The sequence below is a fragment of the Pieris napi genome, chromosome 22, assembly GCF_905475465.1.
Source record: "Pieris napi chromosome 22, ilPieNapi1.2, whole genome shotgun sequence".
NCBI classification, from domain to species: domain Eukaryota; kingdom Metazoa; phylum Arthropoda; class Insecta; order Lepidoptera; family Pieridae; genus Pieris; species Pieris napi.
The window spans coordinates 7,542,732-7,775,011 of NC_062255.1; the positions used below are offsets into that span (position 1 = coordinate 7,542,732).

At 33.2% G+C, this 232,280-nt stretch overlaps 11 protein-coding genes and 2 long non-coding RNA genes across 20 annotated transcripts; 7 read left to right on the top strand and 6 right to left on the bottom strand.

The window, feature by feature from the left end:
• Positions 1-34,613: 34,613 nt before the first annotated feature.
• LOC125060969 lies at positions 34,614-36,170 on the bottom strand. Its single transcript, XR_007118952.1, has 3 exons — positions 36,059-36,170; positions 35,324-35,395; positions 34,614-34,869 (listed from the first exon to the last, which is right to left on the bottom strand). It is a non-coding gene; the product is annotated as an uncharacterized LOC125060969 (long non-coding RNA).
• A 27,448-nt stretch (positions 36,171-63,618) lies between these two features.
• Positions 63,619-65,951, top strand: LOC125060829. 2 transcript variants are annotated; one of them, XR_007118928.1, is made up of 3 exons: positions 63,688-63,841; positions 64,915-65,181; positions 65,785-65,951. It is a non-coding gene; the product is annotated as an uncharacterized LOC125060829 (long non-coding RNA). The 2 variants fall into 2 exon arrangements; XR_007118927.1 differs by lacking the exon at positions 65,785-65,951 and having other exon boundaries at positions 63,619-63,841; positions 64,915-65,376.
• Positions 65,952-95,704: 29,753 nt separating this feature from the next.
• LOC125061005 (protein 5NUC-like) lies at positions 95,705-124,289 on the top strand. Of its 4 annotated transcripts, none has more exons than XM_047666140.1 (4): positions 95,705-95,809; positions 110,523-110,740; positions 111,817-111,970; positions 122,125-124,289. In XM_047666140.1, exons 1-4 carry the CDS (start codon positions 95,807-95,809, stop codon positions 123,553-123,555), a joined length of 1,806 nt encoding a protein of 601 aa, XP_047522096.1. In that variant the 5' UTR covers positions 95,705-95,806; the 3' UTR covers positions 123,556-124,289. The 4 variants fall into 4 exon arrangements, with proteins under 4 accessions (XP_047522096.1, XP_047522098.1, XP_047522097.1 ...); XM_047666142.1 differs by lacking the exon at positions 122,125-124,289 and adding an exon at positions 120,481-122,024; XM_047666141.1 differs by lacking the exon at positions 122,125-124,289 and adding an exon at positions 118,594-120,287.
• Positions 123,633-127,539, bottom strand: LOC125061006 (SET and MYND domain-containing protein 4-like). Its single transcript, XM_047666146.1, has 2 exons — positions 126,128-127,539; positions 123,633-125,757 (listed from the first exon to the last, which is right to left on the bottom strand). The coding sequence occupies exons 1-2, from the start codon at positions 127,537-127,539 to the stop codon at positions 125,367-125,369; spliced, it is 1,803 nt and encodes a 600-aa protein (XP_047522102.1). The 3' UTR covers positions 123,633-125,366.
• An 8-nt stretch (positions 127,540-127,547) lies between these two features.
• Positions 127,548-129,584, top strand: LOC125061007 (protein OSCP1). Its single transcript, XM_047666147.1, has 2 exons — positions 127,548-127,659; positions 127,743-129,584. The coding sequence occupies exons 1-2, from the start codon at positions 127,548-127,550 to the stop codon at positions 128,507-128,509; spliced, it is 879 nt and encodes a 292-aa protein (XP_047522103.1). The 3' UTR covers positions 128,510-129,584.
• A 594-nt stretch (positions 129,585-130,178) lies between these two features.
• LOC125061004 (nuclear pore membrane glycoprotein 210) lies at positions 130,179-159,360 on the bottom strand. Its single transcript, XM_047666139.1, has 28 exons — positions 159,068-159,360; positions 158,839-158,989; positions 158,641-158,761; positions 158,413-158,500; positions 158,061-158,291; positions 157,158-157,629; positions 156,830-156,915; positions 154,312-154,488; positions 153,203-153,334; positions 152,404-152,489; positions 151,738-151,901; positions 150,117-150,245; positions 149,245-149,384; positions 147,043-147,250; positions 145,263-145,382; positions 144,410-144,610; positions 143,076-143,318; positions 141,890-142,036; positions 140,953-141,063; positions 140,302-140,491; positions 139,432-139,532; positions 137,802-138,083; positions 136,370-136,539; positions 135,379-135,518; positions 134,372-134,553; positions 133,171-133,360; positions 131,515-131,982; positions 130,179-130,921 (listed from the first exon to the last, which is right to left on the bottom strand). Exons 1-28 carry the CDS (start codon positions 159,229-159,231, stop codon positions 130,719-130,721), a joined length of 5,097 nt encoding a protein of 1,698 aa, XP_047522095.1. The 5' UTR covers positions 159,232-159,360; the 3' UTR covers positions 130,179-130,718.
• Positions 159,361-161,328: 1,968 nt separating this feature from the next.
• Positions 161,329-178,302, top strand: LOC125060915 (putative uncharacterized protein DDB_G0277255). Its single transcript, XM_047666031.1, has 9 exons — positions 161,329-164,065; positions 164,771-164,932; positions 171,208-171,426; positions 173,418-173,572; positions 174,184-174,406; positions 174,875-175,049; positions 175,740-175,846; positions 177,159-177,275; positions 177,742-178,302. The coding sequence occupies exons 1-9, from the start codon at positions 161,471-161,473 to the stop codon at positions 177,847-177,849; spliced, it is 3,861 nt and encodes a 1,286-aa protein (XP_047521987.1). The 5' UTR covers positions 161,329-161,470; the 3' UTR covers positions 177,850-178,302.
• A 6,859-nt stretch (positions 178,303-185,161) lies between these two features.
• LOC125060933 (homogentisate 1,2-dioxygenase) lies at positions 185,162-191,406 on the top strand. Its single transcript, XM_047666052.1, has 10 exons — positions 185,162-185,297; positions 185,955-186,127; positions 186,790-186,886; positions 187,233-187,410; positions 188,350-188,470; positions 189,122-189,252; positions 189,506-189,660; positions 190,219-190,345; positions 190,758-190,939; positions 191,246-191,406. The coding sequence occupies exons 1-10, from the start codon at positions 185,283-185,285 to the stop codon at positions 191,378-191,380; spliced, it is 1,314 nt and encodes a 437-aa protein (XP_047522008.1). The 5' UTR covers positions 185,162-185,282; the 3' UTR covers positions 191,381-191,406.
• Positions 191,407-192,333: 927 nt separating this feature from the next.
• On the bottom strand, positions 192,334-198,831 carry LOC125060838 (chromatin assembly factor 1 p55 subunit). The gene is made up of 10 exons (XM_047665946.1): positions 198,662-198,831; positions 198,343-198,520; positions 198,128-198,243; positions 197,701-197,905; positions 197,096-197,170; positions 196,490-196,672; positions 196,087-196,204; positions 194,604-194,734; positions 194,176-194,353; positions 192,334-193,633 (listed from the first exon to the last, which is right to left on the bottom strand). The coding sequence occupies exons 1-10, from the start codon at positions 198,681-198,683 to the stop codon at positions 193,541-193,543; spliced, it is 1,299 nt and encodes a 432-aa protein (XP_047521902.1). The 5' UTR covers positions 198,684-198,831; the 3' UTR covers positions 192,334-193,540.
• A 1,452-nt stretch (positions 198,832-200,283) lies between these two features.
• LOC125060787 lies at positions 200,284-202,068 on the top strand. The gene is made up of 2 exons (XM_047665854.1): positions 200,284-200,423; positions 200,504-202,068. Exons 1-2 carry the CDS (start codon positions 200,312-200,314, stop codon positions 201,085-201,087), a joined length of 696 nt encoding a protein of 231 aa, XP_047521810.1. The 5' UTR covers positions 200,284-200,311; the 3' UTR covers positions 201,088-202,068.
• Positions 202,069-202,133: 65 nt separating this feature from the next.
• LOC125060788 (transcription factor A, mitochondrial) lies at positions 202,134-204,978 on the bottom strand. 3 transcript variants are annotated; one of them, XR_007118921.1, is made up of 6 exons: positions 204,791-204,978; positions 204,449-204,656; positions 203,989-204,147; positions 203,311-203,504; positions 202,620-202,921; positions 202,134-202,212 (listed from the first exon to the last, which is right to left on the bottom strand). XR_007118921.1 is itself a non-coding variant. In XM_047665855.1 (5 exons), exons 1-5 carry the CDS (start codon positions 204,871-204,873, stop codon positions 202,813-202,815), a joined length of 753 nt encoding a protein of 250 aa, XP_047521811.1. In that variant the 5' UTR covers positions 204,874-204,978; the 3' UTR covers positions 202,510-202,812. The 3 variants fall into 3 exon arrangements, 1 of the variants encoding a protein (XP_047521811.1); XR_007118922.1 differs by having other exon boundaries at positions 202,134-202,355; XM_047665855.1 differs by lacking the exon at positions 202,134-202,212 and having other exon boundaries at positions 202,510-202,921.
• A 1,292-nt stretch (positions 204,979-206,270) lies between these two features.
• Positions 206,271-219,095, top strand: LOC125061044. Its single transcript, XM_047666184.1, has 8 exons — positions 206,271-206,651; positions 206,721-207,075; positions 207,205-207,685; positions 208,045-208,307; positions 209,971-210,160; positions 210,606-210,961; positions 211,896-211,911; positions 216,525-219,095. Exons 1-8 carry the CDS (start codon positions 206,595-206,597, stop codon positions 216,880-216,882), a joined length of 2,076 nt encoding a protein of 691 aa, XP_047522140.1. The 5' UTR covers positions 206,271-206,594; the 3' UTR covers positions 216,883-219,095.
• A 2,496-nt stretch (positions 219,096-221,591) lies between these two features.
• On the bottom strand, positions 221,592-226,826 carry LOC125060900 (eukaryotic translation initiation factor 5A). Of its 2 annotated transcripts, none has more exons than XM_047666015.1 (4): positions 226,696-226,826; positions 224,810-225,050; positions 224,266-224,467; positions 221,592-223,228 (listed from the first exon to the last, which is right to left on the bottom strand). In XM_047666015.1, exons 2-4 carry the CDS (start codon positions 225,016-225,018, stop codon positions 223,157-223,159), a joined length of 483 nt encoding a protein of 160 aa, XP_047521971.1. In that variant the 5' UTR covers positions 225,019-225,050; positions 226,696-226,826; the 3' UTR covers positions 221,592-223,156. The 2 variants fall into 2 exon arrangements, with proteins under 2 accessions (XP_047521971.1, XP_047521970.1); XM_047666014.1 differs by having other exon boundaries at positions 226,630-226,758.
• Positions 226,827-232,280: the final 5,454 nt, after the last annotated feature.

A 232,280-nucleotide genomic window follows, 5' to 3' on the forward strand; every position in this document is an offset into this window, starting at 1 on the left:
TCGTAGATTTTGAAAATAATTAAAGTTATTTCAAACTGCTAAAAAAAATAAATATAAGTATGGATGAAGGTATAAATAGTTACTTTTTTTATATTCCACATTTAAAATATGAATACAATTTTATTTTAAAATTCGGATCTGTAAACAAATTTATTTTACAGGATTATACTTTTGTAAACATTACAATGGTTTTGAAAAAGTAAATATTTTTTTTTAGAAATCATTAAAAAAAATTACTCAAAACGTAAACTTCTTACATGATACTAAATATTTTTTTAATTTAGCTTGTTAAAACCTTATATTCTTTAAAGGTTTTCTCTTATTTCAGTAAAAAAATGTTAATGAATAATAATCGTAAATAGTTTTCAATCAATTATTATTGTTTACCACATTATTTATAAATTAATGAGGTTGCTAACTCTATTCAGAACATTTTTTTTTTCAACACTGACTTAGCGCCTTCTGCTGATGCATTTGAAAACTAATTCACGTTCCAATTAAGCTTCAGCATTATGCGGCATTGTGCGGCACTGAGTCGCATAATGCTCTGTAATTGGAAAACGCACAACATATTCAGACATAAATTTGATAGTTGTATATTCCGACCATTTAGCCATCTTTAAAAATCAAAAAACACGCACGCGTTTCATGGCACTTATGCACTCTCCTAAAGATTTTACTAAATTACGTGTTTACACAAAACGAGGGAAGAACTCGGGGTTGCGCGGGCGCGGGAGGGGTATCACTTGAAACAAAAATAAAAAGCGATTCTATTTTGATTCAACTTGAAAGTCAAGTAGAACCGTACTAAAGCAAGTAGTGTTTACATGTTTCAACTAAAGTACTATCCTAAAGCACTCTCCTAAACACTAAGATAATGTAAATCGGCCTTAACAGGTCACCAGTCTACCATCGGCATTAAACTAAAGTAACAATTCAAATAAAACTAAAGCATGCGTGGTTGTGGGTGTGTGAATATGTGTAAGTGTGTGTGAATATGCGTAAGTGTGTGTGAATATGTGTAAGGGTGTGTGAAAGAATTCAATTTAAGTATACCTCAAATGGCTATGGAATAACAAATTAGCAGAAAGCAGAGGTAACATGAAATGTTTAGCCTCTAATTTATCTTTACCTTATCCTTTAAGTTGGTGCTATTGATAATATTAATGAAAGTACAAAAACCTACTTAAAATAAATAAAACCATCATAATTGCAAGCAAAAAGGATACTTAATGACGTGAATGTTAACCAAGACCTATAATAAACAATTTAATTATATATTTAAAACTGCTAGATACGTTTCTAAAGAAAATCCCCGCTAATACTAAAGTAAATTTTATTTCCAACAATAGTTTTATTGTTATAATAATTTCTTTAAAACGAAATCATCAATCAATCATCAAACAATCTGACATGTCATCAGCTCTACAAAAGCTATTGCCCTTTATGAAATACATAATTAATTAGACATAATCATTTGAACCCGACCCAATTATTAGTGCACGTCTTACACTCTCAAAGCTTCCAACAACTAAGCTTTCACTGTCTCCAGCTTCACGAATATAATATGCTTCATTACTCGCTTCCTGTAAATCGAGGTAAACTATTTTCCACACAAAGTTGTAACTTGAAATGCAACTGTTATACTTTCGGTCATCAATCTAAACTTTATAGGAATAATGGCTTTCCTCATTACTTTAAGTTATAAAAGCTTCATAAAAGCTCCAAATAAGGTTGTACACAAAGGTAGGGTGATAAACAAAAGACGAACGTAGCCTATTCTAATTCAAAGATTAAATACTTGAAATTTTATTAAATTTTAAAACGACTTGAATAATGGTAATACTGACACCCAAACGTCAAAAAGTCAAAAATCATTTAATCATATATAATCGTAAAGAAGTGTATATGTTCCACGTGACATCTTAAGTAAAATTTAATACTAAAGTATAATATTTAATACAATGGTACATAATAAACATGTCTTAAACTAAGAAACAAAATACAAAAATATATAAGGGTTGATATTTCCTGTTGGGTTCTAGTTATTCTTTTAACTATAACCTTTGTCTTTTCCTATAAAAGGTAAGAGCATTTAACCAACTCACCATTTAAGACAAGACATAACATACGTATTACGTATCCAATTTAAGCGTTAAGCCGAAAACGCAATTTTCACAATAATCACTAAGCATTACACAACTTACATTTCCACATTGCATCAGTAAATAAATCGAAAACTCATTCGTACACCGCAACGCTGAAACGATTACAAAACGAAAAATAACATTAAAAAAGCTTTATCGCAGGGACTATGTTCGACGTTTTGCCCATAAAATATAAATAACATTTCAAATCATTTGTTTCGTGACAAGTAGTTGTGCAATACGCTCTGTAGACCATAAATAATGCCGCTTTTATTGTTACATTTACAAGGGTTTTAAATACTAACTTAAACTACTTCATTGCTTGGTTTAGGCATGCTACACATATAAATAAAAATCGCATATTTAAACTAATATAAACATGAAAGATTTGTATTACTACATATATTTTTGATATATGTAACCAATTTAAAAAGTAGTATCAGTAGACTGCTCACTATCACCGAGTAACATAGACTATATTTATCTTCAGACATAAACAAATTAGTCCTTTAGTTTATTATCCAGCAAAGTTCAAGTGCGTTATAGCAGTCGTAATTTTAGTCACAATAAAAATACTTTACTAGGAGGGCTTTACCCAATATGAGGTCCATGCCAGACAAAAACTAGATTGAAAAAAGAAAAAGATTAAATAGAAAGTAATAGTAGTTATAATAGAATAGGAGTCATTATTAAAAGTAGATTTAGACTAACAAAATAATGTGAACCGCAACGAATTAAAGGTTTAAATTATAGATTTTACATTAATTTTAGTCACAATAAAATACTAAATAAAACAGTATCGTTTTTACGTTTAATAATTTAACCTTTAGGTTTAGAAAAATATATGACGTAATCGAACACAAAATATTAAAATGAATACTAATAATTGTACTCTAATGGAAAACATACATAACTTATAGCTTTTAGCGAAAATGTAGCGACATTTGTTATATTAAAATGATGACGGAAAAAAATGTAGGCATTTAAAGATAATCCAGGATAGTTCATTTGCATGAATTTCATACGATTACAGTATTGTTTTACCATTAATAAAATATTAATTGAACCTACGTTAAAAATGTTATGATTATAAAGAAACCAATAGTTTTGGCCTCTGATTTCTGTAGGTACTGTAACTGTTCTTTGATCATCCATAGGGTTGAAAGCACGCACAACAGATCAAATGGGCGCCTAAGTGTGGAAACTAAGTCCACACTACATAGGGTTGAAGAGCACGCACAACAAAACAAATGGGCGGCTAAGTGCGGAAACTAAGTCCACACTACATAGAGTTGAAGGCACGCATAACAGACCTAATGGGCGCCTAAGTGTGGAAACTAAGTCCAAACTACATAGGGTTGAAGGGCACGCACAACAAACCAAATGGGCGGCTTAGTGCGGAAACTAAGTCCACACTACATAGGGTTGAAGGCACGCATAACAGACAAAATGGGCGCCTGCGTGCGAAAACTAAGTCCACACTACATAGAGTTGAAGGCACGCATAACAGACCTAATGGGCGCCTAAGTGTGGAAACTAAGTCCATACTACATAGGGTTGAAGGGCACGCACAACAAACCAAATGGGCGGCTTAATGCGGAAACTAAGTCCACACTACATAGGGTTGAAGGCACGCATAACAGATCAAATGGACGCCTAAGTGTGGAAACTAAGTCCACACTACATAGGGTTGAAAACACGCATAACAGATCAAATGGGCGCCTAAGTGTGGAATCTAAGTCCACACTACATAGGGTTGAAGACACACATAACAAACCAAATGGGCGCCTAAGTGCGGAAACTGAATCCACACTAGATAGGGTTGTAGGCACGCACAATAGACCTAATGGGCGCCTAGGTGTGGAAACTAAGTCCACACTAAATAAAGTTGAAGGCATGCACAACAGATCAAATGGGCGCTTAAGTGTGGAAACTAAGTCCACACTACATAGGGTTGAAGGCACGCATAACAGACCAAATGGGCGCCTAAGTGTGGAAACTAAGTCCACACTACATAGGGTTGAAGGCACGCATAACAGACCAAATGGGCGCCTAAGTGTGGAAACTAAGTCCACACTACATAGGGTTGAAGGCACGCACAACAAACCAAATGGGCGGCTAACTGCGGAAACTAAGTCCACACTACATAGGGTTGAAGGCACGCATAACAGACCAAATGGGCGCCTGAGTGCGAAAACTAAGTCCACACTACATAGAGTTGAAGGCACGCATAACAGACCTAATGGGCGCCTAAGTGCGGAAACTAAGTCCACACTACATAGGGTTGAAGACACGCCGGTTACCCAACGATACAGACACATTGTTAAATGTCATATAACTCCACTCGTGCCGCCGTTATTACGCATGACTTCGGAGTTGAGGGTGCAATTCTCAAGTCGTTTTAAAATACCTATGAAATATTAACTTTATACCGCTTAATAATCTTTGTAAGTACACTTACGCTAAATTTCCCGGTACAACAAGTTTCATAAGATATTCAACGTATATCGCCTCATCAATTTTCCCTAATCTATATTCTAATTACTTTTGCGAGGCGTGCTGTCTTATATGCGATGCAGTAATAACATATATGCACTATGCTCTTGTTAAGTAAATGGAATCACTTTATGTGGGTACAACGTATTTGTTTAGCCTAGGTTCTTCAGGGATTTTTTAAGGGATAGGAGACGAAATAAATGCAAAGCGCCGTAACGTCATGGACCTGTAACTGGAGGGCTTACGGGTGTGTTGCCAGATTTTGAGGGAATAGTACGGTCTTTTATTGGATCTTCTTATAATTATGTATTGTCATATAAAATGTTTTATGTGGACCAGTAGTTTTAGAATTTTTTCTGTTACAAAAATAAAACTTGTTTTCTTTTTATAATATTAATAAAAATAAATAAATCAGTGGCGCTACAACCTATTTAGTTCTGGGCGCCAGATTTCTGTATCTGTATCAGGATCATTTGTCAATATAATAGACAATTAGGTGATAGCCTTTTTTTCAGACTTTTGGGTCTAAGGTAAGCCAGTTTCCTCACGAAGTTTTCGTTTACCGTTCGAGCGAATAATAATAATAATAATAATAATCTTTATTTTCTTCTCTCACATACATAAGGTTTTTATGAATATTAAATGCGCACATAGAAAGAAAGTCCATTGGTGCACAGCCGGGGATCGAACCTGTCGTAGGTTGAGATGGGATGAGAGTCACACGTTGAAGCCACTAGGCCAACACTGCTTATATATTAGTAATACATAATAATATTAGTAAATATAAAACAAATGGTTTTAAGAAAATGTAACCCAAATTCACGTGTTATCTTACGTTTCGTTGTGAAAATTGTGATTTACAACCGACTCTAAAGTGCTAAAGATAAAGATAAATAATGAAGTTTTCAGAATTTTCAAAGATATGATTTTTGCCTAAAGTTTAGTGTGGATCTTAAAATAGTAATTTATACGTTAGTTAAAGAATAGTAATACTAATTATTACACTTTTTAAACATCGTTGTCTTAAAGAAATCCAGCAGAGTTACTAGAGAACAATCTTTACTTTTTTAGAAATTTACTAGTCTGTCCTAATTGTCACAACTCGTTAGTTATTAAAACAATTTAAATGTTACATAATATGTGTTTCTGAATTAAAGTTATATTGTCAAGTTTTGATTTAAATGAAAGTAATTAATAGTTTCAACAATAAAAAAACTGCTTTAACTAAACTATTATATTCCGTCAAATTACGAAAAGAAAAGACATAGGTAATAAAAAACAAATGACGATGTCCCATCGTTTGTGATTGGCCAACAATATTTTAAGTTCACTGTGAGACACGCGACTCGATATTTCCGTTTAATTACCATCAAACGAAATGCTATTTAATCACCTTTTCAGACATTATAAATCAATGCTTCAAAGGGGAACAAAGTGGGAAGCAAAGTAACTCAACTGTTCTTATTATGATGACAATATGATTAATAGTCACCGTGACCACGCACGCTGTAAAGCACGCGAAACGTCGGTTAAATTTAAAATTATGTAAAATAATTGTAAATTTATAATAAAACATAATTTCAAATCCGTTAAAAAAGTGTTTTTTTATCTCTAAAAGTTATGTCAATAAAAGACAATACAATATGATAATTAACATGACATTTGCATGTCTATTTTTATATGATTGTGCGCTTTTTTTGTAATCTGACTGAATATACTACTTTATTTACTAATAAACGATTTATTATTATTACAAAATTTTGCTTATAAGTTAAGATATCGTAAGGGGAGAACCCCCGTATAAAATATATGTTAACATTCCTATTCCTTGCTATTTTGCCGATTGTCAATTCGATAGACATTTTTCATGGAAGACAATTTAATATTATCCCTATTCATCTCACGTCTCATATAAAATGCTTGACAAGTGTCGGCTCATTACTTGTACGAGTTATAACTTCAAAATGGCCGCTTTGTGTAACGTTTCTCTACTGCTTTGCGTAACACTTTGTGTTTGCGCAAATGGTAAGTCTTATTTTAATTAATGTGTTGTTATTTAAAGTTTAATTGTGAGCTTATACTAAAAACCGTTTATATTAAACTTATACTAATAGTTGCACGGTTTTTAGTATAAGTAGTGCCTTATCAAGGGCAAGCTGTGTCTGCATGTAATGTTAAAACCTTATTTATTATCATACTCGTGAACTGGTGATACTTGTAGTGACTGGTCGTACTTGAATTCGTGTATGCGGTGATGTTAGTTCTTTCGACTATGTATTTGCGTGTTGTTCCCACGAGAATGTAAGTGCGTGCCCTTATTTCACCATGTCTCCTGCTGATAGAGGACAAATGTTTGTTTTAAATTTATTTTATTATTATTAATTACTTAAGGTGTCATGTGGAACATAGTGTAATGGTTGCAGCTCCTTACAAACGTTGTGTAAAACAAAAAACTTGGCGATTAAAAAGAGTGGCGGAGAGTTTATTGAAAGTTCTTCTCTTCCGTTCTACGCCCTTGATTTGAGAAATGGCAGTATATGTAAAATTAGAAGCATTTAATGTATATTTCTTTTTTGACGTTCATAAGTGTACATTGTGTTACCTACATGAATAAATGATTTTTGACTTTGACTTTATAGTGCAAAGTAAGTATGTGAGTTAAGGTGCAAATCTATTGGCTGTAGATTATAGAGAAAAGTGATATGCGTCGTCAGCGGACTTAAATGAAATAAAAAATAGAATAAAAAAATTCCAAATCCAATGCTTAAATTTGCGTCGCAAACAATAAACTCAAATTTGACCATCACCGACAATAAACCGAGAAATTTATTTTACATACAATAACATTCATTAACTAAGCAAATAAAAATTCTATACCAATTTGTATACAATATAACAAATTGCAGGCTCTCGTGCTTATAGATTTGTATGCGGTCAGCGAGATAAAATAATTTCATTTTGTGAGTATAGTAAAGGCAATATGTAGCTTAGTTCGTATGCTTTTGGAAATTTGACGCTTGACATCACTCCCATTTGACTAATCCCCCTTACTGTGTAACTGCCAATAGTAATCTCAATAATGAGCTATTGTACCGTGCGATCCCAAGATTACGACATCAGCGCTACGGATATTGAGAGAACTACATCAAACTTAAATACAAAAACATTTAAGCTATTGCTGAATGTGAATGAAAGAATGTGCTTAAAATTATTATTGAGAATATCCATATCGGTAAATCACTACATACACACCCTCATGTACCTACTCTCACTTTCAAACCATCGCACAGCAATTATGTATTGGACGATGTTATGTCATAAAATTAAAAATGATCAAAGAAACGTATATAATCTGCTACTAAAAACCCATATCTACTATCCCCAGCACAACGTACTATTTTTTTTTTTTTAATGGCTCTGGCACGGTTTGTGCATTAGCCAGAGTCAAGTATAGGATTTTTTATAATTCGTGCTTGTCTTTAGAAATTCGACCCTGTCTTCCATGTACGGCTTAGGCACTCGCCCGGTACCGCACAACCATCCCAAAGGCCAAAAACAAATTTAAATTAAATTAAAACTTGCCCTCGAACCGGGAATCGAACCCGGTACCCCTCACCTAGCTGCCACTTAATAAGACCGCTAGGCTATGAGGCCCCCACGTACTATTTTATTAATAAACAATTATTTACCTAAGCTCCACTACACTATTACTATGTTAATGTATAACAAAACAGAATTTATTTTATTCACAGATGTGCGCGACAGAGCGGCCTCTCCATTCATCATTGAAAAACTCTGCTCCGACAAGAGTCTGCTGGAGAATAAAAAGGCACGTATTAAGCTTTAATTAAACTATTCATATTTAAATAAAAATTATAAATCAGTGGCGCTACAACCAATTTAGCTCTGATCCTATTTATGTATCTGTTTCTTGATCATTTGTCAATCTAAAAGCCAAGTAGGTAATCAGCATGTGCCTGACACACGCCGTCGACTTTTCATTGGCAAGCCGGTTTCCTCACAATATTTTTCTTCACCGTTCGAGCGAATGTTAAATACGCACATAGAAAGAAAGTCCATTGGTGCATAACCGGGTATCGAACCTACGACCTCAGGGACGAGAGTCGCACGCTGAAGCCACTAAGCCAACACTGCTCTATTCTTTATATGTGGTAGATGCAATCTTAATACATATATATAAACTAGCTGACCGGGCAAACGTCGTTTTGCCGTGTATATCATTTATAATAAAAAATAGGGGTTGATCGTAGAGGGGTGAAAGTTAGGGGTTGTATGTATTTTTTAATGCTGAAATAAAAAATAAAAATCATAAAAAAAATAAAAAATAAAAATTTATCTAAAAAATAAAAAATAAATTTAGGGGTGGACTACCCCTAACATTTAGGGGGATGAAAAATAGATGTTGGCCGATTCTCATAGATACCGGATAAGCACAAAAAATTTCATCAAAATCGGTCAAGACGTTTCGGAGGAGTATGGCAACGAAAACTGTGACACGAGAATTTTATATAATAGATTACGTGTCACGTTGTTTGTCCGCTATGGACTCCTAAACTACCGAACCGATTTCAATCAAATTTGCACATCGTGTGCAGTTTGATCTAACTTAAAAGATAGGATAGCTTACATCTCAATTTATACCCGCAATATTATTTTATTGCAAAATATTTGTTTATTATTTGATAGTCACAATTCTAACAGATGGCGCTGTGTTGAAAGTACCAACGTTTCAAATAAGCTACAATTTAATGGCATTACCACCAAAAAAAGCATGTTGGTCCCCATGACTGGTGTTCTCCTACCGTTTCCCTTGAATAGGTTTAACTACTATGTAATATGTATAACTATAAAACCTTAGCCACAGCAATGCTTGGCCGGTCTGCTAGTATTTTATATTTATTTAAAAGGCATTAGGTAGCTTTAACCTAGCTGTTGAGTATATTTCTCACCCCTTATGTCGTGTTATCGAGACCTTTTTATTGTACAATGGATTATTCTTTGTGCGAAGTAAACACTTGGTCGTCCAATGGATAAGACTTTGTAAGAAATCCATCATTTTTAGACTTAGAATCTTAAAAATATTTCTAATTATAGATAAAATAGTATTTAATAGTGGCAGTAATTGTAACGATGTTAAAAATCAATTGAAGCATCATAGAGCAGTGTTGGCCCATTGGCTTTATCGTTGCGGACAAGGCTACGCTGTTACCGTGTCCTGCCCCGGGCGATTGCTGGTGGCGCCGTGGGGTTTTAGTGCACAACAGCGAGTCCCACATAACCCTTCCCCACCAGGTTAACCGTGCCGCGGGACGGTATGCGTAACGCATTTCCCCACGAAAAAAAGCGTGCGATCCTCATCTATAGTTGCTTCTACGGTGAAGGGAAACATTGTGAGGAAATCGTCCAATCCGAAAATCTATAACATTTATCAGAAAAACAGCAAACTAATCACCTACCTATCTATAAAATAAAAAAGATTGAAGAAATGGATGCAATCTAAGCCAAAGCCACCAAATAAGGTTGTAACGCTACTGGATTATTATTTAATTAATTTTGGGCAATGCAACACTATTATTTTAATTGGGTACGTTAGGTAAACGCCAACGAATGTTTATTATTCCTATTACCAAAGACAATAAAAGTAAATGTATGTACTTGCTTCCAGCTAGTACAAAATTTTCTACACTAAAATTACTACCTATATACACAGTACACACATGCTAGTGCAGATACCCATTATATAGACTGGGTAACAAAACAGAGTATAAACTTACTGCAATTTAATCCCATATTATATACCTTTCAATCCCCAAGAACCTACTTAATGCTCGTAGAGACTTTATTTATAGCACTTTACCTATAAAATTAACTTGGCTTAGTAGTTCCCAAGGAATTAATTTCGGATGCAACGTACCATTTGATTAGTTTCATTAATTTAGTTACCTGAGTATCACAGCTATGCGTATTAATATCAAAGTACGGTAAATAACTCGACAAAGCACGGATGTTAATTATGTCTTTTACTCCAATGACAGTTGACATTCAACAATAAACGTCAAATACAGTCTATACAATATAATCTGTAGAACGTGTGGACATTTAATAAGTTTATGCAAGAATTAGTAGGCTATAGAATATATGAGAAATACATACTTTTTTATTTATGATTGTTGAGTATAAATTAAAAAGAGTTTTAAATGATATTAAATTATTAAAAATGTAACGCAAAGGATGTAGTTCCTATAATTCAATGCTGTTTTTGGCCAGCGCGTTTTATACATAAATTATTATTGTTTTAATATCTATGGTAACCTGTAAATTTGTTTAAACATAATAAGTTGAAACTTGAGAGGCAAAGGGTTTAGCTTGGTTAGCACAGATTAAAATAAATGTGGTAAATTGTCAATTTCATGGCGGGAACGGTGAAATTTTATTGTACTGGCGAACCGTGAACACTTTATGATGTATGTATATCCAAAACGAATGAACATAGTCTAAGATAGAATTCCTAGACAACCTAGGGATCCCCTCTGTGTGTACCTACAAAATTACATAAAAATTATCCATACAAATGCGGCAAAAATTTACATGCAGTATGAATGCAAAATGCCATACTTAAAACGTTGATAAGCACGTTCCAACAATTCCACAAACAAAGAGCCATTTTTTAAAGGTATGTGCGAAGTTCAATTTCCCGCGTCATTATTCTTAGTACGTGGCTATTTCTCCCTTTACGACCTTTACGTGTCCCACTATCCCTTTCGAAAAACATTCTTTACCTCACCGTAAAAATACAACGCTCCTTTTCAACTTTTAAAGTACTGGTATTTCGTGGTTTATTTAACAATACTACCTACTCTGAAATAACTACTACCATCGGTCCTTCGTTCAACTCACGTGCATTATTAAGTTTGTAACACACTAGTTATAATAAACAATAATTTAAGAAGTCTATTCCCGAACAATATAAATAATTGTATAGATGTAACTTACGTTGCAATTAAATTTGTTTAATAAAAATTGCTATAGGACAAATACTAATAATAAACACATTGTTTTTCAAACATTTTCGATATTTGACATATTTATATGTTAGAATGAAAAGAAGCACATAATAAAAAAGGATGTTCAGTTTAAAGAAAGAGCAGTATTGGCCTAGTGGCTTCAGCGTGCGACTCTCAACCTTGAGGTCATAGGTTCGAACCCGGGCTGTGCACCAATGGACTCTCTTTCTATGTGCGCATTTAAAATTTGCTCGAACGGTGAAGGAAAACACCGTGAGGAAACCGACATGTCTTAGACCCAAAAGTCGACGGCGTGTGTCAGGCACTGGAGGCTGATCACCTACTTGCCTATTATATTTAAAAATAATCGAAAAACAGATTCAGAAATCTGAGGCCCAGACCTAAAAAGGTTGTAGCGCCACTGATTTATTTTATTTTTTAAACATAATAATAATAAACATAAAAATAAATAAATTCTAAAACGGAATAAATTCGCAGTAAACTAACAAAAACAAAAATAGCTGTTATGTGTTGTCCTTTTCACTCACGTGTAATTTGCAATACGTGTAAACTAACAAAATATATAATAGGTTTATGATTAATACATTTTTCCAGCTGCTTTGCATAATCTGCAGGGGCTGGGACCCGTCGTGCTGGAGCACAACAGCTACTCCTTCATCTACTACTAATCATATAGAAACCAAACCTAGCTCATCAACCATCAAAACTGAACCAGCGATGACAGAAGCACCACCAGAAGGGAAGATCTAGAATTCACGTGTTATACTATCCTAGTAATGTTTTATATAAATAAATTTTGAGTTTTTACAACGTCCTAATAAAATAGTACCTATTTGTATTTGGACTTTTTATACCGTTATTTTGTAACCATTTCATGGCCCTAAAGCGTAGTCAGGTCTTGCATTGAATAGTGATTTGCTGGCAGCATTCAGAGCAAACAATATATTATAATGAAATTTTAAGAATTGGTTAGACGAATAGCATGGAAATATGAATTTATTAGCTTAATTGTTTTAGAGTCACCTCAAACGAAACATAACGAAACTAAAAAAATTGTTCCTTTAAAATTTAAATAATTAAATCGACTCCAAATAGCAGTCAACATAATAATTATATTATTTACGTCCATGACCATTAATGCGTACCCATCTCAAAACCTACAGGACTCTTTAGTTGTCTAAAAAAGTATAAAAATCGAGTTGAGCATGACGTATAGAACCGAGCGGTAACGCAAGTTCGGCTCTGAACATCGAGAGCAAACCACGTATATGGCGAGATGACGTTGAGGTATTTGCTACTGCGGCTAATAAATGGACTACCTAGTCAGTTATTAGATAGCCTAACGTTAACCGACATAAAAAGTAAGTTAAAAATCCACTTTTATATGCATTTGTCGCGTTCCTAAACAAGACTGCTATAGTTACATTTACACAGGGGTTTTCTGAGGTAACGTATTATGATTTTATTATACTATTCTGTAAAATAAATGAGGTAAAAAAAATAGTTACAATGTATCATTCACCTAATGCGAAATTTTGCAGACGTAATTAAAATCATGAAAAATAAATGAATAAAAATGTGTTTATTCAATTGACAACGATTAATTATAATGTGTAAGATTTGGGAAAGTAATGTTTGTTCAGGGTTCCCAGCTCTTGCATAATAAACTTAATAGTTAATTGCATCTTTTTATTTTATTTTAGTTTTTTCACTGCATTCATCATACTCAAATATTATCCCCCAACAATATCGCATATATACAAATTAAACTCCTCCGTTAAGTCAGTTTATAAAAGGCTTTGAGGTGCCTGATTATAAATTGCTTGTGGCTTTTCTCACAACCACTAAGTTCCAGTGCTCTTTGATTATTTTTTACTTTGTCTAACAAATATTATATTTATGTATATGTTATTCGCGGTTTCTTTAAGTTTAGTTAAAGTAAATGATTTCATTTAGCCCACAATATAACTATATTTGTTTAATATTCTTGTTAATGACCTCGATAAAATCCGTGGTAATTATTCTATATTACCTATTCTTTGTAGCGTGGAGATGACGGGCTCATTTCCTCTTGAAATATTTCCTTATATTTTGGATGTTTAGTTTCAAAAAGCCCTAAATTGTAGTCCTCCATCAACTTTGATGGTCATAAATTGAAGATGTTAATGAGGAAAATCAATTTAAAATTATTAATTGCTTATAGGCCTCTTGGATATCGTGGCAAAGCTGCGGCAACGCCAGCAACTCGAGGTCGTTTTTCTCATAGTGAACATATGATTCGCATAAAAGTCACCGCACCTTTTTGATAATTGTATACACACAATTAAAAAAGTATTCAATCAATATTATGAGCCAAACTATTATTGTATGTGTATTTCAGAATCTAGCCGGCTTTTTCCGGGGAAAATCTGTGTCGAAAGGTAAGTAAATACACGAACCATGAAATATTCTTTTAAATTCATTGTGTGTAATTTTTACTGCGTTTTTTTTCCCATTTTTTTTTTCGTTTTTGAGAGCACGTTTTCAACTGATTGAATAACGTAAACCGTACAGCTGATCGCACTCAGACGCCCGAGTGTTGCCTGAATCTGCCACAATGCCGCGCCAATAGCGATATCCAAGAGGCCTATAGACCGCCTCTGCGGCTTATTGGTTAAGTAACAAATTTTCGGTTCTATCAACTAGATGGCGTTAATAAAGCGACATTTCAATATAGTCTAATCATAAATCACATAGTTATCTGTCAACTTGACGTGGCAGTCTCTGATTAATATACTGAAACGCAGTCGAAATATCGATGTGAACAACATAATAAATTTGCCTTTATATGTTTTAAACAAATTCTATTTAAATGTGTAAAACTCCTGAACGTCTCGAAAAAGTAAGCAGTGTATATATAACAGTATATTTTAGTTTTCCATTACATTATGATAAGTCCCGAACAGCGAACCTGTCAGCTTGTATCACCGACCAATTTCAGTTGAGTGTGTGCGACAAACTGGCAAAGTTGTCACTGACAGGTGTCTATGGCGCTGAGGCGAGGTTATTGTAATTCGAACCATAAGCAATTTATAATAATCACATTATAAATCTCTTATCAAAGACATACACTGTAAAATCGTTATCACTATGCGGTATGTAATAACGCTATTATATACGTTAACTAATTAATCCCGTAATTAAATATGTATTAATAATGGTTTAACTATATTCATAGGTAACATAGAGTAGTGGTAAAGGTTGTGAGGGGGTAAACTATTTTGGAATTTAAATTTTTCAAAAAACCGCGTTATTTGTGAGTGTCAATAACTACATTAATAAACATTAATCCAAAATATGAAAAGAATTTCGTTGTAGTTCGATTTGCAAAATCGTTTGTAGTAAATCTGAAAAAAAAATTGTTCAAATGAAAACGTTTCCTTAAAGATAAGAGTATATATCTCTTTTTGAGTTCTATAGAAAAGTTATAGCTTGATAAAACAGTTGTCGGCTGCGTTGATCTGTCTGTTCGATAAATTCCGCGGTAGTTGAGTTTATCGCGAAAACTCAACTACCGCGGAATGTATCGTGGATTTGGCCTGTATGTAGAATGATTCAAGAAGGTTTAAGTATATATTTTTTTAATTTACGGGTCACGGCCGCCCATGCAAAGCCGGGGCGGGTCATTCATATAACATACTCTTAGTGACCACTGTAAAGAACTCGTAAAGTTGGGTTATGTAAATAATAAGAAATAGCATTTAAAAAGTATGCAAGTAGCTAACGCTAGTGTTATTGTAATTTTACTAGCGCTAGGACCCGACATAAATTGTGCTTTTCACACGTTTTAAATACAAAAAAAACAGTGAATTGTAAATCTAAACTCTTCTATAATCCACTTACACACACAAAAATTTCACCAAAATCCGTCCAGCCAGGAGGAGTTAAATAACAATCACACGCACAGATGATTTTTATATTTTTGTATGGTAGGGTAGAGCGGGGCTAGTTGAGCGTAGGGGCAAGTTGGGCAATCGAAATATCTCGGAAACTATTCACCTTACGCGGGAGTATCAAATAGCGAAAAGAAGGAGTCGTAGGAGAGGTAATCATCGTACGATAGCTAGTGGCAGCTCGACAAGTGAGTGAAGTGTCACGGCGTTTTGTTTATTTTGTGACCAAAAAGTAAAAACATTGTTTTTCGCAAGTTTTCGTCTGTCTTTGTCAAATGTTCTCTGTTTTCAATCAGGAGAGTGTTAATCTTTCAGAAGATTATTGTATTTTTTATTTGTAAATAGGTTTTGGGTCTAATTCTAGGCCTTTATTTACAATCCTACTTTTCTTTTGAAATTCCGGGTTGGGGTAAGTTGAGCAATAGCTCAACTAACTCCACGACTTAAACAACTGATGAGTAATGAATCTTTTATTTTTTGTCTGGATGCGGACTTACAAGAGGAAGACTACAAGATGTTCTGAAACTACTGAATACTTAAATAATGCTGCAAAGGCTGTCCACGATGAGGGAAAAAGTGTGAATACCGCCGCTAAAGAATTCGGTAATGGTTGATTTTTAAATAAATTAAATGAAGGTGATGATTCATTTATGGGCTATACAACACCGAGGGAAGTATATCCTCTTTCACAAGAGAACTGTTGAAAAAATTCTTGCTACAAATGGCATTTTTCTCCAAAAGACGTCTGTCGCCTTGCCTAAGAGTGTGCTGAAATTCCACCAAGCTGAATTGCAAAAAAGATGGCCGGAAAAGAATGGTTGATGATGTTTAAAAAACAAAAAAATCGTAGCTATCCATACAGAAACCAGAACCAGATATGGATGCTCATGTTTTGTTGATTCTAGTTTCGGTTAATTATACAAAGAAAATTTCTTTAAATTTTGTTCTTATGTCAATAAAAGACTATAAATAAAAAGCTGACAGTCTAACACATATTTTACTTCATCTCAAGTTAACATAGAACCCATGGTTTGGCCTAGACATTCTTAGTGCTCAACTTGCCCCATACGCTTGCTCAACTTACCCCACCTATGGGGTACATTGAGCATACTTGACTTTCTGCATTTAAACATCAGTAGCTATTATATTAGACTTGTTACAAAAAAATACTATGAACACTTTTGTTAAGGGATAAATTACTAATCCATCAGGACACATAACAACTCATTGAGACTTATCATTGAGGAGCTATATCCAAGCAAGTGAAAAATTGCTCAACTAGCCCCGCCCTACCCTACAGGAGACAAACGTGCATTTTGAATAAAGTGATAACCACTGCCCGTGGACACCTGCAACGCCGGTGCTACCTGGTTTGCTGCCGACCTATCAGAGAATTGTACGCTTGTTTATTGAAGGCCTACGAAACTACGAAAATACTTCTACTGTGAGCTGGTTCGACAAGAGGTGGTGCGCGGCAGAAAGTACTTTAAAAAGATAAATGATGCTCCCCATGATAAATGCGGTAGAAGTTGCTGAGGGAACCAATATCTCTACGCGAAGCCAAATCAGAAACAGCATGGTCGTCGACAATGCGAGCCGCCCTGCGTTGGATTCGATCAATTGAAGGAGATATATGTATAAAGATATAATCGATTAACAAGAAAACAATAAATAACATTGAATTATTTATTTAATAGGGCACTGTTTACTCTTTTAAACTAAGTGTTATGCTTAATGTCTGTGGAATCGGTGATGCCGTGGTCTGCCTCGAGATGCTTGCGCCTGAAAAGTACATTAACATCAGTGATGGAGACACTAGCGGCTTCATTCATATATTTATTTACTTTTTTTCTTACAACTTAAATATGAAAGCAACGCTGCAAGCGACCTCTTATCAAAGTACCTTTATATGGATGTAGTTTTATGTATGCATCCTAGCCCCATCGATATCTTTAATATTTTTATATAAATCTCATTGGGTTATATTCTAATTATGAAATGACATACAGACTTTTAATGGCATATTTTATTTACTTACTTCTTTAAGAAAATTAAAAAATTAAATTAAAGCATTATTCTCCTGACAAAGCAATGCTTTAAAACATTTTTTTTATTATTAAAGTACAATGTGTCCCGACCAAGGAGGTTTCAATTCAATTTCAGATCACATTATCTGTGGTGAGAGCGCTGCGCGCGCAACGCGCCGGCCGAGCCAATAGACCAATTCAAACAATAGACAAATTCTTTTATATTGCATTTTATTTAATACCTATAGCCTATAGCCATGAGGTTAAATAAAGTAATGTACGCAACTGCATATAATAGGTATTAAAACACTCGTGTAATCTTATTTTGAAACTCTCCTGCGGCTAGTTTCAAAAAACTACACTCATGTTTTAATACCCTCTATTATATGACAATTGCATAAACTATTATTTTAGAATGACAAACGTGTGTCTAAGATGCCAGTTTACTCACGATGTTTTCCGTTAGGAGCTAATTACGCACACCAACAAAACATTGGTATTATATCCAGTTCGAACCGATATATATAAATCAAATATTTAGCGACTTTTACATAATAATATGCAGGCATAAATGAATACATTTTAGTTCTTTCTGTAGATTTTACTTTATTTTAGTAATATCAGGTGTTATGTTATTTTGAGTTTGAGTTTTTGTTTATTTATGCACTTCTTGTACTTTACCCTCTGTAGGTGTTTCTATTTTATTGTTCCATATGAGAATTGCCTGGAGGAAATCGCTTGTTAGCGATAAGACCGCCCGTTGCCTAATAACCCATGTAACCTACTTTTTTAACTGTATAGTAGTTTTATTCTAAGAGTACATTGTCTTCACATATAATTATTTAACGAATGTAAACAAAATATTGTAAACCTATTTTAAAAGAGTAAGTGTTTCTTGCCCATTCTTCTCCACACGGACCTTTTGGAAGGGGCAACTAGAATCTTCTTTATACTTTATCTTACGTCTAATTGAAATAAATGATTTGACTTGATTTTATATGTTTGTTTTTTTCAAGAGAATTTCGCGTCGCAGATGGAGAGGTGAGTATGAATTTTAAAACTAATTTTCTATACAACTTACATCCTCATTTTCTTCAGTCGCTTCTGTGACTGCGTTGACAAATGCATCAGGAACTGGGAACTTATTTATTGTATCTGGGTGAGGCCAGGTGTCATCGTTGCCTTGATCAACATCTACGTCAGCATCACGTCTTCTCGCTGGTCCTGAAATAAATTTCTGGTACAGCGCCATCTAGAGACTCAAAATTACCAAAAAGTCATATCAATACTTACATAAATAAATGCTTATATTGATTTTGAATGTCTAACCATATTACGATTTCGGAGGAGGTTACCTTTCTATTTAAATTATCTCTCATATGATTGCTAATTTGCGTCTTAGGAAATAATAGGAAAGTTTCGAAAGACAATTTAGACTAATATAAAGTATGACAGTGTAAATTTAGCACCATCAAAGTGTGTTTATGTATAGTGTAGATTAAAAAAAAGACAACTACAATAATTATTATTTATTTAAAACGCTAACAAAAATAAGAATATGCAGGCTTTCTTTAAATATTTCATGTTTGTATTTAAATGTGTATAACGTATTGTTTATTTATTTGAAGTATTTAAATAGCTAAAAGCTCAATATTATCAGCTATCCATCGTAATATATCACCATTTACCTAAAGTCTGTCAAGTAAATGTGAATGTAACCCACAAAATTATCACCTCGAGGGTACCTTTGATGTATTAAAGGACACAGCCATCAATTTCAATTTCTTGAAACCTATATATCACAATTTATCTAACCTCTTTTTATACAATTTCTTATTCAAAAAGTATATATAACTACTAGCCGTTTCGCGCCCGCTTTGCTGGACGAATTAAAATAAATTTTATGTTTCATATTTTTATTATTCTTCTTTTTAACTTCCCGCTAAGAAAATTGAAATATTTCGAAAATCAGTTTTTAACAGATGTTGACGTTTTGCGGTTCTAGGAAGCCTCTTTTGTTTTTATTAGCGGGAAAAAATTTCATAAAAGTAAAACAGAAATAAAAAAATGAAGGAACGTTGGAATTACTCGAGTACTAAGTCGATACGATCAGTGGTTTAAGCGTGAAAGAGCCTCAAACGAACACCATTTTCTTTTTATATATATAGAAGATTTCTTGAGGGGCCTCATAGCCTAGCGGTCTTATTAAGTGGCAGCTAGGTGAGGGATACCTGGTTCGATTCCCGGTTCGAGGGCAAGTTTTAATTTAATTTAAATTTGTTCTCGGCCTTAAGGAGGGTTGTGCGGTACTGGGCGAGTGCCTAAACCGTACATGGAGGACACGGTCGAAATTCTAAATAGAAGCCCGAATTATAAAAAATCCTATACTTGACGCTGGCTAATGCACAAATCGTGCCAGAGCCATTAAAAAAAAAACTATTTCTTGGTGTAAGTTAGCTAATAAATTTTCCCCTAAAATTTACCTCTTTCACTGACAGTTTTGAAGAGCTATCTTTTCCAAAAAGAAATTCTATAACTCAACTCATTTATGTCTCTCGCTTTTAGTATCTCATATTTATAGTCTATAAGAATTCTGTTAGCAATAGTTCTTAAGTATAAACCATGCCGTTTGCTTCTTGAAGGGTGTAAAATTAGTATTGTCTTTTATTGACATAACTTTAAAATTATGCAAAATAATTGTAAATTGTAATAATACGTAACTTCAATCCGGTAAAAAAGTGTTTTCTTTAAATGGTGTAACATTAGTTTTTATTGTTATTCTTGTGTGTTTCTTGAGCTTATTTTTATTGTAAAGCCCGGTGGCAAACTTTTTCTAAAAAATATATAAAATATTTTTTTACTGAGATGAAACGGATTTCATGAATGACAATCGCAAGCTCACCACTGCACTTGCTACTAGCCGTTTACATTTTTTGTTGTATTGTAAAATTCATGGGTAAAATCTTTATACTTCGCTCTTATGTTAAAATTACATACTACGTTACATAGGTTTAAGAATATTTTACAATATCTTACCTATTGTGAATCCCGGATTAAAAGAGCCACTTAAATTAAATCCAATCTCTGTAAAAATTAGCAAATATCTATCCTCGCACATTTCATATTAAAGCAATTACCATATCTAGGTAGCGCTTAATCGATATTTACTTAAAGTATATGTTAATTATTTAAAAAATATGTTATTCAATTCAATTCTAAACTAGACAAAAAAATAGTCAGAAGTTACGGTTTTTTTTTACTCAGAATATTATTGTTACAACTCAACTGCGAATAGAAAAGTTCTCTTTTGTGTTTCTATTATCTAAAAATGTACGTACTAACAAATAGATGTAGGTACTTACTAATATTTTTCTTACATTTGATAGTCTAGTTTAGTAACTTATTAATTTTAGTTTGGTGACATAAATTTAAAAAAAAATCTCTTTTACCAGTAAGCGCCTTTTCTTACCTGATTGTACGAAACAAATGAATGCACAAAGCACTGCTGTCACAACAAGGGCCTGCATTGTCAACTAGAACTAAATTTTATAAAAATGTCGGACTATTTATAATGAATTTTACCGGATACAGTAGAGATAAGAACAAATTATTTGTCAGTTTACGTCTGTAATTGCGGCTTGTTAACTTCTAACAATTTGCGGGGAAATTAGTAAAAGAGAAGGAAAATGCAACTAAAACGAAAGCTTATTTCTTTAATTTTTTGTATGAAACAGAAAAAAAATTTAAAAGATTCAAAAAAATTTAGTCGCAGAAACTGAATCCCTATAAGTAATTTATTCAGAATTGTATTAGTAAAGTTTTGTTTCAAAACCAGACTTAAACGTAAAATTGGATCTTTAGTTGTGTAATGAATTCCTGAAAAATATCCTTACATACCAAATTGTGTTAATGAAAAAGTTCTTAAAAGAAATTCCATAGATTCCGTAAAAGCTTTTGGTTGATGATTTATTTGCTTTGACCAAAATAACACGTGTTTCTACACGTATATTGTTTGTTAGTATTCGGTTTTCTAAGAAACTAGTCTTATAATGAAACATAAATCAAAGCTCGCCCCGGATTAGATACCAAGGTAACCATGGCAACAAATACGATAATAACTTTATTGTATTTCCATTATAAGGGTGCGTACAGACTATGTAACATTATATAACTTGTGTTTTATAACACGTCCACATTATGTAACCTTGTTATTCAACATTATAACATAAAACAATACTGTACACATTAGAATAACAATGCAATATAACAATGTTATATAACCATTTTAAATAACAATAGAAAAACAAAAAAACGTAGATGCTGGGTTCATCCTAGCATACATATCAATAACATGTTTTATAACATTCAGTGTCCACATTATCTGAAATATGTTGTATAGCAATGTTGTATAACATGTTATGTTATATAGTCTGTACGCACCTTTAGGCCGGCCACATAATAGTTCATTATGAATTCCTAGTTGACCAAAATTAATTATAAGTAATTGGATTTTTTGTATGTTAGTAAAAGAACCTTTTGACACATTTTTAAAGGGCCAACTAGAAACAATATACAGCTCTTTGAGGTGTATAAAATGTGTTAGTCGTTGTAAAACGACTTAAGCGGGCCATAACCGGACCGCATATTACAGTCAAGACCGACTGCAACATGCGGTTTGCTCAGGAACTGCTCGAGCGGTCTGTGTATTGCGATTATGAATTTAGTATGGAAACTGCAGATCGCCGTGCGGCGACCGCATGTTGCAGTCGGTCTTGACTCGCAACATGCGGTCCGTCTATGGCCCGCTTAATACTTTGAGACTTTAATCAATACGAATAACAATGAAAATAGTTTGTGGCGAGAAGTTGCGCCAGATTAATTATATTGCGCTGAAATCCATACACCTCACAAGGAAAAATTTACTTGCATATATTCCTGCAAATCAAATAGATTTTGGTTAATTAAAAAGAAACCATGAAACATCAGCAGTAATGAAATTCAAGTGTAATTAATTCGGCTAATTTATTTAAATTTCAATTAACGACCATCAAGAAGCGGATTATTGAAATTATAATTAAATTTCTTCTATAGCCGAGCCGCGTGGATCGTTATGGAACTTTGGTCACTTAAAATTATTTGGGAATATTAAACTGTGCTGCGGCTTGGTGACGGAGTATGGCTAAGCTAAAGTTCTAAGCTCTTTTAAATTAAGTTTCATAATCATAATATTTATGTACATTCATAAACCTAATAAGTAGCGAAACAAAAAGATTTAATTACGTAATATTATATATATTAGGCCTTATCCACCTTGGCGACGTGAACCAATGTGGATAAGGCCCGGATCACATCAGAAATATTCGGTTTAATTTCCAGCGAAGTATTTTTTCGGTTTCGCAATACCTAAAATAAGCAAATTACCTATCTGTTGACAACGAAATAATTTTCTTATATTTTAAATCTAATACAGATTATATAAAATCTTAACCTACATAATAACAATAATTAAAATTAGGTTAATAAAACAGTGGTGCAAGAACTTTTTAAAGTCTTGGCTTCTGATTTCTATACATCTAATAGATAATAAGTAAATTATCAGCCAACTACACTTGGGTCTTGGGTCTAAATCATGCCAGTTTCCTCACGATGTTTTCCTTTAACCAGAAAGTCCATTAATGCACTGCCAGGGATCGAACATGCGACCTCAGGAATGAGTGTTGCTCGCAGAAGCCAACACTCTCTCTAAGTTAATAGAAAGCTAAAATAAATTAAAAAGATTGGTGTGGCAATTAATATAGGTCATTATTAAATCATTCGTATTCAAAAAGATTAAGATGCCAATTAAAAGTGAAATGATTTATATATAATTTAGAATATTTAAGTACCCCCTGTACATATCTAGAACCGGAATATATAATCACATTAAGCAAATATCTCGAGACAATTGTCAAGTTTCATGTTTATTATTTACATTGTCACACCGCGTAAGCAGTTTGTACTAACGATGTGCAAACATGAGGTTTTTGGACAAGGGATAATGGTGTTTGAATAGATTCTATAAGGGCAAGTCATAATAACGAAACCTTCGTTCCTGACCTAATATGATTCAGCACTAAGTAGCCTTGCCTCACATATATAAAACCGTAGCAATCATAGAAGTGTTTTTAAGTTGAGCCGTAATTCATGGATTTCTGTTAAGATTTCTGATGCTCACAATGCCTTAAAATATACCAAAGAAACAAATGCGCCACGCCCTTTTGAAGGGTGTACCTATACATATTCACTATATTCCATGAGGTATTTCATTCGTAATGGCTGACTCTACCCTACAATTTCAGAAGTTATTACTTAAATAAAAGCATGATCATTATTATTTTCGAACAAATTTGACTTAGCGTGCCAATTCTTAAATTCTCAGAAACGCACTCTCGAATATTCTGGCATTGTGAGCGTTCATAGGTTTGGGTCAAAATACAGTTTTTAAAACAGACTTAAGTATCCTGTTTCAATTGGATTACCTGAGCAATTTTATTTGCAGTAAAAGGGTGACTTATTCAGGCTTTTACGATTGTGTATACAACCTTTTGCGATAATGTTTGATCATTTAAGCAAAGTGATTTGTAGTAAATTGCTATTTACAAAGTCTATTCCCGAATGTAAACAATATAAATAATTGTATAGATGTAACTTACGTTGCAATTAAATTTGTTCAATAAGAATTGCTATAGGACAAATACTAATAATATTCACATTGTTTTTCTAACATTTTCCATATTTGACAAATTTATATGTTACTAGCTGATCCGGCAAACGTCGTTTTGCCATGTTTATCATTTATAATAAAAAATAGGGGTTGATCGTAGAGGGGTGAAAATTAGGGGTTGTATGTATGCTGTACCATAAAAAAATCTAATTTATCTAAAAATTTAAAATAAATAATTTAGGGGTGGACTACCCTTAACATTTAGGGGGATGAAAAATAGATGTTGTCCGATTCTCAGTTATACCCAATATGCACACAAAACTTCATGAGAATCGGTCGAGCCGTTTCGGAGGAGTTTAACCACAAACACCGCGACACGAGAATTTTATATATTAGATAAAGAAAAGAAACATACAATAAAAAAAGGATGTTTAGTGAAAAAAGAACTAGCCCACCAGGATTCTCTGTGTAGTGAGAAGCTAGTCTCCGTCATTTGACATATTAATGATTTAAGGTTCTACATAACACTTACAATTTTATTATTAAACTGTACAAAAGGAAAGTTTCCGTTTCAGCTTAGGATAAGTTGAGAAGATGTTCTTTAAGATTGTTAGTGAATGTTTTGATTGATAGTGAAAATTTTGTGAGATTACAGAAGCGACATAGTATATCCTTTTTGCTCAAGAATTTGAATTTATTTGTTCAACACCGTAATGTTGCCTTATTCTATAAGGATGATGTGTATGTATTAAATGAATAAATAATTAACAGGTTTAAATATGTAATGATAAAAGTCTTTGTCGCCCAAACAAGACAACGAAACCTTCACCGAACTAGCTTTTTCTTCATTTCTCGATTAGTCTCTGAGTCTGGTCTCTCAGTCTATCACGATGTCATTACAGTGATTTGCGCTATCCTATTAATATTCCGAGATAGGAATTCTTGACACTCCATTAATTGTACTGCGGAGTCTTTGGATACCTCATCGTCTTCAAATACCTAGCTAAAAAATAATAATAATAATCGCCTTTACTACAAGAAAACTGTATCTTTTAACTAAGTTTTTTTCCTTATAGAATTATACATCACTTTATGACACCATAGAGTTAAAAATTATAAATATATTATACTCTTGAAGTATTGCATCAATGTACACTTGTACACTTATGAACGTCAAAAAGAAATACGTATTAAATGCTAAATGCTTCTAATTTTACATTTACTCCCAGTTCTCAAATCAAGGGCGTAGACTGGAAGAGAAGAACTGGCAATAAACTCTCCGCCACTCTTTTTTATCGCCAAGTTTTTTGTTTTACACATTGTTAATAAGGAGCTGCAACCATTACATCATGTAATGATGTAATACTGATGATGATGGTAGACTGATGATGACTGATGTAAATTATATTTCAACCATCCAAACCTGTACCTACTTATCGAACATCAAGTAACCTGCGTGTATGAATACCTTAAATTAAAAAAGTATCAAACGGATTTTCACAGTTTTCACCAATAGTTTTCATTGCGTGTATTTGGGTGTAAAATTACGGTGTTATGTTTTATATATATAACGTGGGGCAAACGGGCAGGAGGTTTACCTGATGTTAAATGATACCGCCGCCCACTCACATTGCCAGAGGGTTCGCAAGTGCGTTGCGACCATTTAGAATTTGTACGCTCTTTTCTTGAAGGACCCTAAGTAGAATTGGTTCAGAAATACTTCAGTGGGCAGCTGGTTCCACATAGTGGTGGTAGGTTGCAAAACTGCCTTACAAACGCTCAGTGGAACGACGGATGTCGAGGTGATACAGGTGGTATTTCGTATACTGCCTTGACGCCCGATGATGAAACTCAACTGCAGGTATTAATCCGAACAACTCCTCTGAACACTCTCCATGGTAAATGCGGTAGAAGATGCAGAGAGATCCCACATCTCTACGCAACGCCAAGTGATCAAGCCGCTCGGAAAGTGTTACGGAAAAATTGAAATTGAACAGGTCGAAAAGTATTGCTAAAATATACGAAATCCGAAGTTGCGGATGGTAAGCTAATTAAATAAATATATATTACAAAAATACAGTAATGTAAGATAAAGTAAAAATAAGTATGCGGTGTATAATATGTTTTATCTATGAGAATTTAAAGAAAAATCTGCACGTGGACGCGAATAATCGAAAATGAATTATTTCTCCAAGCAATTCAATTTCCGTTGTTTGAAGCTTAACAAAAAGGTTTGAAGATATATTGTCAAATACCTCTCGCTAATAATGAATCGGGGATTCTGAACGTTGATAAATCGCAGCCGTTTTGTCGTGCCAATTCTTACTAGGTATGGTTTCATTGTCAATCTATAAAAGCTATTGTATTTTATTGAATTTTTATGTCACGTTTTTCCGAAATTATTTTTATTTTTTATATTATATTAAAAAGTGTTCTAAGTCCGCTTTTACTAATCCCTTTCATATACATTATACAAGTTATTTTAATTATACTATTTTAAGAAAAGCTAAATCAGTCTAACTCTCACACTCTCACTCTGTCCAATTACGTTCACAGTGTGTTAAAAAGGGACAGATAAAGAATTTTGTTACATTGCAATTAGATTTACTTTGTAAAGGGTAAAGCCTTTATTCGTGCAATACTTTATTCTATAACAATATAAAAACATAACAATTTCAGAGAAGGTTCCTATGGTTTAGTAGTTATTTTTATTAGAGAGTGTTTCATCTGTTTTAAAGTTTTTCACAAACCATTTTATCAATCCAGTTATTGTTTCTGTAACTAATTGAACCATATTTCATAGAATTTTAAATCCTTTAAGTTATCTTTAAGTTATAAGTTTAACTAATTTTGTATAATATTGCATAATATTTTACAAAAGGAACTTAAGGAAATACACAAAATGTATGCGAAACTCACTTTTGGTTACGAATAATATGACATTATAGTCTATACAGAAAACGTATATAAGATCTATCGAAATTTATTTCGACTTATTTATTTGATTTAGATTATGACGCTTTTTTTTTCTTACCCTTTCGTAAGTAAAATTCCAGTTTAAATACCCAATTCATCTGTTTTCGCTCTAAATCCCGATCTCCTATTATCAGCTAATGATAAATGAGCATTGAACATCGCACTGCAGGCTAAGCGTTGATAGATGCGGTCAGTCTAGCCATAATAGATGGTTGTATTAGATTTTAAAATCGCCAGTCGGATTTAACCATTTGTACAAAGACATTTTGTTACGTAGTTAAAATCGTCAATTTGTTCGAAATTCAAATATCGAAGTGCTTTTTAATTCATTAGTTTGTGGTTCTTAATTTGAATTTAAAAATTGGTTAAATGACATTTTGTGTTTCAAATTATCGTTAGTTTAAAACAAAACAATAGGTACAAACTAGAATATCGTAAGATTATATTTTCACTCTTCTTCAGTACAAAGCAGAAAATTATTTATTCATAAAGACAGTTCAGTGTTAATAAAAACAAGAAGGCCCTATTTAATGGAAAATAATTATAAGAACATTTTTTTAACCTTAACTAACTGACAGCGTTGAATATTGGGTCAATATTCCGACTTCCTGTGCATTTATATAAAAATATGCTTCCGCTTCTTTTATATAATAGGGTTCAAACGGACAGGTAGCTTACTTGATGTTATACGCTGCCCATGGACACTCGCAAGTGCGTTGCCAGCTGGGATCCGAACGCACGACCTCAGGATTAAAAGCACTTAAACACACACCCCTGCTTTAAAGGTGTCTAAATAATATATAACAGTTAACATTTATACGTACAAAAATTACGTTTCATACCAACGTTGTCATGGCTCGTTGCCATGGTAACGGCAGTAAAACCTTGATCCCACCTAAATTGCTGAATACAGGCCTGGATTACTTTCGCATAAAATACTATACAATGGTTGTATTTGCTTTTATTTACTACATTAACCTTTCTAATTACTAAATTGAATTTCGAATATTTCCACCTCATTAGAAAGGAATTACATAATTGGAAATTTTTCACATTTATTATATTTGAGTGTTAAAGCAATGTTTTAGCCAATTTAAAGTCTCTCTAAAGCTCCTGGTCACACTTAAGGATTACGACCGACTAGGAGTTTTTGAAGGCGCAAATACCATCTTTGGTATCCACTTGGCCTAGCGATAAATTATAATTATTACACAAGTCAACAAAAAAAATATTTTTTTTTGAGTCTGTTATTTAGTGAATATTTTCTGATTGTATACATCGAAAAAGAAGCAGAAACTCTATTTATAATAAATAAAGTTTGCTTTTGTACCTTTACACAATGTATATACAATACAATGTAAATAGAGCTCTTTCATAAAAAATAAATTTCGTTGTAGTAACTACAAAAGCAAACTTTAATAGATAAAAATATTTTTTCTTTAATTAGTTAGGCATAAGTAATCAAAATCAGAGGTACAGAACGCAGACTCAAAATTCGTGTTGACCCGTGTTATAGATAAAAAATTTGACGAGTCAAGTCTTCCTAACCTACCATCGAAGCGAAGTCAATTTAGTTACAATTTGAGTATTGAATCCCCGACCCCCGGTTGTGACCTCCGGGTAAACGGAATCATTCTAGAATAAGCCCTAAACAAGAATCTTTTCTTTGTATGGGGATACAAATGAATATGAACGAATATAGTACTTAACGAAAGATAAAATTCACATTTATGAATAACATGGTCACAATACCTATTCCGTGGTTATGGTCATAATAGTGGTTGTAGGTTTGATTCATAGAAAAACAATAATCGTTTGGCGGCAGAAAACACTGAACTGATATGTCTATTTTTCTGTTACACAATTTATTTAAATATTACGAAGAAATTTATAATATAACTAGCTGACCGGGCAAACATCGTTTTGCCATGTCATTTATAATAAAAAAATAGGGGTTGATCGTAGAGGGGTGAAAGTTAGGGGTTGTATGTATTTTTTAATGGTGTATCATAAAAACATAAAAACAGAAAAAATATCTAAAAATAAAAATAAAATATTTAGGGGTGGACTACCCTTAACATTTAGGGGGATGAAAAATAGATTTTTACGATTCTCAGACATACTCATTTCCGATTCGCACACAAAATTTCATGAGAATCGGTCGAGCCGTTTCGGAGTAGTTTAGCTACAAACACCGCGACACGAGAATTTTATATATTAGATAAAATTTCAATCATCATATTTATACGAAGACAAAGTCGTATAATAAAATCAAATAAAAACATTTTTCCTACACATAATAAATAATTCCCGTTCCTAAAGGATCTCCACAGGCTTCAATGTCGACTTTATAAAAGAAAATTTCCTCTGTCAATAATTCTTTATACGTATTAAAAAGCATTTTTATTTATTCAAAATATATCGATTCTCCTAATTTAGAATAAGTGGAAAGTTAGCGCTAAGTACGACGTATTTTTCTTCTTCCTTCATAACATACGACACTACTTTTTTATAGGTAGATTGACCACTACTCTACTCCCGAAGCGAAAGCGACTGTGACTTCGATGTTGAACTTCTTACCGCATGTCGCCGACATCAGCGCTGGTACTCTGTAACTTCCCAATAGTGATCGCATTGTGCTCAATATTCGTAGCACTGATGTTGCAACCTTGGTACAAAAAGATCATGTGGTACAAAAACTGAACATTGAAATCAAGATAGCACCTATTGCAAAAAAAATATCTTTCCAAGTAGTAGGTAATCAGTCTTCAGTGCTGGTTGGAGCTGGTGGTGGCTGGTTAACTGACTGAATGAATCCAATTAATAAATCATATGAAAAAGAAATTGAAAAAGGCAAGTGTTCCTTTGAATCGTTTAATACAAATAAAGTACCTGGCCCAGGTGGAATTCCATTACACTTCGCAAAATCGTGTTATGATGTTCTCTCACTCCCGTTTAAAATTGTTTATGGGTTCTTCCCCATGTATGGAAATATGGAAAACAGCACATGTAATACCAGCACACAAACCAGAGACAAATCTAACGTATGCAACTATAGGCCAATTTGTATTCTAAACACATTTGCTAAAGTATTTGAACGCGTCATAGACAATAAAATTTATAGTTTTATTAAACCGATACCTACTTATTGCAACACAGCATGATGGGCAGCGTGTTCGGTTTCCAATTTTTTTTTTTTTTTGGGTGAGTTACCACGTTACCAATTTTTGTTAACTTCGTATTTAGTTTTTCAGTGTGTCTTTAATTCAACGGAAGGATAATTTAAATAATACGAGCTGATATCAGCTAAGTGTTGTGTGCCGAAAAGTGTGTGTGTACCTACGAGATATATGTATATAGAATTTTATTTATTTATTTATTAACACTTCGTTGCAAACAAAAATATATTACAATTGACATAATTGAAAATGAGGGCAACTGGCGATCTTATCGCTTTCAAGCGATCTCTTCCAGTCAATCATATTTTATGTGTGTTTACAAAGGCGAGAGCACATGCGGTAGGAATACCTAAAAACCCGTATACGAGAAACATACAATAATTGCCCTGTGGTATATATAAAGTATAAATTAATACTGCGATTTTATCACCGCAATATTCTATGAATATTTTAATTGACATAAAAGTATCAAAATGTTGTTTAACCGCTAAATATGCAAATATAACATGTTTATAAGATAAAACAGGACTGCCTCATTTCCTTATTGGAAGAAAGTTAATAATAAACCTGGAATCGTTACATAAAATTGTAATGACTGTTATGTCACTTATTACACATACAAAATGGTTTATTAGCAATGTGTGTTTGCAAACTTGAAGCTCCTATATATGAACTTCTAGGACGAATTCAAAGAAATAATGTTCACCCGCAAACTTTAAAGTTGAGTAAGTAGAAAAAATGTTGGCCTAGTGGATTTAGTGTGCGAATCATCCCCGAGGTCGTAGGTTCGATCCCCTGTGTATCAATTGACTTTCTTTCTATGTGCGCATTTAACATTCGCTCAAACGGTGAAGGAAAACGGCTTGCCTTAGACCCAAAAAGTCAACAGCGTGCGTCAGGCACAGAAGGTGATTAACTTGCCTATTAGATTACCAAATGAAACAGATACAGAAATCTGAGGCCCAAACTTAAAAAGGTTGTAGCGAGATTGATTTATTTATTTATTTTAAGTCGAAAAAGTAGTCTACAAAATAAAAAAATTTCATATCAGGCCAAATTTACTTAGCCAAAAGGCATAAAAAAGTTTGAGATGCCGATTAAAAAAAATCTCTTAAGTCGTAAAAAAGTTTGAGATGCCGATTAAAAAAATCTCTTAAGTCATAAAAAAGTTTGAGATGCCGATTAAAAAAAATCTCTTAAGTCATAAAAAAGTTTGAGATGCCGATTAAAAAAATCTCTTAAGTCATAAAAAAGTTTGAGATGCCGATTAAAAAAATCTCTTAAGTCATAAAAAAGTTTGAGATGCCGATTAAAAAAATCTCTTAAGTCATAAAAAAGTTTGAGATGCCGATTAAAAAAATCTCTTAAGTCATAAAAAGTTTGAGATGCCGATTAAAAAAATCTCTTAAGTCATAAAAAAGTTTGAGATGCCGATTAAGCGTCACTCTAGACTGCTCTCAGAAGGCTTTAGGGTGTTAGGCACCTTATCGTAACATTCCATACAGTGATCATTTTCTAATAATCGCGTGATCATAAGCTTCTAAGAATACATATAAATTCAAGTCTAAATTCCGTTACATACAATAGCCAATAGCCTTATATACTCGTGTCTCCTTGCCTTGTCCAAAATTTTCTTCCCAAGCTCAATAAGTAAAATCGAACGCCAGACAGAAGATTTTTAACTTCTGGTAGATAGTACCGGTGACCCCTGAGCTGGTGCTTTCCTCTCTCATCGAATAAGTAGCGCAATACAGCGAGGAAATGCTGCCAGCTTTATAGGTACACAAGGTAATCTTTTAAATGTTGTTTTAATTTTCTTTTTAATAATTTTGAATTATTATTATTACTATGTAGGATAAGAAAATTGTAAATACTTCAAATAAATTGACTAGAATTGATTGATTAAAAATGTTAAGTAACCACCGGCAAGCGAGCTTCATGCATAGTTCATTAGCATACATAGGAATTCCACATTTTAGGTCAAACCTTCAAAATAAAGTACCCAATAAATTAGACCTCGGATCACATCTGAAAAAACGTTTGTTTTCAAAACTTTCAATCCCTTTTTGCTTCGGGGTAGACGTAAATTTTGAGAGTAAATAATGTAACGAAAATTAAATAATTTTCTTTTGAAAAAAATCCAACGAACTTTCGAAGATCGAGGCATTATTAAAACGAAAAATATTGGACGTTTTTAACAATAGATCTTAAATCTTCTGCCTTCGGACAATACGCGATCACTCATTGTTATTTTCGCGCGAAATTATTTACTTTCCGCTTCCCTAATTGTTAGAAAGTGAATGGAAAATTCATGTTATCTGCCAAAGCCTCGTAAAGAATCGTTCTTAATTCATTAATATACAAAAAATACTCAAATCTTTCATCTTTGTATGATGTTTTTATGATTATTATTGTTTTAATACACATTTATTTAAGCAAAATTATACAATTAATCATAAATTATATCAAATCTTGACCTAAGCTATGCATAATATACAACGGAGAGATGCTGCCAGCAGTAAAGGTAACTACATTTTTGTTTAGTTAGGTAGTAAACGTAGCTAGATTTTTCTCGTCTGACAAAGTACCTAATCTGTGATATCATCTGACAATATGATATCACAGACAGAGTACACTGATTTATTTTGTGACCCGTGGTTTTTCCTGGTTTACGACAAACTTCTAGAATTGATAGTCAACCCGAAAAAGGTCAAAATAAAGGTACTACAGTGAAGTGAGATTCTAATGAAACTCCAAACTGTCAAAAATAAGCTTTGCTCACACGATAGTTAACTATATTTTTCCTTTAGTTTCATCGTAAAAAAGTAATTTCAAGAGTCTAGGGACGAGTTTTCTCTTACATTCAACTTTATTAAAAACTTCATACTTGGCAATGGTCCATAATATTTTAGGTATCGTTTAGAACCCTCAGTAACGACTTTGCAATGGCGCTTAATATAAATATATTGTTCTAAATGTTTTTGATTTAATTTCTAAATGTTCAACCCTGCCGGAGCGCAGTCATAGTAAGGCCCCAAGCTCCGCATTTTATCTTGATAAAATAAAAAATAAAATAAATAAAATATGTTTATTATTATAGAACATAAGATACATGTATCACTTATTCCACGTCATTAAATTTGTAGGCATCCCTACTCATCGGCAAAGAAGACAGAGGGTGTAGGCCGAGAGAAAAAGCCGGCGTAAAAAACTCTCAGTACTCTTTTAAAATAGCAAATCATCAAACAACACTTATTTTAAAACAAATATCGCAAATTAATTAGAGGTAGCCTGTCTAGCACTAGTCCCATGCCCTTTTATCAATTAGATAATCGTTGACTTTATAGTAAGCCTTTTTACACAGCTTTTCTTTAATACATTTGCTCCAAGTCATTCTCTCAAAAGCTTACCCCGTAACTTCAACGGTGATTTATAATTGAATATTGAGATTTCGACACAGGACCCTTGCTCTGTAAGTCTCTCTATGTACTCCAACAGCGACACCGACAGTGAGAGTGGCGGAGAGATTCTTGCCAGTTGGCCGCTCTACGCCCTTGACTTGCGAACTGGTAGTAAATTTAGAATCAATTTAACTATTATGTTCACGTTCATAAGTGTACTTGTTTACCTATATGAAGTTATTTTGAGTTTGACACTGATCACAACTGATGACTGATGACTGATGAAACTGATCACAAGCCCAATCCCCCAAGATAGCTTCAGCGCTACGGATGAGAGAACAACATCGATATTGCATAAGACACGTCGGGGTCAGTATCGCTATCGCTGTCGGAAGTTACAGAGTACGGAAATTGAATAAACAACATTTGGGTTTCTTTTTGAGATAATCCGTTCCTTTTATAGATTACAGAATAGCACTGCTGAACCATATTTCTTGTATATTTAAGTAATACATTATAAAGAATACCAATATTAAGGAATAGATAAATAAATACATCTTTTGTACATCTTCCTCAGGCTGCCTATTTATTGTATCCGGCCATTGTATTGACCGGGAATCAAACCCGGGTTAAACTTATACACCTATACATTATTAGGGAGGCCATTTTATTATATACCTATCAGTGATTAATGAATTAATATTTATACTGAATAATTGATTTATTAGACTATTTCACATATTTCTTATAAAACCTTTTTGCTTAAGTAGATTTTTTATTGCATTTCTTCTTACACATTAGACAGATAAATGTCGGCTCTTCCGTTGTAGTCGTTGTCGCTTGTGTCGTTGTTGAAGTGGTCGGTTTGGGCTTACAAAAGTGAAAACTGTGTGGATAAATCTCTTCGGGTTCCTCATATATGAATGGCAATTCATCGTCAGAATAGATTAACGACGATGTATCTAGAAATAAAACAACAATTTCAAATTTCGAACTCCTAAATCTACTTTGTTATAGTCTTTGATCTACGCGAGTAAATGTTTCTATACGTTCCCATATTATAGGGTAGCAGACACAAACTGCATCTATTTTATTAAACCGGCAACGCACTCGCGAGCCCTCTGACATTGAGAGTGTCCATGGGCGGCGGTATCACTTAATATCAGGTGAGCCTCCTGCTCGTTTGCCCCCCGTTCTATAAAAAAAAAACATTTATCCATAATCACGCCTTATTTATATAGTCAATTCAGATCTAAGACATGCCGAGTTTCTCACATCATTATCAAATAACTTATTGCGAATTAATTGCGCATAAAGAAATATAGTTGCAAGTATTACATTTTTGAATAAGTGTAACAAAAGTAATTTATTAAATTTCCTTAACCCCCATTTTATCTTTATTAATTGTTGGCTTACCGTCGTCATAACGTCTCCGTGGTGAACAATACAGCGGGCAAACTTTATAGCAAAAGAAGAAGGGCTCTTTATCTGAAAGGAATTACCGAATTAATAACTCTTTGTGTCCATTTTATAATTAATGTCGGTGTAAGTTGAAACACCCGAAGAAAAAATTATATAGAACGTATAATTCTTTTAATACTGCTACTAAAGTGTGAATAGATTTTTGAAGTTATACTTCTTTAGCGCGTTTAATGAAAAATTGCTGAGAGTGAAATTTTACGACGCGCGCGCAACGTGACACAAAATTAACAGAATGAAGTTGCCCACGGAAGATGCTACGGCATTGGACATAATTTAAAAACAACATTCGAATAATATTAGAATTTATGTTACACTTAATATAAGAGAATAATAATAAATATTTATTTATTGAATTTTTCAAATGTAAACTGAACTTTATTGACTGTAATGACTCCTTTTCCAGTCTTTGATTATTTAATTGTAATTAATTATTTACATGCAATCAAAAACTATTTTTAATAATGCCAAAGAAGTATAAATTCTTACGCGCATACATATTAAGTACACGCACCCTTTTTTTTATAAGGTGCGATAGCACGATGTTCTATAGCCTTCCTCTGTAAGACTGGGGGTTACCGAATCGATGTTGTAAGTACATCCAAGAAATTGATACCCAATGACTACAAAAAAGCGAGTTTTAAAATATTTACAGTCAGAAAGTCTACATACCATCAAGTAGAAAAAACGCATCAATAGATACTAAAAGGAAACACGTAGCATAAAAACTTAAAAACATTGTAAACTCTACACACAACTAACACTAACACCTTTCACTTTAAAATCACAAGTTGTATCCTACGACTATTTTATATAAACATAACCCACCTCTCTTAAGTCTAGACTTCTAGGTTTACGTGGAAAATACATTCATAACCTACAAATAAAACAGAAAAAAAATTCAATCAAAATGTATGTGTTTCTGTTACATGCCACGGTATTTGAATATATAATTTAAATTTATTTAAGTTCTCTTCAATCATCAACAAAAAATTTGTTTAACTGTAATGTTCATTCCAGTTAAACAAACATTTTTAGTCCAGTTGTATTATCCTGTATGGAATTTTAATTTCATTCAAAATCGGAATAACATTGCTATTTAAGATTAAAAAGTGAAATATAAAATGGAAAGAAGTTGCTGCACCTGACAGGCGCCTATTATACACTACTTTCAATTTCATACTCATATACTCGTATAGTTATTAATACATTTCATATGCAAAAATAGCATTAAATGAGCTTAAAAATTATAAATGACTAGAGAATGTGCGAACATACATCTGCAACTATTAATAAATAAATGATAATATTAGATATTAGTTCAATCAGATATTAGAATGCCTAACGCTAACGAACATAAAAGGAAAATTAAAAAACTACTTTTTTATGCATTTGTCGCACTCCTAAACAAGACTACTATGGTTACATTAATACAAACCACAGCAGTTTTCTAATGTAACATATTGTGATTATATTATATTATTTTGTAAAATAAAGAAGAAATAAATTAAAAAAAAAATAATTTAAAAAAAAAAATGTAGTATCGAGAAGTAATATCTAGTTTATTATTTTTTCTTAAATTGTGTGTGTGTGTGGGCTTGTGGCTAAATAATAAAACGATAAAATTGCGTATAAGTTAATACTAGAACTAGACTTTTGACCCTGTAAAACTGGTTGTAGAAAAAAATTTAACCTAAAAAAAAATAGGGAAGTCGGTACAATTTTGTAAAAAAAGTGAACCCGAAAGAGATTTACAAAAATCAGTACATCTCGAGACCACAATAACTAAATTAAACTTTCTAAAATCTGTAATATTAAATCTCAGTCCGGAATGTGGGCTTCAATAAGGACATCCTATTGTCTCGTGAAATGAACTTTCTTGTTCTTAAATTAATAGTTCTAAGATGACTCTTGAGAAATAATTACTTGCTCTCGACTTCAGTTAATGTTTCACTATTTATGTGTCAGCAGCAAGACTTCACTTAACCTCAATGAGGTTTAAGTAGAAATCACCCTTTTTAAGGCTTACTGCCAAAACTTCTACAGAATGAGATGTACTGCCGGATCGCTAATTGCCTTGCGCGTTCAATATAATCATGGAGAGTGTTCAGAGGAGTTGTTCGGATTAATACCTGCAGCTGAGTCGAGGCAGAATACGAAATTCCACCCGTATCACCTCGACGTCCGCCGTTCCACAACTGAGCGTTTTTCAAGGCAGTTTTTGCCGCGCACCACCACTATGTGGAACCAGCTGCCCACTGAAGTATTTCCGAACCAATTCGACTTAGGGTCCTTCAAGAAAAGAGCGTACCAATTCTTAAAAGGCCGGCAACGCACTCGCGAGCCCTCTGGCATTAAGAGTGTCCGTGGGCTGCGGTATCACTTAACATCAGGTGAGCCTCCTGCCCGTTTGCCCCCTGTTCTATAAAAAAAAATATAAGCCTTTAGGCATGTTTGCCCAGGCTGTACTGATTACTTCTGGGTGATCCATCGGAAAAGAACGGCATCACTTTTATACAAATTGCGAGGCAGTATCCTTAGTACAACAAACGGCTGTACTCAGTCGTAAATTGTTAGGTGGTTTGCGTAGGATTGTCGGCTCTGGGAGACAAGACATATTATTGTTGATGTTGGTACTAATAGTTTTTAAGTTACTACTTACTAACGAAAATGGATTTGTGTTATCTAATTGGTACATTAATTATTATCATTAACTAGCGTTTAAGTTTTTGAGACCGTAGGTTGGACACAAAGATTCTAATTATCTAATTATATGCAAAAGCTTCTTTTTATACTGAGACAATAAAATGTCTGATTGACGTCTTTTACCGCGGGGAATCGTCATTTAATGTACCGGAGCGCTATAAAAACTAACATTTATAGTTTCGTTAATTCATAATTATAATTGGAATGATCTACTTATACAATATAATAATATGATTGGACAATTCACACCAATTGACCTAGTCCCATACTAAGATGGTGAAACTTGTGTTATGGGTACTAGGCAACGGATATACATACATATTATAGAAAGATAGACATATAAATACATATTTAAACACCCAAGACCTAAGCACAACACCAAATGCTCATCATATCGATGTCTTGTCTCAGCCGGGGATCGAACCCGGGGCCCATGGATTCGCAGTCAGGGGTACTAACCACTAGACCAATAAGCCGTCGACCTTGCATGTATGAGCATCATCAGCCTCTAGGAGCATTTCTGGACGTAGGCCTTCTTCATTTTCCCCCAGTACAGCACTGGGAGGATGTTGCTTGACGATGTCGTCATTCTCGGTGGGCGACCTGCGGATCCATCGGTTTTTATCCATGCGCGCTATGTGTCCTGCCCACCGCTTGCTTAACATGTCTAAAATAAGTCGAGTAAATTATATACTTAGGTGTAAAAAGGCTTGGTGGGTCAATATTCGTCCACAAACCTACCATCGCTTTCGATGCGATGGCTACTGAGGCAATGTAGTTTGTTTTTTTTGTTTTACTTTAGATTAAGGTTCTATATTTTTTTTATAAGGTTTAGTTATGCACTTATTACACTTTTCTCGTCATACTTCTTTTTTTTTGTTATTTCCCTTACTAGGGTTGCCTGGAAGAGATCGCTAGTTAGCGATAAGGAAACCCGTTGCATACCTTAAAATTTTTATAAATAAATGAATAACGATGTACGGCCTATGACTAACTCTAAATTTAAAAATAGAACGTGCGAAATTGACGCGAAACATCGAATATTGATTTCCCAATTCGTGTCGTAATATATCTTGACTTAGTCCCTTCTGAGAGGGCACTTTCTTTTGGAGTCTCTAGGACATTATTAAGCAACGAGAGCTCTTAGGATACGCTGACTTTGAATAACTACAAAGCACTTTGCGTCGAGAAGGGTAGTCATTAAATTATCGTAGGTTATACTTACTAAATGTCTTTGCACTAAATATTAATATAAAGTGTGTGAAATTCATTAATTAATCTGTACGAGTGTGTTTAAAAAAACAGCTAATAACATTGATTTAGTGAAAATTGTTCTAAAATGGTTATTAGGAAATAACAATCCAGTTTTTCTATTTACCCTTTTATCAATATCAGAATATCAATTAATGACAAACCCAAAATTCCATCCACATATTTTTTTAATTAAAAATACATTGAAAATCTTTATACAAATAACAATTTGCATTTTCACTTATCTCTATATTGTTATAACTTTTCCTTATTTTATGGAGATTATAAAAATACTTATGAATTCACGTTAGAAAATCGTTCACAAGAAAAATATGAAAAGTTTAGATTGAGGAACATTTTCCTTCAAACTGAGTTCAAAGTTTTGATAACTTCGAAGTATAGGTGCCTATCACGACATATACAGTTAAATAAAGACTTCAATAATATATCTTACACTTGCGGCCTGTTCTGGCTTTGCACAGCATGAACCATTCTAATGAAGAAGGGAATTTTTTTGTTTGTTCGTATAAACATATATACGTATATAATATTAGTACAAGTACATTTATTTTATATGTACATTAATTACAATGAATACTACGTACGTACGTATGAATACTACGTATTAATACGTACCAATTCTTGAAAGGCCGGCAACGCACTTGCGAGCCTTCTGGCATTGTGAGTGTCCATGGACGGCGGTATCACTTAACATCAGGTGAGCCTCCTGCCCGTTTGCCTCCTATTACATTAAAAAAAAAAAAAACCTATTACTTCTTCACCCTCTCTCTCTCTCTTCAGTCGGTAGCTCATGTCTGGGCGGCGTGGTCATCAAGAAAACACTTCAGGAGTAGACAATTAGTTTCCACCGGTTTCTGTCCAGCGCTCCTCTTAAAACAGTTCTCTTCGCCTCTGCGCATTGTACGGCCCATATATATATGATACCTATATATATATATATATACTAGCTGACCTGGCAAACGTCGTTTTGCCATGTATATGCCATTTATAATAAAAATAGGGGTTGATCGTAGAGGGGTGAAAATTAGGGGTTGTATGTATTTTTGGATATCATAAAAATATAAGAACAAAAAAATTATCTAAAAATTTAAAATTTAGACTACCCTTAACATTAAGGGGGATGAAAAATAGCTGTTGTCCGATTCTCAGAAATATGCAATATGCACACAAAATTTCATGAGAATCGGTCTAGCCGTTTCGGAGTAGTTTAACTACAAACACCGCGACACGAGAATTTTATATATCTATATATATATAAAAATGAAACCCGTTTTCCGTTGTCACGACATCACATGAAAACGGGTCGACCGATTAGTCTGACTTTTTTTTTTGTTGTGTTTGTAATTGTCAGGAGAAGGTTCTTATAAAAGAAAAAAAGATAAAAATTGCGCGGAAAATTAGAAAATTCAAGAATACTTAACCACCATACAATTCGAACTTTTTGGTGTAACCTTATGGCGTTTGACATAACACAACATTGACAGAATGCGTGCTGCAAATATCGTCAGAGGATGTAAGAAAAATGAATATCGTTCAAAATAAATGCTTCGATCCGAGTTATTATATTGATAATATAATAATATGCGAGCCAGAAAAACAAACAAAGAATGTTGTATAACATAAAGCATTAGAATAATAAACACTTTGTTTCTGAAATATTTTTTAATTCATTATACCAATTTGAAATCAATATTCATAGTTAAGACAGGACAACGTCTGTCGGGTCCGCTAGTTAGATATAATTTCTTCCAGCAGCAGCCAACTTTATTACAGCAGAAAACAAAATTGATTGCCTGTGGAACTTCCACCTGCGTAGTCCCGACACCTCACCACAAGCTTTGGGATTATTATTTAATACAACGCACTAATAAATGTTTATCCGAATTTTCCGTTTTCACGAACAAAGGTTCATCGAATAATTGGTTATTGATCGCCATATATCATTAATGATCCTCTGTAACAGGCATCAAATGAAAAACAGCTTTCGAAATTGGACGATCAAACTATAAATTCAAACTGTTCAAAGCCAAACTTTATTCATCTGTGACAGTTTATTTAAATTCGTTGGACGCAAATATTCCTGATTTTTTGTCTGTATTGGGAATATTTTATTTGTTCGTGCTTTGACAAATAATAAATTAAGCTTTATTCGGTTCTACTAATTTGTTCAGTATCTGTCAATATAGTAATTAATTAGTAATTATTATACCTATAATAATAAAAAAAAAAGGGTGCGTGTACTTATGTACGCGCGTAAGAAGTTATACTTCTTTGGCATTATTAAAAATAGTTTTTGATTGCATGCAAATAATTAATTACAATTAAATAATCAAAGACTGGAAAAGGAGTCATTAAAGTCAATAAAGTTCAGTTTACATTTGAAAAATTAATTAAATAAATATTTATTATTATTCTCTTACATTAAACAAATAAAACACTATTTATCTTTAAAACATTTTTATTTCATTATACTATTTATTTTTAAGTGACTCTAATGTCTTCATCAGAATTTCGGTTTGTAATTTTAAATTAATCATTACTTGGTTGTGCATCTACGAGGCTTCTCCAAAACTACTTGCTTTCTGCAACAAATAAGAGAATATTAATTTAAGCTCTGTCCATGCAAAACTTAAAATTTTTTATAATTCATATTATACATTTTTTAACACATTTATATTAATATAATTATATAAATGTGTTAATAATATAATTTGTAGCACATGCTACAGACCTGGATAGCAACTTTCTTTTATTCTATTTAGAGATAGAGATAATTTAAATATAATACCGGTGTCTTCCTTGTAGGTTTCTTTGGAGTTGTTTGGGGATTCTTGTTGTTCAGTTCGACATGATTTTCTTTAACCTTTCTTTAATCCTACAAAATAATGAAATTGTTAAGTTATGTTGTCACTGTTGTGCACACCTTTGTTTGGCTTTTTTAGTATTCAAGTTATGTCAAAACTGATTTATTACCTTGTCATTGTTGGCTTTATTTGCTTTTGGGATATCAATTGTTTCCAAAATGATTTTATTTGTAATAACCTGAAATATATAAACAACATCTATTAATTTAAGTATCATGGTGAGTGGTTCGCACTCAGGTATTAAGGTGTATTATACCCACTGTCCATTATAAGTGGGAATGGGCTCACTTCTGGCAGGACAGAGTTTCGGTACTACAAGTGCAACATGGATGTTTTGAGGTATTACAATATCTTTAACTACCCTGTAGGGGAATAAAGTAATGTTGTAAGCATATGCCTATGCTTGAAAGGTTGAACCTTGAACATCACCATACATCATATTTATAATTAACATTCCTACCTCGACACCATCACAATCAAATTCATTGAAATCTACTTCAAACCATTGTGTCTCGAGAAGGTGATGGTGGCTTTGTTCCACCTCCAGTTTTTGATGTTTCACGGCGATAAGATGACAACTCTTTTTTTGTATTCAATTTAGTGCACTTCCACTGATTCATCAATTGTTTTTTGTCTCTTGTCCTTATATTTGCTGGATTAAATCTGAAAAATTACATGTTTTGATTAAATAATGTGGTCATTTTTTTGAGATGCAGGTACTTATTAAAATGTTTACTTCTCTGTTATATCGCTCCAAGCCTTCATTTTCTCCTTATTAGTATTCGTGCTTAAATCTTTGTTCTCAATTATTGATATATAGGGTCGTAGAATATTTCTAAAAAGTTGCTGTAACAAACGCAATAAACAAAAGCAATGAATAATGGTTCATGTTTCAGTTTTAATCAACAATAATACTCGATAATACATACGGATAGTTAACCTCAATTGTATTGAAGCACTCAGGAAGGTTAGCACAGTTTTTTCACAAATATTTTATATTATTTCACAAATATTTTGTATAATGAAAATAACTAGGTATATAATTATTAATTTTAAACAATAACTAAAACTCCTATATTTGTTTTAAAGGTAAATGTCATTGTCAGATGTCAATTGTCATGGTCATTCAAAATTCTTGTTAAGCTGCTAAGCTAGAATATGCGTGAAGTTAGCTTCACGCATATTCTATTTCTTTTTACTTGTAGTTTGTCTTATTCCCATCTCGCTCGCGCACGCTATATCACACTGCCAATTTTGTGTCATAGGTGCGCGCGCAATCGTAAAATTTCACTCTCATCAATTTTTCATAACGCGCCTAAAGAAGTACAACTTCAAAAATAATAAAAAAGAAAAAAGTCTTTTTATTTCTTGCTAAATAACAAAGTAAACTTAGATAAATATATACATATAATTAATATAAACGTAATCCAAAAATTCCGATTGAAATCAATCTGAGATCAGACCGTAACAGTCGCTCGATCTCCTATCTGCATCCCAATAACCAAAAGCTACGAAGACTATCCATTTCTGGCGACGGATAGAATGGAATCTCTTCCCTCTAGCCAGATGACTATTACAATCCGTCGATTGGTTAGTGGCACTATGTACAACATTTGGATTGAGATTTTTATCTCAGATGGTGGATTATGGATTTAGATAGGTTAATGGGTTCGGGCGTTAGTCGCTGCCATGCTAGCCCAACTACAAAAAGAAAAATTAGTACAACACATTAAAGGCTAAGGCAAAAGCTGTATAAGAATCTTCTTTCGCATCTTTGTGTGAAGACAAGTATTTTTACACTAACTTGTGCCATATTGAATAATGGTCAAAGCAGACTCAAAAATATGATCCTGTTATTGGTAATTTAGTTTAAATATCAAACTAAAATGCGCATAATATAATAGGTAATTTAGGCAAATCGAGTTTTGTGGTATCATGTACACTGACATATATAATATAAACAAAATAATAAGTAAATTTGATTTATTATTGCTGATTTCTTTGATATAACAAAATTTAGATTATAGCATTTTTCACAATCTTGTTGAATAAGGGTTAGTTTGTGTGTAAATTATTAATATAAAATTATGTAATATACACTTTAATTAAAAATATCAATAACTAATCTAAACTCTACTAAACATATTTTTGACTTTAGAATACCTCTTACGAAATCACCGCGAAGCTTCATATTATCCAATTGTGGAGCCATTTATAATACATTTAATCAAGTTCCGTAGTTCATAACTAGATGGCGCTGATTTAAAAATAGATATAATCTAGATAGAATTTCATTTCTTTTTGTATTAATAGTAACAGAGGGCAATACTATGTTTAATATGTATTTCTTTCAAAGCGTTTGCAGTTATATATACATTACATGTATACATTAAATTATTTGTTTTAGTATAAATTTAGTTTATAAAAAGGTTAGCTTAGTTTTGTTTATGTAAACAATGAATTATTAAGTCAGGGAGGTGAAATAGAAAAACAAAAGAAGAAAAACGTTCTTCGTTGCGTTCGATTGTGATTAGATTAATGGATGTAATGTCATATCATGTCGCACGTCTTATATCATAAACGGATCGTAAAATCGTTGCGTCTTTAAATTCTTTTCCTCCTTGATAAAGGAGCAGATATGCTATTCAGGAAATGCTAAACTATTTGTACGGTACTAAAGTCCAACGAGTTTCCATCGATTTTTTCAGTTGTCTATGAAAGTTCTCCGAAGACATTTCAATTCACTCTTTATAAGCTCCACAGTTTTCAGGTTACTGCATCCCTAGCTTTTAATTATTTGTCCTACAGTTTTAATAGACTTATTCAAATGTTTATTGTCTTTAAATACTAGTCTCTATTTATCTATACTAGTCTACACTTGTCCATACACACACACACACACACATACTGATATAATACCCAAGTAAATTGCTTGTTGCGTGTGTGAAACAAAATAACCTTTCGGATTCTTTCACCTTAAAGCTATAGGTAAAAAGATATTTATCATTTCCCGTTTTACACCCAATCGATCGCACTTGGCCTCCTAAACCTAATTTAAAAAGTGGCGAAGAGTTTCTTAGCAGTTCTCATCCGTTAAACCTCCTTGATTTGAGAACTTCGTAATTTTATATAAGAGGCATTTCTTTCTTAATGACGTTCGTATCTGTATGTTATATTAATATTTTTTATTAGATACTAGCAGCCCCCGCGAACTTCATTTCGCTTTAATATGTTTTTACTTAGCCTACCTTTTTAGTACGCACGTAGCTACTATACCAACATATGGAACATTTTGCTATGCTACCCCATAGAGACTGTTTGCTTATCCGGAAGCAAAAGTCCTAAATACAACTAAATTTTTTTAATATATATATTTCCAATTTTTCTCTCCATAAAAACCTTAAAGTTCAAAGATTATATTTTTTTTAAATACCCGAATTCGTCCTGCCGTCTTCAACTTTTGCGCTTAGCAACATTTTTTGAGAATTTTTATTAACATAGCTATGGATATATCCCGAAGTAATAGACACTTTCACAGAAAAATTTGTATAACAAAATCTACATTCCAAATTTATCAAAAAAGTCGGTAAAATAAAGAATTTGTAACCTCAAATCAAAAGTATATCATTTATAAAATAATATTTAAACAGTCAAAATTCATACTACCAGCTCCTTGAGCGAATTTATAAGGTATTATTATCTGTGCGTACTAATCATAAAAGATACACAGAAATAATCCCTCCAGCGAGAGTCTTTTATTTTCCCGTTCCTAGAAACATGTTTCAATGAGTTCCAACAAGAAAGCGCAAAACGAAATTAGAGCTCAATACGAGTCAGCAAATTCATTTCTCGAGCAATATTCAAGCTAGAATCTGAGTTTCAGGACAGTCGTTTGCGTCCTGAAATCGAATGTATGCAAACTTGTTACTATGAAACTGACGCTACATCTACTCCGATTATGTGAGGAATGGCTTACTGAGCTGTCCCGACTGCTGCCACCGTATAAACAATAAACGACTCTAATCCCTCGAGATTAGGTCGTGTTTCGATCGAACAACACAAAGCCAAGTTTCAGTGTTTCAAAGCCCGAAACATTTCCTTTGTAATGAAATCGTTGAAACTCCACGTTACTTTTTAAGTAATTTTACGCACGAACTGAGCTAATTGTAAAGTTTATTAATGCACTTTTTGAGTACTTATTCCTTATTTATAAGTTAATAATGTTAATCTTTGTTTCCTGGTAATTAAGTTTTGCGTCTGCTTAAACTTTGCTTTGCAATAGAGCTTATAGAATCTACCTTTGCTTTCTTTGTCTTTGAAAGTATTATCTTACATCCTATTATTGTTTGCGAATGTACTTGAAGATGACAATAACAACGTCGTTAGTCTGTTAATGCGGCTTTCGACTGAAAACGCGATACGATAGTTATGTACTATGTACTCGCCAGTGAAGTACATAAGCCTAGGTACAAAGCCGTCAGCTCGTTTTCCGTACATAAGCCTGCGTATTGATTTTTACAATTTACGCAGATACCTATTGCCTTACAAACGAATGTACATAACAATCAACTATGTATATATCATACTTAGGTTTTATTTTGCGCTAATCAGCACTGCCCTGACTTAATCCGGGCATGCGTGTTTAGCCTGAATCCTAGGTAGAGCGATGTTTTGTTTACATAGTATCTAACAGGTAGCTCGTATCTAATTACTCAATGTCGGCACCTTGAGACGGGAGGAATTCACCCGAGCGCGGTGGCGGCAGATGCGTCGCAGCTGCCGGCCGGGCCACTCATCCCCGCCCCGCTGCGGTCCGCGCAATCGCGACTAACAGTTTTATTTCCCCGAATAAACTTTATCAAACAAAGCGTGCATTCCCCGCACCCTGCATCTGCTCACCCAGCTGTTTCGCTTGCAGCTGCCCACGGCGTCTCGCTCGCTCTACCGCGCACCCCGCTCCGCGCAAGGGAGATATCAGATATCCGCTGTAATCGCATCGAGACCCTTCAACTCCCTGCACGGCCCATTCGCAGTTCGCATCCCGACGCCGGCGGGCTTACTGCAAGTGATTATGACGAGTAAACGAAAGCGTGATTGCGAAAATAATTCCGAGAGGCTAGCGAAAAGGCAGCGGCGCCGCAAGCGATCCCGCAGTGAACCACTAATTAGCGACCCGCAAACAGCTGAAAAGCGGCAGGCTTTGAAGCGCCTTTTTGGTCGGATATGTTCAGTGGAGATGGAAAACGATCATGTTTCGGACGAGTCGGGTGATGACTACAACTTTGATGATCGCGAAGTCTTCGGTGACGAGAACGAGGATCCACTGCTTGATTCCGTGCCCGTGAACATGGACCCGGAGCAGCTTGGGTTCCTGGTGTGCGCTCAGGAGACGCTGCGGTTCCTCCACGGGCGAGGGATTCCAACTGAACATCCAGTGTTCGCCCGGCTGCGCTCGCGTCTTCTTCGCGGAATCGGTGAAATGGCTGTTGCCTGAGTCCTACTCGGCCCAGAGCCCTCCCAAACCTAAACTTCCGAACACTTATAATTTCTGTGCTTCAAGTGTCGTTGGTGTATTCTTCCCACAATGTACTGTTTCCTCTTCCGGGCTCTGGAATGTGTTGTGTCTTGATGTAAGGTTTATAATTGTGTAACGAAGCAACAGGTGGCCCAACAGGGCGTCTAGTCACTATCTAGTCAATGTTTACGAATTATATTTGTTAAAAAAGCTTTATTATCATTCGAATAAATTCGTCCACTGTAAGCGTTTTATTATTTTCCTCCTTCATTTAAACTTCGATATATCGATAGCTTAAAAGAAACAAATGAAATACACTTCATTAATAATTTTAATTAAGGCTTTTGCGATATAATATCTAGCAGGTCCTATTTTTTATTTTTAATGATGAGGTCCGCTCTTTGTTTCAACAATTTTATACATCAAACATTTCAATCCCATTATTAATCTATATATAATAAATAATCTAAGCAACAATGGTAAACATTCTTACACAAAAAATATTTCCCATAGTAGTATTAAATAGTTAGCATAATGTTTTGGATTTAGATCATATAAATCGAATTTATTTTTCTTATTTATCTGTTCAAACTTTGTCCCCTAATTATTTTATCTTTCCCACGCACTCTATGTTATGGGGTCGATTTCTTTGTTCAAAGGGAGTTTTTCACTAGGAATGGGGGACAGTTGCTTAATACCAACTTTATTCGCTTTGGCAAAGTTATATTCGCGAACATGTATTTATACATTTTATCTGATTAGATAATAGTTAAAAAAAATACCGGTTACTGTGCTTTACAATGCATCAACAATTAGGATAATTATTTATTTTTATGAATTCTGATAGTATACATTTAAATAAAGCATTTTCGTTAAGTAGTGTGATTCTCAAGTATATACATAATTGTTTCAAGTGTACATACACACTTTCTATTACATAATAGAAAAGTAATCTAAGTTGACCTATATACATACATATGATACAACCATTAGGACATATCAATAATTAACTAATAATAAATAATACACAGTTCAATATGATTTTAGTATAATCCCCAAAAGTGAGAACTTTATTGAACCTTCCAAAAATACATGGTAACTTAGGTCGAGTCTATTAAATCACAGACTGGCAGTGAAATGTGAAATCTCAGTGAGAATTCCCAATTTACACGTAATAGACATACGGAGTGAGAACTTAAATGATACCTTTTTAGAATTCGAATTTTAAATTCTTTGACGTATATTTCGTATGTACAGTAGTCTGTTTTTAAAATACTGGTTAGAATTCTAAATTTAAAATATTTGATATTTATTTTACGTATGCACAATAGGTCTGTTTTCAAATTACTGGTGAGAATTCTAAATTTAAATTAACTGTCGTTTATTTTCCGTATCCACAGTAAAGTATTATAACTATTATTTACAAACTGGTTAGAATTCTAAATTTAAATTTTTGACATTTATTCTTCGTATGCAATACTGGTAAGAATGCGTATGTTTGCAAAATACTGGTTAGAATTCGAAATTTAAATTTTCTATCTTTATTTTTATATGCACATTAAAGTTTTTTATCAAATAATAATATCTAATAAAACATCTAACTTTATCTGAACCCATAAAAGAGTATTACCAATTAAAAGTCGATTACTTAAGGGTTATATTAAAAAGATTTGATTTGATTTAAACGTGAAGAGATAAAAAAAAACGTTACACATAATAAATTTATTGATATTAAAACTAATACATTGTGCTTATATCTTTGGTAAAAACATTGCTCTAATAAACATAAAAGTACCCAATTTTAGACTAAAAAATACACTGTAAGTCACTTGTAAGATGTCAAAAACAGTTCGTGCTAGTCTCATTTCCGAACCACGCCCTTAATCATTAAATTCGAAGATAATTGAATTTTAAAATTTACAGGTTTTGAAAAATGGTAACCATGGTAACAGACATGGATTTCTTTGGTGTATTTAATATACAATATGTTGGCTAGCCCATAACAATAAGACTGGCCTATTACCTTAACTAATATGAATGACAAAAAACAATACTTAATAATTATGAGTGAGTATTTATTAAAAGATTGTGCATTATTAAATATTACTACAAATTTTCGGCTACAATATTCTAACACCGCGACCGGTACAGTCAGTCTTTAATAAACACAGGTTTTTCACTGCTCTTGTTTCCCTTTTATCAGTCGTTTATTAATATTTTCGGCTCTTTGACATTAATCTGCTATAGAAGATAATTTAATGAACCACTCCGTGTATGACATTAAGATCTTTAAATATTTAATATGACTCGACGAATCACATGTTACATTATATGATTGCAAGTATAAATAATCCTTAATCTAACTATATTAATTTTATTAATCATTATTCTTTGGTATAATAAATAATATTGGTTCAATTCATGAAAAATTACCTAAATCACAAATCTAATTAACTAGTATCAGGCGATATTTTTTCCTATAATATTTCATATATATTCTATATATAATTCTTCGATGACATTGTTTAATATTATAAATACAGTCTATGGAATAAGTCTATCAAAAAAAAGTATACGGAAATACTACAACCAAATTTAGATATATTAATTTTTACCCTTTTAATAACGTTTAGTTTATAAAACAGTATGTACTTAATTAGTTTTTATCCATCCAAAAAATAAAAATAAAAAATATCTACTTATTAACAATTATTCTTATTTTTAACTTTTAATTTTATTTTATTTACTATACACCCTTACACACGATTTTCATTACTCACACTGCTAACTTTAATATTATTATTATTATTTTCTACTAAGTATTTCTTTTTCTTTGCTACTGCGGCGCAAACTAGCTGCTGTGGTCTCTGGCAGAATGACCAGCGTTGTGGAACTTTTTGCTCTTCAGCATAATGCTGAGCCAGGGCCAATTACAACCACAGTACACACACATTGCACACTTGAAGCGAACCGAATGGCAAAAGGGAATTTTTAATTTTTATTTTCAATTTTTTTGTTTTTGATATGTCTTATTTTCGTTTTTCTTTGAGTATTGTTATTTTGTGTGTTTATGTGTGTGTGTTTTCGTATATAATAAATGTTATGTCTATGTCTAATTATTTCGTACGCCATAATGATCAAGAAAGTTCTTGATTTCTTCTTTCATTATAACTAACATTACTTCCCCTGTAAACGTATTCAATAAGCAATCTATTTAGTTCCTCGAGAGACTGTCCGTCCTGCGCTTTACTAAGAAGCATCGCAGACAATGCTTTGTGAAGGCTGTGTGCCGTCATCTTTGTCTTCAAAACTTCCCCTTTAGATGCTTCCGATGGCTCCGGAATCATACTGAAAGATAAACTTAGTTCACTGCAAAGTTTTGTAATTAACTGGTTCGTTCATAGTAATTTGAACCAGCGAAAGCTATCATTCTAACTTATAAGTAGAACTGAGGTACTAATTGCAGAACTGCAACTGCTCCGACATCAATAATTTAATTTATGAAAGCAAAATTATGGGATTTTGTTCCTTTTTACACGCTTTATATTAGCTTCACCTGTATGTATGTATCTATGTATGTATGTATGTAACCGAATCAGTGACAATATAATAATTTCATAGGTTTATCTCGAAAAAACAATTAAATTTTTTTTAAGTCCACAAAGCAATACGATTAAATTGAGACAACAAGTGTAGGTTGCTTGATAGACGAAAATATGGCACAGAGCGCCCCAAGCTTTTTCACAATAAAACCAGTATTTTTTGTTCATTACCATTTTCAGCCTAAATTAGGAATTATTTTTCACTTTTTAGTTTGATCTGCTTTAAAAGCGTGTTTTATAGTTTTTTTAAACTATATTTATTTTCCACTTTTTAGTCCTAGCAGCAATACGTGTTGTCTCAATTTAATCGTATTGCTTTGTGGACTTAAAAAAAATTTAATTGTTTTTTCGAGATAAACCTATGAAATTATTATATTGTCACTTATTCGGTTACATACATACATACTATTTTTAAACTATATTTATTTAAATCCTTTTTCCACCTTAGTCTTTGAAACTGTTTCCGATATGTATTTTAGATGTTACTGTGATATTTTCCGCTGGTTCCAAATAAAACAAATTTGACATCTTACTTAACGTAGCCAGTGTGGTTAGTTTCTACAAAATCCCTTGTCTATTATAGGCTTATAAATATAATCTGTGAAACAGACTTCACGTAAATTAACAAATTTTAAATCAAACATAACATTATTAAGATAATTCGACGTTTCGAATACTGTTTGAGCAATCGGGAATAGCTGGAGTCTATAAATTCAAGTTTATATCTGCCAAATATTTCCTTTAAAGTATTTTCAATATTCATAGTAATCTATAATTCACATTTATCTACCAAAGCTCAATAGTGTATAATGTATAAGAGATTAAAAATCATTCAACCAAATATATCATTTCCAATATTTCGTATGAAATGAGGTCGACAATCCAAGTCTATACAATGCACCATTTTATTTCGACCCTTTAGCAAAATGTTTATATTTCAATAATTCCAGGAATTGGCGAAACGGATATTTGTTTCGGCTACCTAGTTTTATACAGCTTTAAAGCTCCATTGATTTTTCACCATGTATTGACGAAGGAAGCGAGATAGGTGCTTTTGTTGTAAAATAATATGGATTCCAAAAATTGTATGCTTGGTAGTTAGTACCTTAGTTTAAGTTATAGTCTTGTAGAAAATTAGGTCAAAATAATATTAGCCATAATTATTGTATAGGCTAGATTGTAATTCATGTAAAGTTGCACTCGCACTTTTGTGAACTTTATTGTAAAAAAAAAATAATATGCAATCAAAATCAATAAAATATATTGAACAATTATTGGGTTCAAAATTAGTGTCAACTCCTAAAGAATTTATATTCAATTTATATTAAGAAATAATTAATTGAACTTTAAAGTTCGACCTGACTCATAGCCCCAAATATTTAATTAGCATATTTTGTTTATGTGTTACAAATTGTAAGAACAACGTTTTTTTACGATAAGTATTCTAAAAAAAAATCTATATATGCCTATAAGAAAAATGGTCTTCGTTTGAGGATCCTTCACGCCTAAACCACTGATCGTATCGACATGAAACTACTGCCATTCGATGCGAAATTTTTCCTAGATGGTTTATGGCTATTTTTTAAATTACTTTTATGAAAATTTATACATACGGACTTCACCGCGGAAACATTCGGGGAGGCTTCATAGAACCTCAAAACGTCAACATCTGTTAAAAACTCGATTTTCGACAATTTTCAACTTTCTTCGCGGGAAGTTAAAAAGAAGAATGATAAAAATATGAAGAAATAATAATGAAACATAATATTTTATTTATTTCCTATTTTAATTCGCCCAGCAAAGCGGGCGGGAAATGGCTAGTATATATATAAAGTAAAATTTAGATAGTATCTTCGTTTCACAACTTTCACAATCTTTGGCTTGCAAGGCTTTTTGCTTAAACTCCTTCCTGGAGTTGGAAGTAAGTTCCAACTCCAACGCGTCAAAGAGTTAATAAGTATATACATACAATTTTTTGTATATTTTCTTTCAGCTCCCTAAATATCACTTATTAGCGAAATTTATTGAAGTTATACTTCTTTAGGCGCGTTATGAAAAATTGATGAGAGTGAAATTTTACGATGCGCGCGCACCGTGACACAAAATTAACAGAATGAAGTTGCCGGTCGGTCCGGACTTTGAGAGAGGAGTATTCTCTTTTTAAAACATTGTCGTAATAACGTACCCAGGGAAGACCCCACAAGGAGTTCGCTAGTTCGCAAAAGAAAATTACTTGTCTCTTATTAAGCCGCGCTATAAGCATTTTTGTATGTAACGAATAAACATAAAAACGTTAATTTGAATACAAATCAAGTGCGAAAGCTATTATGCAAATACAGATTAAATTTATTTACGTAATCCTAAATACAATCTGTCTGTACACCATAAAGGAACTAAAAGTGCTTCAGACTATTCCTTTGATGCAAAGTTACTCTAAACTCTATCTCATTAATGTAATTTATGAAACGTTTCAATGAAGTTTGAATAAAACATTATCTTATATATAATATTCTCGTCTCGCGGTGTTTGTAGTTAAACTCCTCCGAAACGGCTTGACCGATTCTCATGAAATTTTGAGTGCATATTGGGTATGTCTGAGAATCGGACAACATCTATTTTTCATCCCCCTAAAGGTTAAGGATAGTCCACCCCTAATTATTTTTTTTTAATTTCTAGATTTTTTTTTTATGATACAGCATTAAAAAATATTTACAACCCCTAATTTTCACCCCTCTACGATCAACCCCAAATTTTTATTATATATTGTTAGCGGACTAACGCCATCTTGTAGCAGAAACCTATATAAAGCGTGGCAACACCGGCGTTGACTCACTTTTATTTCGAAACTTCGTGCGGAACGGACTTGTTACTAACCTAACCTCAGTAGATTTTAAAAGTCTAAAGTACCTACACGTTCTAATCTTTTGTGTTTACTAATAATATGATATACATGGCAAAACGACGTTTGCCAGGTCAGCTAGTATCTTATATATCCTTGCACACAATTATACACAGACTATGTCAACATCACCATGTATTTATCATCTTTGAGCAAATATCTACCCTTTAGGTTTCCTATATTGCTTAAGGTTTCACTACAGATTAAGCAATAGACTTAATTTTATTTCTAAAAAAAAATATTTAAAAAAGCGAACAGACACAACCACCCCGGAAGGTTGGGCTTAATTCAAAAGCACTCTTTTTGCAACTCGTAAGACAAACCTGGGTTTTATTTATGTTTAATTGGATGTACATATTTGTAAAGATGTACCCCTATATAACTTCTTTATTAACCCAGTTCTTAAGTTCATTCTTTTGTTCTTGACTCACTAACACGGGCCATCCTTGACCACCTATCTTCTCCTACGCCACTACTTCTCCCATTTCCTAGGCTTTTTTGTAGTGTCTACTTATCCATATTTTTTTTTAGCCATTTTTTTCCTCTTAGCACTGGTGAATGTTTTGCTAAGCCTTTGTTTTTGACTTGCAGAAGCAGGAACATGTGTAATACAATGACCTTTTTATTGACTTAATCAGTTCAATTGTACTCTTACGACTAAAGTAGACTCTCTTACGTAATAAGTAATTATTATACTTATTATCTTTATTGCTAAATCTATGTGCTATTAATAGATAAAGTACAAAGCATAAAACTTTTTGTAATCCACATCCACATCAAACAATTAATAATTCCATTAAAAATCGCGTATCTCCGTAACATAAAGGGAAACATTTCGTCGAAAAAGCGGATCTTTTTTGAGAGCTATTTACGTCAATAATCAATAAGTGTATTCCTGGAAAACTTTCCGATCGGATGTACTGTTATTGGACAGGGTTTTTCATTCTATGTTCCACGTATAACGGCTTTATGAAAACTTTGAGCCGCTGTCCCTTGTAACTATGTAATTCAGTTTTATTCCGTATCAAAAGCTTTCAAATTATAAAGGAAAGAAGAGCATGCGACCCAAGGTTGCTTCTGATTATACATGTATTTGGCAATAATTCTTAAAACATACACAAACTATAATAGTCTAATTTAAGCGCTAAGCATTGCCGATATCTATCTGGAAATTAACTGATTTTTTTTTATGTAATAGGAGGCAAACGGGCAGGAGGCTCACCTGATGGTAAGTGATACCGCCGCCCATGGACACTCACAATGCCAGAAGGCTCTAAGTGCGTTGCCGGCCTTTCAAGAATTGGTACGCTCTTTTCTTGAAGGAGTTGAATTGGTTCGGAAATATTTCTGTGGGTAGCTGGTTCCACATAGTGGTGGTGCGCGGCAAAAACTGCCTTAGAAAACGCTCAGTTGTGGAACGACGGACGTCGAGGTGATACGGATGGTAAGATTTAATAATAACAGTAAAGTAATCAAGCTATACACAGTAATGTAAAACACGATACTAGACAAACAATTACAACGGTCAGAAAAAAAATGGAGTGTGCAGTATTAAATGGGCCTCAGGGTACTCGCAGTGTAGTGGACAGCCGCGCGGGCTGACAGCGTGACCACAGCAATGATTTTATGCGAGCCCAGACAACACGAAAAGGAAATTTAATAGTCCATACGAACTCATAATCGATTTTTTTATAGGAACTGAACACGTAATGTAAATGTAAAGTTGAGTAGGTAGAAAAAGTGTTGGCCTAGTAGCTTCAACGTGCGACTCTCATACCTGAGGTCGTAGGTTCGATCCCCGGCTGTGATCGTGCCGACTTTCTTTCTATGTGCGCATTTAACATTTGCTCGAACGGTGAAGGAAAAACATCGTGAGAAAACCGACGTGTCTTAGACCCAAAAAGTCGACGGCGTGTGTCTCTGGAGGCTGATCACCTACTTGCCTATTAGATTTAAAAATGATCATGAAACAAATTCGGAAATCTGAGGCCAAGACCTAAAGAGGTTGTAGCGCCACTGATTTAATTTTTATTCAACACATTATGTATGAAGTACTTCTAACACAAGTTACACTAACGGTAATGGCCGATTTACATTATCATTAGTGTTTAGGAGAGTGCTTTAGGATAGTACTTTAGTTGAAACATGTAAACGCTACTTGCTTTAGTAAACGCTACGCTAAAGAACTTGCCTTTCAAGTTGTACTAAAGCACTCTCCTAAACACTAAGATAATGTAAATCGGCCTTAAGTTCAGAGCCGCAATTTAGCGTGATCATTACCCGTATGTCAAAAACAAACAAGAGTAATATTTAGCGCTGAATCACGACTCTAAAGTTTACCCTAAGTATAAAAAAATATTATATTAGTAAAATTTTAAATGCAACTTTTTAAATTAATATTCTAATACTAATAATATTTAATTGACGTTTCAAGCAATTCGCGATTATATTCATTATAGACTTTGGTAACATACACCATATAATTTTGATCAGCCCTGCTATTCTGTAACTCACTTTTCGAACTCACACAGCGGTATTCGCATCGGCGGTCGCTCTCAAATCAGTCGTGAAGCAGTCATTTTATGATTTGGCATTCTGATAAACAATAAACTACAAGCTCCCACCTTTTCAGAATGCCAAATCATACATCAGACTGCTTCACGACTGATTTGAGAGCGACCGCCGATGCGAAAACCGCTGTGTGAGTTCGAAAAGTGAGTTACAGAATCGCAGGGCAGATTAAGGTATTATCCAATGAGTTGTATCCTCTTTCACTTGTTTTTCGATATCAATCAATCAAATATGTCAATTTTGTGACGTGACACAGTAAGAATAAGAATGTACAAGAAATATGTTACTTTTGTCTAACTAACAGAAGCTACGAGTAGAACAGGTGTATCTGTACCCGACCAATTTTTCATTCTTTTGACTATGTCATTGCATACATAATAAATATATGTATATGTAATTTCCGTTAAAGCAAATGAGTGCTTTACATCAATCTTCACGTTAAGTGCTTTAATTAATTAATTGATCTCAATTATGGACCGACATGCTTAAAGCAGATATGTATATACATACATTATGTTTGTGAACGGAATTTCAGTTTTAATTAACATAATTGAAATTCTATTGTTGAATTTTAATATGAATCAACGACCAAATTACTATTAAACATTTATATACCTTCTTATACAGTGACTTGTTACACATAACAGGTAAAAGTTGTCACTGTCTTTAGAAAACATCATCAAGATCAGTTTAAAAAAAAGTGTCCGTGTACTTATGTACGCGCGTAAGAAGTTATACTTCTTTGGCATTATTAAAAATAGTTTTTGTTTGCATGCAAATAATTAGTTACAATTAAATAATCAAAGACTGGAAAAGGAGTCATTATAGTCAATAAAGTTCAGTTTACATTTGAAAAATTAAAAAAATAAATATTTATTATTATTCTCTTTCATTAAGTGTAACATAAATTATATTATTATTCGAATGTTGTTTTTAAATTATGTCCAATGCCGTAGCATCTTCCGTGGGCAACTTCATTCTGTTAATTTTGTGTCACGGTACGCGCGCATCGTAAAATTTCACTATCATCAATTTTTCATAACGCGCCTAAAGAAGTATAACTTCAACAAAGGAATTATGCGTGGACTCACTTTATACTTCAAATTATCACAAAATCTACCAATCATACTAAATTTATTGTCTGTGGTTTACATTTTCGAATCTGTCTCATTTAATTCCTACAGTCCAGTAGATAATCAGCTGTCTGCGTCACATGTCGTCGATGAAGTGTTGATGGTTAGATTTAGAGCCTTTTTTTTACACGTTTTACGCTAAGACTCTACTATGTCAAAATGCATTAAATCAGCGAGTAATAACGGTTACTTTGACTCTGATTAACATAACATATATGGTAAATAACGATTTCGTAAATAAAAAATCAGTGTCGCTACAACCTTTTAAGTCTGAGCCTCAGATTTCTGTATTGCCATGATCATTTGTCAATATAATAGTAAGGTGACCAACTATACTCATTTACTGAGTTTTGTACTTTTTTGCAAAAGGTACTCTTTTAAAATCCTGTACTCTGAAAGTACTTTTGTATAATTTTTTAGATTATTTTAGTTGTCCAGGCAATAATGCTGCTGTTGAAAGGGTTTTTTCACTACGGAATGATTTTTGGAGCAGTGAGAAATCTCAACTCTCGGTAAAACATTATCTGCCGTCTTAACAGTCAAATTTAATATGCAAAATGAAAGTCGTTCGGGTGTAGCTACATTGTTAGACGAACATCCTCGTTTAGCATAAAAAATCCACTCCGAAGAAAAATATGTTTTTAAAAGAAAATATATTTATCGTTTTGTCTTATTTTTTTTCACCTATGAAATACTTACAAAGTGTACTCTTTTTTAACAAAAAAAAAGTTGGCCACCGTAATAATAGGCAAGTAGGTAGTCAGCCTCCTGTGCCTGACACACGTCGACTTTTGGCTCTATCGCAAGCCGGCAACCTACGACCTCAGGTATGAGAATCGCATGTTAAATATAGACAAACCCTAATGGAGGAGGATACAAAAGCTCGATTTTACTAGCACTGCGTCAATCCAAATATCTAAAGCAGACAGAATTTTATATACATTAAAGCAATATGGCCGCTAATGAAATATATACCTATGTTTTATATAACCATGATTCGCTTAATTATACGAACAGTAAATTGAACTGTGATTTCGAATCAGCACTTTTGTATTTAAAATTGAATTTTGCTGTGCAAATGACGTGCTATTAGTTTTTGGTAATCTGGTACTTATATATATCCCGGGAGGTTCGTTTATTGATTGGTTGCCATATTTTAGAATCGAAATATGACTACAAACTACGAATTTCAAAATGTGGTAATTATGACATCCGACATGGGCTAAACATTACTACGACTTGGTATCACTGATATTTTACTTTTCATACATTGATTTTAGACATTAAACATGGCAAAGCCAACCAGAGACTTCTTCACCACGTGAATGAAGAGGCTGTTCAGCTCCTTGACACCATGGAGTTAGGGAGCGTTCAAGTATTACATAACGATTTTTGGTCCTTTTGTAAAACGTTACGATACATGGCGGGGATTGAATTACGCGTAATTGTTAATATGATTTTCAACTTTCCAGTACTTTACCCCATATAATGGTAACTTTTAGGTATAAAGAGTCACTAGGTGGTCACGAAACGTTTTGCTATACCTACTTGGGTACCTACTGAAAAACGTTACGGTGCGTTACATGGGGGGGGGGTGTCTCCATAATCTCCAAAAATTGCGTGACGTAATACTTGAACGCTCCCTTAGTAGTCAGTGGCGTAACAATAGGGATGGCTGGCAAAATGCCACGGGCCCCCGACCCAAGAGGGCCCCTGCCCAAGATGTATTATGTTCTATGGATGAATGTGAAGTCCAATACGCATTGGGCTAGCGTGGAGACTACATACCATTCCCTCTCGCCTAAGAGAGGAGGCCTATGGCCCTTAGTTGGACATATACAACGTGTAATTGAGTACGCTGAAAATCTCGAAGTTTTCACTGAACCATCAAAAGAATTTGCCACGGGCCCCAGATGGTATAGTTACGCCACTGCCAAGACTCAAAAATACCCAGCCACTTCAGCTTGTGTGGTTTTAGCAACTATAAGAACGTTTATAAATGCTGAAAAGTGCTAGTCAACACTGATTTTGTTTATGAGACAGTTTTGTAAAGATACTAGTCAGTGGACTTTAAATTAAGTAGAAAGCACTAGCACTATTGGCTAAAGAAAAATCCGTTGACAAGTCTTGTTATCAGCAGTGGAAGAGCAGTGTTGGCCTAGTGGCTTCAGCGTTTGACTCTCATACCTGAGGTCGTAGGTGCGATCCCCGGCTGTTCACCAATGGACTTTCTTTCTATGTGCGCATTTAACATTTGCTCGAACGGTGAAGGAAAACATCGTGAGGAAACCGACATGTCTTAGACCCAAAAAGTCGACGGCGTGTGTCAGGCACTGGAGGCTGATCACCTACTTGCCTATTAGATTTAAAAATGATCATGAAACAGATTCAGAAATCTGAGGCCATGACCTAAAGAGGTTGTAGCGCCACTGATTTTTGTTATCTGTGCCCGAAATACCCAATGATTAGGTCTTAAACAGCTTGTGTCATTTTTGTACTTCTCGTACGGAATTGATAATAATCAACTCTTCACTATAGGTTAACAATGTCGTATAATTCACACAAAATTCAAGATGTAAAACACATATAAAGATATATAGATAGTAACTAATAGGTGTAGGTATATATTGAACATATACTAATGTTGAATTTCATACGTATGAAAAGATTTATATAAAAAAAACAGTTGTCAGTGAGCCAGTCAGTTTCAGCTTAATTAATTTATATAAGGGCGTGCCAATGCAAGGCTGAACTAATTCATATTATTACACAACACTTCATAATTAACAAGCGACGATATAAAATATTATACATGGTCGCGTGGCAGTACGATAACAAAACATATAAATAGTAAATCAAATGCCCGATAATACCGAATTCGCGTAACCTCACGGAAGCACTGACGTAAAGAAACCTGTCAAACACTTTGTATGCACCAAATAAAAAACGCACCTGCTGGTTTCACCCCTCGTCTTAAGCCTTAGAAACACCTTAACTTTCACAGAACAAACTCTTCGAAGTTATTCGTAAAGGAACTGTCGACCAAATGCCATGAACGACCAGTCACTCATTCATCGCCCTATTAAATTACACTTTACAGAATAATAATTCTTGTTCCGTATAGAATAGAGTTCAAAATCTTTTATTGTATTATGTATAGGGGCGCATCTGTTCAGTTCTATTTGTGATTTACCCTAACATGTGGTAGGGTCTATTCGAAATTTAAAAGGAACAACTGTTATACAGTTTAAAAAAATATGAATGGCGAATATTGTGTATTACGTGATAGTGTTGCTAAAACTGATTTTACAATTACCAATTTTTTTATACTGTTAACTAGCTGATCCGGCAAACGTCGTTTTGCCATGTTTATCATTTATAATAAAAAATAGGGGTTGATCGTAAAGGTGTGAAAATTAGGGGTTGTATGTATTTTTTGATGTTGTATCATAAAAAAATAAAAACAGAAAAAATATCTAAAAATAAAATAAAAAACTTAGTGGTGGACTATCCTTAATATTTAGGGGGATGAAAAATAGATGTTGTCCGATTCTCAGACATACCCAATATGCACACAAAATTTCATGAGAATCGATCGAGCCTTTTCGGAGGAGTTTAACTACAAACACCGCGACACGAGAATTTTATATATTAGATAAAACCAAGAATCTTCATTAGAACATTATCACATTTTTATATCAAATTCCTGATAAAGTACACGCTCTAATAAACGTGGAGGAAAGATAGTATGTTTAAAATAAGGTACACCATTAAAAGTGTGTAATCGACAAAATTGTATTAAGAATACATTTATATGCCTGAGTAAACATAAACCTACACCTTATCAAATAGTTTCACTTTAAACTTAGTTAACTGCTTAAATTATTTCTAACCAGTATAGTAGCTTCAAAACAGTATATATACTTCAATAAAGAACTTATAATTGGTACAATTCAATACCCGCCGATCTTATATTTGCTACCGAATGGCGCAACATGCCAAAGAAATTTATAATTTTATGTCTGAAAGTAATTTACATCGAACCATTCCTTAGATTAACAAAAAAACAACTTTCTAATACAATATGTATTAAATAGAGTACGGTTGGGCTTAAATAAAATTCAATAAGATTAAAATATAGAAAAGACCTTTATAAAACGAACTTTAGTATGAAAGCTGTATTTAGAATTACTAAGTTATAAATGTAGTGCTCTTATATTTTTACTTTCAGATGCAGTCTTTAAACTGAATAAATTTATTTAACTGAGTATTTTCAGTTAAAGCAACGATTCTGCAGTACTCGTACAGTCCTTTTTTAATGGAATTAATATAAAAATGACTAACAAAATATTGCTAAGAAAACTGACTGTCATTTTAATATTATGTACGAGAAAGAGAAAGAGAAGCAAGAAGAAAAAAAGACTTCTTTTTAGAGCAAGCGTGTGTTATTTTAATTTTAACAAATCATTACCTAAATTTCTTATTAAAACTAATTCGACATGTTCTATTATAACACTACAGCCTTGCGATTCTGTAACTCACCGCCGCTGCAAAAACCGCAGTGAGAGTTCGAAAAGTGAGTTACAGAATCGCAAGGCAGTAGTGTTACCTGTATACATGCGTATTCCAAATGTTAGGACACACATATCTTAAGAAGCAGGATCATATTACGTCCATTCCTTTAGGAACTGTGCCACTGTGTGTGATAGATATGTCAAATGTATAAAACCAAATGTATAAATGTGATACACTTTATAACACTTTAATTATTTTGAAATTGCTTATCAAATAATTATTTATAACTCTTATACCTATAAAATACATCTACCAATAAAAATTCATTATTTATTATATTCATTCATTACCATACAGCAACGATAAAACTAAGAAGTGGTCCCCGTGGTAGATCGGGGGTGGTACCTTTTATTCTAGCATTGCGTCAAAATCACTGATTCTGAAGTCTCCAATACTGTCTAGTTTATATTCTTCGTTCACATCTATCTCGTACTTCAAGAGTTTCTACTCTCAACGTAACGATTTCGAAGTTGGAGGAAACAGTCGTGTAGCTTTATTATTTACGCTCGACTTGCAGAGGCTCGTTTTGAGCTAGAGGTGAGAGAGAGTTTTCTCTTTTTTAAAAGTGTATAAATATTGTTATGAAAATTTTATATTCCCAATACATCTTAGAATTTTAACTTACACAGTAGATAACAGTTTTGATGTAGATGTATTTTAATACAGAAATAAATGTATATAAAAAATAATTTTCTCATGGAAGAGCTGGGAACCCTGACACAGATATTTTTCTAAGGGTTCCCAAATATTACACATTGTAATGCATATGTTAACGTAAAATTGTAAAAACCGTTAGATTGTAATCTATCGGTTATCGGTTATCGGTATTCGGTAGATTGTACTACACTAACTTAGTTATCATTCAAACTTCTTTGGTCAATTACAGATTAATTTTACTTCCCAACAATTTCATATAACTACCGAATAACAATACGTTAATTTGTAAGCAGTTCGTTGAGGTTCACAATCTTTCGACAGTTTACAATCTCGCGAGATAGATTACAATCTAACGGTTTTTACAATTTTACGGTGACACATACATATTATTTATATCAGACCCTATTAAAGGGATCCTTGGTAGCGATGTCTATGACTTCAAAAAACCATGATATCAGTACTACTACGTAGACAAAATCGCGTATAAACAAGATCACTGTTCAGACATAAATAAAATAATTCCGTCATAACTCTTATCAAAGTCATACACATCAGTCGGCGGTGAGCGCACGCGGCGTTCAGTACCGGAAAAATCGTGACTGGAAAAATAATGAGTTAAATAAACTATATGATGTAGTGTATGTAATCGAATCGGACAATGGTGAGTTGATACTAAAATATTTATGAGTTTATTATTAAAGAATAATTATATAAATTAAGATGAATAAGACCTTGAATTAATGTTTCCATTCTAGTTAATTCTAATTCAGAAATATAGTTGCAAATCTCGTTAGATAAAATATAGATTTTGGTTTCTTTATTTACGAATTGATACAAGAGTGATAGGGACAAAACATAAATTGCTACTTTTAAAGTACGTAGACAGAATACTATTACAAGTATTTAGTGTTACCAAATTACTTTAATTGTCTTTGGTTTTATGGGCTCATTTTCCTCATGCCATAAAATCGCTAGAATTATATAGATATTAACACTAGAATAGTTGTGAAAGTGATTATTACTATTATTATTATTTATTTCTTATTCCTCGACAATAAAAACCTTTTAACTTTCATATTTGTACTATAAACGAATCTAACGACCACGTGTCTTAAAACTTAATTTTTGAGTGTGTATTTGAAACTAGTTAAAATACTTATAAGTTTACTAGCTGATCCGGCAAACGTCGTTTTGCCATGTATATCATTTATAATAAAAAAATAGGGGTTGATCATAGAGGGGTGAAAATTAGGGGTTGTATGTATTTTTTAATGCTGTATCATAAAAAAATAGAAATTAAAAATTTTGTCTAAAAAATCAAAATCAAAATTTAGGGGTGGACTACCCTTAACATCTGGCGGGCTGATTTGTGAATCTAAACCATTTCCAGATCCCCTTGAAGACACACAAAAAATTTCATCAAAATTGGTCCAGTCGTTTAGGAGGAGTTCAGTCACATACACACGCACACAAGAAATATATATATTAAGATTATATGTTACGTCAGCCAAAATAAATAATTAAATGGTACAGTGTATAGGCATATGTGTCTGCATAAATAGAGGGGGTGCGGGTGTTCCCATCCCACCCCAGTATGGTCTAGTGCCCAGTTCCCACCCCAGAATGTCGAGTAACCGATTAGACTAAAAAATTCACAGAGAAAATAACCCTTGATTGTACTGTAAACTTAAGTGTTCTGATAAGTTTCGTTCTAAGAAGTAACTGTTTTTTCAGTCAATCGTAAAATCATGTGGACATACTCAAGCGTGGACATCCCCGGACATCGTGTGTCTAGGACTGATCGTATACGAATCTACGTCTCCGAGTGTATCGTCTGCTTCTGTATTCTCTTCTTCATTCTCTGCGTTGGACTGCTCTTGTATCTCTTCTTCCATCTTTATAGTACAGTCTCCAGTTCTAGGAAAGTTGCCGAGACTTTAATCGAAAGTTAAAGTACGACAATACATACAAATAATGAATTGAGAAACTTTATATAGAAATGTAAGTAAGAAAGCATTGTACATTACATAACAATTAGACATTAGAATCCATTCCGGATCTCCAAGGTATCAATAGTATCAACGTTACTTAAAGGTGGCGATAGGAACATTTCCTTTAAGTAAGTTCCAGAAGATTGTATAAATGGACTTCAGCCTTGCGATTCTGTAACTCACTTTTCAAACTCACACAGCGGTTTTCGCAGCGGCGGTCGCGCTCAAATCAGTCGTGAAGCAGTCATTTTATGATTTGGCATTCTTATAAACAATAAACTACAAGCTCCCTCCTTATCATAAAATGACTGCTTCTCGACTGATTTGAGCGCGACCTCCGCTGCGAAATGCGAAAACCGCTGTGTGAGTTCGAAAAGTGAGTTACAGAATCACAAGGCTGGGACGCGTCCCTACTAACGTGAGCTCTAAGGAACACGACGGACTAAATGCTATTAAACAAAAATCCTGATATCTACAACAGTAATAAAATTCCTTGAGATATTTGATAGAGTGGTTAAACTTGTTGCCTATTCACTCCTATATATAATAAAACTTATATAATAACTTATACTTCTTGCTAAGAAAATTTCAAATTAAATAATATTAAATAAAGGTAATTACGAAGCAGCGACGACGACCTTCCTAATTTGGAGAGAAGAAAACTGGTTGTATGAAATGTGATATATAATATATGTAAATAGCTAGTTTATAATTATTTGTTATCTACATATTTTAATTGTATGTTTTAACTGTTATTCGTTAATAAATAATTCAAAATTATTTGTTTTTAAATAGCGAAAATAAATGCTTCCCTATCAAGAAATAAGCATTGGAAGATTTTTATAGTAGCGACTAAATTTGCATTTCGATTTAATTAAAACGCATTTTATTTTTTCTTTAACACCTGTTGATAAAGACTTAAGAATGTTGATAGAACAGCAGCAATCTCACTTTAAGAATGAAATTATTTTAAAACTAGAAGCCGGGTTTACTGATGTTATAATTAAATTGTTTCCTTCTCTGAACATGAATAACAGCAAATTTGTATTGAGCAGGGTTGAGATGGAGACTATTTCGATGTGCGCAGTAAACATTCGCGCATTCTTTGACGGCTAACATCCTGAGGGAACCGACATGTCTTAGACCCAAAAATCTATGACATATCTGGGTCTTGACCCATATAGGGTAGTAGCCCCACTGGATTGGTTATTATTAATAATGAAACCAGCAAAAACAAAAGACATTCGAATAAGGTTCTAAATTCGAATTTATTACATTATTTCGAATCAGCTCTGTATTATACAAGTGTGATAAAATATTTAAATTACCTGCAATTAACATTGATGACAAGGTCGTTAAATATTTGTATGTTATATTATAAGATAGTATGGTAACATTTGTGCGTCACATTTTACGCAATTTCTATTATGAATAATCATATAAATGGTTCTTTATACAATTACACTTTAGAATTACTTTAAATTTAATTAGCCAATTGCAAGATAAAATGTCTTTATTTTTAATATAATTAATAAAATATTTGCAATATTATCAAACGAATATTAACACCGGAACAGAGTTGACAAACAAAAAAACATAAACAAGAGCTCCGATTAGCTCCGTGAACTTTAACATAACGGAAATAACATCTAGATAATTAAGATAACATAACCTATTCATTTTCCCCCATTACTAAAAAATAACTCGTTTGAACAAAAATACCCATCTATCTTTTTCTATCACCACAATGTTAACCACTTTCGTCAGAAAGAGACGAAATAGTACTTCAGTTAATATTGGAATTAGACTTTAGTTGATGAATCATTTGTTTGCGAAAACATTTTTGTTACTCACTATAAACTGTAATCAATAAAAGTCATTGTTACGCTATCACCAATACCGATTGGCCAACAGTAACATATGGTATAGTATAGTAGATAGAATCAATAAACATACTTCTATTCTAATGCAGTAGCTAACTGTCAAATCACTCACGATTTATTTAACTAAGGCAATTCTTAAACACATAGTCAGGGCCATGATCAAATTTCGTTCTTCAAAAGAGCATTTTAAACATCACCAAAGTGTGGTCGCGATGGCTATCCTCGAGGGACCTTCTGGGACTGCAAACTTGGAACAAGCGTTGTTAAGGGATTACCACTTATGGTACGATTTAGCCTGAGATTAGAAGACGTTATTGTGAGACGGTCGACGACCTGGCTAAAATGTGTCGCGGATTAAAATGCAACGTGTTTTTATTACCGAAGAAATAAGTTTAAAAAATTAAATTTATAATTTATATAAATTTTCGACACTTTTAATATTTTAATAACAATTAAATTCATTCAATTCCTAACATATCTTCCTTTTTCCCTCCAAGCCTCGGAAATCTAAAGTTTTAGATTTGTATAAATATGAACAAGACTTAATAATTAGTTTGCCAAAGATGTTTAATTTCTGACATGACGTGTACTTTGTACGCACGCACTTTTTTTACTAATCTGTGAAGAATAGAATGTAATTATGTATTAATTGCAAAAACATATTAATATCATCTGAAACATCAATGAGATTTAATCATTTCATCGTCCGCATTTTTAATTACAATATGCAATCACTAGGCGTAAACTAAGCCCAAAATTGACCTTGAGAGTTTCTGCATACAAGTATGAACATAATATGTGATGGATTTTGACATATTCGAGTCATAGTTCGTGCTAAAGCGGGCCATAGACGGACCGCATGTTGCAATCAAGACCGACTGCAATATGCGGTCGCCGCACGGCGATCTGCAGTTTCCATACTAAATTCATATTCGCAATACTCGGACCGCTCGAGCATAGTCTCATTTTTGAATGTCAAAACTTAGCGATATGGTTGTCATATGTCAAATCTAATACTTTTTGATATTCGATGTTAGTTTAATATATAAGCCTTTTAAAATAAAATATACATAGGGATACACATTTCAGAGTTTTACTAAATGTATGTTGACAAATAGGTGTAACCGTATAGTGTGTATTGCAACCGGTAGCAAATGTACCCCAATACGTATACAGATCAACAAAAACAACGCAGAATAAGTATAATTTTAGAATCGTTATAAACTGCAAGTACTACAGATAACATGCGTCTATTACCTAAAGACAATAAACTATTATCTGTATTTATTTGAGCGCAAAACAAAAGGATTATGTAAAGGCGTAATAAATATGATGTAATCAATGTAGTCACTGGTTTGACAAGATTGTTCAATCGTTTATATCAAGTCTGGGCCGCTCATTTACTATTATTATTGTTTTCTTTTGCTTTTATTCGTACCTTATTGGTATTCGTTTACCAACCCAAGCGACTTTTTCGATACAAAACTTCCCTGAAGTTGTGCTGCGGTATTGCGAATCTCGATTGTGAGGAAGTTGCATGGATCTGGTTAGATCTGCGCCTTCAGAAGTTCTCATGTAATTCGTATAACATGTTTTCATAAGTATTTATTGTCCTCATTTTAACATGGGTGATGTTTGAGAGTGTGTTTCGCAGTGTCCTCAACCCTGAGGTCGTAGGTTCGATCCCCGGCTGTACACCAATGGATTTCATTTCTATGTGCGCATTTAACATTCGCTCTAACGGTAAAGGAAAACATCGTGAGGAAACCGACATGTCTTAGACGCAAAAAGTCGACGGCTTGTGTCAGGCAAAGAAGGCTGATCACCTACTTGCCTTTAGATTTAAAAAGTTATCATGTAACAGATTCAGAAATCTGAGGCCCAGACCGAAAGAGGTTGTAGCGACACTGATTTATTTTATCTATGTTTGGGAGTAAACATAAAAAAGTGTATTTTCAATAATTGTCGTAGTGCTATGTTTCTTTTAAATTGTCCAATGCTGGACTCATCTCATGTCTTGTTTAAATTGAACATATCATTCCCTAGAGGTTTTAAACAAAAAACCAAAATACATTTTCTATCTATACTAATTAACGGTTTACGCTCCACTAAACAGAATGGCTAGAATAGCTGCAGGGCATAAACAATGTTGATATTTTTACGGATCGCCCGATTATAGGAATGGGCTGTTATCACTGTTATATTCTATTCCTATATTATAAGGTCGTAAAAGTCCTCAGCTATCAACGTAGCGACAATTTTGTTCTAATGTTTCTTATCTTGTTTTCTTATGTGTGGCCTAATAAATAAATAATTTTAGCTTTCATTTCACTTCAGTACGGAATAAAATACTAGTATTCTTGCGAGCGAAATCAATTGCATCAGATTGTACCCTGAAGGGAATTGAAAATCTACACCAGTGCGATATTGATGACAGAACAATCTCACTTTCACTATAGTAAATCGAAACTAAGACGCCATAAAAACTCACTCGACCTTGACGCCGTTAAACTTCTCATTTCTCTTGTCATAAGGGTCGCCTGGTATCGCTTAGTAGCCGCTATAAGGCCGCCCGTTGCACCAAGCTTTGAGTTAATATTAATATTTTGTATGGACAAAACCATTCGAATAAGTGAATTAGTGTGAGTGCATGTTATCTTTAGTGCAAAACTGTTAAATGGAAAAAATATTACAAGAACAAAATTTTCCCCTTAATAGGGTTTCTAAAATTGTATAACAAATACCTCACTATATATAATATAATAAATATTTCTATTTATGGTTAGTTTATAATAATAATAATATATTGCAAGAATATGGTACAAAAATGTGTAAGGTAGTTTGCATATTCTGCCACACAATGGCGCGCAAATTTAAGGAATTTTACATTATTAGTCATATGAATTGGTCAATTCTTATGTTGTTGTAGATATCATATCACTCGCTATTAAATTTATATCTACTACAGTGTCTCACGCAAATAATCATTTATTGAATAAGACATTTTTTCCAAAAGTAATACACCAAGTCGATTTTTAAAGACTAGTCGGAAGATCTTTTACTTCTTTTGGTAATTATTATTATAATTGATTTTACATATCAATATAGTATTTAATAATAAGAATATAAATAACACGATTGTCCTCAATGTTTACCGCGGAAGCGCTAGCCTATCACAGAAACTGCTTGGTCTGTGATACTTTATACTTTATACATCAATATCCGGTGATTTACATATGAGTTTGTAATAAATCAGATAATTTAATAAATAGATGATTTGCAGATATTATTAGTAACTTAAATTATGAGTACTCACAATTTTTTTAGTTTAATGTAGTTTTGTAAAAAACAGTTATACTGACAAGCCCCACGATTGCTTGATTTTTCTCGAGTATTGAAGCGGAAAAATTTCGGCGTTTTCTTGGGCGTTAATTAGTTAAGGACGGAACAAGCAAGCTAGGTTCCTTCGGTAGGTCCGAGGTTCAGGTGGGCAATCAATTTTTTTTTCACGGCTGGATGCGGACAAGCCTACGCTGTTATCATGTCCTGCCTCGGACGATTTCTAGTGGCGCTGTGGAGTTTTATTAGGTATGCACAACAGCGAGTGCCGCGTGCCGCGGGAGGGTATGCGTAACGCATTTCCCCACGAGAAAAAAAAGGGCATTCTATTTTGGGGAACGATTAGAGATATCCACAAAAATTGTTAAGTCTAAATTAGTGTCCAAATATTTAAACGCAATCTATTGTTCTCTTCTTTAAAACGAAATCTCTGGCTGGAAGAGGCCTAACAATAGAGACTGTAAGTAGTGTATTGGACAATTTCTTATGTTTAATATATTTTTTAGTCAAGGATATAATTAAATTACTTATTAGTCTTAAGCCAGTCTAGATCGTAAAGTTGAATAATGTCTCAGAGCAGAGGCAATTATTAAAAAAATATTGTGCCATGAAGTGTAAATAATTAAATAAACTCATTGAAAGACGAGGTACTTGACCTAAGTTATATATACTGATTTAACTGAAATACTTCGGCGTTTTTAACTAATTTTATTTTAAGTAAGATAAATAGGTACTTGTAATAATTAAATAATAATAATTTTTTATTATCTTGTTTTACCAAATTTGTTACGTCGCCCTAGTCGAGTGACTCTCAACCGTAAAGTCCATTCGAACCCGGCTGTGAATCACTTCTTCTTATGGCTTAGGATCCAAAAATCGACGTTTGTCAGCGGTAGTTTCAACAGAAACATATACCTGCACCTGAGTTTCATCATCGGACGTCGAGGCAGAATACGAAATTCCACCCGTATCACCTCGACGTCCGCCGTTCCACAACTGAGCGTTTTTCAAGGCAGTTTTTGCCGCGCACCACCACTATGTGGAACCAGCTGCCCACTGAAGTATTTCCGAACCAATTCGACTTAGGGTCCTTCAAGAAAAGAGCGTACCAATTCTTAAAAGGCCAGCAACGCACTCGCGAGCCCTCTGGCATTGAGAGTGTCTATGGGCGGCGGTATCACTTAACATCAGGTGAGCCTCCGTTCTATAAAAAAAAAGAAAAAAAGAGATGTGTATGGTCCCTTTTTTTATAACATTCGTTCAACTAGTATCAGTATTAAATATGCAAATCAAACAAACCTGAATGACGTTCCAAAAATGAATATGTATATTTTTCATCAATGTTTAAACTACGCCGAATGATGTTGAACGTGACACGAATTTTGAACGTTTTTTATCCCAAACAAAACACTTTAAAAAATGACATCCGAAATGGATTAATAGGGCTTGATTTACTTAATAATTCGATAGTTTACGTAAGCATATTATGATCATAGTAGACAAACAAATTCGCTTGGAAATAAAATTATAATTAGTACATGAAATGAAAATATGAAATTAAGTATGCAATTTTTGAAACAAATTGAAAGTATAGTAAAGCAAAATCTCATGTGTAATGCGTGACGTTGACCAATGTTTGTTCCACCGTCACATTTTTTTTGTATTTTTTTCATGAAATAAATAAATGTAATTGGTTAACAATTACTGCTTGAATGCAGATTTTTAATTACGAACTAGCTGCAAAGTCAAAAAGTCGAAAATCATTTTTCATATAGATAATATAATAGATGGTATAATGTACACTTATGAACGTCAAAAAATACATATACACTAAATGCTTCTAATTTTACATCTACTGCCAGTTCTCAAAAACTCTCCGCCACTATTTTTAATCGCCAAGTTTTATTGTTATACACAATGTTTGTAAGCTGCAACCATTACACCATGTTCCACATGACATCTTTAGTAATTAATAAAAATAAATTAAAAACAAAGATTTGTTTTCTATCAGCAGGAGGCATGGTTAAATAGGAGCACGCACTTACATTATCGTGGGAACAACACGCAAATAAGACAAGAAACAAAAAATATTTGGATCAAACAATTATATTAGCGCAAACCGTGATACAGGTTTGTTGCCTGACTAGTACCTAATTTGAAACATTGCAATATAATGTATGGATTCAGAGTAAAAATCTATATGATCATATTTACAGAGCTGTTCATACACGAGTCGATAACAGCCGTACAATGTTGGATGAAGTTTAAAATTCATATCATGTGGAGATATGTTTGCGCTGTTACTTTGTAATTAGTGATATATTGTCAACTATTTCCAGGGCCATGTTGGGATTTTATTATCGTGAAAGCTCTAGACAGGATATTGAAGGAATAGATTCAAAGACAGGTCCAGTATAATCAGTATAATTTTTGAAAGTGTTTGTTAGGACATAATATGTGAACTAATGATTTCTTTTTTTTTTATATAATAAACCTGCAAACGAGCTTGCAGGACGACCAAAAAGGGCAGTCTTCGCAGCCCATAGACACCCATTTTTAGTGGGTGCGTTGACGGCCTTTGAGGGAGGAGTACACTCGCTTTTTAAACATTTGGAGGTCGTATCTCTCAGGGAAGACCCCCACCGGGAGTCGATTCCACAGTTCGCTAGTTCGCAAAATAAGATTTCTTTCTCATTAATAATAATAATAATTTCTAATATATAACTTATCTCTTTGCCTAGTGACGTGCGATAACCTAAGATGGGCAGGCGTTTAGCCTTGGCTGGGAAACTAGAAAAAACCTTTGTGTAGAAAGGATGTAGCTCCTCTTCCTCCGGCCTGAAGGACCACTGGCCCTAAAGCGCCAGGGCTAAGGTTGCGAAGTTGTATGGGTTTATCGCTAGTGGTATGTATAGACAGCGCGATTTAGCGTATAACATTTACGTAGTTTGTAGCCTCAGATTTATAAGAGAGGTGGAGGTTGAAATACATAATGAGGAAACTGGAACGACGAACAATTGGCATCATTGTGTCAGGTACTTGAGAATTTTTTTTTTATAAAAACAAAAGAGATCAAGTCAAATGGTTGTAACATGTTAGGAAGCTAGGAATGTCCACTAGAAAAACTTTATGTGATGAGGGATTACGGATAATAGAAGTTTCATTATTATATGAAGACTATATTATATTTTATAATTTTTTTTTGCCGTTTTAAATAGAATCATATTGTTATAGCGAATTGATAGTACACAAAGTGACCGGTGTGAATAGGTCAAAACGTTTATTGACTCCACAGATAAGAGACACGTTGTTCTTAAGACGTTTAAAAATCGCATCATAGATTATTAATCCCGATTTATTCCGTAGAAATGTTTTTTCATCTGTTGTAGGTAGAAGTGCGTTACCCTTACCGCCAAGGCGTCATCACGCCATCTTTAAAATACCATATAAAACATCACCACAAGACATTCAACTATCATACACCAACGGGTGCTTAGCAACTTTGGCCATATTGCCAGGAGAGAACCGGATAGTCTCGACAAACTGGTGATGGTAGGATGGAGTGATGATAGAGTCGTAGTCCGCCTACCCGTTGGTCTGATAAATTTAAGACAGTTATGGGTCTCAATATCTCTAATGCGAAGACAAGCTACAGCGGTGTGGTCGAGGCAGAATACGGAATTCCACCCGTATCACCTTGACGTCCGCCGTTCCACAACTGAGCCTTTTTCAAGGCAGTTTTTGCCGCGCACCACCACTATGTGGAACCAGCTGCCCACTGAAGTATTTCCGAACTAATTTGACTTAGGGTCCTTCAAGAAAAGAGTGTACCAATTCTTAAAAGGCCGGCAACGCACTCGCGAGCCCTCTGGCATTGAGAGTGTCCATGGGCGGCAGTATCACTTAACATCAGGTGAGTCTCCTGCCCGTTTGCCCCCTGTTCTATAAAAAAAAATAAGTCTACGTATCGGTTAGGGCTTGTCCTTCAGTGATGAAGACTTCGAAGGAGAGGAAAAAGACTTCCAGTCCATGCTTTGGTGAACGCGTAAAGATGATAAAAATAAATGAACCCTTCATTTATTTTTATCATCGGATCAAGGAGTAGGACGGTAGTTGGTTGGTAATTTTTAAAAGCAAGGTGCTTTTACAATGTGGCAGAGTATATAAACCATAAGTTTTGACCAAAATAACAAATAACTTATATGTTCTTATTATAAGTCATTATGCATACCTTTTTTATATGGCTGATTGTGCTGTTTTATTTTATTATTAATCAATCTGAATGTATCACTTTCTTAACAAATAAACGATTTTATTTTATTTTAGCAAATAAATTATTATTATTATTAAAATAATGACGGCAATACAAGCAACTGTAATTATTAGAGGAAAGTGACCAAATATGGGATAGTATCCCTAATATGGAATACCCCTATTTCTCCCAAATGCAAACTCACATACGCAATAAACAATTATTTTCTGTCTCTTTTTACTCCCTTTTACGCGTACAAGTTGTAGCATGTCAGTTGAGCAAGTGCTTTCGTCATTGTGACAGTTTTTTGTTTTGCCGCTACCGCATAACTTTCTAAGGTATGTTAAAAATACGTATTTTTCGTAAAGAAAGTGCACACAGTATTGATTTTATAGCTTTTACAGACCGTTTAGACGTTCTTTTGTATGTTTTAGCGGTATTAGATGATATTACTTTCTTAAATATAAAAATCTGAATGTCAGTTTGAAATCGTTGGAAAATCCAAATATGGACAGATCACAGTATCCAATTATGGACTATTCCATAATTGGTTCTCTGAAGTATCAGCTGACATGATGATTATGTTAATTATATATTTTTTTAATGTTTTACCAAAATGGCGGGCGTCAACTCGAAAACAAAGCGAAAAGAATGGATTCAGAGCATATGGCGGAAGTAATAAAATTAGTAAGAGAGAAACAAATGGGTTATTTAAAAGCTGGAAAATACTTTGATGTGTCAAGATCTACTTTGTTTTGATTATGTCAGAAAAAACGAATTTTCTCCAGGAGAAGCCGCAGCTACTACACTCGGAAAGAAAACTGTCGTGTTGGCAAAAAACAAGAATTAAAAACAGAAAATATCAAAAGGAAAAAAACCAAAAGAGAAGACTAAGCCTAATTCAGATGATGAGGAGGTGATGCTATTTGATACTGACAGTGAACCCGATGCCTTGATAGGATATACAGCTCCAGAATCTGAAGATTCGGAGTGTATTTTCTGTGGTGTGCTGTTTTCGAATGATACTCATGGGGAAACTTGGATCAAGTATCTTATGTGTGGACTCTGGGCATGTAATGATTGCGCTGTGCCAGAGTTTGATACCTAGATTTGTGATTTTTGTAAAAAAAATGTGTACCTTTCTATATTATACCAAGTTTCCAAAGAGTCTCGTGTATCAAAAATTAACCTTTAAGGTGTGTTTATAGTATTCCATATTTGGGGTACCTATTCCATATTTAGGTACCTAAATCGTTTTTTAGTTTTTTAAATTTTTTCTTACCTTAAACTACTCAATAAAACCTAAACTTATTACAAACTAAAGTGCAAATATATGATTGTTAATAATTACCACAAAAAGTTTTTTATTTATAACACTTGTGGAAATTATGCCTAAAAATCAAAATGGTATTCCATATTTGGTCACTCTCCTCTAAGCATAAATAATCATACTTCATAGATTTTGTATAATAATAGAAATAGCACAAAAGACATGAAGTTGAAATACGTATTCTTGGACAAATCAATCAAAACTTAATTGTTTTTTTTTTTTATTTAACTGTAAACGCAATTAAGAAATACTTCACTTAGAAACAGAATAAAACTTAATGTTTTAAAATACATATTAATTAAAACCTTGAATATACATTTTATTTTTCAAAAGCACTTATTTTCTTTTCATACTCCACAAATTAAAAGTATTAAAAATATATTTCAGAGGAAATTCAACGTTTTCATTACAAGTTCATTAAGTTCACAGTACAACGACAGCCTTTGATAAATACTGAAATTGTACTGAATATTAATAAAATTCACTGCGTTTTATTTTTAATATTATAATTATTCACCGTAACGTGCTTATGAATAAAGAGGTTTCGGAATGAAAAAGTTTGTATATGAACTGTCAGAAGTTTTTTTTTTGTGGCTCTGGCACGATTTGTGCATTAGCCAGCGTCAAGTATAAGATTTTTATAATTCGTGCTTTTTTTGCCTTAGAATTTCGACCATGTCCTCCATGTACGGTTTAGGCACTCGCCCGGTACCGCGCAACCCTCCCAAAGGCCGAGATCAAATTTAAATTAAATTAAAACTTGCCCTCGACCCGGGAATCGAACCCGGTACCCCTCACCTAGCTGCCACTTAATAAGACCGCTAGGCTATGAGGCCCCAATCAGAAGTTAAAGATTAACGCCTTAATTATAGAAAGACAATAAAACATAAACTAAAGCTATCTACCGTATTACCGTATTTGTTACCATGGTTACATGTTTTCACTGTAAGAATGGTTACTATGGTAACAAAATGTCCATGTTTTATTGCGAGTGCGAGGTTATTCGTAAGCGTAAGAATCCTAAATGACTTAAATAATACTGTTACCGTTATTTATTTTTAAAGTGCCATTAGAGTGATAGGGACAAAACATTCATTAGCTATTTAAGAGCGCGTAGTAGGCTACCGAAATTATGATTTCAGCCTCGCGTCTACCTCCGCCCGCTTTGGTGACAAACGCAATCACCGCGTCGCAACGGTTGTGTATCTTTTACAAACTCGAGGGCATTTTGAACGTTGCATAAACTGCAATACAATTAGAAAAAATATTAATATGTGGTTTACTTAACGCGTAAAAGCGTAGACAATAGACATACCGAATAGGCACTGCGTATGCAAACCAGGGCCTAAGTGTAATTGTTTGTAATTGTCAGAGTATACATTATCTATACTAATAAATATTATAAAAATTTTAAACAAATATTTTTTTTTGTAAGAGTAAGGGTGAGGCCCCACTACTGCGTTGCGTCGACGCATGACATCGCGACGCGAGAGGGTATACACGCCGTCGCATCTGCGTCTCAGCCTTCGCAATGGACAGACACAAACATGTAATTTTGTTTAATTTAACTTAGAAACCATAGAAGATTCTGGATATCTCCTCTGATAGCATTAAGAAACAGTGATCACCCTCCCCCCTGCTTCGTCTCTTGTCCGTCGATCCGTTGAAACGGGGCATGTATAAAAAATAATTCTCGAAACGTCGCAGCGTCGCCGCTGACGCCGACGACGCAACGCAGTAGTGGGGCCTCGCCCTTATAGATACTCTGGGCCAAACTATTGAGCTACAATTCAATTAACTTTCGTCGTCATAATAGTCGCCATGACATTAGATAAAAGTTACAGGTGAATTTGTGTTGTTTTTGTATCGAGGAATTCATTTTGTATTGTATTTTTAATTAGAGTCAACCATTCACATTATAGTGAAGTATCAATACATATTTATTGTTTTTAATTCAAACATCACATACTTTAATCAAATTAAATCTACAATGAGTGGTTTTGGTTATTGCCCGCTCTTAACATTTATAATAGGTAAAAGTTTTTGTCTTATATGATTTATAAAGGCAAATTTTTGAAAAAAAAACTTATTGACAAAAAAATTATCTATATAAGATCAATAAATCGACGCCAAGACTGAGGATGACACAAAGGGTCGTAGCGCCGTTAGGTAAGATAAATTTATTATAAATACATTGTTTTATTACAATGTTGGCAACATTGAATAACTCACAATATGATATAACTCTTATCTAAATCTTTACGATGCAGTGGAAAACATCACGTCTAAATCATACCTATTAGGAATAATCATGAACTGTAATATAATTTATTTTTCCATGCATTACGGCACGTATGAAACATTTACACATAGACATGGTTCTGTTTCATCGGTATAAATATTCCATTTCATTCATTATTCTGCCTAGCCACTATGCGTAATTTATTCGAAAACTATTTGACAGATGACATAGTTCATTAGCTTCTTAGTTCCCCGCCAAAACTTGTCTTAGACTTATCTATAGCCGATTTTTGAAGGTTATAAAAAATATTCTTTCCAAAGACTGTTCCATATTTAAATTACGTATCATATTATGTTCTATATTCCGCGTTCGATTTTTAAAATATCCTAGATCTCTCGGGCCAATCGGTGTCTTATTAATGTCCGACTACCATAGACCTAATATACAAGAAGTCTTAATTTTAACGCCTTTAATAAATTTTAAATAAAAACCAATGATAAAAAGTTACATAGACTGAATAAATGGTAATTCGTTATTCAAACGATAAAGGCGCAGTAAATATCCCAACTATAGACAAAGTAAATAAGCGGCTAAAAACTATTCACTATTTTCGAATTTAGAAGAGTAAATTTGCAGAGAGACTGTACCGTGTTATTTTTCGTTTTGCTCTTCAGTTATTTTCATTAGCCGGCACTCAATAAGTTACAAATTGCATGAGATTTTCCATCATTTCGTCGTGATTACCGTTCGGACAAATGCAAAACTCATAACGATGTTATTCGCATTTCATTTCAATGTTTGCAACCATATTAATTAGCCACAAGCTATGTAATATAAGCAGAAACATACAGACTGCGTGTTATTATCGCCCTTATTGTATTGTATTTAGATTCACTAATTGACTGCTGCTTCGTTCGTGTAAGTTCATCAAAAATTACAGACGAGGTGAAATTGACCTGACACGCTGTCGATTTTTGGGCTTCATGCAGAGTCGAAACTTTGCGCATTTTCCTTCGCTGTCTATATAATAACAATAACTTCTGTATTTCACATTATATCAATCACCAGCCTCTTTATTTGTTATTTATGTTGATCTCTGTATTCACCGTATCCACCATTATATTCACATGTAGTTTTCCATATGTAGGTTTTCACTGAGAGATACGACCTCCAATTCTTTAAAGAAAGAATGTACTCCCACCTCAAAGGCTGGGAACACACCCACTAAAATGGGTGTCTATGGGCTGTGATGACCTCCTTATTGAGCGTCCCGTAGTCTTATTTATTCTTTAAAAAATTCGGTCTTAATTGCTCCATTAGTATTGCGTAGTACACGAAACAAAAACAGTCTCCTACATTGGGGCATGGACAGCAGACCAACGTTTAAGGATATGCTCGTTAGTACTTCGCGATGCATCAAAAATGTCTATATGCCTCATATAGAAAGCAAAATCTATACGGCCGGGATTCGAATGCACAACCAGTACTGAGACGGGCCTGAGAGTCGCATTTTCTTAAAACCGGACGGATTATAGATTTAATTATTAACACCGGGAGATAAATTAATCGAAGCTGAAACGAAACTGTTGTTAATTCCGCTGAGAGGAAATTGTACTGTCGTTGTAATTTCCTACCGATGTCAAAAATGTTGTAATTTACATTTAAATTACTGTGGTTTATTCAATAATAAATATAAGTCAGGGACATGGATGTACCAAGTATTTTTTTTTTTTAAACAATTCACACCAATTGACCTAGTCCTATGCTAAGCTGGTGAAGCTTGTGTTATGGGTACTAGGCAACGGATATACATACATATTATAGATAGATAGACATATAAATACATATTTAAACACCCAAGACCTAAGCACAACACCAAATGCTCACATCGATGTTCGTCTCAGCCGGGGATCGAACCCGAGACCCATGGATTCGCAGTCAGTGGTACTAACCACTAGACCAATGAGTCGTCAAATATATATTGGTGTATTCCGTTAAGTTCGATTTCCAGTGAAACAAACTATCGTCAAACAAAGGAAGTTAGGAGTTAAGGGGCCGTTCAAGTATTACGTAAGCAGATTTACAGAAATTTTCCCCCCCCCCCCCCCCCCTCCTCTTGTCAGAAAAAGTAAGCGAAGCTCTGACAAATAATAGTACATAAACGTATTAATTTTTTGTACGAGTCCTCGAAAATGCTTTTAGTTTTCAAGAATAGACAATGTGTGGGTAATATGTGTAAATAAATAATAGTTAAAAAAAAACTAAAAAACACGCTTTTAAAGCACATCAAACTAAAAAGTGAAAAATAATTCCTAATGGCTGAAAATGGTTTTCTGTGCCATATTTTTCGTCTATCGAGCAACCCGCGCTTTTTCACAATAAAACCAGTATTTTTTGTTCATTTTCAGCCTAAATTAATTATTTTACACTTTTTAGTTTGATGTGCTTTAAAAGCGTGTTTTTTTAGTTTTTTTAAACTATTATTTATTTTTTATTTTTTGATTATTTTTTTTTTATTTTTTCACTTTTTTTCGGATTATTGTATTGTCATCGATCTGACAGGTGCGCAAAGTTTGAATTAAATATGTCCGTTAAAAGTGGGTCAAAATCGAGTCCGAAGGAGTCGGTTACATACATACATTCATACATACAGGTGAAGCTAATATAAAGCGTGTAAAAAGTAAATAATTACTCTTGACATATTCACCAAATAAGAAAATCAAAGACCCCCCTCAACCCTATAGTGCTTACGTAATACTTAAACGGTTGTTATTTGTATTAGAGGAAACTCTTTGGTAATTTGCATACATATTATATCGTCATAGTTCGTTATTTAAAGTTGGCGTTGCTATGGTCTTGTTATGTTTTTATATTGTCAATTATTAATAAACTGGACTGCTGCACGCGACTACCGCTGCACACTTATAACCCAACAAAGGTTATGGGCCCAGTCATAGTCTAGTAAATTAATAAAAAAAAAAGGGGGAACTAGAGTGCTTAACCTAGTAACGATGGCGAGTGTGCGGATAGAATTACTAAGCCGTGATAATTACGACTCATGGCGAATCCAGGCCCATGCTCTATTGATCAAGAGCGATGTGTGGGGCTATGTGGATGGTAGCATTAAGAAGCCAGCTGAGCCAGCAGCGAGAGCGGAGATTATTCTCTCAATTAGTCCAGGTGAGCTACGACACATTAAGGGGACGAGTACGTCGCGAGAATGTTGGTTCAAATTAGAAAGCATCTTCGCGTCTTCGGGTCCCGCTAAGAAAGCGACACTGTTAAAGCAGCTCATATTACACAAAATGTGTGAGGAGGACGACATGCGTGAATATCTGTTAAGCTTCTTTGAAGCCAAAGAAAAGTTACTAGACATGGACATAAATATAAATAATGATCTTGCATCTATTATTTTACTCTATAGTCTGCCCCCAAGTTATGAGAACTTTAGATGTGCGATGGAGACTAGAGATTCATTGCCAGACCCGAATTCTTTGAAAGTTAAAATTCTTGAAGAAGATGCCTCTAGGCGACAGCAAAGGAAGGAGACAGAGAGGGGGTCGTCAGCAATGTTCGCTAGGAGAAAAACCACGAAGAGTTCTACATCTAAAAATCCGCAGAATTATAAACCGGATCAAGCGTTTAAATTTAAATGTTACAGATGTCATAAATTTGGGCATAAAGCTTCGGAATGCCCGTGTAAAGGAACAAGGCAGGACTCAAAATGTGTTAGTGAGTTAGGTGCTAGTGAGAATTTTAACTCATGTGTTCTATCTGTTTCAGAGTGTAACGGAGTGATTGGTTCGGGATGTGGAGGAAACTGGCTCATAGATAGTGGGTGTACATCGCACCTTTGTAGATCGAAAGGAAAATTTGACACCTTGACAAATTGCAGTAGTAAGTTAAGTTTGGCCACCAATGTGAGTACATTTGCAAAAGGTAAAGGAACTGTGAGTTTGAATGGGGAGGTTCCGATAAAACTATCAGACACTTTATATGTTCCCGATTTGCAATGCAACTTAATTTCCGTATCTAAAATTACAAGCAAAGGTTTTAATGTAACTTTTAAGAAAGATTCAGCTTATGTAACCGATTCTGAAGGGAATATTAAGTTCATAGCAGATCGAAAAAACAACCTTTATTATATGCGGGAGGGCCATGCTTCTGTTTCTGCGATTTCCGAAACTAAGAACGATTTACTATCCTGGCACGAACGTTTAGGTCACTTAAATGTGAAGGATTTAATAAAAGTATTAGGTCATGTGGGCATTAAAGTTGATATGTCAAATATAAATATTTTATACGACTGTAAGTATTGTGTGCAGGGTAAGATGACTTCTTTCCCATTTTCCAAGTCGAGTGGACCATGTGACGAAAAACTGTCCATCCATTCCGATGTAGTTGGGCCAATTCGAAATGAAACTGTCGGTGGTGCAAAATATTTTGTCACGTTTATTGACGATTGTACTAGATGGTGCGAAGTTTACTTACTGAAGAGTAAGAGTGGTGTTCTGGAATGTTTCAAAGAATACAAGAGCTATGTTGAGAACCTTACCGCTAACAGAATAAAGTATTTACAAACTGATAACGGTGGAGAATACTGTAATAATAAGTTTGATCAATTCCTGAAACAAGAGGGGATAATAAGAAGACTGACTGTACCTCAAACCCCACAGCAGAATGGCGTAGCAGAACGAATGAACAGGACATTAGTTGAAATGGCTAGGTGTATGTTACTTTCATCTAATCTCTCAGCAGGTTTTTGGGGAGATGCTGTATTGGTGGCATGTCATATTAGGAATCGTTGTCCCACGAGTAGTTTGGGTGGTACAATTCCGTACGAGAAGTGGTTTGGCTCTCCAGTGAAGATTGAGTATCTTCAGAAGTTTGGAGCTGAAGTTTATGTTCTAGACAAGAGTCCAACCAAGGACAAATTTGCTGCCAGAAGTGTCAATGGAATATTTATTGGATATCCAATGAACCAAAAGGGATATAAGGTATGGATACCAGTAGACCATAAAACCATTATAGCTAGGGATGTGAAATTCTGCAAGACGAGGCTCGATACTAATGATGACAGGAAATCGGCAATTACTCATGATCCTTTTCAGCTAGATCAATTTTCTGCTGATGTTGATACACCGAAGCCGAAATATGTAGAGGTGGACGTAATACCAAGTACATCTTATTCAGGAACTCGAGAAATGATCGTGGAGACGACTGATTCACCCCTTGGTTCACCTTCTCTATGTCATGAGGAAGATAGTGAAATAGCGCAAGCTGATACAGAGGTAACGTATAAGAGAGGTCCCGGAAGACCAAAACTTCAGAAAGGCCAAGTTGGCCGACCTAAGAAGGTCTATAAAATGATACCCAATGATAATAATGGCCGTGCAGAAGAAACTTTACCTGAGGATGTTGCGTTGACTGTGGAAACTTCCTTAGGGGATGCCCTAAGTAGCGCTGAACGTGCTCTATGGGAGGAAGCAATATTGTCTGATGTCAAAAGTCTTGTAAAAAATGAAACATGGGAAATTGTTCAAAAGCCGAGAAATCGAAAAGCGGTAGGATGCCGATATGTATTGACAACGAAGCTTAACGTTGACAAAACCGAGAAGAAGAAAGCACGGTTGGTAGCCAAGGGCTACAGTCAACGATATGGCATCGATTACCGAAACACTTTTTCACCTGTCGTCCGACTAGACACGGTAAGACTGCTTACAGCGCTCGCGGTTGAATTAGACATGGAGATACACCAGTTGGATATCAATACTGCATATCTGAATGGATATCTTGACGAGGAAATTTATATGGAGGTTCCAGAATTGTTGACAGAGTGCTTAGGTAGAATTATTAAAGAAGAAAGAGACGAAAGCTTAAAAGAGCAGGCTCGTAAGATGTTAAATGATCTGAAGACAGGTGGAGATGTATGTCGATTGAAGAAATCACTGTATGGCTTGAAACAAGCTGGACGTCAATGGAACAAAAGACTTGACAATAAATTGAAGTCAATGCATTTTAAACAGTCTTTGAAGGAACCGTGTCTCTACTATTTGGACGGTAACTCCATTGATACGTCTATATACTTAGCGGTTTATGTTGATGATTTACTGATAGTTTCACGCAATAAAGGTCTCATACAATCTTTCAAAGATGAACTTTCCAAAGAGTTTGATTTAAAAGACTATGGACTGGCGAAATATATTTTAGGCATTGACATTGTCAAAAATGAGTATGCCACGAAACTGTCACAACAAAAATATATTAATGATTTGATGATAAAATTCGGCATGGAGAATTGTAAAGAAACAGTGACCACGCCGATGGAGGTGAATTTTAGACCCGATGGTTCACAAATTCCGCTGGAGAAGGAATGTCCATATAGAGAATTAATCGGAAGCTTGATTTATCTTTCAGCAGGAACTCGTCCGGATATCACACACGCCGTGACAAGATTAGCAGCGTTTTGTGATAATCCTGGACAGATACAGTGGAATGCGGTGAAAAGATTACTTCGTTATCTTAAGAGGACAGCCGATTATGGACTGATTTATCGAAAAATAGGTAAGAGCTTAATTGGTTATTCGGATGCTGACTGGGCAAATTGTCCTATAGATAGGAAGTCATACTCCGGGTATGCTTTTTTGTTAGGAGGGGCTGCGATTTCATGGAAATCCCAGAAACAGAAATGCGTAGCAACTTCAACGTGCGAAGCCGAATATATTAGTTTAAATTTGGCGATAAAAGAGGCAGTTTACCTGAATAGTCTTATGAAAGAGATAGGGTTGCGCGATTTCGGGAACATAGTGTTGTACTGCGATAATCAAGGTGCCTTATTTCTATCGGAGGATCCAGTCTTCCACGCCCGAACTAAACATTTCGATATTCAATATTATTTTATAAGAAGTGTTTTAAGGGAGAATACTGACATACAATTATCGTATGTGTCTACCGAGGAGATGGCGGCGGATGTGCTAACAAAAGCTTTACAAAGACAGAAACATTACCGCTGCATCTCAATGTTAGGTGTAGATTAAGATTGCATGTCTGTATATTTTTGTAATGACTATTTAGTACATATTTGTTGTTAAATGTGTATGCAAATCAAGGGGGTGTATTAGAGGAAACTCTTTGGTAATTTGCATACATATTATATCGTCATAGTTCGTTATTTAAAGTTGGCGTTGCTATGGTCTTGTTATGTTTTTATATTGTCAATTATTAATAAACTGGACTGCTGCACGCGACTACCGCTGCACACTTATAACCCAACAATTTGATGGGTCTTGGTTTATATTAAATTTTGTGCGCCTTTCAAAAAGTGTTCGCAGAAAATACTAAGCCAATATTGCTTTATAAATAACAAGCTTATTTCAGATTTCATACTCTGGTTAAGATACATAAACAGTAAAGACCATCAATATTCCAACTACTAAAAATAAAAATAAATCAGTGGCGCTACAACCTCTTTAGGTCTGGCTCTGAATCTCTTTCATAATAATTTTTCAATCTCTGTCCTGCCACTCAGAAAAAAGAACGCTCGCTTCTCTTCTTGTCTGCTCTTAATAGATTCAAAATGTCGCGAGTTGATTTCGGTTTGCAAGAGAAATAATATTTTTTTAAGATTATTATTTTGTAATATTAATTAATAAATTTTTTTTTTCAAGCAAAGTCTATGGATATTATTGTTTTAGTTACAATTTTGTTCTAAATTAGTAGGTTACCTCTAAAGCATATTCAATCATAAAATTATAAAGGGCATATGTAGTTGCAATAACCCATGTAAGGGGCAAAGGGTCTTCCCGCTATTACCGACAGCATGCTGTTTGGGCTCCTCCTATAGGCTCTCTCTTTCAGGGCCAAGAGTCTCCTAAATACACTTAATTAATGTATTTATGACAATATACTTAAAAGAATAGTAGATAGAAGGAGCAGTGTTGGCCTAGTGGCTTCAGCGTGTGACTCTCATACCTGAGGTCGTAGGTTCGATCCCCGGCTGTGCACCAATGGACTTTCTTTCTATGTGCGCATTTAACATGTGAACGGTGAAGGAAAACATCGTGAGGAAACCGACATGACTTAGACCCAAAAAGTCGACGGCGTGTGTCACAGGAGGCTGATAACCTACTTGCCTATTAGTTTAAAAATGATCATGAAACAGATTCAGAAATCTGAGGCCAAGACCTAAAAAAGAGGTTGTAGCGCCACTGATTTATTATTTTTTATACTACTAAGAAAGTAACCATCATCATATAACTTATTTTTTAGCTTAGTGACTCTTATTATGCTTCTTGAGGCAACGAGTTCGAGCCTAGGTTCCAGTATGTCTCTCCTTTTATGCCGTTCCTCGTACGATGAAAACATCCAGAGGAAACCGGTATGTCTAGACATTTGCGCGTAGGTGCACAAAAAACTGTTCCAACGACAGGTGTATTTTCACACTTACAACGCTTGTCAAATGTCCATCTATTTTGAGTTCGTCAATCTTTCTCTTCCGGGTTAATGATCTCTCACAAAAAGCTTCGGTCATTATGATTGTTAATTATCTGCGTCAAAGTATTGCTAATAAGTAACAGTAGATTCTTACATGCGTAGGAATTTTGAATATCAATGGCGTATTACTAGCAGTGTGACTAAAATAAAAAAAAGTGTGTACGTGTACAAAGTACACATGTCAGAAGTGAAACATGAAGTGTTGTTCATATTTATACAAATCTAAAAGTTTAGATTTCCGATACCTAGAGGGACGGAAAAAGGAAGAAGATATGTTAGGAATTTAATGAATTTAATTGTCATGAAAATATTAAGTGTCGAATAATAAATAATAAATAATAAATAATAAATAATAAATAATAAATAATAAATAATAAATAATAAATAATAAATAATAAATAATAAATAATAAATAATAAATAATAAATAATAAATAATAAATAATAAATAATAAATAATAAATAATAAATAATAAATAATAAATAATAAATAATAAATAATAAATAATAAATAATAAATAATAAATAATAAATAATAAATAATAAATAATAAATAATAAATAATAAATAATAAATAATAAATAATAAATAATAAATAATAAATAATAAATAATAAATAATAAATAATAAATAATAAATAATAAATAATAAATAATAAATAATAAATAATAAATAATAAATAATAAATAATAAATAATAAATAATAAATAATAAATAATAAATAATAAATAATAAATAATAAATAATAAATAATAAATAATAAATAATAAATAATAAATAATAAATAATAAATAATAAATAATAATAAATAATAAATAATGTGACGGTAAATTTTTTTCCAACGCCGATAAAGAAGTTTGACTTCAAAAAGGAACATGGCGCGTAACCGAAAAACGTGACGCGTAACGAAAAAATTTTACACTAAATTTTTTTCCAACCCCGATAAAGAAGTTTCACTTCAATATTAAGGTCTTCTCAATGTCCGATAGAGGGAATTTCTCAAATCTGTTTAGCCTACCGAGTTTCCTACGGCATGGCCGCCTTCTGTGAGAAGAACCTTTGGATCGTAGGGACACTTGCATGGAGGACGGGAAGCTCACTGGTGAACGAAGTGACCAGAGATCACACCTTCATGGCTGGCAAAGAGTACTATAAGTCATATCCTCTGGCGTCGTGCTTAATAACATCTTTTATATATATAATTCTTCTGTGAGTGTGTATGTCACTGAACTTCTCTCAAACGACTGGACCGATTTTGATGAAATTTTTTGTGTGTGTTCAAGGGGATCTGGGAATGGTTTAGATTCACAAATCAGCCCGCCAGATGGCGCTGCAGTCAGTACTTTCATACTTTGCTTTACTAATTGCTTGAAATATCATGCAGGACAACGTCTGTCGGGTCCACTTGTTTCTTTATATGAGTTCTCTGTTGAACTAACACCTTGTATTAACATAACTTTGCTGTTACTTATTTAGATTAGATTTATCTATGATTGTAATGGTCAACTTGTGTCCAGTTTGTACGATGTGGGGAAAACAGCCTTGTTAATAAAACCTGAAGTCTAATTGCACTAAAATGTATTAATCTGTCTCTTTTCATCACAAGGTAACCACAATTTGACAGAAAGAGATGAACGAGTACTTTTGTTAGAGTATAAATAGATTAGGTATTATTAGAGGTTTATTGTGTTTTAGAACAACAAATCGGTATCTTTTAGGCAGACCTTCACCCGATTTTTATGTTACGTACTAACTAGAAAAGAAATTACAAAGTATTTTTTGTTATTTTCTCTAAATTATACTTCCATTCTTACTGAACAGGTATTAATTAATTTGTGATCTTAATGGTGATGCCTAATTTTCAACGAATCTACGGTCTCGTGTCTATTTCGGGCATATTTTTCAACCCTTATTTATGAAAAGTTAACTATAATAAACATTTTTAGCTTTTATATATCGATAAAATACAAAAAATTCCATTCCTTATTAAATTTTGTTAAGACGAATTTCAATATCAAGCATTGACACACCCACGCCACGGTTGATCGTCAGAATCTATTTTTATTCCAGACATGAATAAAAAAACCTTTGAAACAGATTTTGAGATGCTTCACGACTTACCGAATCGATTTTTATTTTATCCAGCCTTTTAACGAAATACTTTACATTTAGCAAAGTATTGAGGCTAAAGGCCGATTTACATTATCTTAGTGTTTAGGAGAGTGCTTTAGGATAGTACTTTAGTTGAAATATGTAAACGCTACTTGCTTTAGTAAACGCTACGCTAAAGAACTTGCCTTTCAAGTTTAGCAGAGTGCTTTAGGATAGTACTTTAGTTGAAACATGTAAACGCTACTTGCTTAAGTAAACGCTACGCTAAAGAACTTGCCTTTCAAGTTGTACTAAAGCACTCTCCTAAACACTAAGATAATGTAAATCGGCCTTAATATTATTGCGCTGAGCCGTTTTAGCATCAGATTGGCTTCTCTTGGGTTTTAGACGGCTTTTCTTCGCGATGTTTTCTTACGCCATATGTGCTAATTGCTTCGCTGGAATTCACCCAGCAATTCATCGTACATTGGGTTGCTGGTGTTACTAGGCGAGTGAACCACTCTGCTAGGTTTTTAATAAGCAGAAGTTAAGAGAGAGATAATAGATAGACTTAGGATGAGGTATATTTTACTGAAATGCTTAGCGTTAAATCGTCTCTGAATCGGAACTTAAATTCTTATCTGCTCAAGAAAACATACTCTACAGTATGGCTACATTATATTGCATAAGAGGCTAAAGTTAAAATAATATGATTATTCGTATATTTCCTTTTCAATCATTGCTTTATTTTTTATTTAAGTAATTTAAGTGAAGTCCTCCTTAGTGGTAGCTACAATATAATATTAATCTAATATATACAATGTCGAGTCGTGGTGTTTGTGGTTAAACTCCTCCGAAACGGCTCGACCGACTCTCATGAAATTTTGTGTGCATATTGGGTATGTCTGAGGATCGGACATCTATTTTTCACCCCCCTAAATGTTAAGCGTAGTCCAGCCCTTCTTTTTTTTTTAATTTTAGATAAAAATTTTATTCTTTATTTTTTTATGATACAGAATTAAAAATACCATAGAACCCCCAATTTTCACCCCTCTACGATCAAACCCTATTTTTTATTATAAATGATATACATGGCAAAACGACGTTTACCGGATCAGCTAGTAATACTATAATATTACTAGCAAACTCGGCGAACTCCGTTTCGCCACCAGATGGCTTCGTTTTATATATCATTTCGTTTGGTGATCCCGCTTTTCTGTTGAAATTTTTTCTGAATTTTCTTTGCTATAGACCTCACGGAGCCCGAGACCTTTCCAACGAATGCAAAACCGTGGAAATCAGTTCGTGCGTTCTGGAGTTATAGCGTCAGGAAGAAAAACCCGACTTATTTTTATACTATAATATTATTTGTACCCGTTCCCTATTGGCCCTATTGGCAAACGGTAGAGCATCGGTTTAGCTCCGAAATTAGGCCTGGGCTTCCTTTGAATAGCTGCACCAGTGAAGTAAGTAAGTGCTGCAGGTTCCTTCTTTGCACGCAGAGGTCCCCATAACTTGTGGTGACCGGTAAAGTGAAAGGCACGAGACTCCGCGAAGCCGATCCGCTACTCGCTGGACCAACTAAGTTAAGGACGCGGCTAAAGGAACATAAAGAAAACAAAAAAAAACATATTCTGCACATTATTCAATACAACAAATATGACCGCAAAAGTGTTTAGGCTGTATTTCGAATTACTGATTCTAAAAAGAATCTCGATGATCTAGATTAAAAGAGTAAGTGTGGAATTTCTTGCCCATTCTTCTCCACACGAAACTACCTTTTGGAAGGGGCAACTAGAATCTTCTTTATATATTTTTTTTTGACGTTCAAAAGTGCCATTTTAGATGGTCTAATTGAAATAAATGATTTGACTTTGACTTTGACTTTGAGATTCAAAAAAAATATAGAATCCTGATTAAGTTAATAAAATTTATTTAATATTCTTAAAACATCAAGTCTGCGTTTTATCAAATGCATTTAAAAATGGAACTTGCCATAGACAAGCAATTAGTAAAAAACAAACCATAGCTAACAGATTATTATCACTTAGAACCCTACTGAGAGTTCCTAGATAAGCTATTAGCATTTGCAATCTATGTCTGAATCGAACAAGATTAGAGATATAACTCCGTAGACAAATTAATCGGATATCCGGATGTTCTATAATTGAATTATAATCCTAGTTTAGATTGAAATAACTTTTTCAATTGTCTATGATTTGAAAAATAATTATTATTTACAGTAGCATCTGGTAAGAGATATATAAAACGGAAGTAGAAATCTGTCTTTTATTTACCTTGAATTGGAATATATCTTGGGATCATACATATGCCACATTGTACGCAAAGTACGGGCGAAATATATTTCTTTGGATTTAAGAAAAATGATTGACAGTTTAAAACAGACACCGTCAGTCTTATGCCAATTTAGAGACTATGGGATTAAAAAAAAAACAAATGAAGACAGTCCCGCTTTACGATTCTGTAACTCTGATAATTATCAGAATGCCAAATCGTACAATGACTGCTTTACGACTGATTTGAGCGCGACCGCCTCTGCGAAAACCGCAGTAAGAGTTCGAAAAGAGAGTTACAGAATCGCAAGGCTGTGGTACGGTTTAAGATATTTATCTCTAATCAAGAACAATACAACATCCACTTACATGAGAAACTATACTAATACAAAAATACAATAGCAGGCAAGAAACAGAGGACTTATCAGACAATCAATACAATTTTTATTGCCTAAAACGGGACCATGACCAAGACCTTGATATGACATACAAAAAATATATGTACTTAGTTAGTAACTAAAAACTTGTACCGCAAGTGCCTGTTAATATGTAGTTACACATTATAACGTATATAATTAATTGTGCTACATTGCAGAGTAGTGTTGGACTAGTGGCTTCAGCTTGCGACTCTCATCCTTGAGGTCGTATGTTCTATCCCCGGCTGTGCACCGGACTTTCTTTCTTTTTGCGCATTTAACTTGCGCTCAAACAAGGAGAACAACGTGAGATAACTTAGACACAAAAAGTTGACGGCGGGTGTCAGGCACAGGAGGCTGATCACCTACTTACCTATTAGATTGACAAATAATCATGAAACATATACAGAAATGTGAGGCCCATAACGGAAAAAGTTGTAGCGCCACTGATTTATTTTTTTTCTTATTTTTTATATACATATGTAATATCTTACATAAGGTTATTTATCTTTTATATTTTTTATAAATATATATTATACATTTAAAACATGTAATGTGTCTACTAATTTAAAAATCAACTATTCAGTTATAATACAATTCTAATAGTGTTACGTGTATATCTTACAATAAATCGTTACATACTTTTTCTTTGTACGACCTTCAAAGAATCATAGATAGTAATCCGGTACCCAAGGTACGGTACGGTATTCAAGTTTTCCTTAATCATTATTATAAATATGCACCACAATAAAACACGAAACGTTTTTCTAGTAATACCAGCTTATTTTAATTTTACTTTTATACACTATAACAGCAGTGTTGGCCTAGAGGCTTCAGCGTGCGACTCTCATTCTTCAGGTTCGAACCTCCGCTGTTCACCAATGGACTTTCTGTTTATGTGCTCATTTAATTATGTTTATTATTACCCAGCTCCATATTATATTTGTATCAGTCAGCAACATTTTTTTAAATAATAGGGGGGCAAACGCGTCTACGGGACGCCCAAAAAGGGCATTGCAGCCCATAGACACCCTTTTTAGTGGGTACGTTGCCGGCCTTTGAGGGAGGAGTACACTCGAATTTTGAACAGTTGGAGGCCGTATCTCTCAGACAAGACCCCCACCGGTTATTTTCACTTAATTTGAATACTCTTTTATCACAGATTTATCGAATTATTTAATGTGTTTTTAGTAATCCCAGCTTGTTTTGAGTTTACCTAAATGTACTGTCGCTACCCGGAAAACCATTTGAAAGAAATAAAAACTATTATCTGGTTAACACAAATAAAATAAAAATGGTCTCTCAATGTTTCTGTCAGCAACAATTATTCTCGGGAATTTGAAATCTTTTTTTAGTTATCACGGATTTTTAATCGAATGCCGCGCATCATTTCAGATTGTTATTTTATTTGTAAACGGCATAGTGTTAGATCAAATTTTAAGAAAAAAAACTATTATACAATTAAAAGTGATTTTTATACAATTACCGGAATACCTTTTGCTATACATTATTATTCTTAATATATTAAAACTTAAATCTATAATAATATTAAAAGTTAAAGGCCGGCAACGCACTTATGGGCCCTCTGGCAATGTGTATGTCTATTTTCGGTATCACTTAACATCAGGTGAGTTTCCTGCGTTTGTATACAAAAAATTGTAATAAAGCCCGTTTTTCCCAATTTTTACAAATGTTAACAGTATACAGTTTAAGTTAGTTATCCTAACTTTCATCAGTACCATTGATCGGAGCCCTTTCACGGGTAAAACTCTTCTCCAGCTTTTCCAAACTTCTCTATCCTCTTGGCTTTCTTTTTACATTCGCTCCCTGCTAACGCTTCTATATCTTCTATCCTTATTTTCTAGTCACAGTATATTGCACGCAATAGCCTAAGAACATCTTCTATGAAACTAAATCGCTATTAAGAAAATGCATGGTCAAAATAACAAAACACAACGCAAATAAAAAAGCGCGGTACAATAATAAACTGTTTGTATTTTTTTAAATCGATTTAAAAAGTAAAAGATCTAATGAAAGCAAAACAAGCACCAAGTTAACACAAACAAGGCAATGAATATACAAGATTGTTTACTTTTTCGTGAATTGTAATGGCGACCATTGCTTTGTGTTAACATATTTACAATGCCCAAAGCAAAGATCTCTTGCCTCTACGGTCATAAGTCTAAATTACGTGTAACTCGACATTTACAGTTTACTGTTAAATGTTAACAGATAATTAATTTGGGTTAATTCCAGGGCGTCAGTAAAAAATACGAGCTCCTTCAACTAATCATATAAGCCCAGCCCTGCGATTCTGTAACTCACTTTTCGAACTCACACAGCGGTTTTCGCATCGGCGGTCGCTCTCAAATCAGTCGTGAAGCAGTCATTTTATGATTTGGCATTCTGAAAGGGAGCTAGTAGTTTATTGTTTATCAAAATGCCAAATCATAAAATGACTGCTTCACGACTGATTTGAGAGCGACCGCCGATGCGAAAACCGCTGTGTGAGTTACAGAATCGCAGGGCTGGCCGCAGACGCACGTCTTAGTTGATAAACCTTAGACAATTGTTTGGTCAAAGCACCAAGTCATTGTTTAGAAGCGCGGTATCCAAAATTAAACTAGCCATGATGATCGCCAACTTTCGCTGGAGATGGCACTATAAGAAGTCAGTATTGTAAGGATACGTAGTCGGGGCTTAGTGCTAAGTATGACTTTCAATAACGCATTAGATAAAGCATACTGAAGTCAGAGTTCATAGCATTTGTTTCACGTAAATTAGGCAATAGGGTGGTCAAAAAGTTCGCGAAATGGCGAGGTTGGTTTACTCATCCAGGCGGTAATTGAGTGACTAGTTAGTATATATGTCACCTTAAAATTGTAAACACCGTTAGATTGTAATCTATCTCGCGAGATTGTAAACTGTCGAAAGATTGTGAACTCAACGTACTGCTTACAATTTTACGTATTACTAATTAACGGTCTACTATAAAGCCGCCCAATCAGGGACAACCTTCGGACAGTTGATAATTTTAGATTGTAATTTGACGGTTTCACTTCGATAGAGTACAATCTACCGAATAATAATACGTTAAATTGTAAGCAGTACGCTGAGGTTCACAATCTTTCGACAGTTTATAATCTCGCGAGATAGATTACAATCTAACGGTATTTACAATTTTACGTTAACATATATACCAATTTTAAGTCTAATCGGGTCATTATCTTTTGATTTATCAACGAGTTAACAAGTAAATTGCCAACAGACTTGCCACTATGGAAAAAAATTGACATCGCGCCGTTATTAAATTCCTTACCAAACAAGGAGAGACAACTCAAACCATCTTACAAGAGATGTTAGCTCCTGGTAAAACCATGATTAATAAATGGCACGTTAAATACGGTTCGAATTTTATGTGAGCGATGAATTTGTCAAACTTCTATGTGTTTATTGAGAATAAACTTCTTTAATATTATCTCATGTTTAAGTTACTGTATTCGTACATTGTGGTGTCAGAAAAACTCATTCCACTGCAAAAAGCCCTTTAATATTTTCGCAGCTACAATAAGTATTTATATTTGAAGATAATTGGTATAGTTTTGTCTGATATGCGTGCTTTAAATTGCCTAATACATAATAAGTTCATAATACATACCAATCCGTCAAAATCTGATCGGTACGTATGTGTTTTATTCAAAGAATGTATACAATGATATAATATATAGTAAAATATTCGACATTTAAGTCTAAACATACTTTCTAATCACTTTCTCTCTCTAAAGAATCCATATTTATACATATTATTTTATAACAAGTCAAGAATCTTATGTTTTCTATAAAATATTTATGAACCAAAAATCGTGTTGCCTACAATAATAAATTACAATTTATAGCGTTAATTAATATAAACTATTTAAACCTTTTTTTACCAATATTAGGTATGGGTTCAGCATGGGCTCATGAACCCTAAGACACATTCGAACCACAGCGGCAATAGATTCTTCGTTATAAGTCTGATAGTCTAACTTGACCATAAACAATAATGATGAATGTCAGAGATATCTGTCGCCAAGACTATTAAGGCTGAAGCGACATTAGATTATACAAATTATAGAACAATTTGTATTCGCCTCCCAAATCATATTTTTTTTTATCGTTATCAATATTATCAGATGCGCATGCGCACTTGTTTTCATAGCAAGTTACCTGAAACACCGGCAGTCGCGTGCCGGCCGCCAATCAGGGCAGACGTTTTACATTTTTCTTTTAATTAATAGTGTGCAGAGAAAAGCAATGGTAAGTTATCATATTCAGTTTTCTATATACAAGTGATTTAATAACATAACTATATTTATGAATGTATGTTTCGGGCGTCATATTGAAGGTTAGTGCTTATAAAATACTTTACCTTAAAGTCTAGAAATTGTTAAAAATAAATTTGGTTTAGTCAGCGTTCTAGAGTTGGAAAATTAAAATCACTACAAACGCAAAAGTCCCACGATTTTTTTAAAAAACTTAATCAATACAATTTAGATAATAATAATCAAATCCCAAACCTAATAAAGATAACAATAATTTCATAAAATTTTGTCACGTTGAATATTTCTTCAAACGTGTATTTGTTACGCTCAGCAAAACAGTTATGATTTAAAGTAATCAAATTATATAACATGACTTCATAAATGTAGACAATATATTTAAACACGCGGTAAAAACTACGAACAAAATGGTTTTGGTGCTAATGTCCCAATATTCTGAGAACTGCAAGGGTTCGTTGGAACAGGTAACTCTTATCGTGCCAAGTTCCATTTTCAAATTCTGCCAAAAGAATCTTTTTCATAATAACATGCGTCGCTTATTTAAATATCGAACGTTCTCGTATTATGCAAATTTTCTAGTTTTATAACGTATACATAGATCTAAAAATGATTAAACACAAACAATAGACTATCTCATAACGATAAACAAAAAAAAATCAATAGGCAAGTCACCCATTGACAAGTCTTGGAATGAATTGTGATGTTGAATACCTGCTAACTTCACCTATACAATGCTTTTTGTTATTCATCTGTGGATTTCCCGCCAAAACAGCTTGTTCTATTTATTATGGTCAAGTGATGTTTTTGCCGCCTCAACGTCATTTTTTTAACTAAGACTTGCCAATTACGATGTTTTCGTTTAGTACACAAATACTTTATATTAAGAGCCGTAAATATATAATATACCCTGCATTGGAGGCATCATCAAAGATAGTTTAAATTCCACTTATTTAAGTACATACAACATTCATTAAAACAATTTATTGTTTTCATAGAAATTGCCGCTTAATTTAAATTGACATCAAGGTAATGAAGTAATTAGAACGAAATGATCTAGACGTGATAAGCGGTGAGACACTAATATGTACCAAATTAAATACATATAAGACATATGCAAATTGATATATAACCATGTGCAAATACGTACGAATACGCTCGTAGCTCTGACCCAAAATGTCTTGGCCATCCTGAATTCATTCTAGTAGTTCCAGCAATTATTCAACATCTTTAACATATAACTGGGATATATTTATAACTCGACATTTGGAGTGTTATACAACAATGGTCAGCGAGAATCTGCCACGTCAAGTTAGACAGATTATATGTATATAATCTGTATAGACTATAGATATATTTGATACTGTGACTAGAGTCTATGAAAATGTTTATTTATTTGTTTATTCACACTTTGTTGCTTTATAATACAAAAATTTAACATAATTACATGTAAAGGACGGCGGCCTTATCGCTTTCGAACGAACTCTTCCACGCAACCACTGTGAGAAAAGAAAAAAAATGTATTAAATTACATAGGTAGGCAAGAAGTGCAAAAATACATGTATTACATATAGTTGTTAAGAAAAAGAAACTAAACAGGAACAAAAAACAAACTAAACTAATGAAGGATACATGAAAAAAAAATTATAATAATAAAAAGTGCACATGAATCATTATAATTTAATTTAAGATCAGTCTCACGTCAGTTAGTAGGTATTATTAAAGTTAGGGATACTTTAATAATACCTATATACGATGTTCCCATATAAAATCGTTTTATTTGAATTTTTTCATCAATCAGTCTATTTTATGAAAACATGCGTCGCTCATTAAAAATATCGAACGTTTTTTATAATGAACATATTCTAATACCATAACGTAACAACACAGATCTAAAATTTATTAAACACCTAAGAATATTGTACCTTTATTTATGAGTCACTTTTTATATTATAAGTTATTAATACATTTTCGTATTAACAAACATTGTCCGGTCAATAAGGATCAAGAATAAAATAAATACGCGGGATTTCGCATAAATTTCGGCAGTTTATTTTAATTTATATTGATTTAAGATCCATGTTAAAGCTAGGAAATGCAATCTCGCTACAATTCAGCTGCTACATAGCGACTGACAAAAGTTGACGCTTATCAGAAAGCATTTTTATTATAAAGCATATTCTTAGCTTCTTAAGAAGTTATTCCAAAATCACTAATAAATATTTGGGATTCCGAGATCTCGCGAGATTGTAATTCTCAATCCTAGATATGTTGAATTAACGATCTCGACTCGAGATTGCATTCCCCAGTTAAAGCATATCAAACAACGTACCAACATTGTAAATGCAAATATTTATTTTCAATATAAAATTATAAAATCATCAAACCGCAAACTGGGCAATCGTTTACGGTTTAAAAAACCTACGTAAAGAGTAATAACGTTCTTCTATATGTATAAAATTAAATTTTACTAAACCATAGATAGTTACTTTTTGTTTTTTAAATATTTAAATTAAAAATGAACTAATTTATACAGTACTATATATAACGTTTTGACATAATTAAAAGCTGTTTGATTAAAGTAATTGCACGAAACATATTTTTACAATACAATAAGTGAGACACATGGTTCTTTAGAAACACTATAAGTATACAATTTCAGTTTGAAACTTCACACTATACAAATTACATTCTTCGTGAAATCATATATGCTTAGACATGTATGAATTATTTTTCCAGTAGAATGAGCATTAGGGTAAGATCCGAGACTTGGCGCTTAGTATGCCTTCTATATGTCAAATCCAATACACTTTTACGGAATCGTTCGAATTCCAGGTATAATGTACACCAACAGCAACCAAATATTCTAGTATTGTGTTATATTTATAATTAATATTATGAATATAACAATACTAGAATATTTGTTATTATCATTTACCTTCAATGTGAGGATAATTGTGGCTGTAAAAGGACTGGTGTTCAATTCCTGATCGGATCGCATGCTGTTTTTTTCGACCATACCGCCTAGTCATTCGTAGAATTTTTCCTTTAAATATATTAAGTTCATTTTTGCGGATCGCCTTTGGTGGGTTGTGAGGCGAGAGGAGTGATGGTAATTGCGCCTCTACAACCCCCTTGTCTATGAAACTTGAGTAGACAAAAAGTTTTTTATATATTAATGCAGTACTGATAGTGTGATTAAATTGTAATTTTTCCTTAATTTTCTTTAACAATCCAAAAGGACTTTGAACTCTTGAATTCTAATTGCGTATCAAAATATGCATTTTTCTTATGACCTTGAAAAATTTTGTTTTCAATTTCTATTTTATAGGTACGCCTTGTAGACAAGGTTAAGTTAGGTTGTCGTTCTCTAGACTATATACAGTATCTATATATTACTACATGAAGACAAGTTTTTTAATTTATTTACTTTTACCTCTTAACATGGAAGATACTTTATTAATAGATTTTATATTATATATGTGCTCCAGATTGTTACGATACGACAAATACGTTTCAAAGGCTTCGATGTTTGGACACAAAAATCGTTGGCTAGCAATCTGTTCATGTAATTTGAGAATCTATTGTTAAAATTATGCTCACGCTAAATAATTGCGCGTAATAACTATAATCTATAAACATACATGAACACAATGGCCGTAGAAAATTAGAAGAACAATAAATGTATGTGAAAAATCCTCGAACGTTGTGTTTTATTTCTCATTTAATTCATGTTATCAGCAACTGCAGCAGAGCATGGAGAATGACCAATATTATATCTTGCAATTTTGTATTTAATCATAGAATTTACTTTACTGAAATCATTTGTTTAATTATCAAATTCAATGGGTTATCAGCTGTAAATTTTTTACTATAATCATTTTACAGTCTGTAGATTTTTGATCATGAACAAATAAACTATTAAGTTTCAATTCAATTTAATTAGTGTCTTTGGTAATATTCAGAAACGAAGGTCGCCTAATAAGACCAGGAGTCTTCCAAAACAAAGTATATCAAAAACGTCTGGAGGTGCGGTTTTGATATACGGGAGTCACGGTTAGCTCCTTTTGCGAGCAAATAACGCTACAGAAGCAGTGTGTAGAAAGAGAGAGAGAGAGCGCAGCATATGAACCCTTTTGAGAGATATAAGGGGAGGGGAGAGGAGGAAATGGTTATTCCGTCCTTGCATAGGCGATTGACCACCCCGCGACGGCCCAAGCCGAGCTCACAGGAGACGCCCTTGCGCTAGCCGCGGGAAAAACGTCCATTCAGGCCGAGCTACGCTCACCAAAACAGCCCGAGCTGAGCTATAAAGGCCCTTAAGGCCAACAGCGATATTTCTGTCAAAAAAAAGGAGATGGGGGAACCATGCCACCTATGTAGTCCACACTTTGTCGACGCCATATGGCTATATAGTCCTGGTTGAAACTGAAAGCGAGCCCGAGGTCCTCTTTGATGGGGTCATGTAAGTACTTACTACAAGGTGGTTTTACGATTAGTTGTCACACGGTTACTTGAGTAACAGAGTACATGGAGAGTCGAGTCATAGTCCTGTATTATCACTACTAGAGCAGTGTTGGCTTAGCGACTTCAACGTGCGATTCTCATACCTGAGGTCGTAGGTTCGGTCCCCGGCTTTTAAAATGGACTTTATTTCTATGTGCGTATTTAACATTCGCTCGAACGGTGAAAGAAAACATTGTGAGGAAAGCGTTTTAGAACCAAAAAGTCGATGGCAAGAGTGGCTGATCACCACTATTAGATTGACAAATGATCATGAAACATATACCAAAATCTGAGGCCCAGACCTAAATAGGTTGTAGCACCACTTTAACGAGTTAATTTTATGTTTTATGATAATAAAACTATTCCCTTAAAAAGATAGCGAATTATTGAAACCTATGTATGATGATTCCAAAAACATCTGAACAATGTCACAACTATTAAACTTTTCAAATTAAAAACAAAACTACATATAATGCCAAAGTTATATTATCATCCGGTATTGTATTAAACAGTACAGCATTACGGGAAGCCTGTTTTGATATTACGTATGCCTTTTATGCATTTCATATTTCAATTTGTGTAATGACAAAGCCTTCGCAAAAATGTATTCATTATTGTCATGTGGAGTTGAAATTAATACAATGCACGGTCCATACCTGAGCTTTTTATATCAGCTTATAATACGCTTTTGCTTTTAATACGCTCATAAATGAGGCAATTCAATAGCACTAGGCCCTAGGGCGTTTACATGAGCGTAGACGGCTGCTGAAGGATCATATTGATGAACACAGTAGGTAGAGTTTCGCCGAAAATCGTAATAGGTATATAACGTAAAGCTTTGGAATTAAATTATATTGTAATTTTGAATTTAGAATTTCTTAAAATTCTAAGAATCAAATAAAATAGTACAACTTTATTACAACCTCGGCCTTTCCAATGAATTTTCTCAGAGTTTCATTACGTTTTAATTACTTTCTGCGAACTTTCAATAACAATATGAATATTTAACATTGTTTTCAATGAAAACAAGTCAACTATTTGCGATTAATACGTTTGGTTAGTTTTTGATAAAGAAGAGACTTTATACTTTTGGACACAAGCTTTGTGTGTGAAATGTATAATTCTGAGCAAAGGAAAAGTAATAAAAAAAAAACTCGGTGGAGGTTGTAACAATTTTCCTCATTCTGCCAGCCGTGTGTTTTACTTATGTTTAGATAAGATACATCAATCAAACCAGGTCCGGCCCCAATTGTCTTAATTGTGAAGTGTCGCGCGGCTGTTACCCGGTGGAGGTTTTGATGAAGAATAGTACTGCATTATACGATATTTATCATTAGAGGCAAGTTAGTGCGCAGTTTGTGATTTCAATCTCAATCAATAACTAGGCCAGAAGACTTACAAAAGAACATTAAAGGAACCTGAACGGATGCGGTTCTATGAATAATATTGAAAATCATTTAAAATGCAATTATAAACAATATAATTAAGAAAAAAATAATTTCGTTGATTACAGCCTTGCGATTCTGTAACTCACTTTTCGAACTCGCACAGCGGTTTTCGCAGTGGCGGTCGCTCTCAAATCAGTCGTGAGATAAGTAGTCTTGTAGTTTATTGTTTATCAGAATGCCAAATCGTAAAATTACTACTTCACGACTGATTTGAGAGCGACCGCCGCTGCGAAAACCGCTGTGCGAGTTCGAAAAGTGAGTTACAGAATCGCAAGGCTGGAATCAATTACTACTGACATTTAAAAAAATTACCTATTTCGCTAATCAGTTACATATTTTTTAATAACGTATATATTGAAATAAAACGCGGTTACCATTTTGAATTATATTTACGTTCATGTTTAGCAATAAAAATTTCGCCTAAATAGAGGTTTGAATTTTGTCATAGGTTAAAATCAAAGTTGTAAATTCTCGCTACGTCAGCTAAACCGGTCCGCGAGTGCAGTTTTTATTGATCGAATTCATGGTCATCGATCAAACGAGACGATCGGCCATCTAATTGTTTGAGGCCATTTTTTGTACAAGGTTGTATGCTTAGAATATATAACTAGATAAATATATATTTTCCATTTGTTTCCATTACTTTTCAATTACAAAATTTACACCAAAAAGGGCTATAAATAATATATAATTCAGTGGCTTTACAACCTCTTTGCCTCAGATTTCTAAATATGTTTCATGATCATTTTTAAATCTAATAGGCAAGTAGGTGATCAGCCTCCAGTGCCATACACGCCGTCGTCTTTTTGGGTCTAAGACATGTCGATTTTCTCACGATGTTTTCCTTCACCGTTCGAGCAAATGTTAAATGCGTACATGGAAAGAAAGTCCATTGGTGCACAGCCGGGGACTAAACCTACGACCTCAGGTAGGAGAGTCGCACGCTGAAGCCACTAGGCCAACACTGCTCTAATAATAATACGTAAATAATAACTCTTAATAAGTTTTAGAGACGAGACATAAGGCTAAGTGTGGCTCTTGTATGAACTCTAATAATCGAAAGTCATTTTTCGCGCAAAATCTTGACTCAGAAAGAGAATATTATTAAGTTTTTTAACAAATAGTATCAGACGATAGACAGATTTAGACCCTCATTACCAGTTTTTCTCTTCCTTTCTACGCCCTTGATTTGAGAACTGGCAGTAAATGTAAAATTTGAAGGGTTTAATGTATATTTCTTTTTTGACGTTCATAAGTATACATTGTGTTACCTATGTGAATAAATGATTTTTTACTTTTGACTCATAGAATTCTATGTGCAAAGCAATTTATACCTACTTAAAAATTGTTAGTGTTTAACGCTAATCAAAAGGCTTAATATTATCAAAATCATAACAGGTAAAGAGGTAAAATAAAGTAAAATATTAAATAAAAACAAATTAATGTTTCAAATTTTAAAGATATCCCGACAATTTGCGGGCTTTACAACAAGCATTTAGCCAGGTGAAAATATAAAAAAAAAATCTTGAGCTTAATTTTTTAGTGAAAATTGAGGTTATAAAAAACTACTCAATGAAATGTGACCTTCTGACTAATCTCCGCGATACCTCATTACACAATGGGTTCACATCTGTATCAAGCAATTTCTAGGTACTAAAATGGAAAATAAATATAGTTTAAGTTGCTCGATAGACGAAAAATATGGCACAGAGCGCACCACGCTTTTTCATAATAATACCAGTATTTTTTGTTCATTACCATTTTCAGCCTAAATTAGGAATTATTTTTCACTTTTTAGTTTGATGTGCTTTAAAAGCGTGTTTTTTAGTTTTTTTTAACTATATTTATTTTCCACTTTTTAGTCCTAGCAGCAATACGTGTTGTCTAAATTTAATCGTATTGCTTAGTGGACTTAAAAAAAATTTCATTGTTTTTTCGAGATAAACCTATGAAATTATTATATTGTCGCTGATTCTTTATAAGTGTACAAAGTTTGAATTAAATCTGTCCGTTTAATGTGGGTCAAAATCGAGTCCGAAGGAGTCGGTTACATACATACATAGGTACATACAGGTTAAGCTAATATAAAGCGTGTAAAAAAAGGCTAGACTCAAGTATTTTTAATGAACTATACTTCACAATAAGCAATAGCCTAGGCATGTGTCTGTGTAGGCTCAATTACTTTATTATTATGTTACCTGAATATTCACCCAAATTAACCACATACCAATTACCAGCTTAACTAAGTTACAGTAAAGGCAACGCACTCGTGAGCCTTTCGGCAATGTGAGTGTCACTTAACAGGGGAGCCCTGTTACATAAAAAAAAGTACATAAACAGCAATTTATTTTATTTAAAAGCGGCCTATTCCGGTTTACATTTCTCAACACTTATTTTACAAATCGGTCAAATACTTTCGAGTTTATATTTTTATGTCTAATATACAAAAATATCTTTTATATTAAGTAAGAAACGGAGCAGTGTTGGCCTAGTGGCTTCAACGTGCGACTCTCATACCTGAGGTCGTAGGTTCGATCTTCGGCTGTGCACCAATCGACTTTCTTTCTATGTACGCATTTAATATTTGCTCGAACGGTGAAGGAAAACATCGTGAGGAAACCGACATATCTTAGACCCAGAAAGTCGACGGCGTGTGTCAGCATTGGAGCCTGATCACCTACTTGCCTATTAGATTTAAAAATGACCATGAAACAGATACAGAAATCTGAAGCTAAGACCTAAAGAGGTTGTAGCGCTACTGATTTATTTTATTTTTAAGAAACATTACAATAATATAAAAGTATAGAACACTTAGTTCGCAAATATAATATAAAGTGAATATATATTTACATAAAAATAAAACGGGCAATGACGCGAATTTATCCCATTATTAATAACGTGCTTTCCATCATCTGTGGTCAGACTAGTAGACATTAATGTAGATTATAATTTATGACTTGTTCAAATTTAGTTTAGTAATTTCTAGTGAAATAGCAATTGACTAAATTAAGATATAAAAACATTTTCCCCTTGAACTAAACGAAATATAAGTCGTGAAAATGAGAATAACATTAACTGGACTCTAAATCTTGCACAGAATATACATATCTTACTCGCGCTATCCGAAGACCGATACAGTTTTCTACCTACGTGTATTGATTCCTAAGATTCCCACACTACAGCCGGGAGACAAGATCGATGCGTCTTACCCAGACTTCTAGGTGACCTAGTTTCTGTCACATTTCCCAGAAATTAGCTTCAACGAACACTTCAACCTTTTTATTCTCTTCCGCTTGTATTTAATATGAAAAATATGTTGTTTTTAATTATTTCATCCTGGTATTACGTTGAAAGTATTATCATATCGTTAATTTAGAATTTTATAAATAACTAGCTGGCCTGGCGAACATCGTACCGCCTAACAGTCGATTCTTTATTTTTTTTAAATACTTATTCTGCTATTCGAAGAAGTAAGATAAAAAAAAGAAAGTTGATAAGACAACAAATACATTATGTCAAAAAATAAAAATTTACCTTCCCGGAACCCCTCCACTAACATTTGAACTTTATGATATGGTATTAAAGTTCAAATTGACTTTTAAGTATTATTACGAATATTTTGTATGGGAATATAGAAAAATGTTGTTTTTAGACTTTTTCACTCATTTTTTTTTAATTTTTCTCTCCGTAAGAACCATCCTCGTACTTCAAGGGATATTATAAAAAAAAAACAGACAAATCGGTCAAGCCGTTTTCATGTTATGTCGTGACAACGAAAAACGGGTTTCATTTTTATATATATAGATAAAAGTACACCAATATTAGTAGTATGTTTTCTTTTTGGGGTTTTCAATTGTAGTTTATTTTGTTAAGTTTGGAATATATGGCAAGTGTAGTGTAAACACTTTATAACGAATTTCAAGGGCGAGCATTTATATTCGTTATAGAGAGGTTTCATTATAGTGAGGGAAGAATTAATGTATGGGTTTTGGGTTAAACCAAATAAATTTAACTCAATTTACGTTATAGAGATTTTGTCGGTGTAACGAATGACGTTATAAAGAGTTTACACTGTATAAAATCAGCTTTATGGCCCCGTGTAAAAACAAGAAATTTTATGGCATATACTATGTTACGAGTATTGTATGATTGATGACGTAGTGGATATCAAATCTGCGATTAACACTGATAATTTAAAATCAATAATTGAGCATTCGTAACAAATTCAATCAATTTGTAACAATATATGTCTTTATCTACATGCGTATTATGCATGTATTGTGAGATAATTTTAATCCCATTAATAATTGACATATAAACCACGATTATTACCCAAGGTTTGATAATTTTCTATTGGAAAAGTCTCGAGCTAATCAGGTTACGCACAGATCAGAAATCATGATAAATAAAAAAATAATGTCAACTGTCAGTTAAGGAAATGTCAATCTCAAACTGAACCTACAGCGTTCGAAATATGAAAAATTCATAAATCATAGAACGCTGCAGTCAATGGAACTTCGCTTACAATATACATGTCACGAAAGAAAATACACTTTAAGAATAAAAATGAGATAGTTTACGAGCACGTCTTGCGCCGACTGTTTTCCTGCTCAAAGCGAACATGGCTATCGGGTATCGACTAATCTAATTGATTGACAATCTACACCTTAATTAAAATTCCAACCAAGTATTGGATGAATGATTTTGTAGTGCAATAATATTTTATTATAGAGAAGTAAGAAGGCCCTTAACCTCCCAAATGGGCCTAGGCTAAATACATTTCTGCGTTTGTTTTAATCCTTTTTTGAGGCAATTAACGTGTGTATGTAGCAGTGTTGGCTACAGCGTGCGACTCTCATGAGGTCGTAGGTTCGATCACCGACTCTGCACCAATGGACTTTCTATATGCGTATTTAACATTCGAACGAAACCGGCTAGCATTAGACCCAGAAAAAGGGGTGTCAGGCACAGGAGGCTGATAACCTACTTGAACTACTACTACTACGACTAGAATCTAACTTAATCTAAAGAGGTTGTAGTGCCTGATTGCCGTATGCTGATGAACCCGTAATTCTTTCACCGTGAATTGGAACTAAGACCTCAGAATATACACCATGCCTTTACCACTAAGCCACAATAGCGGTAAATTAATAGAATACATAGCGTATATTTTTAATTTCGACCTAAATATATAGTCGCTTAGTTGTTACCTTCATAAGATAGAAGAGAAACATACTATTTCGCGTTTATCTAATCAAATGTGTTAATGAGATATTATTTAGATAAAGTGTACTGGATTAATATTAATATACGCATAATAAAACAATAATATTTTGTCGACTACAATTTATTTTATATTAAATTGAACAAAGAACTGTTTTTGAATAAAATGTTTATTTTAAAATCTCACTAACATTATTGTATTCTAACAAAATAGATATATAATAGTAATAACGTTTCTAAAATACATTTTGATATACAAAAGCCAAACTTAAGGTGACATTTAGAAACGAGACTTTGTGTGAACTCCCGTAAGTCAAAATCTAGAAGTCAAACTAAGTTTGCGTAGTTTACGCCAATTACGATACGACTTACGCGAGACTAAGGTCCACATATAAATTCACAATCTCGTCTTGAGCGCTGTCAAATATGTCAAACTTTATTCAGAAAGAAATACATTTGCAATGTTTGAGAGTTCTTGAAACTAGATTTAGTTTGATTAACGTTCTGAAACTACCTACAGAAAAATTAAATAGAAATACAGATAATAATTGACACATTACGCAAATATAATTTTACATTATTTACAGTTAATAAGTAGTTTACTATTATTTATCTGGACTACTTTTGAGTTTAAAAATATCTTCTCCTTACAGCTTTACACTTTTAAATTGATGTTCCTAACAGTTTCATATGATACTAAAATGAATTTGCAATATTAATTAACTTTATAAAAAATAATGACGCATTAGCGTTTAGCATTATTATTTTTTAAAAGGTTTCACAGATTATTAAAAAAAATTCTTCTCAATCATACCAAAAACAATAGAAACCAGATGACATGATTTGACAAGAGCAATGAATACGATAATGAAATATGTCTTGAGCAGGAATTGGTGTAGACTTCGACCATCTTATAACGTCTCTGAATAATTTGTCATAGTCTAAACTCTGAATCTTACCCATAGACTACCAGAGCACCCAGTGACCAGGCGAGTTGTGATACGACTAACTTTGCTTAAAACTAAAACTGTGGAAATCAATTTTAAAGCTGCATTTGAAAATTTAAATGCATAAGCACTGTAGGTACTTGATAATCTTAAACCTTAATATGACGCGTGGAAAATGTTTTAGCGCGACGTAAAATTCTCTGGAAAAATTGCGAGCGCGATAAATATTCATGTAATATTAAACAGTTCAGTGATTTAAGTACGATTTTCATAAAATTTTACCACCTAAAGTTTAAACATTTACGCCAACTTGTAGACACTTAAATACATATATCGAGTGTGATTTAGGTAAAATCTGAGTTAAGAGATTTCACAATATATAATCATATATTTTAATCGCACCTCACGATACTTAAAAAAAAGGGTGCGCGTACTTATGTACGCGCGTAAGAAGTTATACTTCTTTGGCTTTCTTTATTTAAAAAAAATATAATTCATTAATAATTAATATTTAACGTAAACAATTTAATAATATTTAATATTTAGTACATTATTCAATTATTAATTAATATTAATAACAGTTATTATTATTATTTTATTATATTATTCATTCAATTTAATAACTTGGTATGTTTCATAACCTTTTAACTAAGTAACAATAGGTCTTTGTGAAAAAGCATTGCTAAATTTCTTTGAAAAAATAATTAAGACTTCTTTATTTGTTTAAAAGGTAAATGTCCTTATGGTCATTCAAAATTCTTGGCATAGCTGCTAACTTCACACATATTCTATTTCTTTTTACTTGTAGATTGTCTTATTCCCATCTCGCTCGCGCACGCTATAATCACACTGACAACTTTGTGTCTCAGGTACGCGCATCGTAAAATTTCCCGAACCAATTCGATTTCTACAAGAAAAGAGCGTATCAATTATTAAAAGGCTGGCAGCGTACTAGCGAGCCTTCTAGCAATATGAGTGTCCATGTGCGGTATCACTTAACAACAAAACTCCTGCCCGTTTGCCCCATTTAAAGAAAGCTTTGTAATGACTCTCTCATGACTCGAGAATCACATACAATACTATTAGATTAAGATCGATTTATGATATACCTTTTCTGGAATAATGGACGACAAATGAAAGCTTAAATAAATACCTTTTTTTTACATCATTGTAAGGAAAATATTAAAATCTATATGTCTAAGGTCTTACGCAACACTTGTGTTATTTGTAACTAAAACAAGCAATACATTATATGTGTTCAGCTGAAATAAACTGTAGGTATAGCTGAGCTGTGTTGGCCTAGTGGCTTAAGCGTGCGACTCATCCCTGAGGTCGTAGGTTCGATCCCCGGCTGTGCACCAATGGACTTTCATTATTAAGTACATTTAACATTCATTCGAACGGTGAAGGAAAACATCGTGAAGAAACCGGCTTGCCTTAGACCCAAAAAGTCGACGGCGTGTATCAGGCACAGGAGGCTGATCACCTACTTGCCTATTAGATTAGATCTAAAAAGGTTGTAGCGCCACTGATTTATTTATTTTTGTAGCAGAACAACACATCTAAACTTATCATAGTGTGTGTAATTTGTTAATACTGTACATTAGCGGTAAATCGGCCCACTCTTTGTAAAATCAATGCTACAATGAAACAATGCCGACATTCACATGGCTTTATTTCACTCAACTGCCGATCCTATTAAAAAAGAACTGTAAGGCTTTAATTAATAATGCACATTTTCATTTGGAAACTAATTAAGGAAAAATGTTCAGTATCTATTTGAAGCTTATATTCCACGAAAAGGCAACATCCAATTTCAAAAGCTTTTAATTTTACTAGGATTTTTTCCAATGAATGAGGATTTACCACCACTATGTGTCCTACCGATGTACTTTCGAACCAATTCGACTTAGGGACTCAGGAAAAGAGCGTACCAATTAATAAAAGGCCGGTAGTGTACCTGCGAGTCCTCTGACAATACCTCTGACGAGTGTATGTGCGGCGGTATCAATAAAAAAACGTAATTTACAAGGGTCAGCGCTCTATATATATAAAATTCTCGTGTCACAATGTTCGTTCCCATACTCCTCCGAAACGGCTCGACCAATCCTTATGAATTTTGTTTATGCATATTTAGTAAGTTTGAGAATTGGCTACTATATATCTATCTTTCAAACCCCTAAGTGATAAGGGCTGTCCACCCCAAATTTTATTTTTTAGACATTTTTTTTTGTTTTAATTTTTTTATGATAGAGTATACAAAAATACATACAACCCTTAACTTTCATCTACCCTCCCTAAACCACTATTTTTTATTTGTTAGTTAAGATCTTGAACTCTGAGGTTTATATACAGAAAAATCACAGAAAAACCTAAAAAGTTTTCATTCCGGAAAACCGAACAGTCTCAAGGGTAGCATAGCAAAATGTTCCATGTTGGTATATACTAAAAAGGTAGGCTAAGTAAAATCACATTAAGGAGAAACGAAGTTCGCGGGGGCAGCTAGTAATTAGTATCCTTTTATAATAAATCTCTCCAAAGACTTATACATATTTTATTCTCATTTCAGGCAATACTGCTTCTGACAACGGTGATCGCCGTGATAGCCCTATCATCGAGTAGCATAGTGAAATCGCCAAGTAACGATGGCACATTCGAACTCTTGATACTTCACAACAATGACATGCACGCTCGCTTTGAGCAGACTTCACAGTTGAGTGGAGCCTGTACTACTGCTGATAGAGATGCTGGGAAGTGCTATGGAGGGTTCCCTAGGGTTGCCCATGTGTTAGTATATATCTACATTTAGTTTCATCAATATAAAACAATCTACATTGCTAGATAATTGCTAGATGCAAGCATATTTTAACAAAGGACGCCAATTTAATTATAGCCATTAATTTATTTTTATCAATGATTCTTTATCGAAGATATATCTAAATAGATTCTATATATCTATTCTATCTATATAAATAAATAGATTTTTTCTAAGAGATAAATAGATTACATCTGTGAACTTTAATTAAAAACTCAGCCAGCAGATGTTTTTGTAATTTCACGATAGTGAAAAAATATCGTGAACTCATGAAATATAAAATATCTTATGAAAACTGTATGTTTTAATAGTATAGGGTTTAAAAACTATAATATAAATATTGAACTACGCGGTCCTCGTTTCGATTCCCGAAACAACAATTCTGGTAGATAGGTATTGATGTAAATGTTGATTATAAATAGATACGCGTTTAAAGTATGCGCACATTGACATACATCTAATATGGTAATAACATCGCAAACCGCAAAATTAACAAGTCTATTAACTGCTTTTTATAAGCTTTGACGTGTTGCTGAAGACAAATATTAAAAATCACTATATTACACTATTTGAACTGGTCTAATATCTAATATATATTTTAGTAGAGGTTTATTACAAATATAGAAATCTATTTATAAGATAGTCTAGTACTTTAAGAATAATATTTGAGACTAATTATGTTCCCTATGTCTTCTTCAGTTGCTCTCTTCATTCCTGAATGTCGTGTTAGTGGCGGCGCACAATTTCCTCCACTTTCCCTTGTACTAGCCTACTACACTAGCACTACACAAGCCTCTGCTCCTGGGTGATGGTAAGGCCTGTAAGGGTCTTTACTTGATATGTCCAGCTAGTAAAGGCCTATATGGGCCTTCATAGCTGGCTCTCGTTTCTGAATATTACATTAAAATATGAGGGTAGTTTCATTCATTCACAAATAGATTTTCTTGTTAGTACCTATTGCTTATACGGCATACGTTTGCTTTGATTAAACATTAAATAAGGTTATTTCCAATTCTTTAGGATTTCACCCACGAATATATTATTCCAGTGTGAAAGAGGCTCGTAAGGCTGCTGAATCTGGTGAAGGTCCACCTGTCCTGTACCTCAATGCTGGAGACACTTACACAGGCACCGCCTGGTTTACCATTTACAAGTGGAAGATAGCCGCTGAGTTCCTTAATGCTTTGCAACCTGACGCTGTTGTAAGTATATGTCCACAGATTATATATCTGTCTTTATTATTTTGTTCTGTTTTGAGCAAGACGTAATGACGTCGGTGAGTCGTGTCCAATGCTTGAATAGATTTTGTTAAAACGCGGATATATTGTGATTTTTCTATTTGGTTACTTGTTTGTGTATGTCCGATTTAGCGGGACCAAGCAGCTGGATTTCAAACAAAAACTCTACATTACTTAAACATTTTATACATCGTAAATTACACCATAATACATAACAAAAGAGACAACATTACTGTAGCTCAAAAGATTAGAAATCTAATTATAACAACTTATGCAGAATGTAATCATATAAATGTTTTGTTAGAAATGAAAGGGTAATAATAGATGTTAGTAGAGTATTTGTATATTGCACCCTTGAGTGTGCAAATAATAATTGAAATAAAAGAAATAACACACGTCCTCACACTATGATGTCCACACATTTTTTTGGATAATCATACTTTTTTAAATATAAAATAACTAAGACACGTCATAACATAATGTACATTTCTATATTTTTTTTAAACAAGTCGTATATGACATATTATGTATTTTATAAACAGTAGGGTGTATATTTTTTCGTTATACAATTACATAATATGAATTCATCATTCATAAAAAAATCAATTCATTACTACTTTCGGTTTGTATTACAACATATTGTCATAAATATATGTTACCCAGGGATCATGTAGCATTCTAATGATATGTACAATTTGAAACCGGTCCAGTAGGTAGTGTTTGAGTTTATTCATTACAAAAAATGTTAGTTAGGAAGTAAAGTTTATATGTAAACATCATACCATACATAAAGAAGATTTATTTTTCAACTAATTAATATGAAATAAGGACATAAATTGCAGATAAGAAAATATAGGATAGATATAAAATTCTTAAAATGTAAAGTTTAAAACAAAATTTGTTGAACGCTCTAATCTCAGAAATTACTGGATTACATTATTATTTTTGGGTTGTATAATCCGTATAACGAAAAGCTACAGGCTATACCATGTTACGGCCGACATACCGTGATTGAATTCGCGTTCAATTAATATTTTCACACAGGATTCTCTTTTAAAATATGTTCACGAAAATTTACGCGTTTGCGAGACACATGAATATCGTAAATATTATTATATTACTATTATTTATTTTCGTAAATGGCTGCACGACGATGATTAACTGTGCAAAAATTAGCCTGGTACAAACGGTTGATTTTTGTTTTATCAACGCATTCGCGTCGTTATGGCGGGCTGTCACACCGGAGAAGTATGGCATGACACTGTCGCCTCTTATGTTTTTATGGACTATCGGAAAATACTAGAATTTTTGTGGAACATATCGTTTAAAAGTCGTAAATAATACGACGAGTTCGACTAACGCCCACGCGTTTGGGCCGCCGGTACCAGCGCTATGACCATCAAAATTCTTTTTTCAAATTTCGTAATAATAATTACTAACTATTTTGTGTCACTATCTTCCGGCCTATCGCTCAAGTTCAAACTATTTGCTAAGCCCTGTGGCTAAGATGTAGGATGGAATTGTGGTTGCTTTGTGGAGGCGTAAGCTGTGACGTGCTTCTTGTGTTGTCATGTTTACGTAAACAGTGCTACAGGGCCAAGATATTTAGGAAATTTGATTTGTCGTTCCATTTTCAAATCAAATAAGTTCTAGCAAGTAGTTGGAATTACAAATCAATTACGGTATCAATCAATTTTATATTTTAAATCAACTAGATACACAACTAATTAGTAGTTTTTGTCAAAGATAAAATTAAATTTAGCGTTACTTTGATAGTCATGGGCGACCAAGCGTGTATTTTGAATTTGCGTCATTCAGTGTAGGATAAGACCTGATACACTCTTATGATTTCCATTAAATTAGTAAATATCGATTGTGATTGGTTTTATATAATACATAATAATTTCAATTAAAATAGTATGATGCAGCGATACCCTGGATCCGAAGTTGACCTAAACGGAGCGTTGGTTTAAATAATATGATTAAATATATTGATGATGTTATCAAGTATAAATTAGCAATGTTAGGAAAACAATTTTATTATGTAACTTTAAACTAAATTAATATCAAGAGTTATGTTCTAGATGTGTCATATCACATTTCTGAGACAGATTTTCCAAGTAATTTACATAACAAACAGTAGTTAAACAATGTTTTATATAATGAAGTGTTTGTTGTTATATATTCTTGACGTTATCAGTATACTAGTTGTCTGGTATTTCTGTTTTAAATTAAGTGTATAAATTAACTTTGATTAATTAATATTAATTCGAAGTTTTTCTAAGTGTCTGCAGGTTTACTTAGTATAAGGCTAATTCGAAATAAGATTTTGATATATATATATGTAACTAGTAATATATAGAGTACCTACCGAAAGTTTTTTACGCCGGCTTTTTCTCTCGGCCTACACCCTCTGTCTTCTTTGCCGATGAGTAGGGATGCCTACAAATTCAAATTTAATGACGTGGAATAAGTGATACCTGTATCTTATGTTCCATAATAAACATTTTTTTTTTATAATAGATATAAAAGAAACCTTTACTTGACAAACAATTATTTGCAGTCAAAGAGGCTAGTAGTAGTAGAGAGGGTAGGGTTTTATATACATCTAGGTTTTACGAAAGAGCATTTTTCTTTGAAATTACGTAATTTGGATCACGGGCCTATCTCCTTTCTTTTAATTGACCATGCTGTCAAGTGTTGAGAGCAGTGTTGGCCTAGTGGCTTCAGCGTGCAACTCTCATACTGAGGTTGTAAGTTCGATCCCAGCACCAATGGATTTTCTTGCTATGTGCGCATTTAACATTTAACAATTTTATATTTTCAATCAACTAGATAGACAACTAATTAGTGGTGTTTGTCAAAGATAAAATTAAATTTAGCATTACTTTGATAGTCATGGGCGACCAAGCGTGCATTTTGAATTTGCGTCATTCAGTTTAGGATAAGACCTGATACACGCTTATGACTTGCATTAAATTAGTAAATATCGATCTTAGGGATCTTAGGGATGAGAGTCATCCCTAAGGTTGTAGGTTTGAACCCCGGCTGTGACCAATGGATTTTCTTTCAAAGTGCGCATTTAACATTTGCTCCAACGGTGAAGAAAAACATCGTGAGGAAATCGACATGTCTTTTACCCAAAAAGTCGACGGCGTGTCAGGCACTGAAGGCTGATCACCTACTTGCATATTGGATTGAAAAAAATTCATAAAACAGATTCAAAAATCTGAGGCCCAGACCTATTAAAGCTGTAGCGCCACTGATTATTATTATTTATACTGTCAAGTATTAGTCTTCTGTGCCTATCAATACGAAATAATTATTCAAGCCGGGCAGTTCCCACATCACGTCACATCAGCAACAACACCACAATCAATATTTACTAACCATAAAGGCTGTTTAAAAAAAGGCGAATTACATTTATAAAAGCCTTAATCCTAAAGTCGCAACTTAACAAAGTAAGATGTGGATTTTGACATACGCAACTCATACTCAGCGCTAGTCTCCACTCTGAATCTTAATTTTAGATCACGTTCTTATTAAAATCACTACAAGGAATTTGCGTTCGTACGTATAAGGTTCACTTAAGTTTGGGCAAAGGAGTTTTTTTTTTTTAAAGACAATTCACACCAATTGACCTAGTCCCATGCTAAGCTGGTGAAGCTTGTGTTATGGGTACTAGGCAACGGATATACATACATATTATAGATAGATATACATATAAATACATATTTAAACACCCAAGACCTGAGCACAACACCAAATGCTCATCACATCGATGTTCGTCTCAGCCGGTGATCGAACCCGGGACCCATGGATTCGCAGTCAGGGGTACTAACCACTAGACCAATGAGTCGTCAAGTTTTGATGTGCAAACCGGCATCGAACCATGTATCATGTGTATCCCAAATTATTAGCTGAAAACGCCACTCGTACATTCACATCAAAACGAATCGCGAAACACAAAGGCTGGTTAAATCAATCACCAAATGAAATGACATTTTCAGTGAAAATTTTCTATCGGACGCGGCTCGGTTGAGCTATATATACTCTCGTACATACGTCCTTATGTATTGAAAATCAATAACTACTCTAATTGTTGTATGCGTTACACAATGTGAAATGACAGTATAAACAAGCATGTGTATGAAGATCGAAATCGTATTAGGTGATTTGGTTGAGACTGCTTGGTAACGATGGATATGTCTAACTGTCTTAAGCAACGTAAATACTTTAGGTAATTTGAAAGTTATTTTTATTTTATTTTCGTTTTAATACGTCTATTATTTACTTTCATTAGAATGTACATTATTTAAAGACATCTATTAGGTATGAGGGTGTGCAATTGTTTAACCGGTTGCCGTCTAAGGTTCGTAACATTAGCGTGATTGATCAGTTCAAAAGGGCATTAAAGATACACATCAGAATGGGCCCATTAGACTAAAATTGGGCTAGCTGATGGCGACGTGTATCTCCTTCGTATATACTTAATATTAAATTTCTCATGTAAATAAAAAATAATTTTTGTAATGAGAAATAAAGTTCTTTAAACATTATGTACACTAATTTAATATAAACTAAACTCTAAATCTTCAATAGTTATATCACCTATCAAGGAAGAATGATAATAAAGATGTAAGTTCCATTTATTTTTTTACTTAGACATTAACTAACAAAATATTCCAAGCGTTTCCACTAACACAATACACTAAAAATAATAAATTCCTAAACTAACTATACTAAAGTGGTGAAGGTTTTCTGCTTGCTTCTTAATGTGGTTTCTGGTGGATTGAGGGCTACTTTTTTTATTTTAACATGTAGTAAACTAACCTATATCTTACTTTTATTAGTGTTACGTAAATAACATATATAATTTTTCTTTCAGTCTCTCGGAAACAACGAATTCGATACGGACAAGATAAGCCTCTCTCCTCTAATGCAAAGCTTAAACACCGTTGTTATTGCTTCAAATGTAATCGTAAACACTCCTGAAGCCAACGAAAAAATTAAAAAATCTGTAGTACTGAATATAAACAAAATTCTCGTCGGTATTGTTGGCTATCTGACCCCCTCCTCTTCCATTTTAGACAGCGCTGGCAACATTGAATATATCGACGAAGTTCTTGCCCTTATAGAAGAAGTGGCTAATTTAAAAAAACAAAACGTTGACATAATTATTGCCTTGGGACACTCTTCACAAAAAGATTTAGATGTAGCAAGAGAAGTAGAAGGAGTCGATTTAGTCATAGCAGGCAATCAAAATATTTTTTACACCAATGGTACGACACAAAAGAGCGGAAAGGATGACCCACAGAACATTGTGATAATAACACAGAAATCTGGAAAACGCGTACCAGTAATAAAAGCATATGACTATTCTAAATACTTAGGAAAGATTGCCGCTAAATTTGATCGTAATGGAGAATTACTTAATGTTGATGCCAATTACATTGTACTTGATAATTCAATTCCACAAGATCTTGAAGCTGAACGTATGGTAGAAACACTAAGAACTAGTTTAAAGTCTAGTTCAGAAATTGTAGGTAATACAGCAGTTGTTTTAGATGCTTCCACTTGTAAGAAAGAAGAATGTAATTTTGGCAATTTAGTGACAGATTCTGTTATACTTCATTACTCAGTTAATTATCAAGCTGATTGGAGATGGACAGATGCTCCAATGGCTATAATTCATGGAGGTGCTTTAAATGGTAAGATCGCACCCGCTCAGAGGCCAGGTAATATCACTAGAAATGATTTGCTGTCAGCTCTCCCTGCGACAAACAACTTAGTAGTAGTTCATACGCATGGAAAAAATATAAAGGAGGCTCTCGAACATTCAGTCTCGAGTTATACAACTTCGGGATCAGACAGATTCCTTCAATTCTCCGGTATACGAGTTACATACAATTTTGATAACGAACCTGGCTCTAGGGTTGTTAATGTATTGGTTCGCTGTTGTAGATGTGAGGTTCCCGCATTTAATGCAATTCGAGATACAACGGATTACAAAATTATAATGCCATCCTCTCTAGCTAACGGCGAATTTGGTTATTCAATGTTCGAAAACTCGTCAAAGACAAATCTCGATTATGATGAAGTACACTGTGTATCGGAATTTCTTAAACTAAGAAATCCTGTATATCCAGAAATAGCAGATCGTATTACGCTTCTAAACACTGATTCTGTGCCGGGGTCTGCTCACGCAATTAAGGCAACAACATTCCTTCTAGTCGCCATTATACTAAACAATTTAATTGCCTAATTATGTTATATTTAAAAATATTTATATATATATATGTTTAACTCTCAAATGTCTTTCTTTTACTTTCTCTCAGGTAATACCAACTCGTTATTATACTTTAGATAATAATGCTGAATTATTTTTATTTCAAAAATAAAACAATATTATAACATTTTCTATTAATAACTAATATTTCCGCTATAATTTCTATACTATGCATGGGTTTAATTATATTAATTTAAATAAATTATCTATGCATGTATGCCTTACACAACAAATAGCTTCAATGTAAAAAACTGATAGGTAATAATGTTTAATTTGGTGCATATACTTTTTGTTGCAGTCGCTGGGAAATCACGAATTCGATAATGGAATAAACGGCTTAGCACCATTTATTGCAAACTTATCCTGCCCTAACCTTGCTACTAATCTGATTCTGGATGACGAACCGATTTTAAAAGCAGAAGTTAATTTAAGGAACTCGGTTGTATTTGATATTAACGGAATTAAAGTTGCGGTTATTGGTTATTTAACGCCTGACACAAAATTCTTAGCTGTAAGAAATAATGTAACCTATATAGAAGAGGTAATTGCTATAAGAGCAGAAGTCAAAAGACTTCGGAATGAAGGAGTACAAATTTTCATTGCTTTAGGACATTCAGGTTTTTTAAAAGATTTAGAAATAGCTAAAGAAGTCGAGGATATCGATTTGGTTATCGGTGGACATACAAATACTTTTCTCTGGAACGGTCCTACTCCTGATATCGAAAAGGCACAAGGTCCTTATCCAATGATTGTCAAACAAGATTCCGGAAGAAATGTTCCTGTAGTACAAGCTTATGCTTACACAAAATATATAGGATACTTGCACCTTACATTCGATATGCAAGGAGAAATCAAATCAATTGGAGAAACTAATCCAATTTTGTTAAATAGTAGCATTCCGGAAAATATTGAACTTCTAGCGATTGTTAACAAATATCGCGATTCAATACTAAAACTTACGAATGTGATAGTTGGTAGCACCTCAGTTTTTCTAGATGGCCAATCATGCCGTTTAAGGGAGTGTAATTTAGGTAATATGATTACAGATGCAATGGTGCAGAAATATGCCTCCGAGTATACAGGACCCGGTTGGACAGATACACCTATTGCTATTATTCAAGGAGGCGGTATTCGAGCTTCTATTAATCATGTTAATAAAATAAGTGATATAACGTGGGGTGACTTGCTCACAGTTATGCCCTTTGATGATCAAGTTGTCAAAGTCACATTACATGGTACAGACCTTCGTAAAATGTTAGAACACTCTGTGGCCGCATACAATACCATACGTGCTCCTGGACAATTTCTGCAAATTTCTGGAATGCAAATAGAATACGATTTTCGTAGAAGCCCTGGAAATAGAGTATCAAGGGCTCTAACATTATGTGGAGACTGTGAAATACCAGTTTATTCACCTCTCAATGACACGAGATCTTATAATGTACTTATAAATGGATTTTTGTCTATGGGTGGCGATGGGTATACGATATTTATTGGCAAACCAATTGTTTATTTGAAATTTAACGATTTGGGAGCTACTTCTGAATACGTAAACAAAACAAGTCCTGTGTATCCTGCAATTGAAGGCCGCATTATTATTTATAACGAGAATGCTTTAAGTTTGGGACATACTCATTATTTATCAGTATTTATCGTATTCATATCGGTTATAGTATCTAAGCTAATAATTTAGGGTTCCCAAGAACGTACGTGAATAAGTTTATGTTTGTTAAAATATTCATTCTTTATTTATAACCAATAAACGTGAATAAATATCACGGAAACTTAAAACATTAGATTAAAATGTGATAAAAGCAAATGATATGAAATATCAAACTGTGATTTTTTAATAGCTTTAGCTATTTTATTTAGCTTTAATAAACAATTTGTAGTAAAATACTTTATACGTAGTTCAATCAGTTGCAATTGACTTTCGTTATTATTTTGTTATACGGATGACGTAATTATATGAATTAAATGGATCAAAACATTCATGAACTTTTATTGTTAATACATAACTAGAAATAAACGGCACAACACACACAATCTATACTATGCATGTTGCTTCTGTATGCACCCTAATGAATTGTAATTGTTGTAGTTAACACATAACAAAACATTTATTAGCAATATTAAAAAAAACTAATATTGGGATGCCCCAGAAATATATTGTCTTTTGTTACAGTCCCTCGGAAACCACGAGTTTGATCAGGGAGTCAGTGGCCTGACACCGTTCATCGAAAATTTGAAATCACCAGTATTAGCCGCTAACTTAATACTAACCAAAGTTCCAGAGCTAGAAAAAGAAGTCAATTTAAGAAACTCCATTGTTTTTAATATATCTGGGACTCCTATCGGAGTTATAGGATACCTCACACCCGAAACAAAACATTTAGTTTTACCAAATGATGTGGAGTATATTGAAGAAGTTACAGCTCTTCAAAGAGAGGTGAAAATCTTGCAAGAAGACGGTGTGAAAATAATAATAGCTTTAGGACATTCAGGATATTTAAAGGATTTAGAAATAGCAAAGAAAGTAGACGGGCTTAGCTTAGTTATAGGCGGTCATACAAATACATTTCTTTGGAATGGAACAAGTCCAGACTCTGAGACAATTATCGGGCCATATCCAACTTACGTTACTCAGACCTCTGGAAAACAAGTGCCGGTGGTGCAAGCATATGCCTACACAAAATATTTGGGAAAACTGCATATGGTTTTCAACTCTAAAGGAGAGCTTTTGAAAGCAGACGGAAATCCAATACTATTAGATAATTCTATACCGCAAGACCCGGAGGTATTAAATATTATAAATCAATACAAAGAAAAAGTTTTAAATTATACAGAAGAAGTTATTGGTAACACGTCAGTAGTTTTAGATGGCTTAAGTTGCCAACACACAGAATGTAATCTCGGTAATTTGATCGCCGACGCAATGGTATACACGTACGCTATGGAATATAATGGAGAACACTGGACGGATGCACCAATCGCTGTCATTCAAGGTGGAGGAATACGATCTTCTATTTCTGTTACGAAAATTCCAACCACCATTACGAAGGGAGACCTAATAGCAGTATTGCCATTTGAAGGAATTTTGGTAGTTGTAACAATGACTGGCACCATATTAAAACAAATGCTTGAACATGCAATTGCAAATCTAAGTGATTTGGATCCTCCTGGAGAATTCCTGCAAGTATCTGGTTTAAAGGTTACGTATAATGTAGATAAGCCAATAGGCTCAAAAGTTATAAACATAATGGCAAGATGTTGGAATTGTTCGATACCTTTATACTCAGATGTCACTGAAAACGAAGAATACAATGTTATAATGCCTAATTTTATTTTTAACGGCGGTGATGGTTATGGTATGTTCACAGGTTTACCAGTACAATCATTAACTTATGGCGAATTTGATGCTACAAGTTTATATATTAAACAGCACAGCCCAGTTCGGCCCGAAATTGAAGGGCGAGTAATTCTGAGAAAAAGTTCAGCAACAGATGGTTCTCACATATTAAGACCAACTATAATTTATATTGCAATTGTAATAACAACAACATTGCATATTTTATGAGGATGATAAGAATTAGTGATAATTTTTTTGTCAAAATAACCCCCAATACATCAGTATTAAGTAACAGTAATAAGCTAATGAAAAAAATGCCATAATATTTGTATTCATTTAAGAAAATATATTGTTATTTATAAAATAAAAATGTTATTAAGTACTGGCTTTTCATTTCCATAAATATTTAAAAAACATTCAAAACATGATTATGCTTTACTCAAAACACCTTTAGTAAAGTTAGTAAATGTTTTCTTCCAGTCGCTGGGAAATCACGAATTTGATGAAGCTGTGGCTGGATTGGTACCGTTCATTAAAAACTTAACATCGCCCGTTTTAGCTGCAAACTTACTGTTAGATAATGTGCCAGAACTAAAAGAAGAAACTAATTTATATAAATCTATTATACTGAATAAAAAAGGCGTCAATATTGGTATTGTTGGATATCTTACGCCAGAAACAAAGTTTCTAGCACCAAAAACTAAAGTTGATTATGAAGATGAAATACCGTCAGTACGAAGGGAAGTTAAGAAATTAAAACAAAACGGAATTGATATTATTATCGCTTTGGGGCACTCTGGCTTTATCAAAGACTTGGAAATAGCTACTGAAGTTGAAGATATTGATCTAGTAATAGGTGGACACTCGAATACGTTTTTATCAAATGTTAATACCACAGAAATTCCTGAATTTGTACAAGGTCCATACCCAACAATGGTTATGCAAAAATCAGGGAGAAAGGTGCTTGTGGTGCAAGCATACGCTTACACAAAATATATGGGTAGTTTGTTTTTAAAATTTAATGCGAATGGAGATATTATAGACTTCGATGGCAAACCCATTCTATTGAACGAAGGAATTCCACAAGATCCTGAAGTTTTACAGATAGTCGACAAATATCATACTGATATTGATCGCATTAATAATGAAATTGTAGGAACCTCCATGGCGTTCTTACAAGGAGACACTTGCAGATTGTATGAGTGCAACTTAGGAGATTTTATCTGTGATACTATGCTAAATTATACAAAAAGGCATTATATGGAATTTTCACAAGTAAATATTGCAATAGTTCAAGGAGGAAGAATCAGAACGTCTCTAGATCAACCTAAGAAACCCTACAATCTCACAAGAGGAGATTGGATAACCGTAATACCGTTTTCAGATACACTTTGTATTGTTAAAATGAATGGAAGCGTATTGTTGGAAGCACTAGAACATTCCGTTGACTTATGGAGAAAAATTGATACACCAGGACAATTTTTACAAATGTCTGGAATGGAAGTCACCTATGATTTAGAAAAAATACCGGGTCATAGAGTTATTTATGCAAAAGCTATGTGTATTGGATGTAGTAAATTAATAGATGTACGTAATGATTTAAAATACAATATTCTTATGTCAGCATTTTTAGCTGATGGCGGAGACGGCTATTCTATGTTCGAGAATTTGGAGAAAGAATTTGTTTCCTTCAATGAAATTACTTGCGTTTTGGATTACTTGGGTATTTACAACCCTATAAATCCACAAGTAGATAAACGCATAACAATATTAAATGAAGATAAGGTTCAAGATTTTGTAAATGATGTATCCATAATTGACAAATTCTCTCCATCGAGTGGGAAGGCAATTTATCTAGACTCTTTATCAATTGTAATGTTATTTGTTAGGGTTACTATGTTTCTATTTTAAAGAAGTGAAACTTAGGCAAAAATAGATAAATTTAAACAATTTCTAGGACTACAAATGCGTAAAATGAAACATGACACTTTCATATATTATTATTTAATACAATTGAGTAATTTTTAGTAAGTAACGATATAACAATGATTTATCACTCTTATTGTATTATAAGCTCAAAAACTGTAAACCTACTTGTGAGGAAGGATGACTCCCAAAGTATTTATCTCCTGTCCCGCCGTTGTCTAGATTACAGCTGTTATTAGATTATAGACTAAACATACGTAGATACCTAAACTTTATGTCGCAGATGGCGTTAGTTTGGTTTACTGTTTTAGCTCTACTGGTTACAAGTGTACGTAACCTCGCAAAGTACATGATTTTTAAATACTCAATTTAAACTGATATCTGTGTAAAATATTGAAACAAAATCTATATTAAGTTTACATTGTGAAAAGTTAACATTCGTAAAACGAAATATAAATACATTGTGACTTAAGTTTTATAACATTTTACTTGTCTCTGGTTCAATTCTCAATACATCTCTTGATCACCTCCTACTGCTTAGTTTCTAAACCTAACCAAATAATCGTCTCCATATAATTTAGTTATTAGTAAGTTTTATTTAAAAAATAATTATAGTATTTCTCAACTTAATAAAAGTAATAGATTAAATAAATCCAAAGTTAAAAGTTATTTAAGCTAGGAGAAAAGTTATAATGTAGTTTCTATTAAACGATAATAATTAGCATCAACCTCTTTTTATTGACTAGCGCAATCTATCGCTTGAGTGTGCAATATCACTCAAGCGATAGATCCAACCTATGGGGTAACGTATTAGAAAAAGTGTTATTTAGAGTTATCTGTATAAAACATGGTTTTTAAATTTAAATAAAAAAATATTGTATATATGAAAATATTCATTAATTAAAAAAAAACTATAATTAATAATATTGATTTTATATGTCAGTCATGTGACACAAATTGGTTACGATTAGTCGAATCGACGATGACGTAACATGCCAGTAAATAGTTTGTCTTCGCCTGTTAAATCTTAATACTATCTTGGAGAATGATAATTAACACGTTAAAACTTGACATTTGTTAACGTGTTTACAGGCATGATACGTCATAGTGACTGTTGCGCTTGCGACACCATATTGCATAAGGAAGCGTTTTGGCGGGTTGTTAAAATAATTAATGTTTAATTTACATTTATAATGCCAAAACTTAACAGAATAAAAAAAACTATAATTTAAAGCTTCCATAGTCACTGATGAATAATCTCAAATGTTTCTTAAAATCTTGCTAATATAAATAGCTCATTCGAAATAGTTCTGTTGGTACCTAGGCGTTTAAACGGGTATTTGGTTTAAACTCTTAGAAGTGTACCATGGACCACGTAACTTCATATGATCATAAACTAATTTTAGCGCCGTATTGTGAGATATGTTTATTATTATCACTTAAATAATTGAAAGAAAATTTTAAATTATGCTTTTTTAATTACTAACATTTATAATTTTTATCTCAAATCAAATTTTGGGTATAGTAGAAATAAGTTTAACTGTAAAAATTTATTGATTATATCACTTACATTTAAATTATATGTCAGTATTATTTAAGAAATATAATATACTCTTTCAGTGATTTGTTACTTTAAAAAAAATTACAATTATAAAAGTATTAATAATTTTAGTAAAATCTTATCTGTGTAACAAATATTTATAATATTGGATAAACTTAAATCAAAATATATTTTAATTAGAACCATGTAACAAAGACAAAGTTAAATGAAAATCAAAAATATTGAGTCATAAATATTAGAATGGTTTCAATGTCCAATCCACCTTCTGGTTATAACCATACAAAACCAAGCCTTGCAATATAAATAGACATTGTTTAAGTGCTTCCTGACAGTCACATAACTCAGTACTGGGTGCAAAACTGTCTAACTCTTCACACAAAGCACAAATTTTATGATAGAATTTTCTTACAGTATCCATATCACCATTTTGTAACCTATCTATTATGTTTGTTGTTAACCATTTGTTCTTATTTCTTAAGATTTTGTTTGGAATCCTCTTTCGATGCATAAGTAATTGAAAATATGTGGGCCAAAGGTTGACACAAGCTTCACACATGCAAGTAAACTTGTATTGGAACCTCAGAGTTGTTTGTCGTTCCATACAGTCCTCTAATCCATGATGGAACCTATAAATTGATAAGGTGTTTGTTTCATTTAGTTTGTATTGACTCTATTTTAAAGGTTCTACAAATGTTTAATTGTGTTACATAGAATGAACTTAACTTACTATTGTAACCCTTTTGGGCGTCAAAATTTATTTAAGGAAAACTCTAAACAAATAAAGTGATATAAAAAATTATGAATCTAAGTGTGAATAATATCTATACAATATGTCTTTGTTACACAATTTTTTCAAAAACATCTCAAAAATTCTCATATCATAAAAATTCATCTCATCTCATAAAAAATTGTATCATTTATGAATTTGTAAGTTTTAATTGTATTTAAATATTATATATTAAAAAGGTTATTGTTATATAATTTTTTTTTACTCACCCATAATTATCAAATATCTGCATCCCTTTCTTAATTGGTCTCAGAGCAAACAATTTCATTTTGCTTGTACCATGTTTTGTGAATCTTACAACATTTGGTGCACATGAATGGTTAAATAGGCTGTGGAACGCATATGCGCCACTACTTACATTTATTTCTGATACATATTTCCCTTCACCATTATCGGTAGTCACTGTAAGACCATGCATATTTGTTGGAACTGTCATAATATGAAGTAACAGTAAGCCCGCCACACATTGGCAAATTTCATTTTTTTCCTCATCACTATCAGCATTTAATAAATCTGTTTTATCCAACAAAAATTTTAAAAACACAGCTGCGGTCACTGATTTCTGAAAAATGTCTGATACAGATCTCTTATCAAAATTAGTAGCCAGTGTATGTATTGATGTATAGTATTTGGAATCATAAATCCATTTGTCCCCAACTTTTACATGTCCATGGAATTCAGTACCTACATTTGATTCAGCGTCTTCAATTATTTTATATAGGCTTTTCCAATCGTCATGTTCACTCCTAGCTTTTATTACAATGCGTAAAGCCAGTAATTCAAGCTTTGTGAAGCTCATATCTAATAGTGTAGGCATTAATGGGCATTCAACATAATGATATTCTTTCCATGAATTATTTCTGCATTCTTCACTACAATATAAAGCAAAACAGCAATCTTTACATGGAATAAGATTTATTTGTGTGGAAAGACAATGATTGCATGCAAACAACATCTGGTCTCGTGATATAATCTGAGTGTATGGCTGTTCTTCAACCAATATTTCACCAACTTTTATATCTTGTTGTGCTACAACATGTCTTCCCATTTCCTTAGAAGAAACAACTTTGAGTTTTAAATTTGCCCCTACATATTGTTCACTTTTTAGGCCTTTAAATGACAAAATATCTTGAATTTCTGGATCTTCTTCTTCCTTTTTAATCTTACATAAGGCTTCAATACATAACTCTTTTCTTTTAATTAATTTATCCTTAATTTGTTCAGAATATTTATATGAAAAACAAAGATCAATGTCTCGTAAACAACCCTCATACTTACTTAATTCAAAAAATACTGCAGATCTATTAGATAAAGCTAAACAAAAACTTATAGAATCAGATGGGGCATACATTAAAGACAAGTTATAATACTGCCAAGCTTTATATAGATCTTTTTTTGTATAGGACTGGTTGCCCAGGTTACGATAGTGAGTGGATGCATTTTCATCTTTACTTACTTCTAAAGTATTTGGAAAGAAATTATAATCATCAAAGATCTTGTACACAAACAGAACTCTATCGTTATTGTTATCCTTTTTCCTCAGTTCCTGAGACATATTTTCAATTTTACCATCTGTAGTTAGTTTTTTGATAATACTCTCGTATACCGTATCAATAATCATCTTGGAAGATGTCTCACTTTGCGACGCCTTTAATTGTGATCAATCTGGGCTGTGAAATGGTATACGTTATTGAACAAAGATTAAAGATGCAAAAAATACCATTGAGTAAATCGGAAAAAGGTAAGAATCGAATTCAATTTCAGAGTAAAAGAAAGGCGGCTGTATTTAGTCATATGTAATTCATTCTAGTTAATTATTTTCAGTGTTAACAGAAATAGTTACGGTTCTACTACACCCGAAGCTAATGGAAGATCTATTTTTACCTCAACCGATAGCACCGCACGCAGTAATTAAACAATTAATATCAGATATTTCTGCTTCTTCTATTATGAAACTGGATGACTATTCTACCAACAAATTATGGGATTTAATAACAATGATATTTAAATGGCAAATATCGGTCGGAACAAATCAAAATATTTTTGACATTACCCGGCGACATCTATCTGGTATTGCAGCACTTATGCCGATGACTTTCCCTAAAAATATATTTAAAGAGGCAAATGACAACTTTGATACGCTAATAAGGAAACTTTCCGATGATGATTATAAAAGTTTAAGTAACACAATAACACTTTGGTTTACTGAATATCACTCGAAAATATCCGTTTTATTAAGGTTAGGACTTCAGAATAGAGATGGATCTATCAAATTGCCTGCTATGATAAATATAAAGTTCCTAAAGAATCTTGGTGAAAACATTTATAAACACGATAAAAAAACCTATATTGATGACTATGAAGTTACTTGCTGCGATGATAATGAAATCAACTGTCTATTAGCTCCAATAGAATCAGTTTCACCAAAAAAAATTCAAGGCTCTTTCAACAACGCGGAGATCAATGGATCTCTTTTAAATAACATCGAAATAAGTCACGTTAATGTATTTAACAATGATCTTAATTTTATACCAACTGTTCCGAGATCTACAAATGAAGATCTTCTTGAAATGTTAAAGAATGAAGCCTAAACGAGTGCAAAATTTATTAAGTGGTAACATTCTTGTTTTAAACGATTTAATTTTCTTTGGTCGGGGAATTCCAAAACATTTTTTATGTCAAATTTTCTAAGAAATACTTAATTGTATAAATGTATATTAAATTATGAATGGTCAATGAATGTTACAATTCTGTAACAACATACAATTTACTCAAGTTAGCTTTTGTTGCATTATGAATCTCTAACAGAACTTCGTCACTTCCGGCAAAAGGGATGTTTTGTGCTGTTATGCCTAATTTACATACCTATATTTCAATACTCTTACCTTTTACTATCCCAATCCAAAGCAAGTCCTCAAGTCCTCAGTCAAATAATGCAGTCTTTGCAGATTGTGAAACTCAATCAGATGTTAGTGCTTTGGGATTCCACAATTAGATAATTTCCATAAAAAGCCCAGACATTAAACAAAAAGTGACTCGGAGAACGAATGATGAAACGGGTTATTTCAATTTAAATATTCCATTATAAAAACGACATAAATCTAAAGTTACCAAATATAATAGTCTTTTTGTATGTTGATTATAAGAAATTCTAATTCAAACTTTTTCTGACCATAATAACGTTTTCTAAAAATAATTTACCCTAGCCATCTTTAAATCCAGTACAAAGAGGAAAGTTTTCAAATGCACTCTCTAACTTCTGCGCATTGAAAAAACATTGTCATTACTAAATAAAACATGTCTTTTATTAAAAAAATATGTATTTTAAAGTAAGAAATCTTTGTTATTTACAAAACAAGCTTGTTATATTTACAGTCAAAGGCATATTGATAAAATTATAGTAAAAAGAAATGAAAAACCTCTCGGATTAAGTTAGTTTACTAATTGCATTTAATTGTTAGTTTTAACTCCTGAACATAAAATTTGAGTAAAAACTTGCAGTGAAACAAATACAGTAATGTGTTTTTCATTCCCAACTACTTACAGGTCTAACATATTTTAACAATTTTAATGTTATAGAAGGTTGGCTTTCCGTAGAGGGCGTCCATAAATTATGTGAGGTGTTTAAGGGGGGGAGGGGGTCCAGTCAACTCTCATTTTATCTTATTTTGGAGAGGGGGGGGGGTCTCGGCAAATATCACGCAATTTTTTTTTAGGAAAACGGTTGACCCTAAAGGCCATCTCTGCAACTTTACTCTGTACTTTTGAGCACTTCGAGCTCAAATGTACGAATTCTGTGTTATTTTGAGTTCTCCGAGCTCAAAGAGCGTTCTTACGCGTTTACGTAAGAAACCCACATTTTGAAAAATCTCACGTGAGATTAGTGGTTGGGGAAGGGGGTTGAATAAAATCTCACGACATCTCACCAGGGAAGGAGGGACAGAAAATTTAAAAAAAAACACCTCACGTAATTTATGTAAACCCCCTTATCCATTGTTTGACTAGTTTATTGATTAAATTTTACAACAAAATGCAGGAAGCAATAATTATCAAGTGCCAAAAAATTTAATCTTTACTGAAAAATTGGGTTTATCAACTAACATCACATCACATATTATGTCAAATAAATTAGAAAACTAAACTGGACAAACAAATTCCAAGCTTATTTAAAAATACTACATACTCAATACTAGAAATAAAAAACAACAGCCATAAACAATTTTAATGTATCAAGTAATATCTTTGTTGCAAATTTTAAAAAAATATTTTCAATACGTTCAACTTTGTTCAAATTTGGCTCCACAATCCCTACACTATTGATCACAACAAAAACAACCAATTTAAAATTATTGTACTATTCTAAAACAGTACTTTTTTCCCTACACACAAAATACAAAATGTTATACAAAAGAACAAAAGCTGTACGGTTTAAATTTTCTGAGAAGTTCGTCAAATTGTTTTTAATTACTTGGGGTAATAAACTACCATCCTATTCCTGGTTCCAAAAGCAATAAAGATTAACACCATTTGTACTACTGCAAGGGATGTAGCTGGTTCTTAATTATTTTCATGACAATACGGATGATCAAAACATAAAACATATGAAACATCTCATAATCACACTGGACAATGTCCACCTTCCACCTTCAAATAGTAAATTCCTTTACCAAAAGTTTTAGTTAAGACTAGATGACTTACGAAACTCTTTCCAATATCACAACACACTTTCATGCTGATTTGTCACATATTTACCAAAACCTTCACTCCACTATACTTTTTCACAACACTTCACTAGAGTCACTATATAAAAGACGGTCTTAATGGTGAAAAACTAGTATCTGGTAGTACACTAGCATCTCCATATACTGGATTGGCAGGTCCATTGGAGGCGTAGGGACTCCTTGACCATGTACGAGTCCTAAGTGTCGGAGTTTCAGGCAATACTGTTGGTACTGGCTCAGTGGGAAGCCGTATTGGAGCTTTGCTTTGTAGCTTTGATTGCACTGAAAATAAATGGTACAATTAGATATTATGTATTTCTTTTTGACACAAGGTAGTTGATTATTTTTTAATAAATAACTAGGAGACCGGCCAAGCGTTGCTGTGGCTAAGGTTTTTATTATATTACATAGTAGTAAACTATTCAAGGGAATCGGTAGGGGAACACCAGTCATGGGGACCACCATGCTGTTCGTGGTTATGCCATTAAATTGTAGCTTATTAAACATTGATACTTTCAACACAGCGCCATCTGTTAGAATTGTGACTATCAAATAATAAACAAATAATTTGCAATAAAATAATATTGCAGCTATAAATTAAGATGTAAGCTATCCTATCTTTTAAGTAGGATCAAACTGCACACGGTGTGCAAATTTAATTTAAAATCGGTTAAGTAGTTTAGGAGTCCAACGCGGACAAACAACGTGACACGTGATTTATATATCTTAAGATAATCAAAGAAACTAGGTATACCATAAAAAAATTACTATACTCTATATTTAGATTTCCCTTTTTATATAGATATCACGTTGCATTGAAATAAAAAAGCTCTTAGCTACAGCTTTGAACTACAAACGTGTTATAAAAAACTTACCATATATATATCCAACTCCAATAGCAGCACATGTCAAAATTGTAGGAATATATGGGCTCAGAAGCGAAAACAAGGCACCGAGTAATGTGCCACAGCCTATATCACATTCCCTTTCGACCTCTACTCTTAGTTCTTGAGAGGTTAATCGTGATACAATAGTGACAAATCCAATACCGCACACCTCACTTTCACTTTTCACTGTCACTATCACTTCACTATCTTTTACACTTGGCTCTAGTTTCAACCCAGGCGATGTTGTCATTTTGATTTGTTTCATTGCTCGTGGGTGACCATGAATTGTGAAGTGGGTTGGTGGGTTCAGAAGAGACACTTTGGTTTCCGATACATGAATTGGAGGTAATAGAAGAACTTTGGTACAGGTTCGGAATATACCCCATTCTGCACATAGATCCACCTCCAATGCTTGTGTGAGTTTTATGGCGGGGATAACTGAACAACCCAGTTGACCTGAAAAGTAATTAAGTACAGTAAGCCCCCTAATAACACGGTACTCTAATAAGCCATTCTACTATTACGCGATTTCAGTCCCACATATAACGCGGAGATTTCACACGTTATATTTTTGTACGCACTTATTTCGTTCATAACATAGTTTTTTCTTAATATTATATTTATATCCCTTTAAATCATTTTTATATAACTCGTTATATGAGGTAACACAAGCGCGTTATGCAAGAATACTCCTACAACGCGGAACCAATCAACCATGTTATAGGGTAATACAGTGAGTATCTGTGTTGTATGGAACTCCACAAAAAAATTGAAGCATCCACTTATATAAACAACAAATAGTAATTATTAATTTTCGAAATAATTTTTGTTGTCTTCCTCCATTGTGCAGGATCAATAGAGGTACAACGCTATATAGAGATTACACTAATTATATTCCGAGAAGCGAAAACACCTGTCACTATGGGAGCGTTCAAGTATTACGTCACGCAATATTTGGAGATTATTGGACCCTACCCCCATGTAACGCGCCGTAACATTTTTCTGTACCCAATAGTAAAACGTTTCGTGACCACCCAGTGACTCTTTATACCTAAAAGTAACCATTATTGGTGTAAGGAACTGGAAAGTCGTAAATAATATTAACAATAACTCGTTAGGGGGCGTCCATAAATTACGTGAGGTGTTTAAGGGGGGAGGGGGTCGAGTCAAATCTCATTTAATCTTACGTTGGAGAGAGGGGGGGGTCTCGGCAAATATCACGCAATTTTTTTCCTTTTGAAAAAAAAATAATAGGAAGACGGTTGACCCTAAAGGCCATCTCTGCAACTTCCCGCTAACTCCATACCTAGACGCTCAACATTTCACTTATTTTGTTTTAGTCGTAAATAAAAGCACGAAGCAATTTTTTTCTTTTTTCAATAACAATCCAACGCGTTTACGTAAGAAACCCACATTTTGACAAATCTCACGTGAGATTGGAGGATGGGGGAGGGGGTTGAATAAAATCTCACGACATCTCACCAGGGGGGGAGGGAGGTACAAAAAATTAAAAAAAAAACACCTCACGTAATTTATGGACGCCCCCTTATTAATAATATTTTACAAAAGGAAAAATCCCCCCCCCCTCCCAAAATTCGTTACGTAATACTTGAACGTATATAATATGTTGGTAAAATTAATTACCATTAACAATATCCAAGACTGGTTGAGCTGTATGCGGAGCTTTGGTTCTACATGTAAAGGGCAGTTGCACCTCAACACCTATAACCGCATATTTCTGTTCTTCAGTGCACAGCAATGGCCCCGTGCCGAGATCAGCATCGATGCTTAGAGGTATGAGAGAAGATGGCCACTCGCCTGGGAGGAACTCCATCTAACAAAAACATTTATTTTTTAGATATATACTTATAATGTAAACCCTGAACGCAAAACTTCGATGCAATTCTTTTTACAAATAACATATTGTTAGCGGACTGACGTCATCTTGAAGCAGAAACCTATATAAGGCGAAGCAAGACCGGCGTTGACTCACTTATATTGGAGACTTAGTGCGGAACGGACGTGTTACTACCCTACCCTCAGTAAATTTTAAAAGTGTAAAGTCTAGTTCTAATCTTTTGATAGTAGTTTTTTTGTAAATTCAATTTCGTGTGTATTCTTTTGTTTTTAAATTAAATCCGCTTTCGTTAACTTATAATATAATATGGAGGAAGGCTAGCGTATAAATATATATATCGAGACACAAACTTAATGAATTTAAAACAACTTTATATTTATAATACATGAATTCTTGTCAAAAAAATTATAACAAGTTCTTTCCACACTAGTCTAGCTTTCTCTAAACCGCCACGTGTATCGCATATCAGTATGCGTCGAACGAGTTATCTTGCATTACCTAAAGTGCGTACGAACTACGGCAAAAAAATGTTTACCTACGAAGGCGCACAGCTGTATAATAAACTACCCTCAGATATAAAAAATATTACTTCTATCAATTCATTCAAATCGAAGCTAAGTGAATATGTTAGACAAAATTACTTTTAAATTCATTTCTTATAATTACTTTTAATTCATATTTCTTTGGTTACTTTTATTTTTAAGTTTATTGCATGTACGGCTATATTTTATTGTGATTATTTTAAGAACGACTACAATGTTATGTTAATCTAAAGTATTATTCTCATGTAAGAGATTTTTTTTGTGTTTTTGAGAAATAAATTCTTTAAACCTATAAATAGGACCACCCATATCTCGACCAATAGGATCAAAGCATTCTTTAGCAAAACAATTTATGACCACTGTTATATTAATTGTTCCTTTGGAGAAACTCCGTTGCGTAAGCTACGAAAATGCTTCTAGTACCGAAGAATCATTAATAAATTACCTTCTGTACGGACACTTGATGCAACGTATACGCCGTGGAGGGCCTATCCAGCCGTAGTACGTGTTTTGCGGACACGTCTGTTGATAGAATGGCAAGAGATACCCCGGTACCAACGTATACGTTCACGCCCGTTGGTGCACGCCAACCGACGCCCTCGAGGCATATAGCCCAGCTGCCCGTACCTGCAATAATATTACATCATTAAATAAAATTACCCTAAAGGAGTTTAATTATTTTACTGTACTAAGGAGTATTTATCCCAGAATCTCGAATTACCAATTCAAAAAAACAACTAGATATGCTATGCTTCAGAGTCTGAGGTCCGTATTCCAAACCATCACTAAATCTTAAATCTAGTTTCCAAAACCTATTTTTTCCATTCAAAATTTTCACATTTGACAGTGCTCAAATGAAGTCAACTGTTGAGATTCTAACCATAGACACGTGCCTTTTTTACGACTTTATATTAACACTAGCCGTTTCCAGCCCTCTTTGCTGGGCGAATTAAAATTGGAAATAAATAAAATTTTATGTTTCATTATTATTATTTTTTCATATTTTTATTATTCTTCTTTTTAACTTCTCGATAAGAAAATTGAAAATTTTCGAAAATCGAGTTTTTAACAAATGTCGAGGTTCTAGGAAGCCTCCCCGAATGTTTCCGCGGTGAAGTCCGTATGTATAAATATTCATAAAAGTAAAACAGCAATAAAAAAATGAAGGAACGTTGGAATTTAAAAATAAATAGCCATAAACCTAGGAATTTCGCATCGAATGGCAGTAGTTTCATGTCGATACGATCAGTGGTTTAGGCGTGAAGGAGCCTCAAACGAAGACCATTTTTCTTATATATATATATACATATATAGACTAGCCAATTTAAAGTAAGTTTTAGACAAGATTTTCATATTCCGTCCGGGTTTCATATAAAACATACAATTTTCTTAAACAAATTTTATTAATTTCTACGTATTTAAAAAACCATTAAATCAAAATGGATAAAATACCTATAATCCTATTAACTCCAGTTTCCGAAGCAGCTATCCAAACTTCATCTGTAACGGTATAGCCTCCGATGGAACTCTGGAAGCCCATAAATGCTCCATTGCCGTCAATCGCTGATAGAAGTAACTCAGTTCCAAGACCACTGAAAGGTTATAATAGAGCAGATTAGAAATAAATATAATATACTAGCAGACCGGCCAAGCGTTGCTGTGGCCAAGGTTTTTGTTATATTACATAGAAGTAAACTATTCAAGGGAAACGGTAGGACAACTTATGTGAAAGGTAGAAAGCTTATGTGAAACGTTGGTACTTTTAACACAGCGCCATCTGTTAGAATTGTGACTATCAAATAATAAACAAACATTTTGGAATAAAATAATATTGCGTATAAATTGAGATGTAAGCTTTCCTATCTTTTAAGTTGGATGAAACTACACACGGTGTGCAAATTTGATTGATATAGGTTCGGTAGTTTAGGGGTCCATAGCGGACAAACAACGTGACGCGTAATTTATATATATTATGATATAAAAGATAACATCTTTTGTAAAACGTTACGATGCGGGGCGGGGTTTAAATTACGCGTTATTGTTAATATTTTTTTCGACTTACGCCACATAATAGTAGCTAAAGAGTCACTAGTTGGTCACGAAACGTTTTACTATACTTGAGTACAGTACTGTACTTGGGTACTGAAAAACGTTACGGCGAGTTACATGGGGGGGGGGGTCAATAATCTCCAAAAATTGCGTTACGTAATACTTGAACTCCCTTTGACAAATAATAAAAAATTTACATGTGTGTCCTGTATATTTTAATTGTCTATATGTAAATTCATCAAATAAAATCAGTTTGACATATATTTTTCTTAATTACTCTATACAGTTCAGAAATGTACCGTTTTTGTACGTTTCTTTTACAATACAACATTTCGTTACTAAAAATACTTAGTTCTATATGATATTTTTTTAAATTGAAAGAGGAGATTATTACCCGCTAGATCGACGAACAATCGCCGTATGTGGGGCTAGAACGCTCATATTCGCCTGAGGTGCGATCAGCTCTCGACCAATAGAATTACGCAGAACCACGTGCAATGATTCGTCTTCACCCGTTGGCTCGGCCGTACAATAATGCGGTACTGATACCTCCACGTGGATCATCTGTACGACAAATAAGTGTTAATTGCATTAACTTTTCACTTAGGCCCAGAACACACGGTGAAACGCAACTGCAACGAAACCCTTTTGAAATTATTGATTTGAAACCAGTTTCAACCATTTTCCACACACGCTGCAACCACAATCATTTCGGTTTTCTTTGAGAACAGACAAATATAGCTAATAATATAATACCAAAAAACATTACATTTCTGTTAGAAGTGGAAAAGTTTCCAATTCTAACAGAAATGTAATGTTTTTTGTTCGTCGTCATCCATTTTGTACAAAAGAAGCCAAATCCGATGATGAAACGCAACGCGAGTTTCCTGCACGACGGTTTCAATGCGACTGAATTGCAACGCTTTCCAAACCGGTTTCAAACTGGTCGCGTCATGTGTGGTCTCTCAACGGAATCTATGGCAGAAACTTAGATGCAACTCAAAAGTAACTAGAAGTTGCAGTTTCGTTGCAGTTACGTTTCACCGTGTGTTCTGGGCCTTAGAGATACAAACAAGGTCGTGTGTACGTATATTGAATCGTTTGTCATGTAAATGTCAATTGATTGAATAAGTATAATCGGTCCTCAAATTTAAATAAAAAATCACTACATAAAAAACTAATTATGCATATGTATATTATATTAATAAGTACACCTATACAAACACCAGCCTTGCAGAAGCGCAAGGCTGTATTGAAATAAATCGGTGAAATCAGGCTGTTTTTCTATTTCTGTTTTTCTGTGATTTTTCTCTATATAAACCTCACAATTCAAGTTATAAGTTGATCGTAGAGGGTAGATGAAATTTAAGGGTTTTATGTATTGTATGTATTTTTGTATGCCGTATCATTAAAAAAATTGTCTAAAAAATAAAAATAAAATTGGGGTGTCACCCCTTATCACTTAGGGGTTTGAAATATAGATAGTAGCCGATTCTCAAACTTGCTGAATATGCATAAAAAATTTATAAGGATCGGTCAAGCCGTTTCGGAGGAGTATGGGAACGAACATTGTGACACGAGAATTTTATATATTAGATATATGTTTCCTCCACTATTGTAAACTTTATTTTTATCTGACTATGTATACAATAAATCTACATCAAGATGGTAAATTTGGCTTATCACATGACTCCCGTATCATAAACATGTCTTTGATTCTTAAATCAACTTTCAGAACTCATATACCTGAATAACATTGATCGAGGAAACAGACGCCAAAACTAATTCAATACATTTTTTTCCAAAGTCGGTTAAAAAATACTCACACTTTCCCTATGTATACCGTTCCTCTCATCACTATGCTTCACCACCGCGACTCCGTGTCCAGCTTTCAGTGCTATTAGTTCCCCGTTCGGCCTCAAATCAAAAGCCTCCTCCACATACGCGACCCAGTTGCTTCTAGGAGATGAGTTTAGCTTGACAGTAGCCCCGACAGCTAAAGAAAGCCGATTGGCGGACATCTCTTGAGGTAAACCATCCACTGAAGTCCTGATCTCCGATACACCGAGAATCTCGATTGTGCTGTCCCAAGAACGCGTGTCTGATATCTGAAAATTTATTTTTATGGTAATTCCGAAACAGTCAAATTTCATATTTATTTTCGCTACTTATGATTTTAATTATAAGGAAAAACAATTATTTTTGGGATAATGAAGTAAATAAGTCTAGAAAATTATTTTAAGAAATCTTTTATTTTGTGTTTTATAAGGTGGAATTTGCTATGTACGTCATTTTTTATGTTACTTACACCATATCACTGCATAGTATTTTTGTAAGACGGTCGGATATTTAGATATAAGAATATTAAATACATAAAAACCAGTGGCTACAATCTTTTAAGTCTGGGCGTCATAATTTAAATAGACTTTTGGGGAGATTTTTGGGTCTAAGTCGGTTTACACACGATGTTTTTTTTTCACCTTACGAGCGAGTGATAAATTCGCACATAGACAAAAAGAATTGCTTGCACGTTGCTTAATGGTTCATTCTGTTTAAAAAAAAAATAACCAACTACAAACAACTCAATATGCCCTAAATCTTTGGCTATTTTAATGCAATGCGGTTATATTGTAGCACCGCTAGCTTTTTGAAGTGAAACTTCTTTATCCGCGTTGGAAAAAATTTACCGTCACTTTATTCGGTTACGCGTCACATTTTTCCGTTACGCGCCATTTTTTCCTTGTCCCTACCACGGTTGATTCGAAGAGATTCGAAGCCATCAATAACAAATATATATAATAACGATAGCAATGATAGTAATAATTCTATTACAATTCATGAAATTCTATAATAATCTTAGTAGTAATAAGGTAAAATGAAATTATTGTATTATTAGTATGATAGTAAAAGCCTTTTGTAAAACTTTATCGTATTTAAGCGTATTTAACCAATTTCTGTAAAGTTGCATATAGTAGATAATTTTTCGAAAAATAAAGAAGTTTCACTTCTGACATGTGTACACTAGTTGGTACATGCACACATTTTTTTTATTAACCATTAGTATTTCAAAAGACATCTCAAGTGACAATCTCTGCTTTAGCACTGTCAAATATGGCAAAGTACAAATAGAAAAAAAAAGTGTGTGTACTTATGTACACGCGTTAGAAGTTATACTTCTTTGGCGTAACAAGATAAAAATCTTTTCAAATTTTTTATTTTACATTTGTAGAAAAAACGACATTAACAATAGAAAAAACTAAAATGTTGACTAAAACTAAATTCAAGGTGTCGGTATTTTGTGACAGTGTGCGCACGCATCGTAAAAATTTACTCTCATAATTTTTCCCAAACGCGCCAAAAGTATAACATCAAAAATTATTTGACAGCTCTCGAAAGCAAATTTAAGTTGGAGTGACGTTCTAGAATACGGACCTACGAATTATAAATAACAAGTACCTGTCCCATATTCCGTACTCGCACGTCGATAGCAATTACCCCAGCCTTCAATGGTACCACGCGAATTGATAAACCTTCGGCTGAAGATCTCTCCAGCATATCTGAAATATTTTCCACAGATAACTAAGGATAATTTAAATGACCGAACTTTAAATATTTACCTGTTTTTCATTACAGTACAATCACCGCATTTCCGAACTAACAGAACAAATACACAGTGCGACAGAGATAGCACTTAACGATGACCATATTCTCTAGTCTCTTTCTAAAGATTAGAGCAGTGTTGGGCTCCTGGCTTGGTATGCACAAAAGAGATGCAGAAATCTGACCTAAAAGGTTGTAGCGCCACTGATTTTTTTTATAGAACACGGGGCAAAACGGTCAGGAGAGTAAACTGATGTAAGTGCCCATGGAACTCTCATTGACAGAGGACTCACAAGTTGCCGGCCTGTTAAGAATTTTTACGCTTTTTTCTAGTCGAATTGGTTTAGAAATACTTCAGTGAGCAGCTGGTTTCAAATTTTTGACAAAAACTGCCTTAAATAACGCTCAGTTGAGACTTCGAGGTGATACGGGTGGAATTTTGATGCCTCGACGTCCGATGATAACTTTAAAAGAATTGTAGTAATATATATAAGAAATATATATTGCTATGAGTTACTAACAAACACTTAATAAAATATCTATTACATGATATGTCGCAGTAAAGTAGATAAACCAGAGTGTTAATTGAATCTCTAGACAGTTAATTAAATATAGATAGTCAATCAAATCGCTATAGTTCCGTCAGACAAGTGATTGAACAAAACGTTTACACACACCCTTAATAAACTATTAATGAATATTCGAAAAAAACCTTCAAGAACTCACCTATAGTATGTGTAGTGTATAATATAGCTGATTTCGGATCCCGTAAAGACCAAGTTGCTTTCGGAGGGGGATGCAGGGCTAACAGGGCCGACGTGCCCAACCCGGCCGCTTCTATCCACACACGCCCCGGTTTCCCCACTAACAGTGTTTGTGTTGTGGCTCGTACGCGTAGATTTGATATTGGTATCACCTAAAAACAATGTTTAAAAAGATACATAATTATAAAACATAGACTAAACTACGTGGTAACCATGGTAACAAATACCGGACTTTAATTCGTTATTCATATAGGTACGTCTTTATATAGAACGACCTATCAACATCAATGATAAGATTTCTAGTAAAAGCTTTTAATTTTTTCTTTTATACTATGAACGTCACAACGAATCGTGGGTAAGATTCCAAGTCGAGAGTTAAGGCTAAAAATGACTTCTGTTTTTTTTATGGAATGGGAGACTAGGTTACTTTAAGTGTTTTCCATGGGCACCAGCTTCCTACCAGTTTGGCCAATAACTGAACGGTGTTTCTAGAAAAAAAAATGACGCAGAAACAAGACCTAACGTTACGTGACTTCAGCATGTCAAACACATGTAACGTCACCTGTCACATTGTCAAACGGGTGTCATAGTTCGCGTTCTCAGTGTCATTTACCTCAACTTCCGCTTCAGCAGTGGCCAGTTCGACACTAGATATGTCAGCGGCGACCAGCAATATACGAGATGCACCAAGTGCTATGCCTTGCACTGCGCCCGTGTGTGATACCTGCAATGAAAGACCTATTAACCGACATCAAAAAAGGAGTTAACATTTTGACCTGAAAATTATTAGGCGGGAGTTTTAAGGGTAAAAAACGGTTTATCTCGGTTTCCGGCAAAACTAAAAGTCCTATGGAAAAAACTCAAATGGCAAAGTTGTAGGGTAATAAAAAGATCTAAAACTTTTGTGTTTACCCATTACACATTTTTCACATTACTTCAAAATTTACGTGAAAAATTAAAAAAACCAAGTTTCTGGTTTTTAATTTTTATCTTTTACAAAATTTATTTTTTTCCCCACGAACTTTAGTGAAAACTTACCTTTTTATGTCTTTAATACGCTGTATTTTATTTGATTTGAAATAATAATTTTTTCACCTTATTTTGAATTAATATCGAAAAAGCACCCTAATTTTCAATCGAAAATTCACCCGTCAAAATTTCAGCTTTTTTCAAAAAGTTGGTGTGCTTTCAGTTCGTTGAAATCTCCACTTTCCTATGGTAAAAATATATATATATTACCATAGTAAATCTTCTCAGAAAATGCAAAAAATCGTATGCAGTAACGCCCAGACCCGTCATCCCCTTCCCTACTTCTCTATGAATCTTCTTTAAATTATATTATATATAATTAATATGGTTTAGTAGTTTTTAAGATATAAGTCCACGCATTTCTAGATATTAAAAACCTTCCCTAAGTGTAGCTTTTAAAGGTACTTGACTTATTTATTTTTTCTAAATTATTTTTACTATATCGTCATAGAATGTTTGCACAGATTATTTAAAGTTATACAAAAATATATGATACAAAGTAATAAAAAGTGTAGAATTACCTCAACAAAGGAATTTCCCTGCATCAATTTATAAGTGAATGTTGCTAGATGATTTGGAGGTCCACCGGAATGTCTCAGCTGCAATCTAGCTCCAGGTGGGAGACGAGATCTCTCCGGAACAATCCGGAGACTTGGGAATACTGTCACCTGTAATTAAGAAAGTCACTTTTGGTCGGTGCGGCGGAGTAACTTATTTATTTTATTTGAGTAGATAATTCTTTAGCTTACAATTTTTTTACAGCTATGTATGGCAAATTTCAACTAAAAATATAAATTAAATATGTATATAAAAGTGATTTTATAAAATTACCACAGTATGACACTTTCCTATCTCAGTTAATAGGATTCTGCTTATAAACGATTTTTTAAATCAAACTAATATAATATATGTATTCATAAATGTAACTATGAACACTAATTATGAACGGCAAAAATAACTTCACGTTTTTTTATCGCCAAGATATTCGTAATAAACTCTTAAGAACTGCAACCATTAATACTACTTAACATACTGAAATAACATTTCATAATAATGTAACAATTGATTGTAATTTTTTTAAATGATATTGCTTAAACATAATAAATAAACTAAGACTAGAAAACACCAAAAAAACCCCTTAGTGGTTTGGTGCCTGAAAAATATATAATTATAAGCTAATTAAATTAAACTGTGTTTTCAACCGAAATTCAAAATTTGTTAAACAATAGGACCCATGTATTATCATAAAACAATATATATTAAAAAATAGCAGTGTTGGCCTAGTGGCTTAAGCGGGCGACCCTCATCCCATAAGCCGTGCGATCGAATCACGGCTGCGCACTATAAAATAAAAATGACCAAGAAACTGATAAAATCGGATGCCGAGACCCATATAGGGTTCAAGTATTACGTAACGTATTTTTGGAAGGGGGGGATCCCCTTTTGTAAAACGTTACGATGCGGGGCGGGGACTAAATTACGCGTTATTGTTAATATTTTTTTCGACTTACACCACATAATAGTAACTAAAGAGTCACTAGGTGGTCACGAAACGTTTTACTATACTTGGGTACTGAAAAACGTTACGGCGAGTTACATGGGGGGGGGGGTCAATAATCTCCAAAAAATTGCGTTACGTAATACTTGAATGCCCCCTTATTGCGCTACTGGATTGTATTACATACATATATTAAAATGTATTATTACCTCATGTTCCGGACTCCAAACACCAGCAAGCATAGCCCTAACTCTTCCAGAACCTTCTGTAACCCCACAAATGGTACCATCTTTGACCACCACATTCCCACTACTCCGCCATTCAGGGTGCCTGCTTGTGGTCAGATATCGATGTGAGACACCCTTAACCAACGCCGTGATGGGAACACATGCGCCTACGCATATTGCTCGAGCGGTCGATACTTCCACGCTTAGGACCTCTTCTATATTCACCTGAAAAACGATTTTCCACATATAATTCTACGGAAATAACTGCGAACCTCGCTGGAATGCGCTTCCCCTGGCGCTTCCCCGCACCCCGCCCCGTTTTTGCCTATCCAGTACCGTTGCCAACGCAATCGCCGACGCACGTGTATTATTCTTGCTTTCGTAATCGCATTTTAGTGTTTATTGTTTCTCTGTTTGGTGAAATATTACATAAACTACCTATTTAGTGCTGTATGTAAGATGGGTAGGACTATACATAGTGCAGAGCGGAATTTAGTACTCAAAGTAATCCAATTCTTTGAAAATGAAAAAAAACACGGCTCTTTCACTGTATAATAATGTAAATAATAAGTATTTGTAAATTTCAAGTAGGTACGAGTATCAATAAAAATAAGTACACAAATAAAATATTTTTTATTTTTACATCTTCAATTTTTTTGCTATCTCTCCAGTTTGTATGACGTCATTAAGCCAGGTTCGCAGATATTTCCGACGACTTGACGACGACGATTTTTTTTGTAATGATATTTTTTTTGAAGTTATACTTCTTTAGGCGCGTTATGAAAAATTGATGAGAGTGAAATTGTACGATGCGCGTGCACCGTGACACAAAATTAACAGAATGAAGTTGCCCACGGAAGATGCTACGGCATTGGACATAATTTAAAAACAACATTCGAATAATAATAGAATTTATGTTACACTTAATGTAAGAGAATAATAATAAATATTTATTTATTTAATTTTTCAAACGTAAACTGAACTTTATTGACCATAATGACTCCTTTTCCAGTCTTTGATTATTTAATTGTAATTAATTATTTGCATGCAATTAAAAACTATTTTTAATAATGCCAAAGAAGTATAACTTCTTACGCGCGTACATAAGTACACGCATCCTTTTTTTTTTTAATTACCAAAAACCGGTATCTCAGAATCCTGATGTAGTGAGAACTGTATAAGGAAGACTTTAAGTATGAGTGTGTATGAGTATGTGAATAGCACATCCATTATACGTAACGTTACGTACGTATGTACGTATAACATACTGTGTATTTGCGAGTTGTTGTAAGTGTGTGTGTTAGATGTAGTAATACCTCAACAGTTTGTCTCTCTCCATACACACATTGGTCAACCACAGTGAGGTCGTATGTGCCCGGAGCTGGTAAAATGGCATTTAGCGTCCCACTGTCGATGCTAGCTGACACGCCCTTCGGTGTTTCCACGTTATAACGCCCACTACCGCCGCTTATGGTCGCTAAATTTGGCGCTACTTCGCTTTCCCATGCTATGTTCACCTGGAATTAAAAAAAATAAATAAAAAAAAAATATTATTTCATTCCTGCATGAATATTATTTTTTTACAGTTATTACTAATACGATAAAATTCTACAAGTAAAAATACATTTATATATGTCACAGTAAAATCGTAAATACCGTTAGATTGTAATCTATCTCGCGAGATTGTGAACTGTCGAAAGATTGTGAACCTCAACGTACTGCTTACAATTTAACGTATTATTATTTGGTAGATTGTTATCTATCGAAGTGAAACCGTCAAATTGTGAAACGGATCGCACCTCGCGCGGTTGACGGTTGTTTGACGGTTTCACGTCGATATATTACAACCTAACGGTATTTACAATTTTACGGTGACATTATATATATCAATAATCAAAAAATCTCATTTGGAACGCAACCAATTTTAGTTCCTAATTTTGTCACGAGAGGTTCTTTTATTACATCTCTTAAAGTAGATACTTTTGCACAAAATGTTGTACCTTATTAGACTCAGAATAAATTGCATTCACTAAATATGTATTTTATTTCAACATCTACGTACATTCTAACAATTACTCCTATTACCTATTATACAGTTTACTTTTCATTATAAAATTTCACACTGTCAAATAGCCTATTATAGCCTATTAAAGATTTTGCGAGTCTTACCTTGCTAGGTTCACATTTGAGTGGCGCTACAACCTTCGCCTGAACGGTGGCTGTTGCTTCTGGTATATTGGCTTTAAGTACCCCTGACCATCCGATGGCGTTCTCTCCAGCTTTCACCACCTATACAAAGAAAAAAAACTTGAGAGGTGTCAAGGGACACCCGGATGGAACGAAGTGCCTTTCGATTAATTTATATGTTAATTGGTATCATAACAGTATGATAGATTTTCTCGACACCAATCTTATATTTCATTGTCTATTAAAGTTTTAAGAGACCAGGAATCTAAAAGAGGAAGAAGGATGATGTCGTTGTGCTACGCAGCGATTAAATAGTAAAATAACCTAAATATAAATTAAGTGGCACAATTAATTAGCATATTTTGTATTTCGGTTCAGATGTTTTAATTTAGTCTCATCTGGTTCATCTCCTTGTATAAGCTGTTCTCGTTGTGATATTAGTTCACAAATTTTTGAATTCGCAGAAATTTATGACATTTTCCTAAAACATTATTTTTTTATTTCTTATAATGAATATTTTTTAAAGGTATTGTATTTAAAAAAATTGCAAGGAAACTAGGGTCCCCGCAATTATTATTGTAAAGGGATTCTGGTGTACGTTTACTACGATTAATTTAGTTAAGTGATTCCAAAAATAATTTTCACTTATCGCTGCGAAAAAAAAAAACAACATTACGAGGTGTTCCCAGGCGGTCACCCATCCAAGTACTGACCTCATCTGATGTTGCTTAACTTCGGTGATCGGACGAGAACCGATGTATTTCAATAGCAAAAAAAAGTGTCGTGACAACTTTTCGTAAGAATTTTTTCCGTCTAGCCCCCTTTCACAACGCGCGATAAGGAACTTCGTTCCAAAAATTCGTTTATGAAATATATTGTAAGTTATTGGATACTCTCATATATTAATTATCTCTTTTAGTAAATTAGGTTAGACTTTAATTATTAGTCTTAAGTTAGGCTAGATCATAATTTTTAATGATGTCTCAGTGAAGAGACAATAAAAAAAATTAAGAATTAGAAGCTATGACCGAAAAACTGCAGCTGAAACCAGTGTTCAAAACTTAGTACCAGGGCCGTAAAATTATCGTATCCACCAAGATGGAAAGGACCAAGAGGAGGAAGAAGAAGTCGCCATAAAAAAGGTGGATAGAAGAAATAGAAGCGGTAGCACGAAACGAATGGAGAAAGGAGGCCTTTACCCGTGAAGGGGTTCCGATCGACGGTACTGAAGGTATAGGATAACAAGTAAAAATGTATAAAAATGTAAAATAATCTAAGCTGTATATTATAATTTGTTTTTGTCATGATTGGAAATAAAACGGGCTTTATTATTATTATCCACCAAGATCCACCAGTTTCGTATTAAAAAAATATCGTATGTTTCAAAATTGTCGTATGCACCAGTATGACCAGTTTTATATTAAAAAAATATTGTTTAATGTGGGTACGATAGTAGTTTACCCTACGTGAAATATATTACATTTACGAATTGTATCGTACGGTGGGAAACAATGGAAACCAGCTAGTAAGTAATTTTTTGTTACACTTAGTCGCACTTTCAAAAATCGATAGGGATTGATAATACAAATTTGAAACAACAGGAACTTTGGAAAAAAATTTGGACAGGAGGTAAATGAGCAGGATCTGCAACGCCGGGGGCTAGCTGGTGTGTTGCCGACCTTTCAAGGAATGGTAGGCTCTTCTCGAGGGCACCTAGGTCGTAGCGGTATGGAAATACCTCTACGGTTCTACAAAATCTCACCTGATAATAATTAAGAGGTACTGGAACTGGATCATATTCTGCATCAAATTCAACGAACAATCGATCTGTCGCTTTGTACTCTATTCCTATGTGATTAGGTTGAGTTTCCCATGACACCCTTGGACCATTTTCATCAAGCAATTCCCTTCCAACTGCGTCCAATAATGTCACCTTTACTGTCACATCTTGGTTTGGACGTAACCATACTCTGAAACAGAAAAAAAACTTTAGAAGTGTCAAGGGACCCCCGGATGGAACGAATTAATCGAAAGGAATTCCTTTCGATTAATTTATATGTTAATTGGTATCATAACAGTATGATAGATTTTCTCGACCAATCTTACGACGAAAAAAAAAAGCCAACATCACGAGGTGTTCTCAGGCGGTCACCCATCCAAGTACTGACCTCGCCCGACGTTGCTTAACTTCGGTGATCGGACGAGAACCGGTGTATTACAATAGCAAATAGGAAAAAAGTGTCGTGACAACTTTTCGTAAGAACTTTTTCCGTCTAGCCCCCTTTCACAACGCGCGATAAGGAACTTCGTTCCAAAAATTATTCACAATGATTTATTTTCATTTTGACATTTTGTACGTATACGTAATAAGTGTAAATAATTAAAAAACATTCTGTTTAGAGCCAAAGCTATAAGAACCAATTTTACTTCAAGGGACCATTTTATTTATAGCATGTACGTAGATTACATTTTTGAAATATTATCTTCTATATAAATATTTATTTCTTATAAATCACAATAGGTACTATATATGTATATGTCAACGTAAAATTGTAAAAACCGTTAGATTGTAATCTATCTCGCGAGATTGTAAACTGTCGAAAAATTGTGAACTCAACGTACTGCTTACAATTTAACGTATTATTATTCGGTAGATTATAATCTATCGAAGTGAAATCGTCAAATTGTGAAACGGAAGAATTTACCATAGAGTTACAAAACTATTACAGCCGGCATAATGAAAATAGTAAAAAATGTAATTGCAAAAAAATAAAAAGAAAGCTAATGTTCTTTGCGAGTTACAACTCGTTGACGTGCAACAATAATTGAACATTTTTATTATGTTTTCAAAAACATTTCATATGTTTTCGATTTGTTTTATTTTTAATTTTGATTTTATTTTGTAATCGTTTTTTTTCTAAAAGAAAATTTCATTAATTTTTCAATTTTAATTTGTGTTTGAAGAGAAAATATTGTTACTTTTCTGATTTTTTTATTTTGATATATTTTTTTTCATCATGTGATGTCAGAATTATTGATTACCTACTAAGTAATAAATACTAATTTTTGAAGTGCATTCATTTTATTTGACCGATACCCTTGTTTAATTCCTAACTCTATGGACATATAACGGTCTACTATAAAGCCGACCAATCAGCGCGTGAGGTGCGTACCGTTTCACAATTTGACGATTTCACTTCGATAGATTATAATCTACCGAATAATAATACGTTAAATTGTAAGCAGTACCTTGAGTTCACAATCTTTCGACAGTTTATAATCTCGCGAGATAAATTACAATCTAACGGTATTTACAATTTTACGTTAACATATACATGCTTTAGCTTATATAATATAACGTGATTTTATTACTTTTAAATTTACACTAAAAAATTTAATTGGATTGTAACCGTTTCCATTTCGAGGTTTTTAAGTAATATATTAATTTCTAAATATAAATTTTCCATAAATTATACATTATTATTTCCCCTGGATGAAATACAGACAAACATGTAAGAAATATGTCAAGAATGTCCCGATGGAGGTAAGCATTTGAAAACAATATTATTTGAAATTTTTCTACCTAGCATTGGAGGAGTTTCCTAAATTTAAAAAAAATATCTAAATTTAGTATTGAAACAGTTCCCTAGATTTAAAAAAAAATTATACCTAGTATTGGAACAGTTCCCTAGATTTAAAAAATATATATACCTAGTATTGAAACAGTTCCCTAGATTTAAAAAAAAGATATACCTAGTATTGGAACAATTCCCTAGATTTAAAAAAAAATTATACCTAGTATAGGAACAGTTCCCTAGATTTAAAAAAATGTATATACCTAGTATTGGAACAGTTCCCTAGATTTAAAAAATATATATACCTAGTATTGAAAAAGTTCCCTAGATTAAAAAAAATTATATACCTAGTATTGGAACAGTTCCCTAGATTTAAAAAAAATATGTACCTAGTATTGGAACAGTTCCCTGGCGTCTCTTCAGGCTCTAGTTTGATCTTGCTAACATGCGCTGAACAATGCACGGGAAGATCGCTCACTTCCCTTTCGCCATCCACCTCCGAACTTACTTCTAGACGAGTTTCGCCTTTCTATAAATAACAAATTTATTTATCAATACCACATCACAATATGCTTTTTGACAAGATTTTAAAACAATTTTAAATTTGCTTTTTGTGTCACGAGATAAAGGTCAAAATATTTTTTGATAAATGATTATTTACAACTATTAATAACACTTTGTTTTTCTGTCAATTAGCCTATTACATCCAAATGGAGTTGAAGACACAAATACTACAAAATATTTTTTACTTTAGATGTTTGACTAGATAAATATATATAGTAACTAGCAGACCGGCCAAGCGTTGCTGTGGCTAAGGTTTTTGTTATATTACATAGTAGTAAACTATTCAAGGGAAACGGTAGGAGAACTTATGTGAAACGTTAGTACTTTTAACAGCGCCATCTGTTAGAATTGTATCAAATAATAAACAAATATTTGCAATAAAATAATATTGCTGGTATAAATTGATGCTGTAAGCTATCCTATCTTTGAAGTTAGATCAAACTGCACACGGTGTGCAAATTTGATTGATATCGGTTCGGTAGTTTAGGAGTCCATAGCGGACAAACGTGACACGTAATTTATATATATTAAGATTATCAGATTTATACCAATATTATAAAGCTGAAAAGTTTGTTTGAACGCGCTCTTCTTGGGCACTACTTGACCAATTTCTAAGGATAGTCCATTTGACGAGGATAGAATAACATTATGCTGCGACTGAATTAGGAAAAAATTGAGATACGAAAACAATGCTTACTCTATGACATTTCATAGTGAAGAGCTGTACGTCAGGATGTTTATGGGGCGGTGGGCCTGATCGCGGCTCTATGTGCGCTATCCGAGTATCACTCGAACTCGGAGACAGAGCTTCACCTTCAGCTAATACCTGAAAAGGTAGTAAATAACTAATTAGCATTATTATTTATTCAGTACCTTCATACAGACTGATCCTAAACTAGGCACACTATGTTGTGATCAGATACTTTTCCGTGGTTAATATATTATATGTGGGCGCAAATTCATATATAATGATTATATTTTTACAAACGTGTACAGATTGATATTTAATTCAGGAATGGTGTTGATCAGCTGCTATTGTCATTCATCATCATTTGGTAATATCGGGGTAAAATTAGTTCAAAACCGTTATATGTTTTATTTTATTTACCAATATTAATGGATCTGCAAATTAAGGACGATTTGATAGTCTGTAGTCTTTATTATTTATATTGAAGAAATGGTGTTAGTGTCAGCTGTCATTGTCATAGTACGTTATTAATGTCAAAGTCAAATTACGAAGCCGTTAATACGAATGGTCTATTTGTCAATGTTGCTAGATCTATAAATTAACGATTATTCAATTGTCGATAATAATAATGACTCCATAGTCATTATTATTATTATTATTAATTAAAGTCAATAATTAATATTAATTATCATATCACTTTAAACATTTAAAACTTATTGATAATAAATATTAAAGTAATCTTTGACACTTGTTTCCATGACTGCCGTTTGACTCTGTGGTCGATTCGGGTTCGGTCGTGGAACGAGTACACAAAATGTCACGAAACCTCTTTATTACAAATTCTGGTTGCTATATATATGGGAACTGGTTGGTGAAGCGCTTAGTTCTATTGAGCGACCGAACCAATCAGAAGCCTTTAAAAAGTGGACTTTAATGTCGAAAGTAAATGGCCGATGCCAACAAACCAATATATGACGTCATTATCTTTAACAATTCATCGTGGTGTCCGGACACAACAATTATGGCGTGTTCAATCTCCGACATATACGTGGAACAAATAAAAACAGTTAGTGACTACTGTATAAAACTATTCGCACTAAACCCACGACCTCGGAGATGAGGGTAACACGCTTAAGCACTTATCATGAAGACATCAGAAATTGATAGTTAAGATATTTTGTATTGAAGTAAAATCTATGATAACTTTGTACCCGGATAACAAACAATTTAGCATGAAAATTATTTTATTAAGCAATACATAAAATATAACCTTTGCTTAATTACTACAAATGAATTGATGTTTGTTTGTCTGCCTAAAACTCAACAATGGCTGGACCGTTTTGGCTAATTATGATCTTGAAATATTTGTGGAAGTTTATGGAAGGTTTTAAGCGTGGTAAACTAAAAACAATTGAAATTAACAATATAAACGGTTCCTAGCTGGGAAATTTTTGATGTATTTTGTCTCTTTAGAAATAAAAAATATATCTACTATCGTCAAAATATATTCATGTAACTAAAAATTTAATTCGAGAAAAAGCAGCATTCGCGTCTAAGAGATGTCCAAAAATATTTTTCTATCTATATTCTCTCTCTCTATTTTTATATCTATTCTATATTAATAACTTACGGGTAAAGTTGCGGAAACCAATGCCGCTGCCTTCGTAGGCCAAAGCAGAGCGGGGGCAGCGCGTACGGCCACGCGCGCCGTGTCGCCCGCACGCCCGTAAGACACGCGTACGCTCGATACTCCTCGCGACTTCCACCAACATTCTAATACGCAACAGGCGCCTTCTGGAAAAAAAAAACAAAATTCAGTTTAAAGAATGTCAAGGAACAACGATTAAATAACAATTCCATGGAGATTTTTCGACGACTCGTTTTGGCTATACATTTATTTTAATAAAATTTTGTTTATTTATGAATTTACATTTGGTTTATATATATTCGCAAATCGCTCGACTTCTTCGAAACAAGAAGTGCCATCGGGATTTAAGTGCCGTATATCGCGGGCTACTTGATTGGAAGTTGCATGAATCTGTTTAGCTCTGCGCCTGATTTGTAAGTTTTCACATTATTTTTACACATTTATAACTGTTTTATTGTCTCCGGCTTTGTGTGATTAAAATATTTCAATTATATAACACTTAAACATAATACCTTCTTATTTGAGTTAAGACTACATATTAAACGAGTATATATTTAGATCTAACATTAGTAGGATAATGAATGTACAACACAAAGCAAATTTGAGTCTTAATAGGTAAAATTTAGAGTCGAGAATAATTTGTCTTACCCTCTGGCTTCATCCAAGACACCGCTGTTACATTGAAAGGCTCCGGGCCCTCAACCAAAGACACTGCGAATGCACTGCAATCGCATCTGTAAACACACCCAAAAGTGTTTTTTATTATATTACCTGATAAGTTATTATTCATAACCCTTATACCAATCAAATACATCAGATAATATATAAAGAATTTTATCTCTTTACAAAAATTTAATTTAACAGAATTTTTACACTGCCCTCGCGAACATCGTTTCGCCTTTATGTGATTTTTTTAATTAGCCTACCGTTTTAGTAGCTACACACCAACATATGGAACATTTTGCTATGCCCCATAGAGACTGTTCGCTTTTTATGAATAAAAACGTAAGTACTAAATAAAAGTAAATTTTTCATTTTTTTTGGAGGGAATTCCATAAAAACCAAGGCAAGGCATAAATAAAATAAAGAATTACTCTAATTGGTCTATCTTCGAGCTTTACGCTTAGCAAAATATTTTGCGATTCATTTTTTATTTATATTTAGAATCAAAACTCACATATCACCTCGGTACCGATAGTTATCACTGACAAAAATTATATAAAAAAATTGAACTAACTTTAAATACTTAAGATACTTTTAAAACTACTGAACCATTTCGATGAAACTTAGACTTTCCACAAGTTCAATAGGATTTGATTTAAATTATGTATTGACGAACTTTAGCATATTCTGATATTATGAAATACAATACAAACTGAATACCCTTTTTTTGAAGGCAGTCAAAAATTACCAAAAATGGCTATGCCGTATCTGTTAACGAACTTACATGTGAAAATTATAAAGTTCCCCCGTAGAAGGATAAGTAGCGGTTAATGCGATGTGAAGATAATGCGGTTTGCCAACACGCGCGTGACCCGAGCTTGATACTTGTACTAACTCTGGTACTGCTGACCACACTCTGAAAACGTCGAAGTATACACGTTATTTTTATATTTTAAAATGCCCATTCTACCCGGCGAGAGCGAACCCGAAGCATTGGAACTACCCAATTTTTTTATTTTTTTTTAATTGGACATTTCACACCAATTGACCTAGTCCCATGCTAAGCTGGTGAAGCTTGTGTTATGGGTACTAAGCAACGGATATACATACATATTATAGATAGATAAACATATAAATACATATTTAAACACCCAAGACCTAAGGACAACACCAAATGCTCATCACATTTATGTTTGTCTCAGCCGGGGATCGAACCCGGGACCCATGGATTCGCAGTCAGGGGTACTAACCACTAGACCAATGAGCCTTCCAAGTACTTCTGGTGTGGGGTCATATACCCCTGCTACTTTCGGGGGCAAGGAAAGCGCAAATGAGTTACCGCGAATACAAAAAGTGTACTCGGTTCGAAAAATAGATTCTACCGGGGAAATTTTCAATTTTAAAAACATGACCCAATTAGAAAATGTACATAACAGCCCCAGGTGGAATAGAACTGTCTAATTAAGATAACACATTTCATCCAAACTAACTTAGTTGGTACCATATCGATTCAATACGTTTAAATTATATGGCAGTCATATATCGTGCTGAGTCTAGATTCTGAATTTTTCCCAAAGCAATAAAGACTTGTATTATGGGCTCCGAATTCCTAAGAAAATCTTAATGATTACTTGTGATATAAAAAAAAGTGTGTGTGTACAAAGTACACATGTCAGAAGTGAAAATTCTGTGGCAAACTAATCTTTAAATGTTTTTCATATTTATACAAATCTAAAAGTTTAGATTTCCGATACTTAGAGGGACGGAAAAAGGATAATAAATAAAAAAGATGGCGCCTAACCGAAAAATGTGACGGTAAATTTTTTTCCAACGCCGATAAAGAAGTTTCACTTCAAATCTTCTAGTTCCAGATATTATTTATAAATATATTACCTGCCGCTAGCTCGTATGTAAGAATATTGTGTCAAATGCACGCCAACATTAAGCTGTCCCACTCCATTAACTGTCAATAATCCATTGTTAGAAAGGGATAAAGCACTCTGGTCTTTTTCTCCCTCTGACCAAGAGACAGACTCATTCCCACCACCACGATGCTTCAGTTGAATATCCCTGAAAAAAAAAAGTGAATACAAAAATGGTCTATGCACAATATTTACTGGGTGATTTATCAAAAAATACACTGGAAGTATATCTTTAAGAAGAAAGTGTTTCAGGAGAGTATTATAAATACACAACCCTATATACAATGATATTGTTTTAATATAACCAATACTTTTACTAAGTATGGAACAGTTTAAAATCCATGTAACGTCCCTCGTATTAACGACAAAGCCCCCTAAGCGTCGAAATCACTCGGCTTGGGTTTGTTTAGCTTGTCTTTCATACAATTATACACTCTACATAGCATTACACCCAGCCTTAATAACGATAGCAATACTAAAAAGTACTTTTTAAGTTGCCGAAATTAGTTAAAACTGCGGAGCTGTGTACGTTGTTCTGTGGCTTTATTGTCCTAGCGAGAAATAAACTCGACTTTCAGTACTCATCATATCATACATACCGAACTTTTCAAGAAATCTGTTCTTTTTCTTAAAAATTCCGCTTGCTTGCATGTGCTTTATCACGAAAATGCCTCAATATCGCAAGATATAAATTAAATAAGTAAAAAAAATAACCTAACTACACATACAGTACCATAGTCTGAAATATACTTTTTTTTTCTAATACAGATTTTTCTTTTTATTTATGGTAGGGGAGCCCGATGCTAAATGGGGATTTACTCGAGCGTCGTAGAGACCTATTGGGATGCAAAGCTTAGATAATAAGAAGAAAAAAATGTTATATGATATATACCTTTTCATTGGTGGGGGAAGCGGCTATAGATTGTTAAATATGTAAAAAAAAACTGTTGCATGGACATCCTCGAGCGCGTCAGATATTGATAGCATCAATGCCCTACGTATTTTTAATAATGTACGTATGTTAATCTGATCGTTTGCATGATGCGGGTGGTTGTATTTAAGGGTTGAAAATGAAAAAAAAATAAAAATTATCGAGCGCGTCAGATTTTCTAAGGGAGTGTTAAGTGCACCAAAAAAAAGCTCTCATTCACTAATCTGACGATTTCGATGGGACGCAAACCCACGGCCATGTTCATACTTTGCAAAAAAAAAATCGCAATTTTGAAATACTCAAGCGCGTCAGATTAAGATATATGTGGTTCATCTTTATGTTCTAAACGTACTGTCTCATAATCTGACGATTATCTAGAGGGATTCGCCTGATCTGACAAATTTTTTTTAGAAAAAACGGTTCACCTAAAGGGCCATCCCTGCAACTTCCCGCTAATTCCATTCCTGGGCGCTTAAAATTGATATTTTGAGCTCGCTGAGTTCAAAGAAATAACATTTCTATGCATTTGAGCTCTCCCAGCTCGAAAGTCTGATAGAAGTTTCATAGAACACTATTTTTGGAATATTCAAACCGCAATAACTTTTGAATGGATCAAGCAATTTTCACGCGGTTGGTGGCATTCGACGCAGTTTTATCATCCTCATAATTTTTTTGCAATTTTAATTGATCGGACCACAAATTTCGGAGTAATCCCGTAAAAACACTTTTTCGGGTTTCTTTCGTTCACGATATCTCTCGAACGAATCAACCGCTTTTGACCAGCTTGGTGGCGATCGACGTGGTTTTTCAAGCTCAAAGGCGGATTAGTTTTTGAAGTAGATCGATAAAGAAACCACTTTTAAAAAAAAATGTCTTATTTTTTTAAGATTTTTCAAAATTACTCAAAATCTATCGGTCCGAATCGGTTCAAATTCACAGGAAATGTAATTTTGAGGGAAATATTTAGAACGCCGTTTAGTAGATTCCGATCGGTTTAAGGAAATGTAGGCATCACGCAGCTGCACGCATTTAACTTTATCGACGAATTTTTGTTATTTCGGCTTGCGGAAATCGTCAGATTATATATTTTTCATTATTCTTGAATTATTTCCTTCAAAATAAAAAAAAAATTAGCTACGCTCGAGAATGTCGAGATGACGTTTTTTCTTTACAACTTTGTTGCCCTCCCCTTTTTTTCCGTCACTCTCAAATTGTCAGATTAGTGGAATATACACTTTTTAGGATGTAATTAACTCACCCTACCTTAATCTGACGCGCTCGGGAATTTCTGATGGTCAATTTTTTTTTACTAATCTGATCCTATCTCCTTCACGGGCGGCCTTATATATGGGCCTCATATTTTGTGGAGGTACTTAACCGGGTACAAGGTATCCCCCTATATATTAATCTGCCGCGCTTTAGTAAATCCCGAAATCCCCTCTTGGGCTCCCCTACCATTAACAGTAACTCTTTGTAACGTCGAAATAGGCACATTCCCTTGAGTGTCGTTATATAGAGATTACACTTAATATATTTCATTTCTATAAAATTAACTTACTGAATAGAATCAGTCCAGGCAACAAACAATTCTGGTGGCACTATTTGTAAGGGGCGAACTGCGACAGCTGATGCTTGGCCTTCCACCTGTAATAGTTTTTTATTCCATAAACAAGTCTTAATCCAATTTTAAGATATTTAATTTACATTGTAGATTTGATTTCCTGGTAAATATTATTTAGGCATTCTAAGGTTGCAATGAGAATGAAAAAATTGAAAATAGTAGAAATATGTGCCTTTTTGTTACGATGTTATCCATCCCCATAGTGACACTTTAAACAAAAAGAATTACCTTGCATAAAGTAGAATAAAATCTTGCTCAAACTTACCGGTTTTGACAATCCTCTTCCAGCAACAGAAAACAATTTGGCAGACACCATAAACCTGCCAGGCTTTAAAGCGATTGCATCAGTTATCGTACCATTTTCAGTAGACCTCAATAAATCTACATCGGCTGCACCATCAACTGTCAGTCTAATCAAAATATCCTGTCCCGCAGTTATAGCATGTCCATTTGAATCATAGAGAATACAGTGAATAACGAATTCTTCTCCTTGTATAATTAAATTTGCTGGCCGAATATTAACTTTGATACTATGAGGTTCGGTAACAGTTAACAATGCAGTCGTAACTTCAGTCGACCCAGACATTAGGAAAATTGGTGTAGTTCCTAACTCTGTAGCTCTGACAAGACTTATGGAGTCTTCAAGATATGCAATGGATGATTCTGATATTGTCATAGTATACAAAGTCTCAGCAACATCTTGAACAGTTAGACGACCAGCTCTGGCTCTGACAACTCTGAAAATTAATTTAAGTTTTGTATCTCCTTCACAATTTAATAATTTCTACCTTATCTCTGTTCCTCCCTGATGTAACATAGATTTCTTTATCCTACACATAAATATATAATAATAAACTCTTTTCATATTTAAAGAAAACATTTTTTTAACGGATTGAAGCTATGTATTATTACAAGTTTATAATAATACATAGCTTCAATCCTGTAAAAAGTGTTTTCTTTAAATGAGTTAAAGTTATGTTAATAACAGACAATACTCTTTTCATATTATAAATTACTATATTCACCTAAACTGTTGTAGGCAACTTCAAGTATAAGATTTGATCTAATGAGAAGATAAAGCAATGTAACTTGTGAATTTAGACATACTTTTAATAATCATCCACTTTGTCCAAACATTATTAGTATATAGGATACTTTAAATTAGTACCTGTATTTTAATGCATCACCAGGAGCTACATAGGCTGTTGCAGGAGTAAGTACAACACTAGCCACAACCTGTAAATTAAATATTGTACAAATGTCATCAAGACAGACTGTTACTCTTGCATCTCCCATTGCTTGACCGTAGAGTAAAACTGAGTAGCCTTGTAAGCTTTTAGATTCCAGCTCTGTTACACCTTTTGGTGCTTCATAATCTGTGTCACTCCATCTAACAAGCCTAAAATATAAAAATAATATTATTTTGAAAGTTTAGACATTTACAATAGGTTATACTAATTTTTACTTATTAAATTGAATATAATTTATAAATACACTAAAAGAATAGTATTGTATTTTACCTTACTAAAGGTTCATCTCCATAGGTACTGCCAACATTTTCCACTGTCCATGTTATTCTGATTCCTTCTAATGTTGAAAACTTATTGCCTAAAATGAAATAATGCTTACATATTAGTAATCCATTTATACAAATATTACATTTATCTTTTTATTATTAAAAAACGAATACAATAGTATGAAATTTATGAATAACTTAATATGAAAAAACTTATATATGTAAAACCTACCAGAATCATCATAAGCAACAACTTCAAATGCCTCAGGTGCCTCTTCCAAATATAATTTCCAGGTTGTACTCATCACTTTAAGTGATGTTATTTTGTCAATATCAACATCACCTCGTAATATCTACAACAGAAAATACTTAGAACTTACAGTTCAGACGTGATAATAAAATTCGCGCCAAAATGTTTAGGACAGTTTACCTCGCCGGTTGCCACTTCCTCAGCTAAAATTATGACTGAACCAGGAGGCACGCAGGTCTTAGATACAGATACTCGGGCACTGCGGGAGCAGTGACCCCAAGCATCGTCGTATAAAGCTTCTAAATCAATGATGTCGTCGCGTGACAAACTCCTAGAATTAAACAATTGTAACTTTCTGCATGTTGAACTAACTTAAAAGGCAGACACAATTTAAGTATAGTTTACTTACCAAGTGTAGCACCCTCCTTCTATTATTTCAAAGGTAAAATGAACCAAATGATCCTCAAACCATGGTAGTAACACTCGTGGAGTGTTTATTTTAGCACTTCTACAAACAAATGCACTAGCAATTATAATAAGTAAAAACGAAAAAGTCTTTAATTGAATATCCATGTTTTACACCATGGGTTACATGTGGATATTAGATAATATTACTGTAGTTAAATACAATAACAAAATTATAAACTTGCGATAACCTCAAACAAATTAAGCCGATAGATTTGAAACTTGAAGTTTGAATGAAATATCAACTATCAAGTCAGTGATCAGTCAGATTACAATTTATTTTCCTTGACAGTTGTTAGTACGAGATCCCGCTGCAGGATTGGTGCGCTCATCGACTATTTGTTTAAAACCAAATTTTTATGTTTATTTATAATTAAGAGAATATATATGTACTAGGGTGCCTATCAAAATTTGGCCGCAATTATTTTTAATTAAATTATTTTTAATTGATTTTTGGTAAAAAATTTCGTTCATTTATTATTTAAATAAAATAACGTCTACATCACGGTAATTAATATGAAGATTCTAAAAAATCACGGGTGCCGTTGCGCATCTGGCCGCACCTCTTTGCAGCCAGGTGTAAACAGGTATGATTTCGATAAATTTATACGTTTATAACCTATTTTTATTAATTATATGTCAAATTGAAGCTAATTTTTTTCTATTAATTATCATATAAAGTTGCTTAGTTAAATCTGGCCGCAAATAAGGGCTACTGGCTGTTAAAGATAATAAATATTTAAGGTAGAGTGAAAGAGAGTTAGCGCGTAACATCATTTGTCAGACGAGGACAGCGATTGTCGGCTAAGCGACGCTTTTAAGCCATTGCGCATGCGTCGAATGTCAGTGTTCTCAAACTGAATACAGTAGAAGCTCGTTAAGTCGAACCTCGATAAGTCAAAAACCTCCAAATCTCGAAAAAATGTTTTGTTCCCTTCCCTTAAAACACCAAAACCTCCATTACTTGAAATCTTGACCCTCTGTTAATCGAAATAATCACCGAGTCCCTACAAGCCATTTTGGTACATATTTTTTGGCGTCTCCCTTGATGTTCGACTTATAGAGGTTCTACTGATGATAGATGCAACATTTTTATTCTAACATAAAAAAACACGCTGTTTTGGAGTTCGTAATAAACAACGTTTTATATTTACATTGTTATTTTATTTGTGCATCTAAAAATTATTATATTAATTAATGTAAAATAAAATTGATAAAGATGAAGTCGTGTTTTTTGTGTAACGAATGTACTCGACTTTAATAATGTATCATTCCAAAAGTGCTCGCTAATGTTATTGTTTCGTCGTAAAAAAAAATATAAACTTCAAAATTTATTATCATTTTAAAAAACTATTTAATATCATTAATATCTAATAGAGATATAATATTTAAGTTTGAATCATTCAAATAATTTGTAATTGGATTATTGCTTCATCAAAATGTTCAACAAATTGCTAACTAGACCGTCGATATTATATCAAATCAATATTAATTTTTTGTTGCAATTTTTAAATTTGTCATTTTGAAAAAAATTACATATTTTTTATAAGTCGTCTCTATTACTCCCCGGTGGTTGAGCACTCTAACGTTCGACGCATGCGCAATGGCTTAAAAGCGTCGCTTAGCCGACAATCGCTGTCCTCGTCTGACAAATGATGTTACGCGCTAACTCTCTTTCACTCTACCTTAAATATTTATTATCTTTAACAGCCAGTAGCCCTTATTTGCGGCCAGATTTAATTAAGCAACTTTATATGATAATTAATAGAAAAAAATTAGCTTCAATTTGACATATAATTAATAAAAATAGGTTATAAACGTATAAATTTATCGAAATCATACCTGTTTACACCTGGCTGCAAAGAGGTGCGGCCAGATGCGCAACGGCACCCGTGATTTTTTAGAATCTTCATATTAATTACCGTGATGTAGACGTTATTTTATTTAAATAATAAATGAACGAAATTTTTTACCAAAAATCAATTAAAAATAATTTAATTAAAAATAATTGCGGCCAAATTTTGATAGGCACCCTAGTACATATATATTCTCTTAATTATAAATAAACATAAAAATTTGGTTTTAAACAAATAGTCGATGAGCGCACCAATCCTGCAGCGGGATCTTAGACCATGTGTTCATTCCCGTTCTATCCCACAAATTTGACAATTCTGGTGAATTATCAAATGAATGTGTCAAAGTCAAAGATTCAGTAGTCAAAGTTTTCAAAATACAAATGGCTGAACAGTGTTTGTCTTATTATGAAAATCTATTTACGCGATTTTTGTGTTACTTCAACCAAAATGTGTGCAATATTAATAAATAAACCACTAACGTAATAAATTTCATGAAAAACTATTTACTGCAATACGTGCGTAATTTATTGAAAATGTCTGTTGAAAGGGCTACAGGTAAAGAGATCGATAAAATCAAACGTCGCCAAAAAAATGACGATATTATTGCAACAGGATTATTAAATGCTGGTGAGGATACAGTACGTTTTGCGAAAATGGATATTTTAAATGACAAGACGGGTAAGCCGACTGAATTACAACTTCAAGCAACTTCCCATCTGATATCTAGCACAACAAGTAGTTTGGCTGATACTCCTGGTGATTCCGGGGTGCAATGTTTGGATAGTGATGCTTCGGAAGCGACGAGTCAGGCTCTTATGTCTCATAGCCTAATCGGGACAGAGGAACTAACGTGTGACAGTATATATGATGCAGCCCCGTCAGGGTCACAGGATATGATTAAAAGTACGAGTAGTAGTATAATGACTCGAAGTGATATCGATAATCAAAACAGTGGGGCAAATGACGATATTGTACCAGAACTCCTTGTTGAAACTAATAAAAAACCCTGCTATGAAAATCTACCAGATGTTGTACTTAAGGCTTTAGAAAGTGAAAAAGTTTCAACTGAAGAAGTAAAAAAATCTGCTCTCAGAACAAGTGAACCAAAAAAATCTCAATCAGAAGATATTGTGTACAGAAGAAGGTGTAGGAAAAAGTCACAAAGTGGCCCTAGTTCCCAAAAGAAAAGGGTGTCCTTCCATGAAGACATTCTGAATAATACTAAAACTGATAATATACATATTGAACGTGGATTTGTTTCATATGGCCCTGATAGTGCATACTGTGATAGATTTAGGCAAAGGAATAATGTGAGTGATAGGTTCTCTTGGGCATCTGGTGACAGGGCTCCAAAATATGCTGCAGATGTTGCACAACAAACTATGTCGGACATCCTCACATATGGAGATAGTAAACATGACCGCAGTGGCATTTTTGAATACTGCCAAGACTTTCGAAAGAGCAACCAAGAAAACAACAATACAGATAATAATAACAAGGACAAGGACAACAATAATGAAACTAGGCCAAATGGAAAGTTATATGGCTGTGATTCAAATAGTTCAGACTCCAATTTTAGCTGTGATTCTGAATCCTCAAGCAGTGAATCTTCATCTTCAAACTCCAACAAAACAGAAACCCCAGTCAGTAATAGGAAATGTGAAAAAACACAAAAATCATACTCTTGTGATGAATTTGAAAATAATGCTCATGTAGCTTTCATGAGAAAAACTTATTTCTCTGAAGCTGATATTGACCAATCTCATGATTGCAGAAAGAAACCTTTAGAGGTACCGCAGAGCCCCATCAATGTAAAATCAGTTCTTAAAAAGAAAAGATACATCACAACTAATGTTGTTGAAGAAACAAAGGGAAACAATAAAGTATTGAATCTATTGGATACTAATAACATCATTGATTCATTAAAAAATTTCTATAAAAATTTTAACTTTAATTTTGCACCTGAAAGTGGATTACCGGAAAATAGTTTTGAATTAAACAATGTCATTGAAGCTCTACCGTGTGATGTTAACCAAAATAGAAAGCTTTCAAAAAGTCTAGACTCTGGATTTCAAATTGACGATGAAGATGATTTTGTAGAAATAAACTTGAATTCACAGTCATCTGATGTAGAGAAACATAAAGATATAGCAACACCAAAAAATCCTGTCCGCAATGAAAGAACTCCGGAGGGATCTCCAAGGCACAAACTTACTTTAAATATGCAGGCTCAAAATGATAAAAAATCCTTGACTGATATTCTACCTCCACTAAGCAAGTATGTTGTGAACTGTGAAAGTACCGTTTATGAACATAAAGGAGTATCATATAGCTATGTACATGATACATTCCAAACTGCCTTTGAAGCCCCAAAGGAAACCTTTGTACCAATACCAGAATCTACTCCAGTAAAGGAATTAATTTCGAGCTCAAGCAAATCAGATTTTAATCAAAGAGATGGTGACAACTCAAGTAGGGCATCAACACCCAAACGTCAATACAATAAAAATGTTCTAGACGAGACAGAGCAAAAGAATGGTGTTTCGAAACACTTGTCATCGCCAAAAAAGCAAAATGTTAACAGGTACAGTCGTAAATCGGCCTCAACCTTACAGAAAAGTGACGAAACCCAACAACTCATTAACGATAATGGCTCTAACACGGATAATTCAACCTTGAAGGGCGCGGATGACTTCAATGACGAATTTTTCGACAGTCCAAGTCAAAAGTTACAGACTAACAAGTCCGCATTACTAAACAGATACTTGAAAAATGTTTGCCAAAAAAAAGACCTTGAATTGAAGATACGTAATAATAAATTCTATCAGACGAAGCTTAGGCTTGAAAAGCATTTCCCATGTATAGTGTATCCGTCGAGGATGGTATCGGAAACGTTCCGTGCGTCCGCCGAGCGGATGTCCCGTCTTATAGACAAGGAGGTGATTGAAAACAAAAGGCTTTCTGTGCGACTGCTCACGGCCGACGAGCCTTCATACTTCGACAGCTTCGAAGACAACGTTGCCATTGAATGCAATGAGAAACTAAGGTTGCAAATTTTCTCGCATCCCAATGAAACCTTGAATAGGGTAAGATTACAAAACTTATTTTCCAATTTACGCAATTATTTATTGATTCATTATATCTAGTATTTGGCTTCGATCGCAAATATATTAAAAAGATATGCTATTCACAATCATGCTGCATTCAAAAACAAAACTCTGAATATATATCCTAAAACTAAAAAATGTGTAACGCAAATAGTCTATAAATTTTTACTCACTTTGAACTATGACCAAACGGAACATCTGCTAGATGTATTAAAATAATTTCCACATATCATGGTCTCAAGCGTATGCCTGATACCAACCCAAACACATCCTCCCAAATACTTACTCTCACACACACTCACTCTCTCTCACACACCCGCTCACTCTCACACACACTCACAACACACACACATACACCCATACAACTCTGTTTCTGTAGGGTTTTAGTTGATCGTTTTGATTAGTTATTTGTTTTTCTTTAGAAACTTTAAATTTTGTTACCTACTCATATATGTACTTTTTTTGTTATGACTGACTCAGTATGACTTTGCTGTGGAATGGAAGCCTGGTTATCCATGTCACAGGTTCTTACCTAGCTTGGAAACCAGTCTCCCAAACCCTTCTTAATTGTAATCGTACTGTTTGTTTCAAATGTAATATAGAAGAAAATAAAATTATTATTATTATCCATCCCTTTTTAAATGACGATGATTCTCAGTCAGTACAGTTTTCATATTTCTTTAGATGATGAGAGTGCAATCACCGTACAACATGGACGACGGATCTTGGACTCCTCTACTAGTATTCATAACGGACTATGCACTGTATGTAGCGAGCGTTAATCCCGGCGGAACTGAATACGATATGATATGCAGATTACCTCATAACGAGTTAGATGCAATAGCGGTAAGTCTTAGCGTAAGATATTATTTAAATTTTTAATACTTTGTATTCAACAAGCATCGATTACATAATAGGAATAATAGCTTTATGTGTTACGTAGGCTTATACATATAGATTACAAAAGACTGTGTAATATTTATTTTATAATATAACTTCCGCAAGCAGATTATCCCGCGATTATTTTGGCGAAATTTTTTGCATACAAAAACAATAAATTTACATAAAACAATAATCATATAACTAAATCTTCCTCAGGTTAAAACTAAAACTGTTGTTATATAAATAAACAGGTAATATATTTATGGACTTTTTTTTTATGGCCCTGGCACGGTTTATGCATTAGCCAGCGTCAAGTATATAAGATTTTTATAATTCGTGCTTTTTGCCTTAGAAATTCGACCATGTCTTCCATGTACGGTTTAGGCACTCGCCCGGTACCGCACAACCCTCCCAAAGGCCGAGAACAAATTTAAATTAAATTAAAACTTGCCTTCGAACCGGGAATCGAACCCGGTACCCCTCACCTAGCTGCCACTTAATAAGACCGCTAGGCTATGAGGTCCCCATTTATGGATGTGTAGTTTAATTAGAAGAACATTTTACTAAAATTAATAGAAAAGTAGCCATCTTGAAAGGTAGTGTTGCCAACTTAATTTTTATTACATTGTCTACAGACTATATACAACTAAAACTTAAATCAACTGCGTATCTTATACCATATATCTCGATTTGAATTAGAAAGTAGGTCATAATCATATTGTCTAATATAATTGCGGAAAGTAAAGTAAAAGTCTGTAAAATTCCTATAATTGTCGTTTTTATCGTTATTGTTTTAAAATACCACGTTATCGAAAGGGTAAGGGTAATGTCAATGCACTTCTAGTCGATAAAAAATATGAAAAACAACTTTATGAGTGCAAAATGTATTGAGGTTAAATATTAGTATTGGATATTGAATAAGTGGTCACATAATAAACCAATTAAGGTGTAACATTATATTTTCTACATAGTTATGGTAGAGTGCCTCTAGGCACACTCTTAGTGATTTTTAAAGAATGATTTGACTGATTTCAAAATATTTTTTAATTGATAGTTTTACCCGGTTAAAAGGCATATGTTTAATAAATAACTTTTGAGTACTAGTGTACTAACTAGAGAGATATATAGACTATGTTCTTAAGGTAAACGAATTTTTGAAATTCGTGCCGTCGTTTTTGAGTTTAGTGGTTGCAAAGATACAAAACTTTCTTATTTATAATATTAGTAGATATAGCTAATATAATATAACTAATTATAGATATTTAACTATAATTTCGTGCTAAGCATTGATAATTAAAAATAAATAACTTGTAAGCATCTCTCATTAAAATACGTAGTCCCGTAGCTATTTCGACAGCTTCCAAGATAACTTATCTTAGCGGGATTGATGACTAGCTGATCCGGCAAACGTCGTTTTGCCATGTATATCAATTATAAAAAAAATAGGCGTTGATCGTAGAGGGGTGAAAATTAGAAAAAATAAAAAAAATTTAGGGGTGGACTACCCTTAACATTTAGGGGGATGAAAAATATATGTCCGATTCTCAGACATACCTAATATGCACACAAAATTTCATGAGAATCGGTCAAGAGGTCGGAGAAGCCGTTTCGGAGGAGTTTAACTACAAACACACGCTCAGAATTTGAATATTAGATTTTAGTATTAACTTTTAATGCATATTTATGAAAAATTCCAACTCAAGAAGCATGATCACGTGTCTCTTAAGGTTGACTTCCGTCAAAAATGAATTGAATTTTGACATACGGGTCTCATAGTTCGCACTAAGTCTCGTTTCTGAATCTCATTTATAAAAAGATAATATTAAAAAATACTGTAAAACTATACAACTAACTAGGTCTATTTCTATAGGAAAACATCACAATTGAAACTATGTTTCGCTCCTTATTCAATAGGTGACAAATGCATAAAATAACTATTTTAATATGTACTAAGCAAGCTGTTAACCATAGCGGTTGGTTTACTTGGCCATTGGCTTAATTACCTATATTTCCACGCTTCAAATGAAATCAAACATGCATTAATCTACATATTCATTGCCTCATTAACCGTAATAGAATCTGATACCTCGATATAATCTAATCAAATAGTTTTCCACTCCGTTTTTCAAATACTGTGACGGTTAAGGCTAGTTCAAGGTTTCTTTGGTTTTTGTGGTATGGCGGCGTCCATAAATTACGTGAGGTGTTTAAGGGGGGTCGAGTCAAATCTCATTTAATCTTACGTTGGAGAGAGGGGGGGTCTGGGCAAATATCACGCAATTTTTTTTCTATTTGAAAAAAAAATTGGAAAACGGTTGACCCTAAAGGCCATCTCTGCAACTACCCGCTAACTCCATACCTAAACGCTCAACATTTCACTTATTTTGTTTTAGTCGTAAATAAAAGCACGAAGCAATTTTTTTCTTTTTTCAATAACAATCCAACGCGTTTACGTAAGAAATTCACATTTTGAAAAATCTCACGTGAGATTGGATGATGAGAAGGGGGTTGAATAAAATCTCACGACATCTCACCAGGGGGGGCGGGAGGTACAGAAAATTTAAAAAAACACCTTACGTAATTTATGGACGCCCCTTATTTTGTGAAAATTTGTGTCTTTTGAGATCCATAGAAAAGGCCATAGACACTTATTTTAGTGGCTGCGTTGCCGGCCTATGAGGTAGGACTAAGTTCTTTTAAATAATTGGAGGTCGTATCTCTCACACTTTGCAAAACTTAAACTTAAATTACATCGTGGAATAATTTTACATTAAGAAATCATTCTATTCACGTTCTTAATGTTTAATGAACTTTATTTCTCATTACAAAAAATATATTTTTATTTACATGAGAAACTTATTATAATATACGAGTGAGATACGCGTCGCCATCAGCTATCCCAAATTAATTATTAATAATCTATTAAGCTCATTATAATATGTATATTTAATGCCCTTTTGAATTGATTAAACACGCTAATATTACGAATTTTCGAGGGTAATTGATTAAATGCACACCCTCATACTCAATAGACCTCTTTAAATAATTTGTGTTCTACCTAAGTATGGCTAACGCAAAAGAGAGTAAAATAACACAAAGGACCATATATTAGCGATTTTGCATTCCAAGGGTGACCCTTGCCAAATATAGGACTATTAGACGGGAGGTTTTGGCAAAATGCCATTATTGTTTGAAATTGTAAACTGTTAAATCTATTGATTTTTCTTTAGTTGTTCGGTACGCGTTAATTTTGTATATTCCATGTAGAAAGTTCTTAATTTTTCTGTCTATATTAACGCTCGTAAAGAAAACTTAATGATTCATGTGCACTTTTATTATTATTATTTAAATGTATCTTTTATTAGTTTAGTTTGTTTTTTTTTTGTTCCTGTTTAGTTTCTTTTTCTTTACAACTATATGTAACACATGTATTTTTGCACTTTTTGCTTACCTTATGTAATTTAATAATTTTTTTTTTCTTTTCTCACAGTGGTTGCCTGGAAGAGATCGCTCGAAAGCGATAAGGCCGCCAGTTGCCTTTCCTTTACTTGTAATGTTGTTAAATTTTTATATCATACAGCAACAAAGTGTAAATCTTTATATATATAATTCTTCTGTGAGTGTGTATGTCACTGAACTTCTCTCAAACGACTGGACCGATTTTGACGAAATTTTTGGTGTGTGTTCAAGGGGATCTGGGAATGGTTTAGATTCACAAATCAGCCCGCCAGGTGGCGCTGCAGTCGGTACTTTCATACTTTGCTTTACTAATTGCTTGAAATATCATGCAGGACAACGTCTGTCGGATCCGCTAGTATTTAAATAAATAAATAAATAAACACTGTGAGGAAACATGTCTTTTCAACCCAAAAATTAACGTCGTTCGTGAGTCATGAGTTTTTCATCTACTTGAATTATCAATGGAACACGCAGAAATGTAGTAGCTCGAGCTCTATTAGGGGTTGGATTTAATACATAAAACGTTTTAGCTTAAATGTACGCACAAACAGATCATTAAAAGAGATAATTTTGTCAAAGGATTTTCGTGAATGGTCGTGTATCTTACAGTCTTTGATAGCTTTAATTACAAATATATAGAATGCTGGTTCAATATTAAAAACTTTGCTCATAAAATATTGACTTCGAGCTAAAGATTTATTGAAGTTTTACTTCTTTTGGCGCGTTAGGGAAAAATGATGAGAGTAAATTTTACGATGTGCGCGCCAACAAAAAACCGACACCCTGAAGTTAGCTATAGTCAACATTTTAGTATTTTTGAAGTTATACTTTCTTCGCGTTAGGGAATTTTTAGTTTTTTCTACATAATTTGAAAAGATTTTTATCTTGTTTCGCCTAAGAAGAATAACTTCGAACGCGTGTACATAAGTATACACACGTTTTCTTACACACGGAACTTAAATGATAAAAGAATCAAAGAGGCGATCTTCTGTTGTTATTATGAAACATTTGGATTTATCACACATCGCGACGGAAGCACGCAAGTGCGATTTATGAATTCTGAATAAGTAGTGAGTCATTCAGGACCTAGGGCTTACACAATACGGGAATTTAAAAGCATATAAAGATTGTTTGATACCTTTATATTCTTAAATCAAATTCCCTTTGCTTATAAAGTCCTTTCGAAAGCTTCAAGGATTCACCCATAATAGTAAAAAGCCTCAAATTATAGAATCGCGTCAAACAAGCAAACATGACAAAATATTCCTTTCATTTGAGGCTTATACTAATTGGTGTATTATAAATATTTATTAATAGTACATACTTAGTCAGTGCTTGCATTGGTATTATCTGCGACGTTTAATGGTATATAGATATGGTGTACTTACTCCCGGTTTATGTACCTAATATATAAAATTCTCGTGTCGCGGTGTTTGTGGTTAAACTCCTCCGAAACGACTTGACCGATTCTCATGAAATTTTGTGTGCATATTGGGTATAACTGAGAATCGGACAACATCTATTTTTCGTCCCCCTAAATGTTAAGGGTAGTCCACCCCTATTTTTTTTTTATTTTTTTTTATGATACAGCATTAAAAAATACATACAACCCCTAATTTTCACCCCTCTACGATCAACCCCTATTTTTATTATAAATGATAAACATGGCAAAACGACGTTTGCCGGATCAGCTAGTATAATATATTCTTATATATAACCCTATTATATTATAAAAGTCGACGGCGTTCGTCAGGCACACCTTGCCTATTAGAAAATGATCACGAAACAGAAATATAAATCTGAGGCCCAGAACTAAAAGGTTGTAGTAACATGTTTATGTGGTATTCATATTATCCGAAGAAGCTATTCGAAAAGTATTCTTTCATGAGAAATATTACGCGGACATTGACGTATACACGGACAAACAACCGGGTACAATGATCGTACCTACTGGCTATTTCATATCGAGTTGGTTCGTTTTATATTTCCTACGGCTGTACTCGACAGTTTTAGGTCAAGAAAGTTATATCCTGACGTTATTTTAAATGGAAATATTATTTTGGAATTAAGCCAAGATATTGTTTCGGCTAATTTTAATGAGATATTTAGATAACGAAGCAGTTATAATTGTTATGGATTTAATCGGCCGATATATGTCAAATTAACGACAATGATTAAGGTGGTAAAGTAAACGTAAATTAATTGTAGCATTTTATAATCATTCAATCCTAAAATGTATATAATGTTCTTAGACCTATTCTGTGACAATAGGTGGGCTGAAAAGTACATAGGCTAACATAGATTTTTTTACATAGAATTTGATTGGTTGTTTAATATAGTTAGTTACCTTCGAGAGCGATACATCATACAACGACTATAACGCATCTTCTAAGGCAGTTTTTGCCGCGCACCACCACTATGTGGAACCAGCTGCCCTCTGAAGTATTTCCGAACCAATTCGACTTAGGGTCCTTCAAGAAAAGAGCGTACCAATTCTTGAAAGGCCGGCAACGCACTTGCGAGCCTTCTAGCATTGTGAGTGTCCATGGGCGGCGGGCGTTTGCCTCCTATTACATTAAAAAACGGGCATAAAAATGTTCTATACCATTTTTATAGTACAATTTGTCTTTATCCACAAAATAGGCTTCAGTTTCGGCGATCAGCGCAAAATTTTTCGAACCAACAAACGAATTCAAGTTTTTTCATCTATATCTTCATTGATTCATTTGAGTTTCACAAAATTCAATTCATATTGTCTAATGTATAGTAAAATCTTCCAGGTGGGTCCGGAAGCACAATACATCCAAGTAATAGATACATCTGGCAACATCGCCTGTTCTGTGGTAACTGGTGAATCGTCTTTGGGCGCGCGGCTTGCATCCTCATTGGAGTGGAGTGCGAGGACTTCTCCATTAAGGATCTCCCGACCTCCAGCCATGTTGCCACTTCATTGTCGCCATTTAGCATCGGCTGTGACGAGACAGAGGCATGAGAAACAGGTAAGTTATCATATCTATCTATTTAGTGGTATCTCTCGATATTATTCTGTAAGATTTGTCATAACAGGTTGTATAGGTACCGTCTTAGGTCAGTTTAGTATTGTTTTGTTTAGTGAGCGTTCAAGTATTACGTAACGCAATTTTTGGAGATTATTGACCCCCCCCCCCATGAACTCGCCGTAACGTTTTTCAGTACCCAAGTACAGTACTGTATCCAAGTCTAGTAAAACGTTTCGTGACCATCTAGTGACTCTTTAGTTACTATTATGTGGTGTAAGTAGAAAATAATATTAATATATTATTATAATAATATATACTTATAACAATATATAATTATAACAATAACGCGTAATTCAATCCCCGCCCCGCATCGTAACGTTTTACAAAAGGGACCCCCCCCCTCCCAAAATCATTACGTAATACTTAAACTTAAACGCTCCCTTATTAATAAAAAATATTGGTAAATAATTTGTAAATATGTTACGTCGTGGAGCACAGAAAAACTATGCATGTCATAAGCATGCCCTAAGGCGCACCTAAACTGAAGAAACGTATTTTGATTTGATATATATGTCACCTAAGTAAGTGCATGCTCCTATTTCACCATGCCTCCTGCTGATATAGGACAAATCTTTGTTTTTATTTATATTTATTTTAATGTAATGATTGCAGCTCCTTACATTGTGTAAAACAAAAAACTTGGCGAATAAAAAGAGTGGCGAAGAGTTTATTCCCAGTTCTTGTCTTCTATTCTACGTCCTTGATTTGAGAACTGGCAGTAAATGTAAAATTAGAAGCATTTAATATGTATTTCTTTTTTGACGTTCATAAGTGTACATTGTGTTACCTATATGAATAAATGTTTTTGATTTGATTTTGATATAAAAAAAGGTAGCGGGTCCAACCGCTAGAGAACGCCAAGATTGGAAAAAATTACAGGAAGCCTATGTCGAAGGAAAATCTGTAAATAAATAAATAACCGTTTGCCGATAGATTTTACGTTTAGATCGGGACTAAATATTAAATACACTTTAGGCATATTTACTTTATATTTAGCATGTAAGCTATGGGGCAATATAAGCTTTTTATTTTATTAAATACTAATACAAAAATACAGGAGCGGAATTGTTATCTGTATTCAAACTATTATCTATAGCCGTTACAAAAAACAATTGAAAAGCTGTTAAAGTATATTTTTAATAATGAATGTTTACTACTAAAGCTAGCCGTGAATAGGTTAATGATGTATTCATTCATATGGCATCATAGTATTACCTAACACTTGTATAATACACTTATTTTCTTAGACTGCTAATGGATTTAAAGATCTCTAATGTCATGTCAGATACATTGAAATGTAACATACAAATTAAAATCTGTTCGTAAATTAATCAATAAAGCTTTTTATATATTTGACGAAAACTTCTTTTGGGATTGATTTGCTCCAGTTCAAACAATTTGTATGACTCAATACTTGGCGATGAAAAAGAGTGGCGGAAAGTTTCGTGCCAGTTCTTCTTACCCGCTCTACGCCCTTGGCTTGCGAACTGGTAGTAAATGTAAATTTACAATTAATTTAACTTCTTTTTGACGTTCATAAGTGTACTTGTTTACCTATATGAATAAAGATAATTTGAGTTTTGTCAAAGATACTTTATTTCTCAAAGAATTTACATTACATCGTATTGAAACTATTTAAAAATAATCTATATAAAATAAAAATATTAGTTGCTAAGAATATGTACAATATTTTTTTACAGGCAGGTCGCATCGATGTTACAACACGAATTGTCTACTTAGTAATAATTTCTTAGACGCTGGACCGCCATGTAGAACCTGCTGCTAACTGAACTATTTCCGAACCAATTCGACTTAGGATCCTTCAAGAAAAGAACGTACTAATTCGTACGCCGTATTATATAAAAAAATAACAATTTTCATCAATAATTAAAATATATATATTTGTTAAACTGAAGTAAAATATTGTTTAGGTGCCTCCAATCATATTCTACGGACGTGCATGTTCAGGCGATGCTGAGGACCGACTTATGGAGGCTCCTGGAGCCTTCGCCCCACCGCTCGAAGGGTATCTTATGTGCAGGACTGATAAAACCAAACGATTTGAACCCTGTTACTTCTTATTACGGTAAGCACAAAATTTCAGTTAATTGCATTGTTCAACAGGCTCTTCGTTTGATTCGACATTCATTTGCCTATTACGACAATTAATAAGGTGAAATCTCCATAATGGGGTAGTAAAGTTTGCAAAGTGATTAACGTGTATTTCCGCCGGCCAGCGGGCTCCGACTCGCCGATAAATATCATAAGGATATTTCCGGAGTAGTTGTCGCCCGGGCCTGGCAAGAAAAATCGATTGATAAAAATTCGATTTTTTATGCAGAATGTCACATCCCTACTATCTGGTATCAATAGATATATTTTAAGACGCGTGTATGTGACGCTATTTATTACCATGCCTACTAAACTGTTTATAGAAATAGCATAGCCATAGTATCAAACACACTTTGGGAGGAATTAAAGAACACTAGATCTTACTTGGGTTGAACAATTTTGTCAATTCATTAACTGTAATTCAACCACCAAACAGTACTGATACCGCGTGATTGGGCCGGCCAGCGCCATCTCGTGACGGAATAAGTAACAAAAACACACGCTATTTATTTTACGTATTAAGCCGTCAATAGCTTAGAAATACATTTGTATCCAGCCTCTCTTAATATTTCAAAAACATTCCAGAGCTGGTGTCCTTCATTGGGGTCCACATTCCCCAGACGGGTCTCCCCTGCCAAACAACATAGCCCTACGTTTAGTAGTGGGTGTAAGAAGGCATATGGATGCAACGAGAAGACCTCACTGCTTCGAGATCGCTCTCAGTGACTCGAGTAGACTTCTGTTGGCAGCACCTGATGATCCCACAGCATCATCTTGGCTCCAGTCTTTGCTCTTGCATGCTGCTCAAGTAAGTGACGTATAGTTAAAGAACGTTTTTTATTTGTTTATTATAAATTAAATTATGTATCGTATTATTTTCTGGGGTTTACTTGTATATTTCGCAAAATTTGATTAAAATTTTAAAATATCAAAAGCATGTCGATTCAAATTATGATTTTATAGTGTTATCGAACCATTTTAATTAATATTTTTGGGCATTGATACCCAAATTTGATACAGCTACAAAAAAAATAGTTTTTTGTCGGTCACAAAAGCACGAAAAGAAAGTACTTTTTTTGTATAAAGCTTGCTTTTCAAAGTTAAATGTTCTGTTGACCGCTAATAAACGAGTATATTATAATTAAATATACAAACTTAAATGATTTGGAAGGCAATAGGCGGCCTTATCGCCACCAAGCGATGTCTTTTAGGCTAGAAAAAAAGAAAAAAGGAACCATTAATGCTTGATGTTCATACAACTTTACATGGTTTCCAGTCGTTAGAAGAGAAAACAACTCCCAAGAAAGCAGTTCGTTCCGGTCCACCTCCCGCTTGTACGGTCATCGTCACGCCGTTTGAGGTCATCAGCTTAAGAGACACCCTCGATCTGGCATTTGTGGCTGGAGCAGCTGCCTATTTGAAGGATAGAGGCTCGGAAGCGTTGTTAAGAGGTACTTGAAAATTTATTTAAACGTATTTATAAGAAAATTTTGTGAAAAAATCAGTTCAATTTAAATTTTAGTCATCTGTCACTTATCATCACAACGTGTACTCATTTGTCAAAAAGAGTCGAAAGATTTTTTTTTTTAATTATAAGGTGATTACTATAAAGCTTCAATCTGACACGAGTAATAAGGATAGCACGTTCAATAGATATATATCATAAATACACTTTGTAATATTTTTGAGTACAACGCCATCTAGTTATAGAATAAGTAACTAACAACGTTTTTATGATTCATACAAAAGATCGCGCAATTGCTAACAATTTCAAATACGAAAGACTCAGAACTGTGTCTGTTTTAAGTCAAAATAAAGTGCATATGAAAATAATACAATTACATTTAAACTTACTTAGAACATACGTTATGCTTCGAGAGGATTTAAATGCAACTGACTCGCAACTGAATTACTCGACATTGTATTAAAATGGCGAAATCCTTAGAAGTGTTGGCATTGGTCGTCTCCAAATCATAGCTATCGCGCAGGCGCAATAGACTGTGCCAACATTGTGACAGCAGTTTTCGAACAAAGGAATTTTCTTTGTTTTGCCTACGAATGTTTTGGGCTGGCTGGACTATACATAGGTCCGGTCACGTGTTTAAGCTAACGCGATAATGTGATTTTTTTTATGATTTCAGAATATATCGAGGAAATGCACACTGATATTGAGATTTTGGCGTGCGGCTCAATCAAGAACTTGACAGCATTCAAGATACCCGATACAGATGAAAACTGGTGCTGCTTGGTGAGTGTGATATACTAATAAATTAACTAAGAGTAAAATCAAGAAAAAGAAGTAATAATCGTCAAATGATGTGTCAAGTAAAATGGAAAAATTTAAGTTCGAAGACCGTTTTAAGGTTTCCAAAAGTTTTCCTGATTGTGAAAAATCTTCAAACATATAATATAATAATAAAATTTCAAATATAGTACTGTAAGTTTGTTTCCTAATAAATACATTTTAATAATATACACCTTGTTCAGATTTCTTTTGAACATTTATTAACCGCTGACATCCCAAATTTATATAACTGAAGGTGAGCGATACACCGACAGTTTACGACAGTAATTTAAATATGTGTTATTCATATTTCATTCGAACCTTGACGAATTGCTGTCACGGCTCACGTGTTACAATATCTTCGAGAAAATTCCATCTTAAACTGCTGACCGTACCCGTAGAGGGCTTATTTATATATTCACTACTTATGTGAAGATTTTTAATTGGCCCATAATGTTATATATATATATATATACATCTATTTCTGTATTGTGCTGTGAATCTTCTGAATAAATAAATGTGTTACAAATGTAGTTGTAGGGTTGATAGGTTCTTAGATCTCAAATATTTAGTTGCGCTTGCTAATACATACACTACATATCGTCGCTGTAGAATGATAACCTCGTATGTCCAGATGATAAACAAACATTACAGGAAGGAGATTTTTTTTCTTCACCCAATTTGGGTAGGCAAAGGGAATTAGCCCATACAGCCAAGTCCTTAGTAGAGTTTTTTTATTGATATGAAATTTAATGAGATCAAATGAACAGAAACCTAACTCATTGAATTAAATCTGATATTGAAACAAATTAGTAGTTTCTTTTTAGAAATATTTGCATGAATCATAAAAAACTGCTGATTTTTTTGTAAAAACTTAGATTTTTTTCTTTTTAATAGACATTATTTTGACAGTTGGGAAAGAGAACGCTATACGTCCCTTTTTCAGCAACTGTATTAAAAAAATTGTTTCATTTAGTCAATGTTCGTTAAATATTACTAAGAACATAATTAAGTCCTTACTTCATGATTATACAAGTTAAATGACAATCTAAGAATAAAAAATAAATGTTTTTTTGACATACGAGTTTATCATTCTAGTGACGTTATACAATACAGATACTCCTGACAGTTGTTACGTATAACTTTAAATACCCATCTCATAGTACACTGGCTGGCTAGTTGTACATCCCTTATTATCGATGCTTGCCTTTATGAGCGAATCCGACTTGCACATTGACACTTTTTCTGTGTTTAATAACTGTGTGTACTTTTATAGGAATGGAGTGTATGCGAGGCACGCGAGCGGGGTGCGGGGCTTGCACTAGTGTTAGCGAGTAGTAACGAACTGGAGAGGCTTATAGCGGCGGTGGAAAGAGCATATTGTGATCTTACGGTAAGCTTTTTTCATTTATTTTACCATCCAACTGATGAAAATCTAATATATAAAATTCTCGTGTCACAATGTTCGTTCCCATACTCCTCCAAAACGGCTCGACCGATTCTTATGAAATTTTATGCATATTCAATAAGTCTGAGAATCGGACAACATCTATTTTTCATCTCCCTTAATGTTAAGGGTGGTCCCATTTTTTTAAATTTTTATTATCAAAAAATTAAAACTTTTTGTTTTTATTTTTTTATGATACAGCATACAAAATACATACAACCCTTAATTGTCACCCCTCTACGATCAACCCCTATTTTTTATTATAATAGATAGTTATTTTTATTGAACTAAAAAATGTTTCCTAGAAATAATATACATGACAAATCGACGTTTGCCGGGTCAGCTAGTAAAATTATAAATATATATATATATATTTTTTTTTTTAAATTATATATATTTATTCTTTTTGCAGTGTGAACCATTTCCCCTAAGCGTTGTCGAAGCCACCAAGTCGGCCTGCAGTACCGCACACTCTAAATATGAGGCTGCGTGGGCGCATATGCTTCCATCCCATCAGTAATTTAATCAAATCCGTAAAACCGACCTTAATAACATACTTAAGGGTTAGTATGAACACGTTCGTTATTACTTTCGTATTTATTATCGACTCTTCGATGAACATATATATATGCTTTTATTAAATTAATACGTTTAATTTTTCACCTATTACATTATTTTCTTTACAACCCAAACGTAAGGAAGCGAATGTTCCAGAATTGTAATATCCTTTTTACTTGAAGGACATTGTTCTGTGTTTTTAGAATACAGATAAGTTTTGTAAGTTATTAGGATCGGTCCATTAAGCGTAATCTTTGAAGAACTATATAACATACTCAATATATAGAAATCAGTACATTATAAATCTACTCGAAATTCAAATATTAGAAAACCTGACGTTATATAATCGACACTTATTAGGGAGCGTTCAAGTATTACGTTATGCAATTTTTTGAAATGATTGACCCTTCCCCCCCCCATGTAACGCGCCGTAACGTTTTTCTGTACTGTACTAGTACTGTACCCAAGTATAGTAAAACGTTTCGTGACCACCTAGTGACTCTTTATACCTAAAAGTTACCATTATGTGGTGTAAAGTACTGGAAAGTCGAAAATAATATTAACAATAACGCGTAATCGTGACGTTTTACAAAATGACACCCCCCCCCCCCCCCTCTCCCAAAATTCGTTACGTAATACTTGAACGCTCCCTACCGTGCAATAATCAATAACTTGTTCTAAAGAACTTTTAGCACAATTTAGAATTAAAAGCTTTTGAGGTTACTGTAGTGTTATTAGGGAAAGTGTAATGTCAGTATATATTACTGTCACTAAGTTTCTCCGGTTGCCATGGCAACGAGGCTAGAACATTACGTTTTAGTTATATAAACACTTGTTTTACGATCTTAGTTGACGATGAAGCTATAATATTACCTTAAGATTCAACTTTAATGGTTATCTGTGTATTGTTCTCACTGTCAAAACGTCACAAACTAAAAAATACCACGTCCCTTTTCCTTTGAAACGTTTTTGAATTTATTGGTCAATTCACACTAGGCCTGTTTTTTTATACATTGAGTTTAACCTTAATATACTGGCATTGCACCATATAACCGTACTTATCGTTGTTAAGGTAGTAATAGTATTGTAAATAAACTGTTTGTCCTTTTTTGCTACAAGTTATCTTGCTATGTTGGATAGAGATAGCATGTTAGATTCATAGGCGACTTCTAATTGTATAGCTACTAATGTATCGTGACTTCGAATAATGTATTTTAATCCCAAAGATAATGTGCTAAATTATTTTATATAATTTTTCGTGATTGTTTACTGTCGAATAATGCCCATTTGGATTTCGCCATTGATATAGGATTATCGTTGGTAATTATTCATCATATACTGTCTCTCATTCATAAAAAAATAAGTCGAACTATGTACCATAGAAAAGTATTTTTGTCTCTTTTTATCAAAGCGTTAACACAATTTGACAGAAATGGACAATTAAGAAGTTTAATTTAGAAGAAATATTTTTTTCTGATTAAGGGAATTAATGTTAGAAAGGATTAGTATATCATGTATCATAAATATGTATATATATCTATATACGGTCTTAGCAATTAAAACAATTGATAATCTATATCGATTACCTGACGGATTTTTTTTCTATGGTCTATGGACAAACTAGTTGTTATACTCGGTCCGAGTTGTCATCGTACTGGTACGAGTCATAGACTACAGAACTGTCAAATGTATATCAAAATTGGACTTATGCAACGACCTTTATATGTATGATAAATGAAATGAAACGGGGCGTTAATGATTTGTTACTAGGGTGAGATTAAAAATGTCTGTCATTTGTCAAAATCTAGGACATTTTTGACGTACGGATGTAAGACTTAGCGCTTTTTTTGAACATAGATAGTAGAGAATAATTACCAACTGTAGTACGTTATTCTGAAACTTGATGCATTGGTTTGGACATTCATATTATAATTGATATCAAAATTATTTAATTTCAAGTTTAACGGAGTATTTTTTGAGTTCACGAGCCTTTTTTAGCTTTATTTTTAAAGCTATTTTAATGGTGACGTGTGCGAATTCAAGTGGGTTTGAATATTTTTGGTTGTAACGTTTTGGGCGAAGAGCCATGTGATATTCTATGTATAGGTAGGATTAAGAAGTGCCTCGCGTATTGTTTTATAGTGAATATTTGAGTAGAAGTTCTGAAGCTCGTCACAAATGCAGAGACGGAACGGCATAGTACGTGGGTAACACTGAAAATGTTTAGAACTGGCCAGTTAGAAACATTGCTAATGAAAACTTTTTTGAATTTCAATTTTAGAACTCTTTGGTAACCTAATGTAGTATATTGTCATTTGTTTTTGTGAATTGGCGGCAAATCTAAAACTCTTGTTACACGTGAAAATGAACCTAGGCATTGGTATAAGTCCAAAAAATATTACACGAACATTTAGGCGTGTGGAAGTAGTGCGTATGGATTCCTCATACTTTAACCTAAAATACCTTTGCTTTGGTATCGCCAAATGTTAGATTAGTTCAACGGCGGTGACTCAAATGCTGACATTGTCACAGGTGATGGAAGCTATGCTATTGCTACGAATCTAAAACTAAATATAACATTCGAGGTATTCGCTTTATGAGCCCTGAAGATGCGAAACTGCCATAGAGCCCCTAAGGAAGAATGGGCGCACTGCTTTTCTTAGTGGTTCCATCGAATGCCACGATGTGTATAACCAGCGGCACGTAAGTCTAGCGCTGGCCGATACGTGGAGGGGATTGCTGCGCATGTGTACTGTCGCGCGGGGGACAAAATGCGACTGGAGAGCCAATCGACGCTCTTCATTCCGCTAGCCCCCCTCAGGTACCTTATTTTTTACTTCTGCGCATAACGGTCAGCGCTAGAGGTTCGTGCCGCTACTTATAGAGAGGAACGGAGATTATTTCGAAAAACAATAAAAGTATTGGCGACTTTCTACATTGAGCCGTTTTTGATTTTCTAAACATTTTCAGTGTTACCTAGGTATTAAACGCTACAGTGAATATATATAAATGTTTCATATATGTTTTAACATATTTATTTATAAATACATACTCTCCTTACAGTACTAAGCCAATACATATAAAGTGATGGTTATCTTTAGACAAATTGGTTGATAGACAACAATTGTCGAGCTTTAGTTAAAAATAGCTGGGGATTGGTAATTTGATTTAGCAGTGTCTGCAAAAAAAGGGTGCGTGTACTTTGTACGCGCGTAAGAAGTTATACTTCTTTGGCATTATTAAAAATAGTTTTGATTGCATGAAAATAATTAATTACAATTAAATAATCAAAGACTGGAAAAGGAGTCATTATAGTCAATAAAGTTCAGTTTACATTTGAAAAATTAAATACATAAATATTTATTATTATTCTCTTACATTAAGTATAACATAAATTCTATTATTATTCGAATGTTGTTTTTAAATTGTGTCCAATGCCGTAGCATCTTCCTTGGGCAACTTCATTCAGTTAATTTTGTGTCACGGTGCGCGCGCATCGTAAAATTTCACTCTCATCAATTTTTCATAACGCGCCTAAAGAAGTATATCTTCATAAATATATAATTAAAGTCTAGATCAATAGAAATATTTGTGCGCAATTATTTCTTGTCCCATTGTAGTTATAATTATCATAATTTAATAGAAAATAATTATTTGAGGGTAGAAAAAGAACCGGGAGTCACAAAGTCTTTACAACTTCTATTTAAATATGGAATGCGTATTTAATATCTTTTTTACCAAACTCCGGGGCACTTATTTTGTATATCTCAGTGATTATTCCAAATTAGGTGCACATTTTGTACTGCCTACAAATATAGTCGTAGCAAATTTTTTTTGTATGCTTTGTATCTGTGATTTGTGTTTAAGTTTGGCGAATTTAATTATATATTGGGCCATTCAAATATTATATAAGCACTAACAAACGTCTCTTTTATACCCATACTAGTTTAAAATGAAATAGGCAGAATACGAAATTCCACACGTATCACCTCGACGTCAAGGCAGTTTTTGCCCCGCACCACCACTTTGTGGAACCAGCTGCCCACTGACGTATTTCCGAACCAATTCGACTTAGGTTCCTTCATGAAAAGAGCGTACTAATTCTTAAAAGGCCGGCAACGCACTCGCGAGACCTCTGGCTATGAGAGTGTCCATGGGCGGCGGTATCACTTAACATCAGGTGAGCCTCCTGCCCGTTTGCCCCCTGTTCTATAAAAAAAAAGCTTTTATTAAACATATTCACCCATAAAATATTTTATTTTCCGGTTTATATAAAGCTCGTTACGGAAAATATATTATATTACATATTCTTAATGGATTTGGGAATACTATAATATAGAAGTTGTGTTTCTGTTTAATATGTAAAAAACATACTCTGGGATATAGCATATATATAGCAGAGAAAGCTGGTGATAGAATTTTAAATTGATCCAGCAGTTGCTAAAAACATAAATCTAATAATAATAATTTTATTATAGATAATAGAATAGTTAGTACAAAAATAATGCTTATATAATACTTGAAAGGCACCATAAACTATAAATTATATTTTAAGTATTATTTTGATACGAAATCGTATGAAGTTCGTTTTGTGGCTGTTTTAAAACATGCTTTGTTGTCGTCTTAACAATGACGATTTGTTCGGTTGATTATTTCTGAGCGAGAGAGAGAGTGTGTTATATCATTTAAAGTGCAAGTTATAAAACTGTATCTGTCTCTTTCGCAAGGCCAAACGCACAGACCGTAGTTCGTGGCATTTGTCAAAATGAAGTAATATGTGTATATTTTTACATTTTCAGTGGAGACTAACTGAATTAATTTTACCGAAAGAAAATGTCACAAATTAAATAATATTTATATGACGAAGTCTCTCTTAATGTTTTTATGTTATATTTCATACTATTTGACCTCTGTAATATTTTACTTCAAGGTCAAGTATTAACTTAATTTAAAATATTATGCAAACGACATTAGTATTAGGAACTAAAATGGGCTACTATAAAGGTTAAATTTTGATGTTAATCTACTGTCTTTAGTAGAATTACCTTGGCTCTCACAGTAGAAATATAGTTAAATATTATTATTTTATTTGGTGACCTATTACCAAATGATTTCTATATTCCTATTATTGGCACATCCTGTCACAAAAATAGTCAATACCGGCAGCGTGTAAACCTGTAAAATGCAATATTGAGAAAGGGCAAATAAACTTTATTATTATATAAGAATATATTGAATTGTATTGACGACAATGGTTTCGTGTTACCATGAATTTTACAATTATATCTATGGTTGTAGTCTTGCCTTGATGATATCTCTTTAGGTTTCATTAAAACTCGAACTATGGTCTGTGGTTCCAAAACTAAAGTATTAATAAGAACAATAATATTGTTAAGATATAGTACTTATTACAGTTTGAAAACCGATAAACATTGTATATTCCATTTATTCACTATAATCAAATGAAATATAATCCGGAATGGGACATTTATATTTTTAATTATTATATCATTTTATTTATTAATAACAATCAGTTTGATTACTTTAGGGAAAATTATACTGCGTATGAATTTTTTATTCTAGTTTTGTTGTGATCGATATTTCTTAAAGATAATTTTGTTAAAAGGCTTTCGTGACTATTGTTTAAATTATTATTAGTTTTTTATATTACAGATATTTTTTTAATACTCTGTCTCATTCAATGAAATTATTGTATATTGTTCTATTGATATTAAATTGCTTGACATTATATTGTTCATTATTGCATAATAAATATTGAGAAATAAAATTTGCTTTATTACCCCGTGTATTTGAATTATTCATATCACACACGTAGCACACCTTCACATTGTGTATCGCTTATTAATGATAATTTCAGTTAGAATCTAAATACGAAACTTACACCATGTATTTATAATTTATTAGTAAAAAAAAGGGTGCGTGTACTTATGTACGCGCGTAAGAAGTTATACTTCTTTGGCATTATTAAAAATAGTTTTTGATTGCATGCAAATATGTAATTAATTACAATTAAATGATCAAAGACTGGAAAAGGAGTCATTATAGTCAATAAAGTTCAGTTTACATTTGAAAAATTAAATAAATAAATATTTATTATTATTCTTTTACATTAAGTGTAACATAAATTCTATTATTATTCGAATGTTGTTTTTAAATTATGTCCAATGCCGTAGCATCTTCCGTGGGCAACTTCATTCTGTTAATTTTGTGTCACGGTGCGCGCGCATCGTAAAATTTCACTCTCATCAATCTTTCATAACGCGCCTAAAGAAGTATAACTTCAAAAAACACTGCCCTGCCCTAACAGGCGACCCTAAATTGACAAGAGTGAACAATAAGTGAATTATATTTACAGACGAAACAAAAAAGCAAACATAAAAAATTCATTAGGAAAAGCAAAATTTCATAATAAAAAATGCAAGAAATTAACTAATAGGCACTAACAAATAATAGAACTTTTGCCAGTTCACCCAACGGACAATGAAAGGTATGCATATTTGTAGGGATTTAGTAAGGAGCCAAGGCAAATTTACCTCAAAAAAAAATATTTGCCTTTTCAAAAAAAGACTCAAAGATTTATCAAAATGACAATATTTTAGCACTATACAATATACCAAATACACAAACATATGAACAAATGAACAAGTACTTGTATGTGTTTATACGATTGAGTCATTTTGATCTAAATTATTACTATGATTTCTTTTAAATAAATTAAGATAACATATGGAACGAAACACCGGGATTGTTTCGTTACATTATAATGAACAGATAAATTATACATATAAATAAGGCGAGAAGAATCACGTTCGGGGCAAACGTTTAAAAAAACTCTTGTACTGCCCATTCTTCAAATTTAGTGGCAACTGCGGAATCTGCATCATGTACAAAAGCTCTTTCATGATGCTACTGGAAATCACTTTATAAGCTCTACGCCGGCAGAAGTTTCTTGAAAGAAATGTAAATATGCACCTAATAATAAAGAAGGTGACTTAGTCGTATATTCCCTAATAGGCTGGATGTATTGAAACTCCTGTTCACATTTCCGCTAATTTATGCGCAGATAAATTTTCCGTATCAATATATAGAAAGCTTTTTTCTACGAGATTGAAATAGCATGGCTCTGTTCACTTTTTGCGACTTTAGCAATGTAAGTCCAATAGACATGACCTTGCCATAATCAGAATTATTGTGCAATGGGATAACGAATACAAATATTATTATCATGTTTACGAGATAGTAGATACCTGCCTTGTTTTTGAAGTAAACTCCAGTAAAACCAGTTATTTTAATAACAAGAGTCTATTAGCATACTGAGCTGCGATGTTTTATATAAGTTAGAAATAGCTGTTGGACATTACACGACGTATCGCTATGTCGGAGTTAAAGGTAAGATTTCTTTTTAGTATTTTTCCCTTAGGGTATTCAGGAACGAGGCTTAATAACGCAAAAAAACGGACGTTATAAATTTATTTAATTTTGATATACGGAAGTTCGCGCTTACTCTAGTCTAGTTAACTGTTTTGTTTTTTGTTAAACGTTAAATTTGTTTGCCTACTCATGTACTTATGTAATTTTTTGTTATGACTCAGTATGACTGTGCTGCGGAATGGAAGCCTGGTCATCCATATCACCTTGGAAACCAGTCTCCCAATACCTTCTTAACTGTAATCGTATTGTTTGTTTCAAATGCTATATGGGAGAAATATGTTATAAAGAAAGAAAAGAAAAAAAATGAGATAAAAATTAGGAGAATTTATTATTATAATTACTCTCGTTTCTGAATCGCAACCTCAGAGTCGATACTTACCTAAGCACGAATCTCGTATGTCAAAAACGTACTTACTAGTTTTGAGAGTGGTATGAATGGTCAAATTTTAAAATTAGTTTGCGCAACGTCTTGACTATCTTACATTTAAAGTTTACGAAGATACATTAGCTATTTATATATGTACTAAGCTTGTTATTTATATACTTATTTATTTATTTGTTAATTCGTTCGCTATCATTACGAGTTCATAACTTTATTATTCCGTATTTTAACAGTATCTGACTGGCTTTGATTCGGAATTCACAAGTGAAGACCCGCGTCGGCCTGGGGCTCTACCAGTGGGACAGAATAGTCCCCAAAGATGTCCATACGGACTTTACGCGGAGCAGCTGTCTGGTAGTGCGTTTACTGCTCCGAGAAGTGAAAATAAACGCTCGTGGCTTTACAGGTATCCATAATCCGTCATAATACTTCTGTAAACTCTTAAATGAGTGGCGCTACAATCTTTTTGAGTAGGCCTTAGATTTCTGTATCTGTTTTATGATCATTTGTCAATCCCATAGGTAAGTGGGTGATCAGCCTAATGTGCCTGACACATGCTGTCGACGTAATGCGTTGTAAAATGGAAAGTCTTTATTAAAAAAAAAATAGTTAAAAAAAACTAAAAAACACGCTTTTAAAGCACATCAAACTAAAAAGTGAAAAATAATTCCTTATTTAGGCTGAAAATGGTAATGAACAAAAAATACTGGTATTATTGTGAAAAAGCGTGGGTTGCTCGATAGACGAAAAATATGGCACAGAGAGTGTTTTTTAGTTTTTTCAACTATTATTTGTTTTTTAGTTAATTTTTTTTTTCGGATTATTGCATTGTCATCGATCTTTGATAGGTGCGCAAAATTTGAATAAAATCTGTCCGTTTAAAGTGGGTCAAAATCGAGTCCGAAGGAGTCGGTTACATACATACATACATACACATACAGGTGAAGCTAATATAAAGCGTGTAATATGTTTTAACCACGTAGAAGCGAGCCGATCCGTTGTTAAATAAATTGACGATTTAATAACTCTCAATTAATTCCAACTTTGATGCTTTATGGTGTTTAACAGAATCCGTCCATCCGTGGTGCATAAGCCGTTCAAAAGGTCGAATATTGCCAAGTACTTAACACACAACTGGAATGAAGCCGAACCGGATCCTAATCAAGTATGAATTATTAATTATATTTACTCTAGCGACGTCGAAATCATTTTGTTAAACTTGACGTCATAGAGTAACTGAAAAACGATTTGGAAACTGATTCAAAGGTACAATTTTTTCTCTCCGTCTATTATTTCTGTTGATAACAAAATGATAAAGTTTTATTATAACGCATTATCTAGTTAAATAAAGTTTATTTAAATATCATTAAATAAAATGTTGACTACAGCTAACTTCAGGGTGTCGGGTTTTTGTGACGGTGTGCGCGCATCGTAAAAATTTACTCTAATTATTTTCACATTTACTCTAATTATTAGCACAACTTCACTAAAAATTTTAAATTATTTCTTAGTCTCGCTGGTCACCTTTCGATATACCAAATGAAAAGGTGGATTTCGTCGCCGGCTTGCATACAGTTTGCGGCGCGGGCGATCCTCGAGCACGCAATGGAATCGCCATCCATGTCTACCTTTGTAACAGCACAATGGATAAAAGTGCTTTTTACAGCAGCGATGGTGATCTACTTATTGGTATGTATACACAACTTGCACTATCATACAATAAGTATTAAAGCAATTCTTTTAATACTAAAGCAATAAGTTAACATTTTTCCAATTATTTTTGAACATGTAAATGAGGTTTACTTTTCGTCAACTTAAAACTGGCCGGCCCGAAGGCTGAGATATACGTAATATATATGTTTACTTCATAATTTTACGTAGTACTTTTACGTTTCATTAGTTTCCATTGTTGTAATTTACCACATTATTACGAAAAAACGTGTGTTATTTTCACGCGTTAGAAGTTATACTTCTTTGGCGTAACAAGATATTTTTATTTTCAAAATTTTTTCTTTCGCCTTATTCTACGTTTGTAGAGAAAACGACACTAACATTAGAAAAAATTTACTCGAATCATATTTCCCTAACGCGCCAAAAGAAGTATAACTTCAATAAAAATACAGAGAATACTTGGTTCCGTTCTCGGTTGTAGCAAACGTACCTGAGTAATTAATTGTAGATTTATTTTAGAATAGTTCTATCGATTTTTACATACCAGTCCAGCAGCTTTAGCCTGACCTGATTAAACCTATTTTACTTTATATTTATATCATACCTAAAGGAATGAATTGTCTGAAAGTAATGTTATGCAGTCTTATGTCATAATAAGTGACACAAATAATATGATGAAATGAGGTATAGTACTTATACCTATTAAATATTAATTAGCTTTATAACTAACATGAACAATTTCGGCCAAGCAGTTTTAGCATGCGATTTTCATCCCTGAGGTCGTAGGTTCGAACCCCGGCTGTGTACCAATAGACATTCTGTCTGTGTGTCTAAGGAAAACATATTGAGGAACCAGCCACCAGCCTGAGAGCCAAACAGATACAGCAAGCTGAGGCCCGGACCATAAAGGTTGTAGTGCCAGTGGTTTTTTATGACATCTTTTTTTTACCATTTCAGTACCACAACAAGGAGTTCTGAAGATAACGACCGAGTTTGGGAAACTGGAGGTTGCACCAAATGAAATCGCAGTCATTCAACTTGGAATGAGATTTGCTGTAGCCGTTGATGGACCTACAAGGTAAATTTTATAAACAAAAGAATCTATCTAGAATATATTATATCAATGAATTCGCAATGTTGTGTTACGATCTTAAAATCAGTCTAGGACATATTATGTAGGTACCTACGTTATTAGGGATTGGTTAGAATTATTATAGATATATTTCGTTAAATTAACCTAAAATAGTTTAAATATATTTTGTCGTTTTCTAGCGACAATTTAAAATTTTATTTTTACTTATTTTCAAAATAAGTATACATTTTTATTATTTTTAGATTTTCGCATATTTTTAGAATCCTTAAGATATTATTTTTTATTTTTATTTTTATTTATATGATGTTATAATTTTTGTATCAATCAGTAATAATTACGTTTTTTCTTGTACATGGTTAGAACTGTCGTAGCTAATCTGTGGATCCTCTTTAAATAAATAAAAATTATCTATGATCTTAATTTTAATAAAAATTAAAAATCGAAGTTCGAATAAAGGAAGGTGCTGCTTTTACTCCGACCTAAAGAGAGGATCCTCTACTGTCGCTGACTGTCTCGAAGGTCCCAGCGGCAGAGTTCGAGAACTTGTCATTTCCTTAGTAGACTCAATAAATTAGGGTATAAAGTCATTATAGCGATTTGTAGGTGTATTAATTCAACTACGTGTTAATTTTGTAGGGGATACATCCTCGAAGTATTCGATGGTCATTTTAAGCTTCCGGACCTTGGACCCATTGGTGCCAATGGACTGGCCAACCCTCGGGACTTTCTTACACCCGTCGCTTGTTACCATGATGAAGAAATACCAGGTATAGTCTATGGTAGCTAGCATACACCATACGAAGGCAACATTATTTAATACATTACTTTTATTTATAGAACTATAAATGTTGAAATTTTATTTATCAATTTTTTAAATATTATTGTAATAAAAGTAAACGTAAGTTGTAACTAAATTTATAAAATGTTTAAAAACCTATAAAGTAGAGAATCTAGTCAACTGTTGGCGGGAATATTGTTGCATATTTATATAGACAGTAAAATGACTAAATTCTTTTTAAGGATTCAAAATAATAAGCAAATACCATGGAGTGTTGTTCGAAGCTGAACAAAATCATTCACCATTCGACGTTGTGGCGTGGCATGGCAACTATGCACCTTACAAATACGATCTGAGCAAGTTTATGGTCATCAATTCTGTATCTTTTGACCACTGTGTATGTATTTAAAAATTTACATCTTTGTTTAAGAATACGAACAAAATAATGATTTAATGTAAATTTCTTTAACTCGTAATTGTAAATGGGCAAGGGGAAAAAGACCAAAGTGCCTCCTGGGTCAAAACGAAACGATTATTATTTACGTATCTCATTGAGTATATAAGCAAGTGAAGTCACAACCCTTAGGTCTTTCTTTCTTTGATAATATATATTTTTAATAAACTCCCAAGAATCCTAGGGTTTTAGATATTGATTTCCTTACGAATTTTTATTTGCCTGCACTGTATGAGTTAATTGCAACAGAGAAAGAAAAAATTACCGGAAAGACGCTAAAATATCTTTGTAATTGTGTTAACTGCGTTTATAATTTACATGATTAAAAACAAGACCCGCTACCCCCCCCCTCACATTCGTTACGCTTCCAAGTTCCACATTGCAGGGCGAGGATTCAGAAATGCGACGTAACGCGAACTATGACCCCTTATGTCTAAACCCAACACACACAAAAAAAAGTACTTCGTAGTAAAAATATTATAATTTTCATTTATATTCTAGGATCCATCAATATTCACAGTTCTGACTTGCCAATCCACCAAACCAGGAGTCGCTATAGCAGATTTTGTTATTTTTCCACCAAGATGGTCGGTTCAAGAGAACACTTTTAGACCCCCGTACTACCACAGTAAGTCTATATTTAAATATATTTTTACTCAATGTGGAGAAACTTTAAAAATAATGGGTAATTTTTTATGATATCGTTATCGATATCGGCCAAAATGCGTCCCAACTTCAAGTCTATTATTTATGGTTATAGTTTAAACTTTGATTATGCATGTGTATTTAAAAAAAATTAGACGTTTGCAAGCAATCCCAACGGAATTTAAGTGTTATTAAATGTTATATATTGTCATTTTTATTGCTAAGCGTCTGAACTACAACTTAACATGACATGACAAAACACACTCTTTTTACAAAAGAGGTTAAACAAAAAAACAATCTTCTTATTTATCTTGTTAGTTAAAATAACAAAAACTGATAAAGAGTCAGAAAAATCACTCATAACCAAAATTTATGACGATAAAATCACTGATTAGGAAACTGTATGAGCGAATTCATGGGTCTGATCCTGGGGTCATATGAGGCAAAAGAAGGTGGCTTTCTTCCCGGCGGAGCCTCTTTACACTCCATGATGACTCCACACGGCCCTGATGCCCAATGCTTTACGGCTGCTTCAACAGGTGAACTTACTCCACAGAAAATTGCCGTCGGGACTCAGGTAATTTATTAAATATAAAATCCAACGCATATAATAACCATGTAGGAAGTTTAATCTCTAAATTATTATTAATAATTGTTATAAAACCTATTACAGAAATAATATCGAAAAATCTCTTAACAATAATGTAGTATAAGTAATACAATATATATTACTATATCATAACTACGAGAAGCCATAAATAATTATTTGTGAATTAGCAAAAAAAATCAATAAAATATTACTATGTTCATTGTTAACATTAACAATTAATTTACTCATATAAGAACAGAACAGTTTTTTCTGATTCTTTTGGCTTGTTCACAGGCATTCATGTTCGAATCATCTCTGAGTATGGCCATCACGAAGTGGGGAGCTGAAACGTGCCAAAAACTCGACCCTCAATATCATCAATGTTGGCAGCAATTGCCCAAATTGTTTTCTAATCATTTAAATGTCTAATTATATGAATAAATTCTAGTCGCTGGGAAATGGTTTTTTTATACGCAAAATAATGATTGTCGATTTATATACGTCATTGTTAACGTCATATATAATGCGTTCCACTAAGCGCTCACGACGATCAAAATGCTCCTTTAGCCATTTCACATACCGACCGCGGTCGTTGTGGTCACGGCGAAAACGTCACTCATGACGTCATGACTAATGCTCACGCAACGCTCACAACGACCCATCTAAAGAGGTGGGTCGTTGTGAACGTTGAGAATAATTTGGCGCAATTTTTGAATTTTTTTTTGAAATAATATGACAAATAATAATATTAATATATTCAAAGCTTAAAGATGGCGACAAGAAAAATATCCAACTGCCGTCAAAGGCATTTCGATTATATTTAAACTTAAGTTGTTTGATAACTTCACCAAAATTATTTATAAAATATTCAATTATTCTTCACTTTTAACATAAATAAATTTAAGTCACAAATATCAAAACTTATTGTTTATGATTACCTAACCTCCTTAAAATTTTACTATTTTCAAACTTGACATTTGTAATATTTACATGAACGCCCGAAACGCTCCATAATCCCCATTCACAATCAAGTGGAATGGGGAAATCAGCGGTCGTGAGCGTGAGCGTTGTGAACGCTTAGTGGAACGCACCAATAGTAATTTATACCTAGAAAAAGCCAAGTGTCAAACCATCTGCTGACTTATGTAGAGGAACACTGGAACTATACTATGCAAACTATATTTAAAAATTAAATCGGCGAATTTAAGGTATGCCGACAATACAATGTTTTTTTTTAATCTCATTTTATTTGAAGAGTGAATTAATGAGACCAAAGTTATCACGCTATGACCGAATAAAGGCGCAAGAATCTACAGGCACAGGCCATTTTATTGAAATAGGAAAAGCAAAGCTCATAAAGCTCGGTTAAAAATAAAACTCGGTTAAATCATTACCTTATTTAATTCGTAATAATTAGAAGAACTTAAACTATTTCATTAGACATTCAGTCGCGTCACCGAGCATACAACTGTATCGGCGAATTGTGACTTATAATAACTTAATAAATAATATTGGAATCCTCTCATGACAAAAATTATTAAAAGCATTTACTGTAAACATAAAGTATATAAAATAAATCTGGAAGAGATTCATTATTTATTTAGGGTCCTATTGTTCATTGCTGAGGTCTCGTGAGTTGCCAGCAACTCTCAGTGTTGCTAGTGTTAATTATATTATTTATGACAAAACAATTCAGGCTTTCTTCGTATTGGACCCTAAATAAAAGTAACAGTGAATATGATTTGGGGAATTGATAAGTTTTCCGTTGTACTATCGATTTTCAATTTTCAAAATAAGGTTTATAGAAATACATAACTATTAATGATTGGCGGTTATACAAGTGAAACAAATCTATAAAATTGTCAATGAGATAAAAACATAGGCCCCATATTCTAATACTATTGAACTGTCAAGATAAGTTTTCACTAAATTTGAAAATAGTACTAATTTCTTGAAGACTCCGGTGCTATTTCTCTTTTGTGGAACTCGATGTGGTCAAACATGTCTATATATTTGATTATTTTTAGACAAGTCTGTCTACAAATGTTTGATCGGGTATCAAACCAGTTATTGTTTCGATAATGTGCTCCTGATATCACGCGTTAACTTAGACACAATGGCAGTTTTTTAAGAATTTACGTAGCTAATAAGTGCTCACTATAAATTTTCTTAATGTCTGTCGGTTACCACAAGATGGCGCTATTTTTAATTTCTATCTTGTTTTGAATATGGGCCTAGTTATTCGTATGATCAAAGCGGGGAGAACCAACACTATTCCGAAATTCTTAATAGTACAGTACCAAAAATTTTTACATTTTTACAATAATTTTTTCAATACAAAATTTTTTCACTGTTGGCTGGTTCAGATACGCCATTAAAACTTGACATGTTTAGTACAAAGACCTCAATAAAAGTTCTGACAGGAGATAGAGAAACCAGGCATTACTGTAATTGTGTGGCATGTTTGAACAAATTTCTTAAACATATAAGCGCGAATTTATTGTATTCTTCAAACTTGCCGTTTTAAATCTCCCGCCACACCTGACCGTTACGTAAAATATATGTGTAACCCTTCCTAATGTGTAGTCACTATCCGTGGTTTACGTTGACACTAGATTCCAGTTCAGAGGCGGGTGTCTCCGGTTCTTCATCATTGTAAATGTTTTCGGCCATTTGCCATACCTGATAATAATAACCATAAAAGTTACTAAATATGTACTATGTATACTTTATTATTTATTTATCTTTAAACATAACTCTCATAACTAAACTGACTCAAGAAAACACGAATTTTACAACAGTAAAATATGTCATAGCTATTTAATGTGAAAGAACTCAGAATCTGTTGAGAGTTTAAAAGAAACTCACGATTTTTTAAAATAAATTAATGTAGACTAATATAGTTATCAGAAAACATGTTTTTTTTTAATTTGAAATTATCTTTAATTTAAAAACTATATATTGTTAAATATTTAAAATATTGTTCATTATCATCCTTTTTTGGGATCTAGATTAATTATTAGCGATTTTTTATTATATAATTAAATTTTTCATGTCAGTTCTATCATCTAAAGAAGACACCAACAAATCTTTAAACTTTATAATAAAATTGTGTCAATAACAATATGTAACTTACCACATACACTTAATAAAACTTATAAAAAATTTATTATTAAATTATATTTAATATGTATATAAAATTTTAAAAAAAGACAAATTTATACCTGCATAATATTATCCTCAGAAACTGAACAGATGACCCACGGCTCGTTAGGGTTCCAGGAGAAGTCAGAGATCTTGGCAGTGTGACCTCCGTGGATGAAGAGCAACTCGGGGGGACCGTCTTCTGCATCCTCCGCTGTCTGTTCTTCACCGATTTTGGACAGATCCCACACATGCAGTCTAAAAATAATATTTAGTTAAATTAATCAAGTTAAGTAGCCATAATGTCTAAAAATATGAATATTATTTTCCAATATCTTTCTTTGGGGAAGACCTACAAAGAATTCCAAATTGAAATGAGATTGACGGAGCTTTAAATAAATAGTTATATAATCACCAACATTTAATGTATACTGAATAATTTCGATGAATATCTTAGGAGAAATTTTAATTTTAGTGTCTACAATTAAAAATATATTTGAAATCTTACCTCCTGTCAGTACCGCTGCTAGCCAGTATGGTCTCGTTGTGCGGTGACCATTGCACTTGGAATATCTCATCCTTGTGAGACTCGAAAGAGTGAAGCTTCAACTTCAAGTTTCGGAGATCCCATAAGGCGACCTAAACAATTAACATTGCCTTAACCATTGAAATATATTTTGTATACATTTTTAAAGTTATACATCTTTAGGCGCGTTATGAAAAATTTATGAGAGTGAAATTTTACGATGCCCGCGCACCGTGACACAAAATTATCAGTATGAGCGCCGAGCGTGCGCGAGCGAGATGGGAATAAGACAATCTACAAATAAAAAGAAATAGAATATGCGTGACGTCAGCAGCTATGCCAAAAATTTTGAATGACCATAATGACATTTACCTTCTAAACAAATAAAGGAGTTTTCATTATTTTTTCAAAGAAATTTAGCAATGCTTTTTCAGAAAGACCTATTGTTATAAATATATAAATAGGTCTGAAAAAGGTTATGAAACCTACCTGATTATTAAATTGAATTAATAAGATAATAAAATAATAAATAATTATTATTATTAATATTAATTAATAATTGAATAATATACTAAATATTAAATATTTTTAAATTATTAACGCTAAATATTTATTATTAATTATTTAATATTTAAAAAAAATAAAGAAAGCCAAAGAAGTATAACTTCTTACGCGCGTACATAAGTACACGCACCATGACTATATATCATCACAAAACAGGGGTGTTTATTTATATGTTTGGAAGCCTCATTATCTTTGGAACGTGTCAAATTTATGTTTTTAGTAGATGACACAGACTGATGGCAATTAAAAACGTTTAACTTCTGCTTGCGAATTACATAATGGAAAAATTTATCTTATTAGATTAGTATATGTGCGAATGGAAAGACAGAATACTGGTTCTAATATAAAATTTCCAAAAACCCTTACAACCTTATTTATTTCTTGAGTGATTGAGATATCTTGACTTTGTTTAAAAAAGTCAAAGAACTTTGGGTACTAAAAAAATTAAATAAAACATGTTTTCACTATATTGTAATTGCGTGTTCCTATTTCGCCATAGCTACTGCTTATAGAGGCTAAAGCGTTTTATGTTCTTTAAATTCATTCCAATTCATATCGAGCAAGGTGTAACAATTTCAGCTACTTACAAGTATAAAAATAAACAGTTGGTAATTATTATATGACGTCCATTAATGTAAATTACATGAAAATATTGCATGCAATGGAAATTTGTATTGTGAACTACTTATTTAACATCTAGGCAACTAGAATCTTCTTTGAATTTTGTTTGACGTTCAAAAGTGTCATTTTACGTGGTCTAATTGAAATAAATGATTTGACTTTGAAAATATGCTACTAACTACTTATTCAAATTACTACTAACTACTTGTTTAAATTACTACTAACTACTTATTCAAATTACTACTAACTACTTATTTAAATTACTATTATATATACTTACGGTTTTGTCAGCACTTCCAGTTGCCAATATGAACTCGGAGTATGGGTTAAAGCTGAGACAATTCACTTCCGCTGTATGAGCATCCACTGTGTGAGAGGGTTTCGATGTGTTGTTACATCTGGAAATACAAACATTAGTTGCAATGTTAGATTTTTGCTCATAAAAGATATTTCAAAAAAAAAAATTACCCATCTACACATATTACGTTACGGAAATTAAAAATTATTTCTTTATCTATAGATATTTCTACTCTAATTAACCAACATTTTAAACAGGCTGTTTCTTGATCTTAATAGGTTTAGAATAACTGGAATATTTTGGCGAAACATCGGCAGTCCTCGAATTGTAGAAATTTATATATATGTAAAAACAGATCATATCTATAAATCATAAAAAACCTTACCTGGTATCCCAAATCATAAGTTTCTGGTCGTCAGCAACAGACCCAAATAGGGACTCATGCAAGAGGTGCCAGGCCACATCCTCTACTACAGCTGTGTGCCCAGTAAACACCGACTTAGCTTCGATTACTCGTCCCTCTTTGGGAGTGGCATTGATGTCCCACAAGCATATAGTGTGGTCATCGCTATAAATATAGAAAAAGAATTTAATCTATGTATTATGAGATTCAAAATAGATATCCCAAGCTGGACTAACTCTTGGCTGTTTATTAATCTTCATTCAATTGTGACCACCAAGAAATAAGCCAATGTAGTGAAAAACAAAAGGATTTTTGTTGAAAATTTATTTAAAAGAATATAAAGCAATTCCATAGTTAGCAGAGCCAATTCAAATATGTTTTTAAACTTGCAAACAACTGCACCTCCAAGTTAAATATGACTGTTAAGACAGGAGTCAATGTTAGGTATTGCCTAAAGTGATGATTATTTAATAGTTGAAAAGTACCCGATATGTTGAATTATGTAGTTTACTAAATTTTAGTGATCAGTTAAAGAAATATTAATAAAATTAAAATTTAGTCAAAAATGTGATTTTGTTTTTTACATACCTTGCTGAAAGAAGATATCCATTTAGATTGGGGTTCCATGACAAACCATAGCCTTCTTTTTGATGACCACGCAACCTGTTTATACAATTCATACAGTAAAGTTCATAATAACAAGGATTTAGAGCCTAGACTAAGCATTAAGCATGATTCCCATATTATGTCAAGTGCAGAATGTTTTTGCCAAAGAAGAATTACACTTGGCACTGTCTGCACTAAAAAATTTTAGGGACATTTTATACATAACACATAAAATCTAATAGATCACATCAATTTGTAATAAAAACTTGACATAGTATTGTATTAAACCGAGCAAAATTTTTAAATTGTAAAAAAATTAAGACATGCTTGCTGTGTCTATCTGTTCAGACCAAAAAGTAATAAAAGTAACAAATGCATGTGTTATGCACCTTGTACATTATATTCCAGGTATCCTTAGTTATATGGAAGCCCGTCAAAATATATATATAGACATGTATGTACACTCAATTAACATGCGTAGGAGGATAATTAAGGTCTATCTTCAGTGTAAAGGAATGATGCCTCAACCGATAACCAGTCAAACACCAGACTGATAATTTATATAAATATTATTAAAGAAATTTTACCTTAGATCTGGATGGCATTCTCCTGAAGGTTCTGGCTTGGAAGGATGCTTTGTGTAGTCAAAGACCAGAACATCTGATGAAGGAGTCTTGGTAGCAATAACACAAGGATTCTGGGGCATATAACGAGCCCTGTTCACTTCACCTTCATGATTTATTTTAATTTCTATATCTATCTTTCCTGAGACTGAACCGAAGCCACCAAACTCTATAAAGGAAAATAGTTAATATATTAATTTAATAGCCAAACTAAGTAACTTAAAATTAATTTTAAAGAAATTATTTGACTGTTACATTTTGTCTATGCAGTGGTAATAAACTACTCTGCATCCTAAAAAATCTAATGCAGGATTAGCCCAAAAACAAATTTTCTGTAATAATTTTCATTAAAATTTGTTTGTGTAATATAGTTTTTAGTTTATTGTCATACCTCCTTTGTCATTATCATAATGACTAGCATCAAATTGTGCATCTTCATTTGGTAGTTGAACACTTGCAATAAGCAAATGGTTCTGTTCATCGGATGTGTGTGTGCCCAAGATAAGTCTAAAAACAAAAGATAGTAAAATCAATAGACAGGCATACTAAAAAGATACAAGTTTAGATAGTCTTATTCATGGTCTAGTTCATTAAGTCTCGTCATACCTGTGTACAGAGTAATCTTTTCCTTCTGGTCTGGTTACGTCGGGAAGCCACTGAGCGGTTAAAGAGGGCCATTCTAGAGCATGGGTCATAACCAGATCATAAAGAAACGGTGTGTTCTTTTTCCATATTTTATATTCTTCGTTGATAACTCTTTCTTCGACAGCATCATCAAATGTTTCTGAAAGAAACGAAGAATAACTAAATCAAACGCTAAAGGATAGACATTTTTGATAACCAAAAAAACCAAAGCCAGCTCTTGTCAAGCGCCTTGGTAAATGGAAATTACAAACACATAATTTACTTGTTTCAGATAAATTACCTCCATCTCCTTTATCACCCATATTTTGTGATATTATCAAGCTCTCACTGCGATGATAGTTTAACTAAATTACAAAAAAATTACACCGGGCTTTCAGTGCCGAAAGGCGCCAAACAGCAAAAGACAAATTACAAACGTCTTCACTCTTCTCTTTGGCGTTATTATGGTCAATGGTGGATTCATATGGCACATAAACTTCCGGTTTAATAGATACACTTTCTATTTAATTTATTTAATAGAATGATGAAAAAAGAATTTCAATCTAGTTGTTATCTTAAAACTAAAATAAGGATGATGAATCAAAGTAAAAGTAATTGATTAACTTATTTTACATATAGCGACGAGGATATAATAATTTATTGAAACAAAACGGAAATGACGATTCTCAATTCCGCGTCTTTCAAGTGCTAAAAATTACGTTTAAAAATTAAATACTCTATGGTGATTGATTATAAGCATATATACATAAAGATGTATCCACAGTATGATATAATATTAAATAATCTTGAAGTATGTAGGTCTACTGACAGCAGAGATTTTAGTTTTATTCTCGCCCTTTTCTTTAAATAAAGAGAATAGGCAAATATTGTTTAACTAACCTATTAATAATCTACAAAGCATTTATATTAAAATTTGCTCTTACGTGTTTTGCAAAAATAAACTTAATTCAGACTCACTTAAGAAGTTCTCTTTAATCTTGTCTCTGTCACAGTCCCTGTCACAAAGTTTTGTCTTGAATGAATTGAAATAGAGTCTGTCTTAAATGAAGGAAGATAATTTAATTATTTGAAAACTTTCGGATGGCAACATAGAATGTCATTTAATTTGTTAGGTTAGTATGATTTATTGTCATGATACTTCATGCGATTACTCATTTTTATTTCTCTAATATATATTTTTTCCGAATAGTTAACAGGTATATTATGCCTAATCTTTGTTTTATTGATTTTTTTGGATTCTGATTCTGATTATTCCGAATAAAGTTGTGTTTTATAATAAATATAGTTTTATTTTTCCATGTAATGCTAGTCCTTTTAAGTATCAATAGTAAAAGACTAAATACGTATAGTATTTAATTTCATAGAAATACAGTTATAGTAACTATGTAAAAAATAATAAAATAAACTCAAGTATCAAGTAAGTTTAATCCACATAATATATCAAACTTTAAGGGATACCATACTAAAAAAAAAAAAATTTGCCGCGCTTTTTCGTTACCTCCTTTCATTAGCCAAATTCTATACATAAATATATATTAGTTTACTACAAAAAAAAACCATGTATGAAACATTAGCTTGACGACACCGAAGCGAAGCGAAATACAGCAAAAGGGGCGTGACATCTTCGTTTGGAGTCTGGAAAATCACGTTGCAGATATGCGAACTAATATAATTCTTATTTTCTACGCGTCTATAAATTAATTTGAAGGTAATCTAGCACTGCTGCAAACTTAAATCCCATGTCCTCTTTCCGCAGATTAAAAAAATATGTGCTATGAGCTATCGCTAATCGCACTCTAACATTCTGTGTTACCATATATTACAATTATAAAAAAATATTCTGACAATGAAAGCCGTCGAATGTATCATGGAATATGTCATAGGTCAAATGTTTGTCAAAACCATTTTTTCATATTTGACATTTGTTAATATGGCTGATGCAGCGTTAGCACGTCGTGAAGCAAGGAGGAGAAAAATATTGGAAAATTCTCACAATAGACTTCAACGAATATCAGGGAAATCAGGCGATGAAAGCTGTAAAGGTAACTATTATGTTTTTTGTATTTTCTTGTACCTTTGCCCTCCAATGTAACCTTTTTATCGTTCTTTGTTTGCCTTTCAGATTCATTGGTGCATTCTCCAATTCCAGACTATCAAGATGTTGTCTCATCTGAATTTAGTAGCAGTAAGTCGCTGTTATCAAATGGAGTATCAAGTTCTTCCATATCACCCATCATAAGTTTGGGAATAGCTTCAGACGACACAGTGAACCAGAATGAAGTAATCAATGACTTAGCGACTTTATTGCATCAAAATGTATCTAATGACTCTATTAACGAAACTCCTCAGGTATCTTCCTTATTGGATAACATTGTCTGTTATAAATATGATATAGTTATCTTATCTTTGATTATCCAAATTCTATACAGCTTATCAATCATTTCCATAGAAGGAACATATTATTTCCTACCAGTTTTTATATATGCAGGCACAAAGATGTATTGGTTTTCTCAACAAATGAAATGTACTTCCAGTTTTGCCAATGTCTTAATGCTCTTAAAAGGAGTTTCAACGTATAGGGTACAAAAATTGTTGAATGCAATACAAATAGTTAGTGCCATTGGCTTAGATTCTTGCATCTTTTTGTTTACAACTATTTGTGTACAAGCTATTTATATTTTTATATCTGAAACTTTTATTATATAGACAACTTTATCATATGCTTTTAAAACATACCCTGTGTGTTGTGACTGAGCAGTTAATTTAGTAAGCTAGGGTTTTGGGAATGTTTGTTTTTATGCTTGTGCCTTTAATGTAAGTGATATAATGTGACATGTGTGCATTTTAGTCACATATTGCCATCTTAGTTTAAATTGTAAGTCTGTACATAATATACAATCTACTCAAAATTATTTGTACCATATAAACAATGATATATAGTACTGCCTTTGTAGTCATAAATAGTCTTTGTATTGCTGTTAATATAAGATATTTTTCTATTTACCACAACGAAAGCTGGTTGTGTGTACAGGTTCTATGTATATAACATTAAAAATGCATTTATATATTAACACTCCGAGTTATTTTTGTACTTTGTTACATTAGCAAATTGTTATAGTTTATAATTATAATTACAGAAAAAATAGTTTCATATGTGTGTTATTTAACAATTTATTGAACAATAACTTGCAATGTTCTAGTTACCATTATATTACTTATAACTGGTCTTGGATTCTTCATATAAACAATTATGATATAGATTGATTAATATGAGATACATACATTAAATATTTTGGATGTATATACTAAAAAAAAATATTTACACATTCATCTGGCATCATTTGGAGCCTATATTCCATATCAGGAAAATGTGTAGTAAAAAAACTGGCTATAATTAGTCCATAATTTTGGAAGAGTATGGCAGTTTGTGACTGAAAAAATCAAAAATTGTAAGAATGCTTCTTTTTTTGCTTGTTTTGACATTATTTGTACAAAAAAGTGTGCTCCATCATTTCATACAACAGATGTTTTAATTATACTTTGCTTAATAAGCAAAATAGTAAATTTTATAGATTAACTTATTATATAACAGCATTTTACAATTTGTTTTAAGAATGAAATTAAATTGTAACCAAAGACAACCAATAACATCCAAATTGTTATAATACCACCTTTAATATTTTGTTTTTGTAAATGTATACAAGTAAGGAATAATTATTGTAACTGTTAGTGTAAAAATCATATATGTTTTTAATTGTATATAATAAATTTCAGAATAAAAATTGGTTTTCACAGTTTAGTCTTGAGTTTTTTTTATAATTCTTCAAAGATCTGAAACACAATAGAATATGTAAATAGATCCTAGTCTACACAAACCTAATGTTATATCTTAAAAACTATGAAATTTCCACATTATCACTACAAATAATAGGAATTAAAGAGGGCTTCCATATCAGTATTATTTTGGTATATATCTGAAACAGTTGAGTTCATTTATTAAGATAGTATTCATTTTTCTATAGCTATGAAAAATGGTTATGATACCAAGTAATGACATATTGTGAAAATGAGAAACCAAGTCTTCTGTATATTTCTACTGTTAAAATAATAAGAAAATAAAACAACAACTACATAATGAACCTTTTATCACTTTAAACAAACAAGCAACATGTCAATCTAAAACTAAAATTTAAAGAAGCGCTTAATCTTACTAATAAACTGTTTATTTGTATTCTCACTTGAATTCGATTCAGTCTGCTTGGAATCATTTCTGGCACCCGTGCTCTGACACTGTTCTGTTTGACTGTTGGTAATACTATTTGGTTTTTCCATAGAGCTATTTTTATCACTTATACTAGGAGTAGTTTCTAGATCATTGTACTTATTACTGTCTTTTAACTGATCAGTTAAATTGTCAGAGCACCCGAGTCCCTATTCATTCTTAATACTTTTTGACCTCTTTTTAGGAGTTGGTTTCTGACGCACTAGATCAGAACGACCAATGGAAATCATTTTCATTTCCCACCCTTCTAAATCTTTCCTGTAAAGTTAAGAAAAAAATGTGAGTGACAATTAACAATGAAGTCTAAATAAAATGTTAAACTTAATTTCTATATATTTCTAAATATTCTATGAAAGTAGCAAAATCTAATTTGATTTTTTCATGTAACCTAACCTTCCATAAAAGCACAAAATATTTCATGTTGCCCTAGAATTAGATAGTAACAAAAATATATAATATGACAATATAAAGACATAATAAGTTTGGATAGATTTATGCAAATTGACAACAGTTCATACTGTATATTCTAATAATAGTAACAAAAATAAAAGCAGTTTCTCTAACTCTGGCTAGGTAAAGTTAAGCTTAGGTAGAAACAGTAAGTTTAAGTTTAAAAACAAACATGTTAATAACTAATATATACATACTTGTATTTATTCATTTGTTCTTGCGCTTGCTTTTCATACTTTTTTCTTTCACTTTCTGGAAGCTGAAGCCAGTCAGCTTTAACTTTTTCTTGATAACTCTTAAAGTCGTTAGCCTGTGAGGTATCTTTTCTAGACATCATATACAGTATATACGAAGACATTGATTTTTTAGGACGCCCTAATTCTTTATATTCCTGAAAAAAATTGTGTTGTGAATATAAGGCCTAATTTAATATTAGATAGTCTTAGGTTTCAGAATATAAAACATACAAAGCTGATCATTCAACCATGTTTACATTTTGCCACTTGCACAGCTGAAAATTTTCCCAAATAATATGTATTACTATATAAATATTGAGGTGGAAACATTATCAATGTAAATTAATGTTTACATTGCCGCATCATTCATATTTTTAATTTGACTCTGGACAATGGATGGCAACATCAGTGTTCTGTATTATTAAATAAACTAATTAATATAATACTAAATACAGAACAAAATGTTTAAAAAAAAAACTTAATATTCCTCATGGCCCTGATTCCTGCCATGGCAATGGACTAAGTGTAAACAGAGTATAAAACATAAGCTTTGTGGTTCTATCCATTTGGATAAGACCACAAAGCCTATTTATAAAAAATAATATAACAGTTTAACAAAAAATTAAATAAGAAACTAACAGCTTTTAATTTTCGCTTTTCCTTGGCAGCTGCCATTTCATCCTTTAGTTTCTTAATATCTTCCTTTTGCTGTTCAGTGAGCGATGATTGATATAATTCTTTAATTTTTTTGTAATCTTCAAGATCTTTCTCATATTCTTTAGTCATTTGTGTTTTGGTCTATAAAAGTAAACCATTATAAAAAAAAATTCATTCATCAATAATTGATTTTAGTCTACATATTAAAAGTATAGAGCAAATATTTAAAAAAATTAAAGTGCAAAAACTAATATCACAATTTAAATGAAAATCACAAAGAAATCATGTGTATTATTAAAAATTTATAAAATTGAAACAAAAGATAATTTCCTTCATATAAAAAAGTTATTTTTATGACAATTGGAGTAATATTATAGTTCAAATGAGACAAAGGAGTCTTTGACAACAATTTAACTTTATATGTAAAGCAGAAAAGTCATACCTCAATATCTAACTGTTGCCAGTGTTTTGAAGTCCAACTTATTGCTTCTTTGGATGAAATGCTAGGATTCTTTGCTAAAAGGGCTGGTCTCATTTGAGCCATAAATTTAAAGAACGGTGTTAAAGGTCGTTTAGGTTTTTCTATGCCCAGACGTTCTTCCGCTGTTTTCTTATAGGAGCATATTTGTATAGGACGCAACCATGTCGATCTACAAGGAAACAAGTATCACTTCATTATATGGCATGGTAAAAATTACGAAAATTTTAGATTATTGAAATAATAAAAGACGTGTTAGAATGATAAGTTGGTGAATTGTGTTTATATAAAAGTAACCTCAATTACCTTCCAGGGAGAATATTTTTGTATCCTCCAAAGACACAGGAACTTATTCGAAAAGCATTAGTTAGAGAATTCATAATTCGCATAAATTGACAAAGAAAACCATAAAATTTAAAAAATTCAGCAAACTTTTATTTGGCTTTATAAATGTAAATAGAAAAATTCAATAGCAAAATAGCAAACACGTTTGCACAGACTATGACGCACTAAAGTCTAAATGTCAATTGTCAACAGTGAACAGTCATCAGGGGTTCTAGCCGTATTACTACCGAAAACTATTCTACATGCACTACCGCTTTTTCGTAATTGTAGAAAACGCTTTCTTCGCAGTGTGGTCAAAGTAGGCGATTTATCGCCATTTAGGCTACTCAGGACTAGGATTGGCGATGAAAATATCTGAATGGCGACTGGTCGCCTATTACTAGGCTACTTCAAGGACAATATGTCATGAATCGCAAATGAACTACATACTTTTATTAAAAATCATAGTCACTCTTAGTATTTGTATGAGATATTAAAGTAGTAAGTTTCCGGGTGGGGAATACTCAGAATTTGTCTTAGAAATAATGAAACCAAATTTAGGAGGTAGTACTGTGCACTTTACCTATCTATATCGCTGTTAGTGACTACCGCAATTATCTATATTATACTGACTAAATTCGGGAAAATGTTTTGTGCCTGCCTTTCGTTTCGTTCGCTTTATCACTTTGTTCTTCAACTTCAACATAATTAGTGCGTGTAACAGGTAATTCCAAAGCCATAATTTCTGGGAAAACACGGCAAATATGTGAAGCATTATCGCGAAGAATGGGAAAAAATACCAGCATTTAAAAGTAAGTTTAAGAACTAATGTTCTTTACAGCAGAAATCTCTAGGAACTCTTTCGGTGGCGGTGGCGGTTGCGGGTTTGATTCCCGCCTCGGAACAAAATATGTTTGTACGTTCTACGGATATTTGTTCCGGGTGTTCTGGATTTATACTTAATAAATAAAGTTAAAATTAAATATACAATTTTATTTTTATATTTCGGCTACATTAGGCTTCAACTGTTGTGAAATTTACCCTCATGCGCCTTAAGAAGTTTCACTTCAAAAACTTTTCGTCAAAACGGCTAAAATATATTATGTATAAATTAAAACCGTAGCCATTAAAGATGGCGATATCAGTCCCAAATTATAGCAAATGGCAGCTTTTGAGATCACGGAAAAACATGGCGGATAAACGCTGTTTTTTCTACACTGCTGATACATTAATTGGCAAACACAATACAAAATTTTCGTAGCACTGTCATGTCGTCGCTTATTGTATCACGAGTCACGACTCACGCCTTTTGGGCCTACCAACTGTCGACGCGAACTGACAGTTTTTTCAAATTTAGTTTTCGACTTTCTACACACAGTCACTACTGTTAAAGCATCTAGTTTGAGCTACCTGTTAAGGCATCTTGACTAAGCCCCTTTAACTTCTTTGTCAAATGTCATTTTAATTTCTATTTTCTAACTTTAGTTTCAACTTTCAAGTTGAAATTTCTGAACAAAAACAAGTTTGTTTTTGTACTACTAGCATATTAGATATTATGATTACTTACTGTTTAGTGTTTAGTCTCCTATAATCCTATGTCCTTTCTGTCGGAGACGTATAGTCGTATATAACATATGAGATTTTAATTACCTTTTATTCCTTTAGTGCTCTTGAGTTGTGCCTTGCTTTCACAGGTTCACTCGTGCTCACTTATGTTGTATTTTAACTCTAGGATAACGGAACTACGAACGTCGGTTACCTTATTATTATTGATAAATTATGTGAAATGTGTAGTTTAGAAAATGCCTGTGACATTATTAATCTATCATCAGACGAGGCTGGCGTATGTATTTGTTTATTTACAACCCATTTACAATATTAACTATTTTATACATTCATGACACAATTTTAGGATGTCGAAATTGTCGATTGGCGTTCACCTTTAAGTCTAAATAAAGATGAAAACAGTAACTTCGAATTTATAGAAGACGCATATTTAAAAAAATTAATACAAATATGTCTTAAAGCCGAAAACTCCAAAGGTATGCTTAGAGTTATAAACAGATCACTTTTGCCTTTATACCAAGAAGCAAAGCCAGATTATTTAAATAGCATAGAATTTCAAGAAATACTCCAAAGAACTAGTGTAATGATAGAGAAGAAGCCTAGATTTAAATTTTCTTACATAAAATCAGTATGTGAAAATTTAAGGAGGAACAAAAAGAAAAAACGACTAAGTTTCATTACCCTAGATTCAAACATAAAAAGTAAGTATTCTTTTAAAATCAATTTAGTCCAGTGATGATGATAGATTTAAAAAACATGTGTCCATCATGTCTTTTATATATTTGCTATTTGAGTATGTATATGTTGATTTATTTATGTTCTGTTTACAGGAAACAGAGTAAATAATGGCCATAACATGGAAAATGGAAAGATACATGTTATTGATGAGGATAGTATTGGAGAATGTGGAGATAAAAATGATGTTATACTTCTGGATGAGGCAGTAAATGAGGAAAAAGAAAATCAATCCAATAGTTTAGCATTACAGCTTGAGCATCAAGCAACTTCGTCAGATCTAACAGCTCTGGACACAGTAGACAATGTAAATGACACAAAAGAAATTCAAAATGGTGTATTAAATTTGTCACATAACTTCACATGTGATAAACCTACAGCATCCTGGGAACAGTTAAATAACAGTCAGGAGAATTTATTAATCGCTCAAAGAGTTGAGTTACCTACCGACGATAAGCAAGTAAAAATTAAATCTATGGAATTTGAAATTACGAGGTTAGAAAAATTAATCAAAGAGTTGGAGGAGACAGAGGTTACTCAAGATAACCATTGTTCACCATATGTTTTATCCGAGTTGTAGGTACATTATTTTACAATATCCACCCTAAGTTCCTAATAAATCACTCTATTTACATCCTACCAAGGCTTAACCACAACAGTGATATACTACATGATACTGCAATTAATATAGACTAGATATATCTTTTTCTGCTATTATGTCACCGTTTTGTGGCAATCATAGAAAGTGTTCAGTATGTGCCCTCAACTAAATTTTTTTAATGAGTATATCTCATGTTTATTATTATCAACAATGTTTGAATTCCCTCCAAAACAAAATTGTATTGGTTTAGTACACATTACACACACAAGACAACTTAAAATGTTGTCTTTGATTTATTATCAAAGCTTCATAAATTCTATAATGGAAATTACAGATATAAGGAAAAGGTTGTGGACCTGTACAAGCAGCTATGCCTTTTGACTCAGTCGCCTTTAGTGAAAAAGCATGAAGTCCGACTAAGGGTCTTGGAAGGGCATGTGGAAGCACCAGTGAAGATTCTAGAAAGATTCCTTAACAATAACTTACAAAGTAATGGATATCCCTTATTCCCTGACTTTAATGATGTTAAAATATGTGTTGTTTTAGCAAATGACATTCATAAATTAGGATGGGATGCTGCAAAAGTTATGAAAGAAGGTATGTATGAAAAACTGTTCAGATTATTAGTTGACTTTAAAAATGTAAAACAAACATTTATAATTTCAAGAACCTTCCATCCACCGCTTTTCTAATGATTCCATCGCACCAGTAAGTGCGTAAACTAACGTCAAGCTTTTTACTGGTTAATTGTATTTCTTGAAGCGTCTATATTTTTTACTCTTACATTTTGATACTGTGAAATAGCCCATTGTCTATTATTCTTCTCCAGCGGCGGCCTTAGGGGGTGGCGAACAGGGCTATATCTATATAATTTTTTTTTTAATTTAAAACTAGAATTTGATCCTTAGTTACTTATTAAGGTAATAATAACATTACGATAAATTAAAATAAAGTTAGTTAACTAATTCATTCACTGAAAACATAATTTAAAAATTCATTATGTAGTAACATAACAAATACCTAAACCAAACAACCAGACCTATTTTCGCATCATATACTTTTCACGAAGTAATACCTCGTAAAGACCTGCCGCCCAGAGCCTCGCAATGTGTAAGGCGGAAGGCCGCCTCTGTTCTTCTCTACTCTTTTAACTACTATTTCGTGTCTTTCTGTGAAATTTTTGTTTTGCTGTGATAAAGAGAAAATATTTGCTAAAATTATAAAATATTTATTAATAAACTAAAAATTACATTTTTACAGTGTATAGTTTTTATTTTCTGTATGACTTAATTAATCCAGGCTTTAGAAATGTACAACTAGGCATTACCCAAGTTATTATCAAATTGAATAAACTTGAAATTTAAATTCTGCCTTAGCAAAAGCCCAAGTATCTTATTGACGTGATAACGTCTTTAAAATCGTTTTAGTCGGGTGACATGTTCAGAAACTTGTGTCACACCAAAACCTCACGAGCGCGATCGCAGGTATAACGAGAGAGAGACGGACCGATCTCCCGTCTCATCTCGAGCGCTGCCAGTCATTCCGTGAATGTATGAAGAAAAATGTATATCATAGTCGAATAAGTAAACTTGTCATTTTACACCCGAAATTTATCATCAAAAGTGTGAATAAAACGATAGATATAATTTAAAATTTGAAAAAATTGTTATCTTCATTAATTCCTTACTTCTCAAAAACTTATATCACCAATAAGACGTTATCACGTAAACATCTCGATCGTAAACCTACTTTACAAACAACCAATTTTTTTTAATTTTATTTATACTTTATTACCTTAATCAAAAACATACACATAACAAAAATAAAAAAACAGGTTACAAAAGTTATAAGGCAACGGGCGGCCTTATCGCTAACAAGCGATTTCTTCCAGGCAACCCTAAAGTGGAACAATGAAAAAGAAACACCTACAGAGAGTCTTACTAGTCTATGGCCTATTAGTGAAACGTAGGGCGTCTTCATTATCAGATTTCACAGCACCTCATAGGCAGTCGCCCGCTTAGGTACCTACTCGGTAACTTTCAATAGATTAACATCCCGACTTCAATGTATAATTTCCGTACCGCGCTGTCTTACTACATGTAAATTAAATAAAGTAAGATTCTGCGCTAAGTCTGACATAAAAGTCAAAAATGTATTGGATTTTAACATATTTCCCGCTAAGTCTCGTTTCTGAATATCAGCCTTAGGTTTTTGTGAAATCCAATCGCCTGTCATGTGCCGATGACATTTATAATTGCAGCCAGAGGACTATTCACGCAATGCGGTCGGGCCCTGCAAAAGTTGCGTCAGAGACGTGAATGGAGGGACATGCTCGCGAATGTGAAGAAGGAACATGAAGATGATCCAGCGCTGCATGATTCAGAATTAATGGCCAAGCTGGATGCAAACAAGCAGTGGGCCATAAAGAGGGAAATGGACATTATCGAGAAGTAAGTATTGAAACCCTTACGGCCTTTCAGAATAGCCCAATTTCTAACGTCCGGTAACGCATTCGCGAACTGCCTTGCGATTCTGTAACTCACTTTTCGAACTCACACACACAGTCGTGAAGCAGTCATTTTATGATTTGACATTTTCGTCATAAAATGAATACAAAGTGTCAAAAATTGGCTGTGTTTGGATTTTTTTTCTATCGAGCGAAGTTATTTAAATCGTGTATCGATCTTTCAAAATGGACACATAAACTACTCAACTCCACCATATATTTTTTCCATTCGCCCTACTTCAAGAAACGATGACGAGAAATGGAAAGAAACAATGTACTTTTTTCGAGCTTGGCGACCGGATAGGTCCTTAAGAAGCGATATTATTTACGCGAATATTTGAATTACAAGAATATTTTGAATACAAAAATTAAATAATTTATGTTTCCAGGTACTCTCAAATGGAGACTGAAGCCCTAAAAAAAAGAAAAAAACATACAGAGAACATAGTAAATAACGATGATGCGACAAGTGATAGCGACGCAGATTCTGTTGTCCTATGTGAAGAAGACATGCTAAGGAATGAAGAATTTTTCAGAAAACTAAGAGAAGAAGTGAAAATTGAAAAGACTGATAACGTAGATGATACACACAATGGTGAACAAGTTAATGTCAAGGAATGTGTAGTTAAAACGGAACCATTATCTAAACAACTGGAAGATTTGGGAGATAATTTTACAGTTACCATTGAAATTGACAATCCATTTCTTGTGGTTGAAGTGTCTTCGGATAGTGATGATGATGTTTAACTTCTATAATTATTTTTAATAAGAAGCATGTTTAGGGGGCGTCTATAAATTACGTGAGGTATTTAAGGGGTGGAGGGGGTCGAGTCAAATCTCATTTAATCTTACGTTGGAGAGAGGGGGGTCTCGGCAAATATCACGCAATTTTTTTTTCCGATTGATCAAAATATATATGAAAACGGTTGACCCGAAAGGCCATCTATGCAATTTCCCGCTAACTCCATACCTAAACGCTCAACATTTCACTTTTTTGAGAGTTCTGTGTTATTTTGAGTACTCCGAGCTCAAAGAGATAGCTTTTTAAGCGTTTACGTAAGAAACCCACATTTTAAAAAATCTCACGTGAGAATGGGGGATGGGGTTGAATAAAATCTCACGACATCTCACCAGGGGGGGAGGGAGGTACCGAAAATTTTAAAAAAAAAACACCTCACGTAATTTATGGACGCCCCCTTTAGAGTTCCTTCTTGTATTGATAAGTACCCTTATTGTATTTATGAAACATATTGTTTTGTTTAAATTTGTATTCTTTTAATACAAAACTTTGATTTTGTTTGATATGAAAATAAATAAATATATCTTATATGTATCTTGTATCTTACAAAAGGGTAAAGATAAATCTTTAAATCAGTTTTTGACTTTTGTGTTCCATACTCCAGTCTCTGAAAATTCTATTGCCATTTGACAGGTAGCATTTTTGGTGAAAACATTCTTTACTTTGTACATTTTCTATTGGACATGTCCTAAAAAAATAATTCAAAGGCCAACATGTTTTAAATGAATTTAAAGAAAAAAAAGCGCGGGAAACTTCGTTCATGGTAGACGTTTTTTTTCACGGTGGTGAAAATTTAATTTTACTGGTTAAAACGCAGAGGATAAGCTGGTAGTTTTAATTTTTGTATTATATGTAATCTTTATATCATATTTGTGTATAGTGTCATCGTGTAGTCGGTAAGTTTTTGTAATTTCTGTAAATATTGTATGGATGGCCATGTTGACCTGAATCTCCCCATGGGATCAAAAGTATCTGTTGGTTCACAAGATGAACTCTACAAAATGAATACGGATTGTTCGTTATCATCTCAGACATGTGAAGGAAGTCAGAAACGAACACGTTATTTGCGCCTTTGTCGGCAGTGTACGAAAATTAAGAAAAATAAAGGTAGTGGTTCTAGCGGTGAGTCAATTTTAATGAAAAAGGTTACTTCTAAACCTATATCTCAATCCACGTCATCTCCACACTCGCAAAATAATAATAATTCACATAACACATGCTCTCAACCATCAACATCTTACATGGAAAATCCAAATATCACTCAAGGCTAACGCGGGAAATTCAAACAACACCGAAGCTACAGTAATCAATACGGATTCCCGTGCGATTGGCCGTACTGAATATGTTCCTACTGATGTTTCCCCTTATTTAATACATGTTCAACATATACAAAGTTCACCTGACGACGGGACCATTCTCCATCCTATAACATTTGGCAATTTTTTAAAGCAGAACAAATTTAATAATATTATTCCCGGAAGTGTAAAGCGTATAGAAAGACACAGGTGCGTAGTTGGCTTTTCCGATTATAAAGACGACAATAATTTTCTTAACTGCAATCTTTTGGAAACGAAACAGTTAAAAGCCTTCATTACCACTTTCAGCGTAACAAGAATGGGTCTAACTAACGTAACGTAATAACATTTGATGGGCAAGTTTTATCAAAAAGGACTTTGATGGATTTTAATGCTCTTCCAGTAGAGATATATATGTCAACGTAAAATTGTAAAAACCGTTAGATTATAATCTATCTCGCGAGATTGTAAACTGTCGAAAAATTGTGAACTCAACGTACTGCTTACAATTTAACGTATTATTATTCGGTAGATTATAATCTATCGAAGTGAAATCGTCAAATTGTGAAACGGTACGCACCTCGCGCGCTTATTGGTTGAACGGTATATGCCATGGTGGCGACCATATTTGTTTGTTAATTCGTTTGTTGTCGAATGTAAACAAACGGTGTTTTGGTTAATGTAAATTGATGTCGTCTTGAAAGTAACTCACAGCTTTAGGATGTTGAAAGTGAACGTGAAAAGTTATATGAAATTGTTGTGGAAGTAAAATTAATCTGTGATTGACCAAAGAAGTGCAGTTTGAATGATAATTAAGTTAGTGTTGGTCTCCAAACATAGTCTAAATTACATACATTTTCCATGTTTTAATATTTTTTATTCGCGTGAACCTTTGTGATCTCGTATTTACAATGTCGGATATTGAGCCTGTCGATCAACAAAACTCAGAAATATTAGGTATTGTTAATAAGGAAGAATTTACCAAAGAGTTACAAAACTATTACAGCGGGCATAATGAAAATAGTAAAAAATGTAATTGTAAAAAAATAAAAATAAAGCTAATGTTCTTTGTAACTCCAGGTGCCACAACTCGTTGACGTGCAACAATAATTGAACATTTTTATTGGTGCAATTTACTTTCTTATTTTTTATATACCTAATAGACAATTTTGTTATGTTTTCTAAAACATTTCATATGTTTTCGATTTGTTTTTTTTTTAATTTTGATTTTGTGATCGTTTTTTTTCTAAAAGAAAATTTCATTAATTTTTCAATTTTAATTTGTGTTTGAAGAGAAAATATTGTTACGTTTCTGATTTTTTTATTTTGATATATATTTTTTTTCATCATGTGATGTCAGAATTATTGATTACCTACTAAGTAATAAATACTAATTTTTGAAGTGCATTCATTTTATTTTACCGATACCCTTGTTTCATTCCTAACTCTATGGACATATAACGGTCTACTATAAAGCCGACCAATCAGCGCGTACCGTTTCACTTCGATAGATTATAATCTACCGAATAATAATACGTTAAATTGTAAGCAGTACCTTGACTTCACAATCTTTCGACAGTTTATAATCTCGCGAGATAGATTACAATCTAACGGTATTTACAATTTTACGTTAACATATATTTATCCTACGATACAATGCTATAAATGCTGCCGTTATGGTCATACCAAAGTTCAATGTCGTTCTAAGACTCCAATATGTTATAACTGTGGAGGTCAACATGCAGGTGTATCATGTGACAGGTCAGATGAAGATCCTCTGTACTGTGTGAAGTCGAAGAGTCCCATTCAACGATAGATAAGTAAGATTTGTGAGACAGACAGAAATCAAAGTTAAAATGGCTCACAGCTGCATGTCTTATGTCGAAGCGAGTAATTATTTTCCTTCTGTTAAACCTTCATACGCAGATGCATTAAGTTCAACAACTCAGGAAGTTCCAAAACCCGCATATTCTTCCGCAGCGAAGTCTGTATCTCGAAATAATTCAACAAATCCCTCATATAAAAAGACAGTATTCTTAAAACCTCGCTCTCCTCCTAAACCTCGACATGGTTATGATCGTGTTGCTCATAATAATGTATTAAAAGACTTCCAAGTTTCAGAGCCTAAAAATGGCAGTGCTCTGGTTGGTCACAAAAATAAAGAGGAAGATCTGATGTCTTAGAAATGATACTAGCATTATTAACTACTTTAGTCTTTAATAAACTCAAACTTACTGAAACCGTACCACGTGGCCTCTATTAATGAAAAAGTAAAATCAATTAATGTTATTAAAAATAATAGATTGCAAGTGTTGTTTCAAAGAAACATGATTAAATATATGTGATAAATAAACATTTTCCTGTTGTTGTCGCGTTATCTGAGACGTGGTTGAAGCCAGGGTACCTATTTAGGATACCTGGATATACCTGCTTACGTGATTTGATGGCCATGGTGGCGTAGCATTACGTGTCAGAAACTCATAACATAAATTTTTCTGAAATAGTGTTTTCATTAATCTCTAATGATGCCATTAATATTGACGAAATGAAAATTGATAATATTTCTTCGTATTGTTGATAGTAATATTTGCAAGTGTGGAGAAGATATTGGTGACGTCGACCATATTTTCTTTTCTTGTTCCCAATATGACCCCACCTCCTTTCTGAATTCCTTACAATTACCTACTTCATGTTCCGATTCCGACTAAAATCGCCTTTTGCTTTATCATTTATTGTATTATCTTCTTTCATAATCTATAATAATATTAAGATGTAATATGTTTATGTACATATTTTGTTTTTAACCAGCTTATCCCTTTATGTCTTTATTTTTTCTCGCGTGTAGTTTCCCAACCTTTTACTTGAAACTGACATTAAGTTAAAACTATTGCCATAATATTAAAAAAAATGAATTTAAAATGGTATTGAGAAAGATTGGAATAGTTAATCCATTTTTCTTAAGCAATTTAGTACTACGATGCCGTGGTATTTGTCTTTCACCGACTATTTATTTGCTTTTAAATCAGCAAAAACTAATAAAAAAAAAAATTATATACTATTACTATATTTTTTTTATACTTAAAACTGTGATAAAATAAGTATTTGACATTATTTTTTAATTAACATAAAAATACCTAGTTTCCTACGTAAGGTTATCTTAAAATGGATTCATTAGATTACGAGTTACTATGCCGATTGTCACTGCCAGGGTCAGACTCACTGCTTTATCTGTTTCGCTGATAAGGCGATTATGCCGTAATGAAAAGCTTTTTCCACCAAGTTTACTGTGTCTACCGAAAACCACTCAGCTATAGTATTGCTTTCTGCACCAAAGATTCATTTAGGGACAACCTTTATATATTTTTTAACTGATAATTTAAAAGGATACCTAATTTAGAAAAATCTGTAACATAAATATTGAGAAATAAAAAGGTATTGAATCACAAGTCACGGTGTTTATTTTGTACAGATTTAATTCGACAGATTGTTAAATACTTATGAATTATTACTGCGTTCACAAGAGCATTCTATTGTAATTCGGTATTGTTTGACATCGACAAAAACAACACGTAGAAAATTGCCGAGTTAACTGTTTACTATCTTACGTATATACAAAAAACTTTTAGTACTACAAGGCCTAGTACTAGAAGTCACCGACCGATGTCCGAACCTTGCCCACTGTTAAATTTGGAAACGCAATAAGGCCATATACAGAAATATAGATTTATATAAGTCTAGCGGTTCCTTCAATAACCATAAAAGACAGGAACATTAGACCACAATAGTATTTGGCCAACTTCCACATGGTTGCTAAACAGTCATAATCAGTATACCATACCTTTCAATGCAACCAGGTGGAATAATAGAAACTTTGTTAAAAAAATAAATACTTTTTCAGATGCAAACTCACAACAGGATAGCGAGAATATTTCCCAAAAAAAGTAAGTTTTCTGACTAAAGTATTTTATTATACATCACCCGATGTCTACAAATACTTTAGAAGATGCGAATTTATAAAAAAAATCTGATTACAAGCTGCTAATATAAAAAATTCACCAACAATAACGATTATGCAATTTTGACACAATGTACAATTTGCGGATTTCTGTGAAGCGACTGAACGAATTCCTAATGCGATGAAATTGAATGCATAAAAATATATTTGAATTACAAGAATATTTTGAATACAAAAATTAAATAATTTATGTTTCCAGGTACTCTCAAATGGAGACTGAAGCCCTAAAAAAAAGAAAAAAACATACAGAGAACATAGTAAATAACGATGATGCGACAAGTGATAGCGACGCAGATTCTGTTGTCCTATGTGAAGAAGACATGCTAAGGAATGAAGAATTTTTCAGAAAACTAAGAGAAGAAGTGAAAATTGAAAAGACTGATAACGTAGATGATACACACAATGGTGAACAAGTTAATGTCAAGGAATGTGTAGTTAAAACGGAACCATTATCTAAACAACTGGAAGATTTGGGAGATAATTTTACAGTTACCATTGAAATTGACAATCCATTTCTTGTGGTTGAAGTGTCTTCGGATAGTGATGATGATGTTTAACTTCTATAATTATTTTTAATAAGAAGCATGTTTAGGGGGCGTCTATAAATTACGTGAGGTATTTAAGGGGTGGAGGGGGTCGAGTCAAATCTCATTTAATCTTACGTTGGAGAGAGGGGGGTCTCGGCAAATATCACGCAATTTTTTTTTCCGATTGATCAAAATATATATGAAAACGGTTGACCCGAAAGGCCATCTATGCAATTTCCCGCTAACTCCATACCTAAACGCTCAACATTTCACTTTTTTGAGAGTTCTGTGTTATTTTGAGTACTCCGAGCTCAAAGAGATAGCTTTTTAAGCGTTTACGTAAGAAACCCACATTTTAAAAAATCTCACGTGAGAATGGGGGATGGGGTTGAATAAAATCTCACGACATCTCACCAGGGGGGGAGGGAGGTACCGAAAATTTTAAAAAAAAAACACCTCACGTAATTTATGGACGCCCCCTTTAGAGTTCCTTCTTGTATTGATAAGTACCCTTATTGTATTTATGAAACATATTGTTTTGTTTAAATTTGTATTCTTTTAATACAAAACTTTGATTTTGTTTGATATGAAAATAAATAAATATATCTTATATGTATCTTGTATCTTACAAAAGGGTAAAGATAAATCTTTAAATCAGTTTTTGACTTTTGTGTTCCATACTCCAGTCTCTGAAAATTCTATTGCCATTTGACAGGTAGCATTTTTGGTGAAAACATTCTTTACTTTGTACATTTTCTATTGGACATGTCCTAAAAAAATAATTCAAAGGCCAACATGTTTTAAATGAATTTAAAGAAAAAAAAGCGCGGGAAACTTCGTTCATGGTAGACGTTTTTTTTCACGGTGGTGAAAATTTAATTTTACTGGTTAAAACGCAGAGGATAAGCTGGTAGTTTTAATTTTTGTATTATATGTAATCTTTATATCATATTTGTGTATAGTGTCATCGTGTAGTCGGTAAGTTTTTGTAATTTCTGTAAATATTGTATGGATGGCCATGTTGACCTGAATCTCCCCATGGGATCAAAAGTATCTGTTGGTTCACAAGATGAACTCTACAAAATGAATACGGATTGTTCGTTATCATCTCAGACATGTGAAGGAAGTCAGAAACGAACACGTTATTTGCGCCTTTGTCGGCAGTGTACGAAAATTAAGAAAAATAAAGGTAGTGGTTCTAGCGGTGAGTCAATTTTAATGAAAAAGGTTACTTCTAAACCTATATCTCAATCCACGTCATCTCCACACTCGCAAAATAATAATAATTCACATAACACATGCTCTCAACCATCAACATCTTACATGGAAAATCCAAATATCACTCAAGGCTAACGCGGGAAATTCAAACAACACCGAAGCTACAGTAATCAATACGGATTCCCGTGCGATTGGCCGTACTGAATATGTTCCTACTGATGTTTCCCCTTATTTAATACATGTTCAACATATACAAAGTTCACCTGACGACGGGACCATTCTCCATCCTATAACATTTGGCAATTTTTTAAAGCAGAACAAATTTAATAATATTATTCCCGGAAGTGTAAAGCGTATAGAAAGACACAGGTGCGTAGTTGGCTTTTCCGATTATAAAGACGACAATAATTTTCTTAACTGCAATCTTTTGGAAACGAAACAGTTAAAAGCCTTCATTACCACTTTCAGCGTAACAAGAATGGGTCTAACTAACGTAACGTAATAACATTTGATGGGCAAGTTTTATCAAAAAGGACTTTGATGGATTTTAATGCTCTTCCAGTAGAGATATATATGTCAACGTAAAATTGTAAAAACCGTTAGATTATAATCTATCTCGCGAGATTGTAAACTGTCGAAAAATTGTGAACTCAACGTACTGCTTACAATTTAACGTATTATTATTCGGTAGATTATAATCTATCGAAGTGAAATCGTCAAATTGTGAAACGGTACGCACCTCGCGCGCTTATTGGTTGAACGGTATATGCCATGGTGGCGACCATATTTGTTTGTTAATTCGTTTGTTGTCGAATGTAAACAAACGGTGTTTTGGTTAATGTAAATTGATGTCGTCTTGAAAGTAACTCACAGCTTTAGGATGTTGAAAGTGAACGTGAAAAGTTATATGAAATTGTTGTGGAAGTAAAATTAATCTGTGATTGACCAAAGAAGTGCAGTTTGAATGATAATTAAGTTAGTGTTGGTCTCCAAACATAGTCTAAATTACATACATTTTCCATGTTTTAATATTTTTTATTCGCGTGAACCTTTGTGATCTCGTATTTACAATGTCGGATATTGAGCCTGTCGATCAACAAAACTCAGAAATATTAGGTATTGTTAATAAGGAAGAATTTACCAAAGAGTTACAAAACTATTACAGCGGGCATAATGAAAATAGTAAAAAATGTAATTGTAAAAAAATAAAAATAAAGCTAATGTTCTTTGTAACTCCAGGTGCCACAACTCGTTGACGTGCAACAATAATTGAACATTTTTATTGGTGCAATTTACTTTCTTATTTTTTATATACCTAATAGACAATTTTGTTATGTTTTCTAAAACATTTCATATGTTTTCGATTTGTTTTTTTTTTAATTTTGTGATCGTTTTTTTTCTAAAAGAAAATTTCATTAATTTTTCAATTTTAATTTGTGTTTGAAGAGAAAATATTGTTACGTTTCTGATTTTTTTATTTTGATATATATTTTTTTTCATCATGTGATGTCAGAATTATTGATTACCTACTAAGTAATAAATACTAATTTTTGAAGTGCATTCATTTTATTTTACCGATACCCTTGTTTCATTCCTAACTCTATGGACATATAACGGTCTACTATAAAGCCGACCAATCAGCGCGTACCGTTTCACTTCGATAGATTATAATCTACCGAATAATAATACGTTAAATTGTAAGCAGTACCTTGACTTCACAATCTTTCGACAGTTTATAATCTCGCGAGATAGATTACAATCTAACGGTATTTACAATTTTACGTTAACATATATTTATCCTACGATACAATGCTATAAATGCTGCCGTTATGGTCATACCAAAGTTCAATGTCGTTCTAAGACTCCAATATGTTATAACTGTGGAGGTCAACATGCAGGTGTATCATGTGACAGGTCAGATGAAGATCCTCTGTACTGTGTGAAGTCGAAGAGTCCCATTCAACGATAGATAAGTAAGATTTGTGAGACAGACAGAAATCAAAGTTAAAATGGCTCACAGCTGCATGTCTTATGTCGAAGCGAGTAATTATTTTCCTTCTGTTAAACCTTCATACGCAGATGCATTAAGTTCAACAACTCAGGAAGTTCCAAAACCCGCATATTCTTCCGCAGCGAAGTCTGTATCTCGAAATAATTCAACAAATCCCTCATATAAAAAGACAGTATTCTTAAAACCTCGCTCTCCTCCTAAACCTCGACATGGTTATGATCGTGTTGCTCATAATAATGTATTAAAAGACTTCCAAGTTTCAGAGCCTAAAAATGGCAGTGCTCTGGTTGGTCACAAAAATAAAGAGGAAGATCTGATGTCTTAGAAATGATACTAGCATTATTAACTACTTTAGTCTTTAATAAACTCAAACTTACTGAAACCGTACCACGTGGCCTCTATTAATGAAAAAGTAAAATCAATTAATGTTATTAAAAATAATAGATTGCAAGTGTTGTTTCAAAGAAACATGATTAAATATATGTGATAAATAAACATTTTCCTGTTGTTGTCGCGTTATCTGAGACGTGGTTGAAGCCAGGGTACCTATTTAGGATACCTGGATATACCTGCTTACGTGATTTGATGGCCATGGTGGCGTAGCATTACTTGTCAGAAACTCAATAAATTTTTCTGAAATAGTGTTTACATTAATCTCTAATGATGCCATTAATATTTGAGAGTGGAGATGATATTGGTGACCTCGACCATATTTTCTTTTCTTGTTCCCAATGACCCCACCTCCTTTCTGAATTCCTTACAATTACCTACTTCATGTTCCGTTTCAGACTAAAATCTCCTGCCTTTTGCTTTATCCTCTATTGTATTATAATATTAAGATGTAATATGTTTATGTACATATTTTGTATTTAACCAGCTTATCCCTTTAGATGTCTTTATTTTTGCTCGCGTGTAGTTTCCCAACTGAAAGTTTGAAACTGGCATTAAGTTAAACCTTAAAACTATTGCCATAATATTAAAAAAAATGAATTTAAAACGGTATTGAGAAAGATTGGAATAGTTAATCAATTTTTCTTAAGTAATTTAGTACTACGATGCCGTGGTATTTGTCTTTCACCTACTATTTTCAGCAAAAACTAATTTAAAAAGAAATTATATACTATTACTATATTTTTTTTATACTAAAAACTGTGACAAAATAAAATAAGTATTTGACATTATTTTTTAATTAACATAAAAATACCTAGTTTCCTACGTAAGGTTATCTTAAAATGGATTCATTAGATTACGAGTTACTATGCCGATTGTCACTGCCAGGGTCAGACTCACTGCTTTATCTGTTTCGCTGATAAGGCGATTATGCCGTAATGAAAAGCTTTTTCCACCAACTTTACTGTGTCTACCGAAAACCACTTAGCTATAGTATTGCTTTCTACAGCATAGATACATTTAGGGACAACCTACATATATTTTTTAACTGATAATTTAAAAGGATACCTAATTTAGAAAAATCTGTAACATAAATATTGAGAAATAAAAAGGTATTGAATCACAAGTCACGGTGTTTATTTTGTACAGATTTAATTCGACAGATTGTTAAATACTTATGAATTATTACTGCGTTCACAAGAGCATTCTATTGTAATTCGGTATTGTTTGACATCGACAAAAACAACACGTAGAAAATTGCCGAGTTAACTGTTTACTATCTTACGTATATACAAAAAACTTTTAGTACTACAAGGCCTAGTACTAGAAGTCACCGACTGATGTCCGAACCTTGCCCACTGTTAAATTTGGAAACGCAATAAGGCCATATACAGAAATATAGATTTATATAAGTCTAGCGGTTCCTTCAATAACCATAAAAGACAGGAACATTAGACCACAATAGTATTTGGCCAACTTCCACATGGTTGCTAAACAGTCATAATCAGTATACCATACCTTTCAATGCAACCAGGTGGAATAATAGAAACTTTGTTAAAAAAATAAATACTTTTTCAGATGCAAACTCACAACAGGATAGCGAGAATATTTCCCAAAAAAAGTAAGTTTTCTGACTAAAGTATTTTATTATACATCACCCGATGTCTACAAATACTTTAGAAGATGCGAATTTATAAAAAAATCTGATTACAAGCTGCTAATATAAAAAATTCACCAACAATAACGATTATGCAATTTTGACACAATGTACAATTTGCGGATTTCTGTGAAGCGACTGAACGAATTACTAATGCGATGAAATTGAATGCATAAAAAAATATCTCTCATAGGGCCTTACCTTACATTCTTACATTAATTTCGTCTTTGACAAAAGATGTTACACTAGGAGTACCCTAAGCCCGTCGGCAACACTTGCCAAGGAATGGTCGAGTCGGGAGATACCGGCGGCGTAGAAAACTATTTCAATCTAAAAATGCAATTCAGTCTTGACTGAATGAGACGGTCAGTCTCGTCACCGCAATTCTGACAGCGAGTATAAAAATTAGAGGTGGCAAGTGTTAGCCAAAGGGACGCGCTCTCACTTAGTTAAGGACCAATCAATCACACACCACATTCAAGAATTTTCTTTTATTTCGATTTTTTTAGAGTTTTCTCTTTTATGAATTATAATTTAGCATTATGGTTAACTTCATGTTTGCGTCCATCTTTTCGTAAGATTAAACGGCTATAAATAATATTATCCGATGGATATCGCCGTGCGGCAAACTCACGTTTACGTCAAGCGAATAGACAACAAACAAAACAAAACAAACGTGAAGTTAGGCGCGATCTGACGGGCGCTGACCCTGCGATTTTTTTTAACTAAATTGCCGCAAAATATTAGTTTTATTATACAGAGTACACAGTACTACGGCGGTCTATTTCGATTTACCATTGAATTTAATATGGAAAAAGTTAAAAACACATGAATGTTATTTATCCATTTTGCGGCAATTAGTTCAAGATTGAAAACTTTATATGAGAAATGCATGTCGTGTCGCGTCAGTCTGCGTTCGTCGTACCGCTGAATCTGTTAAATTACATAATATTATGTTTTACATTTATGTAAGAGTTGTTGATTGTAAAAAAATTATATGTTATAATCCCTATAAATGCTGTGTTGGTTTATTTGTCAAGAGCTGTGTTTGCCTTCACTGCAATGACACATTCTTCACCACAGGACTTGAGCACGGTGCACTGGAAAGACAAAATATATATTTAGATACTTATTTGGGAACTATATTATTTACTAGGGACAGTTAACAAAAGTTTTTGTCGGATCTGAACCTGAGGAAATGCATAGACATTGAAAGTGCTTTCCAATAACTTATCCATAACTGTATGTACTAACTAGCGCAAAACTCTATGACGCATATTCAGATCAGACTTTTGAGAATACTCTATCATTCAGCCCTTTAATAAAGATGTTTTTATTATAAACTTCCTAAGGCGTGAATTTCCTTATTAACGCATTAAAAGAAACTCAATTCGATTAAATTTTATTTACTAAGCTAAGTACTTCACTTAGTTTGTAAAAAAAATTAAAGTTTTTAACAATTAAATTATCTATATTTTAGCACTAATTTTGTCTGCAATTATATGAATAATTTATTTTTCTATAAAATGTATTCTGGCTTAATTTATTTTTATTTTATCCTATAAAACACCTCATTCATCATTCTTATCATAAAGCATTTTGATAAGTAATTGTTATTCTTGGAAATTTTTTATTTTGTCTTCAGAACCTACATTCCATATAGCTTATGACCAACATTAGCTCAGGTATAAGGCTGAATTATTATCTACGAGAGTATTTAGCACCAACACACTATAATCAATGTGTTAGAGACTCTATTCTCGAAATGTAAGAACTATATCGAGTTCATATTTATCTATGTGTATTATGAAGTCTTTCAATATCAAATGTTGAAGAAAATCAATAAAGCTCGGCTCTCAGACAACAAAGGAAATATAAGAAAGATTTAAATTCAATCTTGCCACAATGATAAAGCTTAATAAAACCTTTTAGGCTTCATCAGGCACTGGCGAAGATAAAATAGGATATATTCCATTTTTAAATGTGTGAAATTTCAATTTATTATCAAGTTTCATCTAACCTTTATATATATTAGTTGTATAGTATCAATTAAAAACTTTGCTATGTTTGCTACAGGAAAACCTGATGCACGGTAAAAAAAGATAATGTAAATAGAAAGGAAAAAAAGAGTACTAACCAGCAATTCCTTGCCACTGTCAAAGTCAGAACGAAGTTGAGTACCGAGGTCTCCGTCTGGGATCTTGAGGTCTTCACGGAGGTCTCCATTGTCAGCCATCAGAGTGAGGTAGCCATCGTCAGAGATGTCAGTGAGCTGATAGTCTTCACGCTTAACGTGTGGGACATCCATGTTGTGGGTGGAGGGACAAATATCTTCATATCTGAAGGAAAACGTCTTATAAACTTCTTGTTGTTATTTCTTTAAATGTTTTATCAATGAAATTGCATATAGAATGCTAATGATTAAGTCTAATTTTGAGTACTTCTGTTTTTAGCTGTAATCCTGTTCGGTGATCTCAGTATACAGAGGTATAGTGAGACGCATATTAGGAACTAGTGTTTTATGTTCGAGTAACCGCAGCACGAAAGCAATACTATATTGCACTCGCGACTCTATGGTCTCGAATTTCTAGACTCAAAATGATGGTATTCTGTAGGAAAATCTACAAACAAACCAATAAAAATTAAAGAGTGTTATAGAAGAATATATCTGCAATACTCACTTCTTTCCATTAAATATATCAATGCCCACAAGATGGACTTTTGCGTGACCATGTTTGCCAGTCTTTGAGGTGGACATTTCAACAATCTTGCATGGGCGACCCTTGAGCATTACAAAGCCGTTTTTGCGGAGAGCCGAACATTGCATAGGGAAGGTGGCGGAGGCACCAGAGTCTCCGGTCTCAAAGTGTGTGTCCTCAATGTCACCCATTTTATGAAATTTTTGTTATGGGGTGGTGTGATCTGGAAATAAAATGAACCAAATTTAGAACCTTTGTTTATTTATTTGCTTAATTATACATATTTTAGAAAGTATTAATGTTTGTCAAATTTATACTATTACTTTTAACAAATACAATGACTTACATTTACTACCACAATGCAAGCAATTAATAAATTAAAAGAAAGAACTTGTAAGTTGTTGCTTGGAACTTGTATTATTTACTTTCTCCTCTTTCACAGATTAAATAAAGGTGACCTAGAATTTGTAAACTAATCACATTCTTTGTTTATGTAACTGCCACATCGTCAAATAGCCTTAGTGAAATATTAATTTAAAACTGTATTCCTGTTCGGTGATCTCAGAATACAGTGGTATAGTGAGACGCATATTAGGAATTAGTATTTAGTGTTTGAGTACCCGCAGCACAAAAGCAATACAATATTGCACTTGCGACTCTATGGGCTCAAATATGTGGAATACATATGACAACATATGTAAGTGTATAAACAAAATATATAACAGCATAAAATATTACTGTATGTATACATTATTATTAATATTAAAAGTAATATTGATTGTTTCAATTTGAAAAAGCCCTCAAATTACCTCTTCAGTGAACTTAATTTAAAGAAATCAAACATTTATAGGGTGAATTCTAATCAATTTTTTTATTTATCATGGTATTTTTGTGGGTGATGTCATATCTTATTGAAACCAAAATTAAAGCAAAAACACCATGTTCTTGGTTAACCACATAACCTTCTTAAACTAAATCTGTATGAGTGATAGCATTTGATGTTTTAAATGATACTGTTAGTACCCAAAAGATATGAAATAACACAATGACTGTCAATATAAGTCTAGGGACAAAGGATGTTAAATACCGTTTATTCACAATGTAAAAATATGGGCTGGCAACATGTGGGAGGATATCTACAACATATTTGTAATATTAAAGATGTATTTTAACAAACTTCAAGATAACATCGTTAATAGATAATTTAATATGAAAGACATCATTACAACATAGCTAAAGATTTAAGGAATCACAATAAAAGAAAATTGGAATGTCTTAATTTACATTAAAAACCCTTCGTATGTAAAAAATTATATGACCTAACCCCACCTAGCGCATTGTCGAGAAAACCTAAACCTGGGATGTAAGCTAGACAGGAAAATAATCAATAGGTATGCAACAAAGAATGATATATGCATAAGCTATATTATATTGAAATAAAATCAAGCCTGAGTCCATGTCATGATGTTGATATGTTAAGCCCGTGTGCTTCGTGGTATCCGAACATGTGGCTACAATGAGACATCTTGAACATTGCTTTGAGCAAAATATAACACTTCAATATTTACCACTATTTCTTCTATCCGTAACACAAGTATTAAAAGCACGCAACTTACAAGTTATGAGAAGCGATTATTAATTCAAACTAAAGGTTTATGCCGTATGGTAATTATAAAATAATATCAAATTTGACAAACGTGCCGGTGCCGCACTGATATTTTTTAAATATAACATCACACATTATCCACACCGTTTTATTGCCTTCTTAGCACCAATTACTATTCACCACAAAGAATACTTACGAAAATATTATTTATAATAATAAAATGAAGGAACACGATAAAACTAAGATATTTATCGACACTCACATGTGACCGATGGGTTCTTCAACCGAAAGGTCAATTTGCGCCTGCGTAGCACCTTCATCAGTCACTTCCTGTTATGGGGTTCTCAAATTTGATAAAAAGCCGCCATTTCACGGCGGGAAATATAAGTCCAAATACAAGTAACAAAAATTTACTTCATTTTGACTCTTAAATATTTAAAAAACAAAACTACAACTATTATATGCATTACATATTATTCTATTACAATAAAAACAAAATAAATATAAATTTAACGATGAACTGTTTTAACGACAACAGACACTTTCTATTTTGCTCACTAGGTGGCAGTAACATAATGCACAAGTATAAACAGCAATTAGTGGTATAAAATTATCATATCAAGAGGGATTTTGACCAAACATTAAGGTAAACTTTAAACTTTTGTAAAGTCAACAAAATACTATTCAGTACCAAGTTTACAATAGGATAAACACAAAATATATAACTGCAATTTGTCTAGTAGTCTGTACACGGTGTCAATTGTCTTTACACGCATCTAAATGTATCTGTTTCCGACGGCTTCCGGTGCAATGGACGCTTTAAAATTAAAAAGTTATAGTAGTATAATATTGTTAATACATACCAGATGGCGGTATTCGGAATATTATAAATAATGTACAATATAATAATGGTTTTGTTATTATTGAAAAATTTAAGTAAGGAACTTAATATCAAATAAATTGGTAGACATATTTTTATTTTAAATACTTATTTATGGTTATAATAGCAAACTTTGGTTAACGAAGTATAGATGACGCTAGTAGTTGCTCATACACATACAGAAAAGTAGTATCTAGTTCTTAAGACATAATATAACATATTCACTTCGCGTCAGGCGTGAGCCATGAGCCACTAACGCAAATATGTATGGAAATGTTCACGAGACAAAGCGTGAACTAAGATCATACTAATTCCTTTAGCCAGGGTTGAAGCTATTAAGCGATTAGGCCGCCGATTGTGTGCAAGAAGTGTTGATGATAAAAGGATGCAAAAACAAAGCACGCGCGCTTATAACATAACATCCTACAGCTACACAACACTGACGCATACACGAGTTTTCATGTTTTCACTCACGCATAATTGTGCATACAGCATACTTAGATTAAACTTTAGAATTCCTTTTTCTTTAAAATTCATTACACATTTACTTTACATATTACTGAAATTCCTTTTGTATTAAACATGTACCATTAAACCCACAAGACAGAGGCTCCTTGTTGTGGGGACTAGGGTTAGAACCATTTTGTCACAACCATATTTTGTTTTAATTAAATTTATAGCGGAGATTCAAAAGCCATTTTCGGGAATGTGAGTTGTGGGAGGGAATTTCCAGAATATATATCCGAGAACGTAATCAGGACCTATAATTGTTAAGGCTATTTATTAAGTAAGGGGGAGTTTTAGGATGAAAGAGAACGTAATAAAGAAGATCACGCCGAAGGCAAAGAAAGTTTGGATAAATCAAGACATGGTTATATTTTTTAAACCAAACAAAATAAAAAATCTTCAAGAGTATTTATTACTCAGCAATTCCTTAACTATCAAATTGACAATAGATGTTCCGACGTCACCGTCTAGATACAATAAAGTTGAAGTGAAACTACTTTAGGCACATGAGGGTAAAATTTTTACGGAACGTCACGAAGACGTGCAGCGTTTTTGTTGAAGAAAAGGGAGTGAGTGAGAAGGGAGAATTACCTAATAGAAATTCTATTTTTAAAAATTAAAATTTCGTAAAATTTTAAATTTTAAAAAAGTATTAAATTAATGAAATATTAGTGTTTTATATGTTATGCAAAATAATTTATTGAAATCTCAAATGATGAATTGTAAATTAAAATGCCAAATGTTTTTATTATCGAAGAACGAAATTAAAAAATTATCCGCATAATTTGTATTAATTTTCCACCCTTTTAATATTTTAATGTCAATTAAATTCCTAACATATCTTCCTTTTTCCTTCCCTCTAAGTCTCGCAAATCTAAAGTTTTAGATTTGTATAAATATGAACAAGAGTTAAAAATTAGTTTGTCAAAGAAGTTTCACTTTTGACATGACGTGTACTTTCTACGCACGCGCTTTTTTAAAGTATTATTATTACTATTTAGTATCTTTTATGAACAAAGCAAACATGATTGATAAAATAATAATACATAACATATATTATTCAATTTTCATAATAAATAAAACATATTTTTTTAGGTTACAAAACCAAAAAAATATTCAGTATTATCTCAATATCGGTATTAGCCAATGACTATCAAAAATACTTAATCACACTATAATAACAACATCAACGTTTGAGTAATTGTATATCTTTTGTTGGAACGAAGGGTTCCAGTGATTTATTGAAGAAAGCTTTTAAACCCTTGCTTTAGTATTGTTGCGTTGTCTTCTCTATGGATCATTAACTGCGGATTTGCTCATTATCTCTGCGTTGGTATTATATTTTTCTTAAATATAATTCAAACGTCGTCGGTATTAAATAAAATAAAAGTTGTAATTAAATTATAAATAAATATATTTTAAGGAATTTATAATTAAGTTTGTTATGGAAGAGCTTGGAACCCTGAAACAGTTATTTCTTACTTAAAAGGGTTCCGAAATCTTATAAATTGTAATGCATATGTAGTTAAAATGAATAAACACATTTTTATTATTTTTTAATACGTTGTTTTTGAAGTGAAACTTCTTTATCGGGGTTGGAAAAAAATTTAGTGTAACATTTTTCGGTTACGCGTCACATGTTTCGGTTACGCGTCACATTTGACCGTTACGCGCGTCTTTTTCTCGTCCCTACCACGGTTGATTCGAAGAGATTCTAAACCATTAATAACAAAAATTTATAATAACTATAACAATGATACTAAAAATTATATTACAATTTATGAAATTCTATAATAATCATAGTGGTAATAAGGTAAAATGAAATAATTGTATTATTTGTATTCAAGTCTGTGATATTAAAAGCCTTTTGTTAAACTTTATCTAATTTAACTTTATTTAACCAATTTCTGTAAAGTTAGTTGCATATAGATAATTTTTCGAAAAATCAGGTCATAAAGAAGTTTCACTTCTAACGTGTGTACACTAGTACACGCACATTTTTTTTTTTCACATGACACGGCTTGGTTTTTAGCCAGGCCGTCTTCATAATTCTTGTATATTTAAAATGTAATAAAGTACAATGAATGAAAAAGTCTAATGAGATTTATCCTACCTATATAAGTCGAGCTTTTAGTAAATTCCTTTTCCACAGAGCATTAAATTACAATATTTTTTATTTGTATTGATTGGCCTAGACATATTTTATTTATATAAAAGGGGTACGAAAATCCTATTAAGCAAGTCGAATTAATAACGCGAGGAACTTTCTTCTGTGATGGTTGGAAGCCGGTTAAAACAGTAAGGAAATAGGGAAGTAGTATGTATATGATGAAGATTTGTACCATTTAGAAATCGGGATAATTCCACCGTTTTAATTAAAATAAAGTCCAATCTCTTTTTATCGCAGCGTAAAAACTGTTTGAGAAAAAGACAAGAGTAGGTACTTTTCGTTAGACCGTGCGTTTAGACTTGAATTTATTTATTATTAGACATAGGCAATGATGTATAACCACGACGGTTAGATATTAGATAATAGATATAAGGTATTAGGTGGGGTGAAATGTTCGCAGGCTAACAGAAAAATCTTTTTTTGATAGAATTTGATATAATTATTCAATATAAGTAGTTGCCTTTGAGAGCGATACCATGTTTTTTATCGGTTTTAGCGGTCATAAAATTTTTGGATACCAGTTTTAAAGCACGATTTATGTTTCAAAATAGAAGCCAGTTTCAGCGATTAGCTCTTCATCAGCTCAACATTTTTGTCCAGCGAGCATTCTCTTAAGGGCTGAGAACAGAAATGTAGTTAAGTTTAATTGAACAATATTGATGGATTCCTAATTAATATTACTATGTAGAGCGGGGAAAAGGAACTAGGATAATCTCCGCAACTCTTTTTAATCACCGAGTCCTTGTAAAAGGATATTGTAAGGAACTGCAACCATTACACCAAAGACTGAGAATCCCAGCAAATTATTTATTATATTTTAATTTATTGAATCACTGTTGTATGGGTTTACCGTTTACAGAATAACAAACAAATAAAATAACATGTTTTGCGCTGGCTTTCAAAAATAATCAAGGACAAATCTGCGAACATGACCAGGATTTGTATAGCCATTTTTACACGCTTTATATTAGCTTCACCTGTATGTATGTATGTATGTAACCGACTCCTTCGGACTCGATTTTGACCCACTTTAAACCATAGACTTAGTATATACTGGCGTATACGCCTATGAAGTCTACTATAAGTCTATGAAGTAAACGGACAGATTTTATTCAAATTTTTCGCACCTGTCAATGATCGATGACAATACAATAATCCGAAAAAAAAAAAAAAAAATTTAACTAAATAATAAAAAATAAATAATAGTTAAAAAAAACTAAAAAACACGCTTTTAAAGCACATCAAACTAAAAAGTAAAAAATAATTCCGTGTTTTTTAGTTTTTTTTAACTATTCTTTTATGGAATATCTTTGTTACATTTAACTGGACAAAATAAACAGAGAAATAAATATGACAATAACATGCACCATTAAACCGACGATTACGAAACGGCCATTCAAATGAATTTACCATATTATTTTCCCACAAACTCCATTTGGACGCGCAGAGCCAATTTTTTAAGTGTTGCCCGCTCAAATAAATTATGTAGCAAATGGGGTAGGCGCAATGGACAAACAAGAAATAAAACGGATGAACGCGACTCGCGTTGTGTGAGCGGGATGGTTATATGGCCTCACCTCCTAACCTCCCCCCACCCGTTCCACTTGAAGACGGCCCAGAGGTAAGCTCGCGTTTTATTGTCACTTACACCTTTAAGATTTGTTTGAGGCATCTTCGGTTAATCCGGTTGATTGGGTTAATTTTGTGTCGTATAAGTTTTTATAGATTTTAAGACTTATATTGACTTCTTTATAAGTAAAATATTACATTTTTGTATAAGTTTAAGTTGAACACTAGACATACTTATATTTGAAATAAAAAATGTTTTGGTTAAATTTAAATCAATTGCTTGGTTCTACGTAAATAAAGTATTTTTATCTGGTAAAAGTGTAAGTACGTTTTTAATAGAGCTAAAATAGATATGAAAACATTTATTTTAGTTCTATTAAAAAAAACAAAATCAAATGGAAAAGAATATAAAAACTTTTGTCTACGTATAAGACAATGTAAAAAGAACTTAGATATCGAAACGCTATTATAAGGCATCAAGTTTCCAACTTCGTATAAATTCAATTAACTCCTTCACTTACCGTCGTTACTGATTACCCCATTCATCTTCAATTCTTTCCAGTAAACGTTAAAAATATTTCCAAACGCATAAATAATTTACGGGATGAGGACATAAAGTTTGAGCCCCCGCATGCAAATTGAAAGAAAGAAAACGTCGCCATCCCTTTCTTATGTCTCAGAATGGGTAGGTGTGAGCGAGAGATTAAGAGTGAGAAAGAGT

Excerpts from the sequence above, each read along its gene's own strand:
- LOC125061005 (XM_047666140.1), top strand. Across the intron at positions 110,741-111,816 it reads TTCCCTAGGGTTGCCCATGT|TGTGAAAGAGGCTCGTAAGG; the intron begins GTTAGTATATAT and ends ATATTATTCCAG. Across the intron at positions 111,971-122,124 it reads CTTTGCAACCTGACGCTGTT|TCGCTGGGAAATCACGAATT; the intron begins GTAAGTATATGT and ends GTTTTCTTCCAG.
- LOC125061006 (XM_047666146.1), bottom strand. The coding sequence starts at position 127,539 with ATGATTATTGATACGGTATACGAGAGTATTATCAAAAAACTAACTACA. Across the intron at positions 125,758-126,127 it reads CAGATATTTGATAATTATGG|GTTCCATCATGGATTAGAGG; the intron begins GTGAGTAAAAAA and ends ATCAATTTATAG.
- LOC125061007 (XM_047666147.1), top strand. The coding sequence starts at position 127,548 with ATGTCTCACTTTGCGACGCCTTTAATTGTGATCAATCTGGGCTGTGAA. Across the intron at positions 127,660-127,742 it reads ATTGAGTAAATCGGAAAAAG|TGTTAACAGAAATAGTTACG; the intron begins GTAAGAATCGAA and ends AATTATTTTCAG.
- LOC125061004 (XM_047666139.1), bottom strand. The coding sequence starts at position 159,231 with ATGGATATTCAATTAAAGACTTTTTCGTTTTTACTTATTATAATTGCT. Across the intron at positions 143,319-144,409 it reads GAGAGAGACAAACTGTTGAG|GTGAATATAGAAGAGGTCCT; the intron begins GTATTACTACAT and ends ATCGTTTTTCAG. Across the intron at positions 130,922-131,514 it reads TGGAGTTGGATATATATATG|TGCAATCAAAGCTACAAAGC; the intron begins GTAAGTTTTTTA and ends ATTTATTTTCAG.
- LOC125060915 (XM_047666031.1), top strand. The coding sequence starts at position 161,471 with ATGAAAAACTATTTACTGCAATACGTGCGTAATTTATTGAAAATGTCT. Across the intron at positions 173,573-174,183 it reads CCCTGTTACTTCTTATTACG|AGCTGGTGTCCTTCATTGGG; the intron begins GTAAGCACAAAA and ends AAAACATTCCAG. Across the intron at positions 175,050-175,739 it reads CTCGGAAGCGTTGTTAAGAG|AATATATCGAGGAAATGCAC; the intron begins GTACTTGAAAAT and ends TTATGATTTCAG.
- LOC125060933 (XM_047666052.1), top strand. Across the intron at positions 186,887-187,232 it reads CCGAACCGGATCCTAATCAA|TCTCGCTGGTCACCTTTCGA; the intron begins GTATGAATTATT and ends ATTATTTCTTAG. Across the intron at positions 189,661-190,218 it reads CTGTATCTTTTGACCACTGT|GATCCATCAATATTCACAGT; the intron begins GTATGTATTTAA and ends TTTATATTCTAG.
- LOC125060838 (XM_047665946.1), bottom strand. The coding sequence starts at position 198,683 with ATGGGTGATAAAGGAGATGGAG. Across the intron at positions 198,244-198,342 it reads AAAGATTACTCTGTACACAG|ACTTATCTTGGGCACACACA; the intron begins GTATGACGAGAC and ends TTTTGTTTTTAG. Across the intron at positions 193,634-194,175 it reads CTGAGGATAATATTATGCAG|GTATGGCAAATGGCCGAAAA; the intron begins GTATAAATTTGT and ends TATTATTATCAG.
- LOC125060787 (XM_047665854.1), top strand. The coding sequence starts at position 200,312 with ATGGCTGATGCAGCGTTAGCACGTCGTGAAGCAAGGAGGAGAAAAATA. Across the intron at positions 200,424-200,503 it reads AGGCGATGAAAGCTGTAAAG|ATTCATTGGTGCATTCTCCA; the intron begins GTAACTATTATG and ends TTTGCCTTTCAG.
- LOC125060788 (XM_047665855.1), bottom strand. The coding sequence starts at position 204,873 with ATGCGAATTATGAATTCTCTAACTAATGCTTTTCGAATAAGTTCCTGT. Across the intron at positions 204,657-204,790 it reads AAAAATATTCTCCCTGGAAG|ATCGACATGGTTGCGTCCTA; the intron begins GTAATTGAGGTT and ends GTTTCCTTGTAG. Across the intron at positions 203,505-203,988 it reads AAAAGCGAAAATTAAAAGCT|GAATATAAAGAATTAGGGCG; the intron begins GTTAGTTTCTTA and ends AATTTTTTTCAG.
- LOC125061044 (XM_047666184.1), top strand. The coding sequence starts at position 206,595 with ATGTGTAGTTTAGAAAATGCCTGTGACATTATTAATCTATCATCAGAC. Across the intron at positions 208,308-209,970 it reads TGCAAAAGTTATGAAAGAAG|CCAGAGGACTATTCACGCAA; the intron begins GTATGTATGAAA and ends TTATAATTGCAG. Across the intron at positions 210,161-210,605 it reads GAAATGGACATTATCGAGAA|GTACTCTCAAATGGAGACTG; the intron begins GTAAGTATTGAA and ends TTATGTTTCCAG.
- LOC125060900 (XM_047666015.1), bottom strand. The coding sequence starts at position 225,018 with ATGGGTGACATTGAGGACACACACTTTGAGACCGGAGACTCTGGTGCC. Across the intron at positions 224,468-224,809 it reads GATATATTTAATGGAAAGAA|ATATGAAGATATTTGTCCCT; the intron begins GTGAGTATTGCA and ends GTTTTCCTTCAG. Across the intron at positions 223,229-224,265 it reads ACAGTGGCAAGGAATTGCTG|TGCACCGTGCTCAAGTCCTG; the intron begins GTTAGTACTCTT and ends TTGTCTTTCCAG.